The sequence below is a fragment of the Triturus cristatus genome, chromosome 8 (assembly GCF_964204655.1).
Source record: "Triturus cristatus chromosome 8, aTriCri1.1, whole genome shotgun sequence".
In the NCBI taxonomy this organism is placed as follows: domain Eukaryota; kingdom Metazoa; phylum Chordata; class Amphibia; order Caudata; family Salamandridae; genus Triturus; species Triturus cristatus.
This window is the reverse complement of record NC_140591.1, coordinates 836,344,082-836,632,439: the sequence shown is the minus strand read 5'-3', so window position 1 is coordinate 836,632,439 and position 288,358 is coordinate 836,344,082. Positions and strand designations below refer to the sequence as shown.

Genomic DNA, 288,358 nt, shown 5'->3' with positions numbered 1-288,358 from the left:
CTCCTTCCTGCCAGGCACCGCACCCCCTGACCCTGTCTCCACTGCTGCCGCCAATGCTGAGTCTGTGGACATCCAGCGGCAGTTGCAGGTTGGTCAGGCTGCGATCCTTAATGTCCTTCATGGCCACAGCCAAGTGCTGCACAACATGGAGGCATACTTGGAGGGCATTTTTTCATCACAGGCTGACCAACGGCAGTTGCTGAGGTCCATAGACTACACACTGACTGCAGCAGTGGGTCTCCTGCAGCGCTACGTCCCACCCCCTACCCCTGCCCCATCCACACTTCCCACTCCTATGCCTGTCCCACGTACACCCAGACGTCAGCATGCACCCACCACAACAGACACAGGCACCACACCACCAGGGAAGGTCATATGCACACCTCCTGGCACGCACACACAGGGTGAAGTAGGCACACCCACTGGGTCGGGGGGCAAACGCAAGTCACGCAGGCAGAGTGGGAGTCCGCATTCCACCCAATCCACTCCCTCCAAATCCCCTCCCCTCAGTTCCCCTGGCCACATATCCAGCAAGGACTCCTTCATGGCCGCTCTGTCCCTGAGCCCCACTGTGACACCACCCTGCAAGCGGTCTAGGGAGTCCCCGGTCAGGGTGGTTGAGTCCCCCCCTGTCCACACCCTCCCCCAGTGGCGCTGCGACCCATCCCTCCGCCCCCCCCCCCTCCTTGGGGCCTGTGGTTCCTTCGGGTGCAGGGGAGACGCTGGAGGACCTTGCTAAGGTGTGCAGCGAGATCCTGGCCTCTGCCTTTGGCCCTGCCCCACCCCCTGTGGTGGAGTCCTCCATCCCTGCACCCACGACGCCTACCCTTCGCCCTCATGTCCCTGCGGTGCCTGGTCCTTCCCCCCCACATGATGCCCTCCCCACTGTGGAAGACGAAGGAGTCTGAGTGTGCAGGCAAGCTAGGGGACACGCGTCCCACTGTGTCCCCCATCCAGCTGTGACTCATGGACTGCCCTATGGGCTTTGTAAATATTGAACTTTATCCACACAAACATTTTTTGGTAATGCTGAATAAAGCCAATTTTTTTTCCCTTAGATCACTACTGCTTTTCTGGTATTGCTGTTGGTGGGGCTGCTACATGATTTTGGGTGGTGAACATGTGTTGGGTGTGTGGGAAATGTAGTAGTGTGCTGGTCATAGGGGGTCCCTGGTATCTGTGTGCCATCACAAGGTGTTAGCTAAGTGTCTTTGTTCATGTAAGCAGTTACTGCATGGTGAAATTGTCCCAAGGTGTGTTCCTTCCTCTGTGTACCCTGACATCTTCCCTGCAGGGTGTTTCCACTATGTGGTGCTGAGCTGTGTCTACATCAGCTGGGGGTGTGACGGACTCCTTCAACTTTGCACATGCATGCGGAGCGATGTCTCCACCTGCATCATTCGTGGCATCCTTGGTGGTCACTGTACTTGTGTATGTAGACTGTTGCCATGACTTCATGTGTACATGTTTTCTTTTTGGCGCTATGCATGTGTATACTCCCAGCCTCGCACACATGTGGTACATGTACTGCAGGATCTTTGTGCACCTGACTGACATTTGTGGGCATTGGATCTGTGGGTACTCCACCCTTTTCTTTGCAGGGGCACTGCTGTGAGTGTTAGGCACACAACCCTCCTGTCTCAGGGCACTGCTGTGAGTGTTAGGCACCCACCCCTCCTGTGTCTGGGCACTGCTGGCAGGACTCTGCACACACCCCTCCTATGACTGGGCACTGCTGGAAGGACTCTGCACACACCCCTCCTGTCTCTGGGCACTGCTGGGAGGACTCTGCACCCACCCCTCCTGCATCTGGGCACTGCTGGGAGGACTCTGCACCCACCCCTCCTGTGTCTGGGCACTGCTGGGAGGACTCTGCACCCACCCCTCCTGTCTCTGGGCACTGCTGGGAGGACTCTGCACCCACCCCTCCTGTGTCTGGGCACTGCTGGGAGGACTCTGCACACACCCCTCCTATTTCACGATTTGTACGCTTAGGACATACACGGGTGTGGGTTAGCTGCATGCATACGAGGGGGGGTACGCGTCGTACATACACGGTTGGGGTGGGGGTACGCTCCATGCATAGCGGGTGAGGGTACGGGTCGTACTTACACTGTTGGGGTTGGGGGTACGCTCCATACGTACACGTGTGAGGGTACGGGTCGTACTTACACTGTTGGGGTGGGGGGTACGCTCCATACGTACGCGTGTGAGGGAATGGGTCGTACATACACGGTTGGGGTGAGGGTACGGGTCATACATACACTGTTGGGGTGGGGGGTACGCTCCATACGTACGCGTGTGAGGGTACGGGTCGTACTTACACTGTTGGGGTGGGGGGTACGCTCCATACGTACGTGTGTGAGGGTACGGGTCGTTCTTACACTGTTTGGGTGGGGGGTACGCTCCATACGTATGCGTGTGAGGGTACGGGTCGTACTTACACTGTTGGGGTGGGGGTACGCTCCATGCATAGCGGGTGAGGGTACGGGTCGTACTTACACTGTTGGGGTGGGGGGTACGCTCCATACGTATGCATGTGAGGGTACGGGTCGTACTTACACTGTTGGGGTGGGGGTACGCTCCATGCATAGCGGGTGAGGGTACGGGTCGTACTTACACTGTTGGGGTGGGGGGTACGCTCCATACGTATGCGTGTGAGGGTACAGGTCGTACTTACACTGTTGGGGTTGGGGGTACGCTCCATACGTACGCGTGTGAGGGTACGGGTCGTACTTACACTGTTGGGGTGGGGGGTACGCTCCATATGTACGCGTGTGAGGGTACGGGTCGTACTTACACTGTTGGGGTGGGGGGTATGCTCCATACGTACGCGGGTGGGGGTACGGTCCGTACATATGCGTCCCCACGCTATGTGGTGCTTGTGCGGGCCGTACCCAGGCCTTTGCCACGTGGGTACAGACGTCCCGCCATTGTTGGGATGACATAGGTGTGGGCGTGGTAAATGTAAATGTAAATGTAGTTGAGCTTATATAGCGCACAGCTACCCGCAGTGGGTTTCCCGGCGCTTGCTTAGGGAACCCGTCCTGGTATTCCCCTGTGAGATAGCAAGGTATCCACAAGGTGAAAGTCAGGCATCCCGCCGCGAGGGGCCGTTGTGGAGATTAAGCAAGCTATTGCCCAGAGTCACAGAGTGTGAACCCGTGAGTCGAGGAGGCACCGGGGCGAGAATTATCGAGTCCGTGGAATTTTTAGCCCAAGACCCGCCGAGGCGGGGAATTGAACCCTGGTCCAGGACCGATCTCAGCTTCCGGGTCTGCCGCCTCTAACCCCTGAGCCACACTTCTCCACACGTGGTACGACTCGTACCCACGCTCTTAAGGCGTGGGTACGGGACGTACCTGTATTGTTGTGTTGCCGGTTCGCCTCGTCAGGCACTTCCTTTGTGGCGGACGCTGGCTTTGCTGGACACGCCCCCACCCCCTCGTGGTGACCAGGGCCTGGGGGTCAGGTATGTCCAGGGCATGTGTGCTGTGTGACTTTGGTGGGGGTTTTGTGGCCTGCCCCTGGTCCTGCCCCCCCCCTTTCCCCCCTCCCTTTGTTGTTCTGACCTTCTGCGGCATCTGCGTCCGAACCTGTAGAGGAGGTCGACTGCTATGAGGGCCGGAATGACACGTAGGTTTGGGTCCATGTCTGTCCGTCGCGTACAGGTACTCCTTGTTCGCGTCGTCTTGATTTCCCGGCAGTTTTTGGCAGCCGGAAAATATTCACCGTGCGGGATGACGTCGGTGCGAATCGTAATTCCTGGTTCGTGAATGGCAGGCTGCGTGCGTCCCGACGTCACGTCGGCGCTTTCCCGGATCACATTTGTATGTTTATTTTCATCGGTCGGGGTTTTGTACGATTCGTACGGAAATGGTTTTTCCGTGCGAATCGTAATTCCATGTTTGTATATTTTGACGACCGGGTACGCGTCAGACGGAGAATATGCTCCGTCCGACGGTTCATACCCGGTTTTTGCAGGATCGTAATCGGCACTAAGTGTTGTCTCTGTGCTACCTTTTGTAAAATCACAGCCATTGTATGTAACAGCAGTTCTGGATAAGGAACTCACCAGGAAGTGCTCCGGAATACTTTACGCTACATCCCCTTTAATATTAATGTTGTTCTCTGTTTGCTTTGCACACCCTGAGTTTTAGTTATTCTGAATGTCAATTTGCCTCTTGAGTGCCTGTTTTTTAGGCTTTGACTTTCTTTGTTACCTTGTTCAGAGATTTTGCATAGGATCCAATATTGTCTTCTGACTCCCTGAGTGTACTGAGACAGCTTGTTACCAATATTCTCTTCCTTTTGACTACCTTACCTCCAGATCTTGCAAACCCTTGACACTATAATTGTCATTGGTAAGGCCCATGATCTTTAAGTAACACTGGGTTCCGAAGCATATTCTCGACAGATGTAGTCACCATCTGTTCAGTGACTCTTATTAAGATGTTTCTTTCATGGTCTAATACTAACTGCCAGGTTGTACCCTTGCTGGAGCGTATTAAGAATAATGAATGTATACTGTGGTAATGGTGCGCCCACAACAAACAGCCGGCGTGGTAGACGGGTGAAGTATTGTCCAGGGTTGGGCGTAGCCAGTGTGATACCGGTAGCCAAGTGATGGTCCTGTTGGAATTCGAGTCGGAATCAGGATAGCGGTGTGCCCGATAAATTCATGGCGAGGTTTTGCCCAAGGATTGAGCCGCTGTGTGTTGTGCTCGACGGATAGTGGCCACCATGCTGGCTGTTTGTTGTGGGCGCACCATCGCCACAGTATACATTCATTATTCTCGCTCCAGCCAGGGTACACCCCCACTTATCAGCCCCCTATATCCCTCATCATTGTTACTCCGTGTTGGCCTACGTTAGTACGTTCTATCAGACCTAATCGTCTGATCACCACAGGGCTACTTCCCAGGCATTTGCTCTATTGCTCAGTCCTGATGAGGATCCCATAACCTTGTTGGGGGTCGAAACGTCGTCGACACTTACATCTTAACTCTAAACTGTAATTCATTATATATTTGGAGTACAAGATGTATTTCTGATTGTGACTTCTGTTTATTTACATTTTTCTACCTAAAAGTCACTTTTAAGTCACTTGCCTGCGGTAAGGAAATTGGCTGATTTCCCATTACCCTGTCATGTCCAGCTCACTCACCTTTCATGTATTGCTTTGTTTCCATTATTTGTGAATACATTTCTCGATACTGTCAATTAAGACACAAACAGAGCCAATCTTGATTGTGATAATTTGGCTACATTAGATTGATTTTCCTTTTAAAGGGACCGTTGTCTCTTAAAATATCCAAGAGAAATTAGGCCATTAGGTGCTGATATATGAGCTTTAGCGTGCCGCATATCTTACCCACGAATAAGGCTTTTCCAAATGGGAACAGAGGACCTGTTCACCAAGCAACCATCTTTAAAGTAAAGAACTTCAAAGCCAGCCCCAGTTCCACCTCTGCACCCAATGCCTGCGGCCCACGTCCAATGGGCCCACCAGTCCCAATAACATTTCACAGTGCTCCAGAGCCAGAGTCCACCATGAACTTACTTCTCCTGGACTCCTCGACATCACCTGTAGCCTCCGCACGGGAACATGCCTAACCGTGACCTGCTCCGGCAAGCCGTTTCCAATGCTTAAAGACACCCCTGCAGCTGTCCGGCCTGGGCCGTAGTGAAGAAGACCAAGGGTGTCTCTACATCCCCAAGTATCGCAATCTACCTCTGCAGCTGTTGGTTCCCTTCGACTTGCCTGCGGCCTGTTTCTGATTTTGGCTTTCTCCATTGCTTTCCATTGGGCCCCCAACGCTGTGTTGGTGCATTGCACCCGACCGCCCTTGTGCTGCTGATGGTGCACTGTTGGTTCTGAACTGAAACTTGCCCAATACTTACCTTAATATCAGAAGACCGCTCTTGTAAGTCGATATTATCCCTATGTATCCTGAATGTTTTCTTCCTCCCATAGGTTAACATTGCAAAGTCTGAAAATTGCACTCTGTCCATCTTTTAAACTGAAAAGTATTTCTTTTGAAAAACTTATGATGAAGTTCTGTGGTTCTGCAAACTAAATATAACCAAATAATATTTGTATAAATTGGTTCCAGATTTATTAATTGATTGTGTGTCTCATTTATTGGCACTGTGTTTACAACAAATACTTAACACTGCCCTCTGTTATGGCTAACTACTCGGCCACACTAGACACAAAAGAGAGCATAGGTATTATCTACTTTAGCCTCTGCAAAACCGCTGGTGAGCCACTGAACACTGTACCTCACTTTGGTATAGTTTTAGAGAGCCAGTTTCCTACAGATTGCCATAGAATAAGAGGGGGGGCATTGGTCAAAGATAAGCATTAAGGCTTCTTACAAGACTTTAAGGCCTATATGCAATGCCCCCCCCCAGTTATGTTTCTCTCTGCACAGCAAAGGAATGTTTGTGAGAGCACTTTGAGAAGAGGCGCAATAGTACTGTTCTGTTACTGGATTTAACCCGGTATTTGCCCCCATTTAAGTGTGGCCTCCAAAACAACGTCCCGCCATATATGTCTTCTGAAAGGGTTTCTGATCTTGCTCCACTGATCTAACAAACTCACCCTCAAAGTCTTCCGCTTAGATTTTTGCAGGAGCATATACACAGAGCATATACACAGGTCTCCCAAACAAATCTGTCAAAACTCCAGATAATTCCAAACTATGGAGCTCGCCTGCTGTTTGATTTCAAAAACAAAATACTTCACCAGTCCTGAAATCCCTACCCTGGCTCCCAGTAAAAGAAATGGCAACGTTGAAAGCATATTGGGCCACATGTATGGATTTTGCAATTACCAAATAGTGATATTTACCGAATGGCTATTTGGTAATCGCAAAATGCAATGTATCAAGGATTCGCTAACATTTTTGCAATTCCTCAATATTACCTAAAAGTGATTCGCTAAATATCGAATCGCTATTAGGTAACATGACTCCACTCATTCCTATGGGCCGAAAGGCCCCTAGGTGCGAATGGTATTGCATTCGCTAATTTGCGATAACCTAATTGGTAATCGCAAATTAGAAAATGCAAAGCCAAGGGTGCCCGGGGCCTTAAGGCTCCCCTGAAGCACCCCCCAAAATTAAACAGTGCACATGTAAAGTGCACACATGCCCTATGGGCATTTGTGCACAACATGGCCCTTTAAAAAATTCATTTTTGGGAATTTTTCCAAATTCGTATATGGTTACCATCACCTTGATGTTGATGATAATCAGCGTTTCCTAAACGCACAGTTTGCATTTAGGAAAGGCTTCTTACATGTGCATTAGGGATTCGCAAATTGTGATTCCCTATTTGCATTTGCAATTTTGGTCATCGTAAAAAATTGTGATGACCCAAATTGCGAATATATAGCCTTTCATACATGACGAAAGACCTTTTTCAATTCGCAAACAGGCCGATTCTGTGAATGACCCCGTTTGCAATCTCAAAAAGGCTTGATACATGTGGCCTATACCTCTTATACAAGGTCCTCTATGGATGTTCATTGAACTACATTGAAAAACTGTTTGTTCCTTCAATACAGACCAAAAGCCTCAGGTGTGTCAAAAGGTATCGTTTGTCGAGCTGACCAATTAGATACAAGAGGTTTGTGCAATGTATCTTTTCATGATCCATTATACTGGAAAATACTACCTCACACTCACATGATCCATAAAGACCTATGCATTCTCCCTTGCATTTGCCTAATTCAGTCTTCCTCAAGACATTTCCCCTCAGATGGATTTTTATAACCATTTCATTTTTAATTTTCACAAGTTACAATAACAATACTTGTAAAACCATGTAACTCACTTATTGCATTAAGCCTCTTTATGGTTTGTGCCATACATAGTGATAGAGCACATCAAACGATTTTAAAAACAAAAGAAATGATTATGAAGACTTTTATGCAAACCATGACAAACGTGTGCTAAGTTTCACATTATGAAAAATTATACAAATATATAATTTAGATACTGCATCATAAAAGCATGCGAGAGAAAAGATATATTTGAGACATATTGGTTATTGAAAACTGATATAGATGAGATCTATTAATAAAGAAATGCTAAAGTGCTTACTTAAATGTGTTAGAAAGCAATTATAAATGAGAAAACATCTTATTTCTATGCTATTCATATATAAGTGTGAAATTAATAAGACTAGAAGGAAATAAATGTGAAGTAAAATAATTGTCATGTGAAAATTTGTAAAATCTTATCTCTTGTTATAACTTGTGCACAGAAAATGACAAAAGAAAAGTAGGTGTTACACGAATATGCTTTTACGAAAATGCCTTTAACATGTGTTAACACTTACAAAAATGTTACGAGTACCCTATACTTACTTGTATTACTTATAATCCGATTGATGTGTCTATTAATGTATTTCGAAGTCATAAGCTACTTTCCATATGCGATTTACAATTTAACATGATCTTGTCGTATATTAGCTTAAATTCATGCAGGCCTCATTTTTTCCCTTTTCCGTGAAGTCATGGACTAAATATTTCTAAAGTGTATGAGAATATCTTGTGATATTGCAAGTTGTATTAAAAATAATAACAGTTTCTTTGACATCTCCATACTATATTGTACACTTACAACAAATAATGATACACTCTGGAATAGCTGCATGGGAAAGGAATCTTTTCAACCCTAATGCCATCTTCTTCAATGTCTTATTGTTCAATGTGTCTTTAACTTACATGACATGAGGAACTGCGTAATTGAGCCACCTATTTCTCCAGATATGTATTTTCTTTCCTGCCACATCACACTAATCCTATTTTGGACTGACCAATGGAACTGAGTGGTCTGACAATATGGTGATGCCGGAGGGTGTCACCCCGGAAACTGATCGAGTATAATTGCTAATTAAGAGAACTGTGTGCTGATGCCTTTCATGTCTTGGGCTTCCGATCCTGATTCAGATTCCAATTCTGTTGTTGGGACTTGGACTCGTTACCACTGGCCGGTGTCCTGATGCAGATTGAACCTTTTTGGATGAAGGGTTCTTGTCACGTTGCTGTGACTCTTGCTGTTACAGCAGCTAACTGAGTCAGATTACTGTCTTGACAAACTGGACTGGCTACTTGGAACCTTGCTGAACTTTCCTGAGAGTGTGTGCCGAAGACTCGCCTGGCTACCTATCCCTATCGCTACATACGCTGTATTTGAATTTGCCTCGGCTGAGGGAGATGGCCCCATTTACTCATCATACTCTCCTTGAATCTCAGTGGCTTGGTTTATTTCATTAAATCCTTTGCTAATTTATTTCTATAGATGTATGTTTTTTTATAGATATCTTTATTTGCATGATTAATTAAATCCTTTGCACTTTCATTTACAATGTAGATAAAATTTGAATTGAAAGGATGATATAAGATAAAGAATACTAAAATATTATTTACATTTTTCAAATGTGCGAATGTTAAAGTGACGACGTTCATGCAATAAAATCAGTAGTCTAAGTCATCAGTCTTTAACTACGATGCTGAAGGGCATTTTCCGTTCACCGTTTGGACCAGTGTTAAGCAGAAGATGTCTTCTTGGCAGTAGCTGTTGATTAATATACAGCAGACAAAGAATGGCTGTAGTGCAGATGGTCAGTGGCGCTTTTCCAGTTTGATGGTCAGCATCCTCTTACGCCGGTTGTTGTTTGCTCTCGGTGCCTTTGTTGTGTGGCAATATTTGAGACAGTCTCCTTTCTATTGTATTAAAAAACTTTGTAAGGCAGCAGTTTAGTTGGATGACAGATGGATTGTAGCATAGCTTCACTGCCTGCCTACAGGTCCTGATGACATTTTGTTCGAAAGAGGGGCAGAGCAAAGTGCGTTAAATGTCCAGTAGGCTTGGGCAAATGCAGATAGCGTGCACAAGATCCTCACTTCCATTTCAACAGAGGCAGCAATTTTGCTTGCCTGGTTTCCTTTTCCAGGCAGGTAGCTGCGGGAGTATCGGTAGGATGCCCGGCGATGTTTTAATAATTTTTCTTTCGTCGTCGTTGTCATTTTGTATCCTACACTTAAGTACGATTGTGGTTTGAGGACTTTGTAATCATTGAGCACAGACCATCCTTGTGCCCTTTTTGCCAAAGTTTCTTTGTCTTCAATTATGGATAAGGATTTTGTTGCTTTTGTTTCTGCCGTCTGCTTTTGTTTCTACCTTCTTAAAGCTCTGGTGGGTTGCAGAGGTGGCCCACAGGTCCGTTAGACCTAGGTGCCGCTTACGATCCGGTAAAAATTTTCCCCGTACGACTCGTATCCGGTCTTTTTACCGTAAGAATCGTACAAGTGCCGTACAAACTGCCAATTACGATTCGCATGGGAAAAAGACCATACAAATCGCATTGGGAATTATTCCCCACACGTCCTCGGGTCGGAAAATGTGTCCGACACGTCCTCGGACGAATCACCGTACAAATGTGAAAAGTGAAGTCCGACCGCGGAATCACGATCCATCCCGTGCGTCCGATGTTACAACCGTATGGAAAAAACACCGTCCGCACCGAACTCCCATAGCAACCATGGAGACATGTGCCCGCATACGCGCCCAACACTCCCCCCAGCCCCCGTACGTTCGAGTCGTACCCCCCGTGTATGTACACCCCCACCCGTGTATGTACACCCGTGTACGTGTCGTACCCCCGTGTACGTTCGTGTCGTACCCCCCCGTATTTATACCCGTGTACGTTCGTGTCGTACCCCCGGGTATGTACAGCCGTGTACGTGTCGTACCCCCGTGCATGTACACCCGTGTACGTTAGAGTAGTACCCCCCCGGGTATGTACACCCGTGTACATTAGAGTCGTACCCCCGTGTATGTACACCCCACCCGTGTATGTACACCCGTGTACGTGTCGTACCCCCGTGTACGTTTGTGTCGTACCCCCCTGTATGTACACCCGTGTATGTGTCGTACCCCCTGTGTATGTACACCCGTGTACGTGTCGTACCCCCCTGTATGTACACCCATGTACGTGTCGTACCCCCCGTGTATGTTCGTGTCGTACCCCCCTGTATGTACACCCGTGTACGTGTCATACCCCCCCTGTATGTACACCCGTGTACGTGTCGTACCCCATGTGTATGTACACCCGTGTACGTGTCGTACCCCCCTGTATGTACACCCGTGTACGTGTCGTACCCCCCGTGTACGTTTGTGTCATACCCCCCTGTATGTACACCCATGTACGTGTCGTACCCCCCTGTATGTACACCCGTGTACGTGTCGTACCCCTGTGTACATTTGTGTCGTACCCCCATGTATGTACACCCGTGTACGTGTCGTACCCCCCCCTGTATGTACACCCGTGTACGTTAGAGTCGTACGCCCGTGTATGTACAACCCCGCCCGCGTATGTACACCCGTGTACGTGTCGCATCCCCGTGTACGTTCGTGTCGTACCCCCCTGTATGTACACCCGTGTACTTGTCGTACCCCCGTGTATGTACACCCGTGTACGTGTCGTACCCCCCCTGTATGTACACCCGTGTACGTGTCGTACCCCCCGTGTACGTTCGTTTCGCACCCCCCTGTATGTACACCCGTGTACGTGTCGTACCCCCCGTATGTACACCTGTGTACGTTAGAGTCGTACCCCCGTGTATGTACAACCCCACCCGTGTATGTACACCCGTGTACGTGTCGCACCCCCCGTGTACGTTCGTGTCGTACCCCCCTGTATGTACACCTGTGTACTTGTCGTACCCCCCGTGTATGTACACCCATGTACGTGTCGTACCCCCCTGTATGTACACCCGTGTACGTGTCGTACCCCCCTGTGTACGTTCGTTTCGTACCCCCCTGTATGTACACCCATGTACGTGTCGTACCCCCCCTGTATGTACACCCGTGTACGTGTCGTACCCCCCGTGTACGTTCGTGTCGTACCCCCCCGTATTTACACACGTGTACGTTCGTGTCGTACCCCCGGGTATGTACAGCCGTGTACGTGTCGTACTCCCCGTGCATGTACACCCGTGTACGTTAGAGTAGTACCCCCCCGGGTGTGTACACCCGTGTACGTTAGAGTCGTACCCCCCGTGTATGTACATCCCCACCCGTGTATGTACACCCGTGTACGTGTCGCACCCCCCGTGTACGTTCGTGTCGTACCCCCCTGTATGTACACCCGTGTACTTGTCGTACCCCCCGTGTATGTACACCCGTGTACGTGTCGTACCCCCCCTGTATGCACACCCGTGTACGTGTCGTACCCCCCGTGTACGTTCGTTTCGTACCCCCCTGTATGTACACCCGTGTCGTACCCCCCCTGTATGTACACCCGTGTACGTGTCGTACCCCCCGTGTACGTTCGTGTCGTACCCCCCCGTATTTACACCCGTGTACGTTCGTGTCGTACCCCCGGGTATGTACAGCCGTGTACGTGTCGTACCCCCCGTGTATGTACACCCGTGTACATTAGAGTAGTACCCCCCCGGGTGTGTATACCCGTGTACGTTAGAGTCATACCCCCCGTATATGTACACCCCTACCCGTGTATGTACACCCGTGTACGTGTTGTACCCCCCCTGTATGTACACCCTTGTACGTGTCGTACCCCCCCTGTATGTACACCCGTGTACGTGTCGTACCCCCCCTGTATGTACACCTGTGTACGTGTCGTACCCCCGTGTATGTACACCCCCACCCGTGTATGTACACCCGTGTACGTGTCGTACCCCCGTGTACGTTCGTGTCGTACCCCCCGTATTTACACCCGTGTACGTTTGTGTCGTACCCCCGGGTATGTACAGCCGTGTACGTGTCATACCCCCGTGCATGTACACCCGTGTATGTTAGAGTAGGACCCCCCCGGGTATGTACACCCGTGTACGTGTCGTACCCCCGTGTATGTACACCCGTGTACGTGTCGTACCCCCCCTGTACGTTCGTGTCGTACCCCCGTGTATGTACACCTGTGTACGTTAGAGTCGTACCCCCACCCGCGTATGCATGGAGCGTACCCCCACCCCAACATTCTAAGTACGGAGCGCACCCCAGGCCCCAACATCACCACCTTCACACAACATCACGCATGTACGAGTCGTACCAAGCCACACACAAGGACAGCACTGTACAACAAAATGGCCCATGTACACACCGTACACATGCAAAAAACGCACATACACAACCAGGACAAACCAAAACAACACAAGAATACACCATTCGAATGGCACAAAGCCACAAAACATGTCCAACAACCACTAAAACAACACATTCACTGACCTGCAACTGCCAAAAACAAACAGAGGCCCAAAACACAACCACTCCTTATAACACACCCACCCAAAGTTCAAACACAGCCACACCCACCAATGGACCAATAAAAAGGACCCACACACACAAACCATGAGCCTTTGCAACAGACTCACTGCTGCCAGACCCCGCAGACAACCTACAGCACCATACTAGAAGCTTTACCACACCTTACACTTGCACACCTTCACACACACACCTTCACAAACACCCCCTCATCACATTCACACACACACCTGCACAACCACACCCACACACCCACAACCATCCACACCCCCCCCAACCATCCACACCCACACCCCTCACCATGCCCACTAACAAGAATCCAAAGTTCACTAGCCGAGAGTTGGAGGTCCTTGTCGATGAAATCCTCAGAGTCGAGCCACACCTCTTTGGAACATTGGTCAGACAGACCAGCACTTCAGCAAAAACAGCCATGTGGCAGACCATCGTCGATGCTGTGAATGCTGTTGCGGACACCAGAAGGAACAAGCAGGAATGCCAAGCCAGGTGGTACGATCTGCGGAGGAGGGTCCGAGCCAAGATGACCGATGAACACAACCAGGCCAACGTCACTGGAGGAGGGCCGGCCCGCAGACCCGTACACTACAATCCCTGGGAGGAGAGGGTGATGGCCATACTGCCGGTGGTGGCAGTGGACGGAGTAGATGGACTCCGAGAGCCGGGTGAGTACACAAACAACTCACCTCACATGGGGGGAACGTCATCCACAACCAAACTCACAAACAGGCACGCAACCACCCCAAGCTATCGCATGACTCAACCACACTCCATGAACACGCACATGCCACTGGCGCCACCATGCCCCATGCACCCAGCTGGACAATGTCAAGTCACAGGCCACAGAAAACACCAACACATGACACGGTAAGCCGGATGGCGGGAGGGTGGGCCCAAAAAATCACATAGTGCAACTCAGAAGCAGACAACAATGCCCCCTGCCCATATGGCCTAGGTCACAGCCAGACAAACAGTGTGTCCCAACACAGGAATGACTTGCCAGCAAATGGCGGACGCCTTGCATCAACACATGGGGGTGACGGCACGTTCTTGCACATGACAGCAGCCAATGAACAGCCAACACTGTGGAAGAGTGGCAGCACACACCACCACAGCAGCAGTGCAGACACACACACTACACCCAATGGGTGCCTGGAGATCAGAAACAAACTCACATCAACAATCCAAGGGCCATTCAAAGATCTGCTAACAGTGTGTGCACAGTAAGCTGGGCTGAGGTGACAGAGGGTGACACACAGAGGGAGGGAGAGGGGGACAGAGAGGGAGGGAGACACAGGGAGACGGACAGAGGGAGGAGGCTGACACACAGAGGGAGGGAGAGGGGGACAGAGAGGGAGGGAGACATAGGGAGAGCAAATCAGCCTTGTGGTGTGTGGTAATGTCTGCTCGTCAGCAGGTGGACTGCGTGCATGTAGACAAGGGTGGCCAGTGCCAGCATCCCCCCTCTCCTCCATGGCAAAACACAGGGCCATGTCTCAACCTCTGCACGAGCACAACGCCAGCTACCTGCATTATCTAAGTGTGTGGAACCACTCCATGTGCCCACGTACAGTGCAACACGGAAGGCGCCAATGCATGGCTCGCCACACCTGCTCACTCCACTGCTGACTGCAGTCACAATTGACGCAGCAAGTAAGACTGTGCAACACATAGGTAAAGTCTCAAAAGCTGTGGCCAAGGGACATACCCATGCACAAGTGCACTGTGAGTGGAATGCAAGACATAACCAAATTCCCAGAGGAAATGTTCCAACTTTGAAACGAATGAAACATGGATGTTGCATGGAACAAAATTAACATTATCTCTCTCACACACAGGTCAACGTCGTGGATCACCCCCCAACACTGGGGGGGAAGACTCACAGGACCCAGCTCGGCGGGATGAAGGAGCCACCGGCAGCGACGACTCTCACCACTCTGTGGACGAACCCGACCAACCTGGCCCCTCTGGTGTCCAACGACCTGCAGCACCTGCGTCAGGTACAACCGGGCCAACCACCACCCCCACTCCTGCCACATCCCAGGAGACACCCAGGATCCCTGCCCCACCAACACAAAGCAGCCAGGCTGGCCAGGAGGGACACGGTGTCCCGGGCACCCAGGAGGAGGCAGGCGACAACGCCAATGCCACCCATCAGGGGTCCCGGAGACCCGATGTGCCCACAAGGGCATGCCAGGTGCAAGTGGGCAGGGGTGGTGGGAGTGGAGGACGGCGGAGGCGCCAGCCTGACCAGTTGGCTGGGGAACCGGTATATTCCCATGTCCGAAACATCCTGGACACAGACCGGCAGGACACCACGGGCATGGCCCAGGTTGTGTCCATCCTCGAGGAGATCAAGACCCAGCAGGCCCAGCAACATGCGGAGCAACATGCCTGTCTACAGCAACACCAACGGCGGATGGAGGACAGACAGGCTGAGCTCGTGACGGTGTTCACGGGAATTCACAGTACACTCCGTCGGATGGCCCACAACTTGGGCAACCCTCCCTGTGCCAGCAGGCGTAGAACATCACCACCCACAGGGAGGGATCAGGAGGAGGAGGAGGAAACATCCGATGGAGCATCCCAAACATCGTCACGGCCTGCTTCTGAGGGTCCCCGCAGGAGGGCGGGTCGTCCACGTAAAAGACCGTGAGGGTCGGCGCTACAGCACCATCTCCCAGGACACCTGGCCTGGCACCTTGCCCACTGGAGCAACAGCAGCACAGCATCAAAAGACATTCTCTGCCACATGGCCTTGCTGGTCACTGTCTGACCAATGTTGACAAAGACTGTGGCATGGACTCTGAGGATTTCAAATGGCAAGGACACCAACTCCCCTAGTGAACTTTGGATTCCACACACCCGGAAAGCCCCTCATGTCAAACCCCCCCCCCCTAAAATAAAAAGTCACACCATGAAGAGAAGATGCCTGCTGGTTGCATTATTACCTTACATGTGTCTTGTAAAGTCTAACCATGCCTGAGTTCCCATTTGACTTCAACCATCCACACCCTGGGGCCTGAGTCTGGCACAGGACACACGGGTCACAGTGTATTAGGCAAGACAGACATGGAGCACCATACACACCCGTGATGGGCCCAACAAGCTGAGGGGGTGGCCGCACAACTGTGCCGACAGACATATTGAGTACAGCGACAGCCATGCGCAGAGGTCAGGGATCATGTGGAGTGTCCTGGGGGGCACCCAGGTATGTGTGGACAGGTGGCAGAACCATGTCCTGCAAGCTTGAGTCAGGTGGATGCAGAGAATGGTGGCCTGGCCAACGTTGGATTTATGGGGATGGCACATGTCACAATACCCACACAGTCATGGACATCATGCACAATACACAGTCTAATCACACACAAACAGCTTGCATCTTGCTACTCTACACATAGACACATAGCCACTATCACGGTAAACCATGCCAGACATGCCGTATGCCCCATGGCAACACACCAGCATTGACTGAGAAGAGGCACCTTGGAGGCATAGGGACACCTTTATTAGTCATGTATTCGGGATTGCAGAGGCAACTCAGAGTACACATGAACAGGTCATGTGGAGTAACATGTGGGTCCAACACTGGCACCCCCCTTCTGCAGCACAAATGTGTGATATCCATGGAACTGGCACACAAGTGTCGGCTAACAGCTAAACACCCCCTGCTGCTCACGGAGAGCCTGCCATACACCATAGAACCACTGATGTGGAAGTCCCACACCATGTCAAGCCAATGCAAACCGTATGTGTCCGAGGGCAGTGTAACACACATTGATGCCATCATCACATTCCACAATCCCATCACTGATGACTGTCAACAAGTCTGACCATATATTCAGGTGTACCCAGCTGCATGTCATGTGTACCATGGTGATGCGACATGTCTGCAGAGGAACCAAACATCGACAAGGGCAGTGTGCATACATCGTGAACAACTGCCACACCCAATACACCCCTGATGCATCCCTTACCCTAAGGAGACTTCCAAACTTGTCCGTGCGTGTAACGCTGAGTCAGCACACGATGACGTGTCCATGAGGAATAGCAGTGCCACAACAATGCAAGCAGCAGACGGCATGCGCAAGTACCTGGGGAAGAGAGACAACAAGAAGTCAGCCACAAAAAGCACAGCCACTTGCATGTGCATGTACTCGACACATGTATGGATGACAACATGCTAGGTCACAATTATGACTGGGGAAATACACTCGTCACTGGCACCATCACTCCAGTGACACATCCACACACACCTCTGACTCACGTGGCATACATGCAGATGGACACACACATCGCAACACATGCCACACGGGGACCAATGCGTGCACACTCAGACACTGGTACTCACCACCAAGCAAAGAAGTCACGTATGAGCCGATTCCGGATGTCCTCTTGCGGCTCCACATCCTCCACATCACTAGCCCCATTGCCAAGCCCTTCGTCCTCCACGGGTGGATGGTCCTGATCATCTTGATCCAGGATGAGTGGCACAGCTTTCTCAACTGCCATGTTGTGCAGCATGCAGCAGACCATGAAGATTTTGCAGACCTTCGCCGGGGCATATGGGAGGGCGCCGCCGGTCTTGTGGAGGCATCGGAATCGGCTCTTCAGGAGGCCAAATGTCCTCTCTATCACTCGCCTTGTCCGGCCATGGGCGGTGTTGTAGCGGAGCTGGGCTGGCGTGATGGGGTTGCGGAGAGGTGTGATCAGCCATGGCATGTTTGGATAGCCAGCGTCCCCTACATGGAAAGCACATGGACATAAGTAGGACAGGAGAAGCGGTTGTGCTGGAAGTCTACGCAAAATACAGGACATACAGAGTGTACCCACCAACAACACATGCTCGTTCGTTGCGCAGCTGCGTCATCATTTCAGGCACCCTGCTACGCCTCATGATGTAGGCATCGTGTGCTGATCCTGGAAAACGAGCACAGACAGGTGAAATCACCATGTTGGATAGACACACCACAAGGGCATTGATGTAGTGGTAATGCTTGCGATTCCTGTACGCTACCTCCTGTGCCTGTGGTGGTACCAAAGCCACATGTGTCCCATCTATGGACCCAATGACATGGGGCATCCCTCCCAGGGCATAGAATCCACGCTTGACCCCAGTCAACATTTCAGGGGTTGGGAAATGGATGAAGTCATCCAGGTGAAGCAACATGGCCTCTAAGAAATCATGCAGCACACGGCAGAACATGCTCTGGGACATGCCACCAACATGAGCTATGGTATTTTGAAAGGTACCCGTGGCAAGAAAATGTAGGGCTGCCATTACCTTCAGCTTGGGTGTCAGTGCCGTAGGATACCTGTGCAGCGGTTGCAGGTGTGGTGCCAGTCTCGCCATCAACTCCAGAATCAACCGTTGGGGGAAGCGGTAGCACCGGATACAGTCATTCTCCCGCATGGCAGCCTAGTCCGGAATGGTTCGGGGAAGAGGCGGCGCTCTGCAGTAATTTGGAAGTGACAAGGAAGAGTGAGTGCACCACAACAACAATTTATTTGTACTGAGCACATGTTAATCTGTCAATACACATATGCTACATACGGAGTCAGGTATGTGCCACATGAACAGCCAGACGCAAGACAGGAGTGACATACATCCACACATCAGCAGAAGTAGGATATCGATTGCAGAGACTGGTAGTGGAACACTAGAGCCACAGGTCACATGACATTACACTAGGACAGCCCACACACCTTGCCATGAAGGTGTACATGTGATGACTCACCACACATTCATAGAGAGGATGCAGACATGTCCTTGTTACGCTACTCCGTGTCCCATGCATACATACGCACCTCACATCCGATACCACATGTGGCATGGTGTGCGGAACAGTGTGCCATGTCAATCTACACACAGACACATGTTGGTTGCTGCAACAGCTGCAGCTTTTGAGGGAGCTCCAACATCAAGCTAATGGAAATCCCCCACACATACATGACATAGTCACATCGTGCACCGTGGGTTGTGACATGTCAGGTGTGGTAACCCATGTACCGGGCCTCAGGGGACACTTCCGTGTGTTGTTGTCCGTGCCATGCCAGTGACGCTCATCCCAAGTGTGCAGTAGGACAAGCACACATGTCAAAGGAGTCAAGGGCATGCCTGGCACACATTGCACCGTCACACATTACATGTGTACACATCTCATCATACATCTGGTGCCTTCTCGACTCAGGAGTAATGTGCCACATCACAGCCTTTCACACCTGTGCCCCACACATGTAGTACTGCCCAGACAATGCCTTGATGTCCATCCATGGACAAGTATGTCAGCCCTATTCCTTCCTGTGTGCTGCCTGTCACCACTGTGATGTGTGAAAACCACCGTACTTTCGCAAAGAGGGCCTGTGTACGTTCCCGTATCACTATGGGAGTGCTGCCGTATGTGTACCCATAGTGATGGTGAGCGTACAGGCTTGTGTACGGGCCGTACCACTATGGTTGTTCTCGCGTATGCGTACTCGTAGTGGTACGGCCCGTACACACGGCTGTACGCTCACTATCACTATGGGTGTTCTCGCGTATGCGTACTCATAGTGATAGTGAGCGTACAGGTGTGTGTACGGGCTGTACCACTATGAGTACGCATACGCGAGAACACCCATAGTGATAGTGAGCGTACAGGCGTGTGTACGGGCCGTACCACTATGAGTACGCATACGCGAGAACAACCATAGTGGTATGGCCCGTACACACGCCTGTACGCTCACTATCACTATGAGTATGCATACGCGAGAACACCCATAGTGATAGTGAGCGTACAGGCGTGTGTACGGGCCGTACCACTACGAGTACGCATACGCGAGAACAACCATAGTGGTACGGCCCGTACACACGCCTGTACGCTCACTATCACTATGAGTACGCATACGCGAGAACACCCATAGTGATAGTGAGCGTACAGGCGTGTGTACGGGCCGTACCACTACGAGTACGCATACGCGAGAACAACCATAGTGGTACGGCCCGTACACACGCCTGTACGCTCACTATCACTATGAGTATGCATACGCGAGAACACCCATAGTGATAGTGAGCGTACAGGCGTGTGTACGGGCCGTACCACTACGAGTACGCATACGCGAGAACAACCATAGTGGTACGGCCCGTACACACGCCTGTACGCTCACTATCACTATGAGTACGCATACGCGAGAACACCCATAGTGATAGTGAGTGTACAGGCGTGTGTACGGTCCGTACCACTACGAGTACGCATACGCGAGAACAACCATAGTGGTACGGCCCGTACACACGCCTGTACGCTCACTATCACTATGAGTACGCATACGCGAGAACACCCATAGTGATAGTGAGCGTACAGGCGTGTGTACGGGCCGTACCACTATGAGTACGCATACGCGAGGACACCCATAGTGATACGGAACGTACACACGCCTGTACGGGCCGTTGCTATGCATTTGGGGTGCCCTAGGGCCCCGGAACGCACCATACCTGTGTGTGAAGCTCAAAATTACATAGGGGACACATGAGGGACAAGTATAAAGGCCTACATGCATGCTGGTTGTCATGGAGACCAAGTTTAAAGTTAGAATTTGTTCTGGAAGGTGCACAGCAGAAGTCAGTTGGAATGAATCTACTTTGTTGCAATGTGTTTGTGGGGTTGACATCATGCTGAAAAAAAACCACAATAAGAACCCACTGACTGTGCTAGGTTTGAAGGGATTGGAGGAAACATAGGATGTAATTGTGAGTGACCAATCACTCTGTACTCCTGTACATGAAACAGGCCAGCAAGGCAGATATAAGGCAGCCAGGTCCCATGAGGGAGCACTTGCCTGCACATCTTTGTATTCCACGACCCAGCTGCTGCTACTGATTCCCTGGAACCATGTCAAGGTCTGTGGAGAGGTCACAGCCCTTCACCCTGGAGGAGAACCTGGCTTTGCTGGATGTGATCCTCCCACAGTACCCCATGCTGTATGGGCGATCAGGGTATCAGGTGAGTGCAGAGTCCACTAGCACAGACTGTGTCCCTTTTTTGTGACTGTGACTTCTGCCATTGTGTCCAGGTGTCTCACACATGCTATGTACTGTAGGGGGGGTCCCAGGGGGGGGAATGCCTGATGTCTCCCAGCCAGAGCATGCTGTGGTGCATGTCTGCCGTCCTCACTTGCATTGTGTTTACTGTGACAATCACTGCATGGTGCATGCCACATTCTGCCTGTCTTGTCCTCCTGGGAATGTAGCCTCTACAGTCCTCATGTGATTCTGTGCTCACACCAGTGTGACAGGTGACTGTACCCACAGATGTGTGTTAGTTCTGTGTACCTGTGCTGAGAGTGTCCACATGATGTGTTCGTACCCTGGACATCGGTGTGTGTGTAAGTCCTCTGTCATGTGGGTGCATATATGGAGTGTAGCACCCCAGCTGCATGAGGGATGGATATACCCTGGCCATGTGATGTGAGCAGGGAGCAGTGCTGTGTGTCTGACGTGCAGAGCCAGCCCCACACCTGTGAGCCCCCCCCCAGTCTAGTGGCACATGTGCAGAGTGAGGTATGTCACTGCATTTGGCAATGGCAGGTGAATGTCCTGTGCCTGTGTGTGTCTGTGTACTCTGCTGCGGTAGCGTCAGTGGCCTGTGGCATGTGACTGCTTAGAGGTGCTGCACATTATCCTGGTGTAGCTTGTGATGCACAGTGTGAGCCTGGATCATTGATTGTGTAGTTGCCCTCATTCCACCTGTGTCCTTTCAATGGCACGTACTGCTTTTGCCCTTCCCCAGAGGATCATGTCCCTATGACAAAGGTGCAATGCGTTGGATGCATACTATGCCTTGTTGTAAACAGCAAATGTGTTCTAATATGTGTCCCTGTGACATGTGCCAGGTGTATTGATGTAGTGTCACTTGTTCATCCTCACAGGTAGGCGCCTCTGCCAAGGAGCAGATATGGCTGACCGCCGTCAGCGCCGTGAGGAGTGCGGATGGTCGGAAGCGGCGCCTGTCCCAGGTGAGGAAAACGCTGGCAGGATATCCGGTGCTGGACGCGGAGGATCGCACGGGTCCTGCTGGGGGACTCACCTGAGAGCCATAAGAACCGCGGGTGCCGCCGACTGACCCACATCCACAAGCGTGTGCTGCCGGTGGTATTTCCAGACTTGGAGAGGCGCTTACAGGAGAAGCAGCAGCAGGAAGGGGGTAGGTACATGTGTGCTTGTTGTGTTTCACCAGCATTTGTAAGTGCACAGTTGCATGGATACACTGCCAGGGTTTAAAGGTGCTGTGCAGATCCAGTTACCCACAGTATAGCTGTGCTCTCCTGCCTCCCTTCCCCTCCTTGCAATGTGTTCCCTGGTCTGTGTGTAGTCACTCCTTCCCAAGGTAATGTAGGCTGGCGCTTTCTCCACGTGAACTATGCCTGTAGCATCATGTGTGGGGGTGGTGTGTAACAGGTTTGGGGACCTTGCCTGTGCCCTGTCCAGTTCAGTACATGTGGGTTCCATGTTAGTTGGCACTGATGCAGAGTCCAGACATGGGAGTTAGTCTCACAAGTGTCATGCCTTACAGCGCGCATGTCCTATGTTGTGGCCTGTGACATGATGTGCATGAGTGTGCGATACGCATAGTGCAGGGATGGTGGCGTGTGTTGCAGTCATTCCCATTCAGGACCATGGAGTTGTGTGGCCACTACTGTCCCCTGGGGCATATTTTCATAGGTGTCATGTGTGTCATCACAAAATGTGGACACTCGCAGTGTCTACAGCATAGGTTGTGCTCTGTGCCATTGTCCCCTGGCACCATGTATATTGACGTGAAATGTAGTACAAGTGTCCACTGTACAGCCTGACCTGATTTTCCTTGTTCATAGTCACAGTGGCCAGTGCCTGTGTGTCTTGTTACAATCATCTGATGATGGCCATTTGTACATGATTATTTGGACAGGCGCACCTCGGGTATTTGGCGTCCAATCTTGCATTTATGCATCCCTTGTGTATTTCACCCAGACTAAGAGATGTAAGTGCCACCTGTGTCTCAACAAATTGTCTCATGTAGGGGGTGGTTGGTGCGGGGCAAGCCTACATGTCAAAACCAGAATTCTCCTTGCTAGGTCTGGCCAGTGTGTGATGTTTGTCTGGACATACACTCAAGGTGCAGTGAGCCAGTCATGTTGGGCATGTTTTCAGTATTACCTATGCAGCATGTGCCTCAAGCTCATGGATTTGGTCCCTCCTCATCCCTATTGTCGGCAACGCTGTGTGGTGCAGATGCAGTGCTGGATTGTCCCCAGGGCCTGGCTCCTATGTCAAACTCCATTTCATGTCATTTGCTATTGTGTCATGCTCTCCTTGGATTTTCTGTGGCATGGTGGGTCAATCAACTGTGTGTTGCATGCCCTACATCTGTACCTTGTTTTGTAGATGTTACTTAACTTTCTTTGCAGGCTATGCACTGTAACCTATGTAGATTGGACTCATGTGACATATGTATACAGGTGTGTGATTAATTGCTGTCTCTTCACCTTGTCCACAGCATCGTCGGGGGACACGGAGGGAGACATGAGCACAGACGGAGCGGAGGGACCGAGCACCAGTGCCAGCGTTGACATCGTGGCTGGCACATTGAGTGGTACAGAGGCGGAGGAGAGTGAGGCCGAGGACCTGTCCACTGGCACCACCGAATATGAAGCCGACGGGTCCGAGGATGATCTCTCCAAGTGGGCGGAGGCTGCACCAGCAGCTGAACAACATCGCACCCTGCCCCCTCCATTGCCATCAGCCGCCTCCCACTTGCTCGTGTCCCTTCCCAACGTTCACGTTCACCACATGTCTCCTTCCTGCCAGGCACCGCACCCCCTGCCCCTGTCTCCACTGCTGCCACCAATGCCGAGTCTGTGGACATCCAGCGGCAGTTGCAGGTTGGTCAGGCTGCGATCCCTAATGTCCTCCATGGCCACAGCCAAGTGCTGCACAACACGGAGGCATACTTGGAGGGCATTTTTTCGTCGCAGGCTGACCAACGCCAGTTGCTGAGGTCCATAGACTCGACACTGACTGCAGCAGTGGGTCTCCTGCAGCGCTACGTCCCACCCCCTACCCCTGCCCCATCCACACTTCCCACTCCCATGCCTGTCCCACGTACACCCAGACGTCAGCATGCACCCACCACAACAGACACAGGCACCACAACAGCAGGGAAGGTCATACGCACACCTCCTGGCACGCACACACAGGGTGAGGTAGGCACACCCACTGAGTCGGGGGGCAAACGTAAGACACGCAGCCAGAGTGGGAGTCCGCATTCCACCCAATCCACTCCCTCCAAATCCCCTCCCCTCAGCTCTCCTGGCCACATATCCGGCAAGGACTCCTTCATGGCCGCTCTGTCCCTGAGCCCCACTGTGACACCACCCCGCATGCGGTCAAGGGAGTCCCCGGTCAGGGTGGTTGAGTCCCCCCCTGTCCACACCCTCCCCCAGTGGCGCTGCGACCCATCCCTCCGCCCCCCCCCCTCCTTGGGGCCTGTGGTTCCTTCGGGTGCAGGGGAGACGCTGAAGGACCTTGCTAAGGTGTGCAGCGAGATCCTGGCCTCCGCCTTTGGCCCTGCCCCACCCCCTGTGGTGGAGTCCTCCATCCCTGCACCCACGACACCTACCCTTCGCCCTCCTGTCCCTGCGGTGCCTGGTCCTTCCCCCCAACATGATGCCCTCCCCGCTGTGGAAGACGAAGGAGTCTGACTGTGCAGGCAAGCTAGGGGACACGCGTCCCACTGTGTCCCCCGTCCAGCTGTGACTCATGGACTGCCCTATGGGCTTTGTAAATATTGAACTTTCTACACCAACAGCAACATCTTTCTGATGTTGCTGTTGGTGGGGCTGCTACATGATTTTGGGTGGTAATCATGTGTTGGGTGTGTGGGAAATGTAGTAGTGTGCTGGTCATAGGGGGGACCCTGGTATCTGTGTGCCATCACACGGTGTTAGCTAGGTTTCTCTGTTCATGTAAGCAGTTACTGCATGGTGAAATTGTCCCAAGGTGTATTCCTTCCTCGGTGTACCCTGACATCTTCCCTGCAGGGTGTTCCCAATATTTAGCGCTGAGCTGTGTGTACATTAGCTGGGTGTGTGACGGACTCCTTCAACTTTGCACATGCATGCTGAGCGATGTCTCCACCTGCATCATTCGTGGCATCCTTGGTAGTCATTGTACTTGTGTATGTGGACTATTGACATGACTTCATGTGGACATGTTTTCATTTCGGCGCTATGCATGCGTATACTCCCAGCCTCGCACACATGTGGTACATGTACTGCAGGGTCTTTGTGCACCTGACTGACATTTGTGGGCATGGTATCTGTGGCTGCTCCACCCTTTGCGTTCCATGGGCACTGCTGGGAGTGTTAGGCACCCACCCCTCCTGTGTCTGGGCACTGCTGGGAGGACTCTGCACCCACCCCTCCTGTGTCTGGGCACTGCTGGGAGGACTCTGCACCCACCCCTCCTGTGTCTGGGCACTGCTGGGAGGACTCTGCACCCACCCTCCTGTGTCTGGGCACTGCTGGGAGTGATAGGCACCCACCCCTCCTATGTCTGGGCACTGCTGGGAGGACTCTGCACCCACCCCTCCTGTGTCTGGGCACTGCTGGGAGTGATAGGCACCCACCCCTCCTATGTCTGGGCACTGCTGGGAGGACTCTGCACCCACCCCTCCTGTCTCTGGGCACTGCTGGGAGTGATAGGCACACACCCCTCCTGTCTCTGGACACTGCTTGGAGTGATAGGCACCCACCCCTCCTGTCTCTGGGCACTGCTGGGAGGACTCTGCACACACCCCTCCTATGTCTGGGCACTGCTGGGAGGACTCTGCACCCACCCCTCCTGTGTCTGGGCACTGCTGGAGGACTCTGCACACACCCCTCCTGTGTCTGGGCACTGCTGGGAGTACTCTGCACCCACCCCTCCTGTCTCTGGGCACTGCTGGGAGGACTCTGCACACACCCCTCCTATTTAACAATATGTACGCTTAGAACATACACGTGTGTGGGTTCGCTCCATGCATACGAGGTGGGGGTACGTGTCGTACATACACGGTTGGGGTGGGTGTACGCTCCATGCATACGCGGGTGGGGTTACGGGTCGTACTTACACTGTTGGGGTGGGGGGTACGCTCCATACGTCCGCGGGTGAGGGTACGGGTCGTACTTACACTGTTGGGGTGGGGGGTACGCTCCATACGTCCGCGGGTGAGGGTACGGGTCGTACTTACACTGTTGGGGTGGGGGGTACGCTCCATACGTCCGCGGGTGAGGGTACGGGTCATACTTACACTGTTGGGGTGGGGGTACGCTCCATGCATATGAGGTGGGGGTACGTGTCGTACATACACGGTTGGGGTGGGGGTACGCTCCATGCATAGGCGGGTGGGGTTATGGGTTGTACTTACACTGTTGGAATGGGGGGTACGCTCCATACGTACGCGGGTGGGGTACAGTTCGTACTTACACTGTTGGGGTGGGGGGTACGCACCATACGTCCGCGGGTGAGGGTACGGGTCGTACTTACACTGTTGGGGTGGGGGTACGCTCCATACGTACACGGGTGGGGTACGGGTCGTACTTACACTGTTGGGGTGGGGGGTACGCTCCATACGTACATGGGTGGGGTACGGTTCGTACTTACACTGTTGGGGTGGGGGGTACGCTCCATGCATACGCGGGTGGGATTATGGGTCGTACTTACACCGTTGGGGTGGGGGGTACGCTCCATACGTACGCGGGTGGGGTACGGTTCGTACTTACAATGTTGGGGTGGGGGGTACGCTCCATGCATACGGGGCGGGGGTACGGTCCGTACATACGTACACTATTGGCATGGGGGTACGCTCCATACGCACGCGGGTGAGGGTACGGGTCGTACTTACACTGTTGGGGTGGGGGGTACGCTCCATACGTCCGCGGGTGAGGGTACGGGTCGTACTTACACTGTTGGGGTGGGGGTACGCTCCATGCATACGAGGTGGGGGTACGGGTCGTACTTACACTGTTGGGGTGGGGGTACGCTCCATGCATACGGGGGTGGGGGTACGGGTCGTACATACACGGTTGGGGTGGGGCTACGGTACGTACATACACGGTTGGGGTGGGGGTACGCTCCATGCATACGCGGGTGAGGGTACGGGTTGTACTTACACTGTTGGGGTGGGGGTACGCTCCATACGTACGCGGGTGAGGGTACGGGTCGTACATACACGGTTGGGGTGGGGGGTACGCTCCATGCATACGCGGGTGGCGGTACGGTCCGTACATATCCGTACCCACGCTGTGGAATGCTTGTGCGGGCCGTACCCAGGCCTTTGCCACGTGGGTACAGCCGTCCCGCCATTGTTAGGGGGACGGAGGTGTGGGCGTGGTACGACTCGTACCCACGCTCTTAAGGCGTGGGTACGGGACGTACCTGTATTGTTGTGTTGCCGGTTCGCGTCGTCAAGCACTTCCGTTGTGGCGGACGCTGGCTTTGCTGGACACGCCCCCACCCCCTCGTAGTGACCAGGGCCTGGGGGTCAGGTATGTCCAGGGCATGTGTGCTGTGTGACTTTGGTGGGGGTTTTGTGGCCTGCCCCTGGTCCTGCCCCCCCCCCCCTTCCCCCCTCCCTTTGTTGTTCTGACCTTCTGCGGTGTCTGCATCCGAACCTGTAGAGGAGGTCGACTGCTATGAGGGCCGGGATGACACGTAGGTTCGGGTCCATGTCTGTCCGTCGCGTACAGGTACTCCTTGTTCGCGTCGTCCTGATTTCCCGGCAGTTTTTGGCAGCCGGAAAATATTCTCCGTGCGGGATGACGTCGGTGCGAATCGTAATTCCTGGTTCGTGAATGGCAGGCTGCGTGCGTCCCGACGTCACGTCGGCGCTTTCCCGGATCGCATTTGTATGTTTATTTTCGTCGGTCGGGGTTTTGTACGAATCGTACGGAAATGGAGTTTCCGTGCGATTCGTAATTCCATGTTTGTAAGTTTTGACGACCGGGTACGTGTCGGACGGAGAATATGCTCCGTCCGACGGTTCGTACCTGGTTTTTACAGGATCGTGATCGGCACCCTAGTTTTGTTAGGAAGTCTAAGAGGTACTCTCTTGCGGGTGATTTTCAATGGAATGTTAATTCATCCAGAGGTACGAGTTTAGTGAATCTTGCTCAGCTCCCCTGATCTTATGCCAGCTTTTTATGAATGCCCCCCCCAGCCACAATCTGCTTCTGTAGGCCGAATTCTAAGTGAATTTGTGCGGGAGATGCATAGATCGGGAAGTGGAAGATCGCTATATAGGCGCTGATGATGGTTTTGTCGAAAGCAATCGCATCCCTCACTCACATTGGTTTGCGTCCGTAAGTTAGCTCTGGATGTAGCTTGCTTGGATAATTTGTAGTAGTGGATCTAAGGTTAGGCCTGGTACACTTTCTTTAGAGGCTTCATTGCTAGTGTTGTTGTGGTGCCTTTCTGGTTCTGGGCCTCCATCTGGGGTTTGTACGGGCCTCTGCTGTCTATTAAGAGTCCAAGGTATTTGTATTCAGTTGCTGGTTCTAGACAGTGCCCGCCCAGATACCAATTCAGCTTTTTCTTTCTAAAGCCGTTTATTGCCATAGTTTTCGTTTTGCTTAAAGTGATGCGTAGTGTGTTTGCTTGTGAGAAGTTGTTGGTTGTATCCAGGAGGTGCTGCAGACCAATTGATGTTCCGCTAATTAAGACCAGGTTATCCGCGTATAGAAGGTTTGGAAAGTGACATTTCTCCTAATTTTGGGGCATGTAATATGCTTTCATCCAATTCCCCCGGGAGGTCTGCCATAAAGATTGAACAGTGAAGGTGCAAGGACACACCATTGTTTTAGACCTTTGGTGGTGTTGATTCACCTGGAAAGGTGTGTCCCAGCTCCCAGCTTAATTTTGACCAAGGTGTCCATGTGTAGTAAGATCAACTGGTTTAGTAGGGCTGATGGAATCCCCCCTTTTTTCCAGTTTCTGCCATAATCTTGCATGGTCTACATGATCAAATGCTGCGCTATAGTCTATGAAGCATAGAAATAGGGGTTGCTTTGCCTCTTTGACTGCGTCAATCAGCAGTGCAAGGGTCATGATGTTAGTGGTGGTGCCCATTTGCCTGCAGAAACCGGTCTGGTTTATGGGTATGATGGATTTTGACGAGGCCCAAGATGTTAATACTTCCAGGATCACTCCAGCTTAGTACTTAGCTTCATTGTCATTTAAGGTGACAAGACAATAGTTTGTTTGTGTTGGTCTTGTCTCCCTGCTTATGGATGAAAAAGATCGTGGATCCCTTCCAAGATTCCAGAATGGTTCCTGTATCGAGTTCTTCATTGAAAACTGGCGCCAGGGCTTTGCTCCAGTACTCTGGATCATGTTTGTACAGGATTGGTGGTATTCCATTGGGGCCTCGAGCACCTTCTAGCATTTCTTTGGCTATTTGCATCCACATTTATAGCACTGTTACTCTGTGTCGTTCGTCACCTTTATGAGGTACTTCTAAGCCTTCTGTTTTATCACCCACGGCGAGTGTGTGGCGGTTCAATGTAGTGCCAGGTGATGTGTTCACGTTCAATTTGGGACCGGTCTCTTTCCTAGGTATATCGCCTCTGGTGCCTTGTTTGGTACTAGATTATTCCCCAGTCTGGTTCTCCCATTGTTTCCTGTTATTAAAATGATGGTGTAGATATTCTGCCCAGACTTCCTCTGAGATGTAAGAATTTATTCCTTGATGACCTGGCCATTGGAGATGTTAATTGTCTTCCAGAACCAGGTACTATTCTTATTTTTTGAATCACGCAGATTGATTCATTTTCCTGCCTTCTTTTGTCCCATTTTGTGCTTTTCAGGGTTACCTTCAATTTCCTCAGGTCGCCTTGCAGGACTGGGTATTGAGGATTCCTGCGTAGCTACGTTAAGGTTTGGTTTATAGAATATTTGATTTTTTTTGTCTGGGAAGTGAATATGTTTGAAGATGGGGGATTGCTATTGCTCCCATTTTTGTCCCTACTTTGGTGGCAAATTTGTCCCTGAGGGCCTTTGTGAAGTTCTCCCATGTGTTTAGAGGGTTGTTCTTTATGTTAATTTCTTGTCGAAGGAGGGTCTTTGCAGATTCTGATAGTTTCTCAGCTGAAGCAGGGCTGCACTTTATCCTCTTATAATCTGTAGTGTATTCTGTGCAAATGCTTTTGCTCGTCTCGATTATGGATTTTGCTTTTGCCTTTAGTGTCACCCCTTGCAGTAAGTGATCACTTTGCTCATTGACTCCCATCTGATAAGACAGCATTTTATGGAACTGGTGGAGTGTGACGAAAGTATAATCAAGATGACAGGTAGTTGTTGTTTAGTGGAAGCTCGGGGTGGATTATCCTCAATGAAGCAACCATTTAGAGGCCTCAGGTTGGGATTTTCAAGCTCTCGTAGTAAGTAAATAGATGGTCCAGTTTACTTGTTAAGTTGGGATAGCCCTTGGCTCTGGATTTTCCACACTTCTGATAGTTCTGGAAGCAGCTTCTCTTCACTTGTGGTTCCCAGAAGATGGGCATTGAAGTCACCTGCTAGTATGATATTCTCTGTGTGACCCTCTTCTGAAATTCTTGTCAGTTCTCTAATTAATTCTTTGCCCTCTTTATGCCTGTGTCTAGGATGTAAGTATACGTTTATGATTGTGATTGGCCCTTCAACTTCGTTGAATATGATCGTTGAGGTTACAGCTTGAATGGCGCTTTGGGCCGCTACAGATGCCCTTATTGGTTTGATGGTTCCTGTTGTGGGTATTGAGGCGTAGATTGTCAGGCCACAACACAGATGTCCGTATTTGGACCTCTTTATTTCAGAAACTAATTGCGAAGTAAACCCTTGTAGTCCTATCGCTTGTTCCTCTAAGGTTTCTTGTAGGCGAATGAGGTCAAATCCCTTCAGATAATTTAATACCTCTGTTGTCTGCTGTCTCTGGCTTGAGTGCTTTGATTCGTGGCACTCCAATGAAATGTTATTTTTGTGGTTGAACACTGGGAAGCTTCTACGTGCTCCTTTTTGTATTGACATGGTAGTATGTGGGTCTTACAGGAGCATTTTAGCTGTATTTCCAATTAACAGGGGGATTGGCTAACCAGGCATTTTTTAACGTACAACCTTATCCCTCACCATAGAAATCCGTTTGCCTCTTCCATGACCGTGTTGGCTGCGAATCACTGACAAAATATCGAAGGTCGAAAAATCGACCTACAAAAATATCGGAGCAAAAATATCGATGACAAGAATATCGACATCCTATCTACAACATGGTAAGTAAAAAAATAAAATATAGAATGTCAAAAATATCGTTTTAAAAAATATAGAGTATTTTTTAGTTAAAAGAAAATATGTAAAATAAACCAAATAATTGTGGAAATATGGATTTTTATGATCAGTTATGTCCCCTATCTTGGACCCCAACGGTTTCATGTATAAATCACAAGTACATGTATGTTCCCTCCAGTTCCAGTTATGAAGACGCAAACACATGTGCGTCCACCGCCAACATGTCCTCTTTCAGATCCGCCATGAATGAGCCGGATATTCCATTTCTAAGTATGAAAGGCCACCGGCTTTATATGGTTCACTTATGCTATTTTACAGTCCAGGCAAGTAGGCCCTGATTCTGCCATCAAGCCTTTTCTTGCCTTCTGCCTCTGAAAGCTCCAGTCCGAGCTCGCATCTGTATCCATGAACTTTGTCCTCATTCTCTGCGCAGCTAACGGTGCCTGACATCAGCCTGTTGCCTGCCAAAAACTGTATTTCACCTTCGAAATTATCTGCTCCGCTCCCTATCCAATGCATTCCTGTCTAGTAATTTAAGTAAACATTCTTCCAGCTACCGAGCAAAAGGCCCGGCTTCTCTGTCTTTATGCAAGTAATTCATAGCCCTGTTACTATGGAAGATTTTCTGCCCCCGCATCTAGTATAGACACTTAGACGCTTGTACACGCACTCACAGTCAGTATAGTCAGTATAGAATAAGATTCTACTCTAAGAGACTTCTCTTTTGGATAACACAGTTCTTTAAACATAGGATGTTAGATATGATTTGGGATTAGGTTGACTTGACCCTCCAGACTTCTGTCGCCACATGTAGAGCTAAATGTCAAGTCCCCTTCACCCCCTAGTTGCACGTCAATCACACGTCATGCTGCTGCGCGCGCATTTCTGCCAAGTATTTCTGCTGACATTGCGAAATTCTTTCATGGAACCACCCTATTATGACATCATACCTGATGACGTTCCCTAGTTACACCCAGTTACACCCACTTTTGCTACGCATGTATGTTTTATCTCTACTATCAATTGTTACGCCTCCTCCATTTGTTTCACTGTAATGCCTATTGTATAAAAATGATTACCTGTCAATAAAGTAACGTCTTCACTTCCTGAACCTTCGTGGTGATGGAATATGGAGCGCATCAATTTAAATTGATTCTGGAATAAAGCCCGTTCCGAACCTCTAATACCACGGATTCTGCCTCTTATTTTACTGAGCTATTGTTATAGATTTTCCGCATCAAATTAAGTTCCGGTAATTAAATTATTTACCACATAAATGGCGCCCGAACAGGGACACTTTCTCATCTCACGCGCCGGCGGTGCGTTGCAGGCCCGGTCTCCTGTCACAGCTGGACGGACAACAACGCGTACCCACAGGATTTCCTGTATCTCCCTCCTGCCGAGCGGGGGTAACTGAGGCTGCGATCAACACCCAGACGAGGCGGTGAGAAGTGCGAAGTATCCTGACCAGAGCCTAGCTGAGAGAGCAAGATCCGAGGTATACAGAGGCCCACCAGTTTCCGAAGTTTCCGAAGTTCCGAGTCGAGTCCAGTCCGGTTCAAGTTCAGTTCAGTTCCGAGGCCTTCCGTTCCGAGCTACCCGGTGAGTACCATTATCGGGGAGGCGTTCTGACGTGCACATAGGTTGTGCCGGTCAAGACGGGTTTGGGTACACAAATCCGGTCTGCACTGTTTCAGCAGTGTATCTGTACTGTTTAGCAGTATATCAAGTATGTCTAGTATAAAATTCAGAATTACCTGGTTAGTATCGAGTATTATGCTTAGTGACTAGTTCCCTAAATGGCCATCATTGTCTGTTTCATTTAAATGTTAAATGTTAAAGTGTTTTAAATACGTTCTGTATATTGTGGTGTGAATGACTGTTCATTATTGTGTTTTATGGTATTAAACGTGTTCAAAATTAGGTATCAGATCAGTTCTCAATATGCCGCTCTTTTCGAAATTAAGACAGATCACAACTAGAAAAGGGGTACTCGAAGAAGCTGTTCCCATTCCTCCTAGGGACACTCCAGGGTACTTCATGTATCATAAACATGGCCTAGACGCCATATTATTTCTTGATCTATGGGTAGACTACACCAAGGAATTACCAGAAAGTCAGAGGTGGCCCGCAGCTGGGACCTGGGATGCAGATTGCATTATGAAAGTAGAAGAAGAATTGTGGAAAAAGAAAGCTAGACAGTCACAGAAAGATGCCATTGAATTATGGCGTAAAGAATCATATAGACGTACAGAAAAAGCGCTCAGACAGGAAGAGAAGAGTAAGGAGAATTCAAATAAAGTTCGAGAAAGTGTATTAATTGAAGAAGGTACTCGAGTAAAGTCAGAACAAACAGACAGACAAAGAAATGCCCTTGTGAATGGTATGTATCCTCTTCTGGCCGAAGGATTACCTAAGGCTACTCCGGAGATACCAAAAGACTTGCCACCCCCATTGTTTCCGATAAAAGTACATCCCAAAAGGCATCCCAGAACCGCAGAAGATGTTTTTCTTTCCTCTTATTTAGACGACGCAGCTCCCGAGTATGCTAATGCTGCGTCACATAGACCGCCTGCCGAGGGGGTTCAACGCCAAGACCCTCCTTCGTCTGTACCTCTGCAACAGCAAACCCCGACACAAGTTCCGGCAAGCACATCTGTTTCTACATCCGCATCCACACCAATGGTTGCTATATCCCGTTCAACGAATCCTTTCACATCCAGCACCCCAGGTGGTGCTACCGGAGGTGCATCAAGCATTTTTTCTACGCCACCCAGAACAAATAAACTTTCCTTTCAAGAATTAGCCCACCAACGTACACCCAAACTAGTAACTCCCAACACGCTCAAGGAACTTCTAATAGATTGTAGATATGACCCGGTGCCCGGAAAAGGGGACGAGATGATGCTGGCATCGTTACGTATCCGACGAGCTGCAATATACTTAGGGAAGCTACCAGGAATGACTGCACACTTAGAAAATATATATCATTTTGTTCAGTCAGGGCGAGACCCTGAGAGTATTAACAGAGCCATGGAGTACCAAAAAGTGGAAATCCAGGGGGAACTGTTACGTTTCCTCAAACTGTGTGATCAGAAATCAAGATCAACCAGGGGTAAGTCCGGCAGAAATGCAAATTCTTACCACTTGGGGTAAGAATATTTCAGAGGGGAGACACGATAAACGATCATGTATAGTAGCTATGAGCCGAAAGATCCGCAAAGAAATAGAACGAATACACGAGGAAAGATTAGCAGTAGACGAACCTGAACAAACCGAGGAAGAGGAAGAATTAGAACTGCCCACAGGACAGTTAGAAACCATGGCCTATGTAGGTAGAGGAAGATCTTGCAATAATACTAGATGCTTTACTGATCCGATATGTCCGACACGTCCAGATAATAACAGAAAATTCCAAACTCCTATAATAAATATAAGGTCACCCGAACATTCATTCCAAGCCGCTGACAAATTACTCCGAGAACGAAGGGGTTATCATATACTCGATTCTATGGACGAACAAGAATTAGCCAGGTCAGCCGTTCACTGGGTTGATAGTCCTGGAAAATATGGTGATGATACACTAGCGCATACGTTTTTGAACCTCGCCCCAGATGAACAGCGTTTAGCTGGTATCTATATGATTCAACAACTCCTTATATTATATAAAAGCCAACACTCCGATCCTGGCCCCTTAACTGATATATTGACTGAATTACTCACGAATAAATGGAGAGGTTCCGGTACTAAGTTAATTAGAGAAATACTAGAATCTAGAAGGCAGTACATTCTTTTTGTATGTCCTGAACATGTCTCACTGCCCATCAAGGAAAGAACGACGTATTACATGGATAGACAAAATCCCTTACGGGAAGTGCACCCGATAAAGGGTGATGACAATGAGTTTAAACGTGTGTTTGTATACATACCCATATCCAAAATAGAATTATTAGAAATGAAGAAAGTGGTACCCAGTCATGACAAAGACCCAGCGGGTTTCCACCGTGAAATTAAAGATATGTTACTCATGGGAGAATATACCTACCCCGACATTATGACAATATTGAAGGTATTAATGCCCGCGGGCATTTATGAAAAACTCAAGGAAAAGGATTGGGAGGTGGGAGATCAGAAGATAGATTGGACAGCATTAGAAAACGAAGAAAAAGCTCGAGGTCCAGGTTCAGGACTCGGGGACAAGACCAAAGCACTACCAGGTTTACTAGTACAGGTACTGCCACGATTATTAACTACGAAAAAGGAAGACTGGGGTGCAATCTCAGCCTGTAAACAAAAACCAGATGAAGACAATAGTGATTTCTATTCCCGATTTGAAAAATGTTTTGGTATAAATAGTGGAATAAAAGCAAGTAGCGAGTCGTATCCACATCTGTTTGTGACAAAATTAGTTGAAAATGCCTTGCCCCAAGTTAAGAATAGAATATTGAAGTTCGAGAGTACCTGGCAAGGTAACACTCCGTCACAAATGTTACAAATGCTACAGTACCATCACAATAGGATTAGAGAAGAACAAGAACATGAACATAGACGCATGAAAGACACGAAAATGAAAATGCTAGTTTCCCAGACAGTGCCAGCCGACGGTCATAAGAAGGGTATAACACAGTCCAGTGTTTCAGCAGGTCCTGTTAAAGGGACGTGCAACTATTGTAAACAGCCAGGTCATTATGTACACGATTGTCCCGTTTTAAAACATAATATTGCCATAGGTAACGCAAAAGAAAGACCAAGACCACTTAGACAGGATCAGAATCAACAAGGAACTCCGCAGCATGCACAGTCCATGCCAGCTCCGCAACAGTCTATGCCAGCTCCACCACCGCAGCCTATTGCTGCCACACAAACAACGACCCGACAGATGTATCAGACCGCACAGTATGACTATCCTGATTATCAACGATACTCATGAAACAGCCTAGAGAGGGAAGTTGGCTTACCCCTTATTGAGGTCCCTGTAGATCAAGAAGGACCTTATGTACACAGTGAACTGTTAGGTCAAGATAGAAAATTCTTACTTGATACAGGGGCAAGTCGAACAACAATAAAACGTAGTGAAGTTCCAGGGGCACCCCTCTCAGGCACACAGAATATTTCCCTTGGCTTTTCAGGAAAACCTATCATTAACGAAGTAACACAGCCTCTTCCACTTACGATTGGTCCCTTGACACGAACTACAGATTTATTACTTACTAAATCATGTCCAGAAAACTTGTTAGGCATAAAAACTTTGAAAGCTCTCGGAGCTATAATATGTTGTTCTCCAGAAGGAGTAAGATTGTTTTTACGTGATTTCAAAGGGCACTACGTGTCCCGAGACATGGATCACCGACTACAGACTTTACCGACACATTTATGGGCACAAGGCCCTACAGATGTTGGTTGCATGAACATTACACCATATCGAGTCACACTAAAGGCAGGAGTGGTACTTCCACGAATGCGACAATACAAGTTACCCCCAGATGCTGTAGTGGCTTTACTACAGATCATTGACGAGCTTATTACCCAAGGAGTGGTTGTGGAAACTGACTCCAATGTATGTAATTCACCGATAATTCCGATTCTTGAACGAACCGGTCCAACAGCCCCGCCAGTATATCGATTGGTTATTGATCTGCGCGAATTAAATAAATGCATAGTACCACAATACCCCGTAGTCCCAGACATTTCTTCATTACTGACAGCCATTGATTCCGAAGCAACATTCTTTACTGTAATTGATCTCAAGAATGCCTTTTTCAGCGTCCCAATAGATCCGGAAAGCCAATACTTGTTCGGATTTAGTTTAAATGGACGTAGCTTTAAATTCACACGCGCACCTCAAGGATTTACAGAAAGCCCCAGCATTTATAGCCAAGCACTGAAACGAGAACTCGACAGTATCCACATGCCAGTCAACACTGCCCTGCTTCAATACGTCGATGATCTGCTGATCACCGCTAGAAGCGAACCTGAATGTGAGAAAGCCTCACTGACGGTATTACAATTTTTGGCCGAAAAGGGGCACAAGGTGTCCCCTTCTAAGCTGCAATTCTGTGTCCAGCGAGTTGTTTACCTTGGTCACTCGCTGTCCAAGGAGGGAAGGCAGCTTACACCAGATCGCATCCAGCTAATTGCTAAAATGCCAGTACCCAAGACACAAAAGGAGGTGCGGGCTTTCATAGGCCTCACTTCATATTGTAGGCAGTGGATCCCTCAGTCTGCATTTCTAGCAAAACCACTCATTCAATTGACAACACAGGAGGCAGCCACATCGACTGTTCTCCCTTGGACTCAGGAACATACACAAGCTTTTGAAAACCTAAAGAAAGCCTTATGCCAAGCACCTCTTTTAGCAACACCATGTTACAATAAACAGTTTACACTCTTCGTTACAGAACGCGAAGGTACTGCCTTGTCAGTACTCACACAGGAACAAGCAGGATCACACAAACCATGTGCTTATTTTTCTAGTACATTAGATCCCGTAGCTCAGGCTTTGCCTGCGTGCCTGAAATCAGTGGCAGCAACAGCTTTAGCAATCAGACAAAGCGATGCCATAGTATTAGGACATCCATTGACAGTACAAGTACCACATGCAGTAGAGGTTCTCTTGAACCGCACACAAACACAACACTTGACTATAGCACGACTCACTGGTTACGAATTAACATTGTTTCAGCCACATATAGAAATCAGACGTTGTAGTACATTGAATCCTGCCACACTGTTACCTATAAATGGAACAGACCCACTTGCACATGATTGTATTGAAGTTATCACTATCACGACGAAACCCAGACAAGATTTAACAGATGTCCCATTGTCAGACCCAGACCTGACGTTGTATGTAGATGGTTCATGTATGAGAACAGGTACAGGAGAGCTAGTGGCCGCTTATGCAGTCACAACAGACACTGAAATCATTGAAACAAATTGTATAAATACCTTGTCCGCTCAAGCAGCAGAGCTCATCGCTCTGACACAAGCCTGTATTCAAGCCGCAAATAAAAAAGTCAACATATACACTGATTCACGTTATGCATTCGGAGTTGTACATGACTTCGGCGTGCTGTGGCGAGAGAGAGGTTATTTAACTTCTCACGGTGCCCACATTCAGCACGGACCCCTCATTCATGCCTTATTAGATGCAATACATCTACCCACTGCAATATCAATTATGAAATGTAAAGCTCATACGAAAGTTACTGATATCATTTCTCAAGGCAATGATCTAGCTGACAGAACAGCTAAACAGACTGCTCAAACTCGAACATCCGACATGACAAAGACAATAGTCCCGACACCAACATATTGCATGATGGTTAAGGACCCCGCTCTTGACGTAATAGACATACAGACACATGCTACACCAGACGAAATAAAGAAATGGACTGAATTAGGAGGGATCCAAACGGATCAAGGATGGATGACGAAGGAAAAATCTGTGTGGTTCCTTCCTGATTCAATGGTCCAAGTTATAATTAATACTGTACATAGTCCAGCACATCTAGGAGAAAAAGCTATGCTAGACAGCATCCAACACATTTGGTTCAACAAACATTTACGAGCAGCAGCTAAACAAAAAGTTCGTACCTGTATGATCTGTTGTCAGTTTAACCCAGGAAAAAGCATTCCCGTAGAACAGGGTGGATTTCAGCCTCCTGATCACCCTTTTGAAGTCCTCCAGATGGATTATATCCAGATGGAACGATGTCGAGGATTCAAATATGTTCTCGTAGTTGTCTGTGCTCTTTCCCGTTGGACAGAGGCATACCCGGTTTCAGATTACACTGCCCCGACTACGGCTAAACAGTTAGTTCGAGAATTCTTCCCACGGTATGGTTTACCACGTGCTGTCTACTCAGATAACGGCCAGCCGTTCTCATCCGAACGAATGAAACACGTTTCACTTTTGTTAGGCTATCAGTGGAAATTTCACTGTGTCCGACACCCCGAGGCAGCAGGTCTCGTGGAAAGACATAATCAGACCTTGAAAATTAGATTGTCCAAAATATGCAGAGAGAAAGGTGTCGACTGGGTAGTAGCCTTACCCGTTGCACTCTTTTACATGAGAATGGTAGCACACTCTCGAACAGGACTATCCCCTTATGAGGTGATCTTCGGTAGACCACCAAATATGTGGGGGACGCCTATACCACGCAAAATAACTGATATTGACTGTAATATGCTGACAGATTACTTGGCTTCCTTGATGTCTGCACTACAATCTTGTCGTTCACAGGTAGCTGCAGCCTTTCCTGACAACACCGAGGTGAAACCCCATGACGTAATTCCAGGAGATTTAGTTTTAGTAAGGAACTTTGACCGGAAGTCTCAGCTGGATCCTAGGTGGAAGTCGCCTCAACTCGTATTGTTAACGACGAGGACAGCCGTGAAGATCGAAGGTCGAAAAGGCTGGATACATTCAAGTCATATCAAGAAATTTCATGGACTACCGTCAGACGTAAACGACACACCTTGCGTGTCTTCACCGATTGACTCAAAACTTCCTTTGGTTGAACTGAATAGCCATGAACTATACAAACTAAAACTTAGGTCTAACAAGTCAGGCAATTTGATTGTTTAAGTCCTCTCCAAGGTGAATCGGTCGAATTTGTCTCTGACATGTACTCCTTAGACCTGTGTAGAGAAAGAAACAGAAGGATAAAGCTGAAACGACATGCGTACTGTAAATCACTGCGTAGTCATTGCACAGTGACGTTATTAATTTTGTTTTTCTTAAGTCTTTTAATAATTACTACAAGTATATTGTTGCACATATATTATCCTATTTCTAGACATGTTTATAATGTTACTGCTGAACATTCTTTTAGTGAATTACCTCCGCATGAGTTGTCCTATAGATTTGCGCTGCGCAATAACACGTTTATTAGTATGTTACATCATTCCCATCAGGTTAGCAATGCTACAAATTGTTGAATATGTGGCCGACTCCCTCCCTATCAGAATTATAAAGGAATTCTACCTCTCTTTCCATACCCGTTCACACATAATGGATCCTGTGGAGCATGGTTTAGTTTAATTAATTCCCTAGATTCGAATTCTGCAGTTTATCAAGACAACTGGGTATGGGGAAATCTGAACTTAGGTTTACTCAAAGTCTGCTACCCTAACAAGGAGGGACTTCCCAAAAGAACAGGAACTGATCTAGAAAATGAAGTATATGGATTAGGTAATTTTACGCTTAATCTCATGATCCTGAATGTCGAATCCGAAGCTACTCCAATTTTGCCCGCCATGTCAGTGTTTCCAGTTAAAGGTGAATTATGTGTAAGAAAGAATGGTTCCATACATATGGGCCATAGTAGATGCACCACTGTAATAGAATTTAGTGATCAAGGCAAGTCTACATTTAGAGCTTCCCGCCATTCCTACTTCATATGTGGTCAGACGGCATATATACGTTTGCCACTAGATTGGGGTGGTACCTGCTACATCGGATTCCTTTTGCCACCTGTTTTCCTAGCTCCTCCTGATTATCATAGAAATACTCATTTAGTACACAATAGAGAAAGGAGAGATCTCCCAATAGTCGATTACACTGAGACCGCATGGGAAAAATACACAGATTTCAATAAAGGTCTCTTTCCCTATATAGGTACAGTTACCAATAGTAAGCTGATACGTAGATTAACCAGAACCCTTGAAGCAGTAGTGAACGAAACTATTTCCGCCTTAGGCAATTTAACAGAAGAACAGTCTGCTATGCGGATTGTTGTGCTTCAAAATCGTCTTGTCCTTGACGTCATCCTGGCCGATAGGGGCGGAGCTTGTAGGGTCATCGGATCAAGTTGTTGCATTTTCATACCAGAAAATTCGCCATCTGTATATAAAGCCATAACTCGACTTCATAAGATTGTAAGCCAGATACACCAGAATCCAGGCACCTGGACTTGGTCCGGTTGGTTTTGGAGTGTATTATCTACCTTTGGATGGAAGGTCCTATCCTTCCTCGGTATTGGCTTTCTCATACTATTCAGTTGCTGTCTATGTCTACAATGTGGACCAGCGATCTGTGGTCTGTGTGCCACATCGTGTATTCCACCATCAAGATTTCGTTCATCCCAGAAGAAAAAAGAAGAACAAATGATGCTATATGAACAGATCGATGGATTGATGAAGATTGATATCTCTTGACGGGCAAGTAGGGGACAAGGAGGGAATGTGGAAATATGGATTTTTATGATCAGTTATGTCCCCTATCTTGGACCCCAACGGTTTCATGTATAAATCACAAGTACATGTATGTTCCCTCCAGTTCCAGTTATGAAGACGCAAACACATGTGCGTCCACCGCCAACATGTCCTCTTTCAGATCCGCCATGAATGAGCCGGATATTCCATTTCTAAGTATGAAAGGCCACCGGCTTTATATGGTTCACTTATGCTATTTTACAGTCCAGGCAAGTAGGCCCTGATTCTGCCATCAAGCCTTTTCTTGCCTTCTGCCTCTGAAAGCTCCAGTCCGAGCTCGCATCTGTATCCATGAACTTTGTCCTCATTCTCTGCGCAGCTAACGGTGCCTGACATCAGCCTGTTGCCTGCCAAAAACTGTATTTCACCTTCGAAATTATCTGCTCCGCTCCCTATCCAATGCATTCTTGTCTAGTAATTTAAGTAAACATTCTTCCAGCTACCGAGCAAAAGGCCCGGCTTCTCTGTCTTTATGCAAGTAATTCATAGCCCTGTTACTATGGAAGATTTTCTGCCCCCGCATCTAGTATAGACACTTAGACGCTTGTACACGCACTCACAGTCAGTATAGTCAGTATAGAATAAGATTCTACTCTAAGAGACTTCTCTTTTGGATAACACAGTTCTTTAAACATAGGATGTTAGATATGATTTGGGATTAGGTTGACTTGACCCTCCAGACTTCTGTCGCCACATGTAGAGCTAAATGTCAAGTTCCCTTCACCCCCTAGTTGCACGTCAATCACACGTCATGCTGCTGCGCGCGCATTTCTGCCAAGTATTTCTGCTGACATTGCGAAATTCTTTCATGGAACCACCCTATTATGACATCATACCTGATGACGTTCCCTAGTTACACCCAGTTACACCCACTTTTGCTACGCATGTATGTTTTATCTCTACTATCAATTGTTACGCCTCCTCCATTTGTTTCACTGTAATGCCTATTGTATAAAAATGATTACCTGTCAATAAAGTAACGTCTTCACTTCCGGAACCTTCGTGGTGATGGAATCTGGAGCTCATCAATTTAAATTGATTCTGGAATAAAGCCCGTTCCGAACCTCTAATACCACGGATTCTGCCTCTTATTTTACTGAGCTATTGTTATAGATTTTCCGCATCAAATTAAGTTCCGGTAATTAAATTATTTACCACATAATACTTATAAATAAAATAAACATAATTAAATATATTTTATAATGTTTAAAATTAATAATTAATATATATAATTTAATAAAACATTAATTAAACGTATATAATATATATACTTCCTTAATAATAAGTTCTAATAATTGTTTTAATAACTTATAACTTGTTAAAAATTATTATAAATTACAAATACATCATACACATAAAACAATAACATGAATAAAAATTAAATAATTATATATAACAGATTTAAAAAATTACATTTAATTTGAATATTGTTAACATTAATTATATATTACATTATCTAAAATATTCCAACAAAAAATATTAAATAGCTCCGACAATAAAACTACTACTCCAGCTCCAAAAAAACAACAGTAAGGAAAATGTTGGATAGGGTAAGCTAAAAATTACTATTTCCACTCCAGGGAGTGTAACAATAGGGAAAGTATTGGATAACGTACAGGTATAAATTACTATACCCACTCCAGGGAGTGCAACAGTAAGGAAAGTGTTGGATAGCGTAGGGGTAAAAATTACTATTCCCACTCCAGAGAGTGCAACAGTAGGGAAAGTGTTGGATAGCGTAGGGGTAAAAATTACTATTCCCACTCCAGAGAGTGCAACAGTAGGGAAAGTGTTGGATAGCGTAGGGGTAAAAATTACTTTTCATACTCCAGAGAGTGCAACAGTAGGGAAAGTGTTGGATAGTGTAGGGGTAAAAATTACTATTCTAACTCCAGAGAGTGCAACAGTAGGGAAAGTGTTGGATAGCGAAGGGGTAAAAATTACTATTCCCACTCCAGAGAGTGCAACAGTAGGGAAAGTGTTGGATAGCGTAGGGGTAAAAAATTACTATTCCAACTCCAGAGAGTGCAACAGTAGGGAAAGTGTTGGATAGCGTAAGGGTCAAAATTACTATTCCAACTCCAGAGAGTGCAACAGTAGGGAAAGTGTTGGATAGTGTAGGGGTAAAAATTACTATTCCCACTCTAGAGAGTGCAACAGTAGGGAAAGTGTTGGATAGTGTAGGGGTAAAAATTACTATTCCAACTCCAGAGAGTGCAACAGTAGGGAAAGTGTTGGATAGCGAAGGGGTAAAAATTACTATTCCAACTCCAGAGAGTGCAACAGAAGGGAAAGTGTTGGATAGCGTAGGGGTAAAAATTACTATTCCCACTCCAGAGAGTGCAACAGTAGGGAGATTGTTGGATAGCGTAGGGGTAAAAATCACTATTCCAACTCCAGAGAGTGCAACAGTACGGAAAGTGTTGGATAGCGTAGGGATAAAAATTACTATTCCAACTCCAGAGGGTGGAACAGTAGGGAAAGTGTTGGATAGCGTAGAAGTTAAAAATAACATACTTATAAATAAAATAATTATTTAAAATAATTAGTGATTTAATTATTAAATAACTCAAAATTATTTACAAATACCAATAAATAATTATTACAAACATAACTACCAAAGAATAATTAATTCACAATACATTAATAATAAATACCAATAAATAATAATTAATAAATATTAATTACCACATAATAAATATTAAACGATAAAATATTTTTCATAACCAAAAACATATGAATTATTAAAAAGTGAATACCAATTAAAATATATTTAACAATTTAAAAAAATATATACCGCAAAATAATAATTATGAAACATTAATTACCAATTAAAAAATATAGAACTATTAAATATATTTCATACGCCAAATTAATAAATATTAAACATTAATTACCAATTAATAATTACTTATTAATATATGAATTCGAAATATCAATGCATAATATTTAATTATATTTAATTCACAATTAATGATTAATCAACAATTAATTATTTTTCATAACCAAAATATTATAATTTACAATATTTACCAATTAATAATTATTGTCCAATTAAGTATCAATACCCAACAACAAATTTAATAATTACTTAATTAGATTTCAATTACTTCCAACACTATTCCCCTATAAACGCACGGCACACTCCACTAATAAAATAATACACTTAACATAATTATCAATTAATCAACTAATTAAAACTAATTGCCAATTAATAAAAATTAATTACCAATTAATACTTAATTAACAATAATATAATTATCAATACCAATAAATGAAAATAAATTATTAATTAATTACAATTAAATTACTTCCCACCCTATTCCCCTATAAACCCACAACCCGCTACAGAACTTAAACGCAAAAATTAATTAAAATTAATTTATAATTCCTAAAAATGTATAATTAATTCCATATAATTAAATTACTTCCCACCCTGTTCCCCTATAAACCCACAACCCGCTACAGAACTTAAACACAAAAATTAATTAAAAATTAATTTATAATTCCTAAAAATGTATAATTAATTCCATATAATTAAATTACTTCCCACCCTATTCCCCTATAAACCCACAACCCGCTACGGTACTAAAACACAAAATTGACTTAAAAAACCATTGTTAACATATAAAAATTGTATACATATATTTTAAAACCAGTAGAACACTTAACAAAAAACATATAACACATACATATTAAATACATAATAAAATACATAACAATAATATAAATATCGATATTAGTAACATCAATATTAGTAACATCGATATATTTGATGTCGATATTACTAACTTCGATATTACTAACATCGATATTAAAATACTTACCTTAGGGTCGATATTCTGTCCATAGATATTATTGACATCGATATTCTGTCCCTTCGATATTTAAAACTCAATATTAGTGTAGGTAGATATTTTCTTTTCGATATTTTGGCTGCTCACCGTTGGCTGCGTTGTTTGTTATCCAGATAGTTTTGGTTACTTTTGGACCATGCAGTTTATTGGCTTGTAAAAACTCAATTAGGAGAAGAACTTTTGAGCTTAGATTATTCAGGTTTTTGATTGTTCACATGAGTTGCAGTATGTTCCCCCTGTATAAAATGTCAACTCTTCCCCTTTATTTACATTCTGGCACAAATATGATATAGTCTGTTGCTCTTAGGTCTTTGGATGGATCTCCCTAAGGTTGTGTTAATTCAAATTATGGTGAACTTTGAGATGTGGGGTGGTAGTACTAGTTCCCTGGGGGTCAGTAGTTGTCTGACCATCAGTCTGATTGATTCTGGTTTCGGTGAACTCTGTTGGTTGCCTTAGGGCCGAGGTTCTTGTGCTGTTTGCTGACTCTCCATTTAATTGAGCTGTTGCTGGTTGTGAAGCCCTTTGTGGCGGAAGATTAACCGAGCGGGTTTCTTGTGGATTGATGGCTGACTGATGACTAGTCAGGTTATTTCCGGTTTGACTGGCCTCCTTTTGGCACCTTTGGGCCGTGGCTTTGGGTGTTTCTGGTGCAATGGTATCCAGGGCAGCTTCTGGCCTTGTTATTGTTGACAGGTGGTCTTTCCCTTCTTCCGAAGTCTTGATGTCCGTGCCTTGCTCTGTTCGAATCATGGTTGCTGATGCGAGGCTTTCAGCCGTCATGAGCGGAGTCCTACTGCATGGAGCTTAGCTGCCTTTCCAGGTGTGCTGTATAATTTCTCAACATCTAGAACCTCAGAGATGATACTGCCTGCCTTTGATGATGTGGAACGTAGCATGTGTGAGTTTGCTCCCGGTAGTGGCCTCTCTCCAGAGGTCATTGAGACTTCGGGATGTTGTAGTGGGACTGAGTGATGTGTGGTGTCCTTAGGGTCCTGGAGTCCACTCGAAGGGGAGCTCACCCTAAAGTATCCCATAATCTTGGACCTTTTGCTTGTTGTTTGCGGCAGGCTTGTTTGTGTTCTTAGGGTTTACATTACCGTCTCCTTCTTGAGGTGGAGTGCATGCTATTGGCACCTCTGTGGAATGGTTTAGGCTCAAGGGAAGATTCCTTTTGTTTTGGCTCCCGCCTATCCTTGTTTCCTGGCCTAGGGCACTTTCCTCTGGTGCTGAGGTAGCAGCAGCGGCTGTCTCTGTCGTGCAGGTTCGGAGCCTACTCGGAAGGGAGCAAGCCACACCAGCCTACTGCTGGCCGTCTCCACTCTTCCAGATTGCCAATGCGGCTCTGAGCCTTACCTGACGCACTGGGGTTGCTGTTCTTCTGGCTTTTCTCCTCCGGCCGCAGTGGAAATGGCAGCACAGCAGCACGGCTAGGTTGGGGGTGGACAAACGCCCGGTGAGGAGGTAGCAAGAGTGACACAGCTGGAGCGGTCGAGGAAAAGGACCTCTATCACGGGGTTTTGTCGACCCATCGCACTTCTGCACCGCTCTGCTCCACTTTGGCTCCTACTGCCTTGCTGCCTGGAGTGCTGAGTTTCCGCTTCTGAGTCACAGACCACCATAGATGTATGTGACCTTTTATTGAATGCAAATATTCTTTACCCTTTTAAACTGAACAACTAAAGCTTAAATTCTTAATCTGACTCTGCTGTTCTGACTCATCATTGCTTGTGAGTGAGCATTGGTTTTGGGTTACCTATGATATTACTCACCTTGGGAGGTTTACCTATTTTGTATCATATTTGAGTTGGAGATACAGTTATCCTATTCCTGGTCCTCTTTGGGTAACTGTCCATCTTCTGAATATCCAACCCCTTTCAGCACAGAGCAAGATCCATTGGAGGACCACCGGAGGTAGCGTGAGATTAAGAGCGGATTTTCATAAAGGGCCCAGTAAGCACTACAGCAATAGTACATAGAATTGGCTACCAAAGCTGGAGCGTAGTAATAGTATCAGGAGAGGTCATCTACTTCAGAGGCACTGCTTGAACGAGATTCTATGATGTGAAGTCCAGCCTTTCAGATAAGTTATGGGGCCTGGCCAGGGTTGGTTGCCACAAGTCAATTGCGCTTCATAAAAGTTCGAAAGGGAAGCCAAGTACTTCAAATGTATCCATCTTGTTGCACAGATGCGCAGTTAGCCTCTCTAGCACGTACATTGACCATACTTTTCCACTAGCAAACAGATATCAGAGGGGTGGTAGGTTATTTCTAGTATAGCGTGAGGGCTTTCTCCTGTGGAGTGGTCAATGGGTAAATGCTCATCTCCTCTGGGCCACTAAGCAGAAGCAATAAGGGATGCAATAGGAACGTTATGCCCAGTATAGCCCTGATATGGGAAATTATGGTTGACCAGTAATTTTGTGTGAGTGTGCAGGACCACCACATGTGGAAAACGGTGCCCCTCTCACTGCAGTTTTTACAGCAAGACTCATAGCTATTGAACATTGCTAGGGGCTATGCGGGGGAGATGTACCATCTGATGTGCAGCCCTGTGACAGATTGTGTTTCATGTTTCTTTTGAGCTAGATTCCCTTCTCAGCACTGGGTGTAGCTGTGCTTAGATTTGGAGCAAGTATCTGAAATTGCTAGCTGTAGCCCAGTGATTCCTTCCTGGAGTACTTTATTGATAAATATAGTCTTTAGTGGAGATTTCTCACTGAACACTTTGCTCCTAAGTGTTCCAGAGCCCACCCAGAGTGGTAGTTGGGTATTTCTAAAGTCACCACCCCTCCCGGACCTCCTGACAAGAAAGCAGCACCCATCTTGATTTGATAAAGCTCACCATTCCAGTCCTTAAAATGGTGATTGGTAACTCCTGGTGTGAAATCTGGGATGTACACAAAAGTTGTGAGTGGTGAAGGATACTTGGAGGAACTCTTCTTGCGTGTGATTAAATGTTATGGGAGAGGTGTGGTGCAGTGGCCAGAGCTGCTGACTCTGGAGCACGGGCTCACGGTTCGAACCCCAGCGGCATCTCAGCACAGCATCATGTGACTCTTGGCAATAGCTCACTTAATCTCCCCAATGGCCCCAAGAGCTTTGACACCCTTAGGGGTGAGAAGTTCACTTTTTAGAAATGTGGAATTATTATTTATTATAATGTAGTGCAAGTAATCTAATAAGATCTTTGTATTGGGGATTAGCTGTTGCCTCCCTGACAGAACTCTACGGGGGAACCAGAGGACGATGGTATCCTGGAGAAGTGCTATTCCAGCTGTACTCAGCCCTTACCACCAGAATTACAGTTCTAGTCAAGGGCAGGGTGGAGCTGGGCCACCTACACATAAGTCTATATGCCTGGAAAGGCCGACCCAGCCTCCACTGTCCGCTTATACAGAGTAACTCCAGCGACTCTTGGAGATTGAGTCATCCAAACAAATGAAAGTAGTTTATTTTGGATCTATTGAAGGATGGATTTGGGAAAGTACAATAGGGGGGGTCTGAGCTGCATGCAGAAGCTGAGGTAGGAAGTTAATTTTTTCAGATGTTAGCCTTCCCAGCCACGAGATTTCAAGTTTGCCCTAGTAAAAATGGTCTTTGTGTAAGATTCACAGAAAGGTCGGCATGTTGTCCGGAAAGAGATTGGCTGTATTTTATGGCAGGTTGATGCCGAAATACTTTATGGCTGCCTAAGTCCATGCAAAGCTGTATTGGGTTAGAAGTGTTTTAATGTTCTCGACATTGATCGCTATGCCCATGTCACAGGATTTTGTGTAATTTATAAAGAAACCAGAGCCTCCTAAAAGAGTGCTAATCCATCTTCCAATGCAGGAATAGAGGTCTTGGCTCTGTGAGAAACAGTAATGTATCATATGCATACACCGCTAATTTAAACCCTTGTGCCCCCACACAAATCCCTTTAATAGCTGGCTTGTTCTCTATATTTTGGATGAAAGACTCTGTTGCAAGTGCAAATATTTAGGGGGATAAGGAAAAGCCCTGCCTAGTGCCCCTTGTGGTGGGGACCTGGAGAGAGTAATTGCTGTTCACTTATATTCATGTGGTCAGTTTTTTAAAGGTGGCTAGTATAAATCATTACAAGCAGGGGCAAAAGGAGTCTTATTTAGGATCTTGGTTATATACTGCCAGTTATCCTTGTTGAAGGCCTTCTTTGCGTCAACTGAAACGAAGGCCAGCAAACTCCATTAAAGAGTCCACCAACCTGTATTATCCCTTGTGTGGTGATCCCATATGAAACTAGCTCGTTGTGGGGACATTGATCTGGCCCAAATCGTGTGCAGTCACAAAACTAACACGGAGGTAAAAATGTTCATGTCTGTTTTGAGCAAAGCAATTGGACGGTATGCGGAACATGGCATTGATCCTTTCCAACTTTTAGCAAAACTGTTCAGTAGAATTCCACCATTGTGTCTGTAACCACCCCTTGTGTTAGGATGTCATTAAAAACTGCTGTAAGTCATTGTCTTCGTTGCCTTTTGGGTTTTCCCTCTCCTGTTCCACATGTTATGTCATGAGGAGCTTGGCCTTCTGCATATTTAATATTTTATTAAACTAGCTCTATTATCACTCTGGCTTTCTGTATGGTCCAATCCACTAGCCATCTTTGATCTAACCATTACGGTGGACTGCCTAAGCTGTAAGGAGTGTCTTAAAATCCCTTGGCTGTCTTATGTTAAGGAAGCCCTTGAGATCTTGGGAAGATCTGATCTGTTGACAGATCGTAAATTGGATTGACATAATATTAAGATATTGTTCCTGAACAAAGCACTTATGGAAAGGGAAGATGAACTGCTTAAACCCTATGTTAGGTCTTATGTTAACATTCAGACATCCCCAGGAATTGAACACTATTTACTGATGTTGTCTGGGTATTGGGATAGGTCAGTCCTTATTTGTTTTCGGACTGGGATTATTCATACTCTAATTTGCTCTTCATTGGGTCAGTATGATAATTCTAAAATACACATTTGCCCTTGCTTGGGACTTTTGACCAGACTCTTCTGCACCATCTATCTTTCTGCACATTGTATTGTATACATTTAAAACACTTTTTAATTCCTTTGTTGAAAAGATATATCTTTGTTCAATGTAGGCCAGCTCTGTGATTTTTGCTGGCACTAAAGGGGAATGATGTTTGTTTTGCAGTGAGCTACATTTTAACATTTGTTATGAAATTTCACAATTTGTTGCCTTTTTAACTTTTTAATTTTATTACACACCTTATTGCACTATGGCGTTTTCAGCTTTTTTGTAAAATTATGTATGTGTCTGTATGCTTACTTTTATGATTATACTTTTTAATTGAATAAAGTAATAAAATATTGAATAACGTATTATTGACTGACTGACTGCTGCGAGTGGCTCTGTGAGGATGTGTATGAAAGCCTTGTACATAACGCATACTTGAGCTCCTGTTTTCTCTGTTTCTGTAATTGTAATTGTAATTCCATTTATATAGCGCTTACCACCCCTGACGAGGCGTGGAATCGCTTTTCAGCGAGTAGCGCGCTACTTCGGAACCCAGAGAGGATTAGTGATTAATTAGTATAGGCAGATATGAAATTAATTTGAGCGGTGGTCATGTGAGTTTGTTATTTTGATTAAAAAGGATAGTGGAGGGATTGAAGAGGAAAGGGTTTGCATTTATAAGCGCTTGCTACCCCTGATGAGGTGTCGAAGAACGTTTTGGTGGGTAGCATGCTACTCCGAATCCAAAAAGGATTAGTGAGGAATTAGTACAGGGAAATATGAAATTAATGTGAGCGGTGGACATGTGAAGCTGGATTGAAAAGGATAGTGGAGGGATAGAAGAGGGAAGGGTCTAGAAAGTGTTTTTTGGAGTTTATGGCAGTAGTAGAAGGATTGGGATGAGTAAAGGGGAAGTGGAGGGGGAAGACGGAGGATTATAGAAAGCTTTTTGGGGAGATCTAAATAGTAAAAGAGTCCTGAGATGATGCAAGGAGGGGTAGAGGAGGGGAGAGTCTAGAAAGGGTTATTTTGAGGATCATAGTAGTAGAATAAGGTTTGGGATGAGTAAGAGAGTGGAGGTAGATGAAATATTGAGGGCAGTATGGAGTGAAAAATGGAATGCATTGGAAAGCATAGTAGAATGAGGTTTGGGATGAGTCCAAGAGTGTAAGTAGAGGATATTTTGAGACAGGTATAGGGTTAGATATAGAGTAGTGCATTGGAGATGCTGAATTAGAAGTGAAGTAATAAATATAACGATACATAAGTACATGGAAGGTATATATGTATTAGGAAGGTAATATATATAGATGTAAGTTGTGTTTAATAAAATCAGACTTTCAAGTGATGCTTTGCTTTAAGCTAATTAATTTTTTTAAATAATTGTTTATACTTTTTTAAATAATTTTTTTGTAATTCAGTAGTGAAGCAAATGTAGATAAAGAGGTATGATAAAAATGTACTTATTTATGCAGTGTGTTATATACATAACTTAAACAGGTAATATAACCATAAGTAATATGTACATTTGTTAAGCAGAACTAACAAATATTTATATATTTATAAACATAATTATTATACACATTTATAGAAAGGAATACACATATGTAGGTACACATATATAGTACAAAGAAATGCTCACATACACAGGGATATGATGCATATGTATGTTTGAGTATGTTGGTGATGTGGGGAAGAGTCAACTCTTTTGACGATAAGGTAGTTATCCATGGATCTTATGTTTGGGGGTAAACATTAGTGTAACCAAACTTGAGGGGGACCCACTACAAACTACATGGAGGGGCCCTTCTCTGGACTCAGTAAGGAGCTGTGTGCCAGGGTACTGTGCTGAGGGGGGTCCCCAGGAGCTCAGGGCTCCCACACCACGGGGGCTGCAGGGGCCTTTGTTACTCCACTGGCAGTAAAGAGTGCCATAGTTTGGCTGCTTGAATAGGGAAAGATTTGCCACTTATTTTCTTTTCTTGTATGGTGGGATTTTAAGGTGAGGTGCCAATCTAGAGCGACGTTCCTTTGTTGACTGTATTTGGTGATTTTATTCCTGTTCCTTGTATCACTTTGTGGGTGACACAAAGCAGCTTGAATGTGGATCTTCTGGCAACTGGTAACCAATGTAGGGCCTTCAAGGCAGGTGAGACGTGAGCTTGTGACTTTATATGTAAGAGTAGTCTGGCATCAGAGTTCTGAATCCTTTGTGGCCTTTTCATAGTTGCTAAAGTTAATCCATGGTAGAGGCTATTGCCACAATTGAGTTTAGACAGAACGAGAGAGATAGTAGCCCGGACCTTGTGTGAGATCCCAGGTGGGGGCAGATGCATCGCTGAATTTTTATAGTAATGAAGCTTGATCTTGCTAGTATGTCCACTTGGGCATTTATTGATAGCTTGGAGTCCATGGTAATTCTGAGGTTATTTACTTCCTTAGATACTTTAGGTGATGTTCCCAGATGGCCAGGCGGTGAGTGGGTCATAATCTTTCCAATTGCCACATTTGAGTATTTCTGTTTTGGAAGCATTCAATTTGAAATGGCTCCATGTCATACACTGACAAATGGCTCTGGGGCAACTGAAAATTTGTGAGGTTCCAATGTATTTGGGGCTATCCAGTTAAAGGTGTGTCTGTGTGTCATCTGCATAGTTATAGCATGTGAGGTGAAATTGATTTCTGAGTGCCGGTAATGACTTCATGTAGGTGTTGAAAAGCATGGCTGAGATGATAGAGCCTTGACGGACCCTGCTTTTGAGAAGTACAGTTTGGACAAGAAAGGGGGGTATTGATGACATTTGTTCTGTTTTGAAGGTAGGATTTGATCCAGTTGAGAGCAGTCCCCTCTAGAGTTGTTGTATGAGAGTGTCATGGTCAAATATGTCAAAGGCAGCTGAGAGGCCCAAGAGAAGTAGTGTAGCAACCCCGTTCTGGTGAACTGTGTTCTTAAAGTTTTCTGGAGCCACTCAAGGGTTGTGGGGTGAGATATTAATTCTCCCATGATTAGAACCTTCCCAGTATCCCAGAGTACACTGCAACATACTTTGCCATTATCAATCTCCTGAAAATAGGTGGTTAGAGTATAATTTATGTGGTTTTCATTACTGGATATTTGAGAGCTATTTAGTACATTATCTCATTGTAACTGGGTCTGAGTGTAGGGGGTCACCGTATCCAGAAAGAGCCAGACTGACGCATGATTGGAAAGCAGTTTCAGGAGTATGTCTGTATCGACTATTTGTGGCCTTAACGCCCGAGAGGCACCAAAGTAATCTATGCAAGTGTATAATCTGTGGACACTGAAATAGAAAGTGTAGTCATTGTCTCTTTGATGGTATCCCCATCACAAGTCCCCTAGATTTAGATCCTCTATGCCATGGGAGAGGGAGGAGGACTATACAGATCAGAATTGAGGATGCATTTGAAGTCCCCTTCTATTACAATCTGGCCTTTAGCTTTGTGTGCAAATTTTGGTAAGAAACCTGCATAAAATTGGTCCTTCCCCTCATTTAGAGTATAGATGGAGTAGAGTGATAAAAGCAAGATCCCCATCCTGTCCTGTACTCCTACCTCCCTTGTCAAAATGCCAGATTCCAAATCAAAGGTCAGACCCCTTCGCACAAGTATAACTGTACTCTTTGTTTTTGTGGTACTGGTTAAATGGAATTGGGTTGGAAACCAATAGGGATACCGTCAAGGTACATTGCTGGAGACCAAGTTGGTTTCTTGGAGGATGGTGACATCTATCTCTTTTATTTTTAGCCAGTGTACAACGCCGTCCGCTTAACTGGAGAATCACGTCCCTGGATATTTAATGTGATTGTGACCATGGCAACCTGGGTGTTATCTCACGGAGAGAAGAACCTCAGGAGGGGGAAGAGGCATGCCATGGTTCTCCCTTCCACTGGATGCTGCTGAGCCCTGTGTGCTCCAGACTGGAATGGTGGCGGCCATGTCATATCAGTGTATGGCTGATGCAGAAATAATATACACAGTGAATGTCTATTAGAACAATGAAATCTAACTAAAACAAAAACTGACAGAAGAAAAGTAACACAGAATAACAAAATCATCATACATTCACCAATAGAAACCCTCATTGGGAGCTGGGTTCAAGAGGGTCAGATAGGGCAGGCTCCGAACAGTAAGCATTGTGCCCCGCCTTGCTTATGTGAGCCTTAGTTCGAATTTTTGTGATAATGGATGGAGTGTTGTGATCTTCAGAGGGGTGCATTCGAGAGTGAACTGAGCCATGCCCATAGGAATCCCAGGGCTCTGCCACCCACAGATCACCTTATCGCACCTCAGGAATGTCACACATGTTGTTGGATCTTTCTGGTGTGTGTGTGTCGGTCAGTCTTTGTGAGTTGCGGCTGCAGGTTCTTCCTTTTCTGATTGCTTCTGCTGCTATTTGCATTCTTTACATGTCATGTTTGAGTTGGATCGTTGCCAAGTTTCTCCTGGTCTCCCACGTTGGCCAGTTCCTCTACCAAGGGCCCTGTCTCATATGGCAGGCCCAAGATCTCCAATGCCTCAGCTACCTCCAGTACTCTATGTTAGGCGCCTTTGTAGGGAAAGAGCAGGCAAAAAGGGAACCTCCATCTGTATAGGATAGTTTCACAACTGAGGTATGTGGTAACCTGGGCAAACCCTCTGCCGCGTACCAAGATGAACGGTGACACAGCTTGGAAGATTATTAGGGTAGAACCTCCGAAAATGATCAGTTCTTGTTTGTGGGCTGAAGAAAGGATGGCCTCTTTGTCTTTAAAATAGTGAACACTGGTAAGCACGTCCGGGGTTAAGCTGTTCTGTTGCTGAAACAATGAGAGCACCCTGCATGCAGTCAAGTCCAATAGGATAGGGCTGAGGGGTAGGGAGGATGTGAAGAAAGAGTGTCAGTACATAATCTTCCAAGTTCACTGCAGCAGTGTCCTTCGAGACTCCTCAAACTCTGATATTGTTTCTCCTGGTAGGATTCTCTAAGTCCTCCACTTTGCCCGCCAAGTCTAGCAGGGAGAGTCTACAAGCTAAATCTTCCTGATTATGGGCGGTGGAAGCTATATCATTTTCTACTGAACCCATTTGGGTCTTGACTTTCTGAACAGAGTGGCCCAGGTCCACAATTGCCTGGCTTTCAGACCCCGGCAATACCTTTCATGATCATAGACACAGTTACATCACTGCCCTCCTATACACTAGAAGAGGACAGAAAGGAGCAGTTTTTAAAATATACTGTCACAGTTAGAAATAGGCAAAAATAGAAAAATAATGTAAGCAGGTTAAAAGAGGAGGCATTACAGCATTTAACACATATACACACCAGCCTACAGGTTGTCGCACAGAGTAGGTTTCACAATAATAATTTAAGTTCCAAACCTTAGCTTGCTCTCGTTCAGTTAAATGAACAAAGGCAAAGTTTGAATCATCGCAAGGTGTCTGCAGCATTCTGTGGACATGAAACTGATAAGTCATCTTCTTAGGAGATGTAATAATATGTCACTTCTGCCCCTTCTGGATATTTAAGCAGCTTGGAGACAAACATTCCTTATTTCCCAAACAACCACAATTTACTGAAGCCAGCTGCCATGTTCCTGATGATATCTTCAAGAAGGTGAAACCCTTTCATTTTGTTTCATTGTTTGTATTGATTGGAAAGAAGAATTTTGTTTCTAGAACTCTAGAGGAAGCCTAGAAAGGCTATAAGTAACTTTGTTTACACAAAACTAATTGGCATATTAGCAAGAACCTCATTAAAATTATCGCCGTTTTAGCGGCAGGAAACTGCCGCTAAAACGGCGATAATGGGCTTGCTAATATGCATTATAGAATTCCAATAGAAACCCAGGTTAGATGTGCAGGACATCTAACCTGGGCTTCTACTGGAATTCTATAACGCATATTAGCAAGCCCATTATCGCCGTTTTAGCGGCAGTTTTCTGCCGCTAAAACAGCGATAATGTTAATGAGGTTCTTGCTAATATGCCCCCTGATTAGCTCTGAGACAAGTTCTTTTCTTATTTGGATTCCTTATTTTTTCAAAGATTAACTCTTCGTTACCATTGAAGGTTTGGTTGTTTCTGCTGCCACTCCTGTGTGCTAGGTTTGTGTTTATTTTAGCATGCTATAAATTAATTTCTAAACTGAAAGTAATTTGCATATATATACAGACTTTACATTTGTTATTTATCTTTTAGGAGTATTATTTAAAAGACATCAGAAGTAAGAGAAACCCATTCTGAGCTAGATGAAATATCCTGGCAGGTACTCAAATAGGGCTCAATTATTATAAACTTTATTTGAATATTTAATCTCATTTTAATTAGAAAGTATATAATATATGTGTATATGTTATAGCTTCTACTGTGATTGTCTATGAGGTGTCCTGTAAGAGCCACATCAGAATCTGCTAAACTGCCAGCACTTGTTTCTCTTCTCATTTACCGCGTTCCCCCCTGGGGTTTCCTTTAGGTCGTTTGTGTACTGAAGTGAACTGCTGGAGACTCTGAGAGAGTGGGGGTGTTTACACTTTTTCCATGATAATACTATGAAGGTAAATCAGGTGGGAACTGTGGCAGTACCAATCCTTGAGAAGCCCCTAAAAGCTTGTGACCCTGTGTGGGAGGTGCACTCTATAGACCGAGTCAGCAGCAGGGGGGGTCAGTCCCCCAGCAGTTGTGCAGCAGACCCAATTGGGGGATGTGTTTGGCACCAGGTGTCCCAGTGCAACAACAGGTACGATAAAGATCTGAAGATGAGGCGCCAAGCCTAAATCCTCCAACATGCACAGGGGAGAAAGGCGCCACCCTTGTGGCGGCCGGTCAGACCCAAGATCAAGCCATAACTCTGGTGTTGAGCAGGGCTGCAACCCCATCTAATCTCTCTCGTTACTAGGTCCTTAGTGCCCGGCTGACACTGAAGAGGTCACTCGGAAAGGGCATGGGGCACCTTGCACCCCGCTTGGTGGGCAGAAGCAAGCAACTTGTTTGTGCCGCTTGCTGCTTGGAGATGGTAGATAAAGCTCCAGAGGTGCCAAAGCCATGCAGAAGGTCTAAAAAATGTGGCACAGCCCAATGGGGCTCAGCGCTGCCGATCCCTCACCGAGGCTGCCATTTTAAATGAGTGTTTAGGGCTGGGATGGTAGTGCTAATTCTTCCATGCAGTAGAATCCAGAATTAATGAGCTGCCTGCTGGACCCATGGCTGCTTTCAGTGCAGGCTCCATACCCTCGTGCATCACTCCTTCACTGAAAATTCAGATGCTAGAAGTCATAGTGGGAGCTCATTCACCCGAACTCAAGTGGGAAACATCTTCCTGGGTCCGCGTTCTGGCCACACCCCACCTCAGATGGATTCTTAAGTCCTGGGTGGTTAATTGGCTGCGACAGTTTTGCCTTATTCACCCTTAACTTTCCGGACTCTTTCTCTCCTAGGGACATATTCAACAGTGGATACCAAAGCACAATCTTACAACACACTGCTTAACTGCTCCAAAGTGCTCTGAGGCTACCAAAGAGTGGTTAGGTGTACTTTACAAAAACGTCAAATAAAATTTTAAATACATTTTTGCAGGTATTCTCAAATGTATGACCCATTATGGACCTCTGCAAGGGGATTTATTCTTGTTTAGATTTTCACCATTATGGTGGAATTTTACATCTACACACATCTATCTATAAGTGCAAATGTTTGTTTTCGTATAACAAACGTAAATCTGCACTCCTTCATGCTGCTATTTGTCCAGTTAAATATCACTGTTTGGTAAGTATGGTTGTTAGAGTCTTGGGGCCTAATTTACAAGGGCTTAATGCAGCGAGGTGCCACAATGTATTTGGATGTGCTGTGCTGCGTTAATTCTGAAGCAAAGGGATGCCCCACATCTACAACGATATGACAGATCCCTTTGCTCTCCCCTGCACTGGCATACAATTAGCTGCCATGCGCAAAAGCAGATGGTGCAAGGGTTCCTGCGTCACAAGGATGATTGTTTTTCTGCAGGAAGGAACACCTTCTTGCAGAAAAACAATCACAAGAGGTGACTTCCTTTTCCTATGTGTGCTGCAGAATGCAGCATGCGTAGAAAGATGAAAAAAACGAGGAGAAATTAAACATTTCTCCTCATTGTGCCGCACTACGCCTCCCCTGGGAAGGCGTAGCATTCAGACACATTCCCAGGTTTACGATTTCTCGTAAATCTGGAATGTGTCAGGTTCCATGGGTGTTGCGTGGGAACACCCACAGCAACAACCATTGAACGCCCCTTTCACGCAAAGTGCTGTGTGTAAAGGGGCCGCATTTGCAAGGACAGGAAAAGCCACGCAGGGTGGCTTTACGTGTCCTTGTAAATATGGGGCAGCAAAATGTGACGCCCTGGCATTCAAGTGGCTCGTAAATAAGTCCCTTGGTTTGTAGTTTAGTCTACGAGTAGTATGTTTGGTGTTGAGCATGATTTCGGAAGTGTGTTCCAATTGTGTTGCAGCAAACATGTGCCTGCACCTAAGAAAGGGTGAAGTAGAGTAATGTGAGAGAGATAGGGTCATGGTGCTTCTAATACCATTTCTGACTTAGGAGCCTAAATATCTATTTAAATCAAGCCACAAGCACGCCCATTCCTTTCTTGTATGCATTCCATTTAATGGAGTGCCAAACGCCAGAAGGGAAGGATGACAGCAAAGAAATATTTTTCCTCTGATTTTACATTGCAATTATTATTAGACCAGGAAAATAGTTTCATTTTGAACATGTCCATAATGAAAACTAATATTGTGTTGTACCAGCTTATTGTAACATCTTGAAGTAACATAATGGTTCAAATAAATAATTCAACTGAATGCAAAAAATTAATTTTTGTAGCATTGCTTTTTATTGGCATTATTAATCGATGTGATGTGTCCACAGAAACATGGAAGCATAACTTTGGGAAAGGAAGCATAATCTATAAATCAGTCAAAATATTGATCTACGTTCAACCCATGGGGGTTATTTCCATGAACAAATTATGTGAGGAACCCATTTTCTTTCACACATGTTTGCAACCGACATCTGCAGTGATGTGAAGGTCTCAGGTGTTTAGAATTGGAAGTATATGATGGTATATGATAAACAAGCTATTATTTGTGCATTAAAACCCACCCATCCCTCTACCTCCTCCACACGGCTGCTGTGCTGGACACCGGCTGCCTCTCTTGCTCTTCACTATGGGGCCGATTCTGATCTCGCTCGGAATAGCTCCGAAAGCGATCCGGCCTGGAAAAGTACGAGTCGGACACGTGTTTTCCGATCGACTCGTACAACTATACGAGCGAGCAAGTATGATGCGGGAAACCTGAAATCGCCGACCGAGACGTTTTCGGGTCTGGATCACTCTGGACGTGTCGGCCGTAAGCGAACCGTGCCGTGCAATAGATGTGATTTCCAACCGAGCTAGTACGAGGCACGATTCGGACAGCCGGATCGAGTCGGAGTTTCCGATTTCTAAAAGCTCTGGGAAGTGGACTTCGGGGGTCCGCGCTGGAACCCCCTTCACCCGTACCCTTACGAGTTGGTCAAAGGGGGGACCCAAGGGTCCCCCCAACACGTGCATGTATGGTGCATGTGGCACAGACACGTCCCCACTACAGAGGACGCCCTTTTGCGCAACACATCTTTTTTGACAATGGGAGCCTATGTACGCGTCGTACAACAGGCTCCAATTAACTTCAAAGGGGCTCCAAGCAACCCGTGTCCGTAAGCGCGTGCTCACATCGTACTCGGGCGTTCAGAGCCCCGGAGTGCGAGTCGGTCGGAAAGCACTCCAGATCCGACTCGGATGGAGGGCTTTCCCAACAAGATTGGAATCGACCCCTATGTATTGAAACTGTGCATATACCCAGTAATGCTTCTTGTTATCAGACAAGTATGTTCTATTACTTTCCACACATTGATAGAGGAATGCAGAAATACCTATGTATGTGCAATTTTACTGTTCTAATAATATTTTCTGTCATTTAAATGTAGTTCCTGCTGCTTCTTCTTCCCCAAACTCTCCCCCAGAAATATTTTGTTGATTTTAATTTTCTAATATCAGCTCAGCAGTAACTCCCTAGGGGATTTAACTGGCTAAAATTTCCAAGGGGCTGAGTAAAAACTGAGTGGTAACCTGAGAGCAATAAAGAAATCATGTTTTTTTCTGCATTGGAAAGGAGGAGAGGAAGTTGGACGACATAGCTAAAAAGTATTTTTCCTCACAGTAAAAGGTAGAGAACCACTTAAAATATAATGTTGTTTGCATGCCTCCCAAAGTTGCCTTTAATTCTCTTTTTGTCTTACAATGTCCTACATTTCCTGTTCCATTGTTGGATTGGGGCAGAGAAGGTGGGTAGGGAGGCAATTGTTTTTTGAGCAACAACCTTGCTGTCAATGACATTCAGTGGAACACATCAATAATTCTACACAATTTTTTGATATTATGAGACCTAGTGAAACCTCTATCGCCAACTTTGATTCAGACAGCTGTACACTACCAAATGTGCTGCATTCTGATTGTCTCCTAGGCGGTCAATATCTACATAGGAGATTCATGGCCAGGACCTGAGACAAGCCTCCTTACAGTATCAAACCACACGTCACTGTGCATTCTTACTTTCCATAACAGCTGCCTGGGTGGATCACAGAAAAACGTACCTCCAATGTTCTGGCTGATTTACAACGTAACTCACTTTCAAATCTGTTTCAATTAATCATCCATTTAGCTGTTTATGAAGTATACAGAGCAGTATTTTAAAGACAATGCATACATATTGTTTAAATTGTTTTTTAATATGTTGTATAATTTCCTTATATTTAACTTGTAATAAAAATAACTTTAGAGTGGAAACTCACGTAGGGAGATGGAACTATAGAAAAAGGAAATTGGAAAAAGTAAACAAATATTAAATGTCAAATCAGCACCTTATAGGAACTCAAATCTATTCATTTTAAATATAAAAATCAGTGTGCAAGCATCTTGCTGCACCTCTTAAAATCTACTACCATTACCAGCTACTATTTAAATGGAAGACTGGAAACCCTTTTAAAGCTACCCAAATGTTAGTATTTATAACATAACGTGTATATGTCAAGTGCATGTTCACCCAGAAGGGTATCTTGGCGCTGAATAACAAATGTTTATTGTTACCGTACTCATTTTATCAACCTCAGGAGGATGAAAGGCTGTGTACCCACCAGGATGTGAACCCATAACCATGAGGTCAAACACAGGCCCCTCCAGTGGATGCATTAGTCCACTAAGCCACGAGACCCAGCATTCAAATATTAGGCAAATATTGAGTGAGAGAGAAAGGATTATCTGAGCATAGAGAAGCGGAAAACAGTTGCTGGATGGAGGTTTACATCTCTCTCATTAACTATTTTTAACCCTTGAAAAGTATATTATGCCATAAATGGCTACAAATCTATACCTCCTCTCGCAGTTTTAACCTGAGAGTTTTCATATCTGCAATAACACCTCAATGCTCATTTACCGGAAGGTCCCTCCCCAGGAAAGGCTTTAAACCAAATTTCTCCTATTCAGCAATATGGTATTAATTTTGCCCTGAGTATAGAATGTTAGGATTGTAGTTGTTCATTAGAAATCTACCGTGAAGCTATAGTGGATCACTAGGGAATCAACTGACGGACTGCTGCTGTTGAAAATACGTTTAACTCAGTATTCCACGCATATTTCTGACATGGATTAATACATTATTTGAGAATTTATAGAAAATGTGCCATTATTTCATCATTTCAGAGTACTAACCATAATTTGAATGACAAAATGAAACCTGTCATTCCATTCATGTACTGCTGTCTCCTCTATAGGAATAGATTTCAATGCTACAGCTCCTATTTCAGCAACATGACTTTCAGGTGTGCCACACTTTTGTCAAGAACAAAGAATAACAGTGCTCTAGTTGTTCATTGTAAACCTGTGGTGAAGTAGAACACTTAGGAATCATCTGTCAGACTGCTGCAGGTTGGGAGTATGTTTTACTCAGTACATCAGACTTTTTCCTCCAGTGGCTGAGGAAGGTCTTTTTGAATTTAGAGCAAATATGTCTTCGCTGTAGCTTCTTTGCCACTTACCATAATTTCCATGAGAATATCATGTTAGAAACCCATTTTCTTTCAAGCATGGTTCAACAAATTCCAGCAGGAGCTCAGAATTTTTCAGATAGCGAAATCACCTGGACACTCACCACAATTCTGGAAATTAGTATGCCTCCACAAACAAATGATTTACATTATGACTTGGGGGCATATGTATCAAACGATTTTTTAATCGCAAACGCTGCGATTCGCAAAATAACAGCGTTTGCGATTAAAAAATCGGTAATCGGGATGTATGAGCCAAATCCCATCGCAAAATTAAGGAATTGCTAATTTAGCGATTTCTTAATTTTGCGTAAGCATTTAAGAAATCGCAAATTGCGATTTCTTAAATGATATGTAAAAAGCACCCAAGTTGTGCGAATTATCCTTAAGAAATCGCAAATTACCACCAACTTCCAGTTGGTGGTAATTTGCGATTTCCTTTCAAAATTCACTTTTTTGAATTTTACAAAGTGCCACGTGGCGCTCATACATGCCCTTAGGGCATGTATGTGCGCCATATGCACACACATGCTCATTTCAGGGGTGCATCAGGGTGTCATCATGACACCCTTGCACCTTTGAAATTATTCTCAAATTGCGATTAGCAAATTGCGAATCGCTATTTGAGAATTACTTCCCATTCATTCCTATGTTGTCTCCTGGCCCATAGAAATGAATGGGCAGGTATTCCTTAATTGCGATTTCGCAATTTGCTAATCGTAATTAAGGAATTTTAAGAAATCGCAAAAAGTTTGCAATTTTTTAAATACATCCCGTTTTGCGGGATGTATTTAAAAAATAGAGATTCTTTAAAAATCGCTATTTGAGAATCGCAAATGGTGATGTTGATACATATGCCCCTTAATCTGTTCTCACCTTTATTTATGCACCTTTGTCAAAGCCTTAAAACCAGGTTTTCACAACAATGCATTTCAAAATGGCAAAAACAGCAGAGCTCAACCCCCCCTGAAAAAAACACAACAGCTGAATTTCTTGTAACCTTCAATCTAAACGAAATATTCAATGAAAATACAACATCCAAAAAACAATTGTGTGAATTTCACCCCTAATGTAAAGGGTTTGAGTTACAATAGCAATATTATCCAAGAGGGAGGGCACTTCCAGGAAGGTCTTTGACAATCATGGAGTAGGGCCCCTCTTTTCTACCTCAGGGCCTTCTGACTCCACCCCAGGCAGTACATATATAGGAATGCCCCCCCCACAGCATATTAATGCTTAATTCAAGTAACACATATGAATTCATGTATGCCTTCTCAGGGTGCAGAGACAGAATATCGAGTAAAAAATATCGAGTTGCACAAATATTGAGTCACTAATATCATGGTTCAGAAATATCGACAGCAAGAATATTGTGGTAAGGAATATCGACCTAAGGTAAGTAATATCGATTTTAAAAATGTCGAAGTGTTTAATATCGTTTGCAAAAATATAGCTGTTAAAAATATCGTTTTTTATTCATGTTCTGTATTTGAGTATATATTTTATATGTATGTGATGTATGTTTTCTTGTATAAGAATGGTTTGTATTTTTAATATATGTGTTACATTTTTAGTAGTTATAATTTTTTTTTTAGAATTTTCAGGATTTAGTTCTGTAGCGTGCTATCCAACACTTTCCCTACTGTTGCACTGATTTTATTGTGAAATTTAGGTGTAAATATTTTTTAATGGTTTAATGTTTTAATTTACTATAGATTTGTTTTATATATTTTAAATCCAATCCAATCCAAAAATTCTTTATTTCGTCCGTATAGGCCATAAAAGATACAAAAATAAAACCGTTAACATTGCATACAAGAAAATATGTAATCACTCCTGAGAACCATTGGATTGCAAATTTAGAAATAAAAATAGTGTCCATATTTACAATTAGAAGAATGATGATCACAAAATTTTCCAAATTTGCATTAACTAAGCATTAATTTATGCCTTTTCGTCCACATGGCTGTCAAGAACTTGCTTACTGCAAACACAATAAAATTTGAGGTACTAGTCTTTAACCCCTTGAGTGCCCCGCCCTTTCCCCGCCCTGTGCCGGCCCTTTCATTAGCGGGCGGGGTTCATGACGAGCTGGACTCGTCATGGGCACAGCGCAACCGCGGCCCATGACGAGTCCAGCTCGTCATGGGCACAGAAGGGGTTAAAATTCTAAACGTTTGTAAACAGTTTTTAAAACCTAGATTTCTGCATAACGGAACCAGCCAGTGCTTCCCATGTTTACTATAGGCGGGACAGAAGAAGAGCACATGCATTTCATCTTCCGTACTACAACTGCATCCTGGGCAGGTCTTATCTGCTGAAACCGTCCATTTACTTGTAAACACTTTAAGAGGGAGAGAACCATATCTCAATTGAATAAAAAGCTTTCTTGCTAAAATTGGAAAAACAATATCCATAAAATCCTCAAATTTATAAGAACTTTTGGAAACCAAGAATGATTCAGTAAGGATGCCAATATTAGGGGCGCATAGTGCCGAATTCAAACTCTTCTCTTTGAAGAGCCCTGCCAAGGTCCTACGTGATAGCTCAAGGCATCCCCTCTCCGGGTCGCTCCACATGTCAAACAAGCCCAAGCGTTGGAATTCACGTTTGACAAAAGCCAACCAAGGTATTTTATCTGCGTTGCAGAGGCTCAATACCTGCTTCAGCTCCTGTCTATAGTGTGACAATTCCGCAGTGGTCCATAGCCTTTGCCAGAACCTAAGTGGTTTCAGTGCTAATTCATCTTCTATAGGTAAGAGTCCCAGATCTAATCTTAAAGGGAGGAGTGGGGTGCCTTGTGGAAGTGACAGCAGCCGTCTAACAAAATTAGATTCCAGTTTAGAGATTTCAAGACTAACAGAATGACCCCACAGCTCTCCGCCGTAAAGTGCTGCAGCCCTGGCTTGAGTTTTGTAAATCTCCAGAGCTGGGCTTACTGGCTTAAATGTAGATGAGTTTGAAACCTTCAAAATGCCACCCGCCAATTGAGACAGCTTTAAATGGGATTTTGCTTGTTGTGGTCCCCAAAAGAGGTTTTCATGCAATGTTACCCCGAGATACTGGAACGTAGTGACCCTTTCCAACCTGACAGACCCCAGGGTCGGGTTTAGACGTGTAGATGCCGAAGGATTGAATAACATGTACTTTGTTTTATCAGCATTTATCTCAAGGCCCCTGGATCTGCAAAAGTCCCCAAACCGTCCAGTATCCGTTGTATCCCCATAGGGGATTTGGAGAGCAGGAGGGCATCATCAGCAAACATGATTGCTGGTACTCTCCTGCCCGCCAACCTTGGTGCATCATTATTGGGGAGACTGTCAAGATGAGAAATTACACCGTTGACATAGAGGCAAAACAGGGTTGGTGCTAGGACACAACCCTGTCTCACCCCCCTGCCAACTGGGAACCTAGATGACAATGCCCCATTCCTTCCGCATCTGACCTGAGCAAAATTCCCATCGTGGAGCCTTATCAGTATATGCAGAATTTGTGGTGGAACACCCAAGTCCTGGAGAACCCCCCACAATTTCTTCCTTGGTACTAAATCAAACGCGGCCCTGAGGTCCACGAATACCATGGAGAGGCTGCCACCCTCGATCTTTGCCGTTTTCCATTAAAGGAGAATAAGGTGAAAGACCTGGTCCATGGTAGATGTGTTCCTCCTGAACCCTGCTTGGAGAGGACTTAGAACCTTATGTTCCTCCATCCACTCCAGAAGATGGTCCAATACAAGGCGTGCAAAAAGTTTTTGGGGGACATCGATCAGGCTTATTGGCCTGTAGTTGGCTGGGAGCAGAGGAGAACCCCTTTTGAAAATTGGGACTATCTCCGCTCCCAGCCAGGTACAGGGAACCTCCATACCCTTTACAATTGCATCAAAAAGGATAAGCAGGTAAGGAGCCCAAATCTCAGGTTTGTGCTTAAATAAGTCCCCAGGAAGTCTATCTAAACCTGGAGCCTTACCCATCGCAAGTCTCCCTATCGCCTTGTGCACTTCACCCAAAGTAAACTCTAAGGGGTCATGTTGTATATTTAGATCTATTGAACCAGTAGCAGTTTGTACCCAGGGTTCTTCACAGTAAAGAGCCTTAAAATGGGACTCCCAAATTAAGGCATCAATGTTTGATTCTACCGCAGCTTTGGGTTCTCCTGACCCTGTATTAATTAGAGACCAAAAGCTGCATGCGTCTCTTGAATCCAAAGCCTGTGTTAAGTTGTGCCACCTATCCCAGTCCCATTCTCTCTTTGCATATGCCATAACTTCTTTATGGCGTCGTCTAAGATAATGTATTTTATTTTTGTCAATGTCAGACTTAACTGCAAGGATCAACTCGGTCTTAGCTTTTCTACATGCAGAGTTATACCAAGCTGATACAGGAGACCTATTATTCCTTGTAGCTACCAAGGGATTGAAGACGTCTCCTAACCCGGTAACTAAGCTTGCATGAATAGAACCTAGTTTCTCATTAAATTCTGAGGGCTTGGGTTGGCTAATCAGGCTGTCTACCTCTGTAAATCGTGAGTGGACCAGATCATACATTTTAGCTATTTTCTCTGCTGAGTCTACTATTTTACCCCATTTTACCCTTCGTCTGTTATTAGATAATACTAACATTCCTTCCCCCAAATCATCTATTCCTAAAATAGGAATTGTATGGGGCCCGGGAACACCATATCCAGACAAAGAGCATTGTGGTCGCTATCGGCCCTTGGAATCACTCTAAAATCAAGAACCTTAGACCACATGCTCATCTCCACTAGTATGTAGTCTATACGCGATTCCTGCCCCTTCCTATTAAATGTACACACTGAAGGGCTATCGGACTGGGTACGCCCATTACAGGCCCTCAAAGAATTATTTAATATGAAGGACATAATCTGAACCGCCAGAGGAGACCACAATTTTGGGGATGGCGATTGACATGGTGGAATCCCCCAATAATCATCCTCACCCAAAAGGGCACCCTCTCTCATTCCTGAAAGCGGCTCAAACTGGCAATTGACGTCTCCCGCCACAAGAAGGCGACAGTTACCAGGCAATGAGCTGATGAAATTTGACAATTCATTTATAGTGGGCGATTCCATATTCAAACCAACTGGGCGAGAATACACATTCACAATGGCCAATTTATAAGCATTTGGCCATTTGAGGAGTATACACTGAAGGTCTGCAGAGTGCGTAAGCATAATCTATGCTGTACAGCCCAAGTGGGCGGCTACCCAGATTGCAAGGCCGCCTGACGGCCGTCCTTTTCCAGCCCACCTAGCAGGGACATAAAAAGTTGCGAAACCCTCTCTGGGATATTCCACCCTAGCCCACGTCTCCTGAAAGAGACAAATATCCTTGTGGTCCACTAAGAATCCCCACTCTATGCAATTTAACTTGTTTGATAAGCCCGCCACGTTCCAGGACAATATAGTCATCTTCTTTATCTTTGGAAGGGGCGGGCTTCCTAAGTTAACTCCCTCCACAGAATTCAGCTGGGGAGATAGCATTTCGTGGGGTAATACTAAACTGTCCGGATTCTCGATGCCTGTATATTTTAAATCATTAATATATATTATTTTTTATATTATTTTAAAATTTTAACATAAATTAAAAATAATCATTTATTGTTTTAAAGTAAAAATATATGTATAAATTATTATTTGTGTGTTTATTTTTTTATTAAGTTTATTAGTTATATTTTGTTAAAATGTATATTAAATGTATTTTATTTGGTTAAAATTATATTTAATATTTAATATATATTATTTTATTTTATATTTGTATAAAAGTCGATATTTTATACATCAATATTTTTTAGTCGATATTTTTGTGCTTACCTGTTTAAGTATAGGAGTTGATATTTTTGTTGTCTATATTTTTTACATCGATGTTGTGTCAGTGAACCCTTTCTCGGTTATGTTATAGCCTTTTGATTGATCAGAGAAAGGCGTGTGTCCTTTTAAAAACATACTCCGATAGTAAGAACATGTTTTCATTGCTATTTATTTCAGTTTATTTCATTAACATATAACACTGTCACAGTAGATAAAGGATCTATAAAATTAAAAAAAAATACAATATCAGAATACAGAAAGGCCAATCCGGTCAATAAAAAGTGCATTTTCTTGGTGTCTTATATTATGGCACTTTTTGAAGGTCTATTGCACTTGATTTATTTTGACTCATCATGAGGCATAGGCCAGTAGCATAGGTCCCATCTGTGTGTTATCATGCAGTGGTTATCAGACAGTATTATTTTACCTCTGTTAATTCTTGTTGTGCTACTTTTATGACTTAATCTTCATTGCAGCTCTTATCCATTTGTGAAACTTTGACACCTTGGTGTAAACGCCATACTTTCCTTTCTGTGCACAACCTTCTCCCCAGCTCACTATTCCGGTAATAAAAAAGGTGCCTCGGTACGGGGTAACATGAGGTCCACCACTGTCCCCCTGACATGCGTCCTTGACCTCTGTGTCATAGCCGGCACAGAACATGTTTTTTGTGATGGCGAAGGTGCTGGATTCAATACACTGCTGCCTGTCAATGTATGGAACCTGGAGAACTTGGAGTTTGAAGGCCTGCTGACCTCTCTGCTGGATGACCCCAAAACCACTTACTGTTGCATCCTCCTGAGCCATGAGTACATCATCGGCAAAGTCCACCTCTGGGATACACACTGGGATAACATACTGAGTGAAATTTATGGGCTCTTTCAATCTCAATAAAGCAATGTCATAGTCATAGGTTTGCAGGACAAATTTTTGATGTGTGATTATTCTCTCCACCTTATGGACTGATTCTGTGCCTTCTTTCTTCTTTGTGTCAACTTCCCCTAATTGGAGATATAATAATATAGTTAACATTTGTGAGTGACAATGGACTCACCTGAACATGTATTTCAAGATAAACATTGCACAAAGATTTTCATTTCTTTTTTGTTTTAATTGTGGAAAAATAACGTACAGAGATAAAACACCACAAATACCTTTGCAATTCATTAAAAATACCAAGTATAGTAATTCAATATTTTTGCACACCTCTAGAAACAAGATGCGTTACACCTCAAAAAAAATCCAAATCAATTAATTGAATTGGTTAATAAATCCCATAAATTCCTCACAAGTTCCCCAAGGTCTTTCCAGAGTTCTTGACCTCACCTACCTTCTTTTAGAGAACTTCTCTCTCTACAAGCTATATTGCATTTTGACTTTTCAGTTTTTCTACAATTTGTTAAAATCTCCACAGTTCTGCAATGATGGACCTATCAACCAGTGAACCCATGAAAATCAATTTATGTGAATTGTGTGGGGTGTGCCTATACTCCATAATCCTGAGTTAGGGACCACTTTATGTATGGTTTTGATGAACCTCCCAAACACCTATTGCCAGAATATCATTACCAGGGGACAATGCCAAATCCATGTTGCTGTTATTTATCAGGCAATGGTTCTATGCCCAAGTTATGTAATTCTTCACACACACGGAGAGTAAAACTGATATTGAAATATTGCATTCTTCTGAGATTAGGAGCAGTTGAAATCAGATGCAGCTCCAGTAGGGCTTCACATCATTCTATAGTACTTTTTATTCCGCTCTTTGCTACCCACTTTTCCAGTGGGTCTTCATCATTGACCAAAACAATCCCTACAATTTGATTCATCTTATGAGAAAAAGGAGCTTGATGTGTACAGAGTGAGCATGGAACAGAAATTAGTATGGTGGTCTGATGTCCATTTTGATCAGATGTATCCTGTTTATTAATTATATTGAAATAGTATGCTCAGTCTGCAGGTCCTTTTTCAAAAGGCTCTAATAATGTAATTTTTACAAAAATATTGAATCAATTGTTGACCGTAACCTAGAGTATCAAACAAAGTAGGAATTATTGCTCCCTTGAGGGACAGAAGAAATGCAGTCTCCAGTGAGTTCAAGAAGAACACTTTGATATTCAGCACATTTATGCTATAGCCAGAAATGGAGGAGAATTAATCTAGCATCCTAAATAGTCTAGCTAACTTTTCTTGATGAGAACGAGGAGCTGGAGAAAGGGTAGGTCACTGCAATATTTTCACAAGGACTATTATGCTGAAATATAGCATGCCTCTCTAGATGACCTCGAGGAGGCAGAAGATTAACCACAATTGGGTCCTCCTGATTAGGTCCAAAAAAGAAGGTCAGCCTAGTCAGGTTTTTATTCGGTCTAATTTGTAAACAAGTGGGATCACGTACTGCATATTAATGGTTCTAAGCATTGTGTAGATAGAATTCAATCCCCCCGGTCCTGATGAATTGCCCAGATCATTCATTGGTAATTGAGGCAAGAAAAATGTTGACCTCTTGATTTTTTTGACTCACTTAGATCATTACCTCTCATGGTAACACACATTGTTTTTAACCAGGAAAGTGCACTCACCAAATAAATTGTCTTTAGTCCTGAGATTCACCTGTTGCTTTTTAGCTACACACCACTCCTATACTCACTACTCACACATCTACACTTAGGTTCCTACACAGGTCCTTCACATACCGCTTCTTTTGGATAAAGATCTCCATCAAACAACACCCTCAAGGGTGCCCATCGAGCATTGCAGCGCCAGCTAGACAAGGAGAAAAAGCCCCATGATGAAGCATGACACTCGTTTGAGTGTGTGAGAGCTCCAATTCTAAAAAGGGAATTACCCCTTGGGTTCCACCCATACAGACCTATTAGAAACCCTAACACTCCCTTATAGGAACTGCATACCCCCCCCCCCACATTCCTGATGTAGAAAGATAGCCATGTCATCCAAATTGAGACTAATAAGGACTGTAAGATCATCCCTGATTTTTCTGGCTAGGTGCTCAATGCAATTAATAGAGGAGAAAGGGGACAGCTCAGTCAAGTAGCTTGCTCAGCCAAGAAACTACCATTAATACTTTCCTCAAAGATAGGGCTAGATTTGGAACCCTTAAACAAAGATCCAAGTAACCTGGTGAACTGGGAGGAGAGACGCATATGAATCTTGACATGTTTCAAGAAGTCCCAGTTCACCAGCGCAAAATCCTTGCCAGCATTAAACAAAGTGTCAAGGGTGTCTTATTGACCTCTGCATCATTTATCACTTAATCAGGAAACAGGTACTAGTGGCCAACAACTGACTAGGTATATACCTAGTTCCCATGGACAATGTTCAGGACAATTCTGGCCAACCTCAAATGTTCAGAACTATTTTAGCCAACCTCGAAACACCAGTGTTTCGGAAAATTACCAGCTCATAGATTTATGAAGTGTTAGCATTCTAAGAAGAAAAAGTTTCACATTGATGAAAATTTTTAATTTTCAAGGGATACTTTGAAAAATAATTTTTTCTCAAAGCATTATTTATTTAGGGCCATATTGATGACCCCAGTTGTGTTGCGCTTCCACCACACAATGTGGTACATACACGACGCAACTGAAAAATCTGATTTATCAAGCCAAGCAAGGCCACTTTGCTTGGCTCTGAATGGCTTCATAAATCTTAAGTAAAGCAACACAGCGTAAATAGCTGCATTGCCTTAATCTGTGCTAGGGGGGCATTCCATGGGCATTGCCTGGGTGTTCACATGCAACTGCCTTGGTTTTTGATGCATTGCCAGATATACCAGAACTGGTAAATCTGGGAATGCGCTAAAAAGATACACCTTTCCAGGAGAGGTGCAACAAGGAAAAATATCTGTATTTCTCCTCCTTACTTCCTCTTTCTATGTATTCTACAGCACATATAGATAAAGGAATTTATCTCTCAGGATTGTTTTGTGCAGGAGGATGCCCCTTCCTGCACAATCCTGCATGCAAAAAGGCAACCTTGCACCATGGTGCAAGGGTGTCTGAGTTGGTGCTAGGGAGCCAAAATGGAGCCAGTGTAGGGGAAAAGGCAGGAAACTGCTGTATTCCATTAATTACACATTCCATATCCATTGCCTGTCACGCAGCACAGCAAGGTGACTTGCTGTGCTCCACTGAGTGACAATGTCATAAATATGGCCCTTAATTCCTAAAAGATGATCCCCAAAAATATTATTAATATTCACAACAAATTGAGCAAATTCAGAGTATACATAATTTTTAATAAATCACATTTTACTGATCTTGTACAGAAAGAAAACAATAAGTCTTACAGCACACAAAGTCAAACACAGAAGTTGTGAAAGCCTCACATTAATTGTTAACAAAAAGGTCACCGTAATAGCCCTACCACATGCTCCAATTTTTTTTATGTTTGCGTGGGCAACCCAGAGCCACACTTGCTGGTTTCTCCATTTTTGCACATCAGTCCATTGCCGTGCACCAGGCTATCAATGAGGTCTGGTTGGCTGAGTTCCAAGCCCAAGCAACATCTCTTTTCAGCAATCAGTGCTCCCTTCAACTCCTTTCCAGATCTTGCAATACACCAAAAAGAGACACATGCAGTAATGGTTCAATGGTTGCTCCAGAACTTGTGGAAGTGAGTTGAAGATGGCAACCCAATAGAGTTCAATAACAGGGCAGGTCCAAACCGCATGATAGAAGACAGTGCCTTTCTTGTCACAACATGAGAAGGCAGGGGAGGAGCTCTGATGAACCCTCCTCAAGCTCATCAGGGTCAGGTAGGTGATATGCAGAGAATTCATTTGAATCGATCAGAACCTTCAGAAAACTGACAGCTTCCTCAGGGCCATATCGGCCTACTTCCATTCACTGTTTTCCAGGAGACCCAGCCATAATTCCAATTTGGACGTCATTGGGACAAGCACATCTGGTAAATTGATGATGACTTAGGATTTATAGATGCTGGAAATGCCTCCCTGACTCATGGGCCCCATCAATAGCTGGGTTTGCAGAGGGCTAAATGCAGGTGCCACCCCAATACAGTCCCCATAAAATATCATGGCATAAAGAAGCTGTAGGAATTTATAAAGTTGAGATTGGTGCAGATTAAGGTCTGCCTGACCCTCCTGGAAGGACTGTGTTCATAATCCAATTCATATATTCCCCCATCCTAGAGATGTTAAGGAGGCATGCAAACTGTCCCAGTCAACTGCTCTCCAGAGGTGGGCTGAGGAGTAATCTTCCTGTCCCACCCAATCCAGCTAAGCACCAACCTCCATACCAAGAATACCACCCTGGAAAGCTCCAGAAGGGAGCAAGCACAGGAACCCCGTATCATATCATCCTCATAATGTTGTCATGGGCCATGACTGTCACTTCAGTCCGAAAGGGTGGGTCTGCTCGCCCCCCATGGGGCCAATTATTCAAAACCATTAGTTACGAGGCTTATTAATATAGCTGTTCGTCTGAGGCTGCCATATCCCGATCAAAGGTGGATTGAGCAGATTTACCAAAAGCAATGCTTGGAACCTGGTTGCCCCAGAGATAGGACAATATCTTAGCTCGGATCACAGTAACCCGCTACTTGGGCATCACATAGGGAAACTGTTAGAAATGGATTTCTGGTTGGCTAAGGTTTGCGCCAAAGCCAGGCAGAAACTACCACTCTAGTCAGGGCAAGGGAGTTACACACTGATGATAACCCCTGCTCACCCCCTTGGTAGCTTGGCACGAGCACTCAGGCTTATCTCAGAGCCAATGTTCAGCATTTGCGCAACACACACACACAGCAGCAACACACTAGGCACACCACAAAAGAAACTCCACACAAGGTTATTTCAAAAATAGCCTTTTTATTATCATAAACACATCAGAATCAGAGTCACACATATACACTGTGCCAACTGGCACCAGGTAACAATTTACAGGGGATTATATACAGCACCAGGCCAATCGGGCCACAGTCAGAACCATCAGATCAGGTAAGTAAATATGAACCACAACCAGTAACTACTGGTACAATAATGACCTAAGCATTAGACACCCTCCTAAAACATCATAGCATGACATTAGGCATAACCACATTAGGCCCAAACCTCCAAGCCACCAAGAGGTTTGGGCCTAATGTGGTTATGCCTAATGTCATGCTATGATGTTTTAGGAGGGTGTCTAATGCTTATATGATAAGCATTAGCCCTCCCCGCCTCCGCGCGACATCACCAAGCTGAAGAAGCCCCAGTCCCAGGAAGAGGGACCGGGTGAAGAAAAGTAAAGGAAGAGAGTGAGGAGGTGGCTGCCGGCCCGAGCGGGACTCCCGTGTTGTTGAGGAGGAGCCCCACGGGCAGCCTCGCAGCCTCGCAGGCTCCTTGCTGGAGTACCGGGTGAAGAGCAGAGAGGTCCCGTGGAAGTCCAGAGGAGCAGAGCCACCAAGTCAAAGCCCCGGTGAGCGGGGGCTGAAGGCGGAGCCGTGTTAGCACTCCTCAGGCACGGTGAGTGCTGATAGTCAAGGAGGAGCCAGAGCCACCAAACTTGGTGGCTCTGCTCCTCTGGACTTCCACGGGACCTCTCTGCTCTTCACCCGGTCCCTCTCCTGGGACCGGGACTCCAGCAAGGAGCCTGCGAGGCTGCCCGTGGGGCTCCTCCTCAACAACACGGGAGTCCCGCTCGGGCCGGCAGCCACCTCCTCACTCTCTTCCTTTACTTTTCTTCACCCGGTCCCTCTTCCTGGGACTGGGGCTTCTTCAGCTTGGTGATGTCGCGCGGAGGCGGGGAGGGCTCACGTCCTCCTTTGCACTCGCAGGGGCACCCTGCCCACAAACAGGCAGCTGTGCCTGACTTATGGGTCGCCTGGCCGCGGCGACCCGTAAGTCAGGCACAGCTGTCTCTCGGCGGGCAACAGTGCAGGGTAGGCTCCCGCCGCAAGTTAACCACACTGCGGGGTAGGCTCCCGCGGAAAGCGGCAACATGTGGGGTGGTCTCCCGCCAATAAGATAAATTCAAATGCGGCATAAGATACGGGGTGGGCACCCGCTCATCAAATATGTATAAAACGTGGGGTGGGCACCCGCGAATTAAATATGCATAAAACACGGGGGGCACCTGCTCGGGATGCCAAGAATGCGGGGTAGGCACCCGCTCCACAGCATCAATGGAGGGGATCCCCATGCCGGGATTCCCTCCCAACAAGGGACCCCACGCTCCTCTCCTCTTCTTTTGGGAAATGACGGTAGAGCGCTCACGAGGCGCTAAAGGTCCCACACGTGAAGTGGAAAAGGCTGGGCAGGGACTCCAGCAGGCAGAAGACAGTGCTTGGGGCTGGGGAGCGCAGCCAGGCAGGTCAGCATGCTGGGACACCCAAAAAATTGCAGTTGGGTCCCACGGCGGTTCCTCTTGGTAGGGTGTCTCGACCCAGCCCAAGTAAGCACAGGAACAACCTTCTTCATGGGGTCACAGCCCCTATCTTTATGGTACATTTTCCCCTTTGTCTACAAAGCCCAGGGCTTGGGGAAACCAGTACCAACTGGTTCTGGAGCACTCTGTTTACCAGGCTCCTCTTCCCTATTGTTAGGTGGGGGCTCGTCATCAGAAACACCACAGGGGGGGAGCATTCACTAGGGCAGGCACCATCCTATTCAGGGACCAGGGACTTCTCCTCCCACCACTCCAAATGCAGATATCCCATTCAGCCTAGCGCTGACTCACCCTGCCCCTCCTGGAGCCACACACACAACCCAGCCCCTGTCACTCAAAAGCCAGACATGCAATTCACATCAGGCAGGGAGACAAATAGCACACAGAAATGCCAACTTCTAAAAGTGGTATTTCTAAAATAGTTATAATAAATCTGCGCACACCATTGCGTAGTATTTATTATCACTATTCCAAACATACCAAACTTGACCACGCTGCTCCTCCCATATCAGGAATTCCCACTGAAAGACTTATCAGGGAATCCCCAAAGCATTCCTAAGGAAGGGTGGCCCCACAGTAGTGAGAAACCAAAATGGCTGTTTGTCACTACCAGGTCATGTCACACACTTAAGGTACATGTCCTATCTTTTACCTACAATGCACCCTGCCCATAGGGCTAGCTAGGGCCTACCTTAGGGGTGACTGACATGTAGTAAACGGGGGGTCACAGACATGGCACACACTTTAGGTGCCACGTCACAGCGGCAGTAATACTGCACGCACAGGCCCTGCAATGGCAGAGGCCTGAGATAGGTTTGAAAGGCTACTTTGGTGGGTGGCACAATCAGCGCTGCAAGCCCACCAGTAGCATTGAATTTATCAGCCCTGGGTGTATGGGATACCACTTTACAAGGGACTGACAGGTAAATTAAATAGGCCAAACAGGTGTAGACCAATCTTACCATATTTAACACAGAGAGCACACGCACTTTACACTGGACAGCAGTGCTAAAGTACACAGAGTCCTAAAACCACCAACACCATGTCAGAAAAAAGGCTAGGAGAAAGGCAAAAAGTTTAGGAATGACCCTACAAAAAAGGGCCAAGTCCAACAGAAACTTTTGGAGAAAGCACAGACAGTGCTATAGCATCATTACCTTGAAAAGCACTACCATTCCTAGGATATGAAGTGGCCGCTGGGCCCATTTTGTGAGGTCTTTCTGCATTCTTGCAACCATGGAGAGTGAGATTAAGGGACCAGGCGAGGGCCGGAAGCAGGGAAATATGTAATCCCAGGTATGAGAATGTGGGCCGACTGACAATTATCTGGATCTTCCAGTTCGTCCCCTCTGCATCACCGGTCAACGAGACCAGGATGGATTTGGTCCAATTTACTTGCAGGCCAGAGGCCTGCCCATATCATTTCAACATCCAGAGTAGTCATTTTACTGTGTTCCCTGGGTGGGACATGAAAAGAAACACATCATCGGCTTAGAGGGCTATGCAGAGCTCCAGGCCTTACTCCCAATAAAACCCCCATACGTGAGTGTCTCATGTGACCCATGTCTTCAGAGGCTCCATTGACAAAGCAAATAAGAGGGGATAATGGTATTGGGCATTCCTGAATTGTACCTCGCTCTATAGGGAAGGCATGCAATAGGACCCCATTGGCGTGCACCAGCGCCTTGGAGTTAGTGCATAGTATCCTAATGCAAGACACAAAGAAGGTGCCAAAACCCAGGTGCTCGAGAATATTCAAGAGAAAATCCCAATTGAGGGAGTTAAAGGCCTTTTCAAAATCAATAAGATGGAGTGCACTTGGGCAGACAAGTCAATTTTGGTATGCTGTAGCTGCATGCACCTTATGAATACAATGCCTGGTTCTACAAGGTATAAAGCCACATTGGCTGGGGTGTACCAGTGGCTCTAGAATCTTGAGGAGTCTGTTCCCAAAATATTTGCGCATGATGTAAACTCACTGTTAATAAGGGAAATCAGATGGGATCTGGGGACCTGTGAGGTCACTAAGGGACAGCCACCATCCTGCCCATCCCGGCCACGCCCTCTCAGAGTAGAAGTAATTATTTGTTGTGAGAAATTGGGTTGTTGGTTTAGTGGGGTATTAATCCTGCACAAGAAACAGCCACGATCTCTATCAGGGTGAACTACAAAAGTCACTAACTTGACCTGTGCTCAACCCTCTGGTGGCTTGGCACAAAAGCAGTCAGGCTAAGTGGCAATGTGTAAAGTATTTATGGAGCACACAAACAGTAATAAAATAAAAACACAAAAGAAGGAAAATCCCACATCAATTCATATTTACATAGAGTACATTTTAACTAATTATTTTACACTAAAATGACAGAAATCTAATTAGTAGAACCAGAGTTATGAATTTTAAAAGTTTAAGGTAAAAACTAGTGCCTAAATGATCCAAGCGCCAACCGTGGACATCTAGTTGCGCAAGACCAGCTCAAAGCTGAAAAATATGTATGACGGCAATGGAGAACGAGTCGGATATAAGAAGTGGATTGGGCCTGATCGGTGCTTACCTTCGGACTTAGTAGACGTGTAAGCAAAAATGTTCTGAGAAGGTAGAAGTTCAGTGGGTCAAGGCTGGAGTCAATGTCTGAAGAGGAGGTGTCGCCGTTGGGGTGCTGCTGGATGAAGTTGCAGGGAAGATTTCTATGTTTAAACTTCGTCTCTTTTTTGGAAGTATAAAATCTCCAGCGGGACGAGGCTGGAGGCTGGAGGCTGTAGGCCGGAATACTCTTATGCAAAGGACCACTAAACAGGATTTGCTGCTGCAGTGAAGAATGTAGCGGGAGCTGCGGAGAAGTCAGCCCAAGCGGCAATGCACCTTGGGTGGATAGACGAGCAGGTTGATCCCAACTTCCTCTAGGTTCACAGAGCAGTTTTTAGCCAAAAATGTTCTAAGTCTCAAGTCTCAAGTGGAGCCACCGAGGATTTTGGCCTAGTGGGAGGCACCACTTAGAAGGTTGGGACTCACTTAGGCTGGATCCAGGTATGGGTTCTAGATGGTTGGAGCCTTTTCTGTACCTGAGGATCTGATGAGGAGGCCAGCCAAATAGCCCTTGGAGTCACTTGAGTAGTCCTGGGGTCAAGAGATGGAATAGTGTTCAAGCAGCAGGGCAGACCTCTATGGGTTCAAGCCAGACTTCAAGCAGCAAAGTGCTCCTTCCAGGTGCAGCAAAGTAGTCCTCAGAAGTACACAGTGGGCCACAGCAGTAGGTAGTCCTTTGAGAGTCATTCCGCAGGTCCAGAAAGTTAACTGAAGTGTGGGTCTGTGGCTCCTATTTTTATATCTAGTGCCTTCTTGAAGTAGGAGAAGTTGCTAGAGAATTGCATTTGAAGTTCTTGGAGTTTCCTGCCTTCCCTGCCCTGGCTGCAGTCAGGCTGCCCAAACAATGCAGTGGTGTGAAGTACTTTGTGTCAAGGCAGGGCACAGCCTATTGATTAGCAAGTAGGCATGGGCCTAAATCCCCCTCCCCCATCCTGCCATTGATGGCCCACCCAGGCACACCTAATCCCTCTATTGTGTGACTCTCTGGGAGGTACAAACAAAGTTCAAATGCCAACTACACCCAGTCATGTGACCCAGGAACATGCTGCAGGTGCAAAAAAGCTAGGGCAGAAAAATGGCACAATTCTAAAAGTGTAATTTTGAAAATGTTAACTGAAAATATGACTTTAACATAAGAGGGGATTTAAAATTACAATTTATTTTGACACCAAACTTGAAATCTCTAACTGTTACCAATCAAAGCTTAGCACTTATTAAATGTTATAAGGCACCCCAAAGTTACCCTATGGGAGAAGTAGGATTCTCAGTAGTGAAAAAACGAAGGTCGGAGTACATGCCCAACCTTTTAATTACAATGCACCCTGCCCATTGGGCTACCTAAGGCCTATCTAAGGGGTGACTAGTATGTAACAAAAGGGGCATTTGAGGCTTGGCAAGGGGGCTATTTTTTCAAGTTGAACTGGCAGTTTAAAACTGTATTCGGGCTGCAATAACATCTAACACTCGTTTTAAGGGGCTACTTAATTGGGTGGCACAATATGTGCTGCAGGCCCATTAGTAGCATTTAATCTACAGGCCCTGGGTATATGGTATACCCTTTTACTAGAGACATAAGTAAATTAAATATTCGAATCAGATGGAAGCCAATTTTACCATGTTTTAAGGGGTGAGCACAAGTACTTTAGGACTGGTTAGCAGAGCCACAGTGCACAGAGCCCTAAAGCAGCAATTATGATTTCAGAAAAATAGGAGGGTGAAGGCAAAACCTTTGGGAGACGGCCACCCCCCTGAGGCTGACATACTCAAATGTGATGAATTATTGAACACAGAAGCCCAGAGTACATTAGGAGAATGAAGGCAAATGTAGTACTTTTCAAATTGGACACAAACGTGTGGAAAGTTCTAAAAAACTCCACTTTGACAGATTACTACATTACCTTTTTAGTGGCTGTGGCTTGAATGAGTACTAATGATTCTAGAAGTATTTTAATGTCCGGACTTGCCAAGGAGAGGGAGAGGAAGAGCAAAAAGGCAAAGATGTATGCATCACATTACATGTGATTAGCATCAATAACGCTGGCACTCTCATTTGAATGATATCCTGCTAATAATACTAAAGTGTCTTGTGGTAATCTCCTAAATGAAATGTTTGAAACACACAAAGATAAGAACAGTGGATATACTGCCATGACCTACTCCACATAGTATTATCATTATTAGTCAAAAATATAGCTCTAAAAAATATTGTAGTGCATCCAAGCGCTCAAACATTTGATGAATCAGAGCAAATATATTTTGCTCATGGGCCTGAATGCAGAAGCTACTCATATGGACCCTGCAGGATTTGGTCCTGTTCATTCCATGGTTTTGATGAGTGAAGTATAAATGACTCACTTCTAATTGCTTTTTATTAATTCTAGTTACAAAGTAAATGTGATAATCCAGGGTGTGGAGTGTTACTCTATAGAGCAGACCTTACCACATCAGCGAGAACACCTGTGAGAAGCTAAGTAACACAATGTGATGCAAAGTGATGCAAATGCAGTGACAGTTTGCACTCACGATTTTATCCACTGAAATTTGACGGTAGTGCAATGAAAATCATGTGATTGTCCTATTGATAAAATGTGTGTTTTCAGTGAATTTGCATGCAGTATATGAGAAACACTTGGGCGATTGTCTACATGTAGAGATTTATGCAGGAGTGTGTACCTCCCCTCTGTACCTCAGCACACGTGAAAGCATGTCTAGTGCTGCACTACAATGGCATGTTATGGTCAACTGCAATGATGGCTTAGGTACACAATACACAGTAAATACAGTCCTGCACTATTTTTTACAATCATGCAATTTTTCTAATAGTTGTGCAGTGCTGAGTTGCACAAATGTTAGGAAAACGTGGCCTTGCTGAGTCAGGCCCTCATTACAAGTATCCCAGGCGAATACTACTGTTTCTAGTTTTGCATGGCTCAGTGTTCCTGCACCTGGGGTTACTGGTGCAGGAGTACCAAGTTTAGTTTTAATAGGTCCTGAAATATACTTGATAACATTTCCCCGGCTCTCTCACATAGGCTGAGGGCCCCAATGATCCCCACCTATAGCAACAGGGGACCAATCAAAACTCCCACAGCCAGCCCCCGAGCCTGACCCCTACACCCTATCGCCCCTTGGCTCCCACGCACCAATCCACCAGGCCTCCACTGCTCACATTTACCACCTGCCGAGAGCAGGTGATAAATGTGGGTGGAAAAGGCCCTGGAATTAGGAATCAGCAGTTTTTTATCCAGTAATTCTAGGTTAAACTGAATATTTGCAATTCTGGGGGCTAAAACTAAGAATGTCTTGAGATAGGGGTGGTGTTTCCACCTCTTACCTCAGGGCAGGTCACAATAAGGTCCTTTGTGTCAAATAATATATTTTATTCCTACTTTCACTGCAGGCTGTAACATGGATGCTTAATATCTATGAGGAGATCCATAACTACATCGGCTGCTCAATTTTGAAAAATCTGTACTTTATAGAACTGGATCTCTGGGGATCATATTCTCTAATATGTAGATTGCAGCTTTTGCTCTTCAGGGATCTTATTGATCAATCTATAGATTAATGTTCTGGATCTCTGGGTGTTCCCAATCTGTAGTTTGCATCTTTGGATTTTTGAAGTTCAGATTGACAGTGCAATAGGATCCCGGACTAGTGACGCAGCATTGTATGTAACTCAGAAAATTCTAACCCTGTAGCTGCCTTGATCGAAGGATTGGCACAATCTGCCAGTAGGTGTTGCACGGCTGTTGCCCCACAGAATGCTTTTATGGCAGGTTACGGACCCCAGAGTCCTTAAGAAAGATTAGGCCCAAACCAGACTTAAATGGAGTGTTAATACAATCGGTACTCTTTTCTTTCTGCTCAAATTCTACTCTTTTCGTTCTCTGAGGCCTTTAGTGCTCTTTTGATCCACCGGGACCTCTGTTTGCGGACAGGGTTTGTAACAGCTTCTTGGCCTCAAATTCTTCTCCCTTATTTCAGTCCCCTATGCAGTTTTATGTAACAAATGCAACACCGTTGCTTTTCTGCTCAGATGCCCACTCAGTCTCCTCCTGCCTGTTACTGATCCTTTCCCTTTCCTCAGGAAAGTTGTAATGCAATAGAGATTTGCAACAGCTGTGAAATAAAAAAAACATTGGAATGTTGCTCTACTGGCTTCTACCACCCAGTAGAAGCCAGGAGCATTCCATCGTCTTCAATGAAGGGCTCAGCATTCCAATGTTCTAAAATGATTTACATAATTATATTGATCATTCTGTGTCGAGATCTGTCAGAAAGGCTTCAAATAGCTCAATGGATTGCCATTGTTTCTGGCATTGACAAAAACAATAGCGACGTTATTTTTTATAGACCATATTTGCTGGTGGGAGCAGGATGCTGGTTTCCTCTTCTGAGGACCTGGGTTCTAGTTTGTGTTCTACAGTTACAGTGGTGTTTTCCTTGACATGTGCAGCAAAATAAATGAATATTTCTAGCATAATGCGCCAAGCTCCTTCTTTTAAATTTCAGTCTAAAGAAGGCATTATGACTGGATGTTTTTAAACTTCCCAAGATTCTGGGTTCATGCCTAGTAGCAGACCCTTTAGGCTTAGGTAGGACACAAGGCTATAATCAGATATCATACAGTTCTAATAGATGATCAGCTGATGTAGCGAGTGATGCCCAGGTATACACTCCTGACACTGATTCTGATATGGGTGATAATTCTATTCTAAATTGGTTTGGATCAAGCATAAAATGACCAAACAGACATTTATATTTGAAAATATAAATAAAAGAGCTGCAAACATCATAGAGATTTTAGATCTAATGGGTGGGTGTATATTTGACCCTTAATTAATGTTTAGCCCAATGACCTAGAATGGGCTTCTATTAATGATGTTGCTGAATATGTGAGACTGCATGTGTTAATCTTTGGATAAATCTGCCCTCAATAGATTTAATTTAGAGTGCTCTTTCGACAATAGAGTTACCAGACTTAGTGCTGGTAACTCAGTTGTTGGTCCCTAAATTTCCAAAAAGAGGCTGGAGAGAGTTTGGTTATCTTGCCAAAGCAAGTTGCTAGATGCCATGGATTCTGTAATACGAATTTTAATTTTAATTGGCTGATCACTCAAAAGAAACAAATTTGCCCACTGATCATACATAATTATCAAATTGGATACAAACAGTTTTAATATTTTTGGCCAATGCTACTGTTGTAGTTTCACAGTTAGGCTCAACACTATATTGGCTGTCTTCATCTGAAGCAGACCTTGAGGTTTCCTTTTTGGAGAAAGCTTTATCTGGAACCTAGCCAAGTATGTGATGATGTTTACTTCTATAGATAAAACCTAGCTTTCTTTGAAGGAAGTGTTAGGTTATTGGGTATATACCCATACGGCTAGACCCAAGCGCCACTCAACCGGACAATTTGTACTCAACAACAGGTCTTAATTCATCTATACTAACAATAACAACTTCAGAGGTTACTGCAACCATCATTATACAAAACTAACTTTCTTACCCCAATGGCACAGAAGTTATAGACATCATTACAGCAGGGTCCAATCAAGAGCCACCTCAAATACAGGTTAGTGTTCAACCAGGTACTCCCATCCATGGAGGTAAAAAAGCTTTGCTTTTAAAAATTGACCAGAAATTACAAAATATGATTGGATTTTACAGACCATATAACATTTTCATTGTGAACTCTACTCAAAACTAATTAAAAGTTTATTTTCTGAACTTGTTTGATCTTTCAAATCAGAATGCTCTCCCTGTGGATTTAGAAGTTCAATAATAATTTTACAAAGGGGCTAATAAACTCACAGATTTGCATCCCCCGGGCTTCTAAGCTAACAATTTTCTTGTAAAAACTAAAAAATATGTCCAATTATGGATCTTCACTGATTCAGTTCCTTTGTGGTTTATCGTCATTTCAAAATATAGACCATTCCATTTTTCAGAGACTGTCTTCAACCACACTATTGGCTGGCCATTTAGATTTGGAAAGACGCATATTTTACTGTTCTACGTTGCCAACCTCATACAAAAATGCTTTCAGTTTCTCTGTTAAGATCACTTTGATCAGTTGCCCATACTTTCTCTTAGTATTTCTCCAGGGTCTTGGAATTTCACAAAGCTTCTCAAACCTGTTTTCCCTCACTCTGAGTGTATGAGATTGTTTGTTTACCTGAACAACTTTCTTTTGATAGCTCAGAAGTACTTCCTCTGTAATGTAGTCCTTTGCGAATAATCACGCATGTGGCTCAATTCTTCTCAGAACGGACATCCTCTTTGCAGTGAGGTACATGCCTCGCCTAGGCAGGTTAAAATCATTTACTTACTTAATCTGTGTAAAGGGGTTATTGCATGGGTGGTAATGGGGGTTCCCATGTATCCACCCATGGTTTTTGATGCAAAACTCTATTTTCTAAATATAGTCGACAGGATTTTGCACCAAAATAAATAACGACACTTGAAAGCAGGCATAAATGCTTGTATTTCTCCTAATTTTTCCCACTTTGTATGATTGCTGCTCTGTATAGTATACATTCAAAGTAAGACAAGTTTTACAGTTATTCAAAGCAGTCTTTTGTAATGGGTGCTGCTCTGAGTTGTGAGAAAGTTCTGATAATCTCTCTTATGTAGGGTATTGACTGTATTACCAGATGCAGCAGTACCCACCCATTTTGACGTGCCTGGATTGGAATGAGGCTTAGTATGTGTTATTTGAGTTTACACCCAATTACCACATTTTGCCTTTTTTCGGGCAAATTTTGTTGGCGAAAAAGAGGATGTGTGGTAGCTATCACAAAATTCAGAGTCCCGATTCAAGTATAGACTTCTGTTTGCACCTTGATCAGATTTGCCTGGCACTCGGAACAAGGATTTATGATGGGAATCCATGTATATTAAACTTGATATTGAACAGAAAAAGAAATCAGTCAAGCATCTGGACATAATAGCAAATGTATGGCTCCTTGTTACATACATGTTTTTACTTACCGACAACAACTTCAAAATATTTGGACTGGTTCATGCAGTGAGCTGCAGTAAGTATAAAGTATTCATTCAGAATCGTCCCACCGCAGAATCCTTCCTGATTTTCATTCACCAAGAGAGCCTGAAAGAATCAAACATGCTTGCCTTTAATATTACAAATATGTCAGGCAAGTAGGGAAAACAACTGAAGCGCCATGCTAAGATTCACATAGAAACTGGAACATAAGTCACATAAGGGCATTGGTTAAAGGTTGAGACCGTTGATCGGAATGGTTTCTGTCTAGCTAATGCATGAAAATGGCAACTTCCTTTTGACAGCCTTCCACCAGTGTGTAATTTGAGTTGATGGTTGTGGTGGAAGGCACCACAACTCAGTGGTGTAGTTAGACCAGTTGCTGTCCGTAGCGATCCCTGCAGCCGTATGTAAGAGCGGGAGGTGTGCTGGAAATACCCGAGGTGGCTAACCTTGTGGCGTGTGTAAGTGCGGGAGGGTTCTTGCTCTGCCGCAGGAAAGAGCAGAGGGAAGGCTGCCACCCCCAAAACTCATGTGCCCCCTCCCCCCTTGCAACGCCAGTGCCACCACTCAAATATCAGAGCATATTTTTCATCATTATATTTTGACCAAGATGAGACAGAGAAAGGCAGAAAAGGAAGAAAGAAGTAAGAAGAGAAAGATAGGCAAACAGAGACAAGGTCAAAACCATGGATGAAAAGCAACCTGAAAGAGTGAAATAAAGAGACTGGAAGTGCAGGGTGATGGAAGAAAAAGGCATGAGGTGAAATAAAGACTATGTAAGCTTGACAGTGAGCAACTCCAGCATTTGGCAGTACCAGCGGTGAAATAAAAAGAAACCTCGGGTCCCAGAACCTTTTTTTAAAGCAAAATTTATACAAATTCAACACTGCCTTACACTTAGCTGTGGAGAGCCTGAAAAAGCCAATGCTAGCAGGCATTATCATCCCACATTTTTTGAAAGTCAGGAGTAGTTTTGCTTAAGTACTGCAAGCTCAAGTACTGCCACGCTGCTCAGTTTCAAGGGTGGATGAGTTGTGATGTTTTTTGTCATGGATGTTCTCAAAGGAGGCACCTAACCATACCTAAAAAGAGTCAGCCACAAAAAACACAATAAGCACAGAATTTATTAAATTATTTTTGTAAGAAAACTATTAGTGGTTTTAAGAAATGTGGTGGGGCGGGTGAAAGAGGTGTGGGGGAGCGTGTGGGGGAGTGCGCGGAGAAGCACAGGGGGAAGCGGAGCGTGGGGGAGTGGAATAATAAAATATTTAAAAATGTACCTGATGCTGCTTTTGCCACCTTATGCCTGCTTCCTGGCCCCAGCAGACCTTGGGGCAGAATCAAAGACTCCCTGTGCAATACCTGCGCTGCTCTCATACTATGAGAGTAGCATGGGGATTGGCTTGAGCAGGCTGGTTTGATACTCCGCTCAGGCACAGGTCTGTGCTGTTTCTCCAACCTGGCTGTCCTGTACAGCTGGGTTGGAGAAACATTACTGCGCATGTCAACTTGGCCAGCCAAAGAAGGCTAGCCAAACAGTTAGCAGTGCATTCCACTCCTCCCTTCCGTGGCCCACCCCCACCCCTCACTGCACATGCTGGCTCACCCAGCAGGTGAACAATAAAACGATAATGAAATATCATTTTATTTTTCAGCTGCTGGCTTTCAAGCAGTGGGGCAATGCTCCTCTGCCACTCTGGAGGAGCCGCCACCTCGTAGCAGACTAGAATGTTGCTAACATGATATGTACTCTATTTATTTGCATCTGGTCTGTCTGGGATTATCCAGTCAGCAACTTTGGCTTTTGTTCGGTTCCTAAGTGGCTAGATTACTTTTTGCCAAACAATGAAGACCCCTATTATTAGCATTAGGATATGGGGTAACATATAGGGTAACACGATATTTACTATAACTATGTGATGTTTACAGGAAGCTCCTATTGAAACAAGGTATAGTGATACATTGGCTGTGATTGTAGAAACCTTTATCACAGTTTTTGGCTATGACTCTTTCTGTTACATATTCACCTGGTGGTGGACATTTAAAATGTGGCATTTTTATATTGCACAGATGGCTAATTTTCAATACCTTTCATGTATAGAACTAGAACATGTTCAATAAATTAGGATTAATATTGTGATTTTTTGTTAAAATGCAGGGTCCATTTGAGTCAGAAAGGGAACAAACAACAGTACTATTTGACAACTAAGGGCCTTATTATGAGTTTGGTTGTCGCAACTCCACCGTTGCGTCCGGTCCGCCCATTGTATTCCAAGGTTGTCAGATTGCTGTTCAAAAGACCCACTGAGCACTGCCGAGACTTGCAGCCATTTGCCGACTACCTCAACGTCAGTTGGGGGAAAGCAGCTGTCATAGGGCGGTACAGAGAAGTCTCACCACTATCCGAATTACAAGTTGTATTTTCGACGAGCTGACCGTGGCAGTGGGACCTCCTCCTCTGAGTTGGAAGAATCGAAGAAATTGGGGTGCATACTCACCCATTTCCATTTCTTCCCTGCAGTCACTGATGTGGATCCCTTTCTCCAAGTCCCCCCTTCACTGCAGCATCTTGACCCCAAGGAAAACAACCCTGTTGTACCATTTTTGTACCATTACCCATAAACTGGACTGGGCACATATGGTCCAGACTCCAGCAATGGGTAGTACAGATTTGTTCATGTGTCATGCATGTGTGTACTTTCAACACTTGTGCAGTCAAAATATTCACACTAGCATCGACATATCTGAAATAATATTCACTGCTTTCAGAAATACCACCGCGGGGCCAGCGGTCACATCATAATATGGCAGGTGGGAGACCGCTGCCACTGCGGTCTTCTAGGGACAGCCACCACAGAGGTATAGCAGTAAGACCGCCGGACTCATAATCAGGCCCTATATTATTTATAACTAATGAGGAATAGTAAAACTACTGAAGATGACATCAACACATACCTGCCAGGGACATTCACCAGGAGAGCAGGCCCTCCCTCCAACTATCCTAGTGTCAACGTCAGTAGAGTCTGTATCATCATCAGCATCTGGAGAATATGAGGCAAAGTTATTATCAACTGTCTCTTTAGTAACATTTTCATTGTGGTTGGTATCATTAACTGTCTCTGTAGTAACAATGTCATTGTTGTTGGTTTTATTACTAGCTGTAAAATTCTGCTGCTCAACTTGAACTTTAGAATCATTGTTTGAGTCAATCAGACTGGGCTCATCAGGTGAGACTGCTCTCTTCCGTCTGATCGTATGCCGTTTTCCACATGGAAATGCCCCTAGAAAAAATTAAATACAAGTAGGTAACTATGTGGTAAGATGATCATTAAATGCATTTATTTTTTACTTGACATCTAGTGCTACAATAAAACTTCAAATCAAGACATCAAATCATTTTTAAATATACACAAAAGCAATTGGTCAGAGAAGACACTTAAAAATTAAATTCAAATGTTTATGTGGCAGCACAAACTACAGAGAAAGACTGTATTAATTCCAGACGTAACACTGTGTGGCGTCAGTGGCACATAAAATGGCTTGGATAGAATACAGTATCTTAAACATTCTGAAACCTCAATTTCAGAACATTTTACTATTCATTATAAGATAAGGTTTTTTGTCAGACATTGTATATTGTCTCTGCCTTTGACAGTTAGGGTTTAGCAGTTTAAGTAGTATCTTCAGACATCGGTTCACATGCATAGACTTCACAAATTGTTAATTCAATGCATATCCTGGTTCAAAATGCACTTCTTGCTTGCGAGAAGATGAAATGTAAATAAATAAATAGGATATCCTTACACTCCTTACAACCGTTACAGTGGATATATATATCCTTCCCAGGGCACATACGTTGTTTAAAAAAAAAGATGGAACATTGCAGTTTAAAATGGCTGTCACCCACCAATCCATAGCAAACCTGCTCTGCTTTAAGCAAGCAAGAGTATGTCAAGTGAGCAGGGAATCAGACATTGCTTTGAGATCCAGGGAGCTGCATGTTAGCAGCTCCCTGGCTCTCAAAGCAATGCCAGTCCCTGTACTAGCCGGGATCTGGCAGGGACTGCAGGTGCCTTCAGGACTCCCAGAGATCACATTCGTTAGTGGGTGCCCTGGAGGCTCCCAATTTAAATAGACAGGCCCCGGGGATGGGGTCCCCGGTGCCCAATTTGGCCCAGGGAGGGGGGAAGCATGGCCCCCCTCCCTCTTTTAAAACATTTAAAAAAAAGAAAGGCTGGGCCCCGGGGGATGGGGCCCCTTGGGCCCAATTTGGCCCAGGGAGGGGGCATGATGGCCCCCTCCCTCTTTTAAAAAAAATAAATTAAAAAATGGCTGGCCCGGGGATGGGGTCTCTGGGACTGAAATGGCCTCCCTCCTTTAAAATAAAAAAAGATTATAAAAATGAAAAGGCTGGGCTCCAGGGGATGGGGACGTCCGTTGGGGTCAAATACCCCTCCTGTGACCTCCAGTACGTCCCATACAGCGGGATACTAAGAGGTCTTCGGAGGTCACGCCCCCTTTCTCCACCACTCTGCCAACGCACCTTGTGGTGTTCTACTGGTTGGGAGATGAAGTCCGATTTACTCCTGAGGGACCTTGGGGGCCAAGAAGCCCTCCTGGTACCTCCTGTAAGTCTTACACAATGGGATTACTGAGAGATTTTCAGAGACCCAATACCCATTCTCTACCACTCTGCAACTGTGACTATTACTTAAAAAACATAAAAATTCACTGAAAAAACCAAAGGTTACAGGGACATTATGGTTAGGAATGAGCATTTGAAAAACCTTAGAAATTCACAGAAAAAACAAAGGTTACAGGGATGTTATAGTTAGGCTCAGGTGTCACTCATACCAAGCCAAAGACATTCAACCATTATAGTTAGTGAGCTAACTATAACTCGTGCCCCCGCAATGCACTGATTTCTACCTCACATGACATGGTCAGTGACATCACTGAAAACATCACTGATGAAATCTCAAATAACATTACTGATGACATCATCCACAGAATCTTTGACACACCCACTCACCTTTCATACACCCACTACAACTTTCACACTACCATTCTCAGACCATTCACACACCCTTACCAGTACTTACACAGCCACACACTGATTCATAGATCAGTGCACACATTCACTTACCCATACAGCCACTCATACATCGACTCACGAATACACCCACTGACATATCCACTCATACACCCACTCGCACAATGAGTCAGTCACCCATACAGCTACTCACACACCTACTCACTCACCCATACAGTCAATTACACAGCCACTTACTCACCAATACAGTTACACACACACACTCACTAACTCACGTATTCAAACATATACTAACATGTACTCACTCACCTATACAGTCACTGACACAAGCACAGACTCACTCATATCACCACTCTCACATTCACTCATTCACCCATACAGTCACTCACAAAATCCATCATTCACCTATACTGCCTTTCACATACCCAATTACTCCCACGTATACCACTGACACATGCATTTACTCATGGACACAGCCTTAAACACACTCACTCACACACACACACCCATACAGCCCCTCACACACACACTCACTCACCTATACAGCCCCTCACACACACATTCGCTAACCCATACAGCCACTGACTCAACCAGTCACTCATCCATACAGGCAGTCATACACCCCTCACCCACCCACACATACACTCAGAAACCTTTTGAGGTACTCAGACAACCAAACACTCACCCATACAGAAACTGACATACCGACTCCCACACCCATACAGCCACTTAGACACCAACTGACAGACAGATACAGACATTCACACAACCAGTTACTCACCCATACATTCACTGAGACACAGTCTCACTCACTTATACAGTTAGTCACATACACACTGAATCATCCAATCAGGCACTGATACACCCACCAATTCACCAGTACACCTAGGTATATATATTTGACACATAAACCTTTAAAAACACTCAAAGTCACTGGAAGATGTCATCAGTGATGTCATTTGAGATCTCATCAGTGATGTCACTGACCATGTCATGAGTGATGTAATATGTGAGGTCATAAGCAGTGGTTTGCAGTAGTGTACGTTAGAGTTAGCTCCTTAACTGTAGCGGCAGAATTTCTCTGGTTTTGTATGAGGGAAAAGCCAGCCTAGCAAGTTTGCTGCGCTACATTGTGTGAAAGGCAAAGAGCAGAACTGTGGAATATTTTCAACGTTATGGCACAGTTTTGCTGTCTACTAGCGTTGGCATATTTGGCCATGCCATAAGGGTGCCTCTGTTGTGGTCAAGTTAGATGAAGTGCAGGGAGGGATACCTTCCTACACAAAAACTATCTTTTGAGGTCATCTCCTTTTTGTATGTGTTCTGCATTCTACAAAGAGAAAATAACTATGAGAAATAAAGATATTTCTCCTTGTTATGTCAGCCTCAGCTAGGCAGACCATTTTGGCACAAACCCATGTTTACAAGTAGTTCTAAATCGGTGTTTGAGTGACGAAAACGCCCAAGCACCACCCATGTAACGCCTATATGACACAAGGTAGCGAAAGGGAGAGCTATGCACAATGTTGCATCACTTTTGTTTTTTTAAAGAAGCCACATAAATCAGGATTTGTGTGGCTTAGTAAATCCCAAAACAAATTTTTCGTTGGGGCTACGCTAAAAAAAGTGACGTCACGCCTTCACAAAATCTTAGTGAAACTGGGACCAAGTCTTTAACCTTCCGTCTCATATATTCTCAAACCTGCCCACGTTCAATGTAGCCCGTTCCTTAATGTTGATTGTGGTTGCATCCAAGATAACAATCTGGTCAATCTGGCTTTTTCTCGATTTTTATTGTAAGACCACCATTCATTCTAACCCAATTTATATCAATAATTCAAATTGTTAGGTTTATAAAATGTCAAATCACTGTATATAGAGGTCTCCTCTTTCAAGTAATCACATGGTTCTTTTGAAATAGTTTTTCATCTGATTATTAAATTATGAGCTTTGAATTTGAAATTGTCTTATACTGTGACTCATCTTTTTAAATGATCACATTACTGCTGATTTTAAATGGTGCTGTTTAATATTGTACTTATATCTGTTAAATTATTTTGTTATTTTTTTCAGCCTTTTGTATATAGACTTTCTCACAGGTAGCATAATTATTTTGTTTTATTTTTTTCAAGTGCATGGATATATAGCTATTTTCCCTCTAATCATAGAATTACAATCTTCAGAATTGAGACGTGGTTTGTTCTTTTCTTTCCAGTTAAAGTGTTTTCGCACTTCTTCTTGGTTTTCAATAATATATATTTGAAATTATGACTCCATCATTGTGCAAATAATGTTTGTCCTTATGTATTCGGCTGACTAGTGAGTCCATCTCAGTTTATATTTTGGAGAAATACCCTTTTGATCCAATTGGCTTGCCTCGAGAATTCTATAACCATTACTCAGCGACTCCTGTTTTTTTCCTGTTTCTCCTTTAAAGGTTCAGCCAATTTCAAACCGTCTACTGTTTTTGCTCCATTTCCAGTCTTATTGGTTCACAGGGTCGGTCCACAAATTTCTTGTAGGTCTTTTCTTTTCACAATTAATAGCCCTCGCCCTTGCACTCTGAAGCTACTGTCTTTATTGTCTTTATTCTAATTAATTGTAAAATGACATATGGTTACTTAACAGTCGGTTGTGAAAACTTTGAAAATGCAATACATTTTATATATTAGTTTTGTTTTAATATGTTCAAGCTACAGGTAGCTTTAAATTTGAACCCTGCATGTTTTCGGTTGAACTCTGTAATATGTAATAGTAGATTATTTTCTTCTTAACAAATAACATCAACAAACTGAAAGTTTCAAAATAAATCTGTAGCCATTCGCTGATTATTGTGCATGAATTAATTTTCGAAGTTAGACATTAACTATTCTGCGTACACTTTAGCGACATAAGAATATATCAATGCACCTGTGTCTGCATAAGAATTATTATTCATTGTTCAAACAACTTATTAACAAGTATGAAATGTAAAAGGTCAAAAACAAATGGAAGTTGTTTCTCATTCTATTCCATTACATGGGCGATTTTACTCCCTCTTAAGGTGTAATTCGGTTTTAAAACGGATTAAATTCCAAGTACACATTATGGTGCTTATTTACAAAGATTTAATGTAAAGTGGAGCAGCAAGTGAAGTTGCTGCACTGCGTTGTGTGTAAGAGATAGAGCAGTGATATTCGCAAATAAATGCTGTAGTCAAGCTCTCTCCCTGTGCTGGAGCAGAAAGGGGTACCTTCCTGCACAAAAACTATCCTTGCAGGGTATTTCCTTTTTATATGTGTACTGCATAATGTAGTACACATGCAAAGAGGAAATAATGAGGAGAAATCAATATATTTCTATTAATGCCAGCTTCTGAGAGGCGCACCAAACTCATGTCTCCATATCTTTGTAAATATGGTTTGGACCAACATCCCTGGGTGAATGAATGGAAACATCCATGCCTACCCCTGGAATGCCTCGTTGATGCAAGAAATTCAAGGCAGCTTTTTCACAAAGCCACAGAAATTGTAACTTGTGTTGGTTTTTAAATCCAAAAACGGAATTTCGTTCGGGCTGCATCAAAAAAATGCAGTAACCCGAAGCAAAATCTATGTAAATCTGGGCCTCTGTTTTTTCTAAATGGGTACATTTTGAGGTCAATTAAGACATCAAATGAAAAATCAGTAGTATCCTGTATGAATCATGAAGTTAGACTGTCAGGACGACAGAAGATTATGTCAGCAGCACAGAGTTAGCAGTCTCCATTGCTGACATTCTTAAAATCTGCCCGTCAGTAAATCAGACGGGTGGACATTCAGTTGTTAAGGAGTACCCTCTCCTCCAAACGTGAAATACGCCCCAAGTCTTTATAGAGGACATCTGTTTTATTGTTATTATTATTAGTAGCAGTAATAATTGTATTTTTATTATTTTTATTATTGTTGTTATTATTAATATTGTTATTGTTATTATTATTATATCTGCACTGACGCCAAAAATTGCTTCTTAGTGCTAAATCTGATAAAGACATAATGGGAGCTGGGAAAGAATAAGGGTGTTAGGAGAATAAGAAAGTTTCCAGTCAATGTCTGAACTTCACTGTTGACTCAACATAGTTATCTTCCAAGGGATATTGTTCCAGAGTTTCAGTGCAATGTGTTGAAAGGAGCAACCACCAATGTGGGCCCTCTTCACTTGGCTAATACATACCAGTAACCAATTCTAAGATCTGAAAGACTGGACTGGCATGCATGGATAGATGTAGGTTTTGGGCCTGATTTAGTCGTTGGTAGACCGGTTACTCCATCACAAACCTGATGGGTCCTTCAGTGGTGAAGGCGTGTTACCTTGTTTTTTCTTTTGCACTCTTCTTTGCATCAGTCCTGTGGTGTCCTGGTGGGGGATGGGGAGGGTGCTGTGCCACAAGCCACTGAAAACGGTGGGGCTGACACCCAGTTAGGCTAGGATGCTGGACTTGATGGCATTGTAAATGATGCATCTGAGTTTGAAAATGAAGGCCCAGATAGAAAGAAGACAATCATAACAACTGAATGATTGTCGGTGGGACAAAATGGAAGAATCTTTCCCCAGTTTTAGAAGACAAAGAGGAAGGATGAAACCACTGGATTCATTTGTGATTTTAGGAAAGGTTTCTGGTCAATTAACATACCTAGATCTTTGCTTTTGGGGAAGCAGCTTCAGGGAGTTCCAATTTCAAGTGCCACAGCTAACCAACCTAGCGAGTGTGATTGTGGCCAAGTAGGAAAATATCTTTATTTTTTCATCTTTGAGACTTAACAAATTGTGACTACTCCTGAACTGCTGCCAGAGAGTCTCTCAAACTAAGTTTAGACTTGGTTGTTGAACCTTCAAAGGTTCTGGGAAGCTCTGACAAGGGGTGCTCATAGATGTTAAAAATGATTAGTGGTAAAGATGACCTCCAGGAATCCACACACACCTGCAGACGTCTCGAGAAGAATTGGACGAACAGCAAAACTTCTGAAGACCGCTCCACATACAAGAACGCCATGACAGAATACCACCAACTCATCGGATCCACCAAGAGGACTTTCATCCGAAACAAAATCCACGCCAACGCCAGCAACTTCAAGGAACTCTTCAACATCATGCAGGAATTCACCAAGCCCCCCAGTGAAGCCACGGATGTCACACCCTCCCAGGACCTCTGCAACAAACTTGGCTCCTACTTCCACCTGAAAATAAGATCCTTCTACGACAACTTCAACAAACAGACCCCGGACACCGAACCCACTCCGCCCCCCCAGCAACGACAGTCAGCCTACCATCTCCTCCTAGACCCCAGTCACTACTGAAGACACTGAATCGACCATGAAAGGCATTCACTCAGGAGCCGCCACGAACCCCTGCCCTCCACACATCTTCCACAGAGCTGCCGTGGCCATTGCACTGGAGTTACGACGCACCATCAGCACCTCATTCGAAGTCGGCACATTACCCGACCACTGGAAATGTGCAGAAGTCAAGCCCCTCCTGAAGAAGCCCTCAGCAGATCCGACAGACCTCAAGAACTACGACCCATCTCTCTCCTCCTTTTCGTGGGCAAGGTCACCAAAAAGATCGTCCACGTCTAACTAATGAAATTCATCGAAGAGAACTCCATCCTCGACCCCTCCCAATCTGGATTCTGCAGCAACAACAGCACTGAGACCTCCCAACTCGGCGCTACTGACGACATCCGCACTCTCCTCTACCAAGGACACACCGCGGCCCTGATCCTGCTCGACCGCTCTGCAGCCTTTGGCACCGTCTACCATTGCACTCTCACTGCCAGACTCCACAACGCCGGCATACAGAGAACCGCCATCGACTGGCTCCACTCCTTCGTCACCGGCAGAAACCAAAGAATCAGACTTCCACCCTTTCTCTCCGAACCCTCAGAGGTCAGCTGCAGAGAACCCCAAGAATCGTCGCTCAGCCCCACACTCTTCAACATCTACAGGGCCCCCCTCACCGCCATTGTCAGACAGCATGGACTCAGCATAGTATCCTACAACAGCGACACCCAGCTCATCCTCTCCCTCACTAAGGCCTCCTCACCACCAGGCTCAGCTTCCAGGAAGGAATGAAGGACGTGGCATCCTAAATGAGCAGCAGCTGCCTGAAGCTCAACTCAGAGACAACTGAAGTCCCTATCCTCGGACCCTCCCGCTCTGCATGGGACAACACCTGGTGACCCACTGCCCTCAGCATCCCCGCCACCCACACGGACCACGCCCAGAACCTTGGCATCATTCTCAACTCCTCCCTCTCCTTGAGCCGAAAGATGAACACCATCGCCTCCACCTGCTTCAACACCCTCCGCAGCCTTCGCAAGACCTTCAAATGGATCCCCTGAATCAAGAAAAAACATCACCCACACACTCATAACCAGCAGATTGGACTACGGAAACGCACTCTGTGCCGGGATCAACAAATCTCTGCTCCGCAAGCTCCAGACCATACAGAACACCGCAGCCAGACTTGACCTCGGCATTCCTCGACACAAACACATCACCCAACACCTGCAAGGCCTCCACTGGCTCCCCGTCAAGAAGAGAGTACCTTTCAAGATACTCACCCACGCATACCAATGCCTCCACAACACTGGACCCCAATATCTCAACAAGAGAATCGCATTTCACATACCCAAGAGAAACCACCAATCCGCCGACCTCGCGCTTGCCAAAACCATGCGCATCCGCAGAGCCAGAATGGGTGAAAGAGCCTTCTCCTACATTGTGGGAAACACCTGGAACGAGCTCCCAATCAACATCAGATGCGACCCCACTCTGCACACCTTCAGGAAGACACTCAAGACCTGGCCTTTCGACTGACCGGAGCTGCTCCCCCCCAGCGCCTTCAGAACCTTACGGGTGAGTAGCGCGCTTCACAATTCCCTGATTGATTGATTGATTGATTGAGAGGTGCAGTCCAGTGAATCAAATTTTGTCATATCTAAAGATGGGGGGGAAGGGCAACAGAAGCGGGCCGCGGTCATACAGTAATGACCTGAACCAGGATAAAATAAGAGCACTAGAATCTTTGAGAAGTCTAGACAGCTTCTTAGCTACACATCTCCTGCACCTTGCCCAGTGTTAACTACTCTGTAATTGGGTGATGATATGATGTGTCACTAGGATCAAGATTGTCCTTTCTTAAAAGTGGTGTAACTACTTCTACTTCACAATTGCTAGGCATTATTCCACAGGAGAGGTTGATATTGTTGAACTTGGTGGCGGGACTATCAGGCAATGGGCCATGAGGAAATCTGTAATTGGCTCTACCTAGAAGCACTACCTTTTCTCCAGTTGGATGGGCAGAATTGCTCCACAAGTGGACCAGCCCACAGGTAATCGGAGTGAAAATCTACATATTTAGCCACAGTTTGGGGGTATTTAAAACTGTCATAAATAATTTGAACTTTTGTGTTGAATTGACACGTTATGGTAATACAAAATTCTTGGGATTTGGTTCTGGCACTAGAGAGGCAGTTAACTCCTCAAGCATAAGATTTGGGTTGATGTGGCCATTCAGTGCCTTATGCAGTAAGATCTATCTATAAAAGGCATCCTCTTTATTTCGTGAGCATCACTGATTAATAATAGGATGAAATGTGGGAATACTCCATGCATTCGCAAGCCTATTAGATTGAAGACTTATTTTAGCAAATTGGAGCTCATGATAGAGGAATTCAGCTCTTTGTCTTCTGAAGACCACAGCCAGTCACTATACATGGTCAATCTCCCTTGAGACATCCCGGACCACTCTCAGAATCACCAAGCAGACTTTCAGTGTGCCACTAAGACACTTCTATTTTGTCATTTAAGCATTATCAGATATGACGTACCTCACCTTCAGACGCCACCAAATGGTATTTAAACAATCCTGTTCTGCCCTCAGAGACTCTTGGTGTGCCCTCAGATTCACCCAGCATACTCTTAAAAATCCATTAGTGGGCTCTCAAAGACACCTACACTCATCTGATTCATGCTCCCAATTGGCCATCAAAAACCATTCCCTTGGCTAGTCCTAGCATGTCCCTAAACATCCTGAGCCTGTCTTCATTCATTCCAGCTACTCCGGGCCTTTGGAGACCCTGATACTTTCCTCAGGCACCCCCAGCAGGCCCTCAATTACCTTTTTCATACTTTGAGATACCCTCAGCTGGATTAATTTGTGATTTTAGGAAAGGTTTCTGGTCAATTAACATACCTAGATCTTTGCTTTTGGGGAAGCAGCTTCAGGGAGTTCCAATTTCAAGTGCCACAGCTAACCAACCTAGCGAGTGTGATTGTGGCCAAGTAGGAAAATATCTTTATTTTTTCATCTTTGAGACTTAACAAATTGTGACTACTCCTGAACTGCTGCCAGAGAGTCTCTCAAACTAAGTTTAGACTTGGTTGTTGGTTGTTGAACCTTCAAAGGTTCTGGGAAGCTCTGACAAGGGGTGCTCATAGATGTTAAAAATGATTAGTGGTAAAGATGACCTCCAGGAATCCACACACACCTGCAGACGTCTCGAGAAGAATTGGAGGAACAGCAAAACTTCTGAAGACCGCTCCACATACAAGAACGCCATGACAGAATACCACCAACTCATCGGATCCACCAAGAGGACTTTCATCCGAAACAAAATCCACGCCAACGCCAGCAACTTCAAGGAACTCTTCAACATCATGCAGGAATTCACCAAGCCCCCCAGTGAAGCCACGGATGTCACACCCTCCCAGGACCTCTGCAACAAACTTGGCTCCTGCTTCCACCTGAAAATAAGATCCTTCTACGACAACTTCAACAAACAGACCCCGGACACCGAACCCACTCCGCCCCCCCAGCAACGACAGTCAGCCTACCATCTCCTCCTAGACCCCAGTCACTACTGAAGACACTGAATCGACCATGAAAGGCATTCACTCAGGAGCCCCCACGAACCCCTGCCCTCCACACATCTTCCACAGAGCTGCCGTGGCCATTGCACTGGAGTTACGATGCACCATCAGCACCTCATTCGAAGTCGGCACATTACCCGACCACTGGAAATGTGCAGAAGTCAAGCCCCTCCTGAAGAAGCCCTCAGCAGATCCGACAGACCTCAAGAACTACGACCCATCTCTCTCCTCCTTTTCGTGGGCAAGGTCACCAAAAAGATCGTCAACGTCTAACTAATGAAATTCATCGAAGAGAACTCCATCCTCGACCCCTCCCAATCTGGATTCTGCAGCAACAACAGCACTGAGACCTCCCAACTCGGCGCTACTGACGACATCCGCACTCTCCTCTACTAAGGACACACCGCGGCCCTGATCCTGCTCGACCGCTCTGCAGCCTTTGGCACCGTCTACCATTGCACTCTCACTGCCAGACTCCACAACGCCGGCATACAGAGAACCGCCATCGACTGGCTCCACTCCTTCGTCAACGTCAGAAACCAAAGAATCAGACTTCCACCCTTTCTCTCCGAACCCTCAGAGGTCAGCTGCAGAGAACCCCAAGGATCGTCGCTCAGCCCCACACTCTTCAACATCTACATGGCCCCCCTCACCGCCATTGTCAGACAGCATGGACTCATCATAGTATCCTACAACAGCGACACCCAGCTCATCCTCTCCCTCACTAAGGCCTCCTCACCACCAGGCTCAGCTTCCAGGAAGGAATGAAGGACGTGGCATCCTAAATGAGCAGCAGCTGCCTGAAGCTCAACTCAGAGACAACTGAAGTCCCTATCCTCGGACCCTCCCGCTCTGCATGGGACAACACCTGGTGACCCACCGCCCTCAGCATCCCCGCCACCCACACGGACCACGCCCAGAACCTTGGCATCATTCTCAACTCCTCCCTCTCCTTGAGCCGAAAGATGAACACCATCGCCTCCACCTGCTTCAACACCCTCCGCAGCCTTCGCAAGACCTTCAAATGGATCCCCTGAATCAAGAAAAAACATCACCCACACACTCATAACCAGCAGATTGGACTACGGAAACGCACTCTGTGCCGGGATCAACAAATCTCTGCTCCGCAAGCTCCAGACCATACAGAACACCGCAGCCAGACTTGACCTCGGCATTCCTCGACACGAACACATCACCCAACACCTGCAAGGCCTCCACTGGCTCCCCGTCAAGAAGAGAGTACCTTTCAAGATACTCACCCACGCATACCAATGCCTCCACAACACTGGACCCCAATATCTCAACAAGAGAATCGCATTTCACGTACCCAAGAGAAACCACCAATCCGCCGACCTCGCGCTTGCCAAAACCATGCGCATCCGCAGAGCCAGAATGGGTGAAAGAGCCTTCTCCTACATTGTGGGAAAGACCTGGAACGAGCTCCCAATCAACATCAGATGCGACCCCACTCTGCACACCTTCAGGAAGACACTCAAGACCTGGCTTTTCGACTGACCGGAGCTGCTCCCCCCAGCGCCTTCAGAACCTTACGGGTGAGTAGCGCGCTTCACAATTCCCTGATTGATTGATTGATTGATTGAGAGGTGCAGTCCAGTGAATCAAATTTTGTCATATCTAAAGATGGGGGGAAGGGCAACAGAAGCGGGCCGCGGTCATACAGTAATGACCTGAACCAGGATAAAATAAGAGCACTAGAATCTTTGAGAAGTCTAGACAGCTTCTTAGCTACACATCTCCTGCACCTTGCCCAGTGTTAACTACTCTGTAATTGGGTGATGATATGATGTGTCACTAGGATCAAGATTGTCCTTTCCTAAAAGTGGTGTAACTACTTCTACTTCACAATTGCTAGGCATTATTCCACAGGAGAGGTTGATATTGTTGAACTTGGTGGCGGGACTATCAGGCAATGGGCCATGAGGAAATCTGTAATTGGCTCTACCTAGAAGCACTACCTTTTCTCCAGTTGGATGGGCAGAATTGCTCCCCAAGTGGACCAGCCCACAGGTAATCTGAGTGAAAATCTACATATTTAGCCACAGTTTGGGGGTATTTAAAACTGTCATAAATAATTTGAACTTTTGTGTTGAATTGACACATTATGGTAATACAAAATTCTTGGGATTTGGTTCTGGCACTAGAGAGGCAGTTAACTCCTCAAGCATAAGATTTGGGTTGATGTGGCCATTCAGTGCCTTATGCAGTAAGATCTATCTATAAAAGGCATCCTCTTTATTTCGTGAGCATCACTGATTAATAATAGGATGAAATGTGGGAATAATCCATGCATTCGCAAGCCTATTAGATTGAAGACTTATTTTAGCAAATTGGAGCTCATGATAGAGGAATTCAGCTCTTTGTCTTCTGAAGACCACAGCCAGTCACTATACATGGTCAATCTCCCTTGAGACATCCCGGACCACTCTCAGAATCACCAAGCAGACTTTCAGCGTGCCACTAAGACACTTCTATTTTGTCATTTAAGCATTATCAGATATGACGTACCTCACCTTCAGACGCCACCAAATGGTATTTAAACAATCCTGTTCTGCCCTCAGAGACTCTTGGTGTGCCCTCAGATTCACCCAGCATACTCTTAAAAATCCATTAGTGGGCTCTCAAAGACACCTACACTCATCTGATTCATGCTCCCAATTGGCCATCAAAAACCATTCCCTTAGCTAGTCCTAGCATGTCCCTAAACATCCTGAGCCTGTCTTCATTCATTCCAGCTACTCCCGGCCTTTGGAGACCCTGATACTTTCCTCAGGCACCCCCAGCAGGCCCTCAATTACCTTTTTCATACTTTGAGATACCCTCAGCTGGCTTACACTGCTGTCATCCAGACACAACCGACTGGCAGTCAGGGAGAGAGCTTCAGCCATCCTTCGGGTACACACATTTGGTCCTTAGGCACCAGTTTAGCTGGCTTTAATACACTGTAGGAGATACAGCCAATAATGACCTGGTCATAAATGACTGGTTGGGGCAGGTTGTCCTCAATTTCCCTCTGCCTACTCCTGTACTCCCTGTGTCTAGCAAGCCACTATCCCTGTGATGGCCACAAATTGGAGTTAGTCACAATTTTCAGCCTCCCTTCTTACTATTCAAGAGATAGGTTGGATTATGACACACTCTGAATCAGAATTTTACAAACTCACCTGTTAGTACATAGGTTGGTTTGTAATATTCTTTACTGGTTGCAAAAATACTAGTTTTTTCTACCAGTAAATTGTGCATGTCAACCTCTGTTTTTTGTTGAGTGTACTTTTAAGGAGGAGTTCATCCAGTTTGTTAATAACGCACAAAGGCTCTCTACAACCAAGGACCCACCTACATTAACCACTGCCTGAACTTCCACTAACCATCAAGAAGACTATGCTCCACCACTTCTTCACTTGCCCACACTCCCCGCATCTACTGAATCAGAAGTGGAGGACTCTCCTTCTCCCATATCGCAGCTAAGACCTGGAACAGCAGCCCCCCGCACCTTCAAACCATAACCTCATTACCGGACTTCCGAATGGTCCTCAAGACCTAGTTGTTTGAATAAGCCTCCAGGGCCTGCAAGCGCCTGATGCTCTATCATGTGATTAGCCACGCTTTATAAATCCTGATTGATTGATTGTTCAGGAAATGTTTCATGGTTGCTAAATGTGTTCCTCTACAGAAAAGCCATATGGATTTAAAAAGGAATAGTGGCAACAATAATAATCAACTCCATTTTGAATACCTGTATACTCATGTGTGTTTATGTGTCTGTGCAAATGTTGATGTGAAAATAAAGTGTTATGCTGAATTGTGTATGTCTATTTTCATTAGAGGATTATACAACAATACAAATAGCAATAACAGCAGCACAAACAATAATCATAACAATAACATTAATAATATAACTCTTATTTTTAAATGAGAATATATATTCGTCGTTATAAACTTAACAGCAGAACCATTACAGTGTTGAATACTTTCATTTTATTTGTTGACCGAGGCATTCATTTTTGACTGCTAATATTGCTTGTAATACATACAAAACTTTCCAGTTTTAATAATAATTTTCATTCCCTCATCTTAGAAAAGGCAACTTTAATGCACAAGTATAAGAAAAGGGTTTGGATGAGCTTTTGTTTATATTTTTAAGCCTCACGAAATGTATACCGAAAATCTCCACACAGCAAATAAGGTTTTTCCTTTCAGCTGTATATATTCTTTGTTTTTTGTGTGCCGAGTGCACCTCATCATTCTATCCACTTTTAATTAATAGATTTTTAATTCTAAAAAATGTGTTCCTTTTGCACAAACAGTTTAATTGTTACAAAAACAACATGTTTTTGCCATGTAATCAGTTTATTTTTGTGTGCATATGAATTTGTTTTTGTGGTGAATTTGTTCAAATTTACATTTTCCCCAACGCAAGGGATATATGCTGAAACAGAGAGTGATTGGAATTTCAGGTCCAATAAAATTACTTTAAAATTGTTATGTGACACATGAAACTGAATCTAAAAAACAGGTTTCAAAATCAGTTCATGATGTGTCAGTGAATCATTGACTCTGTGAATTAGTGAACTAGTTAATCAGTCAGTCAACTACTCTATGCCAGTGGTTCTTAACCTGTGGTCCAGGGATCACTGGAGTTCCGGGAGGGCTACTCAGGAGGTCTGCAACTCTTTTCCAAAATGAAATCATATTAAAATTAATAAATTTAAACTAATAAAGAATGAAGCAAAATTGAACACCTGAAAGCTTTTTCGATAGTGGATTGTGAATTAAACAAAATATTTCAATATTTCAGCATTTTTTTGGTGTACATTCATTTTTGTCTTTTTGAGTGCTATTTTGAAATGAAATCATAGAAATTACTTAGGTTAGGGGTCGCCGGCTTCCAATAATGACTCAGTGGGAGACCCCGGATTCCAGTTATGATTGAATGGGGGGGTCCTCAGCAGTCAAAAGGTTAAGAACTGCTGCTCTAGGCCAGTTACCGTAGGACAATGAAATGTAAGGTTTTCATTGGTATCAAAGCCTGAATTTGAGATGTGACTGAATTCACTTGTCCAAATAACCTGGATTCTATTATGTAAACAAATTAATTTTGTTCCCAGGTTGCTAGCTCAAACAGCAAGGCTTTCCTCAGAGAAATGCGCACAGGACAAATGTGCCAAATGACCAAAACAACAGCTAAGAAAATAAGGAAATGAACAGGTACAAAACAGGTTATGGCTGCCTATTCTCAAGAAAAGTGTAGGAGCGGGCATCCAGCAAATACTTCTAATACGACAACTGAAAGCAATCAAGAAGATCAGGTGGCGGGGATGACTAATGGAGAGCAAAATGCTACAACAAACTTAGGAAGTCAAGAGGGATCTCCAAAAGATACAAATTATGGAAGTGCTAGGCCAAATCTGTTAAAAACAGTGCAACTCCTGGTAGAGGCTCTCCAATACCAATCTGATAAGATGGACAATCAACTAACTCTACTAGACATTCTGGCTGTCTTTGTGGTTGCTATCGACGGAAAGTTGGGCACATTAAACACGTTTTTACAAAACACGTATGACCAAGCGTAAGGTTGCAATTTAAATTGCGGATGTGGCCCAATTATTGACCAATTAGCCTCCCTCCCAGTAATGTTGAGTGATCTGTGTACACAACTCAAAAGGGCTCCGCAGTGCCCAAATAACCAACCTTTTGAGGGTCACCCGGAAAAATAAATTCATGAACCGACAGAAACACACTCAATCAAAATCTACAATAAAGGGAATGCCACGACAAAGAAAAACCCAGTACAATCAGTTATAGGAACAGAGGGTAGCAAAACCAAAACACTAGTATGTAAATGTCTGATGCCCTATCGGGAGATAATTTAGACAAAAAAATTAACGCAAGGCAAAGGCGAGCAAAAAGACGGAAAGGCCGAAATCAAAAAACAAATTCAAATCAGGATGGATTCATGCGCCTTTTTGGGTCATCATTAGCACAAAGCAAACTTATACCCGAAAATGACATCAATTTAGGAGGGGCCCCCAAACAGAATACAGAAGCTGCAAAAGGAACAAATCAGACTGTTAATAGAGCGATGCAAGTAACTGAGAAAATGCAAGAACAAGGGAACGCTATGAATGAAGAACTAGAAGCACCCCACCAAAAAAGGGCTAGCATGATCCCTCAAATGATCAAAGAGGAAAACGGATATCTTGTACCTGATCAGAAGTTACCACAAAAGAGCAATACAACAACTCATTTCATCATCAATTGAACAACAAATGGTGATAACACTTCGGTAATAAACCTAAAGAATTACAACGAACAATGCTCACAGGTTAGGAAGCTAGGTGAAACAAAAAGGAGCGTTTATAATGAGACAAATGACAATCAACTGGCCTCCACGAATCAATTAACACCAACTATACATACAGGGGCCCAATGGAGACCAGGAACCCAGGCACCTGCAGAACAATCGGGAACCACGCTAGATCTCCCCTGGCAGGGAGTTGGAGGCCAACTGTCTAAACCAAGACAACAAATAATACCTCAAAGTGAGGGAGAGAAAGTAGAATCTTCCAACCGTCAGGCATTATCAGAAACACGAGGACACGAGCCTTCACCACTATGCCGAGATAACAAAGGGACCATCAGCTCAGAGGAATCAAGGAAGGAAACAAGTGCTATATGGTTCAGGCCTGACTATATCTCTAAAGGTAGGCATGACATCCTGAACAGAGGTAATATTCTACGGCTGTTATCTCATATTCCCTCTCTGAAAGAAGTGACAACTTTGGATTTGGTTTCAATTGAATTCATCATAGACAAGGATGAAACGGACGGTGAAAAAACAAAAACAACGTGGACAACGTCATGAATTGTCCAAAAAATACTATTAGAGGCTCATACATTTAAAAACTGGGGGATAACAATTACTCCTTACATAAAGCCAGGATATCCTGACTTGCTAATTCCGGGTACAATGGTAGGAGGCTTCTGTAAATAGACCTGGAATATCGGTACTGATAGAAGTGGTGGGGAATTGCAGAGGGAGTCATGAGCCATCTCCTACTAACATCAGCAGCGACCAAGGCGTCACGATGTCATCAAGTTGGTTAACAGATCTAAGATGGATCGCTAGAACAATAAATAACCAAACAAAATGACAAAACACCAGTTCACAACTAAGATCAAGTAAGCATGATCATTTACAAATATGTTCATGGAGTGTAAACAGTCTAGCAAATAAAATGACTGACTTAGATTTTGTTAACTACATAAGATATTTCGACATTGTGGCTTTACAAGAAATGTGGCAAATAGACCCTCCGCACCTTCAGGGATGTTTGCGCTTCTTTACTTGTGCATTTAGGAGGGCAAAATAAGGTCACCTCCAGGGCGGACTATTAACCTACGTTTCAGTCACAAGTGTACATATAGCTAAGGAAGTTGGACCAACATCTTCGGCGACGATGGCCGTAAACCTTCTCACCTCGCAACTAACACCGGGTAAAAGGGGAATCGATATTACTTTGATCAATGCTTACGTCCATCCAAAAAGGAAAACAAAGGCAGCAAAGGAACTATGCAATTTTCTGGAGGTGTGCATAGGGGAAAAATCAACAACAGATATTATGCTTACTGGGTACTCCAACCTTAACCTAATGGGAACTTCATTAGATGAAGAAATTCAACTGCAAAATTCAACTTGGGATATCCCATTACAAGGGAAACCGCAAAAATTCACACAAACTAAAATAGGGAAACCGATACTAGAGGATTTCAAACATTTTAATATCAGAGCAATAAATGGAAGATTTGCCGGAGATAACCCCCAGCTACAACACATTATTCTACAAAAATTAATACAATACTAGATTATACTTTCATCTCACTGCCTCTATTTCAACACATGATTTCATTTCAGATGGGTGATAAAGCTGACAGTGATCACCGTCCCCAAGAAATTGTGCTTAAAGCAAGCAAACCAAAATTTGAGCGATCTTTGGCTCCTCAGGAATCACTTTATGTCATCAATTTTAAAAGGATTAAGTTCGCAGCAGCAACCGACGTTACTATGCTGGAAAATGCAAAACAGCACTTTAGTGCAAGTACCAGATCAAGTGAAGTCGAGAAATGGGAGCAATGTACAACATCCATGGCAGCTTATGCTACAAGAACTAATCCACGGGTCCAACCGGTTCATAGTAGCACGAAGGATGTTTCACGAGAATATAAAGGGAAGATCAGGCGCACAAAAAAATCAATTTACTCAACGATGGGACAACTTCGGCTTAATCAAACAGATACAGTGAAATTCGATCTATTACGGAAGCAAAAGGCAATGCTGAAAAAACAAAAATGGGAAGCCAACAGATCTGCGGAGGACAATCTTTGGGCAAAACTACACGCTGATACCAAACAGAGCAATAGTGCAAGATTTTGGAAAACCATAAACCAATTTATAAGATCTTTGCATGCCAGAGTTTCCTCTAATATTACAGAGGAAGTATGGGCAGCTACCTTAGGAGCCACTTCAATCAAGATACGGATTCTATTAATTTGGAGACAAAAACTGATAATGCAACAAAAAGCATTATTACAAATAAAGCACAGATATTCCATACGATCATTGGCACACCTGAGGCTCATACATTATCAACAGGTGAAAGTCTGATGAGCACAAGAAACACCATTAAGCACCAAATTAGAAAAGGAAGAAGAGAGGGGGCTCCAGGCCCGAACGGAATTCTGCCCATCCTTTAATAACAAGACGCAAATGAATGGGCAATAGCACTTAAACCACTGTTTTTGGAAAAAAGATATTTTAACAGATTACCTGGCTCCTGGAAGGGATCAATTATTTCTCCAATCTTCAAGCCAGGGGACAAGTCACTCCCACAGAACTATCGATTAGTGGCCCTTATGGAGAACGAGGCAAAGTACTTTGCAGGTACACTCTTGGAGGAGCTGCAAGCCTGTGCCAAAGAAATTTTTTTAATCCCAGCTAATCAGACTGGTTTCGCTAAATCAATTGGAACAACCACAAATATCTTAACCATGGGAATGCTAATAGACAAGGCAGAATCAACTAAAATGCCCATTAATTTCTGTTTTATAGATTGCAAGGCTGCCTTTGACCATATAAATCAGAACATCTTATGGTCTAAATTGAGCAGCTGGGGGATACCAAGGCCTCTGTTAGACTTGCTGATCAGCCCTCACATGGACACATGGGTCCAGATAAAGCTGGGTGATGGGTCACTACTGTCAAGACGCATACTAACCAACAAAGGTCTCAAACAGGGTTGTGTTTTAGCCCCTACATTATTCAACTTGTTCTTAGCGGACCTCGTCCCAATACTAAATAGCCGTAACTCTCACGCTCCAAGGTTAGGAGGACTATCACTACAGTGTCTCCTCTAGGCGGACGATATAGTCCTAATTAGCCATACACAAGTAGGTCTGCAACATCTTGTGAACACCACACAGGGCTATTCTGAAGCAAATGATCTGACCATAAATCTTGAGAAAACGCTGAAAATTACGATCAGAGAAAACAGGAAACAATCGGCTACCTGGTTTTGGGACAGTACTAGTATTGAGGTTACACCAGTATATAAATATCTAGGAGTAAAAATCAATAAAGGCGGCCACTTCACTGTACAGAAAAACAGCATTAGAGGCAAAGGCCTCGCCTTAGCAATCTCTTTAAAAACACTAAACAGTAAACTAACTGGCCCGTCGCTTCTGCCTCTGGCTGAAGTGATACAAGCCAAACTCCTGCCAACAATTGCTTACGGTAGTGAAGTACAGAGAGGCAGAGATGCAAAAACTCTTGATAATACAGTCATAGCTGCATACAGGATTATCCTTGGTTTGCCCAAACAAACTTCACCATCTCAAATCAGGCTGGGCCAAAGTACGGAAATCCAATCAAGGAACTCTAAACGAATATCTATGGAAGGAGTTAGAAGACCATTCAGCGTCACCAGATGCCAAGTTCCTCAAAAGCAGCCTGGCGAATACCGGCTTAAACCAACTCTGGGATACTCCTACAAACCACTTAACGTTTAAAAAACTGATCAGGAAGACAATTAAACATCTCTCGTGGGTCGAGGACAAGGCATCCCTCTCAAAAAGGTCACATGGCTGGATGACCCTGAACTCGTATCCCATACCAGCACCACAAAACTATCTTGATTTGGGCTATGCTAAAACTACTAAAATGAAGTTTTTGAAGTACAGACTGGGCTTGTTACCCTGTATTCAGCATTTTCCGCATTGGCTAAAGGATAAGGCGGGCTCCTCCTGCTGTCTATGCGCTTAGCGCCAGAGAATCTGCTGCATTTGTTATGCGCCTGTAATGAACTTCTGGAAGACCGAAAGTGTCTGTTAAAATGCCACTTCAACCAGCGTGGGATATGCTCATGAAGACAAGCAGTTCTTGCCTGCTTTGCACCTAATGACCCACAGCTGAACTGTAGTCTAGTGAAGTTCATGAGGGTGGTGGAAAAGAAAATGCCAAAACCAGATTTATAATTTATTATAAGATAGTATCGCAACAAAAACAGCACTTCTATTTATGGACGTCTAAAATTATAAATTTTAGAAATGATTTTAAAAAGAGAAAAGATGAAAAAAAATGTAATGTATGTAGAATTGCTTTTAAATTTTAATGTTTTGTATTGAAATGGTTTTTATTAACTATGCAAATAAAATTACTTACGTTACGTACGTTCAAGTGTGGTCTACCACACATATTTTTTTTGTAATGCCCCCCGGGTGGGCTAGGCCTTGGGGGGCTATGTCTAATATAATTGAGAGGAGGGGGTGCGAGTAGCCCCAGTTGTTTTTCAGCCTGGGGACCCCATCCCCGGAGCCCCAACTTATAGATAAGTGGGAGGGGGCATGTTTCCCCCTTCCCAGGCCGATTACAGCCCAAGGGACCCAATCCCCCAGGGCCCAGCCTTAAAAATTGACTGGGAGCCTGCGCGCTGCCCCTCTCCCAGACTGATATCAGCCCCAGGAACCCAATCCCCTGGGGCCCAGCCAATATTTAGAAGGGGAGGGGCGTGTGTGTCTGCCCTCTCCAGGTGTTTTTCAGCCCGTGGACCCCATTCCCCCAGGGCCCAGCCTTGAAAATTAACTGGGGAGTGAGCACACAGCCCCCCTCCCAGGCCAATTTTGGGACTGGGGAACCCATACCCAGGGACCTGGCAAATATTTAGAAGGGGAGAGGGGCACGAGTGGCCCCCCCTCCCAGGCCGATTTTGGCCCCAGGGGCCTGGCCAAAGTTAAAGAGGGTGAGGAGGCATGCTGTCCTCCACCCGGGCCTATTTCGGCCCCAGGCATCCCAATCTCCCAAGACCCAGCCTTGTAGATAAGTGGGAGGGGTAGGCAGCGCCCCTCCAGTGCCAATTTCAATCCCAGGGACCCTATCCTCTGGGGCTTGGTCTAAGTTAAAGAGGGAGAAGGGGGCACACAGCATGCCCTCAGACTCCATCCCCCCAACCCAGGTGCAATTTGAAAAGGGAGTGGGATGCGCAGCCCACCTCCTGGAGATATTAATGGCCCTGGGGACCCCATCCTCCAGGGCTGGCTCCTGCTATGTCCTGGGGGGTCCAACATAGCAGTTTTCCGGCCCGCACTGGCGCAGGCCAGGGAGGGGTTCATGCACCCTTATCCCCTACAAAAGGTGCCGGGCCCAGGGGAGGGAATCACTGGAGCCGAAATTGGTGGGTTGGCTGACATTGGGGGTTGGCCAAAGACCAGGCCTGGTGCCCAACCCCAGGCACTATGGCTAACCCCCACGTGCATGGCTAATTAAATATTACTTTACAATAAAAATCCCTAAAAATTCATTGAAAAAGCCAAAGTTCACAGGGACGTTATAGTTAGGAGATAGAATTAGAAAACTTTCGAATTTCACTGAAAGACGAAAGTTAACAGGGACTTTATAGTTAGGTTCAGATTTTACACACACAAAACCATAGAAATGTAGCAGTTTTTGTTGGAGTTATCTCAATTAACTATCACTCATGCCCTAAGGCAACTATAACTTGTGGCCTCACCATGCACTGCTAATTACTGCACATATTACATCACTCATGACATATTCTATGACATCATTGATAATATCACTGCAACATTTCCTGTAAAATTGTTGATGCGAAAGCTGTGCATGAGTTATAGTTACCTTAGGGCATGAGTTATACTTACTTGAGATAACCCTATTACTGCTGAATTTCTATGGTTTTGTGTGCGTGTAAACTCTGAACCTAACTATAATGTTCCTGTAACCTCGGACGTTGAAGTAAATTTGCAAGTTAAAAAAAAATTCTATTTCCTAACTATAATGCCCCTGAAAATATATATGTATATATATAGGTAGTAGGTATTTAGGTAAGTAGTTATAGTTGGGACCCATTTTCCATAGGAAAAGCATTTTTTGAGTTGCCTAGAACTTGGTGTCCTTTGACCAATTTTCATGAAATTTCTCCAAAATAGTTTCAAGGTAGGTTCTGGTTGTCATGGAAAGATTCGGGTGATCGGTGTAGTAGGGACCATATAATTTGGGGCGCAAAATTATGGTGCATTTGTAATGTTAATTCCCATAGAAACATTTAGCCACAGCAACAGCCCAAACCGCTGAAAGAACTTACACCAAATTTGGCAGGAAGGTAGATGTTTGTTCAAGGAAGCGCTTTTTGCTTATTTGGTGTAATCCATTCAGTAGTTGTTGCAAAATGTAAGTTTAAATTTATAGTGATATCTCTGGCTGCAGCTATTTTGTGGTGGTTAATCGCGAATGCACGCGCCAATGGGAATGTTCTGATTGGCTGGATGGAACATGAACAGAAAGCTGTGGCCGCCATTTTATTGCTTGGGAACGGTTCCTGGGGCTGAACTTTTCTGAAAAAGCTAACATAAGGGGTCAGAGTAGAGGTACTCTGACCTCATGTTTGAGGAATGTGGGTGTTAGTGACACACGTTATGAGTCAAAAATGCATTTTTTTAATCATGCATGAGATTCGTGTGGGGACGACGCGACTACCGACATTGACGCAAATATTGGTGGAAATATAAAAAAATATATCAGTGAATCATTAACACACATTGTTATAGAGATATTGATATTTTCATAAATCTTTTTATAGAGTTATTTATATAGTGAGTTATCTACTGTGATGATTAGAAAAAATGATATAGTTCTAATGTTTTAATGTGGTGGTGACTATCGAATACCTGCTTTTGCTTTCCTCTTTCACAACGTAACTGCAGGGATCGTGATTACCGACGTCATCACGATCTCCGTCCTCACCGCAAAAATAGAAAATAGGTTTTAGAGATGGTTGTTCTAGAAAAACATGTGTTTGAAGTGTACAGTAATAAACCCCTAGTGTGTAAAATACTGTAATATGTGTGCATATATGTGTTTTCACTTTATAGAAAAGGCGCTATCGTCGCAGTTAATGATGTCATCACGACATTCCAAATAACCGGGAAAAATGAAAATTAGGTCTGAAAGATGTTTTTTAAAGAAACTTAGTACAAAAGTATGAGTTTAAACATATGGTCAGAATGGATTTTTTTTACATATTACTTGGTGGTCATTGAATATCTGCTTTTGTTTTCTGCTTTCATGACTTCATCGCGGCCTCTGGAGTCGACGCGAAAAAATGAAATAGGTTTTAGAGATGTTTTTATAGACTCTCCCCAGAAAAACAACACTTTAGAGAATACTGTCAGAAATATGTGTGGATGTATGTGTTTTAGACTTTGTGGAAAAGGCGCGACCATCGCGAATATATAAAACATCACACTTAAGAAGTTTTGTTCACAAAACCATCACACAAACTCAAATATAAAGTCTACATTAATAAACATCTAGTGTCTGCTATTAGGTAAAGTCTGTCTAAATATATGTTTAAGACTTCCTCAAAAACATGAGACTTTTGCTACGTCACCGCAGGTATTGTGACATCGTCTCGAATATTAAAAAATGTAAAGAAAAAAAACAATGCTTGTTACTCTACTGAAGAAAATACAAGCTTATAAAAATACCTCTTGTAGAGCCCTTTTAGATAGAAAATACAATTTAAAAACCTTAAAACTTCAATAAAAAATCATAGGTTACAGGGACAGTATTGTTAGGAAATAGAATTTAAAGAACCTTAGAAATTCAGTGAAAAAAACAAAGATTACAGCAATGTTATAGTTAGGCTGACATTTCACTCGTATTATTTCAGTAGTTATAGTTAGCTGAGCTAACTATAACTCTCCCCCCACAATTCACTGCTTATGACCTCACATATTACATCACTCATGACATAGTAAGTGACATCAACGATGATATCACTGATGACATTTCAAATAATATCACTGATGACAATCCTCAGAACCTGTCACACACCCACTCATACCCCAATATAACCTTTCATACACCCACTCCAACTTCTTCACTAGCATTCTCAAAACCATTGACACACCCATACCAGTACTTACACACCCACTCACTGATTCATAGGTCTACACATACATCTACTCAGTTACCCATGCAGCCACTCATACACCAACTCACTCACTAATACAGCCACTGTTATATCCACTCATACTCTGACCCACTCAGTCATCCACTCACAGACCCACTTCATCATTCACAGACCCACTTAAACAGGCACGCACCTTCTCACTCTCCCACTCATAGACTCATACATCCACTCACAGACCTTCAAAGACACTCATGCACCCCCTCACAGACTCAGTCAGAGACTCACACACCAAATCACAGACCCACTCAGACACTCAAGCACCCACTCACAGACTCACTCATACACTCATGCATCCAGTCACAGACCCACTCAGAAACTCACAAACCCACTCACAGATCCACACAGCCACTCCTACACCCATTTACACAGGCATGTGAGTCACTCACACTCTCACAAACAGACCCATACCGCCTCCCACACACCCAGAAACTGACTCACACACCCACTCAAAGACCCATACGGCCAGTCACACACTCACTCACCTATCTATACAGCTACTCACACACCCAATCTGAAAGGTTACATGCTACAGTTAGGAAATAAAAATTTAAAAAACATTGAAATACACTGGAAAAAAAACAAAGGTTACAGGGACATTATAGTTAGGCTCAGATTTCACTCATATAAAACCATTGAAATTCTCCAGTTATAGTTACCTGAGCTAACTATGACTTACGCCCTCGCATCACACTGCATATGACCTCACATATTACATCAATCATGACATGGTCAGCGACATCACTGATGGTATCATTGATGACATCTCAAATGACATCACTCATGACATCATCCACAGAACCACTCACACACCCATACAACCTCTCACATACCCACTCTCACACACACAGAACCTCTCACATACCCATTCATAGACCCATACAACTACTGACACACACACTCACTCACTCATACAGCCATTCACCCAACGACTCACTCACCCATAAAGTCACTCACACAGCAACTCACAGATGCATACAGCTACTCACACACCCACAAAATCCCTCACATCCATTCACTCATCCACAAAACTACTAACATACCCATTCACACATCAATACAATCACTAACACACCCACTCACTCATCTATACAGTCACTTACACAAATACTTATAATGCAACATAGCCAATTACACAGCCACTCACTTACCCGTGCACCCAGTCAAACAGCCACTCACTTACCCATACATCCACTTACACACCATCACTCATCCAAAGATCCAGAGACACAGCCACTCAGTCAATCATACAGCCACTCACACACACCTATCTACCCATAGAGTCACTCACACAGCCACCACATTCATCAATATACCCACTCACACACACACTCACCCACCCATACAACCACTCACACATTCACTCACTCATCCATACAGCCACTCTCACACCCTCTCACACACTCATATAGCCACTAAGACACGCACTCCCACACTGATGCAGGCAATCAGTGATGTCATTTGAGATGTCATCAGTGATGTCATGAGTGATGTCACTGACCATGTCATGAGTGATGTAATATGTGACGTCATCAGTAGTGCATTGCGGGCGCGCGAGTTATAGTTAGCTGAACTAACTATAACGGGGGAATTTCATTGGTTTTTTACGAGTGAAATGTCCAGCTAACTATAACATGTGTGAAACCTTTGGTTTTTTCATTGAATTTCTAAGGTTTTTTAAATGCTAATTCCTAACTATAACGTGTGTGAAACCCATGGTTTTTTCAGTGAATTTGCAAGGTTTTTTAAATGCTAATTCCTAACTATAAGGTGTGTGAAACCCATGTTTTTTTCAGTGAATTTGCAAGGTTTTTTAAATGCTAATTTTTTTTTTCTTCTATTTTTTTTTACATATTTTTATTTTAATTTTCTATCCTTTTTTAAAGACTATGGTTAAATTTTTAAAATTCTATAATATGTTTTTTTTAATATATTTTATAAAATAAACATGTAAAATTTATTAGCAATACATTTTTTCCTTTTTTTTAATTTTTTTTTTAGTACGCGTACCGTAAGCTTACGGTAAGCGTACGGTTTACGCAACGTCCGTAATTTATCTACGCTGTTTGCGTATAGTTACGCAATTTGCGTAGCCGCGCGTACTCCGCGTGGGACGCGTACGCGTGTACGCTACACGCGCACGTTACGCGGAAGTGTCGGGGAGTGACTGTTAAGCGCATGCGCGCAAGCGTGTGTTTTTTTTACGCGCATGCGTACTTTTGCCGTAAGCGTACCGTAAGCGTACGGTAGGTCATGTGATCATGAAACACAACTTTTGATTGGTTGAAACTACTTTCAGTTCTAGAACTCTCCTACACCACACCCATTCCCCTCATTTCTGCTTGTGATCCCTTAGGAGAAGGAGCTGGGTTGTCTTTGTGATACGATGGCAGAACAGCAGAGCTCTTCTGAGAGTGAGGCTAGCAGCACTACCTTGAGGCAGAGAGCGAGGAAACAAAAGACCTCTTACGTATGGGATTATTTTACTTTTCCAGAAGGCCAGCAAAAGGTAAATGCACCCTTAGTGACTTGCAAGCTGTGTAAGCGTGTACTTTCAAGAGGTAATCCTGACAGGAAGTATTCCTTTGGGAATCACACCATGATGAGACACCTTAAGGATGTACACAGAAGGACACATGCTCGACTTACTGAAGGTAACCCTTCAGTAAATCAACCAAGCACATCCACAGCAGCTCAGCCTGGACCATCATCTGCAGAGCCGAGTCCTTCTTCTGCAGGTCAGGTGAGCCCTTCATCTGTGGGGGGAGCATCTCCTTTTTATGGTCCTCTGGAAATTAACCCTCGGTTTGCGAGGGTTGAAGTACGGTGCGCCCATTGTCACGATCTAATTACTTATAGGGAGACCAGTGTTTCCCTAGTGAACAGTAAAATAGATCAGCACACTTGTCGTACCGTCTAATATTCCCAATCTTTCTTTCCTCTGTCCCTGCATGAACACAACGGCTCTTTTAAGAGCCAACCTTACCTTTCATCTATTTTTTATATATGTTTTTAAAAACTTTTTTTTTTTTTTTTTTAAAAACACTAAAAATCAATTATCACATTACAAGGTCCTTGAGAGACTACAATTAAAAACTGCAAATGTGATTGTAGAGAAGTGGAAAAAAGGGACCATGACATTATTGACTTACCATACCCACTCAAAAAAAGATTTATTCATTTAATTTATTTTTAATTGCTTTTAAAATGGTTATAGTTTTCGAAAATTTTCTATCTCAATCTGAAAAAAAAGAAAAAAGTATTAATATTTAATAAAACATTTAATAATACAGTACACATATTTACATATTTTTCAAAAAATATTTTTGCCTTTTTTTTGCTGTTTTCAGAAAATATTGCATTTCACTATAAATTGTGAAAGCAATTGCATTCATCATTTAACAGCAGGCAAAAAAAAATTAACAATCTCAAAGATTGTTTTTAAAAAAGCCCAGAATCTCTTTTTTCATAAACATAACTTTAAAGAAATGCATAATATTCTAAAAAAATATCATCTAATATCTATACTTATTTCTTTAAAATACCGTCTGATATTTTTGTTTCAGAAGTATAATCACAATAATATATGTCAAATAACTCCACAATACATCTGGTTCCATTTCCTTTAGGCCAAATAGTAATTTTAAAATTCTTTTTTTGTTTAATTTCCAATGGTAATCCAATAAAAAACAAAAGTTTAAATTGTACAGATGTCACCGTTTCTCTGTAACATTTTGGTTTCCGAAAGATTAATTAATAATTAAATAAGTCCACAATAGAATTGTTTACTTTTCCGCATGGCCAAATAGTAATTTTAAAAATCTTTTTTGAAAAAATTTCCAATGGCAATCCAATAACATTCCAAAATTTAAATTGTGCAGATGTTACCGATTTTTTCTAAATTTTTGGTTTTCCAAAGTTTCCTTAAAAAATGGAAAAATTCCACATTACAATGGTTACCTTTCCATTAGGCCAAATGATAATTTGTTAAATCTTTTTATTTGTAAATTCCAAATGGTAATCCAATAAAATGGTAAAATTGTTTTCTCCAGATGTTGTCAAATCTCTCTAAAATTTAGGTTTCAGGAAGATTAGATAGGAATTTGCTAAATCAAAAGGCAAACGTTGCTTAAAAATCAATTGGGAATCATTACACAGTGTCCAGCCTTTTTCACATTTAAGATAAACTGTGTAATGACCAGAAGTTACAGTAGGTCCATCATGGAAAATTATTGCAACTGTTACAAAAGTTTTTCCTGAAATTGATAATTGCTGTCCTGTAAACTTCTTTATTAAAGTATCCAATTTTGAACCATCAGCTCTACATCGTTGCATCATTAAAATTACATACTGTCTGTATTCCTTTAAAATTAATGTTGAAAACATGTCAGATTTAAACTCACTGCATTGCATGCTATGATTAGCATCTTTAACTAATTTAGCAAAAGTGACTGTTTTACTCTCTGGCAATGTTAAATAAATAAACCTTTCAGAATCAACATTAGAGCCACATATATTATAACAGTTCTCACAACTATGTTCCCATTTATAAGAGAGACCAAACATATTTTGTATTTGTACCCCTTCCTCTTCCAGTACCTGAAGAAAATACATCAAGAATTCCTGTGCATCTTATTGTACATTTTGAGAAAACTGTGTTCGTCCTGAACATACATCTAAAACTTTTCTAATTTCAGTAGCACTTTCTATTTGAGTTTTATCATTACTCAGCTTTTCAAAAAGGAGACTCAGCACAGTACAGAATCTTTTTCCCTGATTTACTATTATCTGCTCTTGCAAACTTTCCAGATAAAATGCAACATTCAGCACTACATTAGCGTAGCAGTTGACACCAGAGCTATTTTCAAAATAACATCCTACAACCTGTTCTTCATTTTCCTTATTCTGTTTGCTTGCAATTACATCACTCCTCTTTTTTTTCCTCCTCTCTACATCTTCATTACAGATATTCTCATTTCTCCTTTTACGAGAAACTACACGTTTCTCCAACACAGGATACTGACCTAAATGAGGAGCATAGCTTCTTCTTAATCTATTATACTCCTTTACACAGTTTGTATCAGCACTAACTTTTGAATCATCAAAGTCTATCATGAATAAACCTGATAATGTTTTCACTCGTGACAAAGCAACATATGCCATACCTTCTTTGAACACAGTTGAACCAATGTTCACAAATGCACAATCTACAGTCAATCCTTGAGACTTGTGAATAGTTACAGCATATGCTAGAGAAAACGGAAACTGCTTCCTACGTACATATAAGTCTTTCACAAGCATGAAACGAACTGTACAACGACAAATATCTTTAACTTCTTCTATCTAAACATTCAATTCCATCTTTTTTCTGATAATTAATAAAACCCACAACTCTTCCCATAGCTCCATTAACTAAACCTTTTTCAACATCCAAATTTCTCCTTAAAAATACTCTACAGTTCATGCAAACATATAGATTTTTTTCTAATCCAGCTGTTTTGGAAATCTTCTTCTCTAGTGAATCCAATTTATTTTTCAGTGTGCCTGTTAATGTGACAGTAATTCTTCCATCCTCAATTTTGTCCACTGCTTCCAATTTCCTGATATCTTCCTTTTCCAATTTCAAAAGCTCCTCATTGAATATTGAGCATTCACGTAGAGTTGGCATTAAGCAGATGACACTTTTGTTTTCTGCAATGTTCTTGTATATCTTCTCTGCAACTATTTCTTCCTTTGGAAATAAATTATGTAGCAGCCGAGTCTGTAATGCTTTTTTGCCAGCTTCTGTGAGTAGTCCAATCCTGATATCTTTCAGAATACTTCCATATTCTTCATCGTTTGATTGCCTCATATTAGTTGTAAGTTCCTTGTACTCAAAGAAGGACCAAATATTTGCATTACCGATGCTTCCCAATGACTTCTTCGTGTCTTCATGTGTCACAGTATTAAACACTGGTTGTCCTTTAACTGGAGTAAGTTGCAAAAGATCTCCAAAAACTATGACGTGTTTTCCTCCAAATAACACGTCATAGTCTGACTTCAGAATTTGCTGCATTCTTAAATGCACAAAGGCAAGCATTAAGTTCGATACCATGCTCACCTCATCAATTATGAGAACTTGCATCTTCTTCAATACTCTTGAAACTTCCAAGCATGCTTCTCCAGTTAGCTTGTTGTATTGTATTTTGTTCTCATGCTCCACTGGTAACATTAGCAAACGATGTAAAGTGATTCCTTTTATGTTATATGCTGCTAACCCAGTTGGAGCAGTAACCACACAAGACAAAGTAGAATCCGTTTTTTGCTGTAGGTAGCTTCTGATGACTTTTATAAGGAAACTTTTTCCAGTTCCAGCTTGTCCGCTTACATACATCCTGATTGGATGAAATGATGTGCATGAGCACTCTTTTTTTTCATGTAGAAATCCGTGATCAATTTTGTTTTTGATCTCTTCATAAATTTGTTGCTGCTCTTGATTCAGTTGTCTTTCCAAATTTTGTAAGTCTATAAATTCTTCTTGAGCTTGATTCATAGCTGTTTCCACTTCATTCATGGCTATTGATGCTTCATTTTCAACAATTGGTTGTCCTAGGGGATCTTGACTGAGTGTTCCTGAACTTTGGCTGTCCTGAGAACTGTCTCTAGCTATTTCTGCTGCAATTGTAGTTTCCTGTTCAATTTCTTCATTTAACATTTGTAGATAAGTTGTGAATGTTCTGCATTGTATGCTGTCTTTGCAAGCATTAAATGAATCTTCATAGCTTTGAAATTCTCCCAGTAGTTCATCCTCTGTACGCCATGGTTTAAACAGCTGTAAAAGAGCCAAGTAGTAAAATTCCTTTTTGTCAGTAGTGTCGCAACTCAGCTTCCGGTGATTTATCAAACTTCCTTTTGTTTGCTTCACCAAACATCCTTCCTCACCAATAACTTTATATTTTCCATTGTTGATGTCTTCTGCGGCTTTCCGTGAATAAATGTAGTTCTGCAGCACTTCATAGAGACACATGTTCTCCAGATGATGACTTCTCTTTGGGTAATATGTATCCAACATGTTTGATTTCAAAATATCTGTACTTTCTGGGTCATTCTTGGCCAAATATTCAATTTCTCCAACAGATTTCAGTACCCGATTTCTCATTGCTGCAAGGCCTAAACTTGCCCAAATTATTCTTCTTGATTTCGAGTAGAGACTTGCAGAAGATAACCTATCTGAACATTCGTAGTATCCAATTTCTCGATGCGATAACATCTTCAAACTGAAACTGTACAGCTTCTTACTGACAGTTTTCTCGTGAGAAATCTCTTCCCACATTTCCTTCAATTCTGTTTTTTCTGATTTCGTAATGTAAGACGTTACATATCGAGCAACAGCAATGGAATTGTCAGCTACATACTGTATATCCATGTTAGCGTTCCACATGGATAAAATCACTGGGTTGTAGTCATTTATATTTTTTGATTCTTCTTTTCTTTTAAGGTTGTAGGTATTCTTAGGTGATTTTCTTGTGATAGTATGTCTCACAGCTGACATAAAACTGTTAACTCTTCCATTTGAAAGAACAGGTCTAGGAAATCCAAATCGACATTTAGTGTAGTATTTATCTTTGCTCTTGTATTTCCGTCGACAGTATTTTCCACACCGATGACTTTGGAAACGTAAAACTTGCTCCTTTAACTTTTTCTCTTCTGTGCTTTTTGGTATAACACATGTTGCATATTCTTCAATGTAAGATAACACTGCTTCATCAGTATCTGTTCCAAACTTTGGGGCATCCTTGATCCACAACAGCATATGAATATGAGGAGCACCTCTTGCCTGGTACTCTTTTCTCCAAAAGAAATCCACTACTTCTCCTAGAGGTGGATTTTTTTTATTGCAGATGAAGGACATCATAGCCTCAAATCTATGATTGAAATATCTGCAAACATTAACCGGATCCAATGAGCACAGTTCTCCTGCTGTTTTGTATTCGATGTTTTTAATGTTTGAATTTGCCTCTCGTAGAAAATCCAGTAAATCATCCCAAGCGTACTCAGCACAGCTTAGGGTAAGGAACCATGTTGGTGTTCCTAAATTCCATAACATGCATTTTAATTCGCCATGGCGTCGGTACCAATATTCATTTGTCCCACGCTGACAAGCCATCAGATTGATCAGTTGTGTTTCCAAATGATCATCTCGGTGCTGCACTTTCTCCATAAAATCCTTAGCAGACACATTTTGTAAATGTACTCCACTTTTTAAAATGTGATTTACTGCATAAGACAGTGCAGACAAGTCGCTTTCAAATAAAAGATGGAACAAATAAGGAATACTTTGTCGAAATCTGGGATCTTCAGCATATAGTCTTGTAGTCCGATACTCAGAAGCTGGAATCTGTTCCGGACGTTCATCGTATCGTCCTCCTTTTCCTTTAGGAAACAGCTGGGGAAAACATCGAGCTTCCAAGCTCTCCTCCCATACACTCACGGGAGTTCCTTTTGCTTTCTTCATCTGAAATAAATCAATATTGTCTCCCATAACTTCTTTTGAATGAAGAGGATGTATGCTAAAATGTTCATAAATTTCTTCTTCCTTTGACTTGTCCACTTTTTCAATTTGTCCAGTTGGTGTTTCTGTGTCTTCTTGTAAATCTTCTTCTTCTTCTTCTTCTATATAAATTGATTCATACCATTTGTTATTCCTTTTCAAATACAAATTTGCTCTTTGTACTTTCCGTACATCTACCAGCTCCTGCCAAATCTTCTTATTCTTTGTAGGTACACCATTAACCAGAATAATTAATGCTTCAGTTTCCAAAGTATCCGCATCAATAGTTTCCATATTTTTTTTCAAATCCAAGGGCAAATACACCACTCTACCTTTTAAACCTCTCAGTAAATCTGAAGGAGGTAATTTACCAGTTTTGGGCTCCATACGTACTATGGTCTGGAACGGATGAACACATTGAATGAGTATAGACTCATATGTATTTAATTCAGAAAGTTCAGCAGGAATAGCATCCAATTCTAAATTATTATGTACAGCTCTGGTCGGCATTCTATTTTCCTCTAACTTGTTGTAACAGTATTTACAAATACGCTGAACTTCACCCAATTCAAAACAATTTTCAAGAAATATATAGGTGGCAAAATCCTTCCACTTATAATTATCTTCATTTTCACTCTTTCTGTAGAGATCAACATACCTGGTTTGTTTTCTATAATGAGTTCTGCGGCAACAAATACAAGTTATATTTGGTCTTTCATTAGAGATTATTGCAAATTTTATGTGATCATTAAATGTCTTACTTACAGAGGGTTCTACATTTTCTTCCACTTCTTCTTCATTTACTGTGTCCTTCTCTGCACTGTTTTGTTCAGGACCAAAGTAACAAAACTGAATTTCATCAACAACCTTCTCTACATCTGATACCGTTCCACGGAACAGAGCCCTATTCAATTCATCTAACTTTATTGCTGGACTTTTAGCAAAATACAACCGTCTCACAAACTTTCTCATTTCAGTATGATGAACAGCCAGCATCCTAAAATGATGGAAAACACTATTACACACTTTTCTAGATAGACAAGCCAGAGAATGACCCTGCAAACCAGTATTCTCTCTCACTCTGCATGGATCTAGACTTTGAAGCACCTTAATCTTCTGTTTCACACTTTTTTTGCTATATTCTCTTAGAAACTCACGAAATTTATCAATAGATTCCTGACGCACAGTGCAAATACTACTACAATTCCAAGTGTACACTGGGGCTTTAGGACGTCTCCCCATAGCCTCATCCGCCATCACTTGTACCTCATCTCTTGGAACCATTATCTCCTTCTCCATTATGCAACCATTTTTCTCTTCATAAGCACGACCTCTGGTGTCAACTGCATGCAGCAAACTATTACTTTGAAAATAGCTCCCTTCATTAAAAAAAGGTTCACTACTTGAACTATGCATCCATTTTCCTAAAAACACTTTACAAAAGTTTGTTCTGTTCACTACTCTTTTCCTTTTGCTATGTGATTTCAGTACATTAACCATTTTGTCTAATGTACGCATCCTATTCAAAATTAAAATGAATAGTTTCCTTTTTAATGCTAATGCCTTTGCTGCAATGGCTTCAATTTCTTTTTTTCTCTTATAAAACTTTGCCTTTTGCTTATATTTCTTCACATCCTTTATCAAATTGGACATAACTCTCCTCTGAAACATTTTTCTACGTATCTCTTTAAACGCTGTTTTTCTGTTTAAGTTTATCTTTTGAGTTGCAGAAGGTATATTTGCATTAACTAAATTCTCAATTTTTTCCTGTCCTTTTCGATTCAAATCATTCTTTCCAGTACAGACATTTTGTGCATTTTTCCTTTTTTTGAATATGTTCCTAAGAAAATCTTTTTTTTGCTTACCAGAAGATGTTTTCTTCTTCCCAACATGAGCATCTTCAACTAACTTAGGTCCTCCAGTTGTCTTCAAATATAGGTTTTTTTTCTGCTCTTTTTTTACTCTGGATTTTGTAGGCATCTTAAATTTTGTTCACTGCTCTTCAGCAATACCTGAAAAAAACTAAAAAAAAATTCCTTTATTTTATTTAAATATATTACTACATTTGTTTTCACATTAGTCACAAAACGAAATTTCTTTGCCAATTTGAAAGCACACTTACTGCTCTTTTTTTTGGCAAGTAATAAACACTTTTACAGACTGACACATTATGAATCCACTTTTCAGATGTTTTACAAAGCACATGTCCAAACTGCTTTTTCAGACCAGCATCATTTGTAACCTGGGTGTCTGCCTACACTCCAGCAAGGGCAACCAGCCTTAGTGATGCTGAATGTATTTGCATTACTGACTGAAACCTCAAACCCCACTCGCTTGTGAATACTGTGCATGATTCCACATGGTAAGCAGCTACCTGTGTGCTAAGAGTCAGCTTCTGCACCAAAAAAAGGCTTCCCCTTTCCTTCTAATGCAACTGTGAAATCACCAGAGCAATACGCAATAAATCTCTGCCTGTAATTCCTATTTGCACACAGAGTCATGTTTTCACATTAGTCACAAAACGAAATTTCTTTGCCAATTTGAAAGCACACTTACTGCTCTTTTTTTTGGCAAGTAATAAACACTTTTACAGACTGACACATTATGAATCCACTTTCAGATTTTTTACAAAGCACATGTCCAAACTGCTTTTTCAGACCAGCATCATTTGTAACCTGGGTGTCTGCCTACACTCCAGCAAGGGCAACCAGCCTTAGTGATGCTGAATGTATTTGCATTACTGACTGAAACCTCAAACCCCACTCGCTTGTGAATACTGTGCATGATTCCACATAGTAAGCAGCTACCTGTGTGCTAAGAGTCTGCTTCTGCACCAAAAAATGTCTCCCCCTTTCCATCTAATGCAACTGTGAAATCACCAGAGCAATATGCAATAAATCTCTGCCTCTAATTCCTATTTGCACACAGAGTCATGTTTTCACATTAGTCACAAAACGAAATTTCTTTGCCAATTTGAAAGCACACTTACTGCTCTTTTTTTTGGCAAGTGATAAACACTTTTACAGACTGACACATTATGAATCCACTTTTCAGATTTTTTACAAAGCACATGTCCAAACTGCTTTTTCAGACCAGCATCATTTGTAACCTGGGTGTCTGCCTACACTCCAGCAAGGGCAACCAGCCTTAGTGATGCTGAATGTATTTGCATTACTGACTGAAACCTCAAACCCCACTCGCTTGTGAATACTGTGCATGATTCCACATGGTAAGCAGCTACCTGTGTGCTAAGAGTCTGCTTCTGCACCAAAAAATGTCTCCCCCTTTCCATCTAATGCAACTGTGAAATCACCAGAGCAATACGCAATAAATCTCTGCCTGTAATTCCTATTTGCACACAGAGTCATGTTTTCACATTAGTCACAAAACGAAATTTCTTTGCCAATTTGAAAGCACACTTACTGCTCTTTTTTTTGGCAAGTGATAAACACTTTTACAGACTGACACATTATGAATCCACTTTTCAGATGTTTTACAAAGCACATGTCCAAACTGCTTTTTCAGACCAGCATCATTTGTAACCTGGGTGTCTGCCTACACTCCAGCAAGGGCAACCAGCCTTAGTGATGCTGAATGTATTTGCATTACTGACTGAAACCTCAAACCCCACTCGCTTGTGAATACTGTGCATGATTCCACATGGTAAGCAGCTACCTGTGTGCTAAGAGTCAGCTTCTGCACCAAAAAAAGGCTCCCCCTTTCCTTCTAATGCAACTGTATTTGTATTTGTATTTGTAGGGGTATTTGTAAAGCGCGGCGTTCGCTCCGGAAGGAGCATCTTGGCGCTGAGAATCCTTGATGACCGGTCTGGGGACAGAGAGGGATTAGATGGCTGCTTTAGTGAGATCATCGGGGAGGCTGAAGATCCAAGTCTTCAGAGCCTTTCTGAATGGTTTTTCTTGCGTTAGTTGCCTGAGGTGTTTGGGCAGATTGTTCCATGCTTTGGTGGCCAGGTAGCTTAAGGTTTTACCTCCCTTCGTCTTCAGATTATACTTTGCAGGCAGGATGAGGTTGTCCTGGGACGAACGGAGAGATCGCCTGGGGGTGTAGTGGGGAAAACGTCTGTGGAGGTATTTTGGACCGGATTTATTGAAAGCTCTGAAGGCGACGATTAGAATCTTGAATAAAATTCTCTTGTGGAGAGGTAGCCAGTGTAAGGATCGAAGGGCTGCGGAGATGGAAGCTCTACGGGGCAGTTTGAGTACAAGTCGAGCAGCTGTATTGAGCACGCTCTGGAGTTTCGCGAGAGTGCTCTTTTTTGCCCCTGCCAGTAAGCCGTTGCAGTAGTCTAGTCGTGAAATTATAAGGGCTACTGTTACACTCTTTCTGGCGTCGAGAGGGAGGAAGTTGAAGAACTTTCTTAAGGATCTTATTGACCCGAAGCATTTGCCGGTTAAAGTCTTAGCATGTTGATCAAAGGAGAGATCTGAGTCGAAAATGACGCCTAAATTCCTGGCCGTAGTTACAGTTTGGGGGGGGCGATTGAGTCGTCTGGCCACCAGAGGGCTGGGCGGAAGGAGGAGTTCTTTCCAATTGGGAGAATCTCCGTTTTATTTGAATTACACTTCAAATGATTTGCGTTCATCCAATGGAAGACCTCCGTTAGGCAGTTCTTGAGGTTGAGTTCGGCGCTGGTGGAGTTACCATCCAAGGGCACGATGAGCTGGGTGTCATCGGCGTAGGAGGTTACAGGTATTCCAAAGGATTCAATCAAGGACAGGAGAGGAATGAGATAGATGTTGAAAAGGAGGGGACTTAGGATAGAACCCTGCGGGACGCCTGAGGAAATCGTTTTCTCTTTTGAATGGAAAGGGCCCAGAGCGACAGTCTGTGATCGGTCAGCAAGGAATGATTTTAACCAGGATAGAGCGTAGTCTGAAATACCTATGTTCATCAGTCTACTGATGAGGATGGAATGGGAAATGGTGTCAAACGCCGCGGTCAGGTCAAGAAGAATAAGGATTGAATTTTTTCGCTGATCTTGTAGCAGTTTGATCGTGTCTGATAATTCTATCAGCGCTGTTTCCGTCGAATGTTTGGGACGGAAACCAGACTGCTGCGGATGGAGTATGTTATTTGCTTCCAGGTATTGTCTAAGTTCTCTATAGACCAGTTGTTCGGTTATTTTTCCTAAGGCTGGGAGTAGAGAGATCGGGCGAAGATTGGTCAAGTCAGACGGTGGTTTATTGGCCTTTTTCATAAGAGGCTTGACAATTCCTTTCTTCCACCGGGGGGGGACAATTCCTGTGCTAAGCGACGAGTTGACTATGTCGTTAATTGCTGGGTTGATCACGTCGATGATTTGGTGAAGAATTTTGGGGGGACAGGGGTCGGAAGGGGAGCCTGATTTGCAGGCCAGGATGACTTCTCTAGTTTGCGCCAGAGTTACAGGGGAGAAACTGCTCAAATTTCCGGGAAAGGAGTCAGAGGGAGGGGGGAATGAGGAGGTACAGAAAGGAGGGAAATTGCTTTGAATGGAAACAATTTTCTCTTCAAAATAGTCGGAGATTTTGTCGCATAAGTCTTGTGATGGAGGTATTTCAGGTTGCAGTGCTTTGGGCTGGGTGAATGACTTTACTATAGAAAACAGGGTCTTTTGTTTTTGATGGGATTCTTTGATGGCGTTCACATAGTAGGACTTCTTGGCTGTTTTGATACTCGCAAGATAGGCTTTTCTTGTTTGAGTATATAAGAGACGATCGTCAATGTCATAGGACTTACGCCATTTTCGCTCTGCTTTCCTACAAAGTAGGTGGGAGGTGGCAAGTTCGGGGGTAAACCAGGGGGCATTGATTTTGGATTTTTTATGAGAGATGCCTTGACGTTTGGGGGGGTTTCTGGTTTTCATTTCCTGTGTGAGCCAATTGTAAAAGAGGTCGTCGTCGACTTCTACATTTCCGGACAGAGTAGGGGTATGGGATTGATCCATAGGTTTAAGAGTCAAGCTTTCTTGGACTTTTTTCCAATTGATAGGGTTGGAGGGGCGTGAGTTAGTGTTATTGCGAGAGGGGGAACGTACGCTATGGATGTGGAACAAGATCAAGCTGTGGTCAGTCCAGATTTGAGGGAGCGGGGGTAGGGTGATGAGGGAAGAGAGATTGGTACATACAGCATCAAGGGTGTGACCAAGCAGGTGGGTAGGCTGGGAGACTAGTTGTTGGAGATTAAACATTTCTAGTGTTTGGAGGAAATTGATGGCTTGGGTATCAGATTTGGAGTCGAGATGTAGGTTGAAATCCCCGAGTAAGGTGAAGTGGGGGTATCGGAGAAGAAAGTGGCCCAGGGAGTCACACAAAGAATCAAGAAATTCAGTGGCATTACCGGGCGGGCGGTAAATGAGGCCACCAGAGAAGGAGGTTTGCTCGTTCAATTTGATTGAGAAACCTAGACCTTCCGTGTTTTTTAGGGGCTCTAGGTTGAAGGAGTGGCATGGGAAGGTGTGAAATCACCAGAGCAATACGCAATAAATCTCTGCCTGTAATTCCTATTTGCACACAGAGTCATGTTTTCACATTAGTCACAAAACGAAATTTCTTTGCCAATTTGAAAGCACACTTACTGCTCTTTTTTTTGGCAAGTGATAAACACTTTTACAGACTGACACATTATGAATCCACTTTTCAGATTTTTTACAAAGCACATGTCCAAACTGCTTTTTCAGACCAGCATCATTTGTAACCTGTTGTGTCTGCCTACACTCCAGCAAGGGCAACCAGCCTTAGTGATGCTGAATGTATTTGCATTACTGACTGAAACCTCAAACCCCACTCGCTTGTGAATACTGTGCATGATTCCACATGGTAAGCAGCTACCTGTGTGCTAAGAGTCTGCTTCTGCACCAAAAAAAGGCTCCCCCTTTCCTTCTAATGCAACTGTGAAATCACCAGAGCAATACGCAATAAATCTCTGCCTGTAATTCCTATTTGCACACAGAGTCATGTTTTCACATTAGTCACAAAACGAAATTTCTTTGCCAATTTGAAAGCACACTTACTGCTCTTTTTTTTGGCAAGTGATAAACACTTTTACAGACTGACACATTATGAATCCACTTTTCAGATTTTTTACAAAGCACATGTCCAAACTGCTTTTTCAGACCAGCATCATTTGTAACCTGGGTGTCTGCCTACACTCCAGCAAGGGCAACCAGCCTTAGTGATGCTGAATGTATTTGCATTACTGAGTCCAACCTCAAACCCTTAAACTATTCTTTTATTATACCAGTACACCTTAATTTATTGTGAAAACATAGTCCATATTATTTTACATGTTCCTCACATTTAAATTTCTCCCAAAACAGAAAATAATAAACACAACTTCAACAAAAAGAATTGCATTTCTATTATTCATTTCTTAATTTACCATATACATCCCCTCTCAGACTCTAAACTCACCTTTAAAATTAGTTAGTTGTGAAAGAAATGTGGCACTCAAACAGCAGATTATCAGAGCCAGGATCTCTGTTCTCTACACCTCTCTCCTCTCAGCAGAACCAGATAATGGCAAACTTTCCCTCTCTTTTTCCACACATATACATGTTAGTTTCAAATCTCAGTGCTTGCCCCTTTTTTTCAAATGTAATCACACATTTCTATTGGTTGAAAACCAACCCTTTTCCAAAAGTACCCTTCCCCAACTTGACTTCTGCCTAGTACCCTTCCCCCAACTTGACTTCTGCCTGCTACCATAGCAACAGCTCATGGAACACTGCTGTGTGGAGTCAGGTCAGAAGTTCGCCAAACAATGTTTCAATTCCAAAGAGCAAGAGTGCTTGACTTTTCAAACCTAACAGCAAATCCATAGCACTGTTCTTTGGTAACACATTTTTCTGTACCAATACAAAACATGCTTCTATTAACTTACACATACAGCCTAGTTTTTATTCTAGAATGGTATGAAACAGCCAATCAGTTCTTTTTAAAAAAAAAAAAATATGTATGCCTCCATTTCCAAACTGTCTTTCTTTTCATATTGCCATTCTACTGAAAGACACCTCCTGAGTGCATCCAGTTCTCCTTTGAAGATGTTCACAGTGTGGATTGTAGGGCACAGCTATGTCTTCTGGAGTGAAAAGTATGCAGAGAAAACAGATATGGTGAGAGACCTTGCTTTGCCAAATGTAGACATTAAATGGATTGGTCAGAGAGGGTTAAAGTGGCACCAATTGATGCCATTGGTGAAATCCTTCATGCACATCCAACACCCTGACCTCATAATAGTGCACTGTGGTGGCAATGACCTAGGCACTTTGACTGGGGTAGGTCTGGAAATGCTTATGAAGGAGACCTTTGCACAACTGTTTTCACTTTTCCCTAAAACTGCCTTTGTGTTTTCTAACATATGCCAAAGGCAAAAATGGAACTGGTCCAATCATTTCTGTCCGCAGATTGACAAAGCAAGAAAGCACGTCAACAAATCTGTTTCTGCTTTCCTCCGTGACTATGGTATGGGTTCCATTTACCACAACAACTTGCATTATGACATGCAAGACATTTATAGAGGAGATGGTGTACACTTCAATGATGAAGGGAACAGAGTCTTCCTCTTGAACCTTAGACTCTGCATCGGTACTTACTTGTAGGTACCACTAAAAAATCACTTAATAAACACAACGGCTCTTTTTAGAGCCCCCTAATATCTAAACACTTAAATCTGATTTTCATTTCTTTTTTTATTTATTTTTTCTACCGTACGCTTACCGTACGCGTACCCCGTGATTTTTTTTAAAATCAATAAATGTTTTCTTTGTACTTTTCTGTCCTTCTTTGACCCCCTTACAAATGTTAGGGGGTCTGTAACTCTCCTCCTTGCCCCCTTTTCTTGTTATCACTCTTTTTTTTCTGAGTGAAACACACGAAATGGCGGCCGCCGCTTCCTGGTTTCGACCGATTCGAATGTTTACTAAGATCTAAGAGCCAATCAGAATCGCGCTCGCGCACGCCATCGTGCGCGTACGGTAAGCGTACCGTAAGCGCACCGTAAGCTGGCTCAGATATATATATATTGATTTAAAGGCTATTTTCTCAGAATCTACTGAACAGATTTACACCAAACCTACAAAAGGCACTTCCTTGACCTGAGGACTACCTCTCTGCCAAATTTCTAGTAATTCTGTTCAGCCGTTCGGGCTGTAGCTGTGTCTAAAGGTCCTATGGAAAAATGCATGGGAAAAACGCGTTTTGGGACCCCCCTTTTATCTCAGCCCCCGCTTGACGAATCCCCCCGAGACTTTCAGGGAAGGAGCGGAGCGTAGCGCCCCACCTATTTTGAAAAATTCGCGAGGATTCGTCGACCGGCGCCAAAGTTATTCAAAATAGAATGTTGCGGATTTCCTATGGAAACGTGGTCCTAACTATAACTACCTACTGGCGACCGCCAGTAGGTAATATATATATATATATATATATATATATATATATATATATATATATATAAACATATATATATACAAACACATAATATATACACACACACATATATATATACATCCGCTCCTATCCTGAAAGTTTCATGGTGATTTATTAAGCGGGCCGAGAAAAAAGGGGGGTCCCAAAACACGTTTTCCCCATGCATTTTCACATAGGACCTGTTGACGCAGCTACAGCCCGAACTGCTGAACGGCATTACACCAAATTTGGCAAAGAGGTAGTCCTCAGTTCAGACTCGTGCCTTTTGCTTAAATGGTGTAAATCCGTTCAGTAGTTCCTGAGAAAAGTATAGTTAAAAAGATAGATATGTCTGGGCGGAGCCTAACCACACATCTCATCGTGAGATCTGATTGGCTGTCAGTACTTCATCCAAAAAGTGTTGGCAGCCATCTTGGGACTAATATACATGATAGCACCTCCTTAAAAAGCATTGCAGTTAATAGAAGGTTTTAAGAATTTAGTTACATTATAAATCATTTGTTGATGGTACCATACTCATTTTAGGAATTGTGGTGTGTTCTAAGGTGATTTGACCATGTGAAAAAGCCTTCTGCTGTGATATCATGAATCATGTTTGAGAGAAAACTATTTTCTCATGCTTTTCCCACAGAGGTTTGGAAGGTGATCTATAAGCTAAACTGAGAGCATATTTTCTGTAAATTCACATTATCTTTCTCAGTCATGTGACAATGAAGTCTGACATTCTCAGTAACACATGTACATCCAACAAGGGCAGAGACTGTCAGTTGATTCCTTTGTGTTCTACTGCAGCTTCCCAGAGTGTTCTAAAGAACAACTAGAGCGCTAACAGTCCTACTTATGACAAACGTATTGCACACCTAAAGCCATCTTGATTAGAATAAAGTGGTAACTCTTAAAACATTTAATTTAAAAAGGAACAAAATGAGGGGGTTTATTTTGCCATAGAAAGTATGATTAGTGCTGCAGAAAGAAACATTAGGGCACATTTTGAGTGACTTCTCAAATCCTCTTCTATTTCATTAAACAATTCTGACATGCAGACTGAAACATGCACTTTGAATACCAGCAGCAGACTTCCCTGGTGAGCAGTAGCTTTACTACAGTGATCTAATGAGCAACTAGAGTGCTAACATTCAGAATTGATGGCAAATGTGTGACACAGCTGAATGCCTTCTTGATGGAATCAAAGTAAAAAACTGAAAGCATTTCCTACTGAGGAGACTGGGGTAAATGAGGAAATTAGGAAACTTCATAACAAATAAATCTCCCAAGATGGCCACCAGAGACAAAAGAGCCGAAATGCAGCACAAATAGCACCCAGATGTAGCCCACATGTAGCCCAATGACAGAAGTGTGCAAAACACTTATTTTTTGTGTATTTGCAGTTTTATATAGTGCAGACTTGTCAGGTATTGGAGTTCTTTACATGAGCATTGGTTACATCACACAAGATCAAATTCATTTTGGTTGTAGACATGGGGAGATTAAGTGATTTGACCAGAATCACAGAATGTTGAGCTGAAGCAGAAACTCCAACCTGCTTCCCCAGTTGCAAAGTCTGCAGCTCTGGAAGTAACACCACATCCTCTCCCCTAAGTGCAACAGTTAATCAAGTGATCAACTGGATAAAAAAACATAAAGATTACAAATAATTTAAAAGTTCTTTGTCGCTATTTGAAAACTCAGAAAATATGTCCTCATTTTAGTTTTTTAGAGCACTAACCATAATTTTGATGCAAATAAGACCCTCTCCTATATGTAATTTCTAAAGGAAATGCTCTAGGTATTACAGTTTTGATTACATCAAGAGGACGTCAGGCGTTCCACACTTTTGTAATAAATATAGAATGTTAGCAATCTAGTTGTTCATTGGGATACTGATGAGAGGCAGAGGCCAGGGGCACGGACTCTGACAATTGAAGGCAGGTAGGAGAGTGCAGAGGCAACAATTTGACCACACTGGGCAGGTAGGAAGGGCAGTGGCAGCCCAACAGACTATGGAGGGCAGTGGAAAGGGGGGCAGGGGCAACAAACCAACAATACAGGACTGGCAAGAGAGGCTGTGGCAATATAATAGACCATTGTGGGCAGAAGGAAGAGGGAGTGGTAGTACAACCATACATGCCAACAGACCCATTTCCGCCAGGAAACGTCCAATGTTTTTAAGCTCAAATGGGCTTTATTTGATCTGTCTCCTGTCCACAATCTCCTCTTATTCAATGTAACTCAAAGGGTAAAATCAATGCCCCAGTTTTTTTTCAAAATCTCCCTCTTACCAAGTTCAAAATGTTCGCAAGTATGGTACATTGGATCATGGTAGGCAGGAGGAGTTGGGGTAGGGACATGGACTCGGATAACAGAGGACAGGAGGGACATGGAGAGGTGCACCAAACTGACCCTACAGGGCAGGCATCAGGGTTTGCAGCAGCACAATACACCATACAGGGCATGTGGGATGGGAGTGCAGCACAACAATCCAAAGAAAGCAATAGAGAGGGGACAGGACTGTGCACATGGACAACAGAGAACAGAGGGGAACGAGGCAATGGTAGCTAGCTAACCATAATGGACAGACAGGAGAGAAAGCTGCAGCATAACAGACCATAAAGGGCTGGAGGGACGGATCAGGGGCATTACAATGGAACAGACAAGCCAGGAGGGAGGGAATAGGGGTCTGCACATGGAAAGAGAGGGCTGGGGGCAAGGGGGCAGGGCAGGAGCAGCAAGATGACCATGGAGGTCAGGCAGGATGGGCACTAGAAACAAGACACACCATGGAGAGCAACAGTGAGACTATGATGGCATACACACAGACCATGGAGGGAAGGTGGGAGGGGGTCAGGGGCAGCTAGCTGACCACACAGGGAAGGTGGGAGGGGCCATGGCAGCACAGAAGACCATGCATGGCAAGCGGGAGGGTTAGTGGCAGCACAATGGCTATGATGGGCAAGAAGGAGGGTGCAGGGGCATGCACAAAGGACCATGGAGGATAGAAGGGAGGGTCAGGACCTGGGCACAGACAAGAGAGTTCAGGGGAAGGGGCCTCACAACAGACCGCGTGGGGCATGCAGGAGGAGCAGTTGCAGCACAACAGACCAGGGAGGGCAGAAGGGTATGGCAGTAAAATGAACCATGGAGGACAGGAGGAAGGGGATAGGGGCATGGCATGTGGACAGGCAGGGTGGAGGTGGCAGAGACAGGTTACAGTCATCTGACAATGCTAGGCAGGTGGGAGGGGAGTGGCAGCTCAACAGAACACTCAGAGTAGATAGGAGTGGCAGGTCCATGGAACATGGTGGGCAAAAAGGATGGAGCAGGGGCATGAACAAAGACATCGGAGGGCAGGTGGAAGGAGAATAGGGGCAGCAAGCTAAGCACAGAGGCTAAGCAGGAGGTCAATGATGGGCCATTGAATTGGGCAATGGAGGGCAGGAGGAGTGGACTGGTGCATCATGCTAAATGGAGGGCAGTGGCAGCACATCAGACCATGCATGGCAGGAGGGAGGAAGCTAGTCCATGGATTCAGACAACAGAGGATAGGGAGGAGGTGGATGGGGCAGCAAGCTAACTGTTCAGAGAAGGTGTGTATTAGGAACTTTGTTGTTTTTAAAATGTGTGTCTGTGTGAACTACTTAAAATATGAACAAGTACGCAGCATAATCTCACTTTTATTAAGGAAGAAGAGGACGTTTGTGACTGTGACTCCGGGCTCACTTGGCAGAAACACCCCCTGACCCTCCACCCCCATCGCAAAATGTAATGCCCGTGAAAAGTGTAGGTGGACGCAGTGTTATATAGAACATAGTCCTGAGAGCATGATTGAAAATGAAAACTAGATATAGTATATGGTATAAACTATGCACCAAAAAGTGTGATATAAGATGAACCGGGGCGTGAAATATAATATGCAATACATTGTGCACAATGACAGATTCATTGGAGAGCGCGAGATAGCACAGGCACTAGTGCGTGCTATGCGATATGCGCCTTGGAGTGTAATATGCACAGGGCAGTGTTGTGTAACCTAACTAGTCTCTAAAGTTGTAATATAAAATATGTGCTGGGGAGTGCAACGTTGCATATGCACTGTGACAAAGATAAGGATCCCAGATTGTAATATGTATGGCATAGCGCTGTGCGTTATAACATAGGCATCGAGGAAGGCACGTTAGAGGGGGCAATATAACCCGTGCGAAGGCAAGTGTGGCATGACATATTCACGGGGTGGTGTTACAGTGCACCTGGGCTAGAGAGTGTCATAGCATACGCACTAGCTGGTGGAATACAACACAGAGGTGTGTGGCACTCGGCAGGCACTGGTAGGTGTAACACAGCATTGGGCTCAGCCAGGCGCACGCTGTGACTCTCAAGTGAGGTTTGTCTCCTTTCCAGAGAGTAAAATAAAAAGTATTACACATCCGGCGGTGGATGTGTGTTTTATTAACCGAGAGGGGGTTTTCTTGCATAGTTTGGTCGAATTTTTGTCGAATCCCCTTTGAATGGCTTGGTGTGCGTGTGTATTAAATGTGCCCATCAATAGCTACCCATGTTTGTATAAATAAACGACAAGGGTGTCTACTTGGAGAGTACTCACCGGCGGGGGCGCCGGGATTAGGCACGGTAGGGCGTCAGACACATCAGAGCTTCACTAGCGGTGTAAATACATTCCACGTGGATTCATTGTATGCATAGTCGCCTTTTAATGAATATCACGCAAATCGTCATGGTGATAGGTACATACGGTTTGTCCAGCATGTCCTAGGTGTTTCTATAAATATATATTTTTTTAAAATAATAAAAAACAAAGGCCGGCCCCAGGGGATGGGGTCCCCGGGGCCATAAGTGGCCTGAGGAGGGAGGCAACGCAGCCCCCCTCCTAAAGAATAAAAAAAAAAAAGGCCATGACCCGGGGGTTGGGGTCCCCATGGCCGATTAAGGCCTTGGGATGGGGGGGCCACGCGGCCCCCTTCCAAATTTTTTTTTTCAACAAAAAAAATGAGGGTGCAGTTCCTGGGGGATGGGGTCCCCAGGGCCAATAAATTTGAAAAAGAAGGGGGGCAACACAGCCCTCCTTCTTAAAAAATAAAAAATAAATAAAAGACCAGCATCGCGCCGGAGGCCATGGCCCCTCCTTGCAGCACTCTGCAAATGCGCCCCCTGGCCAGTTGTAAGTTGGGGAATTAATTCCCCTTCAATACTGAGGGTCCCTGAGGGCCAACTAGCCCAACAGGTATCTCCAGTATGCGCCAGGGAGCTGCGTTGCAGACAGGTGTTCTGAGGCCACGCCCCTTTTTACACCTCTATGCAACGCAGCTCTGTGGAGCTTACTGGAGGTACCTAGTGGGCTAGTTTGACCCTAGGGACCCTTAGGATTCAAGGAGACTTAATCTCTCAACTGAGAACGGCCACAGGGCGCGTTTACAAAGTGGTGAAGGGAGGGGACGGGGCCTGAGGTGACGTGTGCAAACACGCCCTGTGGCGCATTTTAAGTTGGGGAAATAATTCCCTTTCAATCCTGAGGGACCCTGGGGGCCAACTAGCCCACCAGGTGCTTCCAGTAAGCGCCACTGCTCTGCGTTGCAGAGAGGTGGTGCAGGCTGTGCCCCTTTTTATACCTCTCTGCAATGGCGCTTACTGGACGTACCTAGTGGGCTATTTTGCCCCTAGGGACCCTCAGGATTCAAGGGGACTTAATCTCCCAACTTAAAACGGCCACAGGGCGTGTTTGCACAGTGGGGAAGGGAGGGGACGGGGCCTGAGGTGACGTGTGCAAACACGCACTATGGCACGTTTTAAGTTGGGGAAATAATTCCCCTTCAATCCTGATGGCCCTGGGGGCTAACTAGCCCACCAGGAGCTTCCAGTGAGCGCCACTGAGCTGCGTTGCAGAGAGGTGGTCCAGGCCGTGCCACTTTTTACACCTCTCTGCAACACAGCTCTGTGGCGCTTACTGGAGGTACCTAGTGGTCTAGTTGGACCGTAGGGACCCTCAGGATTCAAGGCGACTTAATCTCCCAACTTAAAAGGCCACAGGGCGTGTTTACACAGTGGGGAAGGGACGGGGCCTGAGGTGACGTGTGCAAACACGCCCTGTGGCGCGTTTTAAGAGGTAGTTTTAATCCCCTGCCCTATTATATACTAGGGGCTTACAGAGGAGGTCATGCTAATCACAGGGGGACCCCAACACATAGTGTTCCCTAGTGTATGTAGGTGTTTTCACTGTATTCTGAGTGTGTTTTAACATAGCACTGGCTCTAAGACTGGTTAGTCAGACTCAGTTACCACCAGTATCCGTCTGAAAAAGTTGAGGGTACGGGATGGTTTTGCAACAAGGCTTCTTTCTGCTCTTCTGTTTGTTCTTTCTGCACGTTATCCTTCTTCCTGCACTTTTCTTCGTCTTTGAGGACTTCTGTTGCTTCTTTCTGCATTTCTTTTTTTTCTTTCTGTGTGTTTTTTCTTCTTTCTTTGCATGTCCTATCTCTGTAGGCAAAGTTAGAAATTAGCATTTAAGAACCCTTTGAAATTCACTGAAAAAACCATAGGTTTCAGGCACGTTATAGTTAGGAATTAGCATTTAAAAAAACCTTAGAAATTCAATGAAAAAACCATAGGTTTCAGGGGCGTTATAGTTAGCTGGACTTTTCACTCGTACAAAACCATTGAAATTCCCCTGTTATAGTTAGTTCAGCTAACTATAACTTGCGTGCGCGCAATGCACTGCTGATGACGTCACATATTACATCACTCATGACATGGTCAGTGACATCACTCATGACATCACTGATGACATCTCAAATGACATCACTGATGACATCATCCTTGTGATAGAGGGGCAGACCTCCTCTCCCCCTAATATAACCTTTGATACACACATTCAAAAATAGAAACTAAAATTTTCAAAACAATGGACATACCAATACCAGTTACAACAACCTATTCAGTAATTCTAAGATCCACATACACATCCACTCATTCACCAACAGTCCTATACAGTCACTCATACATGTACTCACTCATCATATGTACTCATACTCCTATACATCCTGTTACACAACGCCACTCATCCATAGAGTTACTCACACACATAGTCACTCATGCTAATAAAGAATCAAACATCCATTTACTTGCATATACAGTTATACACATACCACCACACTTACTTCTACAGAAACTTACACATACTTAGTCTTTTAAACAATCACTTATAGAAACACATACTTATTCATACAGGAACTCTTCCAATCTCTCACTCTCACATATCCTCACTTATATACACCAATAGTCACATATACTAGTTTGAAACATATGTAGTTACTCATAAAGACACTATTGAGACAGTCATTCACTCACTAACACACCCATGCACACACTCATCCACCCATACAGTCCTGCACACATGCTGTCTTCAACACATACAAACAGTGAGTCACTCATTCATGCACCTATGCACTACATGATACCCGCCACGAACCATACAGACACTCAGACACTCACACTGATACTCAAAAAACCAACTAATAACCTATAAAGACACTCATGTAGCTACTCACCAACCCATGCAGTCACTTATACACAAAGTGAGAGACTGATACAGATATTTACATATTTAAACATTACTCACTAAGCCCTGTATTCACTAAGATTCACTTAATCAGTCAGTTATACAATCAATTTTTTAAAGACAAATCATCCATTTAGACACTTATATACCCATTTATTCTTCCATCGACCTTGAGATATACATATATAAAACATATGTAATTTTCAGAAAAACACACATTCACTGGATGATGTCATCTGTGAGATCATCAGTGATGTAATTTGAGATGTCATGAGTGATGTCATGAGTGATGTCACTGACCATGTCATGAGTGATGTAACATGTGACGTCATAAGCAGTGCATTGCGGGCGCGCGAATTATAGTTAGCTGAACTAACTATAACGGGGGAATTTCAATGGTTTTCTACGAGTGAAAAGTCCAGCTAACTATAACGCCCCTGAAACCTATGGTTTTTTCAGTGAATATATATATATATATATATGTGTTTCCAAAAGTTCGTTGTGAATTCACCGCTCTCCTCCCTCGCGACGCCGGTGCCAGCAACGGTCACAACTCCGCCTCAAATGTTTTACACAGGATAGAATCCGAGTATTTCTCCGAAATAAATCCAGCGGCACACCAAGGACAACACAATACACCTTTATTGTGTCACAAAAACAGAACTACGCGTTTCGGTGAAGCCTTTGTCAAGTTGCTGACCTGTGCCCAAATTCCCCTAGAAATACAGGTCAAGGTTCATCGACATAGAAGAAAAACTTTACGGGCGCTCTGTTCGAGACAAGAAATAATTACCAAATACATTCTTCAATGATAATGTTTCATCAATATACAATTGGAATTCCCAACTATATAATAATATGCAATTTCTTAACAGTTTAACATAATAAACACAAATTGTAATTGTTTAAAAGGCAAGTGCCTATACCATCCATTATTGCACATTTTTGAAAAAACAGAACCGTTTCATATAATTGATTATAAAGAATAATTCGAGATGAACCTTGAAATGTGGCACCCTAGAATTCATTTGAAGTACGGAAATAAATTGTATAATTATTTTTAAATCGGTAATGGTAGTGTATCCACAATATTTACTTTTGTTAGACAATTGCCTATGTTAAATAACAGCCCATACTAAACATATTGCAACAAAACTACAGAAATACAGAAATACTGAGGGTAATGTACCCTAGAATTAATTTAAGGTACGGAAATACTGCCGAGTGGTAAAATTATTTTTATATCGGTAATGGTAGTGTACCCACAATATTAACTTTCGATAGACAATTGCCTATGTTAAAAATTAAATAACCGCCCATACTGTACATGTTGCGTCAGAAATACTGTGGGTAATGTACCCAATCAATTTGCAGGCAATCAAAGGCAATCATTATGCGTCGGGCAATTAAAAAAAAAAAGTTTCGGATATTGTGCTAAACTCCAAATTAATTAGACATAGGACACGTACATATGATTTTGGTGCCAATCAAGCTCATATAACCTTCCATGTCATACGGGGGGAATATACAAGTGGGCATATCGGTCAGATGCTGTTAGTAATCTGTTCACTCTATAATAACATAGGCAATTGTCTATCGAAAGTTAATATTGTGGGTACACTACCATTACCGATATAAAAATAATTTTACCACTCGGCATATATATATATATATATATATATATATATATATATTCACTGAAAAAACCATGGGTTTCACACACGTTATAGTTAGGAATTAGCATTTAAAAAACCTTAGAAATTCACTGAAAAAACCATAGGTTTCACACACGTTATAGTTAGGAATTAGCATTTAAAAAACCTTAGAAATTCAGTGAAAAAACCATAGGTTTCACACATGTTATAGTTAGCTGGACATTTTACTCGTAAAAAACCAATGAAATTGCCCCGTTATAGTTAGTTCAGCTAACTATAACTCGCGTGCCCGCAATGCACTGCTGATGACGTCACATATTACATCACTCATGACATGGTCAGTGACATCACTCATGACATCACTGATGACATCTCAAATGACATCACTGATGACATCACTGATGACATCATCCAGTGAATGTGTGTTTTTCTGAAAATTAAATATGTTTTATATATGTATATCTCAAGGTCGATGGAAGAATAAATGGGTATATAAGTGTCTAAATGGATGATTTGTTTTTGAAAAATTGATTGTGTAACTGACTGATTAAGTGTATCTCTCACTTTGTGTATAAGTGGCTGCATGGGTTGGTGAGTAGCTACATGGGTGTCTATATAGGTTATTAGTTGTTTTTTTGAGTATCAGTCTGAGTGTTTGTATGGTTTGGTGGGGGGTATTACGTAGTGCATAGGTGCATGAATGAGTGACTCACTGTTTGTATGTGTTGAAGACAGCATGTGTGCAGGACTGTATGGGTGGATGAGTGTGTGTATGGGTGTGTTAGTGAGTGAAAGACTGTCTCAATAGTGTCTTCAGGAGTAACTACATATGTTTTAAACTAGTATATGTGACTATTGGTGTATATATGTGAGTATATGTGAGAGGGAGAGATTGAAAGAGTTCCTGTATGAATAAGTATGTGTTTCTATAAGTGATTGTTTAAAAGACTAAGTATGTGTAAGTTTCCGTAGAAGTAAGTGTGGTGGTGTGTGTATAACTGTATATGCAGGTGAATGTATGTTTGATTCTTTATTAGCATGAGTGACTATGTGTGTGAGTAACTCTATGGATGAGTGGCATTATGTAACAGGATGTATAGGTGTATGAGTACATATGATGAGTGAGTACATGTATGAGTGACTGTATAGGACTGTTGGTGAATGAGTGGATGTGTATATGGATCTTAGAATTACTGAAGAGGTTGTTGTAACTGGTATTGGTATGTCCATTGTTTTGAAATTTTTAGTCTCTATTTTTGAATGTGTGTATCAAAGCTTATATTAAGGTGAGAGGAGGTCTGCCACTCTATCACAAGGATGATGTCATCAGTGATGTCATCAGTGATGTCATTTGAGATGTCATCAGTGATGTCATGAGTGATGTCACTGACCATGTCATGAGTGATGTAATATGTGACGTCATCAGCAGTGCATTGCGGGCGCGCGAGTTATAGTTAGCTGAACTAACTATAACGGGGCAATTTCATTGGTTTTTTACGAGTAAAATGTCCAGCTAACTATAACATGTGTGAAACCTATGGTTTTTTCACAGAATTTCTAAGGTTTTTTAAATGCTAATTCCTAACTATAACGTGTGTGAAACCTATGGTTTTTTCAGTGAATTTCTAAGGTTTTTTAAATGCTAATTCCTAACTATAACGTGTGTGAAACCCATGGTTTTTTCAGTGAATTTGCAAGGTTTTTTAAATGCTAATTCCTAACTATAACGTGTGTGAAACCCATGGTTTTTTCAGTGAATTTGCAAGGTTTTTTAAATGCTATTTTTTTTTTTTATTCTTCATTTTTTTCAAACATATTTTTAATTTAATTTTCTTACCTTTTATAAAGACTATGCTTAAATTTTTAAAATCCTTAAATATTTTTTTTATATATATTTTTTAAAATAAACATGTAAAATTTATTTCCAGATTTTTTTTTTTTTTTTTTTTTTTTATAGTACGCGTACCGTAAGCTCACGGTAAGCGTACGGTTTACGCAACGTCCGTAATCTATCTACGCTGCTTGCGTATAGTTACGTACTTTGCGTAGCCGCGCGTACTGCGCGTGGGACGCGTGCGCGCTTACGCCACACGCGCACGTTACGCGGAAGTGCCGGGGAGTGACTGTTATGCGCATGCGCGGAAGCGCGTGTCTTTTTTACGCGCACGCGTACTTTTTGCCGTAAGCGTACCGTAAGCGTACCGTAAGCGTACGGTAGGTCATGTGATCTTGAAACACAACTTTTGATTGGTTGAAACTACTTTCAGTTCTAGAACTCTCCTACACCACACCCATTCCCCTCATTTCTGCTTGTGATCCCTTGGGAGAAGGAGCTGGTTTGTCTTTGGGATACGATGGCAGAACAGCAGAGCTCTTCTGAGAGTGAGGCTAGCACCAGCAGCACTGTCTTGAGGCAGAGATCGAGGAAACAAAAGCCTTCTTATGTTTGGGATTATTTTACTTTTCCAGAAGGCCAGCAAAAGGTGAATGCACCCTTAGTTACTTGCAAGCTGTGTAAGCGTGTACTTTCTAGAGGTAATCCTAACAGGAAGTATTCCTTTGGGAATCACACCATGAAGAGACACCTCCAGGATGTACACAGAAGGACACATGGTCATCTTTTTGGAGGTAACTCTTCAGAAAGACGAGCCAGTACATCCACAGCAGCTCAGCCTGGACCATCACCTGCAGGGCTGACTCCTTCTTCTGCAGGTCAGGTGAGCCCTTCATCTGTGGGGGGAGAATCTCCTTTTGCTGGCCCTCTGGAAATGAACCTTCGATTTCGGAAGGTTGATATTCATTGCACATTTTGTAAAGGTCTAATTTGTCATAGGGAGACCAGTGTTTCCCTAGTGAACAACAAAATAGATCAGCACATTTGTAGCTATGAATGATTTTCCCATGCTTCCTTTCCTCTGTCCCTGCATGAACACAACGGTTCTTTTAAGAGCCAACCTTATCTTTCATCTTTTTTTTACATGTTTTTAAAAACTTTTTTTTTTTTTTTTTTTACCGTACGCGTACGGTAAGCGTACCTTTTTTTTTATTTTTTAAAAAAAACACTAAAAATCATTTATCACATTACAAGGTCCTTGAGAGACTACAATTATTATTATTGACTTACCATACTCACTCAAAAAAATATTTATTCATTTGTTTTTTTAAAAAATAGTTTTTAAAATGGTTGTAGTTTCCGAAAATTTTCTATATCGATCTGAAAATAAAGAAAAAAGTATTAATATTTTTAAACCATTTTATAATACAGTACACATATTTACATTTTTTACCAAAAAATATTTTTGCCTTATTTTTGCTGTTTTCAGAATATATTGCATTTCACTATAAATTGTGAAAGCAATTGCATTCATCATTTTACAGCTGGCAAAAAAAATTAACAATCTCAAAGATTGTATTAAAAAAGCCCAGAATCTCTTCTCACTTAAACTTATCATTACAGAAATGCATATTATTCTAAAAAAATATCATCTAAAAACAATACTTTTTTCTTTAAAATACCGTCTGATATGTTTGTTTGAGAAGTATAATCACAATATTATATCTCAAATAACTCCAAAATACATCTGATTTTATTTCCTTTAGGCCAAATAGTATTTTTTTTTTTTTCCTGGAATAAATTTCCAAGGGAAATCCATTAAAATTCTAAAGTTTAATCTGTCCAGATCTCACCGATTCTCTGTAACATTTTGGTTCACGAAAATTTTTTGAATAATTTATTTAGTCCACAATAGAATTGCTTACTTTTCCACATGGCCAAATAGTAATTTTTTAAATCATTTTTGAAAAAATTTCCAATGGCAGTTCAATAGCATTCCAAAATTTAAAATGTGCAGAAGTTACCGATTATCTCTAAATTATTGGTTTTTCAAAATTGCATTAAAAATTAAAAAAGTCCACATTACAATTGGTTATCTTTCCTTTAGGCCAAATGATAATTTTAAAAATATTTTTTCTACAAAATTGCAATGGTAATCCAGTAAAATGGTAAAATTATTTTGTCCAGATCTTGCCAAGTCTCTCTAAAATTTAGGTTTCAGGAAGATTAGATAGGAATTTGCTAAATCAAAAGGCAAACGTTGTTTGAAAATCAATTGGGAATCATTACACAGTGTCCAGCCTTTTTCACATTTTAGATAAACTGTGTAATGTCCAGAAGTAACAGTAGGTCCATCATGGAAAATTATTGCAACAGTTACAAAAGTTTTTCCTGAAATTGATAATTGCTGTCCTGTAAACTTCTTTATTAAAGTATCCAATTTTGATCCATCAGCTCTACATCGTTGCATCATTAAAATTACATACTGTCCGTATTCCCTTAAAATTAATGTTGATAACATGTCAGAATTACACTCACCACATTTCATGCTATGATTAGCATCTTTAACTAATTTTGCAAAAGTGACTGTTTTACTCTCTGGCAATGTCAAATAAATAAACCTTTCATTATCAACAATAGAGCCACATATATTATAACAATTATCACAACTATGTTCCCATTTATAAGAGAGACCAAAAAAAATGTCAATGGGAACTCCTTCTTCTTCCACTACCTGAAGAAAATACATCAAAAATTCGTGTGCATCTTGCTGTTCATTTTGAGAAAACTGTGTTCGTCCTGAACATACATCTAAAAGTTTTCTAATGTCAGTAGCACTTTCTATTTGAGTTTTATCTTTACTCAGCTTTTGAAAAAGGAGACTCAGCTCTGAACAGAATCTTTTTCCCTGATTTACTATTATCTGCTCTTGCAAACTTTCCAGATAAAATGCAACATTCAGCACTACATTTGCGTAGCAGTTGACACCAGAGCTATTTTCAAAATGACATCCTACAACCTGTTCTTCATTTTCCTTTTTCTTTTTGCTTGCAATTACATCACTCCTCTTTTTTTTCCTCCTCTCTACATCTTCATTACAGATATTCTCATTTCTCCTTTTACGAGAAACTACACGTTTCTCCAACACAGGATACTGACCTAAATGAGGAGCATAGCTTCTTCTTAATCTATTATACTCCTTTACAAAGTTTGTATCAGCACTAACTTTTGAGTCATCAAAGTCTATCATGAATAAACCAGATAATGTTTTCACTCGTGACAAAGCTACATATGCCATACCTTCTTTGAACACAGTTGAACCAATGTTCACAAAAGCACAATCTACAGTCAATCCTTGAGACTTGTGAATAGTTACAGCATATGCTAGAGAAAACGGAAACTGCTTCCTACGTACATACAAGTCTTTCACAAGCATGAAACGAACTGAACAACGACAAATATCTTTAACTTCTTCTATCTGATCAAATTTTATTTTTAAACATTCAACTCCTTCTTTTTTCTGATAATTAATAAAACCCACAACTCTTCCCATCGCTCCATTAACTAAACCTTTTTCAACATCCAAATTTCTTCTTAAAAATACTCTACAGTTCATGCAAACATATAGATTTTTTTCTAATCCAGCTGTTTTGGAGATGTTCTTCTCTAGTGAGTCCAATTTATTTTTCATTTTGCCTGTTACTGTGACAGTAATTCTTCCATCCTCAATTTTGTCCACTGCTTCCAATTTCCTGATCTCTTCCTTTTCCAATTTCAAAAGCTCCTCATTGAATATTGAGCATTCACGTAGAGTTGGCATTAAGCAGATGACACTTTTTTTTTCTGCAATATTCTTGTATATTTTCTCTGCAACTATTTCTTCCTTTGGAAATAAATTATGTAGCAGCCGACTCTGTAATGCTTTTTTCCCAACTTCTGTGAGTATTCCAATCCTGATATCTTTCAGAATACTTCCATATTCTTCATCGTTTGCTTGCCTCATATTAGTTGTAAGTTCCTTGTACTCAAAGAAGGACCAAATATTTGTATTTCCAATGCTTCCCAATGACTTCTTCGTGTCTTCATGTGTCACAGTATTAAACACTGGTTGTCCTTTAACTGGAGTAAGTTGCAAAAGATCCCCAAAAACTATGACGTGTTTTCCACCAAATAACACGTCATAGTCTGTCTTCAAAATTTGCTGCATTCTTAAATGCACAAAGGCAAGCATTAAGTTTGATACCATGCTCACCTCATCAATAATGAGAACTTGCATCTTCTTCAATACTCTTGAAACTTCCAAGGATGCTTCTCCAGTTAGCTTGTTGAATTGTATTTTGTTCTCATGCTCCACTGGTAACATTAGCAAACGATGTAAGGTGATTCCTTTTATGTTATATGCTGCTAACCCAGTTGGAGCAGTAACCACACAAGACAAAGTAGAATCCGTTTTTTGCTTTAGGTAGCTTCTGATGACTTTAATTAGGAAACTTTTTCCAGTGCCAGCTTGTCCGCTTACATACATCCTGATTGGATGAAATGATGTGCATGAGCACTCTTTTTTGATATGTAGAAATCCGTGATCAATTTTGTTTTTGATCTCTTCATAAATTTGTTGCTGCTCTTGATTCAGTTGTCTTTCCAAATTTTCTAAGTCTATAAATTCTTCTTGACCTTGATTCATAGCCGTTTCCACTTCATTCATGGCTATTGATGCTTCATTTTCAACGATTGGTTGTCCTAGGGGATCTTGACTGTATGTTCCTGAACTTTGGCTGTCCTGAGAACTGTCTCTAGCTATTTCTGCTGCAATTGTAGTTTCCTGTTCAATTTCTTCATTTAACATTTGCAGATAAGTTGAGAATGTACTGCATTGTATGCTGTCTTTGCAAGCATTAAAAGAATCTTCATAGCTCTGGAATTCTCCCAGTAGTTCATCCTCTGTACGCCATGGTTTAAACAACTGTAAAAGAGCCAAGTAGTAAAATTCTTTCTTGTCGGTAGTGTCGCAACTCAGCTTCCGGTGATTTATCAAACTTCCTTTGGTTTGCTTCACCAAACATCCTTCTTCACCAACAACTTTATATTTTCCACTGTTGATGTCTTCTGCAGCTTTCCGTGAATAAATGTAGTTCTGTAACACTTCATAGAGACACATGTTCTCCAGATGATGACTTCTCTTGGGATAATATGTGTCCAACATGTTTGTTTTCAATATATCTGTACTTTCTGGGTCATTCTCAGCCAAATATTCAATTTCTCCAACAGATTTCAGTACCCGATTTCTCATTGCTGCAAGGCCTAAACTTGCCCAAATTATTCTTCTTGACTTCGAGTAGAGACTTGCAGAAGATAACCTATCTGAACATTCGTAGGATCCAATTTCTCGATGCGATAACATCTTCAAACTGAAACTGTACAGCTTCTTACTGACAGTCTTCTCGTGAGAAATCTCTTCCCACATTTCCTTCAATTCTGTTTTTTCTGATTTCGTAATGTAAGACGTTACATATCGAGCAACAGCAATGGAATTGTCAGCAACATACTGTATATCCATGTTAGCGTTCCACATGGATAAAATGACTGGGTTGTAGTCATTTATATTTTTAGATTCTTCTTTTCTTTTAAGGTTGTAGGTATTCTTAGGTGATTTTCTTGTGATAGTATGTCTCACAGCTGACATAAAACTGTTGACTCTTCCATTTGAAAGAACAGGTCTAGGAAATCCAAATCGACATTTAGTGTAGTATTTTTCTTTGCTCTTGTATTTCCGTCGACAGTATTTTCCACACCGATGACTTTGGAAACGTAGAACTTGCTCCTTTAACTTGTTCTCTTCTGTGCTTTTTGGTATAGCACATGTTGCATATTCTTCAATGTAAGATAACACTGCTTCATCAGTATCTGTTCCAAACTTTGGGGCATCCTTGATCCACAGCAGCATATGAATATGAGGAGCACCTCTTGCCTGGTACTCTTTTCTCCAAAAGAAATCCACTACTTCTCCAAGGGGTGGATTTTTTTTATTGCAGATGAAGGACATCATAGCCTCAAATCTATGATTGAAATATCTGCAAACATTAACCGGATCCAATGAGCACAGTTCTCCTGCTGTCTTGTATTCGATGTTTTTAATGTTTGAATTGGCCTCTCGTAGAAAATCCAGTAAATCATCCCAAGCGTACTCGGCACAGCTTAGGGTAAGGAACCATGTTGGTGTTCCTAAATTGCGTAACATGCATTTTAGTTCACCATGGCGTCGGTACCAATATTCATTTGTCCCACGCTGACAAGCCATCAGATTGATCAGTTGTGTTTCCAAATGATCATCTCGGTGCTGCACTTTCTCCATAAAATCCTTAGCAGACACATTTTGTAAATGTACTCCACTTTTTAAAATGTGATTTACTGCATAAGACAGTGCAGACAAGTCGCTTTCAAATAAAAGATGGAACAAATAAGGAATACTTTGTCGAAATCTGGGATCTTCAGCATATAGTCTTGTAGTTCGATACTCTGAAGCTGGAATCTGTTCTGGACGTTCATCGTATCGTCCTCCTTTTCCTTTAGGAAACAGCTGGGGAAAACATCGAGCTTCCAAGCTCTCCTCCCATACACTCACGGGATTTCCTTTTGCTTTCTTCATCTGAAAGAGATCAATATTGTCTCCCATAACTTCTTTCGAATGGAGAGGATGTATGCTAAAATGTTCATAAATTTCTTCTTCCTTTGACTTGTCCACTTTTTCAATTTGTCCAGTTGGTGTTTCTGTGTCTCCTTGTAAATCTTCTTCTTCTTCTTCTTCTTCTATATAAATTGATTCATACCATTTGTTATTTTTTTTCAAATACAAATTTGCTCTTTGTACTTTCCGCACATCTACCAGCTCCTGCCAAATCTTCTTATTCTTTGTAGGTACACCATTAACCAGAATAATTAATGGTTCAGTTTCCAAAGTATCCGCATCAATAGTTTCCATATTTTTTTTCAAATCCAAGGGCAAATACACCACTCTACCTTTTAAACCTCTCAGTAAATCTGAAGGAGGTAATTTACCAGTTTTGGGCTCCATACGTACTATGGTCTGGAACGGATGAACACATTGAATGAGTATAGACTCATATGTATTTAATTCAGAAAGTTCAGCAGGAATAGCATCCAATTCTAAATTATTATGTACAGCTCTGGTCGGCATTCTATTTTCCTCTAACTTGTTATAACAGTATTTACAAATACGCTGATCTTCACCCAATTCAAAACAATTTTCTAGAAATATATATGTGGCAAATTCCTTCCACTTATAATTATCTTCATTTTCACTCTTTCTGTAGAGATCAACATTCCTAGTTTGTTTTCTATAATGAGTTCTGCGGCAACAAATACAAGTAAAATTTGGTCTTTCATTAGAGACTATTGCAAATTTTGTTATATGATCATTAAATGTGTTACTTACAGAGGGTTCTACATTGTCTTCCACTTCTGCCTCATTTACTGTGTCCTTCTCTGCACTGTTTTGTTCAGGACCAAAGTAACAAAACTGAATTTCATCAACAACCTTCTCTACATCTGATACCGTTCCTCGGAACAGAGCCCTATTCAATTCATTTAACTTTATTGCTGGACTTTTGGCAAAATACAACCGTCTCACAAACTTTCTCATTTCAGTATGATGAACAGCCAGCATCCTAAAATGATGGAAAACACTATTGCACACTTTTCTAGATAGACAAGCAAGAGAATGACCCTGCAAACCAGTATTCTCTCTCACTCTGCATGGATCCAGACTTTGAAGCACCTTAATCTTTTGTTTTACACTTTTTTTACTATATTCTCTTAGAAACTCTCGAAATCTGTCAATAGATTCCTGACGCACAGTGCAAATACTACTACAATTCCAAGTGTACACTGGGGCTTTAGGACGTCTCCCCATTGCCTCATCTGCCATCACTTGTACCTCATCTCTTGGAACCATTATCTCCTTCTCCATTATGCAACCATTTTTTACTTCGTATGAACGACCTCTGGTGTCAACTGCATGCAGCAAACTATTACTTTGAAAATAGCTCTCTTCATTAAAAAAAGGTTCACTACTTGAACTATGCATCCACTTTCCTAAAAACACTTTACAAAAGTTTGTTCTGTTCACTACTCTTTTGCTTTTGCTTTGTGATTTCAGTACATTAACCATTTTATCTAATGTACGCATCCTATTCAAAATTAATATGAATAGTTTCCTTTTTAATTCTAATGCTTTTGCTGCAATGGCTTCAATTTCTTTTTTTCTCTTGTAATATTTAGCCTTTTGCTTATATTTCTTTATATCCTTTATCAAATTGGACATAACTCTTCTCTGAAACATTTTTCTACGTATCTCTTTAAATGCTGTTTTTCTGTTTATGTTAAACTTTTCAATTGCAGAAGGTATATTTGCATTAACTAAATTCTCAATTTTTTGCTGTTCTCTATGTTTTGTTACATTTTTCCGAGAACAGACATTTTGTACATTTTTCTTTGTTTTGAATATTTTGTTTAGAAATTGTTTTTTTTGCTTACCAGAAGATTTTTTCTTTTTCCCAACATCAGCATCTTCTACTAACTTTGGTCCTCCAGTTGTCTTCAAATATAGTTTTTTTTTTAGCGTTTTTTGAACTCGAGATTTTGTAGGCATCTTAAATTTTGTTCACTGTTCTTCAGCAATACCTGAAAAAAACTAAAAAAAAAATCTGTTATTGTATTTAAATATATTACTACATTTCTTTTCACAATAGTCACAAAACGAAATTTCTTTGCCAATTTGAATGCACACAAACTGCTCTTTTTTTTGGGCAAGTGAAAATCTCTTTTACAAACTGTCACATTATGAAACCACTTTTCAGATTTTTTAAAAAGCCCATGTCCACAGTGCTACACTCCACCAAGGGCAACCAGCCTTAGTGATGCTGAATGTATTTGCATTACAGACTTAAACCTGAAAACCCCACTGGCTTGTAAATACTGTGCATGACTATACACGGCAAGGACATGGGTGTGTGCTAAGCCTCTGCTTCTTCCGCCAATAATTCGCTCCCCCTTTCCATCTAATGCAACTGTGAAATCACCAGAGCAAGACGCAATAAATCTCTGCCTATAATTCTTCTATGCACACAGAGTCATGTTTTCACATTAGTCCCAAAACGAAATTTCTTTGCCAATTTGAAAGCACACTTACTGCTCTTTTTTTTTTCGGGCCAAGTGAAAATCTCTTTTTACAATTTGAAATCACTTTTACAGACTGACACATTATGAAACCACTATTTTTGATTTATTTAATTGCACGTGTCCAAGCTGGTTTTTTTTCAGACCACCACCATGTGCATTCTCTGTGACTGCCTACACTCCACCAAGGGCAACCAGCCTTAGTGATGCTGAATGTATTTGCATTACAGACTTAAACCTGAAAACCCCACTGGCTTGTAAATACTGTGCATGACTATACACGGCAAGGACATGGGTGTGTGCTAAGCCTCTGCTTCTTCCCCCAATAATTCGCTCCCCCTTTCCATCTAATGCAACTGTGAAATCACCAGAGCAAGACGCAATAAATCTCTGCCTATAATTCTTCTATGCACACAGAGTCATGTTTTCACATTAGTCCCAAAATGAAATTTCTTTGCCAATTTCAAAGCACACTTACTGCTCTTTTTTTTTCGGGCCAAGTGAAAATCTCTTTTTACAATTTGAAATCACTTTTACAGACTGACACATTATGAAACCACTATTTTTGATTTATTTAATTGCACGTGTCCAAGCTGTTTTTTTTTCAGACCACCACCATGTGCATTCTCTGTGACTGCCTACACTCCACCAAGGGCAACCAGCCTTAGTGATGCTGAATGTATTTGCATTACAGACTTAAACCTGAAAACCCCACTGGCTTGTAAATACTGTGCATGACTATACACGGCAAGGACATGGGTGTGTGCTAAGCCTCTGCTTCTTCCCCCAATAATTCGCTCCCCCTTTCCATCTAATGCAACTGTGAAATCACCAGAGCAAGACGCAATAAATCTCTGCCTATAATTCTTCTATGCACACAGAGTCATGTTTTCACATTAGTCCCAAAACGAAATTTCTTTGCCAATTTGAAAGCACACTTACTGCTCTTTTTTTTTTCGGGCCAAGTGAAAATCTCTTTTTACAATTTGAAATCACTTTTACAGACTGACACATTATGAAACCACTATTTTTGATTTATTTAATTGCACGTGTCCAAGCTGTTTTTTTTTCAGACCACCACCATGTGCATTCTCTGTGACTGCCTACACTCCACCAAGGGCAACCAGCCTTAGTGATGCTGAATGTATTTGCATTACAGACTTAAACCTGAAAACCCCACTGGCTTGTAAATACTGTGCATGACTATACACGGCAAGGACATGGGTGTGTGCTAAGCCTCTGCTTCTTCCCCCAATAATTCGCTCCCCCTTTCCATCTAATGCAACTGTGAAATCACCAGAGCAAGACGCAATAAATCTCTGCCTATAATTCTTCTATGCACACAGAGTCATGTTTTCACATTAGTGCCAAAACGAAATTTCTTTGCCAATTTCAAAGCACACTTACTGCTCTTTTTTTTTCGGGCCAAGTGAAAATCTCTTTTTACAATTTGAAATCACTTTTACAGACTGACACATTATGAAACCACTATTTTTGATTTATTTAATTGCGTGTGTTCAAGCTGTTTTTTTTTCAGACCACCACCATGTGCATTCTCTGTGACTGCCTACACTCCACCAAGGGCAACCAACCTTAGTGATGCTGAATGTATTTGCATTACAGACTTAAACCTGAAAACCCCACTGGCTTGTAAATACTGTGCATGACTATACACGGCAAGGACATGGGTGTGTGCTAAGCCTCTGCTTCTTCCCCCAATAATTCGCTCCCCCTTTCCATCTAATGCAACTGTGAAATCACCAGAGCAAGACGCAATAAATCTCTGCCTATAATTCTTCTATGCACACAGAGTCATGTTTTCACATTAGTGCCAAAACGAAATTTCTTTGCCAATTTGAAAGCACACTTACTGCTCTTTTTTTTTTGGGCCAAGTGAAAATCTCTTTTTACAATTTGAAATCACTTTTACAGACTGACACATTATGAAACCACTATTTTTGATTTATTTAATTGCACGTGTCCAAGCTGTTTTTTTTTCAGACCACCACCATGTGCATTCTCTGTGACTGCCTACACTCCACCAAGGGCAACCAGCCTTAGTGATGCTGAATGTATTTGCATTACAGACTTAAACCTGAAAACCCCACTGGCTTGTAAATACTGTGCATGACTATACACGGCAAGGACATGGGTGTGTGCTAAGCCTCTGCTTCTTCCCCCAATAATTCGCTCCCCCTTTCCATCTAATGCAACTGTGAAATCACCAGAGCAAGACGCAATAAATCTCTGCCTATAATTCTTCTATGCACACAGAGTCATGTTTTCACATTAGTGCCAAAACGAAATTTCTTTGCCAATTTCAAAGCACACTTACTGCTCTTTTTTTTTCGGGCCAAGTGAAAATCTCTTTTTACAATTTGAAATCACTTTTACAGACTGACACATTATGAAACCACTATTTTTGATTTATTTAATTGCACGTGTCCAAGCTGTTTTTTTTTCAGACCACCACCATGTGCATTCTCTGTGACTGCCTACACTCCACCAAGGGCAACCAGCCTTAGTGATGCTGAATGTATTTGCATTACAGACTTAAACCTGAAAACCCCACTGGCTTGTAAATACTGTGCATGACTATACACGGCAAGGACATGGGTGTGTGCTAAGCCTCTGCTTCTTCCCCCAATAATTCGCTCCCCCTTTCCATCTAATGCAACTGTGAAATCACCAGAGCAAGACGCAATAAATCTCTGCCTATAATTCTTCTATGCACACAGAGTCATGTTTTCACATTAGTCCCAAAACGAAATTTCTTTGCCAATTTGAAAGCACACTTACTGCTCTTTTTTTTTCGGGCCAAGTGAAAATCTCTTTTTACAATTTGAAATCACTTTTACAGACTGACACATTATGAAACCACTATTTTTGATTTATTTAATTGCACGTGTCCAAGCTGTTTTTTTTTCAGACCACCACCATGTGCATTCTCTGTGACTGCCTACACTCCACCAAGGGCAACCAGCCTTAGTGATGCTGAATGTATTTGCATTACAGACTTAAACCTGAAAACCCCACTGGCTTGTAAATACTGTGCATGACTATACACGGCAAGGACATGGGTGTGTGCTAAGCCTCTGCTTCTTCCCCCAATAATTCGCTCCCCCTTTCCATCTAATGCAACTGTGAAATCACCAGAGCAAGACGCAATAAATCTCTGCCTATAATTCTTCTATGCACACAGAGTCATGTTTTCACATTAGTGCCAAAACGAAATTTCTTTGCCAATTTCAAAGCACACTTACTGCTCTTTTTTTTTCGGGCCAAGTGAAAATCTCTTTTTACAATTTGAAATCACTTTTACAGACTGACACATTATGAAACCACTATTTTTGATTTATTTAATTGCACGTGTCCAAGCTGTTTTTTTTTCAGACCACCACCATGTGCATTCTCTGTGACTGCCTACACTCCAGCAAGGGCAACCAGCCTTAGTGATGCTGAATGTATTTGCATTACAGACTTAAACCTGAAAACCCCACTGGCTTGTAAATACTGTGCATGACTATACACGGCAAGGACATGGGTGTGTGCTAAGCCTCTGCTTCTTCCCCCAATAATTCGCTCCCCCTTTCCATCTAATGCTACTGTGAAATCACCAGAGCAAGACGCAATAAATCTCTGCCTATAATTCTTCTATGCACACAGAGTCATGTTTTCACATTAGTCCCAAAACGAAATTTCTTTGCCAATTTGAAAGCACACTTACTGCTCTTTTTTTTTTTCGGGGCAAGTGTAAATCACTTTTACACACTGACACATTATGAAACCACCATGTGTAACTACAACAAAAACAATTCCCATTTCTATTATTCATTTCTTAAGTTACCACATACATCCCCTCTCAAACTGTAAACTCACCTTTAAAATTAGTTAGTTGTGAAAGAAATGTGACACTCAAACAGCAGATTATCAGAGCCAGGATCTCTGTTGTGTTCACCTCTCTCCTCTCAGCAGAACCAGATAATGGCAAACTTTCCCTCTATTTTTCCACACATATACATGTAAGTTTCAAATCTCAGTGCTTCCCCCTTTTTTTCACATGTATTCACACATTTCTATTGGTTGAAAACGAACCCTTTTCCAAAAGTACCCTTCCCCCAACTTGACTTCTGCCTAGTACCCTTCCCCCAACTTGACTTCTGCCTGCTACCATAGCAACAGCTCATAGAACACTGCTGTGTGCAGTTAGGTCAGAAGTTCGACACACAATGTTTCAATTCCACAGAGCAAGAGTGCTTGACTTTTCAAACCTAACAGCAAATCCATAGTACTGTTCTTTGGTTACACATTTTTTTGTACCAATACAAAACATGCTTCTATTAATTTTCACATACAGCCTAGTTTTTATTCTGGAATGGTATGAAACAGCCAATCAGTTCTTTTTGTTTTAAAAAAATATGTATGCCTCCATTTCCAAACTGTCTTTCTTTTCATATTGCCATTCTACTGAAAGACACCTCCTGAGTGCATCCAGTTCTCCTTTGAAGATGTTCACAGTGTGGATTGTAGGGCACAGCTATGTCTTCTGGAGTGAAAAGTTTGCAGAGAAAACAGATATGGTGAGAGACCTTGCTTTGCCAAATGTAGACATTAAATGGATTGGTCAGAGAGGGTTAAAGTGGCACCAATTGATGCCATTGGTAAAATCCTTCATTCAAATCCAACACCCTGACCTCATAATAGTGCACTGTGGTGGCAATGACCTAGGCACTTTGACTGGGGTAGGTCTGGAAATGCTTATGAAGGACACCTTTGCACAACTGTTTACACTTTTCCCTAAAACTGCCTTTGTGTTTTCCAACATATGCCAAAGGCAAAAATGGAACTGGTCCAATCATTTCTGTCCGCAGATTGACAAAGCAAGAAAGCACGTCAACAAATCTGTTTCTGCTTTCCTCCGTGACTATGGTATGGGTGCCATTTACCACAACAACTTGCGTTATGACATGCAAGACATTTATAGAGGAGATGGTGTGCACTTCAATGATGAAGGGAACAGAGTCTTCCTCTTGAACCTTAGACTCTGCATCGGTACTTACTTGTAGGTACCACTAAAAAAATGACTTCATAAACACAACAGCTCTTTTTAGAGCTCCCTAATTTCTAAACTCTTAAATCTGCTTTTCATTTATTTTTTTTTATTTTTTTTACCGTACGCTTACCGTAAGCTTACCGTACGCGTACCCCGTGATTTTTTTTAAAATCAATAAATGTTTTTTTTGTACTTTTCTGTCCTTCTTTGACCCCCTTACAATTGTTAGGGGGTCTGTAACTCTCCTCATTGCCCCCTTTCCTTGTTTTCACTCTTTTTTTTCAGAGTGAAATACACAAAATGGCGGCCGCCGCTTCCTGGTTTCGGCCGATTCGAATGTTTACTAAGATCTAAGAGCCAATCAGAATCGCGCTCGCGCACGCCACCGTACGCTTACCGTAAGCGTACGGTAAGCGTACCGTAAGCGGGCTCAGATATATATATTGATTTAAAGGCTATTTTCTCAGAATCTACTGAACAGATTTACACCAAACCTACAAAAGGCACTTCCTTGACCTAGGGACTACCTCTCTGCCAAATTTTGAGTAATTCTGTTCAGCCGTTCGGGCTGTAGCTCGTTCTAAAGGTCCTATGGAAAAATGCATGGGAAAAACGCGTTTTGGGACCCCCCTTTTATCTCAGCCCCCGCTTGACGGATCCCCCCGAGACTTTCAGGGTAGGAGCGGAGCGTAGCGCCCCACCTATTTTGAGAAATATGCGAGGATTCGTCGACCGGCGCCAAAGTTATTCAAAATAGAATGTTGAGGTTTTCCTATGGAAACGTGGTCCTAACTATAACTACCTACTGGCGACCGCCAGTAGGTAATATATATATATATATATATCCCAGACACTTCACCAGCTACTGGCACTTCCGAATTTCCCGAAAAATGGAGCACCGACCACAGGTAAGTGTTCAGATGATGTTTATTGTCCACAGATTGCATTGAAGCCATGACGTGTTTCAGCCCCGGAGTGCCTTGATCACATGACGTGCTCTTAGTATAACACGTGATTTTTATATCGTTTTTTCACCAAGATTTTTAAAGTGATCAGTGCCTAAAAGTGCAAGAACCAAAATGCAAACATGGACTGCTTTGTTCACTTATGAACATGGTGGAACTGTTACATGCTGGTGCACATATCCACTAATATCATAAATGCATGATGGCTTGTTTTTGTATATTCACCTTGTGCAAATTAGCATACTCATAATTAATATCAATCATGGTATAAATACCCATTGAAACAAGATTTTAAATAATCATCATAAAATCCGTCGGAGTAAAATGCTAAAGCAATAGAGAGATAAAACGTGAATTCCTTTAAAAGGTATCTTATGTGCAAAAAACAGTTCATGACATTACAAAATTCTCTGTAGTTCCTAAGAGTGGGCCCACTCTCAACTAATACAGTACAGTAGTCAGCAGTGGTTTCTACCAGAGCTGCTATGTAAACTTTGGTTAATAAAGTGCAATCAGTGAAGTTTCTTAAAGTGCAAGTGCTAAAAGAACCTACATAGTGTAAAACATTTATCGAAAAGGTAAAAAACGATCATTGTGAATATCAACATTAATTGTTTTCACTGTTGTGACCGTCAGGTTTAGCTGCTAATCCACCACTAAGTGTTTTTTTTTTAAGGTTTACAGTTGTGGTGTGAATACCTGGACTGTAATATGTTGTTAAATAATGCTGTCCTTCACATTGCTTATAAATATGTATTAAGGTCCTCAGTCATATTTAGGCCCCCAGGGTGCTTCGAGTCTAGCTCTAAGATATATTTGGTTTCCAGCCTACGTAAAGCTTTTTCCCTGTTCACGCCCCTTTTAGTAATGCGTACGGCATCAATCAGATAGTATTTTAGTTTATTTGGATCTGGCTGATGTTTCTCTCTGAAGTGTCGAGCCACTGGGTACATTTGATCTAAATTCTTTATGGCTCGTATGTGCTGCAGTATTCTCTTGTGTCCCTGTAGCTTGACACTTCCCACGTATCTCAAGCCACAGGGGCACTCGAGAACATACACCACATGGTCGGTCTTACAGGTTAAAGCTTTGTCAATAGTTTTTTCTTGTGTGCTAAACGGAGTTACATATGATGTTTTTGTGATACCATGTTGACATGCCTTGCATGTCTTGCATTTCAGAAACCCTTTTCTATGTGCCAACCAGTTCCCCGGTGCTTTGTCTGTTGGATTGTTTTGTACTAACTCATTTTCATAGATGGGGCTCCGCTGTAGGTTATTGTTGGTTTTCTGGGTAACAGAGGGCCTATTATGGGGTCATTTAATAAAATAGGCAAATTTCTCCTAATAACATGGTATATCTCCTTTTCTTGTATACTGTACCCCATGATTAACCTGAAGGTCTCCCCTGAGTTGCACGGTTTGTTGTTACTGCTGGCTGGTGTTGAAGTGGGTATTTGGGGCTGCTTGGGTGTAAGTAGCTCTGCCCTAGATGACTTCATTCTTTTCAAGGTTGCGGCATCTATACTTTTTCTTGAATAACCCCTCTCTAAAAACCTGGCTTAACTGGCTTGCTGGACTTTGGTCAGGTCTTGTGGATTACTAGATATTCGGTTTAATCTGATCATTTCCCCTTAGGGGATACTCTGAATTAGGTGTTGCGGGTGGGCACTGGAGGCGTGGAACACTGAGTTACCAGCTGTAAGTTTTCTATGTGCCCTGGTCTCTATTTTTCCTTCTCTGATATACACCTCAACATCTAAAAATGTTACAATTTCTGAACTAATGTGCGCTGTAAATTCCAAATTAAGATCATTGATGTTTAGACTATTAACAACATTTTCTGCATCTTGCATGGTCCCATGCCAGATTAAAAACAAGTCGTCAATGTATCTTAACCATAATTTTACATTATTTTGTAATATAATCCCATGAGTTTTTTGTAGGACCAGCTCCTCCCATCAGTCCATGTGGAGGCAGGCTTCGCTGGGGGAGAAGCTGCCCCCCCTTGCTACCCCACGCAGTTGTTGGTATAAGGCACTTTGAAATATAAAAATGTTAATGTTTAGGCAGAAATCAATCATATTGATCAACATTTTGCTGTGTTGTTCTTGGACTGCAGATCTTCTTCTGAGAAAATGTTGCACAGCCCTGATCCTGTCTTTATGATTGATGCTGGTAAACAGTGCCATAATGTCTATTGTGCCATAATGTCCATTGTCATTAGAAGAAAATCCTCTTGCCAGTTAAAATCATTGATTTTGAGTATGAAATCGACGGTATCTTTTAGATATGAGGGAAGATTTGGATGTGCTCCTGCAGAAAATGGTCAATGTATTGCGACGTGTTTTCAGTCAGGCTTTTGCGTGCAGATATTATTAGTCTTACGGGTGGCCTGAGGGGGTTCATGTGTAGCTTGGGGATGAAATAAATTACAGGAGTTGTCATTGTGTCATTTTTAAGAAATGTATATTCATCCGTTGTTAGTAAGCCTACACTCTTCCATGCCAAGAGTTTGTTATGGTATGTGTTGTATGTTGCTTTCAAGGACAGAGTATCGCTTTTACAATAACAATTGCGGTCGGATAGTTGCCTTGTTGCTTCTTCGACATATTCTGCCTTCCCCCAGATTACTAGATTGCCACCTTTATCGGCATTTCTTATGATTAGTTGTGGATTTTTCTTAAATTTTTCCATGAGTTGGTGGTATTGATTTTCCTGTCTATTGTATTTGTTTCTAGCTCTATTTCTCACTTTATGGTTAAGTTGTTTTATACCAGCGGTGACCTGCTCGTGAAATATGTCAATTGAGTCTCTTATCAATATTGGGGTGAAAGTTGATTTTGGTTTAAATTGTGTTGTCTCTTTAAGTTGTTGTTTGTGTTGGTATCAGCTTATTTAGTTATGTTTGCAGTAGCAGAGTCTGTTTCTCCTTGTAGCTTTTCTTGGACTAATTCTTCAAGGTCTCTTAATATCAGAATGTCTGTAGAGGTAAGGTTAAACGGGGTGATGTTTGTTGGATGACAGTTATATCGTCCTCCCATGATGCCAGTTCTGATCTCTTCTTCAATAAATGATATTTTTTCAGTTTAAGTTTGCGTATTCCCTTGAAGATGTCACTTCTCGTCGATGCATAGTTGAATGTTTTTTTCGGACAATATGATAAGCCAAGAGTGAGTATTTTTTTCTCTGCCTCATTCAAATTGACATTTGATAGATTGACGACTGTGTTGTTGGAGACTACTAAGTTTGTTGTTTGCGTTTCCATTTGCGTGCATTTGGTCTCCTTTGTTCGCCACGAGTAAGCATGTCTCCTCTCCCTTCTTCTGGTTGAGCTGTTTTTCCTTGTTTTCGTTGTTGTTGCGGTCTTGGACGCAGTATTTGTCTGTGTTCTTCGCATAAAAAACCCACTTCTTGTTCAAATTGACAACTTTGCTGGGACCTACAAGCCTCGAAAAGTTCTGGTTTCAAGCTCTGTCTCGCTCTCCATCGCAGAGCTTAGATCAGAAGCAGATGAATCTGCTTGCACTCCCCTGTTTGTGCTGGCATTGGCTTTGGTTTTAGCTGCATACATTCTAGTGTCTTTGGAAACTTTCAGGGAGTCGTATTTATATATGTATTCACTGAAAAAACCATAGGTTTCACACATGTTATAGTTAGCTGGAAATTTTACTGATAAAAAACCAATGAAATTCCCCCGTTATAGTTACTGTAGGCAACTATAACTCACGCGACCGCAATCCTCTGCTGATGCTAATACTGTATTTAGACACTTATTTGCCCATGTCTTCTTCCATTAAATTTTAGCTATACATATATTACAAATATTTTTTTTTCATAAAGACACATATGTCATCAGCAGAGGATTACGGTCGCGTGAGTTATAGTTGCCTACAGTAACTATAACGGGGGAATTTCATTGGTTTTTTATCAGTAAAATTTCCAGCTAACTATAACATGTGTGAAACCTATGGTTTTTTCAGTGAATTTGCAAGGTTTTTTAAATGCTAATTCCTAACTATAACGTGTGTGAAACCCATGGTTTTTTCAGTGAATTTGTACGGTTTTTTAAATGCAAATTTTTTTTTGACATTTTTTTGTAAACCTATGTATAAAATAATGCATTATGGAAAGGTTTTTTTTTTTTTATGCTTTTTTTTCCGTGCGTGTACGGTAAGCTGACGGTACGCGCTCCGTACGTCATAAGTACGGTGCGCGTACGTAATATGATACGCGTACCGTAAGCTGACGCTACGTGCTCAGCACGTCATAAGTACACCGCGCCTACGTGATACGTGCGTGACGTACGCGTACACGCGGAAGCAACGTCGCGGTTACGCAGGGGCGTGTAATGCGCATGCGCGAGTGCATCTTACGTACGCGCTCCGTAAGCGCTCCGTAAGCGTCACGTTTGCGAATGCGTACTTTTTTACGAGCGCGTACCGTGAGCTTACGGAGCGCGCACGGTAGGTCATGTGATCCACAAAGAACACTTTTCATTGGTTGAAATTACTTTCAGTTCCAGAAACTTCCCACACCACACCCATTCCCCTCATTACTGCTTGAAAGAACACTTTTCATTGGTTGAAAGTACTTTCAGTTCCAGAAACTTCCCACACCACACCCATTCCCCTCATTACTGCTTGTGATTCTCTAGGAGCAGGAGCTGAATTGTCTTTGGGATACAATGGCAGAACAGCAGACCTCTTCTGAGAGTGAGGCTAGCAGCACCACCATCATCCAGAGAAGGAGGAAACAGAAGACTTCTTTTGTATGGGAGTATTTTACTATTCCAGAGGGGGACAAAAAGGTCAATGCTCCACTGGTCACTTGCACACTTTGTGACCGTGTTTTATCAAGAGGAAATCCTAGGAAAAAGTATTCCTTTGGAAATCACTCTATGATGAGACACCTTAGGGATAGACATCCCAGGACCTTTGCTCGACATACTGGAGAAAACTCTTCAGTAAGTCACCAGAGCCCAGCCTCAAAAGCTCAGCCGAATACATCATCGGCAGCTCAGCTGAGCCCTTCCTCTGAGGTGGGAGCATCACCTTCTTCTGCTCCTCTGGATCTTAACCCTCGATTTGGGAGGGTTGTAATGAGGTGTATAACATGTTCTGGTCTTATTGTTTTTGGGGAGACCAGTGTTCCCCTTATTAACAATAAGATAGACCAGCACGTTTGTAGACGCTCATAATATTCCCATTCTTTCTTTCCTCCATCCCTCTATGAACCCAACGGCTCTTTTAAGAGCCAACCTTACCTCACAATTTTTTTATTTTTTTTTAAGCTTTCCTTTTTGGAAATTTTTTTTAACCGTGCGCGCACGGTACGCGTAATTCCGCGAATTTCGCGAAATTTCTCCGTTTACGCTGTGCGCGTACGCTGCGCGCATTCGGTGATTTTTTGAAAAAAAATTTAAATTAATTTTTTGCCCTTGGGGGTCCTTCTGAGACCCCCTGACAAAGGCTAGGGGGTCAGGAACTGTCCAGCCTGCTCCCTTTTCACGTTATCCACCTTTGTTTTACACCCCCTCAGACTGCGAGAGAGAAAATGGCGGCCGCCGCTTCCTGGTTTCGACCGATTCGAATGTTTACTAAGATCTAACAGCCAATCAGAATCGCGCTTACGGTGCGCGTACGGTAAGCGCACCGTAAGCGCACCGTAAGCTGCCACAGATATATATATTGATTTAAAGGCTATTTTCTCAGGAACTACTGAACAGATTTACACCAGACCTACAAAAGGCACTTCCTTGACCTGGAGACTACCTCTCTGCCAAATTTCAAGGAACTCTGTTCAGCCGTTCGGGCTGTAGCTGTGACTAAAGGTCCTATGGAAAAATGCATGGGAAAAACGCGTTTTGGGACCCCCCTTTTATCTCAGCCCCCGCTTGACGAATCCCCCCGAGACTTTCAGGGTAGGAGCGGAGCGTAGCGCCCCACCTATTTTGAAAATTTTGCGATGATTCGTCGACCGGCGCCAAAGTTATTCAAAATAGAATGTTGCGGTTTTCCTATGGAAACAGGGTCCTAACTATAACTACCTACTGGCGACCGCCAGTAGGTAATATATGTATAAAGGGGGTTTCACTTAAATGATAAATACCTGCTAATTAGTTTAAAAGGCATGCATGGTAAAGGGATTGCGTGGTAAAGAATGTATGGTAAAGGCATGCATAGTAGAGGCATTTCCTGCAATGTCATACATGTGACCCAATACAATGACTAATTAATATATGTTTGTTTTTTAATATTTCTTATGAAAAGATAATGAAAACCATCCACAGATCATAACAATTAAGTAGATGCCGTAATCTACCATTTCATGCATATTGAAAAAATGCAAAAACAGGTAACTGTGCAGACACATTTTGTAACAAAGTACAAGCATTAAAGGATGCCATCCAGGTATTTGGCGACAGCTTGAGAATCAGGTAAAAGTGTCTTCAATCAGGAGGAGGCAGGTTGCAAGATGTTGCTAGACATTTGAATTTCCTTTTGTTTTGAATCACTGTCATTTCTAATGCTCAAATGTATATAAATTAAGATCACCACTTTTTCACTAATGGTGGTTCAGTAAAGCAGTAATTACTACAAAATGCACAATCCCCCTAATGTGTGGTGTATCCTAAAGAAAATAAAGAATGATGAGTTTAAGACAGGGTCAAAGAGCCATGCCTAGAAAACTACTTGTTCTGGATCTTGGGACAGTTGGTAAATGCATGACCATATCATCTTCCACATAGGAAAATACATAACCATATCATCCTACATATCGGGACACTGAAAGCACTGTGGATTTGGCCAACAACCTTAACTGAACAATTTACATAGTGTTCAACAGAGATCCTGAATAATTTAGATTGATGTTTTTGAAGCCAAGGTATACTCAGGATCCGACGACTTAGATTAGCACTCATAATAATCTTTAATTTTGTTATTGTGTAACTTAGCTTAACAAACACAAGGAGATGATGGACGGAGCACTGAAACTTTTCAGACACTCACCCCAATTCACAGATCTGGGTTGAATCCATCAGCATTCTTTAGCTCACTTCGCCACCCCAGTTCAGACCCAGCCATACGCAAATCAGTCTTGACCCTGTTCCTCAAGGGAAGAGTCCAGCCCGAACTGCCAAGCCAGGTCTTCCCTGGACTGGAAACAAGCATCCTGGGACAGGTTTCGCAGTAAAACCCTTCATCAGTCAGGCTAGCTTGAATCCAGTGGCAAAGTGAGCAAGGGACCCAACTCTGTGCATACCCTGCCAACTTAGGGTGAACAAAGCAAACACAAGGAGATGATGGACGGAGCACTGAAACTTTTAAGACACTCACCCCAGTCAGAGATTTGGGTAGAATCTATTATCGTTCTTTAGCTCACTTCGCCACCCCAGTTCAGACCCATCCATATTCAAATCAGTCTTAACCCTGTTCCGCATGGGAACAGTCCAGCCGGAACTGCCAAGCCAGGTCTTCCCTGGACCGGACACAAGCATCCTGGGACCGGTTTCGGATAACACCCCTCATCAGCCAGGCTAGCTTGAATCCAGTGGCAAAGTGAGCAAGGGACCCATGTCTGGGGATACCCTGCCAACTTAGGGCAAACAAAGCAAACACAAGGAGATAATGGACGGAGTGCTGAAACTTTTCAGACACTCACTCCCATCTTCATTCTTTAGGTCACTTTGCCACCCCAGTTAACAGTCCATCAGGAAGCAAAGTGGCCCAAGTTATCAGGTACCATCCAATAAAGAAGCGATAGGTATGACCAATGGGCATATTTGCATTGGAATGCTTCAAGATCAACGATTGGAAAGGACTTTATATTGTTACTAATTGGGGTTTTAAAAAATATTTCCTCATTTGGAAGTACATAAAAATCCTGTTGAAGGAATTGAATAAGCGAGTGCTATATTTCCAAGAGTGCAATTGCATATCTACAGTTAATCAGCCTACAAATTTGCAACAAAGTTCTCACCCATGACTGGGCAAATGCATTGTGCACAGAATTAGGAAGACAAGGGTTTAACCATATGAAAGTATACCTTGTTGAGAAGAGTGATCATTAATCTACAAGTCAATTCCTGCCAAATATGGGCATCAACCGCTAGAGTTTTAAATCTGGTGCGTATGAAGTAACAGGTAGAAAAAAGAGAACAAGGGCATGGTTAACAAACAAGATCTTGTAAGCGCCATTCTTCTTGTCTGGGCCCCAACACTTGCAATAGCCTTGTAGAGAAAACAACCAAATTATAAAACTTGATACATTGTAGGGTACAACCACCTATCGTTAGTGGCACTGAAGTAGCTTAATAGTGTGTGTTTTTGTACTGCCTGATAGATTTATTTCATGAGGATTCTACTTTGTGAACAAAATTAAAAGGTATTAATATTGGCAGGACTCGAAATAGATAAAAAGCTGAACTATTATTACCATTATTATAACATTACAGAAACCCATAAGACATAGCAGAAGACAGTCTGACTTTGTAATTGGGCAATAAAAGAAGAAAAAGGAATTGTAATAAAGCTTGAACATTGCTTCAACTTGGGTAGATATTTTACCTGCTAAATATACAGCCGAAGGAAGATACTGACTGTCTGAGCCATCATATGTTGACTAAAAAATATGTGCACCTTTCCTTATTTTAAAAAATATTCTAAGACTGTTCCAAATTATTGAGCTTCTTCTTCGGTACATTTTACAGACAAATGTGGATTAGAAGTGGCAATTGCAATATCGTCAACATAAGCAGCAATCCTGCAGTCAGCTGCATTGAAAGCCAAAAGGGTAATATTACCCATAAACTATAGATATAGTGAAAATGGTTTTATGTGCAAAGATAACTTTAAGGCTGAAACTGGACAGCCCTGCTTAGATCCCCTGGTAACGGTGTATTTGGATGTAACTGGCCCAGTGAAGACAATCTGAGCCAATAAACCAGATTGGAGTTCCTGAATGCTATATAAAATGTAGGTTCAATGCTAAACTTTTTAGGGTAACCCAAAGAAGTGGCCTTGAGACCCTGTCAAATGCATTCTCAGCATCCAAAATGCTCAAAAATACAGGTGTGCTAGATTTTTCAGGGATATCAAAGGATACGGTTTCTAAATTAATATGATCAGTAATGTCCCTGGAAGGGATAGAGCCATGTTGCATCAGATCAACCATTCCATTATCAGTGTTGTGAGTCAAATGACAAGTTTGAGCGTTCTTTAGAGTTGCAATTGAACAGGGAAATTGGTTGATATGAGCACCACAGTGTAGGATCCTTGTCTTTCTTCAAGAACATTGAAATATCAGTTTCCCTCTAGGAAAGTGGCAATGTAAAGCCATAGTCAAATTAGTTTATATATAGAAAACAAGCATAAGTACACGGGGGAAAGAGTTGTAAAATTCCGGTGAGATTAAATCTCAAACAGCTCCTTTTCCCTGTGGGAGTTTTAAAATTACCTAATCTAATTCTTGTACGTTAAAAGGAGATTCTATGATTTGGATTTGCAGTTAACAACTGGTTTGAGGTAAACAGGTATCTGTTCTTCCGTGGATATGCAGTTCCGTGGATATGCAGTTGTCTGTGTATAATTTTACGCAGAGGACGTAAAAGGCCTGACCAATAGAGTTCGTGTTTTTAAGTTGAAGGCCTTCAGCTTTAAAAATAGAGTAAATAAAGTTGAGGCCACAGCATTTCTTTAACCTGTAAAGCCAAAATTAATCCAAATTTGTCAATATATTCAAAACACTTAAGCCATAAAGTATAGGCAGCTCTGGCTTCGTTTTCCCAGATTCTTTTTGTGAGATTTATTTTGATGGTGCAAATGTTTTTTTATAGATTGTTTCTTCTTGGGAAGGAGTCACTTTACCCTGATTTAGTTGCCCAGGTTCTATTTCTAAGCTTAAAAGAGTTTCTCCAAGTCACCCTACTTCTATTTTTATTCTGATTTGTTTACTAATAATGTAGCTACGGGTATTCACAACTATCTAACTTGAAGAAAATCTAATAAAAACACCTGTTGAGCCTATTTCTGGTAATAACGTTGGATTGATGCCGTCAGATAATGTGATAGGGCCTTCCTGTAACGACGCTAACTCCAAAAGTAAACTCTGGAATAATGCTGGCTCATCTGTGTAAATGCTAAAAAATAGTGTAGTGAATCCTGTTTTACCAATCCTGGCAACTAGCCAAAGACCCTTGTTTGTGCTTTTAGAGTTTAAGCACTGCCATGCATTGTGCTTGACCAGCAGTACAATTCCTTTAATTTGGGGCTTCCTGTGTAATCACCCCTAAAATCCTCTATCTTAACCAACACTATTCATCTCTATCATGTTTAGTAAGGTGTGTTCCTTGAATACAGATAATATCTGCAGGAATATAAAAATAATTCTCAGTCACCTTATGAATTTGAGATTGTGATCTGAGCCTATTGATATTTCACTTCTAAACTGGAACACCCTTCTTCCTAAATTTATTAGGTTTCATTTATTGGAAAAATTGTTGTCACAGTGGTTACAGATTTGCTGCAATGAATATGTATCTTTTCTTTTTTCCAATATTTTAAATACTGCAATCCCCTAACTCTCCCTAGTGCTCCCCCACTAACCCTCACTAACTCCTTTCCACCCAAGAGTTTCCTGGCCCTCGTTCAAGCTAAGTTATCCCTCTTTCTACTTATGAAAAGTAATTATTGCAAAGATTAAGAATGACTGCAGATCTCAAAAGAGGCCTACATTTGACATTGTTTCCAGTGTTGATCTGTCATATTGAAAGTAAAGTCTGAACTAACAAAAAGGTAAATTCTTCATCTTTGATTAAATTGGAAGGAAATGCGGCTTGAAAAATTAGCTGATGATGTAGGAAGTTACCCACATAAATAAGAACTGTTCGGGATAGGATGGATTTGTACCTGGCTTTGGATTTTGAAATCGAAAACTGTGGACCCACTGAAATTAACTGTCCAGATCTCCATCCTGTAACCTTAGGAAAGCTTTCTGGAAGAGATATACCACGAAACCTCTGGGTTTGTACCCTACTGCTCCATCCATGATGCTTTAAATATGCAAATTGTTTCTAAGCATTCTGATTTTCATATTTTCTAGTTTTAATGTGACACCTTTGCCTTTTTGCTCCTGTTCTTGAATTTGATGCTGCACACTGGCTGTTGTCTCTTCCAGGCCATGTGTCTGTTCCTGAACTTCAGGAACTTGTATGCTCATAAAGACCACTTCCTCATCGTCAATGTCTCTCATAATATTATTTCTGCTATCTCCTGTGTCCATGATACCCCATCCGTGATAGGTCACCTTGTATTTCTTCTAGAGATCAATGAGTGAGTCCTACTAAATCCAAATCCGAGTCACCCTCTGAGCATGGTTCAGGTATGTCAGGTAATGAAAAGAAAGCTTCTTGTGACTATCATCCTGCAGAATGTCCTTAACCAGCAGTTGCTCCAGAGCAGGTAAGGATGTCTGTGCTGCCATCTAAATATACAAAAATGTCTAATTGTTTCATCCAGGGCATAGGGCATGCCTGAAATTGTGCCTGCTTTACTTTTCTCATTTTACAATGAGACAAATCTCCACTCATCCCCTGGATCACCTTGTATTTCATTCTGTTTACCTAATACAGAAATGTCCTGGGCGATTCTTGGGGCAGTGTCCAAAAAGTGATTCAACAGGGCAGTAACATTATGTAAGGCCAGTGATGGTAAGGACTTCCTTTTACATGTAAGATTTTACATTGGAGTTTGGACCACTACTTGTTTAGCTAATTGATACTATACTGGAGGGTGTACAGATGTTTCCTGGTCTTCAGGCTTCATAGTATTTTATACCTCTGGGGGCAGGCACTTTCACAGGTGTAAGAATCCCAGGCTCCAGGCTGGGAGAGGTTCTTTCTTACTGCTTCAGGATCTCTGTGCTAATTTCGGGCCCACAGGGGAGCCTGGAGGATCTTGTGAGGCCACAGAGCCAGGCAGGTCGGGCTAACCTGAGGTTCCAGGAAGGAAAGAAGTTATCACCCATCACTGTGCTGCTGCTGTCTTCTTCTACTTCCTGCAGTGGCCAGAGGACTGGTTCAAGGCACACCCTTATGTGGGTGTGAAGCTGAATTGGTGACATACATCCTACAATCAACCTAGGTGATTCTACATCACAGTGCTGCTACACTACTAAATGACTGGGTAAAGTGCACCAAATCTGAGACCAGAACTCTGCCCAGTTAGCAGGCCACAAATGAAACAACCAAGTTATTGTGAGAAGTAATGCTATAAAACAACCAAGAAAGTAAAATTACTGGAAGGCAAGTACTCAATGACTTACACATCCAAAAACACCCAATAAAGGATTGTATTTGATAATTAGCAAATTATGCTGGAAACATGGGGACCTTTTCTTTACTGCAACAAACACCATCTTTATTGCAACCCGGGGCAAAGAACAGCCAAGTGAATTCATGATTGAGATACAAAATCTTGTCCTGGTGTTAACAACATTGAATCTGAAGGCACTCCAATTTACAGTCAATAAAAACAGTCACCACAAGCCTTGGACACCGCAAAATACACACTCTGAAACCTCAGTATTAAAATATCACAAACCACAGCAGTTACAGTATAAACACTTTGGCTTTGATTATGATTCAAGCATAGTCGTAGGTACTGCATGACCCACTATTATAGTACAAGAATTTACTAGCCTGTCTGTTCACAAGTTAAAAAATGCATGCAATATTCACTGCATTGCTAAATATCACAAATGTGTTTCTCTTGTGTGTTATTATTGCATCACCTATGTATACCATGCCATATTAGCTGCAAATGAAAAATAACACATGCTGTAAATAAAACCCATCTACAAGTATAAGAGGTCATTGGAAATTAGTGGAAAATGCCACCTAGAAATACTCCCACTCAAATGCAGGTGCTAAAGGTTCGTTAAGTGTGGGGAATTAAGAAAAAGCTGGAAATCAACACCAAAATGCTAAGAGCAATATTGCAACTTGCAAAAACACAATACTGTACTGTTTGAGCACAAAAATCCCCCTAGTGTTTGACCTGCATAAACAGACATTCATAGCTGAAATACTCAGAGGTTAGTTGTAGCGGCTCAAATGTCCACTCCGCAGTACATCATCGTGGATGCAGACCTACTAGGCCATTACATCATTCTAACCTATATTCATGTTCTATTATAACCAGCCATGCCGCAAGAGGATAAAAGGCCAACCAGCTATGACCTCAAAGGGTAGAGCAACTGTAGATGAGAGCTAGTAGTGACGGATTAAGGCTAAACCCCTAAATATGTGTCAGCCTGAGATCCTGAGTGTAAGGAAATGCCTCTTTTTGCATGACCACCCCCAATTTTTGGATTGGTGCTGCTGGGTTTTCGACTCTGAGAGCGCACTGAGGTCTGCTAGCCAGACCTGTGTTCTATCCCTTACAAAATTTATGTTGAATTGACTACCCCAATTGGCAGAATCTTGCTTACTTATGAGTCCCTAGTATATGATACCACGGATACCCAGAGCATGTAAGAAGACAGAGTGTCCCCCCAGGGTTGTAGCACTAGTTGAGCCACCCTGTGTGGGACAAAGTACAAAATGGCCCCCAGGTTGCCCCAGCAGCCTGGAAGATCAGTTTTAAGCTGCTAGTTTGACTTGGCCATATAAACCAATGGTAAAACCCCCAATTCCTTTAACAATATAAGTAAGTATCCACTAAGAAAGGCCTATTGAGCACTGAGACAGGAAGTTCTATATTATTACAAGAACATATACTTTCAATATGCCCCCACAGCAAAACGTCCAAATTGTAATTTTTGCTGTGGAAAAGTTAGTAGCCAATTTGGCTAACACAGATTTTACCAGTTGATCACTCAGCCTGGCTAACTTCTGAATGGGACTACTAAAATGGATACTTTGTTGTATCAAATTAATTCTCGCATTGATGCCCAAGTCCAATTTAATGTCATTTTTAAAGAAAGTCAACTTTTAGAAAGTTGCCACTCTGTTGACCAGTTTGTCGAGTGGCCTCACACAGTTGCTGGCCACCAGACAGCCTTCTGCCCTAGTGGGGAAGAGTCTGAATGATCCCCATGCACTGGAAAAATAGAAGCTGCTACGAGGATAGGTATTACCTACCCCTTGCAGGGAGCAATTCAGGGAGTTGGCCCAAAAGGCGAGCTTCCAAGGAGAAGCTGCCTTTGATAGGCAAATGAAAATCACACTCCTGAAGGGTTGCCCCTTTGTTCAGATTGAGAGACTAGCAGTGGGAACAGAGAAGGGAGACTAGTGCCCAAACCATTTTTTTCATAGTCGTGTAGCCCCCAGGTAGCTACACCTCTATGGTGGACTACCAAGCTCTTAACATCTAAGGAAGGGTTCAGACATCTTAGAAGTGGGCAGATTATTGCACCCTGGGATTGCTAGATGCGACATATAGCAGGAAGTTGTAACAGGGCAGGAGCTTTCCTGGTAGCTCCTTGACTAGTAACTGCATCATGGCCTCAGGGCCGTTTCTGGGTATCCGTATGGCATCCATAACACCCTGAACCTCAGATTAATCTGGAGAAAGCACTGAGGAAGGGCTGCCCTGCTGACCCCTGGACCTGGCAAGAGAGGCTGCACTGTCTGCTGGACTAAACCTGCTGCACCTTGGGCTAGTCGAGAAAGGGTTGTGGCTCCTGGCTCATGAAAAAGTCACTCACAAGCCTCTGACCAAAGAAGTGACTCCAAGGGTCAGACGACTCGAACCAGCATCAGGGTCATCAAAGTTGAAGAATCCCATTCTGGCAAGTCAGTAGCCACTTTCTGCAAATCACTGCTGACCGCCACCGGGAGCCCTTAGAGACTGATCATCAACTGCCAGAAGTTGCACAAAGGTCTGCTCAACCTGGGAGTGCCATCTCAGTCCAGATTGGTCACCTAAGAGGACACCAGCCTTCACCAAAATATACCGCTGGACTCGCTGTATATGGAGACCGGTAGTCCAGCAGCACTTGGCCTTCTACTGGCTCAAAGAGGACTTCAAGGGGCACAGACCCCTGTGGCCAAAGTTGCCCCACTTAACCCATGGTCTGAGGAATAACCACAAGGACACCCCTTTGACTGCACAGTACCCAGAGCATCTTTCTGCATCCACAGCCTCCTGCATTCTCAGCATCAGGAAGTTGAGTATATGGCTGTCTTGATGTGAAGTGTATGGCTGTCTTGATGTGAAGTATGGAATTAGAATTGAGACTGCTTTGGTGACCAGGTAACTGTCCAAATACGTCTTAGTGCCCCCCTGGGCCTTCTCCCTCTCAGATTTGGTCACCCCACTCTTGATGGAGTCAAACACAACTCTTTCAAATATTTAAAAATGTTTTTAAACTTTTCAGGTACCAGTGCTCGTTTGTGCTTTGGACTAAAAAGTCAAGATTTAAGTTTTAATCAAAATGTTATCTCCAGAACCCTCTAGTGGCTTCTGCTCTTCTTAATGTCTAAATGTTCATAAAAATATAATCTATTTTTATAAATTGGTGTTCTTTTGTGTTGTGTGACATCCTTATTTTGTTGTTTGGTGCCTCTAAATGCTTTATACTTTTTTCAAGCCTTCCTGCTTAAAGCCACAGCTACCCAAGGTTGAGCTAAAGGTTTTACAAATAAGACTGACTGGACCCAAGACAGTTTTGCAAGTGTACTACACGGTACGTTCACCCAACCATACCATATAATACACCACAAACCTCACACTTAGGACGTAAAAGCTTGTTATAAGCACTGCATAAAACATACTTGCATGGTTAGGAAATAAACCTGAAGCACAAGATAAAGGTCTACATGGCCATTCCCCCTCCTGAAAATGCTCTAGGATTATTTGCAATAAACACCAAACAATGGACAATAGGTTTAGCCAAGGAACCTCTTTTTGACATCTTCAACATCATGTGAATATGGCGTTTATTTTGTCAGTTAACCCCTTCCACTGTCATGTTCTGTTTTTGGTAGGGTCCTCAGCATGAGATGGCCTTCATATGGCCCTGGTGTCATACTACTTCCTCAGCCAGGAATTCCAGCTCAAAATCCACGAACACTGCTGGAGTCCATGATGGAAGATTTTGCCAGGTTCCTGCTTGTGATGACTGATTGATGTTAGGGGTTGACCATGGATTCTGTTGGTCTAATTTAAGGTACTTTGACCCTACAAGGTTTGTGTCTGAAGAGTCCCACCCAGGAAGGAAGTGTTGGTGTGCTGAGATGCTTCTGTGTTCTGCTCTGGCGATACCTGCTCTCTTTTCTCATGGATTACAATGACTGAAAATGAGTCTAACTTGACACCTCAGCTCTAGGCAAGATTGAGTGTGAAAAGTGACAATGATGTTTGAACCAGGTTAATGAAAGGCAGGGGAATATGCATAGTCATTTGCTAAACACTGTGGCTAAGGATTAGGCCGCCAATAGTCAAAACTTTAAAATAAGGACAAATAATGCAGGTATTTGATCTCTACTGTTACTATTGATTTTGTAATATATTGGGAAGTTTGGAAAAAAATTCTAAGAGAAATAAAGAAATCTGTTTTTTTTTAAATTCAAATCACACTTTGGAAGGCAGACTTTTTCAGGATAGCACCTAGGCCTTTGAGTTTGTTACCTTTTATCGAGGTTACTTTTCGGGATGCCAGTGTAAAAATCACTCCTTTAGGTTTGCATCCTTTAGTTAAAAGTTGGGCAACTGATCAATATATTTGCACAAAAAAGACGGTTAAAGTGTCAGTTGTGGCAACTTTTTCGCAAAAAGATATTTCCTTTTTCAAGGTAGAGCACCTATAGTTTGAGTCTGCTAAGAAGGCCCCAGCGCATCTAGAAACCAATCGGAGAGCTCCAGAGCATAAAAATAGAGGTATGAGGGGTAGCAAAAAGAAATATTGCCAGGGCATGGGACAAGCCAGAACCTCCATCATTAAAGGAATGGTTGTCACTCATGGATTGGTGCCAAAACACAGAACAAGTGGTATACAAGGGGCGAGGGTGTCCAAGAAAGTGGGAAAACGTAAGGGGACCATGGTAGGATTTTAGAGATAGGTATGGTGATAATCAGTGTCGGAAGGCATCCAAATTGACCAGGGTGGTAAATAGTTTGACTTAAGGGCCTGACTCTGGGTAATGCTGACTACAACATGTTAGATATTATGGTCACTGATCTGATGCCTATTGAATAGTGTTTTTCTGTATACGTAACCTAAAGACAAATTTATGATCCATGTTAAATGTATGATGCAAAATCAATATAAAGATGTTGAAAAAATAGAGGTGTGGGTATCCTCACGGTGAAGAATAACTACTTCAAGGTGCCCAAACTGAGTACAATGGGGATGAATTGCAAGGGACTCTAATAAGGTTCATGGTATATGTATTGGTAGATTCGAAATGCACTTTTGAAACTAATATGTGTTGTATTCATGCTGTGGTGGGGACTGAACTTTAGGAAGGGAGGAGTTAGTGGGGGCAAGGGAATTAGTAATAGTTATTATAATGTTGTGCGTATTTTAATATAAATGTCATTAAAATTACGTTTACAAAAAAAAACGGGGATGGATTGGAAAGCAATACATAGTTGTTAACATTCAACATCTTATGAAGATGGCAGAAACACAAGAAATAGGGCTCAACATAAACATTCAATTGAAGTGCATTTCACAAGGATAGCAGTGCTCTGTACATGCGGATGGAAACATACATTCTTGTAAGATAAATTTTGAGTTCTCACGTAGTATACATAACAATCTATCAATTTAGTTTCAAATCATTTGGATTTTTCCTGCATTTCAAAGATGGTGTTCTCTTAACAGTAGGCATCATGGAGGTGGTCATAAAGGTGTAACTTCCTATGCTGGCACAATTTTTCATGGTTCTCCCCTGAATTATTCTCTGATGTTCACAGTTGTGAAGCAACTAATGTCCTCTTCAGACCAGGAGCAGCTTCTCCATTAGAGCAGAGGAGCATTGCTCCACTAACAAAATTGCCCCCCTAGAAAAGCCCCAGAGATGAAAATTAAAATGGTAATAAACTTTGTCTGTTGCCATTTTATTTTTCATCATCTCGTCCATCCGAGTGTCAGAATGGGGAGGGGTCATTGCTGCAACAGGGAGAAGTGGTGGGCTGGCTGTGCACATAGGTTTCAAGTGTGCATGTCTCTTTCACCAGATGTCTTGCGACAGCCAGCCAGACAAGCGCATTTTAAATCTCACTAACCCAGCTGTCTACTGAGTTAGAGAAAGCATAGGTCTCCTGTGCTCTTGAGAGCGCTGAGAGAGGCAGCTCCCTCCAATCCTGTTGCTTCTCTCATTCGGGGTACCAGTATAAGCGCAGCACCAGGATTGGTTAGGGGAATGGGCTGGGGCCCTCACAGGAGACAGAAGCAGCAGACAGACTAGAGCAAGGAGTACGGCGGACATTGTGCAGTAATCAAGATAAGTGGCTGTTTCTTTTTATTTATAGTCACCACTCGCCTTGCATGCATACACCCACCCACGATCCATTTGCCACCCCAACCCCACTTTTCCAAGTTGCTAGAAGCCACTGCTTCAGGCATCGGTTTAATTATTAAATGTACTGTGTATTATGGGGTGGGCTACTCTACAGATGGTAACTTGATAAGGTCAGTGAATGGGGATCGCAGGCACCATTCTTAATTGGACAGTGAACAAGTAGAAAGGTTATGTTACTCCTGATTGTGTATCCATTTCAGTAATTAGTTTGAGCCAGTGGTTGCAGGTGGGTTCCACCAACACTCATTTATGGGAACCGGCACTTACTTTTCTTTTTTTGTGGCAAAGGGGAGAGCAGGGATGAAAAAGAACCTGAGTGACTGAGATGAAGAGGGGAAGGAGTGAGGGATTGTCCGGTGGTGGACTAGAGTCATTAGGTGGAATCAAAACTAAGCAGCCTTGGTATTCGACACTCCGAACTCCTCTAGTGCGGCCTCCTAAGAAAAACGTTGGCACCTGTCACAAACTATATTCAGCAATAATAAATGTATCCAGAGTTTTCGGATTTTAAGGGTTCGGGCAGGTACAGATGAAATATGAGCCACGCTATTATTGAGTGGCAGATCTCAATACAACCACCTAATACCAAATATATCTTCTAATATGGCTCAGAGACAAGGCTGGTATAACTATTTTTGTCACCCCATGCACAGTGACATTTGCTGCCCCTTTTTCTAACAAAATTGTAATTGTATTTATATAGAGTTTGATACCTCTGACGAGGCACTGAAGCGCTTCACTTAGAGTAGCGCTCTACTTCAGAACCCAAGGTTAGTGGTTAATCCAGTGGTTTTTGTTGGTTATTATGATTAGTTATGTGTTCACCCAGAGGCGGCTCCTTCGCTAAGGCAGAGGAGCGCCGCCACACTGCATTTTTTGCTGCAGAAAAAGGAAAACTAAAATGATAATAACACTGCGTTATTACCATTTTATTTTTCCTTTCTCATGCATCTTTGCGGAGTGGGGCGGGTGGGGCTTGGCTGTCATCATAGCCAGCAAGGAGAGAAATGGTGAACACTTAAGTGAGCATGGCGGTTCGGCCGGCCCTTTTTGGCCAGCCAAACAGTCCTGTGCACTTTGCATTTTCCCCACCAGGCTGAGGACCATGCACAGGCTCCCTGTCCCCGTCTGAGTGCCGATCCACAATACTCAGACCGATCACAACGCTGCATTGCAGCACTGTGATTGTCCCAGGAGAGCCTGTGTGCCCGGGTGCTTCCTACTTCAGAGGACGTCGCGAGGCAAGGCGACAGTCCGGCAGCAAGGCAAATCACAATTAAATGTTTTTTTCAGTCCCCCCCCTGCCCCACCCGTGCTACTCATTGGCAGCCACCACTGCGTTCACCAGAAAACAATGCATGCATTCATCCCACTTAAATTGTGAGAGACTATATAATACCATGCAGGTTTAATACGTGCAGTAGTAATCTACTGCCCCCTTCAGTTGGATCTTTGGTGCCAGCCTGCAGTTGTCTTGTAGTAAAACTCACCCTCTGCATGATGATAAGACTTAATACAGCCCTGAACTAGTGTACTTTAAAAAAAAAATAATGAAGGTGCCTGTTTTGACTTACCAGTTGGCACGCATGACTTCTTGTCTTCACCTAGGACGTATCCTGTGGCACATGAACATTTAACAGTCCTTTCAACGGGTTTGCAGAACTGTTCACACCCTCCATTGTCCAAGCTGCAGAGCTGCGGGGTAACTGCAGAAAGCAAAACTCCCATTGAATTCAAATATCACAGCAACGATCAACTCATAAAAGGGAAACAGTAACAAGCCGTCTGGCACTAGGAGAATCACTGGCTGTTTTGCCAATTCCAACCTTGAAATTTCAATTGTTCAGATTTATTCTTAACTGAGTGAAATTAATCACTTATCAGGAAGAAGCATAATTTAAACACAGATTTATGAATAGCACAGATCAATAATAATTCGCAAGTAACATTATCTTATTTTGCGTAGCTTAAATTACAATCACGCGTTTTTAAATGCAAGTAATGGAACATACATCGATCTAGTCGCGTTAAATCTATTAAGTGAATCATCAAGAATATTCCATCTAATTATTTTTCTCTGTGTTCACCTGCTGAATGTTTGTGAGTTCTTTTTCTCAGTTGTGTGAGGAATAAAGTTTATAACTTGGAGTGTATGTTTTGGGGGCCAAGGTCTTCAGTAATTACCGCATACTGAAAGAGGGCGGTGAGTGAGTTTCCCATTGGGAATATGGTAGAAAATAGCACAAGTTGGTAACATTTTAAAGGGGACCTTTTTTGCTGTCACTTTTCATTATCAGCATCACTCTACTTCAAAGGCTATTTGGTAAACTTGGTGATACAGGGTGGATTTCAAGACTAGTGAGAAGCTATTTCGGTTAAAACTAAACAAATTGAAAGGGGCCTTGTTGTTCTTAAAATTTCTAGAAAATCTTTGAAGATGCATAGGATGTGGAACCTACTGGAATTGTAACATTTTGGCAAACATAATGAGATTACGTGGACTGAATTTGAAGAGCCTTGTGCATTGACAGAACAGGGAAATGATGGGCAGATTTTGCAACTATTCAGATCAGTAATAGAGGTGGAACATAATCGGCACTGAAAACTGAGCTATAGTGGGGCTTCTACTTTGTCTCCCGCCGGAAAAAAATGATACAAATTATACATTTAGCTTAACAGTGCATTTAATTCAACTCCGGGAATTTTGTGGAAAATGCATGGCAAATTATAGATATTGAACTACATTTAACCAGCATAATTGAAAATGGAATTTGATTTTAAAGTCACCTCTAAAGACGTAGACACAGACATGCGCACACAACAACATAACTACCTCACACAACAGTCATTGCAATAACAGCTAAATGGAATTTTGATTCAGACAGTCAGTCAGAGTAGGTGAAGGTGGGACTGTGAACGGTGCCCAGGTGCTGACCATGGTCAGACTGGGAGTTGCAGTTCCACCTCTATTCGGAGGAACTAACATCTGTTAGTCAGATCCCTGATCTGAAGTGAGCTTTGATGCTGCAGGTCGGTTCAAGACTCCCTCTTCGTACTTGTCTCTCTCCTTCTATCTAAGCATGCATACGAGTAGCAAGCAAAATAGGTCACATCCCATGGGAAGTAGAACTCCATCTCTTATCCATATGTAGCAGGCCAAAAACATGCTGCCCCTACCTCCATGGTGGTTCATTCTCCCCAACTCCTTCCTCTCCCTCTCTAACAGTCTTCAAACACTTCCTCCTTCAGCTCTCTCTCTCTCTCTCTCCCTCTCATTGCAGCCTGCCTTTACTGCACTGTGATTAAAACAAGCACAAAAACCTACTCGCAGCACTGGAAATGCAAAATATGTACCCAAAGATTTTACCATAGCATAGAGCAGAAGAAAGAGAGAGAAGAGAGAATACTGTGATATGGAGAAGGGAGGCTTCATTATGTAATGCAGTTGCAGATAAACAAACTGTATGAACCTATTATGTTGCAACTACATTGGAACCTGCAATTCTGAAGAGGCCTTGCATCGTTATCAAAGACCACGACCATGACTCCTCAGAGGGGTGCTTTAAAAGAAATGTTTTGATGGGATAGTCCCACCATTTTTTAATTGGGGCATATTTAGAAGGTTCTCTTATTTAGAAATTTCCAAACAAAATAATCAGTGACAGGAAAATAGGTTAAAACCTGACAGAAGCCCATAGTGTTAATTTGGAAATTTCTCTCAAGTAAATGTTTTAAAATGAATGCAAATTGTTCATTCGAAAGAGCAACTCTCAAAATTGTATATGCTTTAACTATCACTCAAATACATGTCTTACTACTAGCTCTTCCTTTTCTCTCACATTGTCCCTCTACCCTACCTTATTATTCCTTTCTTATCTTATACCCTTAGGCTCTCGCTTGATTTACATTTCCCCATCATCCTCCTTTTATCCATATCATGTTCCTTCCTTCCTTTGAACATCTCCTTTATCATCATCAGATTTTCTCAGTATAAAATGTGTACATGAAGTTTACTTGAGCCTTCTTCACCATTCACTTTTTAAAATAGTGATCTAGGCACCTCTGCAAAAGAGAAGGTTCCTATTGTAAATACCCAAACTCTATATTATGAAATGTTCAACAAATTTAAATGCTTTTTCATCTCAATTACAAAAAAACTGATTTCTTGATAAGTAGCAAATGTCCTATGCAGCCATGAAAACTCACAGGTAAAGTCAGAAAAGAATATATAACTGGTTTTACCAGTGAAGCTCTTGAAAATAGCCAGGCTGACCTTGATTGGCAGATATACTTTCACTATTTCTTTTAAGGAAGTGCAAATAAAGGGGAAGCTCCAGATGGGAAAGGGTCTACAGGATTGCACAGTTAGATGACAGGATAGTTTAGAGCAAAGCAAGTGTGAGTTGTGTGGCATAAAAGGGGTGGATTGTGGGGTTGTGCTCGCTAGAGGGAGTATGGCTCATCCTATACCAGAAGTTAGATGAATTGAGTTTACCAGTTTGAAATGGATTCTACTCAATTCAACAGGTGTCTCCAACATGGACAATTCGGTTAACCTGTCCTGTCAACAGTTTATCTTACCTCATTCCCCTCGCATGTTCTGCATTTGCAGACAAACCAACAACACTGATCCAAGCCCCTGTCGAGAGGTCTCTGATTACATGTTCCAAGTTTGGCCAACTTCCCTGTACTATGCAGTAACCTTTTTCACTGGCACATTCATTTTACTGGGGTATCATTTTCTCAAACAACATAACCAATTTAATGTAGATTTCCAGCTCATTTGTTTCAAAGATGATTTTTCCTGATCTTCAGGATTTCCTTGATAAAAATGGCATCAAGCACAACAGTGAGCAAATTATTTTAAATATACAGAAGGCCATGGCTAGACTCCTTGTTGCAGATTGCCTAATTTTTGTGAGGAATCTATTTTGTCCCACATTTTATGCCAGTAGCAACAAGCATGCTAAAGAGATTTCATCTAATTAATTCCACAAAGGCTTTTACACTGAGCATGCAACTCCCAATAATATTTAAGTATGACAACAGGATTGTTCAGTTAACTGAGAATTTGCTGAATATGCACTTATCTGCAGGTGGGGAGTTCAATCATGACAAGGCTAGACCATCCTTCTAAGATACAAAACTGAGTACTGTTTAATTTACAGCACTAAGAAATGGCAGAAATAAGGTAAAACTATATGAAAACCAAGACAGTATTTGTGCAAATAAAATAAAGAGTGTGTCCTCAAATACAAAGAGACAGTAGATGTTGGCATTTGGCACATTCCTGCCTATTATATTTTGCTCACTGTGCCAATTCAGACAGGCTTCAATCTGATGCAAAACATACTTGGTCCTGCTCCAAGAGCAGCAATCTAGTTCGAGATGTCAAGCAGTGTCACCTCAGAATGTGACCTAAAGCAATCTTTTTTTTAAGTTTGAATTCATTAAAGAAAACAAGAAAAAGAGCAGCATTGTAATAAGTACAACAAATCCTATTTAACATAAAAGTTGTATGGAAGACGAGATATAACTGAAATATGACTATCAAGCTGTGTACAAAAAGGAATATGTACATTATAAACCAAGTAAAAAGGGGGCAGGGTGAGGGGAAAGAACAATATATAATTAATTTATAGTATAAGAATAAAAGGCAAGAATAATAAATTATTTAACCCTGTAATCATAACAATAAGTGAAACTAAAATAGCATCTTCAAAAATATAAGAGAACAAGCATTTTCTAATCGTTTACGAAAAGAGAGGCAAAGAGTGAAATTAAGGTGGTTTCCGACATCATCTGATACAGTAATAACTTTAACAATAGAAGAGGCAGATAAGGATAAATATGTGGTTAATGGAAGCTATAAGAGATCATTTTTAATTGCTAGAGAAATAGGGGAGACATAATTAGTGTCTAGTCTATGATGGAAACACACAGGATCTAAAAGTAACTTTATCTGCTTGTTTCCAATTTGAGGTTATTAAGTGAAAAGTAACAGCTAACAGTAGGTCTAACAATTTAAAACTCAATGTTGACTGAGGCCAATGGGGCGACAGAGTGTCTAGGAATATGTTTATTAGACAAAAAGGGGTCTTAACTTTGAAAATGTTAGCAGTAGGACAGGAACAGAACCAACAAGTGGAGGACATGTCCGGTGTGAAAGATGCTAGGGTCACTGGAGAAAATAGCACCCGATAAACAAAATAAAGGGTTTGTGTGGTATTAGCAGCTTGTGAGGTTTTGTGAAGCCTAAACCACAATTTATCCCAAGTACTGGTAGGCCAACATTGTAGTAAGTGTTTTTCCCAAGCCAATTTAACGTTTGAATTGAGTCTATCCAGGGGTAATTGTAGGGATTTGTATATAGTGGAAGCGGAGGGAGAAGTATCTTATATTGGAAAAAAGTTGAAGCAGTTTGCAGGGAGTGCTTGGGAAAGTAAGAAGGTAGTGGTTAAAGGCGGGGCATAGAAGATCATATTGCGGTTTAAAGGTTGTTGTTTAGAGAAAACATTGTTTGGAGATAAACGAGAGGGGTTTATTGTCAAATAGAAGTTTGGAGATCCAACGCAAGCCCTTGGAACGCCAATTTTTCCAGTATATAGAACAGTTTTTAATTTGTAATGATTTATTATGCCAAATAGATTGATGTTGATATGAGTTAGTTGAAGGATACGAAGTCGGTAAGAGAGGAATTAAGAGTTTGCAGGAATGAGATATGACAGCGGAATGTAAAGAAGAAATATTGAAAGTAAAAGTGAGGATTTCTTGAAAATCGAAAGGGGTAATAAGAAATTTCTCAATTTTTATCCACAATGGAGGGAATACGGGGGGCTCCGAAGAGAGCCAACGGGCAGCTTGTTTTTTTGGAAAAAGCAAAATGCTAAGTTTTGAAATCAGGAAACCCAAGACCTCCACTGGATTTGTCTTTTTATGAAGAGGAAAAATCTATACGAGGGGGTTTGCCTTTCCAATGAAATTTTGTTAAGACAGAATCTATTTTCTTAAAATAATACCCAGGAATGTGAACCGGAATCATGGAAATAATATATAAAATCTGGGGAGTGAACATCCTTTTAATCGAGTCCATTCGGCCCCACCAAGACAGAAAAAGAGGATGCCAACGGGGGATGGTATCATTTAATGTTTTAGTAGTGTGGTCGAAATTTAGTTTTAATAGTTTATAAATTGTCGGAGCAAGCCACAAGCCCAGATAATTTATTTTAGAAGATTACCAAGAAAAACCAGCATGGGCAAAAAAGTGTTTTTGACATAAAACATTTAAAGGCAAAACTTCACATTTATCAATATTAAGTTGATATCCTGAAAGCTGAGAAAATCTGGTTACTTGTTGAAAAAAAGGGGAGAGAGGTTGCAGGATTAGAACAATATAAAAGAATGTCATCAAGGACCGTGTGTCCCTCTATGCTGACGATATCCTTCTGTATCTCGCCTCCCCGCGTAAATCACTGATCGTCCTGGTTGATGTTTTGCGCTCATTCGGTCGCAACTCAGGCCTGGTCATCAACTGGGCGAAATCCTGTGTCTATGTGCTTTCCGGGGAGGCTCCGGCCCTACCACGGGACTGTCCGATCCAGATTGCCTCCCAAGGTTTTCGGTACCTGGGTATCTATATCACACTTGACCCGGAGGCCCGCTATGAGCGGAATTTGCTACCCCCCCTCCAGCGCTTGAAGGAGGACGTGGTGCGCTGGCGGCGTCTGCCGCTCTCGCCGCTCGGCCGAGCGGCCTTGTTTAAAATGATGTCTCTGCCGCGCTTCCTCTACGCCCTCCAGAATACTATGGACTTGGTCCCGGCACGCTATTTCCGTGAGGTGGAGGGCCTCCAGCGGCGCTTGTTCTGGGACGGGAGGCCGCGCATTGCTCTGGCTAAATTGACGCTCCCGTGGTACGATGGGGGGGTCGCCCTCCCGGACATTAAACGGTATTACTGGGCCTCCCAACTAGCTGCAATTAATCATGGCCTTTATGGGCCCGCCTTGAACCCGGCATTTGAGATGGATAAGATGCTCCTACCCGGTGGCGATTACAATCGCGCGCTCTATTCTGGCGCGCCCGACTCCCGTTTGACGGGACCGACGCGTGTCATGGTGCGTGTCTGGCACGCGGCTAATGCAGCTATGGGGTGGAAGGACCGTTTGACCCGGGCGTCACCGCTGTATGCGTCTGAGAGGTTGGGCTCCCTGTGGACGTCGAAGGGCTTCGAGAAGTGGGACACGATCGGAATCAGCACGGTGGGAGATCTCTGGACGAGGGGGGGATTCAAGACTTTTGAGATGCTGCAGGCGGAGTTTCAGCTGCAGGGCAGTGAGTACTTTCGGTACCTACAAGTCCGCCATGCGCTGGGCTCCGTCTTCCCGGACGTCGCATCCATTCCGGAGTCTTCCCCCCTGGAGGACAGAGTGCTGGATGGCCATGTACCGGACAGCACGATCTCCCTCATATACAAAAAACTGATCAACGATAGATCGTGCCTGCTGACTAGTCTCCGCGAGGCCTGGGTTGCCGACGGGCTGGAGCTGGACGACGAGGATTGGATTTCCGCGGTGGCCTCTCCGAAAGAGGTGGCCATCCCGGCTCGCCTTCGTTTCGTCCAGCTCAAGATCCTTCACCGGGTTTACGTGACGGGGCCACGGCTTCTGCGTATGGGTTTTGCTGGTGACGGAATGTGTAAGCGTGGCTGTGGTGCGTTGGCGACTTTCATGCATATACTGTGGGAGTGCCCGAAGGTGGAGCGATTCTGGCGTGGTGTGCATGAGGTCCTGCGTGTGGTTACGCGTGTCGCGCTGCTGCCTGAAGCGAGGAGATGCTTGCTGAATGTATGGGAACCGAATGACTATTCGGTCCCGCAGACGCGGTGGGTGACTCTGGGATACATGATAGCTAAGCGGGACATTGCTCAATTGTGGGGATCCCAGAGGCCCCCTGCGGTGTCGGCCTGGAAAGAGCATATGGATTGGTGTATGTTTCGTGAAAAGGTGGTGTATGTGGCGAGGGGTAAGCCTGGGGCGTGGGTGAAACTCTGGGGCCCCTGGAACGCCTACCGCGGGGGTATTTGTGAGCCACCATTGCTACCGGCTGCCTCGCCTGCTCCGTCTCCCTAGACGGCCCCCCTCCCTCGGCCGCGGGCGCGCGGTCCCCCAGTCCCTGATCTACTCCCATTCCCCTCCTCAGAGTTCTGCTGCTGGTTCGGATCCCCCACTTCTGGAGCACGTGCTGTCACTTTGGATCGCGGGTTGCCTTGCGGGTGTGGTTTTTTGGTGTTGTTTTGTTTCAAGAAAAGGGAACCGTACTGTGGGCTTGGAGCTGTGTGGCCTGCACCATTGATTACTCCTGTTTCACTGCTCTGCACTGCCGAGAGACTTTTACTGTATGTATGCAATATGCTTTTGTCATTCTAGCGGCCGGCCGGGTGGTTGTAGGCCCATACCTGTAACTTTTACAAACTGCAATAAACGGTTTTAAAAAAAAAAAAAAAAGAATGTCATCAGCGTAGACTGAACTTTTAACCTGTTGAGGGCCATATTGGAAACCTGTATTAAGAGTATCTTGCCTAATTTTGGTTAAAAAGGGTTCCAGCGCTATGACAAATAATAAAGGTGATAAGAGGCACCCTTGTCGTACCCTTCTAAATAGTGGAAAATAATCTGAGGTTTTACTATTAACAAAGATTGAGGCTTTGGGACTTGAATATAATAAAGAAATTAAAGAGATCAACTTAGATGGAAATCCAGCGCATTTTAATGCATGAAACAAAGTCCCAACCAATCCTATCAAAGGCTTTTTCTGCATTCAAAGCAATGGCAGCAATATGGAGAATTAAAGATGAGGCCTTGATGAGAATGTTAAGAAAGACTCGAGAGTTGTCAGAGGCTAATCTTCCAACAAAAGCAATCTTAAACATGGTTTGGTCTTGTTCAATCTAATCATTATAATACAATACATTTTCCTAAAATCTGAGAACTGTCCTTTATTCAGCCTAAATCAGCTGTTATTCAGAGCCCAATAGGATTTTGAAATATCTGTTCAGCTCTATATAGAACTGATGCATCGTCAATTCACCAATATCAGCACCATGTATTCCTGCTGCAATCACCTTTCCTTCTCATAAGCTTATAGGGATGCTTTCACTGCTAAATAGGTTTTTTGCCTGTTGACTGACAAAAGGCTTCCACTTTGCTGATCAGCACTCTTTTGGCTTCCTGAATGTTTTCCTTCCAAACTCCATTATCAGCTTTTCTTATCCACAGCTATATACAATAGTCATTTACTCATTTCCTTTAAATGAGAACTTACCAATTTCACAGTTTTTACCCTCGTATCCTTCCAAGCATAGACATGTGTATTCGCCAATTCCATCAACACATGAGCCCCCATAGTTGCAATGGACTGACTCACACTGGTCTCCATCTGCAAAGACATACAATTATGAATGACAGAAAGAAAATTGTCAATTAGGCTAAATATTTACTGAACAATATCTTGAGATTTGCAGGATCAGCTTATTATTCTATTCCCCTGCAATCATATTTTGAGTGGCCCGTTAAAACCGATTTGGCCAATAACAACAGTTACAGGTCCATTGGGATAACAAGTCACATAGCTTATGAATGTTTCATCCAGACACTTCGCCAACTGCAAATTGAGAAAGACTTGTGAGGAACGGAGCAAGAAAACTGATTACTGTCTCTTATTCTCCAAAACCTCATAAACAAAGGTAGTCCTTCTCACCTCCTCCCTCCCTACCCCCCAGGTACCAACCCTAGCTGTAGGAGGTACACTGGGATAATAACTGGGCAATGTAATCATTTATTAATGCATTTAGTTTTTCCTTAGAATGAAAACAAAAATAGAACATTTGGTTCTCCAAATTCTCAGTGTGGACCATTGACTGCAAAGACAGAATCACTTTGGGGCCTATTAGGATGGCGGGCAGACTTGCGTCTGCCCGCCACCCTTGCGTCCGCCCGCCACCCTTGCGGTGCTGGGACCGGCCACCAGTGGTGCGGTGGTCCCGCACCGGCAATTAGGGTGCCACCACCACAGTGGTGGTGGCATACCCCATCCACATCATTGTGGCGGGCGGAGCACAAAGCACCGCCCGCCACAATGCTGTGGCTGCACACTGTGCATGTGCATGCACAACATGGCAGGCACCGTGCGGTGCCTGCCACTTTGTGCATGCAAATGCAGGGGGGTACCTATGATCCCCCCTCACCCCCCCTACATCCTGGGGGCCTGCAACGGGCCCCCAACTGTGAAATCCATATGCCTTTCCGTGGCAGCAACGCCGCTATGGAAAGGCTGATCCCCACATGCATAGTAATATGGATGGCAGTGTCTAACAGACACCCCCACCATATTCAAACCTTTACCGCCCGGTCGACACATCGACCGGGTGGAAAAGTGGCAGATGGTCTTTCCGTCCGCCGTGGTACCCCCCGCCACCATAATCAGGTGGGGGTAAATTGCATTCAGGCGGTGGATAATGGCGGGCAGATCGCCACCGCCATACGGGCGGTGGCGATCCACCAGCCATTATAATAGACCCCTTAATGTTTACCAAAGAGAAATATCTTTAAAGGTGCTCTTCAAATCTCATGTGGATCTCCCCCTTTGAAGCTTATTGCTGTGATGCAGCTAATATGTTTTGTGAGTTAATTGCAGTTTGACTCAAGTGAAACAATTAATAAATATAAATGAAGAGGGGCATAAGTTAACTCCAAATTTATAGGATGTCAGGTGTTTGTGAATAAAATATACTTTGTCGAGCAACGGTGTGCACTAATGTGATAAAGATGGTGTTAAAATACTGTACAATAAATATTTTTGTAACAGTTGGGCAAAGTCTAATAATAGAGTTGTAACGTTAATAAATGCTGCATGGGGAGGATATTTAAAACTGATAAGAAAATGTATGTTTAATAAAATGTAAATTAAAAAAGGCTAATAACAGGACCTTGAAAATACTCAAATAGAATATGTTGGTTTGCACAATTTAAGAAGCTTTCACTTAAATCAGAGGTACAATTGACACAGATTTCGAATCTGATGTAAAGTTGGTACATATTTTGTGCAAAACAACTGTACCAAGGAGACAATATACAAAAAGTAAAACATGTTGGTGCATCAAGGTAATTCACAATTGTTTAGCACAGCAGAGGGGAATGTGTGCAGAACTGGGAATGGTGATGGAAAGGTGAAAGTCATGTTAGGCGACAAAACTAGGATTTGGAAGCAGTTAGTCACATAGGCATGTGATGCCTGAATGTTAAGGTCTATGTAACTTTTGGCTGTGGTAGAAGAGGTTTGCTTTGAGAAAGTGGCTCATTAGTTCTTTTGTGAATTGAACAACATATGGGGTGAATCTGATTTGGAAGGCAAAATAGTTTCACTTTTTAGGGGCATCAACTGAGAAAGCTTAGTAGTAAGTCATCTTTTCATTCCATTTTTCTAGTTCCTGCTTTGAAATGGTTTGGCTCCTTGGTCTTTGCACTGGTATTCTGGATTCTACCAAGAAGGCCAGTGATGACAACTTTGTATGTGATCCAACTTGATTTTAAAGAACAGTGGGCTTCCAGGGAGAGCAAATGGAATTTGATCAGGGTGATGCACTCAAACTTATATTGTCTTTTGATGAGTTGTGCTGCTACGAGTAGGATAGCTTTAGTCCAGTGGGTGAGAAAAGTACAAGTTTAGGAATAAATGCATAATGGTTGGATGGCAGCGCAGAAGTTGGTTTAAGAAGATAAAGTTTTACCTTACCTGTGTTTTCTTTGTGATGTGTGCCTTGTATTACAAGTGATTCTCAGTGAAGAATCAATGTGATCTAGCCCAAGTGATCACTTGTTGAATGAAATCCTTATGGTCAAGAACTGTGCATATTGAGGGTTTTTTAGTGAGAAGGAGAGCTTTGTTATCATGGGTCATGGGAAATCCAGGGTAAGTTGGGAGCGAGAGAAGCAACACCTGGATAGGTAGATGTATTTTACTGTACAGGTAGGTAGATTTGGGTATCACTGGGGTTTAATTGGATCTGAAGTTGTTCATCATTGCGATGCAGGACTCTCAATGTTTCAATGTTATTTAAAACTTGATTGGATAGAGAGAGGATGAAGAAAATCTTCAAATTTTTATTGGAATGATGTTTTGGTGGTCGTATTCAGCATTATTATTATCGCTCTCCACCCCCAATAAATATCCTAAGGTCCTTGTGATCTTGTACTTCCTTGTCCTTCACACCCAATCCTATATTGCTCAATATGCTAAATCATGTATTATTGTATCAATTCAATTCAATAACAGCTTTATTCGGTGATAATAAAAACAAACACCATAAAAGCATACTAATACCTTTACATCTAAAAAAATACATTCTTACAATTTATCATAGGCAACAATTAATGCTAAAAATAGTATTTACAAATTTGGGTTTCATAGGGAGGATATCATAGTAAAGTGATAAGTGCATTATTATCGAGGTATATAAAATACAAGCTACCACAGTTCGTGCAATAAGGTGCGAGCGCAGGAAGTGCAAGAAAATAACATTTAAATGAATAATGTTAGGCGTATTTTTTTTCATACAGCAAAGCGTCCAAAAGGTCATAGTCTTTTCTTTTTCTAATCGATTGTTGTATGGAACGATTGACTGAACCGATAATTTTCATAGTGTCCAGACTACATATAAAATTAAACGCATCCTTGTAATTAAAAAGCATGTTTTTTAGAAAGAGTGGTTTTAAAATGGTTTTCCGGATACCCATATAAAAAGGACAAAAAAGGATAAAATGCAAGGTGTACTGTAAGGTTTTACCATCACATGGGCAGGGTGGCAATATATGATGCCATTTCTCTGTACTTGGGAATGCAACTAGATAATGTAAAGTGCCCATCCTTAACCTAGTCAGGTAAAATCTATGCTGACTATTCTGATCCAAAATTAGGGATAACTGGGTACCCCTCATGTATGGACGTTCACAATAAGCAGCCATGCTCTGTTTTTTAATAGCCACCCTACCCCTTTCATATTCCATGGCGGTTATATATCTTAATTTGAGGTCGCTTTTACTATATTCCTGTAGATATGGGGGTCATCAGTGTTTACTTTACATTTCATCAAAAGGTTAAAAATGAACCCCAGCCATGGTATTTTCGAACTATGATCTAGGGCTAGGCAGTCTGCTATTAAATCCTTCGAAAATTGTGTTTCTTTCTTAGTCTATAAGCCATGCAAAGGGTATGACCAGCCATGTTTATGGTATCGCTTATATATGGAACAGACAGTTCTTTATGAACAATGATGTTTGCAGTTGCACTAGGGACTGCCAATAATCTTTTTAAAAACCTATTTTCATTAGTTTGTCGGAATGTCGTATTTGCTCTCCCCCATATTGCGGCTCCATAACTAGCTGCTGAGACACACCTGCTCCTATACAGGGTTACAATTTCTCGTATTGGTTTATTCCCTAATTTTGCCGCAAGACTAAAAATTCCCTCAGTTGTTTTAAAAAATATCATTTTACATAATTCAATATGTGATTTCAATGTGCCGTTATTACAAAATAGCATCCCCAAGTATGAAATCGTTGGAAGTCTATTTGTAAAAAAACCCTCCCACATGATGCTGTCTACACTTTAGTCTCTTGCCCCCGCATGACATTATTGTATCATCTGCTTCAACTTTGGAATCTTTTTAGTTAACCATTTCCCTAAATCACGTATCCACAGGGTCACGTATTGTGTGAGCCAGATGTTGCACTCCATGAACAAGGATAACTCTCTTAGCAAGAGAAAGGCACAATCCAACGCATGTAAAATGTCTGAAATTTCATATAAATAAATATACCATGAAGAAAAAGTAAACTAGCTGGTTGCAAAAGTTACAAACATATGTGAAACCTTTTTACATAATAAAAGTGCCATCTGCAGCTACATTATAAAAAGAATGCTAGCAGCCATTTTTTATGAAAGCCTACATGAAGCATAGAAAAAAGGATAGCTGAACTCTGGTCTCATCCTCAACTCTGCAAACATTCTAAATACCTCCAGGGGAATAAACAGACCTACCTTCCCGCCCTCTTACATTTTCTGTAAAAATTTCTCTCATTTTAGGAAAAGGCGATTTGGGAACCCTATGCTTATTTCCCTACCCAGTATTCCGCTGCTAATGATGTATTGAGCTATGAATTTGCCCCTTGACCAAAACGATAATCCACTTTAAAGCATGGAATTATTATGTATCATAAAAGGGTTCAACCACAGCTCCTTGTAGCCAATGACTGCCAAAACCATAAAGATAGGTGAACCCTAAGTGAATATCTCGAGAATCGACTACATCATAGTCAGTGAATCCATTGCAGCCAGACTGAAAGATTTCAAAGTTGAGGACAGGGCTGAAAGGGACAACAGGCCACTGAGAGCTGTGATCCAGCTTGAAGTACCAACATCCACCATCTTTCTATCAATAGGAGAGTCGAGAGGGGAAGAAACACATAAAGTCCTCCAGAGGATAAAATGGTCTGAAAATATAGGAGAGAAGATGCAAGCTTGGCTGTATCTGAAGCACGAAGGCACTCCACCAATACATCTATCACCTATAAAGGTTTGGAAGAATATCGTAGAGGACCTCCAATTGAAGCTGGCAAATCATCAGCTTCAACGTCCGTGCATCAAAGCGCCATCAATTGTAGGAAGCAAACGCCACCCAAAAGACATACTTGAAGGCAAACAGGCCCTCCGTAAGGCCTTAGAAGCAAGGAAAAGAGGGGGCATACCAACTGAGGGACCGTTGGTTACAGCTCTAAGGTCGGCTTTATGAAAAAAGCTGTGGAAACACCAAAAGGAACATACAGAAAGGGAATGGCTTAAAGTTTTCTCTCTGTTGAAGAAAAAGAACCCTCCTGGGCTGTGGAGGCACATCAAACAGTTGAGCAATCGAGAGCCACCAAGAGAAAATAGGGTGGCAAAGCATGATTGGTTAAACCACATAACACAACTATATTTGTACGCTCCCTCAAATAAAGGTAGCTCTGACGCGATGAGCTGGAGAGAGGGGCAGAGCTGGCTAAATAATATAAACTTCCAAGATTCAAATGTCCCCTTTGACAACGGCCCTACAGATCAGAGCACCTGGGAAGAGGAGCATTGAAGGTCACCAGGTTTGATAAATTCCGAAATGGTTATCATGACCTTCAAGAAAATGAGGAAAGATGGAGCTCCTGGGCCAAACGGGTTACCTGCACCTGTATTTAAAATAGCACCAGACTTCTGGGCAGCAATCCAAACCCTGCTCTTTAACCTCATCCTTTCTACAGCTTGGACAACAGATTCTTGGAGGGGCTCCATACTTGTCCCCGTCTTTAAAAAAGGCGACCGTTTAAAGCCATCAACTCACAGGCTTATCGCCCTTCTCGATCTTGAAGCTGAGGCTTACACTTGTCTCTTCTTGAAGGATCTGGAGTCTTGGGCACAAGAAAAAGGCATTTTCCCCTTCTATCAGTTAGGTTTCAGGTCACAGTCATCGACTTTGGATAACATCCTTGTGTTAGCTCATTTATCAACATAGGCAGTGAAGAAGAAAAGTCCTCTATTGTTTTGCAGTTTCATCGATTACAGCGCAGCTTTTGACAAAGTGGATCGCAGAAGGTTATGGTGGAAATTAGACAACTGGGGAATTCCATCTAAACTCCTGAACACAAATAAGATCCCTATGTGAGGATACCTGGGTGCGGGTCAAAACAAGTTCCTATACAGTGACCCCCAAAATTGCACAAACATCGGGCTTAAACAGGGCTGTGTGTTGGCGCCCATCCTCTTCAATCTATACACCGCAGACCTGGGAGCTGCTCTGCAAGGCACCAATTTAGTAGCGCCTAGGCTGGGAAGCCTGAGGCTGCCGGTACTACAATGTGCTGATGACACAGCAATAATGGACCACACCAAAGTGGGCCTTCAAAGAGCCCTACATGCTGTGGATTGCTTTACCAAGAATAACTCCCTGACAGTCAACCAGGGGAAGACTAAGGTAGTCATCTTCTGGAGATACCACCTCAAAAAGCAAGCACAATGGCTCCTGGGTGATCTGCAAATCGGCATAGTGACTTCCTATAACCATCTTGGGGTCTGGCTCTCAGAACAGGCCATGGCGAGCATACATTTGAAACATCTGACCTCCAAGGCCAACAATGTCACACATCTGCTAAAACAACTCAGCCAACATCTGCCAAGTCCTTCGGCTGGACCAATACTGACTGTTCTAAAAGCAAAACTGCTTCTAGATATCAGTGACGGACACTTGGCCTTCCCTGGGTCATTGGATGCCTTTTTACATTTAGCTTAAGCCAAAGCATACAAATCAGTGTTTCATATCCTGAGGACTGCCAGGAAATACAGGCTGCGATTGGAGCTTGACCTCAGGAGGCCCGATCTGAAGTGCCAGGGGGACTTTATAAAGCTAAACCTAAGGATCTTGAGGGCTCCAGCAGACTCCTTAAGATATCAATTGAGATCCACCTTCGAAGAGGTGGTATCAGTCTGGCATGCCAGCCTTGGCCGTGCTTTTAATACACTGAAGATAGAGGCAGCAAGCCTACGTCTTATGGAAATTCCACTCAATGCCTGGAAACAAGCAGTAACCAAACAAATCAAGACATTAAGGCCCTTCTCTCAAGTTCTAACCTAAAACCACTGAAAAAATCATACATACAGGGAAAAGCCCAACCCTACCTAAGTAAGGCCCTGACTCCGCAAGCCCGAAGTAAAATACTTTTTATGAGACTTACAATGTTATGCATCGCTGATTTTAATCCAGCATGGGCATGTAAGGGGAACAAACAGAATGTAGGCTGTGCTCTTTCCCGAAGGAATCCTGGCTGCACCTCTTGTGCTGCTGCCCCAAACTGAATAATGAAAGTCAGCACCTCCTTTGTCTGATCTGTACTGTCAATGGAGCAAAGACCTGCATAGAAGTTTTAGCCTTATGCTTTTCCAAATCAAAGACAGAGGGCCCGATTCACATAAGTCATCTGAGACAAAATCCTAACTTTATGACTTTCGGTATTCACAAAATGCATTTAGGAGTACTAAAGTTAGGATTCCGGCTTTAGTACTCCTAAATGCCCTTTGCGAATACTAAAAGTCATAAAGTTAGGATTTTGTCTCAGTTAAACTTACGTTTTGGTCTTCTTAAGACCAAAACTTAAGTTTAACTGAGACAAAAACAAAAATGTTTGGTTCAGTACTTAACTGTTCAGAAAGAGAACACAAATGTTAATTCAATCAGTGAAAAATATGATGGACTTTCAAAGGCTGTGCCTAGAGATATTGTTGCTTTATTCCTAAACTGTTATTCTAAGTTGTACTCTATAGAATCTTTTTCTTCTCTAGATGAAATTAATATTTATGTATTTCAAATTCAAATGAATTAATATTTACCACTAGATCCTGTCTCTTTTGAAGATCATTTATACCTAGAAAAAGTTGTCTATTTAATTACCTTTGCAAAAGGGAAGTCCCTTGGTCCATATGGTTTTTCCTTAGGTACATACTTACACTTTTCTGATTTATTAGCTCCTAAAGTATTACAATTACATGACCATTTTTACATTACTAATAATCCTCAGAGTCGTTCTTTGTACAGGGTATGATTATGCCTTATTCCTAAACCTGGGAGTGATGTGTCCTTTTACAATAATTATCAGCCAATATCATTAATTAATATTGATTACGTAATACTTACAAAAAGTGTAGCTCTCAGTTTAGAAAAACGCATCCCCAAATTAATTAAAATGGAACAAGTATGCCTTGTAAAAGGTAGAATAGTATCCAGTAATTCTAGTGGGTCATTTAGAGTTTAGAGTTTGGTGGACAGGTACCCAGTCACAAACGTGATGGATACCCTGTTCACCTTATTATCAACGTCATATGATATACTAGTAAAAATATGAACGGGAGATCTGCCAAGTTTGTGACAGTATAACCTGCCTCCAAACTCTAAATTAGGCTCAGAATGTTTTTTAAATATAATTAGTAAAGCGGCTTTGGCGAAATCACCTTATCCATAAGATGCTGAAAAAGACTTTAAATAGCTAATTTCGGACTTTAGGACATTTTGTTATTTGCTTTAAGATGTCATCATATAGGCCCCAAGTATTCAAATATTGTTTGAAAATGGTTTCTTTTTTTAACAAATTTCCATCAATTTTTGTTAACAATATTACTTCTTTACTTTTCACCGTTTGAAGAAACAGTAAAGTATGTCCCATTTTCTTTTCCTTTGTATCTTAACCTTCAAACCTTTCTAGCTAAAATTGAAAATAACTCTGCTATTGAAGAATTTTTGAGCTGAATGAAGCAGTAAAATGTTCTGCCTATACTGACAATCTTGTGCTATATGTTAATACTGACAGTTCAATACTAGCTTTCTTTTGTAAAGTATATGCTTCTGGCTATAAACCTAATTTAAAAAAATAATCTGGTGCAAAAAAAATTGGAATACATAGATCTTTTGGTTTCTAGGTCAGTAAAGGATACATTGAAACTTAACTTTCATTCACTTCTAGGAAAAAACAAATCATTAGTTAAAAAATGGTATTCACTTTATTTATTTTGGTGGGGTAGATTCTATTCTCTTAAACTCACGATCTCTTCAAAAAATGTATATATTTTTAATTGATGTTCTTATTAATATAGCAAAATTCCTCTACAGGATGTTGGATACTTTATAAAATTTCTTGTAACATAATAAAAATTAATTTGGGAGTAGATAAATGCTATTTTCCAGATAATGTTCTACTTTCATTGCAAAATGTTATACTTGGTAGTTTAGTGGGTGAGTTTAAATACTTTCCCTTAAAGGTAACCAAATCGCCATTATTTTGCAATCGCTTTACAAAAAATCGTGGCAAATTGAAACAATAGTTATACATTATCTTACAACACTTGTTGGAATGGTGTATGGTTTGTTCATAAAATTAACAGTATTAATTTATTTATTGATTGCTCTTTATTCCATATGTCCATTGATATCAATAGATTCTGGCTCACTTCGACATATTATTTTATAAACATTGCTATATAATTGTGGAAATAGGAATGATGAAATTACTAAACTTCCTTTATATTAATATGTGCTTCATAGATTTTATTCCTGAGTTAAAAGTTCTTAGCAGTTTCACTGCAATGCTCTTAGTGTCACTTACTGGATTGATTAACTACTTTTAATGTATTATATATAAGTGATTTATTGGAACCTTTAACCCTTTTCCCTTTCCCCTCCCTTTTCTTTCTGAATATTTTTAATTAGTGGTTATCCTGATATGCTAACCCTATATATATGATTCTTATTTTAATATGTAATGGGATTTTATTGTTGTTTTTGACGGCAAATCTTGTTATGTTTTATTGTTATGTTCTTATACAAAATACAATTCTTAAACATAAAAGTAAAATACTGAAGGGATAAGCAATATTCCCCAATTAAGAAAAAAGCACTTTACATCTTCTATTCTATGAGACAGTGCTAGAGCACTTTTGTTATATTGCTTTGGCATTTCATATCTTCCTTGAGTTGAACTCGTGTTTCTGCATTGCTAATACTGATCCCCCTTTCAGAATAGCACATTGAAATCTTTCCAGCAATTTTCTGGACCCAGTTGGCGTCTTTGAAAATACCACTGGGAAAAGTAAAGTCTTCAGAGGAACACCAGCAAGGGTAAAGACTATTTCAGTGAAAGGAGTCATCCTTAAACCAGTACAAAGAGATCTAGCCTGGATAAACATGTATGAATGAATGCAATGCTTAGCCATGGTATCATGAAAATGTTACATTCAACTTGATGGAAAAAGGCATGTGAGTATTTGATGGTATGGGGTTTCTTACAGTGGTCTCTTGTGTAATGAATTTGTATTAACCCATCTATCTACAACATTGCTTACCACTTTATAACGCTCTTTATCCTAGCTAGTTTGATTGTGTTTACTCTTGCTATCATTTGAATAAGTCTCTAATTTCTGGACCTCAATAGATCAGTAAAACTGTAAAAAAACATTTTAATGACAATGCTAATCAATATAACTTGCTTCATTTTACATCACTTAGCTACATTGCTAATCACTCAATTAATGACAGCACTTTAGGTGAACGGTAAATGCAGTCACGTGTTTAAGAACTGGTGGCTTAATTTCCCCCTTTCAACTGTTCAAGTACATGCCATGTGGCCTTGTATACATTCTCAAATATAAATTGACAGACTTTTAAAACTTCATCACAATGCCACCGCTGCACTTGTCATTGCTTGTATACTTTGCTTATATAGAGAGTTGTAATTTCAGGCTTATCGCTTTGTTCCTTGGTCAGCCTTTACCAATTTTATATTTTTGGTAAGCAAATATGTTGGATTTAGTGACTTTTGATTTCAACTGTAGAAGACCTCTTTCCTTGGTATTACTGTACTGTGGTTGTCTCCGTCATTGTTAATGAAAAAACGACTTTCTGGTAGTTTGTCAAATATTATCAGTTACTAGAGGCTTACGTTTATTTGGTCAGCCTGAGGTTAGAGTGCTTGATTGAGATGAACTAAATTGACTAGTCTGATAATATTTTTACAGATAAAACCTTTCCATAGTAGAAACTCTAGAATAACAATAATCAAGAAACATATGGCATTTAAATATGTTTTTCACTATTAAAGGTGAACCAATGAACATGGCCAAAGACCATGAGGATCTCCTGGTCCATTTTCAAATATGGATTAATTGACAATCGTGGCTGTGTGTAATTAAATGGTGAATTAGTAGTATTCAAAGTGCAGTGTGAAGGTCTAAAGTCGGAGATTGAAAGTTGTAAGAGGAATGTGGTGCCAACAGGCATATACACTGCACAAATCTGTTGCTTGATAACATGCACTCTTGAAATAAACCCTCTGAAGAGTAATTTAATGTGAGCAGGGATACAACTAAGAAAGTGTCACCCAACACCCCTGCTCATACATCCACACAGGGCTAGAAAGGTATTCACCTATTATGACGGAGGAGAAATTTGAGATTGGGAACCATCAAGAGTGCTCCATTAATATTATAGCAATGTACACTGTGTTTGCAGTGCCCTAAGAATGAGGGATGGCAATAAGCAGTATCATAATCTGTTGCTGCAGCTAGAAGACTCCACCACCCCCATTTGGAAAAATTAAACCAGTGCTTTCTTCATCCAAATCACTTGTCAACATTCTCACTCATCTCAGCCCTGAGAAGGTAAAAGTAAAGACCTTAAAATTGTGGAAGTTATGAAAAACCTTTCAAGGGAAAGAACACCTTCCATCAGATATGAAAGTATCAAAACTTTTTTCGGGTCTTAGATAATAAGGGCATTTCATTATTTTGAAGATTTGTGAAAGGAGGGACTTGCAGCCTAATTCGAACTTAGTTATATTCAATTACACTTATTCTGAAACAGAGCATATAATGATTGGGCTGTAGAAATAGGCACCTTCACTAAGAGCTCTTTCTGACTGCTTTGGTATTCTTGCATCTAGAATTACTGATACCATGAGCAACAGTAATTTAAGGAAGCCAGAATATCCCAGTTTTGCAACTTGCACTATAAGTGTGCATTTGGAGATGAAGGAATTGGAGGTACCATATCTAAATCCTGCAATAACTTCCCATGTTAAGGCAGTTTAATACTCAGTCCCTCCACCAGCTTTCGGCTGCTGAAATATCCCAGGGCAACTATTGGGAATGCAGGATTGCCACTGGAGGTGTAATTTCCAATTCAGCATGTAACTCTGGGCCAGATGTACAAATATCTGGTTGAAAAATAATGTCTGCTAAATTGCAAACTGTACTTTTGCAAACAGTAATGATTTTTAAGAACGTACCTATGTAGAAATAGGTTGGTTCATTAAAAAATGAATCATAGTTGGTCGCAATCAACCTCATGAATATTATAGAGGTAGGTCACAAATTGCGACTCACTATGATTAGAGGCCATTGCAGGAGTGGTGGCCTACTGGGGACAACAGACCACCATGAATGTGATTGCCTTTCAATAAAGTAAACATCTTTTTAAATGCAGCTGGTTTTTCTTGGAGGTAAAGGGACTGCGTTCGAAAAGAAAAGTTTACTGTTTAACACAAAAATGGCTTTTTTTAATTGTTATGTGCATTTTCATAAATGTATTTTAAGACTTGATAGAAGAATTATTCAATTGAAATCAATGGGGTGCTTGAGTGTTTCAGAAGCACACTTTTAAAGATAGTTAATACATATAATATAATTATATATATATTAATTCAACATTCCTGCTTCAAATAATAAACAGGGCCGACACAGCACGGAATCTCTTTACACAATTTATTCAGACACGGTTGTCCATCCTGAACGCGTTTTGGCCGTGGTTCCGGCCTTTTTCAACATATATATATATATACTTCGAAGTACGAGGTCATCGTGCAAGCGGGAGGTACATGCCTGAATGGGGTTCGTGGTACAAGCAGCGTTTTAACAAGGCTGTGGTTTCATCCACTTGGATTTTACTTTTCAAAATTTGGCGAACTCTGGGTGAAACTCACAGGAGTAATACTTTGTGCTACTACATGGACCAGCATGCCGCAGTTACGGCGACGCCCACTGGGGGAGGTCCATAGATTATTAATTAGCAGCATGTTGCCTGGAAATTTCGCTGCAACCTTGCCACTGATGAAAGGGAAACCTGAAACGCGTCTGGCAGAGGCTGCCTTGGACTTTTAAACACGCTTTGTTTTTGCTCTGCTGAAGCCCATTAAAGAAAAGTGCATCCATTACCTACTTGGTGGCTCCTTCCTCAGGGGTAACCTTTTGTTGTTGGATATATATATATATATATATATATATATATATATATATATATATATATATATATATATATGCAGAACTATTCATAGGCAAAGTAACATGCGTAGGCAACTTGCTTTTTCTTACTCGACACTTTTAATGTGTGATGTCCAACTCATAAGTGGGATTTGTTTACACTTCCTTACTTCCTTCAAGAGGTTGCATCCCTGGTTCTCAAAAGCAGGCCAACACCCATATACTACAATGTCACTTTTCGGTCCAAATGTCGCACACACCAGAACGTTTGTTTTAAACAAACAAATTTAAGTAGTAGCATATTTCTCTTACCTTGGTATTTATTCCAGAATTTTCTCTGTTGGAAGAAAAAGTGTTAGAATTAGGTTAGTATGTGGCATCTAGAAAAGATAAAAACTCTTAAAAGTAACTGACAATTATCTCTTCGACCAATTTATGCATGAAGGAAATAGACTCAGGGCCTGAAATCCTAACTTTCTGGTTGAAATACACATTCACAATTTTTTACTAAATACTTATATTTTTTTAAATGCTCACAATTTGGGACTAGAAACCTTTTTACAAACCTACCTTTGTACTAATGAATTGGTTTACAAAACATGGAATCAGATTGAGTAGTAATCCAACCTACTCAATTAATATTCATTAGTTAAGTCTCACATTGTAACTCAAACCCATTGGCCACAATCACAGAGATGGTGGCTTGAATGGGTCTGCATACTCCTATGTCTGTGATTGAGTTAAACTGAAGGATTTTTTTTTTTTTTCAAGCAGCCTGTTTTCTTTAAAGGAAAGAGGACTGCTTTTTAGTTTTTAAAAAAAACTTTTTTTGTTTTGTTTGAATTCCTAGAGTTGTAGAGTTGGCTGTGATCCTCTGGGCCACTGCCTTCTCTCCCAGAAACGTTTCCTAAAATTCATAAAGGAGATGAGGTCCAAAGGGTATTCTTTCCCTTTTCCAAATGAGCTACCACCCTTGGATGCTGGAGGTTGTAACTTTTCAGTGGTTTGCTATAAGTAAATTCTGGTCTCAAACTATAAATACATCTAATAACGATTTAGTATTTGGAAGGGATGCCCAAAACACGCTGCTTTCAAATACCAAACCAATATTAATTCAATAACGCATTTTAGGAATGGGTAACATTTTACTGAGTCCTAAAATGGGTTTTGCTCATGGTCAAAAAAGTTTTTGTGGTTGCAAACTTCAAATCAGAGTGTTTCTGCAAACACACGAACATATAGCACATCTCTGCCCTCAGTAAGATATAGATGAGGCATTTGGAAATTATTGAAAGCTAAGCATGGGAAGGCCTCATTTTGAATCATTCTTCACACTTGCGATCTCTACCACATGAAATTTATTACGTTTGTCTCTGTCTTGCTGATTTTTATCTTACCTATGCATGTTCTTAGACCTTTTCCAACTTCAGACACATTTGCTCACAATCAACATTGAAAATGGGCTCTCAGCAACCACCCTGGATTCAGGTTAAATATAAGTTCTCCACTCCTTATAAAAAACTGCACAAAATTAATTTCCTGGGACATTCTATGCTGCCACATCAGATCCTGAACAGAGTCCTTAAAACAAACTCATGCCCTCTCCCCAGGATCAATTAGATGCCCTATTTTAACAGTCTGGTAGTGCACTATACCAAACCATTAAACCTCTGGTTCTAAAGTGATGTGTGTCAATATTGTTTACCATGTTTAAATAGTTCGGTATCTCCCATGAGGTAAATTGGACCATCAAATTTGTTATTAGAAGCTCTGGATATCCTTATCTTTCTTTACTTCATTTTTGAGGAATGTCTTCACTGTGATTGTGATTGCATGCACAAGCAAACACATCTTCAGACCAATTAGAATGATAACCAACAAAATAAGGGGGATATCTCTTTTTTTCACAATTTATTTACTGGACACATTGGGCCTATTATGATGTTGGGTGGACTTACATCCGCCCGACACCGTCTCGGAACCTGGACCGACTGACCTCTGGTCGGCGGTCCCAAACGCCTCATTATGATGCGACCAAACACTGTTAGGTTGCATAATCCCATTCTTCTATGGGAGCTCGTAAACCGGTCATAACATCCCATAGATGAATGGGAGTCTGTGTTCATCCCTGCACCGTGTGGCAGGCACCATGCAAGACAGTGGAGATTAGCCTTACATCCATGGCTCTGCATGACGTAGGTCAGCCAGATTTATTGCAAGAGCAACTGATTATATCATTGGCAAATGTCCTGCTCTTCCTAAACCTGGCTCTGCTATATTGTCTGCCGTTTGAGCAAATAGAGCTGCATATTTTCAAGCAGCACTTCCTTGCATGAAGGACAGTAAATCTGGGCTCTAGAGTCCCTAATAGACCAGCATTACTATTAATTTCCTAAACTTCTTAGAACCCATTGGACCGCCATAGTCGTGGTGGTGGTCCACCTTCCATATTCTGACTATGGCAGTTGGGCTGCCACGAACCGTGATCCCTGGCGGTCTTGCAGCAGTGTGAGGCTGGTAACATGCTTGCGGTATCACAGCGGCACCACCAAGCATATTACTAGTTTTCTCGCCACCACAGTGTGGCGGTGAGGAAATTAAAGGTGCCCTACAGGGCCCCCTGTTGTCTCTGCGCAAGGGGATGCATGCAGGGGACACATGGGGTTCCCCCCGTATGCATGCACTGCCAGTTCCTGCAGGGCATGGACTGAACAGTCCATGCCCTGCAGGAACGTGCAGACTCAAATATGGTTACACAATAATGGGGTTGACTCAGACACGTCACTAGGACCTAGGTGAAACTCAGTACAAAAAAGGGGGGTGGTCCCAGTGTAAATACAATATTACATAGACATCAACATCACCTGATCAATCATTTACAAATAATATTTTTACATATTGATAATATTTAATCAAAAACAAATATTTCATCATGTTCAAAACACAGCACATTTATCAAAAAAGTTAGTTCTATGTTTTTTATATAGAATGTGGACAACAATGATAGATTCACAGTGTCCTTTCTGACATTCTATTTCTGTAAATAATGTAGCCTTGGTTAAGGCTGGATAGGCCTTTTATGTTATTGGATGTACACACTGTTCACTGCCTTCCCTCCATCACTCACCCTCACTTCTGCACATTGATGCACCAATTCCTCCCTTCTTCCCTTCTGGGGCACCTATGCACTAACTTTTTTGATAAATGTGCTGTGTTTTGAACATTATGAAATATATGTTCAACTTGATTAAATATTTACAATATGTATACATTTTGTTTGTAATTAACTGATCAGGTGATGTTGATGTCTATGTAATATTGTATTTCCACTGGGACCACCCCCCTTTTTGTACCAAGGCTCAAATATGAGCCTTATCACCAAACCGGCTTGGGCGAGCTGCCGCAGGACTGCCCGACCTGGATTCCAGTCGGAATCCGGCAGGCGGTCTCATTATGGGTTTTGCTGTCTTGGAGTGGGCCATTGACGTGGAAGCCCGCTCCAAGACCGCCAAACTCATAATAGGAATGCTTCTCAGGTCTCCATTTCCTAGGATTGAGCTTCTCTTCATCCTCTTCTCCAGGTGAATGTTTTTTGTAGCTAGGCAATCAGCTGTAACATGTTTCTTTCCTGGCATAGCTCTTTCCTTATGTTTATTCTATTGTAATTACACAACCACCTCAATACGTGTGGCATGGCCTTACAGATCTGTCCTTTAATGGAGATCAGGTATATCTAAGTCTTAGATCCAGTTTAAAAGACATTCTCGAAACATACATCTTGTAATACATGCAAACCAACAGAAAATCTGGGCCTCCTCGGTTATAGTATAGTACAAGCCTGCCTTTTTTTTAATGAATGACAAGAAAAAACAGTTGTTTGTTTTTGTCTTCCCTCTCTGTGACTAAGGTTGTCTCCACTCTGTACCCACTGGGATCAGTGGTCAGAATTGCTCTGTATGTCAAATGTGAATAATATAAGTAGTGAACAATTTAAGTAGTAGTATTTAATTCCATATACACTAATCACTCAATTCATACCTCACATTTTAATAATTCCTCTAAATGGCAGCTTTTTTGGCAAAATGTAACACAAATTTGACTTGTGTAATCTTAAAAAGGGGCAGTATAACTGTTTCAACCATCCCTTTATTAGGGGTATCCCATTATTGTGAGGATTTGTGCACAAAATGTGCACAAAATAAACACAAAATAAGCAGTGACTATAAATTTGTATTTCTTCTGCCTCATTCTAAAATCTTTCTCCCGGAGGATTTTTAGAACTTGCTCAATTTGTGGTCCAGCTTTATTTTGCCTTTCCAAAAAATCAAATCTCATTCCATTAAAGAAATTATTCAATATGTTTTAAAACCTATCAAAGTAATGGCCGGACTAAATATCATATTTTTAAAATGGTGTGTATACTCAGGACTGCTGGATGTGACTCCTCAAACAACACTACTTGGATGAATGCAGATGAAAGGGCTATTGTAGAAGACATTTGAACCTTGTACAAAGTAGTTATCACTTCATTTATTGAGGAAGCAGATAATGATCTATAACTGTCTATTGAGGTATTTCAAGTTGATGCATATTCTCAATTTACTATAAGCTTTTTGGGGATCGCAAAGGACAAAAGCCAATCTGAGATGTCTGTATGGTCCAAACATATACTTTACATGGATTCCCTAAATTCTCTTTTAGCTGATATTTCATCATTAGTGATATGTTTTTGATCATGTAAGTTCTGAGTCCTCTTCCTGTTTTAAACAAATTTGGGCTTTACAACCTCCAAATTGCCATGTTTTTATGTGACAATCTTATAGAACTTCTCAGCTACTGAGTCACCTTCCTTAAATATATCAGTTGCTGTGCCTCCAAAACTTACAGCAGGCTATGGGGAATTTCGATAAACAATTATGCTAGGCTCATTTTGAAAATTCCATTCCTTAAAGGGTATTGCTTTCTCTTCACCACACAGCTTACTTGTGTTGCTTTTTACACTAATATTAGGGGTTTCTCTAGAATATGTACTAGTATAGTACCATAAAGGGTCTTGTAAGTCTCTAAGGTCCTTCATTAGTAACCTTTCTTGGAATACTGAAGGCACTATTTACCTTATGATGTTGTAGCAAATTGTGATGTTAGAGGTTGAGACTACACTTGAGCTTCTGCTTAGCTCACCTCCATTCTAGAGCAGCGTCCCTACTCAGCTGACTTGTTTTCTATATAAGTTGGAACCATTCCCAACTTTTAGGTATGGTGCCAACAGATGAGGAAACACAAAATAGACACCCTGTCTGGATGTGTGTGTAGTAGCTCAATTTCTGAAGTGCTGGATGCTTGTTTCCAGCTGGTGATTGCTGTCAGACCTGGCATCCTTGGAGAGGTTCCCTAGCTCTTTACCTTCAGGCCTCTTGTTTTTTGCTGACTTTGCTTTTGCTGGCCATATGATTCTGCACACTTTACCACTGCAAAGTGCTTGTGCTCTTTCCCTAAAATGCAGTAACATTGGCTCATCTATAATCGTCAGATTTAATTTACTTATAAGTCCCTAGTAATGTGTATTACCTTTGCCCAGGGCTTGTAAATTAAATATTACTAGGGGGTGTGCGTATTCATAAAGGAACAAAGTCCCTTACACACAGCATAAAGACATTTAGAAGATTGTAGAGAAACATTTATACCTATGTTTGATATCCAAATGGAGTATTTATACATATTAATTTAGCACAGTAACAAAACAATGAAGTGGGAAAAGCAAGCAAAGGAGAAAGTCTCATGAGACATAACATAATAACTCAGGCATATGAGTGTGACAAATGTAACACAATGGTTATAGTCACCATCTGTGAGTACCAACACTCAAGTGTACACTAATAAACAATTTAACAATTGAGTCTAGGTACTACAGTCAACTACATTTTGATCGCTACATAATTATAGGATGATCAACAGGACATTCAGTTTCATGCATGAGATGTGATACACAATGGTTACAAAAGATCAACTAGGTACGGGGGCCAGGAGTGCATCCACATGACAACCAGACTAAGACAATGGTTACCCAGGTGCAGAAAGTGATCCTGAATCTCGCAGCACAAGGCTTAAAATTGGTTTCACAGTAGTTGATGAATGCGTGATGAGATCAATGAGGGCAATGCAGGATCAACCCAAGGAAGTATGCTCAGGGCGCAAGGCTTGAGATCAATAATCATGGACCACTGCACATTGGTGTCTTGTCTCAACAATGACTTCTCAGGTGCCTCAGAGAGCAGGAAGTGATAATGCACTTCCATGCTCTGGCCAGCATGTCTGCTGGCCCACTGGAGAATGCCTCCTATACGCATAAGCCCCCACTGTCTTAGGCCGCCAGCAGCCCGACCGCATTTGTGTTACGACCCTCGACTGGGAGCCTTGAATTGCAGCACTTTTCCTTAAATTGTCCTGTTGACACAAGACATCAATTCACAGTGGTCTATAACTGGATGCAGTTGGCAATTGGGCATTGTGCACGCCACCTAGTCAGCCACACACAATGGGGGCTTAGGTGTGACTGAGTGGGCTATACTGACAGAAGGGAATGGAGGAGCTGGACGCAGCTTCATTTACTTCTAAATAGGCTAAGTCCTGTCCTTACACAAAGGGCTGCCTAACCCCTGTAGTTAGTCTGGAGCCAGGGTTGGCAGGGCAGGGCATCTGTGCACTTCAAAGGCTTGTCTTTGAATTCTCCCTCACTTCAAAGGCACTACTGAGTATAAGTACTAAACCGCAGATGGCACCACGTCAGTACACTTCTGGACCTGTGGATACTGTATCAGGCAGAAGGACTGCTCTGCTGTAGAAAGGACTGCCACTCTGCTGGACTGATACTTTGCTGGACTGCTACTTGGCTGTACTGATCTACTGCTTGATGGCCTTATGCTTGGCATGGTAAGGACTGGACCTGCATCATTTAACCCAGAATCCAGAGTGACTCCAAGGACTAGTTGGCTTGCCTCCTAATCTGAAACCTTAGGAACATAACAGGCTTCCACCAATTTGCACCTGCACCTGGCCTCTGCCATTTGTGAGTCTGCCCTGCCATGTGGTGCAACCCCAGGCTTGGACCCTTGGAAGTGGGCCTAAGGTGCTTACCAGTGGACCCAACACACCTTCTCTGTTGAGCAGTGCATCCTCAAGCTAAATGGATGCATCTTTTCGGCTGAGCAGTGCATCAAGGAAGTGTTGAGCAGTTGAGGCAGTGCCTCAGTTCAGAAGAGCTGTGATGCGAGAGCCTGTGTCATTATTGTGGTTCTCGCCGATGAGAGATTTATGTGCGAGGTCTGGAGTCAGTGAAGCTCCGCACAGCAGCGGTTCCAGTGCAGCTGCGAGGATGATGTGGAGTCCTTGTGCTGGGAGAAGTCTTTCAGCAGAGGTGATGCATCAGTTCTACTTAGGATTGCACCTCACAGCAGGGGAGATGTGTTGGTTCTGCTGGATCCAGAGATAGGCTGGCAGAGCACCTTCAGGCCCACTTGCAAGGGTCCTAGACGGGGGTGGCACCACTTGGAAGGGTAGGACTCACAGATGGCAGAGTCCTGGTGCTGGGTTCAATGCTGTTGGAGCTTTCTGTCCCAGGGGCTCTATATGTGTGCAGATTGAAAATTAATATACATTTTTGGTTCCGATTTTTCACTTGGGACATGATGCACTTCTTCTATGAAATCATTGTGAATTTCATTTTTGCAATTATATGATTGAGACTATATATATTATAAAAACAATACATGTGACTTTGGGTGATGGCTATTATCCTTTTATTATTTGTCGTAGTTTGATTAGTTATGAGAACACAGACATTTTTTACAGCCATTGTAGCTTTCCAAATTATGTATTTTGATCAATTATTATACCAATGAGAACCACTGTTGCTTAAAGGTATTGTATGCCCTGTTTCCCATGGATAAGGGTCATCCTTGTTTATTCAAGAGAAAAGTGGCATTTTCAAAATTGTAATTAAAATCCGACTTTACCATGAGAGAGGATTTATCAAATTCAAATTCAAATCACTTTATTCGATCAATAAAAATATCAATCATAAAAGTACAAAGTACAAAAATGCATCACAAGTTGATAACCAGAGAGACCAGGGAAATTCATAACAGCGAATGGTCAGTTTTCTAATTCTCTAGATGGATATAAAAAGTAAACAGGGCTAAAAACAAGGCTAAAAATAGATCAGGCCATAGGTAATATATACATTAAAAAACCACATAACAGTATAAAAAAAAAAAAAAAAAAAACCCCATCCAGAAGAAAAGGGCTCGGTGGACAAAGCTCACAACATTTCATTTAGCTAATTTTCCCTTGACGAGCCTTTGCCTAATCCTCCAAGCGTGTCCCAAAAACTTTGCTGTACCACAGATAATACTTGGGATTAACGTCTCATAAGTTAAAATGCGTAAGGCCACCCGATGGGAAGAACAGCCCAAATTGGAACAAACCGGTTTTAGCCACCTGGACCTCACTTGGCTGTATGCCCTACAAGCAAAGAAAAAATGTGCTATAGATTCCGTAGGGCAAGCACAGTCCGGACAGCCCTCAATATTTCCCGAGTGGCCGCTCCAACCATACTGAAAATCACGGAGAGGGAGTGTGCCATACCTGAATTTCAGGTAGAGCACTCTGTCCCCCGGGGACTCGATGAGGTCAAGGAAGGGTTCCAATTTTAGGGCGGGCTTAACATCCAAAAATCTCTCCGACAAAATGCCATTTTGATTTTTGTTGGACATGGCGGAGATCCAGTCCCAGTAAAGCTTTTTCACAAGAGGTTTGGGCGGGGGCATCTGGCTCTCCCAAGCCTGGTCCAGACCAATTTCGACCACTAATTTCATCAAGTTAGAGACCCAACCAACCTTGTGACCTGCGCCCAAACTTATCAGTTCTTTTAGTCCGGATGCATAATGGCATAGGTCAGAAGACCTCATAAGCCGGGTCCAGTATAACAGGGGGCGCAGCCTCGCCACTTCGTTTATTGGGTGCCTCCCAAGGTCGTAACGGAGAGGTAATAGAGGGGTGGAAGGGGGGAGCAAAACTAGGTCACGAAAAAATTTGTTTTCTGATTTTACTAATTCAGAAAGATTATCGAACCCCCAAAGTTCCGCCCCGTATAAGCACCCAGGCAAGGCCTTACCCTCGTATACTTTGATGGCTGGGGCTACAGGGCGACTACAGGAGAGTCTCTGGTGCCTCGCTATGGCCCCGGAAATCCGTTTATGGTTTAGGACCATTTTAGTCAGATGAGGTGCCCATTTTAGTTTGTTGTTCATCCTTACCCCAAGATAATCAAAGGCCTCTACCAGCTCCAGCGGGCTGTCATTCAAGTTAAATTTGTTCCTGAAGTTTTTAGATGGTGCCAAAGCCATTAGCTTGGTTTTAGCTATGTTGATTACCAAGCCTCTGTCAACACAGAATGAGGTGAAGCGATCAAGAAGTTTTTGCAGGCCCATAGGGCTCTTGGAGACCAGGAGGGTGTCATCCGCAAATAATAGGGTTGGTATTTTTTCCCCGCACAGGGTTGGGGCATCGGCCGCGTCCTCTCTCAAATGGTCTGTCACCCCATTTATATAGAGAGAGAACAAGGTCGGCGCCAAAACACAACCCTGGCGTACTCCTCTCTGGACAACTATTTTCTCTGTGAGCTGGCCCTGCCCCCCCCCACCTTACTCTGGCAAAATTGTCTTCATGCAGGCGTTTAACAAGAGACAGGATCAGGGGAGGAATTCCTAGATCAAACAAGACTTGCCAAAGCTTGGAGCGGGGGACCAGATCGAAGGCTGTCTTTAAGTCTATAAAGGCCAAATACAGGCTACCCTTCTTGATGGTTACAGTTTTCCAGTGGATCAGGCAGAGTCTAAATACCTGATCCATTGTGCCAACACCACATCTAAATCCAGCCTGAAAGTGGGACAAAACACCCTCCTCATCAATCCATCCCTTCATCCGTGTTAAGAGGACCCTGCCAACTATTTTTTGAATGACATCGATCAAACTAATCGGTCTATAATTTGCAGGATCCTCTCTATCCCCCTTCTTGTAGATGGTCACCACCTCAGCCCCTTTCCAAGATTCAGGTACAGGGTGACCAATTGCTATGAGGTTTAGGGATCTACAAATAAATTGTGCCCAAAGGTTTCTCTCGTGGATCATAAGATCGCCCGGAAGGCCGTCGGGACCGGCTGCTTTACCGGGCGCAATTGAAGCAATAGCTCTAAGAACCTCATTAAGGCCAAAAAGCTCGTTCACAGAAGGTACCACTGGGGGCTCTAATTCATACCCTTGCTCATGCGGTGTGCACCCTTCATCACCCATGTATAATTTCTGAAAGTGCTCGAACCAGTCTCGCCCCGAGATGTGGTTCGGTAATGGATCAGCCCCCCTCCTTGTGCCAACATTAATAAGATCCCAAAATAATGTTGCATCCTTCAGCTGGGCAGCAGATTTCAGATCTTGCCAGTGGGCTTCTTCCCAAGCTCGTTTGGCTAGAACAATGGACCTGTAATATAATTTCCTTGCAGACAAGATGTTACTCTGGACCTTGGTTTTTAGAGCTTTCGAAAGGTCCTGCCTCCGTGTTCTGCACTCGTTAGAGTACCACGGATTTTCGCCTTTAGGAAGTGGGCGCTTACAGCCCCGAGATATTTTGGCCTGGAAGAACTCACTTACATTGTCCACAGTTGAGAGGTATATTTCCTTAAGCTCTGAGCAGTGCGTAGGAGAGGGGGGAGTGTCGGAAACGTCGTTAAGTAATGAAATGTTATCATTAATGATCTCCCTAATGCCCTCCAGTGATAATTCGCTTTCGGCAACCTTATGCCATTTAAGGCGCCGATTGCAGTTGGAGGGGACAATTTCCCTCATCCGAGTAGTCTTGGTACTAACAAGCTCGGTGGGAATAAGAGCAAGATCACATTGAAAGTGCATGGACAGGGGATTGTGGTCACTTTCGCATCTTTGGACCACTTCCATATCTATAAGGTCACCCCAGGAACCAACGTCCAACAATATATAGTCAATGCGTGAGGGCACCTTGGTTCTAGTAAATGTGGGGGCTCCCATTAAATCGGATTTAGATCTACCATTGGTCGCCCTCAAATTATGCTCAAGAGTCAGAGCATTGATTTGTATGACTCTAGGGGACCATTTCTTTATTATAGGGAGGTCTAGACAGGGAATTTCCCACTTGGCATCCAGATCCCTTGTGCCCTGGATATCCTCATTGCAGAGTGGCTCAAAGGTACAATTTAGGTCTCCTGCGACGATTGTGCCTACTGCAGAGGTGATGGCCGTGAGCTCAGTATCCAGGGTTGATATGATGGGGCTTGCTTGTCCACCAGGGGTTCCTCTGGCATATACATTAAAGATCTCCAGGCCAGCTTTGGAGTCTGGCCCAGTAATGGAAATATGAAGAATGTCCCGGGAGGGAATTTCCCGGATTCTAACAGACCAATTCAAGTGAATGTTGACCCAAGCAAGTAGTCCCCCCGAGGGCCTGCCTCTGGGTGAGCTGATGGCCGGGACATGAAAGGTGGTATAGCCTGACCTATAAAGGGGGACTAGGCTCCATGTCTCCTGGAATAAAAGTATATCGAATTTGTTGATAAAATCGTTCCAGAGGGGGTCGGCAAGATTTTTATCCAGACCCGCAATGTTCCAGGATAAAATATGGAGTGATCTTGCGCAATTAAGGGGAATGTCTTTATTTACATCCACCACCTCACTTAAGACGTTTGCTTCACTTGGTAGTTGGGGGGGAGCCAAAGTAACACTACTAACCCCACCCGGGACCATGGGCAGAGAGTGTACTAAAACAGTATTAACCACTTGGGAGAGGCATTCCGAGACAGGAAGAAGGTTATCTTGTTGGTTGTGAATCAGTCAATCAACCTGTCTGAGACCTGAATCTCCGGACTCATGCAGGAATGACCAAGAAGGGGAGGGACGGATCTGGATCGAGGAAAACTCCGGCGGAGATGTCCTGAGTTCCAGTAATAGGAGGTTTTCTGCTAGGGAGGGGTCACTAAGTTCAATCTCAATGCAATCTGCCTGAGCATCTGCCCTAGAAATCCTATTTGCTCCAACCAGATCGTCTCGAATAATGGATCTACACCCCCTTACGTAACGCAACCAATGGATAGCTTTATTGAGTAGTGAGTCCCTACCTTCATAGCCCCCTTTGCTGGCAATTTTCGGAACGTTGGTCATATACACCTTGGTCCTAATAGGTCGATGGGGCGGACGCTGGCCATAGGTGGTTCTGTAGGGGGGTGATACAATGGGTACTCGTGGCAGCGAGGATATAGTGTGGATATGGTGATCCATTGGCATAGGTCTAGTTTCGGGTACCACAGTATGGGGCTCACCTCTCATGATGTCTGCATAAGAAGAACCAGCCTTGTCATTTGTGGCCTTCTTCTTAGCAAGCCCCCTCGTTCTTTGGTCTTGGGATGAGGGTGAACAAGTATTTGGAGTGTAGATTGTGGGCCCCTGTGTGACCCTCCCAGTGGGTGCAGAAACCTCCCTTGATGGAAGTGCTAGGGAGGTAGTAGTTAGAGGAGCTTGACCCTGGGCTAGACTATCCAGTCTTGCAGTCAATAATGCAACCATATCCTCCAACTTCTTAATCCTAACCAACAAAGCCGACTCAGAATGCCCAGCCTGTATGCCGACGGCTAGCCTTTCACTTGGAAATAGTACCATAGATTCCTCTGGGGCCGATATAGTGGTAGTGCTAGTGCGTGGAGCAAGTAGGGAAAATCTGTTTGAGCATAGAATGGGGGTAAAAGTAGGAGATACCTGGGCTTGTTGCTGCACCAACCCTAGTTCTATAGGAGGGGGTAAAGGACTGGGAAAAACAGCGTCCACGAGTGGGTTGTGTGTAACCGGTAAGGGAGCTAGCATGGGCTTGTTGCAACTAGACTGATTAATAAACATTGTGGGGATGGTTTTCCTGCGTGATTTATTACAAGTTTTGCCATCCATCTGTTCCACGTTTCCTATATCTTTTTCAGTGGCGTCACCAAGAACCTCCTCACAGTCGTTAACAATTCCCTCAATTCTTTCCAGGACACAATTAAGACCAGCATGAGGGATCTTTTTAGCTTTTTTCCCTTTTTTTGTGCCAGCAACTGCGCCTCCCTCCATAACTTTCCTCTTCCCCATATTCAACCCGCACAAAAGTTTTACAAGCTAATGTGATGCACAAGAAATATAAAAATGTCTAACAAAACGAAAATTGCTAAAATGTTTAAAAACATAAAACCAAATCGTCGCGGGGTGTAAAGTAATTAACGCTCAGGACGATATGCACATGTAGCAACACGAAAGATCTAGGACCTACTACAGACCCAATGTGATGGTACAAGCAGCATAACATCCACCCCGTAGGGACCACCAGGATACAGAGTCAAGGGACAGCAGTGAAAGCAGTTCCCACCGGCCAAAGTACCTGTATCTGGGCTCGTACAGGACGGAGAGTGTAAGGGAGGGGGCCCAGCCCAGCCTCTGCCGGCCTTGGACGGCCGTAGACGGCCCGCCCTTTGCCCGGGCTTAGCCCGGCGCGTCCCGCGCGCGTCCCGCGCTGCGGGATGTATGACTGGGTTAAGAGCCAACGTTGACCAATAGGCGTGGGGCAGCAGCGACACACCTGGAGGGCCTCCCGCACTCCTGGGGGATGTAGTCCAGTGCCTCTCCTTCTCCTCGATGTGTTTAAGGGCAGTCCGGCGTTCCGTGGTCAAAGGCAGCCCCTGCACGAACAGCAGCAACAGGGCAGAGGAAAATAGCCCAGATGGCGAAGCGGGATTTATCAATTCCAAAGACCCTAACCATGAACTAGTCACCTGCTCCCATTTCGAAATTTTCACTTATTAAATGTAACAAGGTAACTACCATTGTATCCTATAGGAGAGATAGGCCTTGCAGTAGTGAGAAACAAATGAAGGGTTTTTCATTACCAGGACATGTAAAACTAAAGAGTACATGTCCAACTTTTTTAATACACTGCACCCTGCCTTCTGGACTGTCCAGGGTCTAACCTAGGGGTGACATATGTATAAACAAGCATTTGCAATGCAATCGGTCTCGCCTTTGGGACCTTATAAGTGTTTAGCCAGAGGTATTGGCTCTGCTAATGCACAAGTGTGGTCACAGAAAGGTTATGTTCCAACAACAAAAAGGCATGTACTAGGAGACTGGCACTACATTCCATTTTTGTTAGATTCAGTTAATCTAACTCATTAGTGAATGCAGCATTTTCCCACCAACCCCTGTTCCCGTAAAGGCTTTTAGGGCTCTTTCTAATTTTCACTACCAATTACCCTTGGTTTCAGTCATTTTCTCAAGAAATCATCTAGGTGCTCCTAACACACATCAGAAATCTTGAGAACATTTAGGAAAAGCACTGCAAGCCTCATGCTCCCATAGAATTTTGAAATTATGAAAATGTCTCATGTAAACAATCTGAAACCTTAGCAACTGACGTTCAGGTGTACGCCCTGCACCTGTTAATAAGCATAGTAGGCATTGGGTATAGAGCACTGTGCAGCATAAAACACACTGCAGTGAGAGTATAAGTCACACAAAGCAAGCATACTGCAGACGCAAAGCTTGCTCCAGTGAGTGCACAGAGCACCGCAGCGAAAAGTATCGGGACTGAATAAACTGCAGTCAAGTACACCAGACACAATGAACACTGCAGTCAAGTAGCTTAGACACCGCGCACACTGCTGCAAAGTACAGATGTCCCACTACAGTTGAGGAAATCGGTAACCAGGCACAGTGCAGTGAATTAAATCAGACAATTCACTGCGAACAGATCAGAGGGACAGAAACATTGCAGATGAACACCAATCAGGGCACCAACAGAAGTCACGTTTTCCTCAATCTTCTACAAGTAAATCAAATGAATAGAATCTCCTATATTTCAATGCTTAAGACAAACAACTGCGAAACAGAAGTTAGCAGAGTGGCACATGAAAGAGAATAAAGTGCCGTACCTCTATTTTGATTTCCAGAAATGGCGTCCATCCATTTTCCAAAGCTTGAAGGCACACTGCAGACAGCTAGGAAACCTGCATCTCACTCCCACTGTGCACTCCAGCCTTCCTGTAGAGGGCCCCGGAGGTCTCTACGTCATTGCTACAGGCCCTCCTGAGCTACAATTTGATTTCCTGGAAAATTTCAGGCCCTTTGTGCCAAGTTGTGGCTATGGCATGTGCTGACTCAGGCTCGACCTAATAACTTATGGGTTTACAAGCAGGTGAACTTCCTTATGCATCCAGGAGTTTCAGGCAACAATAAAAAGGTCAAGATAACTATGGTGATTGATGGTCCTACTGATAAGAGATCGGTATTTCGTCTAGTGGTAGTTTTGACTCATCATAAATTTAGGGCAGAGGGTTAATGTGCCTGCTGCAAAGAACACATACCATGCAGATCACAGAACTGCGTGTGAGTGAACTATGAGAAGTGCTATAAGCATTTACCTTACAGCACTTTGTTTGTAGCTAAAGGCCAGCAGCGATAGCACCGGGCTGGCGGGGTCCAATACTCTAAAAGAGGCAGGAGAACGTGAGGAGATGGAAACCAATCTGTGAGGGGGGCATAGGAGGGGCCCAATTGTGAATAAGAGGGCACAACCTTGGTAGGAGTGCAGACGCAAATGCTAAGACGGAGCTACACGTCATGAAATGAAGCCGCCATGATGCAAGTGGATAAGGTAGCTCAGTGTGTTAAACACTTGCTGTCAGGAGCTGTGTGTGCATCCTGCACATTACAGGTTCGGATCCAGACCAGGAGTGCCAGGCGCAGGTGCTCTTTACCACATTACAAAACGGCACCACTGTGGTAGGCGGTACTGCTCACAAATCTCACTATCTCAGGCAGCAGAGATGGGTAGATTTTACGGGCTCACAAAGCAGTGCTATTGTTTGCCGGCTTTAACTGAGCATGTGCTACATCCTAATTTCTGTTCCCATCGGTACTTGCCTGCGTTTGCTGGGGTACACGCTAACATCACAGACACCACAGGCTCCTAGCTGCAACCCCAGTGGAAGAGCAGACGTAGGATTAAGCAGAAGGCGCATGGAAGTGCACAGTAACCTACTCGTGATGGCCACAGCATGTCTGGTCGGAGGCGGGCGCAAATGTGTTGGGGATATATCTGAAAATTCAAGCGCACAGGGCAGGCTTTCAGTTTTTACATAGTAAAATGTGTTTTATCGGGGAGTTTGTCCCCTGTTCATGGCTCTGCTTCTGAAAACGGAGCAGAGCAACAGATAAATGGTTCGATGCAGCGAGCGGTGGAAGTGCATTAAAAACAAGATTAAGACACTAGAGGGAGAATTGTTGTTTATGGGTGGTGCGCATGCGTTAAATTTCACGGCAGGATTAGTTATACAGTGCGGGGGTTGTACATGCGCCGATCTGTCTCAGGAAGTTCTGCGCGGATGCGCATTCGTGCCGGCTGCCTATTCTTCTGTTATGTTACTGTTGTTATGTTCTTTGCTGTCAACAAAGACTGGCTACACTGGCTATCAGGCCCAAAGAGTGGTGCGAAGGCTCTGTAGCGCCCCCATCGCCCCCCTTGTGGTCCCGCAAGATAAAGGTGCTGGAATTTGATTGCAGTGTTTGCAGAACAGAGGAGTGGCTCCCACCAAAAGCACTGTCACAAAGGCTGACTCGCGCTAATTACATCCTATCGACGGCGGGCGGGAGCTTTGTTTTTCCTTGTTGACCTGCTCAGTGTCCCAAGCAGTGCATCAAGGAAAAACAAAAATCCCGCCCGCCGTCTCTGTTACTCCGATAAGATGTATTTTTTAATGTCACTCTCTGGCGACCTCACTTCCTGCAGTCCAGGACCACGTGAGGTCACATCCGGATTTAATGGGCACCTCCTATGTTTTATCGGCAGAGTGTGGGCTGTGTCAGTCAGACAGCCTGGCGCACGGCGCCACGGGCGGCCCGGTAAATAATTAATTAATGCTGGCAGGCGGCTGAGTAAGGCCGCAATTGTAACAATGTAGCGCTGCAGCACTCAGTGACGCAGCCAGAGCTGAGGTCGCGAAATTCGCCATCCCTCCACTCCTACAGCCTCGCGTACGCACGCACGCATCCACTCCTCACATACTTGCTTAGGCATGCTGAAGTGGATGCCTGCTTGTGCCCCGGGGGGACCAAATAGTGCATTCTGATGGAGAAGCACTCTATTAGGTCCCTGCTTGTGCCCCCGGGGCACTGTGAAATGCCCGCAATGGAAACAAAGATAAACCCCTTTAAGGGCTTGTCTTGAAGCAAGGAGCGGTGGCGTAACATATAAAGCTGCCAACGTTGAAGCTGGAGATCAGAGTTCGATCCTGGCTTGGGGTGTATTAATTATAAGTAATTAAAAGAAGGTCTGTATTAATCATGAATTAAAAGAAAGGCTGTATTAATCATAAATAATTAAAGCAAGACTTGGGCTGTGTTAATCCTAAATAATTAAACAGAGATCTCAGAGTGTGGAGAGACAAATAAAACAAGCATTGTAGGGGGAGACAAATTAAACAAGCATTGGCAATGGGGTTGTGAGAAGGCATCGGAAGAAAGTAGTCTGTGCAGTAAAGGGGCCAATAGCCGTGGAAGGACACAAATGAAGACATGTCCATCATAAGGAGGGACTAACAAACATACAACCAATCAGAAGCCACTATTTAAGACACCAGCCAATGACAATGATGGGTGGAGAGTGGGCGGAGCCTATATACACTATAGTGTATACTGCATGTCTCAACGAGACAGCGGAAGCGCTGCCTAGGCGAGACCTAAAAAGGAAGGTCTGGGTCTGGAAAATGGTTTATTTTGCCAGGGCGAAATGGCAGTTTAAAACTGCGCACACAGGCTGCAATGGCAGACCTGAGACATGTTTAAAGTGCTACTTAATTGGGTGCCACAATCAGTGCTGCAGGCCCACTAGTAGCATTTGATTTACAGGTCTTATGCACTGGTAGTGCCAATTTTCTAGGGCCTTACAAGTAAATTGAATATGCCAATTGGATGTGAGCTAATTCTACCATGTTTTAAGGAGAGAACGAAAGCACATTACCTCTGGTTAACAGTGGTAAAGTGTGCAGAGCCCTAAAGCAAGCAAAAACATAGTAAGCAAATCAGGAGGTATGAAAGCAAAACGTTAAGGGAAAAATCACGATAAGGATGCCAGTTCTAACACGCACATTGAACACCTTTTTGCATATAAGAGAACAATAGTATTACACATTAAGAACGTCAGTAATAATATGTTTTGTAATAGGAAATCAGTGTTTTTAAATCCAGCTAAAAGTTGGTGCTAAATCCAAAATGTTTATTGCAAAAATTACAGTCCCTCCACCTTATTTACAATTTAAATCTAAATTTGCAGTCATATCACAATTAACTGTAGTATTTTCCAGAATCATGGTAGGACCACAAATGGCCAGACGTTCTCTAGATTACAGCCTAAAGCTATTACTTGAAATGGCAGCTTACACTTGATAGCCATGTCTTTACTAGAGAGAGACAAATGAGAACAATCATTGGCATAGCCAATAGGTCTTGCCTTTGTGACCTTCTAAGTGTTTAGCCAGAGCTATTGGTTTTGCTAATGTCTTTAAGCTATGTTGTAGAGCAGTGTGTCTGCTGTGTAGTATGTTGAAAAGTTACAATAAAATAGTTTTCTAAGCGGTTTTGTTACCTTAGATATATATAACCAAGAAGACATTATGTACAACTGAATGACATTAAAAAATGAATTAACATAAAAATGTCTTCTAGTTTTTTTGTCTTTAAAATGCTGGCAACTTCTTCCTGCTTGTTCTAATGCTTGTTTGTTATAATATTTTTCTTGTTATTGGGGTCATAAACAATCTGAGGGTGGAAGTTGGGGAATTTTACCTGAATTACAACATAAGCAGTGGGCGAATATTAGGGGAGAATCAACAGATGCCAGATTCAGAGGGCATATTGAGTTGAAGCTGGGTGATGCTGAGATGGTGGTGTACTGGTGCGGAGGTGATGCTGAATGATAGTTATGTGATGCTGAGTGTGGCTGAGGTGGTGCTGAGTGATGTTTAGTTGTTGGTGCTGCACTGATGCTCAGGTGGTGCTGAGGATGCTAAGGTGGTGCTGCACTGATGTTGAAGTGGTGCTGTTGTGTGGCTGAGTTGCTGCAGAGGTTGGGCTGCGTTGGTGCTGAGGTGGGGCTGAGCAGGTGCAGAGGTGGGGCTCCGCTGGTGCTGAGGTGGTGCTGCACTAATGGTTAGGTGGTGGTGCTGTGCTGGTGCTGCGCTGGTGTTGAGGTTGTGCTGCACTGGTGCTGCATTGGTGGTGGTGCACTGATGAGGAAGTTGTGCTGAGGTGGGGCTGCTCTAGTGCTGAGGTCTGGGATGTGCTGGTGATGAGGTAGGGATGTGCTGGTGCTGAGGTGCGGCTGCACTGGTGCTGAGGTGGTGCTACACATTGCTGAGGTGGTGCTGTGCTAATACTGAGATGGTGGTGCACTGGTGGAGCTGTGCTGATGAAGATGTAGTGTTGTGCTGATGCTGAGATGGTGCTGTGTTGATGCTGAGATGGTGCTGTGGTGGTGCTCAGGTGATGCTGTGCTAATGCTGAGGTGGTGTTGTGCTAATGCTGAGGTGGTGTTGTGCTGATGCTGAGGGGGTGCGGCGCTGGTGCTGACTTGGTACTGCACTGGTGCTGAGATGGTGCTTAGTGATACTGAGGTTGTGCTGAGGTGGTGGTGTGCTTGTGCAGAGGTGTTGCCAAGGTGGTGCTGAGTAATACTATAACAACACTTATTGTGTATGCCTCTAACTAGCGGAGGGAGAGGGCCAGGGGTGGAAGCTTGAACTCCTTTGCAGATTGCTGCATATTAAGACTTTGGATATGTTAGATGGGCTGGGGAGAGGTCACCTTGCCTTAGACCTGTGAATTACTAAGCACACTTATGGTGGTCACCTTTAACGATCTGTAGGCAAAGGTGAGGGAAGGAAGCTTGCAGTACAATAGGATTTTTGGCAATCCAGGCATTAAACATGTTAGCTGAGTTGTGGGAAGGTCACCCAGAAGTAGTATTTCAGGCAATAATAAAAATGTAAAGGTAACTTTGGTGATTCATGTTCCTGCTGGAGAGATATCGGAGTTTTATCTAGTGCCCATTTCTGCTCATTCTAAAATAGTGCAGAGGGTTAAGATGCCTGCTGCAAAGAACATGTCCTTGTGTGTTCAGAAGTTTTCAGGCAACAATAAAAATGTAAGGTAAGGTAACTTTGACGATTAATGTTCTTGCTGGGGAGAGATCAGAGTTTTATCCAGTCCCTGTTTCCACTCCCGCTAAAGTAGGGCAGAGGATTAAGATGCTTGCTGCAAAGAACATGTCCTCGTGTGCCCAGAAGTATTCAGGCAACAATAAAAATGTAAAGGTAACTTTGGCAAATAAAGTTCCTGTTGGAGAGAGATCAGAGTAGCTGTTTCCACTCATGCTAAAGTAGTGCAGCAGAGAATTAACATGCCTGCTGCAAATAAATGTCCTTGTCTGTCCAAGTAACTTGTAGCAAGTATTTTAAACCAAACAAAACAATTACATTCGGAAATCAGAAAAGCTCTGTGAGAAACCCGTCAGTTTTTGAACTGCATCCTTACAACAAAAAAAGTCACCAAATGTAATTAGATTAATAATGTTTGTCAAATCAAATTTCTTTATTCGGTTTCATGTTACATAAAACCATAAAAGCACAATGTAAAAACCGGGATAAAAATGGTATAATACAATATGTACAATCACAAGAGCAAGCCTTTGCAAGTTCATAATTCATCTTATATGTACAAATTGCATCTAAAATCCCAGACACCAATTATATTAGAATAAAACTACTAAAAACAGTACATAAAAGTCGATAGCTAGATCCGCGACCTGTTGGCTATACAAGTACATGAAAACAAAAAAGGTGATAAGGGACAAGCCAGCTAATCACAACTCACCCTAAGCTTAATAGTAGATTTTAAAAAACTTAAAACAAGAAATATAGTATTGCCCGTCAGCATCTGGAGAAATATAAATGCGGGCCGAACTTGTTTAAAGTGGGCCTGTTTCAGGATGGGAATTAAATATGATTTTCCGTGGGGTGTCATAAAATGGACAAAGCATAGTAAAATGTAACATTTCCTGCAGAGATGTTCCACCGCAACCACAGGGCGAAAAAGATTGCCCTCTGTTTGAGCCCCTTGGGTAAGTAAGAAGTAAATAAAACAGATCAAACCGAAACCTGGTCAGAAGGAATCTATCATAAGAGTTCACTAAACCAAGTATATACGGCTCAGCCTTCTCTGTGGACCTTAATATAACAAAGTGGCAAACACTTGGCTTCATGAGCTCCCTCTCCTCCCTTAATATGGTCTGACGCGTGCTAAACGCCATCTTAAGAAGGGGTACATCTACCTTTCGGGTTCCCTCAGAGTTAGAAAAGAGGTCTCCTCTTCCCAGGTTCGTTCTTCTTTTAATATATTTCAGCCATGGTATCCTTAATACTTGTTTCAGGGCCAGGCAGTCTTTAAGGATTGCCTTATTTAGCGAGTCCCCCGCCTTAATCCATATTTTTAACCAAATTAACAGCAGGCGAAAGGCTATGTGATCTGTAATATAGGGCATTCCTAGCTCTTCATGGGCAATAAAAGAGGGGATACCCTGGGGAACTGACAGCAACCGTCTCATGAATTTGTTTTCCGATATTTGGACATCCTTTACTTCAGCATATCCCCAGACTTCGCTGCCGTAAAGTACTTTTGACAGACACTTTGCCCTGTAGAGCTCTAAAAGTGCCCCCACAGGTCTATTACCCAGTCCAACTGCAAAATTTAAAATTGCGGCAGTTTCCCTATTAAGATTGTTTCTCTTACGCGTAAAATGTGGGCCCCAGTTCAGTTTATCATCCAGGAGTACCCCCAAGTAGGAGAAAGCAGATGTTTTAGGGACCGGGGTAAGCCCTACCTTAAAGGCGTATGATCTACTAGGCCGCATCCCCAGTTGCATGATATATGATTTGAAGTTGTTAACTTTTAAGTCCCAATCTCCCATAAACTGGGCGAACATGGATAAGATGGTTTGTAAACCCCGCTTTGTCCTAGCCATCAGGACGGGGTCGTCTGTATACAGCAGAACCAGAAGACCTCGCCGTCCGATCCTGGGATAATTGGCCTTAGTCTCCAGGGGGATTTCCTCAAAATTGTTAATGTAGAGATTAAAAAGAAACAGGGCCAATATACAGCCTTGACGGACACCGCCCCTAACAGGGAATGAATGAGATACGTTCATGCTCGACGAATATCGCACTACTGCCTTGGTGTCCCGTTGGAGGTCATAGAGGAGGGTGACCATCTACCTGTCTACCCCTAAGGCTAAAAGGATCTGCCCCCATCTGTGTCATCTCCCTCCATCTGTTGCCCGTAGAACCCCTCTTCCTGTGATCTGTCTTTTTACAACAAAAGTGGGCCATATACCTTTAATACACAGGGGATTATGATCGCTGTAGCTACTGGCTGTTACTGAAAACTCTGGGATCAGATAATAAAGGGGGGTAAAGAGTAAAATAAAATAATAAATCGAGGGTTCCCGGCCCAGCCCCTTAAGAGTTGGGATGAGATAGCGCCTAGAGGGGGTTAATTTCTCTATGGTTAGTTGCAAATCCAAATCACAAACCAATGCATTTAATTTCTCCCCCTACCTACAATGACCAAAATGCACACCATCTACAGGAGGACAAGAGGACTCCTCACTAACGCCTGAGCCCTCCTGCCTTAAGGCCCCACATATATGCATGTTAAAGTCCCCTACCAGGACTATGTTACCAGGCTTGCGTGGCGGAACCATACCATTTGTTACAAATGAACATAAGCGGAGTGACGTTACACACCTCAGAGAGAAAAGAAGTGGCATTATAAAAGTTCAAAAGCATTAGGCTGTGGGTCCCTGAAGAGAAGGTTAATGCCTGGGGACCTGGATTATCTGTGTTCAATACCACAATATCACCTCACAGATTAAGAGACACATAAACTGCAAGACCTCCTTTTGAAAGCCCTGCCCTTGAAGGAATTGCAGGGATATTAAAAAGCTTGAAGCCCTCCAAAAAGTAAGTATTATCAATGGTCCATGTCTCTTGGCGTCAGATAATATCATATTTTTTTATGAAAGCCAACCACCCCGGATCCGAGAACTTTCATGCCAAACTGGCTATGTTCCAAGAGATGATGTTAAAAACGTTATTACCCAATGATTCGCCTGAGCCGGCTGATCCTTTAGGTCCATTTGAAAAAGCACGGTGGATTTCCTTGGACCCTGTCCACCCAGTCAATCCCAGTGGTCAAGATGTCCCAGGGTCTCAAATGAATTGAATAGAGGGACCGGGGGCAGTTGTTGAGGCCATCCCGATGGGGTCGGGTCGTTAATTTCCTCGGATGCAATACCATGGGTGTGGGTGGGTAGGAGTAACCATGGGGCAGTGCTCTTATAGAGCAAAAAGGGCCTGTTCTATTACAGTGGTTGGCGGAATGGAGAATCCTTTCTGCCAGATGTGGTCTGTTGAAATTAATGATTATACAATCACCATCATTACTCTTTTTCGAGCATCCTATCCAGGCCACTCTCCGGAGCATGAGGTTGTCCCTTTCCACTCTGAAGCCCAAGGGTGTGTTGATGTTAAGCCAGTAAAGGACCTTGTGCTTTAATTTGTAGAAAACCTCGGTGGTGTCCGGCTTTAAGACTGGCACGTTTCCTAAGACCACTGTATACGGTGTTGCTTCCGGTGGTCGGTGGATGTAGTTTGGACCCTGGGGCACTTTGACCTGGTTAACAGCGGCAAAGATTGGGGTGTCCCCTTCTCCCCCCTCACATGAGGAGCTGACTCCCTACGATGATTGGCCTCTGATCTAGACGACAACTAATGGCGTGGCCTCGCCTGCAAACCACATGTGGAAGGTGGAGGTTTTCCGATGCTTGTAGATGGGCCAGGTAGGGAGATGGTGCTCACTGGGTGGGAGGTTTGGGCAATAAGAATTTCACTTGAGGCAGAAGCAACTAGAGCCAAGACGGCAGATGCAACAGCTGCGTCACCGGAGCGGGGGGTAGGATTCGATGTTATAAGAAATTGAGACAGGTTTAAAAGGTCTCTCTCTATAGAAGACAGCCTTTGCTTAATTGGTTCCAACCTAAGGTTCAGGCGATCAAGAAGGGAACATGAGCCTGCCTCTAACTTAACCGCCAGGTCGTCTTTCGACACGGGCACTGCACTCTGGATGTTTGGCAATGGCATGTCCACTTTAGATAATTTCGCCTTAGCCCCAGTGGTGGTGCATTTGCGCTTGGCCCCAGATCCAACCCCGCAACACAAGCCGGCCCCTCCTGGACAACTACACGGGGGGCTTTGGTTTGAACTAGTAACCTACTCCCTAATGTAGGCCCCGCAGTTTGCTCATCACAATCAAGCTGCTTATTGATGGTGGTAAGATGTGGAGAGGTGGCTATCAACTCGATTCCTTGCTAAAGAGCCCGAAAGCCCACTGTTCGAGGCACATGATGGGATATGATTCGCTGGGGACCGGGAAAGTCGGCGGGACACAAGTTCGATTTCTTTTTCAAGAACCCCCACTGCTCTTTTTAAAAACAGTCCATTGTGCTAATGGTTGTAGTGGTTGTCGCAGAGTGCACCACTGCCGTTTTGCGCTTTCCCATTTTACCCACCCTGGGCCGTATGAGGATGTAAGTGCAAGATTTGCCAAAGTGTTATGCCTCCGTCTTTAATTAGCCTTTAATTATTCCCTTCTTCCTCAAGGCCCACTTAAATGTTGGCAAAGAACAATAATAGCAAATGCTTGCAGGGAAAAGGCTTACAAAACGGTGTCCCAAAACGGTGTAATGTGATGCAAAGGGGATTACCTTGCACCACTGGAGGCTTGAGAGTCTGGTGCTGGGCAAGGATGATAGATGCAGTGGCAGCAATGTCAGTTGTAGTCCTGGATGGTCTGGCCCCCCAGATAACACCACCAAGAGGGGTGGGCCCGGCCCGACCTCCTACGGGCGCAGACGGGCCCGCCCTTAGCACGGGCGCGTCCATGCACGTCACGTGCTGTGGGAGCCCTCAGCTGGATTTGAGGCGCCTCCAGGCGCAAAATGCCGATGGTTGTGGCAGCGAGCCACTAGGGATGCTGGGATTCGTGGTCCCGGTCCGTGGCTGCAACAGTGGCACCAGAAACAACAACAGGTAAAATGTTTGTCTGCAAACAATTAAAAAGGCAAGATGGGCAAATGTAATATACATCTCCCCATGGACCAATCTAACTTGTTTATAATCCTAAACGTTTAATTGAAAACAACGAAACTACCGGCCAATTGGTAACTCTTATGTTTATATACTTTTAATGGCAGTTACTGGTAATGTCAGCAAAGGGTTTCCTAATTCTAATTATAATGCTAATATATTCGTCTATAGTGAGCTGTACATTACAGTTGGCCGCATTGCCCTTTTAGCAAACTGCTGGCAAACCATAATAAAATAACTATAACTATAAATGTAAAATTTGGAGAATGCAAGTCGCACAGGTAATTCTGCTTTGTATGCAGATTATTTGGCAGTGGGCCTGTAGATTTTTGTAAATGATTGACTCCCTGGAACAGGATCCTGTAAGCTAAGCACGGTCGCAAATACATATTTTACATAAAGTAAATGCCTCCGGTGTGCACGTTTAGTTTGGAAAGCCATTTGTTATCCAAATATTGTATTCGTTGAGTGCCAAACATAATATAAATATGAACAAAAACTAAATGGATCATATTTTAAATAGAAAAAGCTAGTACGGTTGGGACAAATTCAATTAGTTAGGAAATAAGGGCCATATGTAGGTAGCTAAATACCAGTCGGTAACGGACGAAAATCGGTACATTTCCCGTTACCGACCGGTATTTAGGCAATTGAGATGTAGGAGGCTGGATCTAAGGATTCGGTAATTTACCGAATCGTTATTTTAAGGAATCGGTAAAATACCGAATCGGTAAATTACCGAATCCTTAAATCCTATGTAGGGAGCACTCAAGTGAGTGCATTTTTGTTTTAAGGATTCGTTATTTACCACCAACTACAGGTTGGTGGAAAATACCGAATACCTTTTAAAAAGCAATTTTGGCTTTTCTAGAAATGCCATGTGGCAGACATACATGCCCTTAGGGCATGTATGTGCGCCACATGTGCACACATGTACGATATTCAGGGGTGCAACAGGGTGTCAATGCGACACCCTGCCACCCTTGAATATGCTCCCCCTATTTCCGAATCGGTATTTACCGAATCTGTAATAGTGAATGGCTTCCCATTCATTCCTATGGGCCTCCAGGCCCATAGGAATGAATAGAAAGGTATTCCTTATTACCGATTCGGTAAATACCGAATCGGTAATAACGAATATTACCGAATCTGTAAAATTTACCGATTTTTTACCTACATTCTATTTACCGATTCTTAAATACCGAATCGGTAAAATTCGGTATTTAGGAATCGGTAAATAGAAATTACCTACATATGGCCCTTGGTCCGCACTTTTAAATGAGAAAGCAAATAAATAGTAACTGTTAATAGCACCTGGATTGCAATTATATGAACACAGAACACACAGTGGTAGTGTAATAAATAATCTTCAGAAATAAAAACATTCCATAAATGCCCCACTGTTGGTTTTTCTCGTGCCTACCATGTAAAATGTGATGCCAGATTGGGGTGGGGAGGGGGGCTCCTGCTGAGGGTAGAGAAACAAACCATTTCATAAATCACCCACTGTCGCTTTTCCCCATGCCTACCATGTAAAATATGATGCCGTGAGGGGCTCCTGCAAGGAGTAGAGAAACAAACACATCCACCGTCAGAAACTGAAAAAGTGCAAAAACGGACCAAAATAGCAGAGGGGGTATAATACTTGTAACAGGGCCAGTCGCCAGAGATAGAAACCAGCTACCAAAAGGAGGTACAAATACAACAATTAAACCACTAAAAGGAATGGAATTTAGACAGGCACACAAAGGAGCTAATGGTGAGTGATGGGTGTAATTAATGTCCCTAGAGGAGATACAGCAGGCGTCGCAGAGCAGCGCATGCTCTGCTAGCCTCGACCTAAATATAATAGAAAAAAGGTGACATAGTGTAGATGGTTAATCATTGGCGAATTCACCAACATCTAATAAAAGATCTAAAGTGGACCGTAATATCAAAAGTTGAACAAGATCCAAGAGGAGGAGATCTTGAGACCAAGCTATCAAGAAGAGAGGCTATGTTAATAGTCAAATTTAATACAGCTACCAATGGATTGAACGAGCTCTCAGAACTGTACAATCTGAGATGATTTCTACATCCTATGAGAATAGAACCTATGTTTGCAAGAAACGGTACATGTGGCGAATTCAAACTCAACCGTCCATGAGTAGACCCTCAATAAGAACGAGAGAATTCAGTTTTGATACGATACATGCAAATCCAATATAGTTATCAATAGACTGAACGAGCACTCAGAACTGTACAATCTGAGAAGATTTCTACATCCTATGAGAATAGAACCTGTACTCGCCTTCTCGCTATTAGATTGCCACCTTTTTATATGGATATCGATATTGTTCACAATTTAAATGGAACAATAAAGTTTTTTCGGATATTTTCTAGAAACGGTACATGTGGCGAATTCAAACTCAACCATCCACAAGTAGACCCTCAATAAGAACGAGAGAATTCAGTTTTGAGACGAATCTGAAAACTCTAAATTTTGCGATGTGTGTCACACTCGTCGTTACGGGACATAATGAACTACAATTCCCATGAGGCCAAAGTTGAGGCAATCACGCACCGTTTAAAAACGCACGTACTGAGACGTGCTCACCGCAATGTTTTGATACTTCCGGAAAGAACAGGAATAGTCGAGAGAATTAAGGTACGTTAAAAGCCTGCAGTTTAATATTTACTAAGGCTCACCTTTGACTGGAGAGTAATTTTACTAAAACGAGACCCGTATCTACTTCTTTTCTCAGTTGGCAACGATGTGTTGAAATACGAGCACGATTACAGCTCAAAGTAAGAGGAGCAAAATCAACAACATTAAGGTATTTTCCCTTTCAGTCGGCCCACGTCATACCGTTTAACTCAATACAATATTGAATTGAGGTCAAACTTTCTTTTTGAATTTTCTTTCATACTTGTGGCAACAGTTGGAAGCAAGACTGCATTTTCCATCTCTGAAACGGAATCTTTCTCAGAAGAGCGACTGAAATAAAAAAGATACGTTCTACCCCTCAGAAGACATCGATAAAGTAAGCGATGAAAGGTTTTTGTGCGAATGAGAGCTAGCAGTAGGATTTAGCATTTGACGACGCTGATTTCCCTCTCGGCTTTTTGTTTGTGTCTTCTCAGACTTAGAGAACCACTGGGTTTTTAGATCGGCTGATCTACCCCTCATGTGATAGAGGTAAATAAATACAGACTACTGACGGCTTGTGGTAAGGAGAGAGTTGTGGCATCTAGTTATACTGAAATAAGTTTTTTGTTTGTTTTTCAGTCTACAGGTCCTGATGAGAGCCCCGGTACTGGAAAGGGTTCGAAACGCGTAGACCTTGTCTCTAGACCATAAGAATTAGAAATTGTTTTGAGAATATTATACACAGTGACGACTTTGTGCAATATATATTCTATGGTCTCTATTGAAAAAGAAGTTTTTTAGAATGGTTCAAACGCAATTTTTGATTGATGAGAGTATGTTTGTCTGAAGACTGTACAGTTTGGTGTGATTTGTTTACGAGTGCAGGTATGAAAGGAATGACAAGAATGATTGTATTATGGGACGAATGAGAATGTAATTTTTACATGCAGTCATACATGTTTGTACATATGTTTGGAATTTTGAAAAAAACAAAAAACAAAAATTTATGGTGTATATAAAAAAAGAATCAAAAATTGATTGATTAAATTGACGGAAAAAGTGGTCAATAGGTTCATGTTGTTTTCATTCAATATGCTACCTCGCAATTAGTGGCGCATATAAAGATAAATATCAGTATTGGCATTTCTGTTGTTTCTTATCTGATTGGTGGCTTGTCCTTACTGATCTAAGCCCAAACCCAGTTTTGGTGTACCTAGAGGAGATACAGCAGACGTCGCAGAGCAGCGCATGCTCTGCTAGCCTCGACCTAAATATAATAGAAAAAAGGTGACTTAGTGTAGATGTGCATAAAGGTTCAGTGTCATGCTCTATGCATGAACCAGGTTTGCTTCATAAGAAATAAAAGTAATCAAATTATCTAAGTGAAAAATGAATCAAGAGCTGTCATAGCCTAGGGAGTGAAAGGGAATGGGCAAACAACGTCTGTGTTCCCAGCTCCCTGCTGATTGGTGGATGGATCCTTTGCAACACACACATTGATGTATGAGATGGTCAATCAATCATGCAATAAAAGCAATATATGCTGAGTGATAACCCTGCAGCCCAAGGCCTCAAACTGCCCCATCTCTGTGACCTGAGCGATACATCTTCTGTTTGGGCCAGAGCCTATAATTTCTGTTACACTTGTGATAAGTGATAGCATGTGAGTTTCAGTAAACTGTGCTTCCCTTTTAAGGTGGAAGACAGGCCATAGGGATAACATGGAGGTGTGTTTGAGCCACCCTTACTCTACCTTGCAGAGGACCCACCCTACGGGTGTGTTACACCCCTGGGTGGCAGGATGAAGAGGTGGACAGCACAGCGAGCAGTAGAGATTTAGGCATCTAAAAGAGTGCTAATCCATACACTTGGTGAAAAAGGTGGGCTTTTAAGTCTTTTCAGTGCTTTTAAAAGTTTTCCTCAAAGCCTCAGGTATATAACTGAGTGCCACTGAACACTGTCCTCTAGGATTGTCACTTGCCCGATAGGGCCACCAGACGCCATACAGAGACTGAAAGGTCCCTACAGAAACAACAGGTATAGAGTATCCTGTGTATGTATTTTACAATAGTGTGCATTTAGTATGCTCTAGAATAATAAGCAAGTATGTATTGCTGGGATACTCAGCATTCTAGCTGCATTTGGATCTAGGAATCTCAGGTGAAATATACTTGGTCATAACTTAATCTTGGTACAGAATGAAACAATATATTTCAATATACTGCTCATTTGAACAAGGATACATTTGTTCGGTCTTTCACAAAAGGTTTTTTAAATTGTATGAGGTATCTCAAGCAGAATGGGCTTAGCTGCAAGAAAAACTGTAATCTCTTCCTACCTTGAACTGAAACCTCTAATGAAGTAGAATCCTGATGCTAAAACACAACTATCTTCTGGACTATGTAGTCAAATAAATAAAAATAAATAAACTGGGTAACACCCTTCACTGGGGTGGCGAAGTGAGCTAAAGAACGATGGTGGATTCAACGCAGATCTGTGACTGGGGGGTGAGCGCCTGAAAAGCTTCAGCGCTCCGTCCATCATCTCCTTGTGTTTGCTTTGTTCGCCCTGCATTGGCAGGATATGCCCAGACGTGGGTCCCTCGCTCACTGTGCCACTGGATTCAAGCTAGCCTGGCTGATGAGGGGTGTTACCCCAAAACCGGTCCCAGGATGCTTGCTTCCGCTCCAGGGAATACCTGGCTTGGCAGTTCAGGCTGGATTGTTCCCATGAGGCACAGGGTCAAGACTGATTTTCATATAGCTGGGTCTGAACTCGGGTCGCAAAGTGAGCTAAAGAATAATGATGGATTCAACCCAGATCTGTGACTGGGGATGAGTGTCTGAAACGTTTCAGTGCTCCGTCCATCATCTCTTTGTGTTTGCTTAACACCCTTCACTGCCAGACATCTCTGACAAGTCAATGAAAGTGAAGTAGGTTTTTAGTATTGGATAATTCCTTTGCTGCATGATGATTGGTCATATTGCACACCCTGCACTGTCTATCATGCTCTTAGTGTGCGCACAGATCCAGTCACGCTGTAGACAGCAAGAAAACTGGTATAAGCATGAACTGATTTAAGTGTGGAGGGCAGCATCACAACAATTGCAGCAAAATAAAACAAACTGTCAGTTGCTGCATGGGCTAGGATGCACTTGCATGTGAGTATCCTGTCTGGTCTGTCTGTTCGCGAGTGCATGTGTGTATGTCAGTGTCTGAATCAGTGTGTTTGTGAGTGTTTGATTGTGGAAGAAAGAGTATATGTCTCACATCTGTGGTGTAAAATGAGTCCCTCCTGGTGCAGACCTGGCTCCAAACAATCACCCATCGCATACTGTACTCTCCATAGGTAGAGGACAGTATTGACTTTTTTAAGCCCATCCCTGGATTAATGTGGATAATGTGTGCCATATTCAAGACATTTCTGTGCTGATGGTACCCACATCTGACATAATTGTGCTATTTTTGGCATACCTAAGTGATGCTGGCATAAAGACCGTGATTCTTGACATGTGGGTACCCTCATCATGACCATTCTGACATGCTGACATTCGCATAACAGTGATATTTATTTACATGCTGTAGGCATTCATGCCATGAAGGTGTTTATATATGGCACCTTGACAGGTTTTATGGAGTATGAGAGGCATTCCTTACATATGATGGTGAACCATGGATATGCAGCGCACTATCTTGCCATGTGTTGCAGTATTACATGTGAGCAGCTGATGAAAATGTCAAATTTTTGTCAAGAGCTTTAAGACCCAGAATAGTGTTTTTCATCAAACATACAAACTTTATATTTCAGAAATGTACTTTATGTTTTAATTGGAAAGTTATTTGACAGCAAAATGGTTTTGTTTTCTTCAATTGACTAGATGATATATGTGGTCAAAAGTATTGCATTTTAAATATATATATATTCAATCATTCATTGAGTTTCATAAGCTTATTGGTGATGTTGTTCAGTTAGTGCCAGTGGCTATTTGGTGTAGTAATTTAGGGCCTTGCCCAGATCACGGACAAACAGTATGTACAATTGGCCATGAGCTGGGCAAAATTTGCCACCCAAAATAAATAACCAGTAATTTTAGCTACTTTTTAGGTCTCGGCTGCGAAAGGCTGCGCTTGCGCAGTCTCGCTCCGAGATTTAATGAGTTGGAGTGACTTTGAGAAGAGGGGCTTGCACCCGCCCCTCTTCTCTCCTGTTCTCCATTGGCTGGCCTCTTAAATGCCGGCCAGCCACTGGAGAAGAGGTCCAGTCACTCCGTTGAAGCCCCGTCCTTTTCGGATCGGGGGGCGTGTTTTTTGCGAGAAGTCTCAGGGAGGAGACAACAGCAAAACACGCCCCCAAATCCGAAAAGGACGTGGCGTTTCTCCGAGGCATTTTCTGCTGTGCCTCGGAGAAAGGCGGTGGTGTCCCGGCGTTGCTCCCTCACCTGATCTCCTGGGCAAGGATTTTATAGTGCGGCCTTTGTAACGGGGAGGTAAACTACATGAGCTTAGAGGACCAAAGTTGAAACCTCGGCAGCTATCTTTACATGGTACGTGGACACAGAGAGAATGATATATCTCCAAACACTAGACCACACAAGGTAGAATTGTGGCGACGTCACAAAAGCGTCCATGTTAGAGTCAGGCTTTTGTTGATTCAAGAAGTTGCACAAGGGCCTGAACTGTGTAAACTGCCAATATAAAACAGTAAAGAAAAAATGCCGGGCTACGATAGAGTTTCCAGAAGAAAAGAAAAAGCGTTAGCCATTTTGTAATGGAATATTTTAGCTGCAGGTCCATGACATGTAATTCCGGAAGCTACTAAGGAAGTGATTCTGCAACAAATAGGGTCGTATAGGCTACCGCGTTGACTTTTTTGAATCGACGTTTCGTCCATCACATTTAGTCCTTATAATGGGTATACAATGCAATCTTATTTAATACAAAACCGATCTGTCCCAAATAAATATGGCTGCGGTGAGACACGTCCTCTTACTGTACAAGCCTAATATATGAGGTGGGTAGGCGCGAGGGTTGCTGGGAAGTCCGTTGAGACGCGCGTGTACGACGGCGGGAGGGAGTGCGCAGGATCGAGCTGCACGGAGACCGACGGCAACCATGGAGAGAAAAGGTGAGAGAAGTGGGAAACAGCGGGCAAGGTTACATGTGGGATGAGGAGAAGCGAGGCAGGGGTTACTGGATGTGGGATACAACTTATTATGTTTATGCAAGGAGCTGGCAGTACAAGTGAATGAAAAGCGTTAGCCATTTTGTAATGGAATATTTTAGCTGCAGGTCCATGACATGTAATTCCGGACGCTACTAAGGAAGTGATTCTGCAACAAATAGGGTCGTATAGGCTACCGCGTTGACTTTTTTGAATCGACGTTTCGTCCATCACATTTAGTCCTTATAATGGGTATACAATGCAATCTTATTTAATACAAAACCGATCTGTCCCAAATAAATATGGCTGCGGTGAGACACGTCCTCTTACTGTACAAGCCTAATATATGAGGTGGGTAGGCGCGAGGGTTGCTGGGAAGTCCGTTGAGACGCGCGTGTACGACGGCGGGAGGGAGTGCGCAGGATCGAGCTGCACGGAGACCGACGGCAACCATGGAGAGAAAAGGTGAGAGAAGTGGGAAACAGCGGGCAAGGTTACATGTGGGATGAGGAGAAGCGAGGCAGGGGTTACTGGATGTGGGATACAACTTATTATGTTTATGCAAGGAGCTGGCAGTACAAGTGAATGAAAAGCGTTAGCCATTTTGTAATGGAATATTTTAGCTGCAGGTCCATGACATGTAATTCCGGACGCTACTAAGGAAGTGATTCTGCAACAAATAGGGTCGTATAGGCTACCGCGTTGACTTTTTTGAATCGACGTTTCGTCCATCACATTTAGTCCTTATAATGGGTATACAATGCAATCTTATTTAATACAAAACCGATCTGTCCCAAATAAATATGGCTGCGGTGAGACACGTCCTCTTACTGTACAAGCCTAATATATAAGGTGGGTAGGCGCGAGGGTTGCTGGGAAGTCCGTTGAGACGCGCGTGTACGACGGCGGGAGGGAGTGCGCAGGATCGAGCTGCACGGAGACCGACGGCAACCATGGAGAGAAAAGGTGAGAGAAGTGGGAAACAGCGGGCAAGGTTACATGTGGGATGAGGAGAAGCGAGGCAGGGGTTACTGGATGTGGGATACAACTTATTATGTTTATGCAAGGAGCTGGCAGTACAAGTGAATGCATTATGCTAGCCTCTGGTCTTGTCATGAAATTATGTTGGGTAGAGGTAAGTTATTGGCAGTGCTTTAAATGGAAAAAAATAAGTGCAGGTGCTCAGCAAATTGAGTTAGAGGTGTGGCTAGTGGGCGGGGCTAGAGGTTGGACATGATACAATTACACTACTTCCATCTGCTGTGTTATTGCTATGTTTGGGTGTTAAACTGAAATGCAACCTATGCCCTCACAGTATTTACAAGTATAAAAATAACAAAATAATTAATACAATCAGCAAATGTTCTGCATTACACCGCATACTTTGCTTTTTGTTGCTGCATAATTTTTTCAAACCTGCGGCATAATTACAGTGGCCCTGATTATTATCATTGATTTGCATTGGGCTCAAGTCATTACTCATATTCTCGTGTGCGAACACACTCACACAGGCCGGAGCACACATGCACATTCAAAGCAGTCCGCACACTTTCTTTAAAACACCTTTGTAGAGTTCCACATTCTCTCTCTCCCTCTTTCCTTTACACGTAAACGCGCACGCTAGTCGTTAAACACTCCTACAAAAAGCTCAGGCAGGCAAAGGACACTTTCAGCTCCTTCCCTCCCGTGGCTTCCGTCATTGTTGCTCTCAGTGGGTCGCCTGGATTCCAGGGTGTGCACAAACGCACGCCATTGTGTAAATGTGATTGACAGGGCAGTGTCTGAATGGTATGGACACTGCTCTTGTCAAGCACAGCGTGAAGGTGACATTTTCAACACCCACGCGTCCAAAAAGACCTAATGCAACTGAGCTGCTGTTGAACGGTTCAGCAGCGGCTCAGCACAGGGCTCCAGGGGGACTTTACCTGTCAGAGTATCTGGGAGGCAGGCTCCACCCTTCCTCCGCAGAATTAGCAATAAACAGTATGTCAGACATGAGTACCGGTACTCACCTTGGCAGGGGAAGAAGCGCCGGTACTTGAAGGGATAAAAGTAAGAAGTGCCGGTACTCCGTACCGGTGATTACCGGCTCATTTAACGCACTGGTTATTGGAGAGGAGGGGCAAGACCGACCTCTCTAGTGACTGACAGTAGATATCTCTGTACAGAATTGGGGAGCTTTGTGGCGTGTGAGATAAATGCAGTATTCCTGAATAGAGGAAGCCAATTTGCAGATGTGGGGGTCTTTAACAGCAGAGTACTATAGCAGTTCTTTGTCAAATGCCATGTGATAGAAAGTGACAGGCCTGCCGAATGGAATGGAAGAGACCTCTCATCGGTGGACGGGAAAATACGTTCCTGGAAGGGGACGGAAATAACTAGTCTTAAGGGGGGAACAGGGAGAGTAAGTCTTGAGGGAAACGATGGAGAGACAATCCTCGTGGTGGACAGAAAGAACAAGCATTTACAATGCAACGGTCTCGGCATTGTTAAAGTTAGAGCTATTGGCATTGCTCATGACAGTGCCGTTTCCTTAAATGTTTTAAAAACAAAAACATAAACAAAAATAATGTCATGAGCAATGCCAATAGCTCTAACTTTACCAATGCCGAGACCATTGCATTGTAAATGCTTGTTATTACCTGTTGCAGAAGACAATTTTAAAAAAAAGTTGTGCATGTGTTTTTTATAGTAATGGGCCAGACTTTTCTTTCTTCAGGACACAACATTAATCAATTAATTTTAATAAATCACATTCTACAATGCACAATAATGTGCATCGTTTTTAATACATTTTCATTGTTTGCTACAAAGTTAGATTAAACCTTTAAAGGTTAGAACCTTTGAAATAGTTCTGACGTCTACATCTGCCCAAAAAAGGGCATTCTCTCTAATGACCTCATTTTCTACACCAGAAAACAAGCATTTTGGCGGAAGGTTATCTTCTCCATGCTTCGAATAAAGGGTTCTAGGAAAACCCCTCATGGTCTCAAATTAATAATCTCACCATCACCTTTTCTCAAAGCAAATGCCACTATCGCTCTCTACAATAATGGTACCATTCTCATACAAGCCTCTAAGACCAATCTAGCCAAGATGGATCATATCTTCCCTATTCACAAGAAAGCCGCGACTGCTACCTCCTCTGATTTCCATACATACCACTCTACCTCACTGGAGCTATCTGGCTCTTCTCCCTTCGTTCCTTGGAATACGTCTAGACTGGTTAATTCCCCCACCCCATAGATGTCTTCAGAGAGACTCAATCAGATGGCTGTGGAGAACCACACCTCCGTGTAGCCACAGGTGATGCTGCCCAGCCCCCGGTAATGAAGTTTCGGCGTACCAGAGCGGTCGAGCTGTGGAAAATGGAGGTCTTGCTGGTGGTCTTTCTCTTTCCGTCACGGCCTGCGTTTTGCATCTGGCGTTTGTGGCGGCCTCTTCTTTCTTCTTGGCCGGCATGAAGCGATGTTTGGGGACCCGAGGTGACCCCTGCTGAAGATGCCGGGAAAACAACAGAGGCTGCTTGGCAAAGGGGTTGAGAGTCCCGAGCCGGAGGTAGGAGGATTTTCTCCACGGCTTCCAAATGTAAACGGCCCCCTCTTTGACCTCTTTGATCTTGGGACACTTGAAGCAGCCTGTGATTAGTATGTGAGACGCTGAGATACTGAGACTGTAATTTTTCAATTGATAATATATTGCTGTAAAACCAATTGGAGTGGTGAGCGAGTGCTCAAGCACAGGCTTTAAACGCGCAGCTCTAGTGCCTTTTTGGTGCTTTAAGTAACACCCTGCAAAATCTGCCCTAGCTTGGGGAAAAGGAGAAAGGAAAAAAAGGGGAAAAAAAATGGGAAAGCATTTGAAACAGACTATTGCTGTTGCCAAGGTTGACTCAGCGGCCGGGCTAAAAGCTAAAACCCACTTAGCCCAGGCAAAGGCAATTTCTTCTGCGGCCAGAGCTGAACTCACATCAAATCGGCCTGGCCTCAACTCTAGCTTTGAGAGTTCAGAAGAAGAGCAACCCGAGTCGCTGGTACAGCTAGAAGGGGGGATGCCCGCCACACAAAAACTAACGGAAGGGTCGCTGAGCATAGCTAAGGGACAAGAAGACAAACCTACGACTGGGGGTAACAAGGATGAGATGAAAAGCTCCAAGGACTTTCCTCTATTTTTCAAAAAAGCATCTCTGTCGGCCCCCCCAAGCCCAATAGCAAAATCACAGCTATTAATGGAGGCAGTGCCGGTAGAAGCGTTAATTGTTTCTTTACAGGTGTTGTCTTCATCACCTCGAGCCAGGACACAGGGGCAGGCTCCATCTCCTCCTTCTATGGCTGCTCTGGCAGCACAAGAACCCGGCAAATCCATGGATTGTCAGGCTACATCCACAATGCTAATATCATCAATGGCACAGAATCAGACTCAACCAGCGTTGTCATTTCCCGAAGATACCATAATGCCACTACCAGAAGCTCAAAGGCAGTCTCAGTCCTAGTCTCAGTCGCAGATGTCTGGTAGAATTGGCTTGGAATCTGAGGGACAGTCTGCTGGCAACCAAACGCCAGACGGGAAGACATCACAGGACTACCCAGACTCCTTGATACAAGTATCTACCACGCAAAAGATCGATATAAAGGACATGTTGAACCTTATCTTGGAGGAGATAAGGGAGATGAATAAATCGCAAGAGTATGAGATCGCCTCCCTCCATCTGCATCAAGGGAAAATTGAAGAGGCAGTTGCCTGTTTTCCAGCAAAATTGCAGGAAGCTGAATCAAGGATTGCTCTGTCAGAAGATCAGATGAGTGATATGCTTCTGAAGGTGAACAAAGCGGTGAAAAATAAATCTTCCTGGAGAACAAACTTGAGGAACTTGAGAATCATTCAAGACGGTCCAATCTACGAATAGTGGGGGTTCCTGAAGGGAGTGAGGGATCCCAAACTCTTCAATGGGCCGACGCGTTTATCAGGCAAAAGGTTCTGCCTGAATTTGCTGGAGATCTAAATTTTACAAGGGCACATCGAGTTCCCTCACACCCATTTCCCAATTCAAAGATACTACATACCACCCTGATTAACTTTGCTGATTTCCATATTAAGGAGAGAATCTTGGCTAAGGCGATACAGCAAAGACAATTTTCTATCAATGAAGTTACCAAATGTCGCATATTTTCTGACATTTCAGCTGTGGCCGTACACAGGCGTAAGGAATTTGTTAAGCTCAGAGGGCACCGGCCTCAATAGCGCAGCAATCTAAGCCTATGTGTCCTAGTGAGGGGGAAATGTCATATGTTTTCAAATTTAGAAGATGCCTAGGGGCTATTGAAAGAGATCTCTTCTAAAATTTGAAACCATACATGTACATAGCATGATGTTAAAGTTTTCCATTGCCAGGGGGAGGGGGGTCACCCAGGGTGTAGTTCCATAACACCCATTAGGAAAGTAGGGGGGCTGAGATGTGGCTAGCGTGGCTTCCACATTTCATGGGGGGGTCCACATTCCCGGAGGGGAGGCAGCGGGCGTGATGGGGGGGTTACATAGCAGTAAAAAGGGCAGTGGCAAAGGGAACAAAGAGAGGAGAAAACAGGATTTTGCATCTGATAAAATATCATGGCTATTTAAGCAATAGACATGGCTAGTTAATGTAGTATTTTGTCAGTAAGCGTGAATGGTATGCTTAACACATATGATGGGCTTATAAGAAAGCTGGCCTCCTTTACTCCCCAAGTTCTTTTTCTCCAAGAAACACACCTTAAGTCAAACTCACCTAAGCTCTTTCTGCCGAGAACATTTTCTGATGCCTTTTTTGCATTAGCTGGGCTAGCAATGAGAGGTGTAGCCATTTACTTTTCTAGAAACTTATCATGGGAATTTGTGTAAGTTCGGAGAGATCCCCAGGGAAGATGGTTATGGGTAGCGGTGAAATTAAATGGGAGTATTTTGAACTTTGTTAACTATTATGGTCCGATTATGGATGATGCTTCTGTGTTGGCAAAGATCAACGAGCTGCTAAGGGGTGCCCCTGGTCAGATCATTATTGGGGGGATTTTAATTATATCCAGGATCTAAAAAAAGACACCTCTAATAAAACACAAAAAGAGTTTTTGAGGTTATAATGCATGACTATCAGCTGATGGATCCATGGCGCAATGCCAACCCGGTTACAAGCAGTTATACATGCCATTCTCGCCAATACCAGACGGCATCCCGTATTGATTTTTTTTTAACATCCAGGTCACTAAACATCTTAAAGGCAGATCTCGGGGCTGATCCCTTCTCTGACCACTCATATATTAAGCCTGACCTAGAAATTGATGAGGAGAGGAGGGAGAGATTCAAGTGGCAGATGGATCGTCTACATCATCAAGATCAACAATGGGTCGAAGGTTTAAGAGTATGGATTCTTGAATATTTTAGGCTTAACAAGGGTACTGCAGAACCCTTCTCAGTATGGGGGGGTCCAAGGCTGCTGTACGTGGACAAATTATCCCCTACTCGGCCGCTCAGTCGAAAACAAGACGCGCTAAAATAGCTGAACCCCAGCAGGCCGTGGAAAGTGCACAAGACCTGAGAAATGCGTCTCAACTGCATCAGTTTGAAAATGCCAAAAAGGCTCTGAGGGTATATGAAGAAAGCCAAATAGTGGGCAACTTGTTATCTGGCTCCACTAAAACTAGACAGGAAGCGGCCTTAATCTCAGTAGTGGTTGATGCTAAGACCGGATCTGTAGTGTCAAATAGCGATGAGATTGCTCTGGCTTTCACAGAGCACTACCAACAGCTCTATACAATGGAATATCCAGTTGGGCAAGATGCCATACAGAATTATTTTGATGGTGTAAATCACAAGAAACGGTCTAATTTCCTTGTGGAACAGTTAAAACTAGAAATATCATGTGCAGAAATTATGGCAGCCCTGAAATCAACTGCTGGAGCTAAAGCCTGTGGAGATGATGGGTTGCCCATAGACTTTTATAAGGTATTTGCAAAGCAGTTGACCCCGCCTTTGACTAAGCTATTCAATCATATCAAAAATGGTGGTGCGGTGCCGTCGCCTTTTAAAAAGGCGATCGTTGTCAGCTTCGTGAAAAAGGGCAAGAATCCAAAGGACGTTATATTCCTATGAATCCATTAGCCTCCTCAACGCTGATTATAAGATCTTAATGAAGACTTGGGCGCAGCGTTTTACACCAGTTGCACAGGAAATAATCCATAAGGATCAGTCTGGGTTTATAGCAGGGAGATCTCTGTCATCAAATACTGAATTTTGAATACAAGCTCTTGATTATTGTAATACTAACTGAACCCCGGCTTGTATTATGAGGGTCGACGCCGAAAAGGCGTTCGACCTGGTAAATTGGAATACCCGTTTTTCTGGTCTTGGCAGGTATGGAATTCCTCCACAGGTTGTTAAAATGCTTCAGAACATTTATCAGGGGGCTCAGGCTCAGATGGTAATTAATGCAAATCATCTGGGCACAGTAAAAATAAATCGGGGGACAAGACAAGGGTGTCCGCTTTCCCCTTTACTATTCACGTTTTTTATTGAACCATTAGCCATCCAAATTCGAGAAAATGCTGCAATTAATGCTCCAATTCTGGGTATGTCCAAACTAAAGTTATTTGCGGACGATATTATCTTATATCTCAGTCCCGATCGCCAGAATTTGGAATTGGCCATAATGGAATTCAGCAAATTTGAATTAATTGGGGGCTATAAAATAAACCAAAACAAAACAGAAATCCTTGTTTTGAATTCTGATATGAATTTTCTTCCAGTCAATCTACACCAAGCCGCTAAGCCCAACCCAATACGCTATTTGGGGATATACGTTTCTGATCAACAGCTCTACAAGCTGAATTATGTATCTTTGCAGGGTAAAATTAAGAAACTGCTGGATCATTGGCTGCTACTACCTTTAACTTTGATAGGCCGAGTATCCCTTATCAAAATGTCCATACTTCCTTTACTTGTTTTTCTTTTTATAAATATACCTATTAAAATCAACATTAATTATTTTAAGGCGCTGGAAACAATGTTTACACAGTTTGTCTGGGGGAAGAGGACACCAAGGGTTAAGCTCTCTTCGCTACAACTAGCCATCGACCAGGGTGGATTGGCCTTACCTCATGTTCGCTCATACTATGAAGCAGCCTTTCTAGATTTAACAGCTTGTTTATTGGTTTCAAATGGTTTAAAAGTCAATTTTTTGGGGGGATAAAATGGTGCAGGAAGTCAGCTTTCAGATCTCAATATTTTTAAAAACCCCTAAACTTTGATGAGAAATAAGACTTTGAAGGATTACTCTATTAGACTTCAATTATTTTTTAAACATGCTGGTTCTTCTGGGTTTCATTATCTAGAACTAGGAGAATGCAAATACGTTGCCCGCCAAATTCAATCTAGCCACCTTAGAAACTGGAAGTATTGTGGGTTAGAAGAGATAGGTAATCACCTGGCAAGAGGTGCAGATGAGGAGTAGGGACTGGAGGAGGCTATTTTTTTTCAAATATTTACAGATCTTATATTTTCTAAATAGACAAAATCTCTCTTTTAGCACGCCGACTAAGTTGGTGACTGCCCTTTTTTGTTGCTGAGTAAAGAGAGGTGGGGAACTGGTATAGTCTACTGTGCAATCATGGTCAACCCTTATTGGTTGAGAAACATCTAGAAAGGGTAGCCTGGGAAATTCAATGTACCCTCTCTAGTCAAGAATGGCAAGTGATATGCCAGTTAGGGAGCAAGGCCTTGAGAGCAGCTAATTTTAAAAGAATGGCCTTTTTATCCCGGTGGCTGGCATACTTAAGACCCAAAGCACTCAATAAAAAATACCTAGAAGTTGAAAACAGATGCTTCCGCTGCCAGGCAGAAGGTGAAGGGGCCTGGCTACATATCTTTTTTAACGTATCCTAGACGAGGGCCTTTCTGGTGTGATATTTTCGTGGCTTTAAATCGGGCAATTAAGAAGAGGGTACAGATAGAGGCCGAGGTTGCCCTTTTCGGAATCAGTAAATATAGGGCATATTTGAAAAAAGCAGAGGAGACTTTTCTTTACATCTCCTCCCTGGTTGCCCACTCTTTAATCCTCCAGAATTGGAGGTCGGCGGAAGCACCCACTTACGAGAAGTGGTTAAACAAAATGAAACGGACCAGGGCTTTTGAGGAAGCCTATGCGAGGCTGGTGGGTGCTTCCAAAAAGTTTAATGAAACCTGGAAGTATTTAAGGAGTCTGGAAAATCAGAAAGATTAGTAGTCTTATCCGGATAAGGAATTTAGGACCTTTTGAATTTTAAGATTGGCAGAATAGGGGGTGTTAGTTCTGGGGTCTGGAGATTTACTCCATGGTAGTTTCAGCACTTTAGCATCCTGGCACTTTAGCAATCTAGTACTTTAATACTCTAGCACTCTAGCACTTTTAAAAGAACGAATAGCATATATTTCTAAAGTTGCTTTACTATTGTTATTATTGTGAAAATGGGTATGTTCTCGAACCTCTGATGAAATATGCTTCCTGCACATACTTTATGCTTATAACGTTTTGATTTTATCCACATTTGTTATACACTGATCTAATGATGTTTCCCGGTTATGCATTTCCTTTGTGATTGCTATGTTCTCAATGCTCTGCTCACCAATCGACCCTTGCCAGAAGCACAGCGTTTTCCTTATTGGGATGCCCTCCCAAGACATACTTCCTCCCTTCTCTGCCGTTGCTCATGCATCCCGGGCCTCACTTTCTAACCCTTCCTCACTGATGGAGCACACAAGACCGCCATCAACTTTACATCCTTATCCTAACACACCTTATCACCCTATGAGCACCCCCATTACACCTCACTATTTGTCTCCTACCAACTTTCCATCTCCTTCCACTCATACCAATCGATCAGGGCTCCCGCAAGTTCTTAAGGATGCATCTTACCTCATACAGCTATCACTCGAGGTCCCCCCACTCCACAGGACCTCTACCCTCAGTTCCTCTTCTTAAACCAACATTCAGACCTTGTGGAAGTCTGGACTAGTTATCTCTCCAAATAAACCTTCTCACTCACGAACTCTATGAACTGTTAGCTCTCTCATTTAACCATCTGCCCATGCTCAATTCTCTTAGCTCCTTAGGAAAGGTACCCACATCCCCCACCAGTGCATCCTCTGGCTTTGACCAGCACTCCTCGCACCTTATCTCTAAAACCTTACACCTCCCTAATGCCCCCTCCCGCCCTAGAAGAATGATGGTCGAACTTGCGTCTAGAAAACAACAAGGCCCAAATTCAAACCATTCTCGCCAACCCACACAGGGGACCCTCTAACAACCATAGAGTCTTAAATAGCGACAAGCTCAAGCAAGTGAACATCTCTCAGACTCCTACATCACACACGCCTATTCGATTGAAATGCGCATTACTCAATTGTAGATCAGCTAACAAGCATGCCTCATATATCTTTGACCTCATCCAAAATAATGAGCTAGATATTATCATCCTCACGGAAACATGGCTAAATCTTTCCTCTACCCCATCTAAGATCTCCTAGTGTCCCCTAGTCACGACATAATCCGTCTAGACCGAACAATGAAACAGGGTGGTGGACTAGCTTGCATACACCGGAACACACTATCTGTCTCCCACATGGAGACCCCCACCTCACCTATAGTTGAATACCTTTGCCTCAACATCTCCAGTAACCACACCCCTGTATGCAAACTTCATACTTTCTACAACCCTCCAGGTGATAACTTCCTCTTCATTGAACAACTAATGGAAATTATATCTTCCAAATGATGACCCCTCAGTATGCCAAATCAACCTTGGTGATTTCAACCTTCATTGGTCTAAACCTAATTACCAAGCGGTGATCTGCCTTAACACATTCCTATCTGATCTGGACCATATCAAATTCTGTGACTGGCCAACTCACAACAAAGGATAAATTCTGGACCTCATTATTTCAAAAGTTAATACCATCACATTGGAGGACATTACCCCGTGTGATTGGTCCGACCATTACGCCATCTCCTTCTTTATCAACAGGAAGGTGATACGGAAAAGGGTCCAACCAAAGAAAATTAAATTAAACAGTGGAAAAGAGACCTCAGGAATATTAACACAGACTGTCTAGCTATCGAATGCAAAAATGCCTTTTGTTCCCAAACTGACATATCTGATGTAGATGATCTTACTGACTTTTATAACTCCACTATCTCTGGTATCATGGATACAATAGCTCCTCTACAGCAAAACAATGCCTCCTCCAAATTCTCCAAACCCTGGTTCAATGACAACCTAAACTCTGAAAGCCACAACCTAAGGGCTGCTGAAGGTCTATGGAGATACAAATCCTTCCGTTTATCATCTAAAATTCCAGAGAACGGTTAGGAGTTCTTACAATAAAAAAATCAAGATGACTAAGGCCGATTACTTCAGAGCCCAACTTACTCAAGCCTCAAATCGCCCCAGAAAACTTTTTGAAATTATCAAACAGCAATCAGAAAGCGCACCCAATCACTTCGATTCAACAGACAAGTCACCCTCATGCAATGATCTGGCTATCTTCCTTATGGAAAAAACTAAACTCATCAAACTTGATCTTGAATCTAAGAGGGCCCTACTTACTTCACCTGAAGGTGCGGCTGATCCTGCCCTCTCTGAGAGCCTAAAGCCACCTAGTATTAGCACCAAGAACATGGCCACCTCTAGCTCCTATTCTCCTCTCTGTGAAAACGACATCTACAAAACTCTTCTGAACATTAACCCCTCTAATCACTTCAGCGACCCATTGCCTTCATCTATCTTCAAAGAAATCAAGGTGGTCCTTATCCCCATCTGAACAAAGATTGACAACGCCTCCTTATCTCAAGGCAAGATCCCAGAATGTCTAAAAGAGGCTTAGGTTTCACCCATTCTCAAAAAACCTGATGTGGACAGATCTGACCTCCACAACTTTCGTCCCATCTCCAACATCCCTACTCTGGCTAAACTCCTTGAAACATGCATCCAATCGCAACTCTGCTCGCACATTGAGACTTTCAATCTCTTGGATCAACATCAATCTGGGTTTACGAGCGGTCATAGTACAGAATCCATGCTCCTTCACATCATGGATGACATCCTAAAAATGTTAGACCATAACGAATCCTGCTTGATCTTTCCTCTGCATTCGACATGGTTAATCACGATATCCTCTTAGCCATTTTGGAACACAGGATGGGCCTCTTCGGTCGGGTACTGCAATGGTTTGCGTCTTTCCTTCACAATAGATCCCAAAGAGTTAAGGTGAACCATACACTGTCTCAACCATCTACAGTTTCCATGGGAGCCCCGCAAGGGTCTGCACTCTCTCCCATATTCTTAAATATTTTCCTGGAACCGCTAGCGAACGGTCCAAAATCCATGAACATTGTTTTTCATATGTATGCGGACGATACACAACTTTACCTGAAAATCAATTCTCCGGAAGACTTCGTCTCACTCAATTCTTCCTTGATGATTACCCAAAACTGGCTTACTGAGAACCATCCCCTGCGAAAACACCGCCAAAACAGAATTCCTTCTCATATTCCCTCCTAAGCACACCCCCAAGATTGACCTCTGGATGAAGCACCTCACTACCTTCAACTGCTCCCCTCTTATCATCGACTCAGACAAATCTCTTTGAATCACCCTAGACTCACACTTGAACATGAAGAAAAACATCAGTATGATGTGTAAGGGCCCAAACTACCAAATGAGGCTTCTTAAAAACCTAAAACCATTCCTCCCCCAAGAGGACTTCAAACAGGTGGTTCAAGCACTTGTCCTGCCGAGACTAGACTATGGTAGCGCGACGCTGTGTGACCTCCCCAAACATACCTTGGCCCCGCTCAGGGCTTCGTTGAATGCAGCTGCCAGACTGATCACTGATACAAAAAGAACTGATCACATCTCCCCAGCCCTAAGATCTCTAAAGTGGTTACCCTACAAAGCAAGAATACAACTAAAGATTACATGTCTGACGCACAAATCCCTCCACATAAAAACCCCTGGTTACTAGAACTATCAGGTGGGGGCAGAACATCAAGAAGTGCGAATTCTCTACTACTAAAACCCCGGACTTTTTGCAAAAAGAGAACAAGGCTCAGAGCCTTCTCTGTTTCGGCACCGAAGATCTGGAATTCGCTCTGTTCGGAAATCCGCAGAATTCCCTACACGGCTGCTTTCAAACATGAAGTAAAAACAATCCAAATGAACAGTTTCCTGCCTTAAATAACCATTGGTCATCTGCTTTCTACTTTTTTTTTACTGGCCTAACAACTGTAACACCCAGTTTTGTCTACCTTAACATACCAAGCAATGTTTGTGCGTATCCTTGTACATTTTTATTAGCTCATTATGTTATCCTCTCTTACTTCTTCGACAATATTCCCCTTTTATCTTGTTCGCCCCTTCCATTATTGTGAAGCGCTCTGATACCCCTTGGGGTCTTGTTCGCGCTATACAAAACTGTAAATAAATAAATAAATACACCTGTTTCAATAAACACATTTAAAACATGTAGAATCGTTTATCAGTTTTAATAAAGGCCGTGTTTGTTTGAAATCTTTAAAAGTTATCAAGTTTATAATCGGGATACCAACGTTTATAAAGCATACTCTGGTTATTCATAAGCTTCCCATGGAAGAGAATTTATGGAAGGCTGTTAAGGTGTTCAGCACCAGTAAGAATCCTAGGGGAGACAGCCTGTCATTAGGATTTTTGACATATCCAGGAAGGTTCTTAGTGTCACTGCAGTAGGTGATGGAAGGGCATTCTCCTGGAAAACATAGGTGAAGAGGGAATAGTTATGGTGCCCCAAACTCAACAAGGAGAACCCTAGGTCCTTATTACAAGTATGGCGGACTACAGACTGCCAGACTCACGGGTGTGTGGCAGTGGCAGTCTTAAGGCCACCCTATCACGACCAGGGCGGTTGGGCTGCCCGGGGGCCACCGCTGCTACTTGGGATCAGGGATTCCTGACAGTGTTCCAGTGGTCTTGAGGCCGCAATATGCTTGGCAGAGTCACCGCGGGCTCTCCAAATATATTATGAGTTTCCTCACTGCCACACTTTTCATGGCGGTGTGACCACCATGAAAAGTGTTGTAGTGAGAAAACAAAGGGGGGTAGGCCCCCCTTGTGCCCCTGCACCATGGGGTGCATGCAGGGGTGCACATGTTGTGCACCCAGGGAGCATGCACCCCATTGCCTGCAGGGCATGGACTGCAGCAGTCCATGCCATGCAGGTCCTGATTTTGACATTCCCAATGCGGTGCCTATTTTATAGGCAATGCAGTGGGAACACCAAAGAACTGCCCGCCATACAGAAGATAACTCCTAATCTGGCGGGTGATTCAACCACAGATTTGGCGGCCGGGCGGTCCCGCGCCCACACCACCAAACTTGTAATAAGGCACTTAGATTTTTTAGTTTGTGAACCACTTTCCATGATGAACGTCGGCACTAAAATATTTTGGAAACTACTGCCTAGTAGCCCATAACATATGATTTTAGATTTGACCAAGAGGATCACTATAATGGAAAACTGAAAAGTATTAAATTAAATGTTTCTGTACAAGTGAATCGAATCATGTTATTTTTACGACCCGTTGCCCCTGCGGGTGCTATTGTTTAGGGCAAACAACAACAAAAAATGGGAATTAATGTTAGTGAACACAGATCTAATGTCTGAAATAATTCATTTAATCTTCCTGCAGCAAGGCATGTTTCACAGGAACATCATTCACCTCTTCCCTAAGACAATTATAGATAATGCCCCTTCCCTAAGGAGGGTCGGCAAAAGAAAAAAGACTTATCAAAACTAGAATACACCCGGTGGAACAAGGATTTATGAAGCTTGCACCTAAATGGGATGAATAAAACATCGAAATTCCTGTTGGTAGAATTTTGAGCCACACCATAGGGATGCAAAGATAATGTCTGGCATCTCACAGAAACACTTTTTTGCAGTATACTGCTAAAAGTAATTATGCACAAATTGACATTTTAACCTGATTGTCAAATTATTTCCAACACCCATGCACTATACTTTATATGCCACTATTGGGGTGGGGGGGATTTCCCACCAATATTTGGTGCAAAATATTGCTAAGACACCTTAGACTGTTAGGGTAAATGGAGAATGGACTGTGCATTGAAGCTGTCAGAGAGTGGTCTATGGCTGTGAGCACATAGCTATTTTACATAATGTAACTTTTTTGCACCATGTCTATATTCTGCACAAGATGATCCAAATAAAGATAGTATTTGGCCTAAGTGCAAGCCATGCAGACTACATCCGCAGCAGGCTCCTGTCTAGACCCATGCCATACTGGTGCAGACTCCATAAACGCGGAGACCACTAGCTGGGCAGGGTCTTGGAGGTTAACACTCACGCTACAGTGGCGCAGTAGAAGTAGTAACTGTAAGTACTTCACCCAGCCAGTTCGGAAGTACACTTTACAGCTGCCATCGCTTACCCATTCCCCATGTTGCGTTTGCTAATATGTTTATCACATACATTCTCTTTTTTAACCCGTAGCAGGTGCCGCCCCAGCCAATCATCACTCGTGTACTCCAGCCAGAGTTTTGCCACTTGCCTGGAGTTACCACCTGTTGTTCCTTAATCCTGCAGCGGTAAATTCCATTCCTCCACTGCTCATTCAGTATTGGTTTACTTTATATATAGATAAATAAAATTCCTTTCTTTTGCTTACAGTTGTGGACTATCTAGCGATCACCAAACAACCGGTAACAGATAAAACTTTGGTCCTGTTAAATTCTTGGTATCTTTATTTCCACTGTGACTTCTGCATTATAGCCTATTATATATGGTGCATAGGAAGGATTTGAGTTTGGTAATTTCTCAATAGGGGTCTAAACCACCCTATCAAGTTTATAGTCACATCATACAACTATTCAGATGGCTTTTTGTTACTGTTTTTTTACAACGTGTCATTCATTAATTTGACTGGTGACATTCTGAATGATATATTTGCTCATTCCTTTCATACTAAGTCAGACTTAAGTGCCATGGCTTTCTTTCAAACTGTCGTCAGTATTCTGTCCTCTTGCTTTACATAATAGAGATTGATCTCAGCATTCCTTGTTGCATACTACAGATTGTTAACAACATCTACATGTTTTTGTCCACCTACAGATATTTATGTGCCACTTATTTAGGTTCAAGCTCAGAAATACAACATTTGTGGAGGTTATTGTATCATTCTCACCATATACAGAGTAAGAGCATTAATCCATTTTAGAGGTGAAGGATCTTGTCTATTGAATCCTATCTTTGTATTCAGAACACTAGTGCTTAATTTAGTTCTTCAACCTTATTATTTTTCTCTCCTTTTCTATACATATTTTTTTATTTTAACAAATTATGCTTTACAGCTTCTGGGCACATATCGGTGCTTCTTCAATGTGGTATCCAGATTGGCGGTGACAAATCTTGTATATAAACCTAGGGGGTAGCTGTTCCTCAGAATGAGTAGAAGGGAAAACAGGTTGGTAGTTAAAGCTCACATGCAGAACAAGTCAATGTGAGTAGTACGGGGATTTCTCCTCTAGTTTGTAGTGCCCTCACGCACCCTAGCGAATTTCATGCTTTATCATAGGGCGATGCTCCTCGTGGGGGTGGCGCTGCAGTCCCTCACGGGCCCCGCAAGAGGGTTGTGCACAACTGCGGCGACTCTTCAAAAGATCTCCATTAAAGAGCCCTCTTGCGGGGCCCATGAGGGACTGCAGCACCACCCCCACGAGGAGCATCACCCTATGATGAAGCATGACATCCACTAGGGTGTGTGAGGACACTAAAAACTAGAGGAGAAATCCCCCTACTACTCACATTGACTTGTTCTGCGTGTGAGCTTTAACTACCAACCTGTTTCCCTTCTATTCATTCTGAGGAACAGCTACCCCCTAGGTTTATATACTTAACTTTGTGGGAGCATGGGTACTGGACCTCCTACTTCCTAACGCTGCTCCCGGTCCACAATTCTTTTTGTGTTGATATAGGTGACAAATCATGAACTATTCTAGTTTTCATCTTCAAGTTATTGTTTGATGTAATCTAACTAGGCACCTGTGATTGCAAATGTTCATACAGTGGTAAGTAGTGGCTTTTCTGAAGAAGGCGCTTTTGTGCCAAAGCGCGCGTAGATAAATTTGGAAGACGCCTGTCAACTAGCCACAAAATAATTTACTGTTGCCAATAAGATTGTACCAATATTGACTAATGTACACTTTAGACATTATTTGTGTTGTACAAATTGTTTTCAACACATTTGATTTAGTTAGTTCTTAGTGTGTATACGTTGGTTTGATTGTTGATGCGAATGGAGAATGAATGAAAGGTCATTGATGACATTCCTTATGATATCATGTTTATAGTATGCAATTGCTTTTTACGCTTAATAAATAATGATTAATTAAAATAAAAACAAATAAAAAGAACATCATTGATTAATATATTTACTTTATTTTCTTTCACATACACTTTGTGCGTTGTTTATCTGTTGTTATTATATATATATGTTTCTTTTTCATTCTTAGATTGTGCACACTGTTAGAAAAAATGTAAGAGTAGCTATAGGTCTCTCTATATTGCATCACCCACAAAACCACCATTTTATCCAGATAGACCTGCAAAGCTATCCTCAGAAGAGAAAGATACACTGTGCAGTAAGCTGACCATTCTTCCATACAAGAAAAAAATACTCCTAAACAATAAATGTAAACAAAATTTAAAAGATAAAAAACAAATACTGGAATGTTATTTTAAAAAAAAATTGACATTAAAAATCTGAACGATTGGAACAGATACATCTAAGACAGAAATTGTGGAAATTTTAAATAAATAATTTCAAAGTATGGAAAATTGTGGTAGGAGAAACAGTGCCATACGGCCCCTATCTCCTACTCATTTTGGTTCACTGTCCTTCAAGGTGCAGTGACAAAAACACAATAGGAGTATACTCTGGTTGTTAAGGACAACACTGAAACACTACCGACATAGGCCACATCAGAGACACAAATTTCTGTCCGACCACCCCTAAACAGTAGCATGCTACCATTCCCCAAGTAAAGATGGCGCATTATCGGTGCTATTAAGCACTCTATTAATGGAATTACGTTACAATACATTAAATACAATACAATGCACCAGGAAACCTACAGGTAACAGTAGCACTTAACAAATGTTATAATAATAATAATAATGTCACTATGCCCTTCATGAAGAAGGCCCACAGTGAGCATTTGTCTTACTTGCAAACCATGCCGTTCAGCAATGTCTGTAGCTTAAAGGCGATCTTTACAAGATAGCTAAACTATCGGAAACTTGAAATAACTGCTCAAGCCTGTTATGCACACATGTCTCCAACTAACAAAATATTATCTCTGTGCAGAGAATTCATGAATCACACTTAGTTCCATTTCTTTCTGGGGAGTTGGAGACCCAAGCCTTCACGGACACTTTGAGGCAGCTCACACAGTCGATGCTCCTACCATGTATAAGGCACTATCCTACACATTAAGGGCCCGATTCTGATGTCGTTCAGAAGGCCTCCCAATCGGATTTTGCTTTCCCAGATCCGACTCGTAGCCCTTGTTTACAACCGAATCGTACACAGGTCCGGACGACCAAGCACGATGCGAAGATCGCGTACGCACTGACTGAATCGTTTCCAGGACCCAAACCTGTCTGTACGACTCGTTGGTAGCAGAATCGTGCCGCGCTATGGAACCAAATTCTGACTGAGCGAGTATAATGCACGATTCGGACAGCCGCTTCACCTCGGTCTCAGCGAGATGAAATGGCTGTCGGAAGCGTACTTTGGGGGGTCGTGGCAGGCCCCCCTTCACCAGGCCCTCTGAATCTGTCACGGCGGCGTTCCCATGGGTCCCTCCTGATCGAGGCATGCAGTGTGGTGGGCACCATGGGTTGCCCGCCACAGGGTGTATGCTTTTCCCCATCCACCCCTTTTCTGCTATGGGAGCCAGTGTACGCGTCTGTACACGGACTCCCATAGAATTTAATGGGAGTCCGAGCGAACGGAGTCCATAAGCATACCGCAGAATTGTACTTGCTCGTACTGACTCCCGAAGCACGTCTCGCTCAGAAAGCCCTCCGGATCCGAGTCGTACGGATGGCTTTCCTAGCAAGATCGGAATCGGGCCCTAACATATTAGCATGTTGCCCATTACAGTCAAAGGTGCATCTGTGGGGTATGACTGTCTGTATTAACTGGGAGAATGCATGCTCTTGTGTCTCCTAAGATCCACCTTCACCTCAGTGAAATACACACCTAAACTCTATTTGACTCCATCATAGTCAACCAGTGACCACCACGGTTCAATAACTAAAATGGTATTTAGAGTGACTTTGGGTCACACTGCCATAATGTAACACTCACAGTAAATGGCATTTTTGGTTACTGGGACAACTGGTAGATGGTGGACGTGGACAGTCATATTTGGCATGTGAAATCCACGACAGCAGTTTACAGAGAAATGGTGCCCTCCTATGTCATGACATGGATTACCTCCATCGCCTAACAAGGACATGAACAATTTATCAAAATACTTTAATGTCCTTGGAATAGAGACATTTAGACAAGTCAATTGTTAACTGGACTCAGTGTGCTATTTACTTGACCTTACAGTGGCATCGTCATTCTCAAAGACTTCTCTGGCTTCTTCATATGAGCATCGCTCTTCCATGCATTCTCGCTCAAGGTTCCCTTTCTTGAACTCCTCCAGCCCCGAATTTGCACGTTTCCTCCTCAGTAGAATCTCGGTGGCATGTTGTTTCTTCATGAACACTGGAAGAAAGGCATACCTTTAAGTCAGTCAATTTGTCCAGGTTGAAGTCGTTTCAAACCCCTTTAGTGATTCAGTTATTAAAAGGATGCACACCAAAGCAATCAAGTAATAGTGACTGGCTCCAATGAGTGTTTATTACACTCCTTTGAGCCCTTTGTGAGGAAGGAAGTGTTTGCCAGAACAAATATTGTTTACTGAGATGCGATTTAGTCAACCATCTTTCCACCCCCTCTTTGCACCTTTGCTATCGGCACACAGATTTTTAGTTTTTCGATTCATCTGAAAGTTGTGTTGCCACAATTAGACTTTTTAATATTGACCGCCGCGACCATCAATGTGCACAATGTTTTCTAGGTAAAATGATATGTAGTTAGAATAGTAAATCTAAGTTCCTCTTTGTATGCTTACCATCATGTTATTGCACAATTCAATATCTATTACTCTAGACTGTTAAAGGTTCCTTTTTTTGTATTCAATATTTTAACAAACATCCTCTCTCAAACCCCTACCACGAAAGGGCTACACATGAAAATATACAGCCACACTAAGTCATTTGTCATGCAATACGGCGTAGTAACCAAAGTTTTAGTGCTGCAGTGTATGAAAGGTAGAGAGCAGAATAGCACCATATTTACTAAGATATGTTACAGTGCCTCTCTTCCTGCACCGGTGCTTTTTAGGCTGTCTTGGGCAACACATACACCCTTAGACCAGTATTTGACATTTTGTTTAAAAGATGACTTTGCTGAGGTGAAGGCACTGTTGCCAGATGGCCCATTATTTCAGCTTTTTTCCTTTTTGTTAAATACATGTCAAACTCTGGGGGCGATTCACTTAGACCTGATCTTTATTTATTCAAATCATTACATGGCCATGAAGATTATACTGAACATGGTTCTTTAGTTTTATTTACTCACATGACCATTCACCTTGTTTGACCATATTTACACTGAAGTGGGGAATGTTTTAAGGACAAGGTCAATTTAATATAAAATGATATGTACATTTGTTCATATTATGTAGGGGGATTCAAGTTCTTTCTCTACAACCCTCTAGTTCATATTTGCTGACATAACAGAACAGTTCTTTATACTATATTATGTAGTCTGTCTACTATATTCAAAGAATTGACATATATTGACCAAAATTTAGAAGTCAATGAAATCATGGTGTTTTCTCAATACATGCATTAATAATGCCATCATGCAATAGTCTGTCTACTATATCAATGGATGTAAACTATATGTATCTTGCGGTGACAAGCACAATTGTAAGCTGACAATGACTTACTTATGTGAAGCCAAATCAGATTGCCCTATCTGACTGCAAAATAAATAAAAAGGTATTGCTGAGCTTGGAGTGCCGGTTTTCCTTAGGGAGAAATCATATGAATATATATTAGAATATATTCACTGGAAAAAGAAAGGTTAAAGTGATGTTATAGTTAGGTCAAAACTTCAGTGCAGTGACAACGTAATGTTTTAAACTAAAACAAAACTGAAAATTATCAGTTATAGTTATCTCTTTTTAGTGTGAACAATACAAATTTTAATATCTATAAATAAAAATATGTATTGTTCACACAAAAACACTATCATTGAAATGGAGAAGGGAAGTCACTAATATGTTAATAGCGGCCTTGCCATAAAAACAAAAAAATCATGAATTTCACTAGTTAAAGTGCTGCCTTCAACGTGTTTCCCAGTATCACTGTGCTAAGTGAATCTACCTCCCAGCCCTCTGATCAAAAGTAAACAAGAAATGAGATGTACCACAGAGGCTGATTCATTAAGTTTAAAAGTGTGAAAATACCTTTATGATGGTGTTTTTTGAGTGCCACTATGCAGCATTTGATAAGTGGTAGCTTCAGGGGAGGACGACTGTCAGTACGTTGGGATAAACTGGTGGGTGTATTTTTTTTATTTTTTTTTTAGAGTTTAATGTAGCGCGAACTCGACCCGAAGATATCAATATCAGATATTTTTTCAGGTGTGGGGAGATTAAGTGATTTGCCCAGAATCACCAGATGTTGAGCATCCCTGCCAAGACCCGAACCCGGTTTCCCAGCTTCGAGGTTGACAGCTCTAGCCATAAGGCTACATCCTCTATGTATGAAAGTATATATGTGCATGTACGATGGGGTACTTAGATGAAAGAGGGTAGATGCTTGTGTGTGTATGGTTGTGACTGTATGGGTATATGATGGGTGTGTAGGCATTTTATAGTGTTATGCTATGTTATTTTAATTTATAATGGATAATTTAAAGTGGATGTATAAAACCATGTTACCCCCCCCCCCCCCCCCAATGTCCAACACTTTCCCTACTGTTACTTAGGTTGGAGTGGGAATGATAAATATAACCTACTTTTGCTTAGATTGGCATGGGAATAGTAAATCTAGCCCCTCAAAACTCCAACAACTTCTCTGCTTTAGCTTACGTTGGAGTAGGAATTGTAGATATCACCCCTCCAATGTCCAACAATTTTCCTATTTTTGCTTACGTTGAAGAGGGAATTGTAAATCTAGTCCCTCCAAAGTCCCACACTTTTGTTAGTGCTATTTATTTCTGAATGTTATGTTTATAATATTGTACGTTTGTTATTTAATGTTTATATTTTTAAAATATCTTTTTATTGCATTTTAACCTATTAATTAAATTTGTAATTGTTATATATAGCGTTGTTAATATTTGTGTTAATTTTAATTGTAAATTATTGCTAATATTGTTATTAATGTATTGCATTTTAATATTTAATTCAAGTTATCATTATTTTGATTTTGTACATTTGGTAATTATTCCTCACATTTATTGGTAATATTTAATGCAAAAATGCTTAATTATTGTTTTTATATTTTTAAAGACTAGCTTTATTTATTTTATTTACTTTACTTATTAAAACCATTTATTTTTAATCATATATTTATTTTGTAGTTTAATGTTTTGAATACATTATTTATAATGGCATTGTAGAAAATGACCATCTTTTGCAGATTATTCAAGATTTTTGGCCTATCTGTTTTTTTGCGCTATAGAACCATGTGCACATTACCCGAGCTTACTAGTAAAGTACCTGCACTCTCCCTATTAACATGGTTGTACTGTCTTACTCATAAGTTTCATATTTAACTTACTTATAAGACCCAAGCCGTAGAATATGATACAAAGTATACCCAGGGCCTGAAAGTTAAATGCCACAAGTGCACTGCAGCACCGTTTGTGCCATCCATTACAGAGGCAGTGCAAACATGTCTTCAGGCCTAGCATTGAAGGCTGACTGTGGCACTGTAAAAACTACAATCTGACCTGTCAAAATAAACTCTTTTGACAGGCCAAAACCTTTCTTTTAAATATGAATAAGCCACCCAATGTATGTATTGAAGCCCCCAAGTCAGAGTTTATGGTACTTAAAAGTAAGACATGTAGAAATGTAATGTTAACATGTCCTTACAGTGACTAGCACCTAAAAGCTATATTGACTAGAGGAAGGCTGGCTGGCCCATAGAGAAAACCAAATTGCAGTTTGAAATACTCATACTGCTAGTTCAGGAAAGGAGCCAGCTAGAAAATAATTAAACAACTAGTTTTAATTGTGATTAAAATAGCATTCAATGGTGAAGTCAGAAGTTTAATAAATATTAACTAAAATAACTTTTAGAAAGTTAAGCTTTACCTGCCTGTAATCTCAGAAGCCTAGTTACCATAAGCTTTTGCCATCTTCTAGTCAGTGATTTGCCCTGAGTAGGTGTTAAAGGGATGTGAAATGCCTCCCAGAAGCAAACAATCGACTGTTCTGAATGGGAAGAGTTGACTCCTCTGAACTCTACAGAATATGTAGTGCGTAGACTATGGACCTCTTTTTGAGAACATAGGGGCTGATTACAATGGCAGTGCGGGTGGCGGTTTCAGCACCATAAAGCACTTCTACTCCCGCCAAATTACAATGGCGGGCGGTGTGCTGGCGGATGCACAGTCCGTCCACCACAGGTCTGCCACAGGCAATAGATATGATTGCTGGCGGACCCACCCTGCATCAACAATATGGTGGCGGTGCCTAGCAGGCACTGTCCGCCATATTACGATGCTGCCTCCCCACCAGCCGGTGTATGGCAGTGAGATCCTCCATTCACAGGCTGGCGGGGATTGCATTTGGGGGCCCGTAGCGGGCCCCCCTTGTGTTGGGGGAGGTGGGTATGCACTGGAGGGGGGTACATTTCCCTGCACAAGGTGGCAGGCACCGCGTGGTGCCTGCCACGTAGAGCAGGGAAATGCAAACACAGTATTTTTGACATTGCGGCGGGTGCTGCAGCCAGCAGCACCCGCCGCAATGTCAGAGATACACGATGCGACCGCCACCGTGGCGGTCGCATCGTAATCTTTTGAATGATGCGGCACGATCTGTCCGCATCGTAATGACCCCATAGCCCCATAGTGCCCAATCCTGCTTGAAAATGTCTTCTAGGTTAACATATAACACTTGAGAGCACTAGCAAGAGAGAGAAATGGATGCAAAGACAATTCATGTGTATCCACTGCCTGGTTGTAGACGATCCTGCTTTTCTCCTAACAATCGTCTGTCTGTGGGTTTGTTGTGATTACAGTACCTGCTCCAATCTGGATTTTAGTGTTAGACATGGAAGGACACTAGGGTTACCATACTACATTCCTCACACATTCCTGTCCTTCAGCGTCCAAGTTTAGTGAGGTTGAAGTATTTTGCCTTCTTGAAAGTGCCCTGAAAGAGGTATTGCCCCCATACCAGCCAGACAACAGGGCTGGTGAAGATTGTGTATAAACCCATGGTCGTAACTGGAATGTCAACAGCTAAAAGCATGACTCTCTTACCAATATCTGGCCTTTCGAGTTGGGGATCATATATTAGCAGGCTTACTCACCCACCAATTAATAGTGAGGTATCAGTTCACCCACAATGCGGCTTTCTAATTTTCCGTATCTCCTTTTTTGCCTCCAACTTTTCCAAATACTGGGACGAAAACCCTATGTGAGTGTCCAGTGCACAAGTACAGGGTGTTGTGCATGTGCACTGTGCTCCTCTTGCCCATGGTCTGAGATCGCAAACAAAACAAAAATATACACACACAGTTTGACATGATAAAATGGAAACTCCTAATATCTCTAAAACGGCTGAAAGGATATTCACCAAACCAAGAAAAGGTACCAAATGATGGAAAGGCAGCCGCGCATTAAATTTAGTAACTGTTCATTAGCTATGGGAAAAGGTCCTGTTGGAATACCTGTTTTATTGGTGAATGAAAAATTTGTCTTATGATTACTTTACTTTTTGACCAAACTTCAACATATGTGTTTCTCTCTTAGATGTCCTCTCAAAATGTATATACCCGAATGTGTGATACAGATTTCTGATGGGATGAAGTGTTAACAATGTATTTTAATTTCAATAAAAGCACAATATATGTATACCAGCTTGAAAGAAAAAGTAAAAATCCTGGAAAAAAAGATGAAATCAGAACAAAGCAAATGGTGGGAGGCAAAGTCATTGCAACGATATTTGGATGTTGGGAGAATACCAAGAGGCCTACGGATTTTAACAGCTCCCAGTTATGAGAACCCCGACCCTGAAATGATGAGGGAGTGGGCTGAGACTAACTTAGACTCTTCCAGAAAACTAGTCATGATTTTGGTGAAATATGCGGAAAAGGACCGCATAAAACTACAAGAAGAAATTGTTTTACTGAATGGAGAACTTAATACAATGGGACAAAATGAAGAATTAAATAAATTAAAAGAGGATATGACAAAAAGACTGAAAAAAGAAGAGGAAATGATCCGCGAAAGAAAGGCATTCAAGTTCCATAGAGACCGCATGGATTACGAATGTGGTCGCATCTTCACATTTGCAAAAAAATTCGACTCTATCAAGGCATCTAAATATGGCACAACACAAGCAAATGTAGGAATCAGTGCGAACAGAACGGCAACTTTCTCCAATTCTGATCTCAGCTCTGCCATAGAAAGTGAATCGGAACCTGAAGTCGGTGGACGCACTACGAGACAAACACACACACAAATTTCTCTGGTTGAAGAAGTGGCTTTTTTATGCAGAGAACGCAGAGAAACATTGCGCCCCAGAAATAAAGTGAATGCGTACGGAAAACACCAACCATCAAACGCAGAGAGAGGCGAGCAGCAAAACACAAACGCTCCCAAAAAAAGAGGGATGACTCGCAGAAATTGGAAACGACAAAACCGGCAATAAGTCCAACAATAATAAATTTGGCCAACATTGACTTGACCAAAGCTGAAGAACAATTATTGTCGCTAGGACTGTCTTATTGCCCGGAGAGCACTTTTGACTATGCTTCAACACGCATGGATATCTATCGCAGTATACGAACACTGAAATTGAAAAAACACTTCATGTCACAGAAAACATCAGGGACAGAAGACAATTTACAACAGGTACTTGGGCCATCAAAATCACCACCCATTGATGTAACCAATGCTGATTTATCCATGCTTAATACAATGCAAGCTTTGTTAGATGAAAATATGACATCAACACAATATGAGATAGTACGTCAAGTGCCAACTACCAAGTACATACAAATTATCAAAACAGGATTTAAACCTACTTCAACTTTTAATCCTATTATGCCTCGTGATGGAATCGAAATCTTTCATGAACATGTGGTTGGTCAAATAAAAAAACTCAATCATAGGACACAAAGAATTGCCAGAACTAAGAAAAACAAGACAGAGATTCAATATCATGCACTGATGAAAAAATTAAAAAACAATTCTGATGTTGTCATTCGCAATTCAGATAAAGGTGGCAATCTAGTCCCATGGAACAAATCTGATTACAATGAGGAAGCTATGAAACAACTACAAGACAAGATATGCTATCGCAAAAGTGATCATTTAACCCTGAGAAACACCTACAACACTTACAGGATGAAACTGATTACCTGGAAAAATGCGGGACTTCTTACACAAGATGAATACCTCTATCTCCGCAATGATCATCCAACAACACCAATTATATACTTCATCCCCAAAATACATAAATATCCCACAAATCCACCGGGAAGACCCATTATCTCGGCGAGGAACAGCCTGTTAGAACGAACATCTAAATATGTAGACTTTTTTCTCCAAAACTTTGTAAACAGTTACCATCATACATTCGTGATACGGGTGATTTTCTATCCAAAATCAAAGATTTTAGTTGGAACTCTGATTATCTATTAATCACTTTAGATGTCTCCTCACTCTACACGTCTATCAATCATCAAGATGGCATTAAGGCATTACTACATTACCTCAACCAAAGACCCTCACAATGTTCAAATCATAACAAAATGCTCAAAGACATGACTGAGTTCTGTCTCAATAACAATATTTTCATGTATTGAAACACACTATACCAACAACTACGGGGCGTTGCGATGGGGGCCAGCTTCTCCCCCAGCTATGCATGTCTACACATGGGCTGGTGGGAGGAGCTGGTCCTCCTCAAAGAATATGAACACACAATGAACACTCATGTAAAACTTTGGCTTAGATATATTGACGACCTCTTTATCGTCTGGCAGGGGACCCAGTCAGAGGCAGAGGGGTTCGTCAATAAACTCAATTCCAACAATCTAAATCTGGAATTCACAGCCAACATCAGTGATCATAGGGCGGAATTTCTTGATGTTGAGGTATACATAAAAGATGGGGCAATTGCCACCAAACTTTACCGCAAAAAAACGGCGGGAAATGCCATACTACATGCCACCAGCTCTCACCCTCGACATCTTATACAAAGTATACCATATGGGGAGATGCTTCGATTGAAACGTATAAATGGCAATGAAAATGATTTATACAGTGCCCAGGTGGCAAGCACTAAACGATTCCTCGAGAGGGGCTATTCGAAAAAAACAATAGACATGGCCATAGAAAGATGCAGTAAAATTAGTAGGGACAGTCTTTTGACAACACAGACTGACATTAACACCATCAATGTTAGTCCCACTAAAGAAACTGCTGTCAATATGGAAACATTCCGATTTATAATGGAATACAGCAAACAATCGAGGGCCATCAGCAAAATTATTAAAGACAACTGGCCACTCATATTAGGTGATCCCATTATTGGCCATGTCATATCAAATAAACCAACAATCACATACAGCAAAGGACCCTTGATGAGAGATGAGTTAGTCCACAATGACCCTTTTGAAAGTAAAAAAACTACCTGGTTAGAGCAACGCACTGGTTTTTTTAAATGCATGGTATGTAAAGCATGGCAATATGGAGAAAATAAACGGTCCTACAAAACACCCTGTAGTGACAAAGAATTCCCCATACACAGATTTTTGACATGCAAAACAGAATATGTGATCTATGTGCTGGAGTGTCCTTGTGGCCTTCAATATGTTGGTAGTACAGTTCTCCAAGGCCACAAACGAATACTTCAGCACATGAGAGCCATCAAAAACAAAGATCACACATACCCTGTGGCACGTCACTTTGAAGAATCTCACAATGGAAATCCCAAAGGTTTAAAATATTTTCTGATTGACAATGTGCCACACAACAAAAGAGGAGGAAATAGGGTAAAAGCCCTAAGACTACTAGAAACCAGATACATCCTACAACTGGACAGCAAACAACCTGTAGGCCTCAATGGTACGGAGGATCTATATACTTGTTTATAGACCCAACAGTCCCCCTTTTTATGAGTGTACTAAATCCGTTTTATCCTCAATTTGCAAATGATTAAATATTTATGTATTACTCCCCATACAAGCTATCTGCAAACTGCCTCTCTGAACTTTATCACTGTCACACGTTTTGGGTAGGGACAAGGTGAGATCAATAAACACAATAAACACTAGACACTTTATACACGTTAAACATTACTGATTTTATTTCCATGCAATGTTGGTTTTAGTAAATAATTCATTAATTTGAGAAATATAATTAGGCTCTCTGAAAATATTAATTTTACAAGCCGATTCGACAACACCAATTAAAACTAAGACACTATGTCACAACAACAAAAATTACCACCAGACACAGCAACATGCTTCATGCAAATTTTCGCATCAATTAAGTATTTGCTGGTTTTTAGATGTCATTCTATTAAAAGCTTTTCCGTTTTATATATTTTTATATATATTTAACTATATTTATATATATTTATATATTTATATATTTATAGCAAATAGCGAACTTGATTTTAAATATTATCACTGTGATATTTATTTATTGATGTTGAAAACAGGAGATGCAAATGTGTCTTTCATGTCTATTACCATTACATTGCATAATACCATTGGTAATCCTACAAAGCACCTTGTCACTTTAAAAATGAAAAAAATGCAGCTTTGAAAACAAAATTTTAAATGCCCAGGTGTGATTGCTGCTAGCGTCATGTGATCAAGGGCCCATGGGCTCGAAACGCGTAATGGCTGTGTAAATACTTGTGAGCGGACGAATAAAGATCCTTTTGAAGCACCTAATCGTGGTCTGGGCTCCTACCTGCAGCGGGAACGAGTGCAAGCAAAGGGAGTTGAAGTAATATATATACATATATATATATATGTATATATTTATATATATATTCACTGAAAAAACCATAGGTTTCAGGGGCGTTATAGTTCGCTGGACATTTCACTCGTACAAAACCATTGAAATTAACCCCGTTATAGTTAGTTCAGCTAACTATAACTCGCGCACCCGCAATGCACTGCTGATGACGTCACATATTACATCACTTATGACATGGTCAGTGACAACACTCATGACATCACTGATGACATCTCAAATGACATCACTGATGACATCACTGATGACATCATCCAGTGAATGTGTGTTGTATATCTCAAGGTCGATGGAAGAATAAATGGGTATATAAGTGTCTAAATGGATGATTTGTTTTTGAAAAATTGATTGTATAACTGACTGATTAAGTGTATCTTAGTGAATATATGGCTTAGTGAGTAATGTTTAAATATGTAAATATCTGTATCAGTCTCTCACTTTGTGTATAAGTGGCTGCATGGGTTGGTGAGTAGCTACATGTGTGTCTATATAGGTTATTAGTTGGTTTCTTGAGTATCAGTATGAGTGTCTGAGTGTCTGTATGGTTCGGTGGGGGGTATTACGTAGTGCATAGGTGCATGAATGAGTGACTCACTGTTTGTATGTGTTGAAGACAGCATGTGTGCAGGACTGTATGGGTGGATGAGTGTGTGCATGGGTGTGTTAGTGAGTGAATGAATGTCTCAATAGTGTCTTTATGAGTAACTGTGACTAGTGGTGTATATAAGTGAGTATATGTGAGAGTTAGAGATTGAAAGAGTTCCTGTATGAATAAGTATTTGTTTCTATAAGTGATTGTTTAAAAGACTAAGTATGTGTAAGTTTCTGTAGAAGTAAGTGTGGTGGTGTGTGTATAACTGTATATGCAAGTAAATGGATGTTTGATTCTTTATTAGCATGAGTAACTCTATGGATGAGTGGCGTTGTGTAACAGGATGTATAGGTGTATGAGTACATATGATGAGTGAGTACATGTATGAGTGACTGTATAGGACTGTTGGTGAATGAGTGGATGTGTATGTGGATCTTAGAATTACTGAATAGGTTGTTGTAACTGGTATTGGTATGTCCATTGTTTTGAAAATTTTAGTTTCTATTTTTGAATGTGTGTATCAAAGGTTATATTAGGGGGAGAGGAGGTCTGCCACTCTATCACAAGGATGATGTCATCAGTGATGTCGTTTGAGATGTCATCAATGATGTCATGAGTGATGTCACTGACCATGTCATGAGTGATGTAATATGTGAGGTCATCAGCAGTGCATTGCGGGCGCGCGAGTTATAGTTAGCTGAACTAACTATAACAGGGGAATTTCAATGGTTTCATACGAGTGAAAAGTCCGGCTAACTATAACGCCCCTGAAACCTATGGTTTTTACAGTGAATTTCTTAGGTTTTTTAAATGCTAATTCCTAACTATAACGTGCCTGAAACCTATGGTTTTTTCAGTGAATTTCAAAGGTTTTTTAAATGCTAATTTCTAACTATGCCTACAGAGATAGGACATGTGAAGAAAGAAGAAAAAACGCACAGAAAGAAAAAAAAGAAATGCAGAAAGAAGCAACAGAAGTCCTCAAAGACGAAGAAAAGTGCAGGAAGAAGGATAATGTGCAGAAAGAACAAACAGAAGAGCAGAAAGAAGCCTTGTTGCAAAATCATCCTGTACCCTCAACTTTTTCAGATGGATACTGGTGGTAACTGAGTCTGACTAACCAGTCCTAGAGCCAGTGTTATGTTAAAAGACACTCAGAATACAGTGAAAACACCTACATACACTAGGGAACACTATGCATTGGGGTCCCCCTGTGATTAGCATGACCTCCTCTGTAAGCCCCTAGTATATAATAGGGCAGGGGATTAAAACTACCTCTTAAAAACGAGCCACAGGGCGTGTTTGCACACGTCACCTCAGGCCCCGTCGCCTCCCTTCCCCACTGTGTAAACACGCCCTGTGGCCGTTTTAAGTTGGGAGATTAAGTCCCCTTGATTCCTAGGGTTCCTAGGGTCCAACTAGACCACTAGGTACCTCCAGTAAGCGCCATAGAGCTGTGTTGCAGAGAGATGTAAAAAGGGGCACGGCCTAGACTACATATCTGCAATGCAGCGCTGTGGCGCTTACTGGAAGCACCTGGTGGGCTAGTTGGCCCCCAGGGTCCCTCAGGATTGAAGGGGAATTATTTCCCCAACTTAAAACGCGCCACAGGGCCTGTTTGCATACGTTAATTCAGGACCCGTCCCCACCCTTCACCACTGTGTAAACACGCCCTGTGGCCGTTTTTAGTTGGAAGATTAAGTTCATTTGAATCCTGAGGGTCCCTATGGTCCAACTAGCCCACTAGGTACCTCCAGTAAGCGCCACAGAGCTGCGTTGCAGAGAGATGTAAAAAGGGGCTCGGCCTAGACCACCTCTCTGCAATGCAGCGCTGTGGCGCTTACTGGAAGCACCTGGTGGGCTAGTTGGCCCCCAGGGTCCCTCAGGATTGAAGGGGAATTATTTCCCCAACTTAAAACGCGCCACAAGGCGTTTTTGCATACGTTAATTCAAGCCCCGTCCCCTCCCTTCACCACTGTGTGAACACGCCCTGTGGCAGTTTTTAGTTGGGAGATTAAGTTCATTTGAATCCTGAGGGTCCCTATGGTCCAACTAGCCCACTAGGTACCTCCAGTAAGCGCCACAGAGCTGCGTTGCAGAGAGGTGTAAAAAGCGGCATGGCCTGGACCACCTCTCTGCAACGCAGCTCAGTGGCGCTTACTGGAAGCACCTGGTGGGCTAGTTAGCCCCCAGGGGCCCTCAGGATTGAAGGGGAATTATTTCCCCAACTTAAAACGCGCCATTGGGCGTGTTTGCACACGTCACCTCAGGCCCCGTCCCCTCCCTTCCCCACTGTGTAAACACGCCCTGTGGTCGTTTTTTAAGTTGGGAGATTAAGTCCCCTTGAATCCTGAGGGTCCCTAGGGGCAAAATAGCCCACTAGGTACATCCAGTAAGCGCCATTGCAGAGAGGTGTAAAAAGGGGCACGGCCTGCACCACCTCTCTGCAACGCAGAACAGTGGCGCTTACTGGAAGCACCTGGTGGGCTAGTTGGCCCCCAGGGTCCCTCAGGATTGAAAGGGAATTATTTCCCCAACTTAAAACGCGCCACAGGGCGTGTTTGCACATGTCACCTCAGGCCCCGTCCCCTCCCTTCACCACTGTGTAAACACGCCCTGTGGCCGTTCTAAGTTGAGAGATTAAGTCCCCTTGAATCCTAAGGGTCCCTAGGGTCAAACTAGCCCACTCGGTACCTCCAGTAAGCGCCACAGAGCTGCGTTGCATAGAGGTGTAAAAAGGGGCGTGGCCTCAGAACACCTGTCTGCAACGCAGCTCCCTGGCGCATACTGGAGATACCTGTTGGGCTAGTTGGCCCTCAGGGACCCTCAGTATTGAAGGGGAATTAATTCCCAACTTACAACTGGCCAGGGGGTGCGTTTGCAGAGTGCTGCAAGGAGGGGGAGTGGCCTCCAGCGCGATGCCGGTCTTTTATTTTTTTTTATTTTTAAGAAGTCCCCTTGAATCCTAAGGGTCCCTAGGGTCAAACTAGCCCACTCGGTACCTCCAGTAAGCGCCACAGAGCTGCGTTGCATAGAGGTGTAAAAAGGGGCGTGGCCTCAGAACACCTGTCTGCAACGCAGCTCCCTGGCGCATACTGGAGATACCTGTTGGGCTAGTTGGCCCTCAGGGACCCTCAGTATTGAAGGGGAATTAATTCCCCAACTTACAACTGGCCAGGGGGTGCGTTTGCAGAGTGCTGCAAGGAGGGGGAGTGGCCTCCAGCGCGATGCCGGTCTTTTATTTTTTTTATTTTAAGAAGGTGGGCAGTGTGGCCCCCCTTCTTTTTCTAATTTATTGGCCCTGGGGACCCCATCCCCCAGGGCATGCACGCTAATTTATTTTGTTGAAAAAAATAAATTTGGCCCTCCCAAGGCCTTAATCGGCCCTGGGGACCCCAACCCCCGGGTCATGGTTTTTCTAATTTTTTTTTATTCTTTAGGAGGGGGGCTGCGTTACCCCCCTCCTCAGGCCACTTATGGCCCCGGGGACCCCATCCCCCGGGGCCGGCCTTTGTTTTTTATTATTTTAAAAATATATATATTTATAGAAACACCTAGACAAATCGTATGTACCTATCACCATGACGATTTGCGTGATATTCATGAAAAGGTGACAATGCATACAATGAATCCACGTGGAATGTATTTACACCGCTAGTGAAGCTCTGACGTATCTGACGCCCTCCCGTGCCTAATCCCGGCACCCCCGTCGGTGGGTACTCTCCAAGTAGACACCCTTGTTGTTTATTTATACAAACATGGGTAGCTATTGATTGGCACATTTAATACACACGCACACCAAGCCATTCAAAGGGGATTCGACAAAAATTCGACCAAACTATGCAAGAAACTCCCTTCACGGTTAATAAAACACACATCCACCGCCGGATGTGTAATACTTTTTATTTTACTCTCTGGAAAGGAGACAAAAATAACTTGAGAGTCACAGCGTGCTCCTGGCTGAGCCCAAATGCTGTGTTACACCCACAAGTGCCCGCCGAGTGCCACACACCTCTGTGTTGTATTCCACCAGCTAGTGCGTATGCTATGACACTCTCTAGCCCATGTGCACTGTAACACCACCCCGTGAATGTCATGCCACACTTGCCTTTGCACAGGGTATATTGCCCAATCTAACGTGCCTTCATCGATGCCTATGTTATAACGCACAGCGCTATGCCATGCATATTACAATCTGGGATCCATATCTTTGTCACAGTGCATATGCAACGTTACACTCCCCAGCACATATTTTATATTACAACTTTAGAGACTAGTTAGGTTACACAACACTGCCCTGTGCATATTACACTCCAAGGCGCATATCGCATAGCACGCGCTACTGCCTGTGCTATTTTGCGCTCTCCAATGAATCTGTCATTGCGCACAATGTATTGCATATTATATTTCATGCCCCGGTTCATCTTATATCACACTTTTTGGTGCATAGTTTATACCATATACTATATCTAGTTTTCATTTTCAATCATGCTCTCAGGACTATGTTCTATATAACACTGCGTCCACCTACCCTTTTCACGGGCATTACATTTTGCGATGGGGGGTGGAGGGTCAGGGGGTGTTTCTGCCAAGGGAGCCCGGAGTCACAGTCACAAACATCCTCTTCTTCCTGAATAAAAGTGAGATCATGCTGCATACTTGTTCATATTTTAAGTAGTTCGCACAGACACACATTTTAAAACAATAAAGTTCCTAATACTCACCTTCTCTGAACAGTTAGCTTGCTGCCCCATCCACCTCCTCCCTATCCTCTGTTGTCTGAATCCATGGACTAGCCTCATCCCTCCTGCCATGCATGGTCTGATGTGCTGCCACTGCCCTCCATTTAGCATGATGTACCAGTCCACTCCTCCTGCCCTCCATTGCCCAATTCTATGGCCCATCATTGACCTACTGCTTAGCCTCTCTGCTTAGCTTGCTGCCCCTATTCTCCTTCCCCCTGCCCTCTGGTGTCTTTGTGCATGCCCCTGTTCCATCCTTTTTGCCCACCATGTTCCATGGACCTGCCACTCCTATCTACTCTGAGTGTTCTGTTGAGCCGCCACTCCCCTCCCACCTGCCTAGCATTGTCAGATGACTGTAACCTGTCACTGCCACCTCCACCCTGCCTGTCCACATGCCATGCCCCTATCCCCTTCCTCCTGTCCTCCATGGTCCATTTTACTGCCACACCCTTCTGCCCTCCCTGGTCTGTTGTGCTGCAACTGCTCCTCCTGCCTGCCCCGCGCGGTCTGTTGTGAGGCCCCTTCCCCTGAACTCTCCTGTCTGTGCCCAGGTCCTGACCCTCCCTTCTATCCTCCATGGTCCTTTGTGCATGCCCCTGCACCCTCCCTCTTGCCCATCATAGCCATTGTGCTGCCACTAACCCTCCCGCTTGCCATGCATGGTCTTTTGTGCTGCCATGGCCCCTCCCACCTTCCCTGTGTGGTCAGCTAGCTGCCCCTGACCCCTCCCACCTTCCCTCCATGGTCTGTGTGTATGCCATCATAATCTCACTGTTGCTCTCCATGGTGTGTCTTGTTTCTAGTGCCCATCCTGCCTGACGTCCATGGTCATCTTGCTGCTCCTGCCCTGCCCCCTTGCCCCTAGCCCTCTGTTTCCATGTGCAGACCCCTATTCCCTCCCTCCTGGCTTGTCTGTTCCATTGTAATGCCCCTGATCCGTCCCTCCTGCCCTTTATGGTCTGTTATGCTGCAGCTTTCTCTCCTGTCTGTCCATTATGGTCAGCTAGCTACCATTGCCTCTTTCCCCTCTGTTCTCTGTTGTCCATGTGCATGGTCCTGTCCCCTCCCTATTGCTTTCTATGGATTGTTGTTCTGCACTCCCATCCCGCATGCCCTGTGTGGTGTATTGTGCTGCTGCAAACCCTGACGCCTGCCCTGTAGGGTCAGTTTGGTGCACCTCTCCATGTCCCTCCTGTCCTCTGTTATCCGAGTCCATGTCCCTACCCCAATTCCTCCTGCCTACCATGATCCAATGTACCATACTTGCGAACATTTTGAACTTGGTAAGAGGGAGATTTTGAAAGAAAACTGGGGTATTGATTTTCCCCTTTGAGTTACATTGAAAAAGAGGAGATTGTAGACAGGAGACAGATCAAATAAAGCCCATTTGAGCTTAAAAACATTGGACGTTTCCTGGCTGAAACGGGTCTGTTGGCATTTATGGTTGTACTACCACTGCCTCTTCCTTCTGCCCACAATGGTCTATTATATTGCCACTGCCTCTCTTGTCAGTCCTGTATTGTTGGTTTGTTGCCCCTGCCCCCCTTTCCACTGCCCTCCATAGTCTGTTGTGCTGCCACTGCCCTTCCTGCCAGCCCAGTGTGGTCAAATTGTTGCCTCTGCACTCTCCTACCTGCCTTCAATTTTCAGAGTCCGTGCCCCTGGCCTCTGCCTCTCAACAGTATCCCAATGAACATCTAGATTGCTATCATTCTATATTTATTACAAAAGTGTGGAACGCCTGACGTCATCTTGATGTAATCAAAACTGAAATACCTAGAGCATTTCCTTTAGAAATTACATATATGAGAGGGTCTTATTTGCATCAAAATTATGGTTAGTGCTCTAAAAAACTTAAATGAGGACATATTTTCTGAGTTTTCAAATAGTGACAAAGAACTTTTAAATTATTTGTAATCTTTATGTTTTTTTATCCAGTTGACCACTTGATTAAATGTTGCACCTAGGGGAGAGGATGGGGTGTTACTTCCAGAGCTGCAGACTTTGCGACTGGGGAACCAGGTTGGAGTTTCTGTTTCAGCTCAACATTCTGTGATTCTGGTCAAATCACTTAATCTCCCCATGTCTACAACGAAAATTAATTTGATCTTGTGTGATGTAACCAATGCTCATGTAAAGCACTCCAATACCTGACAAGTCTGCACTATATAAAAGTGCAAATACACAAAAAATAAGTGTTTTGCACACTTCTGTCATTGGGCTACATGTGGGCTACATCTGGGTGATATTTGTGCTGCATTTGGGCTCTTTTGTCTCTGGTGGCCATCTTGGGAGATTTATTTGTTAGGAAGTTTCCTAATTTCCTCATTAACTGCAGTCTCCTCAGTAGGAAATGCTTTCAGTTTTTTACTTTGATTCCATCAAGAAGGTATTCAGATATGTCACACATTTGCCATAAATTCTGAATGTTAGCACTCTAGTTGCTCATTAGATCACTGTAGTAAAGCTACTGCTCACCACGGAAGTCTGCTGCTGGTATTAAAAGTGCATGTTTCAGTCTGCATATCAGAATTTTTTAATGAAATAGAAGAGGATTTGAGAAGTCACTCAAAATGTGCCCTAATTTTTCTTTCTTCAGCACTAATCATAATTTCTATGGCAAAATGAACCCCCTCATTGTGTTCCTTTTTAAATTAAATGTTTTAAGTGTTACCATTTTATTCCAATCAAGATGGCTTCAGGTGTGCCATACTTTTGTCATAAGTAAGACTGTTAGCGCTCTAGTTGTTCGTTAGAACACTCTGGGACATTCTGTCATTGGGCTATACTTGGGCTACATCTGGGTGATATTTGTGATACAATTGGGCTCTTTTGTCTCTGGTGGCCATTTTGGGAGACTTATTTGTTATGAAGTTTCCTAATTTACTCATTTACTACAGTCTCCTCAGTAGGAAATACTTAGTTTTTTACTTTGATTCCATCAAGAAGGCATTCAGATGTGTCACACATTTGCCATAAATTCAGAATGATAGCACTCTAGTTGCGTATTAGATCATTGTAGTAAAGCTACTGCTCACCAGGGAAGTCTGCTGCTGGTATTGAAAGTGCATGTTTCAGTCTGCATGTCAGAATTTCTTAATGAAATAGAAGAGGATTTGAGAAGTCACTCAAAATGTGCCCTAATTTTTCTTTTTGCAGCACTAATCATACTTTCTATGGCAAAATGAACCCCCTCATTTTGTTCCTTTTTAAATTAAATGTTTTAAGAGTTACCACTTTATTCCAATCAAGATGGCTTCAGGTGTGCAATACGTTTGTCATAAGTAGGACTGTTAGCGCTCTAGTTGTTCTTTAGAACACTCTGGGAAGCTGCAGTAGAACACAAAGGAATCAACTGACAGTCTCTGCCCTTGTTGGATGTACATGTTTTACTGAGAATGTCAGACTTCATTCTCACATGACTGAGAAAGATAATGTGAATTTACAGAAAATATGCTCTCAGTTTAGCTTATAGATCACCTTTGCAAACCTCTGTGGGAAAAGCATAAGAAAATAGTTTTCTCTCAAACATGATTCATGATATCACAGTAGAAGGCTTTTTCACATGGTAAAATCACCTTAGAACACACCACAATTCATAAAATGAGTATGGTACCATCAACAAATGATTTATAATGTAACTAAAGTCTTAAAACCTTCTATTAACTGCAATGCTTTTTAATGAGGTGCTATCATGTATATTGGTCCCAAGATGGCTGCCAACACTTCTTGGATGAAGTACTGACAGCCAATCAGATCTCACGATGAGATGTGTGGTTAGGCTCCGCCCAGATATATCTATCTTTTTAACTCTAATTTTCTCAGGAACTGCTGAACGGATTTACACCATTTAATCAAAAGACACAAGTCTGAACTGAGGACTACCTCTTTGCCAAATTTGGTGTAATTCCGTTCAGCAGTTCGGGCTGTAGCTGCGTCAACAGGTCCTATGGTAAAATGCATGGGGAAAACGCGTTTTGGGACCCCCCTTTTTTCTCGGCCCCTGCTTGAGGAATCACCGTGAAATTTTCAGGATAGGAGCGGACCGGAGCTGGCCAAAAGTTTGTTAAATTTCCCGAAGATTCATCAATCGGCGCCAACGTTATTCCAAATAGAATGTTGCGGATTTCCTATGGAAAAGAGGTCCTAACTATAACTACCTACTGGCGACTGCCAGTAGGTAATATATATATATATATATATACACATATACATATATATATATTTATGGGTTAAGATGCCCTCTTTTCTAAATTATAGGAATATTACAAGTAACCGAGGAGCTCTATTACCATATTTATACTTAAGGCCGTTATTGCTCATGTAACTCTAGGATGACTTACAATATTCTTCACAATGCAAAGTAAGGCGGTATTATATCCCATACAATATTTGGCTTTTGGCCCTCGTTTTTGACGTATTGAACATAGCTGGCAAATGGTTTCATGCTATCTGTTACACCTTTGACTAGTCCTGGCCTTTTAGCCCACACTTCTTCACATTAGGGGCTTTCATCGGCGTTTGTTTGCTCCTCTACTATATACCGGTGACAGAAATAATGTCTGTTTCTTAGACGGACCATCCGTGCTTATTCTTGCCGGCTGCCTAAAACAAACAGCACTCCTTCACGAAGATAAGGACAGAAGTTAGAATGCGGTCTCAAGTACGGTGTCTGTGAGGTGACAGTTTAGTTCACGAACTGCTCCTAAACGCAAACAGTGACTGGGATCCCACACACACCACCTTCCTTCATGCTGAATGAAGGTAGGTGTGCCCTATGAGCACTGTGACATAACAAATCACCCATAATCATTTATTACAAGCGGCTGGGCGCTTTTTCTCTTATTACAATGAGCGGTCTGACATCCAATCGTAGCTGTAATAAAAGAGTAAAATACTGCAATGAATAGGAAGAATACAGGATCCCAGAAATTCTCTTTCAAAAATGAAACTTCATCCGACTTGGGTTCCACATGGCAAGTTTTATTCAGGTCCAATGGCAGAAACTCAGAGTGTAATATACTATTTAGTACCAATGCAGAGTTTGGGGAGGGGCAATTACTTGAGAGAGTCACATGCTTTAGTAAATCATGTTACCCCATCGCTGCATCAATAATGATAATAAATAGCATATTATAATCTGCACATCTACTTATAGGACTTATGCCATGGCAAAGTTTCTTGTGTATTTATTTCAACAAATGGCATATAATCAAAACCAGAATTCAAGGAGTTGTGCAGCAAGGTAAACTCTTAATTCACATTAAGAATCCTCATGACTCTTAGGAGAGTTGTAATCATTACATTCAATCTGTGAGGCAACAAAAAGTGATTTTCTCATTGCAATTTTCCTGTACTGTTGTAATAAATTTGCACTCTAGTAATGATAAGAGTTAATTTGTATAGTTGTACTAAGTAACAACTCTAAAATTCACAAGTTATAGTTTTCTGAGCTAACTATATAAGCTGTCCGACAGCTGGGGTGAGACCTGGAGTGAAACTCTGCCCAGTATTGGGTGGAGGTAGCTCCGGAGCAACTGTCTCCTGCGCATTAGGGAGGAGTAGTATAGTTGGCTGTGTGAAGGTTGGACTCTAGTTTCTCAGGAAGTGTCAGCCAGTTAGATGACAGTGGGGTTGGAATAGGGTATATGTGCTTACCTTAGCACAGAATGGTGGGCGATCGCTAGTTGTTGGTTTATTGTTGTTTAGTGTTTGCCTGGGGAAGGATGAGGGGACGGGGTGTTTAACTTTTGGGGAGTTTGGGGATTTGCTATGGTACATGCTATTGGTTGGCAAACTCAGATGTTGCGTGCAATGCTAAACTACAGAGACAGAAAGGGCCCCATGGGTTGTAGTGGGGTCAGACTCGGGGAGACAGGGACTGACAGGTGCTGTTGGATTGTACGATGTGAAATTACAAAATAGTCACATGGATCGTTAGGGGCCTAAGAAGGTACAGGAAGAGGTACAGGCCACTCTCATACATGCTGCAAACTGGAGTAAGCAAAGCCTGTCAAAAGGGTCTCCTCATGGAGGATACGTTAAGCAAAAAATAAAGGGGTCAAATTATATCCTCCACTTACTCCTCATTCACTCGGGGGTGCCCCTCTAGGTGGCACCTGGAGTGCCCTTTCGGTTGATTCACTCGAAGGCGGATCAGAATGGGCGGTATGTCCTGGTGCAGGGGGCACTAGATGGAGTGGACCTGACTATATTGAATGTGTATGTCCCTAACATAGATGAGGGGGAGTTTTTTTCTCCGTCTGAAAACACCAGTGACGGACAACATAGCAGATCGCCTATTGTGGGTTGGAGACTTCAATTGTGTCCTTGACGCAGACATTGGTAGGTATCCCCCTGTGCCCTTACCAAGACCGATATGACGGAGACACTAACTACAGTCATGTACAACCTAGGATGTAGGGATACATGGAGAGACCTCCTTCCAATCAAGAAAGAGCATTTGTGCTACTCGGCCATTTATGGCACCTATAGCAGATTGGACCGTGCCCTAGGCAAGTGGTCATATAAGTGGAAATGCAGTCGGACACTTACTAGGGCAGGTACCTGTCAGATCACTCCTCCCCTATTCTTGGAGTGGGGGGGCGCGGTTTCTGGGGGGGCAGTCATGTTTGTGCTTGCAGGCGGATGCCCTACTAGATGCTCCATTTAGACAGGTGATCATGGAGGTGATTGCAGAGTACCTGGCGGGTAATTGGAGCACCACGGAAGGAAGAAGTACTTAATGAAAGGCACTTATTTGGGGGGAATGTCTCAGTAAGGAGAGTGGTATATGAAAACAACTGCAGGGAGAGCTCACAGACATGGAGGGTAAACTCATTGAGACTCAGTGAGGGGAAACAACATCCTGGGCCAGTGAGGATTTGCTGCATAGAAGCTTGGGTGAGACATGGAATAGGCTTGGTAGGCTTACGAGATGAGAAAACAGACAGTGACCACATCAGGAGGGGACAAGCCTGGGAAGCTGCTAGCCTGGCTGCTCAAACGTAAGGTGAACAGGCTGCCTATTGTGGCTCTATGAAGGTGGGATGGATTGCTGGCCACATCCCAATGAGTTATCAATGACACACTTGGGAACCACTTGCGCAGGCTGTATAGGGGAGGTGTTGCGGCAGTCCCAGATGCAGTTAATAGATACTTAGGTAATGCTTATCTTCCAGAGCTGCCTCCTTTACTGAGTGAGGAGTTCGAAGTGAACATCACTCTGGAGGAACTGTAGGAGGCACTGAGTAAGATGAATAGGGGTAAGGCACCGGGTGGCGAAGGCTACACAGTGGAGTTCTACCAGGCATATGTGGCACAGTGGGCGGAACCACTGCTTAAAGTCTTTCGAGAGGTGAGGAATAGGGGATTCTTCCCCACACCCTCAGGGAGGGTGTAATGTGTAAAGCTTCCAAAGCCAGAGGGAGATGAGATGTGTCTGTTAGCCTATTGACCCCTTAACATACTTAATGTGAACACCAAGGTGTTCTGTAAGGTGGTGGTGGAGCGGTTGCAAGGTGTGGTGGTTTCCTTGGTTTATGACGAGCAAAGACCTTCATGCCAGGATGTAGTACAGCCCTCAATTTGAAGAGACTTGCAAATGTGATGTACTCTTTACACCATAGTGGGGAAGACCTAGTCCTGGTGTAGCTGGACATCACTAACGCATTTGAAACCTCTGAGTGGACATATCTGCTGCAAGTGCTTCGGAAGATGAGTTTTGGGCCCAACTTCGGCTAGTGAGTGAGGCTCCCTATACAGCTGACAGGGTGCAGATCGGTGGCATGGTGTCCAATGAGTGGAATGTTATTGAGAGTCACACAGCAGGGCTGCCCCCTCACCTCTCTCCTTTTCAGATTGGCACTGGAGCCCTGGCAGCGCGGCTTCACTGAAATATGGAGGAGTTTTGTTTAAGGGTGGGGACATGATGCATCTCCTTTCTCTGTATGCCGATGATGTTCTGTTCTATTTAAGAACATCCATGGAGGCAGTGCCGCTGCTGCTGGCCCAACTGGAGGATTTTGGAGTAGTGGCAGGACTGCGCATAAATAGAAATAGGTCCCTGCTTTTCCCACTGGGGGACACTTAGAGGGGCCCCAGAAGGGGCTCTAGCACCATTGGAGCTGAGGTGGAGACCAAGGTGTTCTAGTACCTTCGCCTCATGGTCGGACACTCTTTGGACAGTCAAAGTAAATACGGTATTGACCCGCTGGTGAGTGGCCTTACAAAATCGGTACAGTTCTGAAACACATTACTTCTCTAAATGGCAGGGAGAATTGCGGTAGCAAAAATAGTGCCCCCCCAGTGTTTTAATAGCATCCAGAAAGCGCTCTATACCATGTCTCCTTATTAAAACCCTTGATCAGCTTATGGTCTTCCTCATCTGGGTGGGGAAGAAGAGCCGTGTGGCACTGTCTCTGCTCAAGCGGGATCTCCTGCAAGGAGGCATGGGCCTCCCAGGCCTGGAATCCCTACTACTATGCCCCTAAACTGTAGCATGCATCACATTGGGTGGCAGAGGACAAACATTTGGAGTAGCAAGTCCTGCGTGGTACATACTGCACGCACTCGCTATTGGCTCTACTCGTGAGAGGCTGTGGACATCAATAGGATGTGCTCTACCTAGTGCAGCAAGTGGCGGAGGTATGGGAGTGTACAATCACCAGGGTCTTCAAGAGTTCTCCCTTTCGACAGGGAGCTCAATCTCTGGGCACTCTTGGGGCAATTCTTACAGTACACTGATAGCGAGCAGGGTGAAGGATATGGGAACACACTTACCCACCACTCCCCAACAAACAGAAATGCTTCAATTATTGCTGTCGGCTGAGCCAGAGAGCCACTTGCTGACACTCATGTACACAGTACTCAAGGTGGACAGTCAGTACTGAGCCATCAGCATGCAGGGCATGGGGGCAGGACATGGCATCCCCGCTAACAGACAGGGAGTGTAATAAAACATGCAAGCTGGATAAGTGGGTCTACTGCAATGCCAGTTTCAAGCTGGCGCACTTTAACTATGTTAATCGTACATACCTAACTCCAGTCTAACTTAATTAGAGGTACAGAGACAGGGGCACAGACTGTCCTAGGAGTGGAGGAGAGGCCGCATCCTTTTTGCATGTGGCATGGGATTAACTCATACTGGGCGACTGTGGTCCTGCGACTACACATGGTTACCTCACTGATGGTTGAGATGTCACCCTGGGTTTGTCTGCTCTGGCTTGTGAAACAACCCAAAGGGGGTAAGATGCAATGGAGGTTCCAGAAGTTGGACCTTGTGTTAGCCAAAAGATGAGTGTCTATAGGTGGGTGAGCACCCCCTCACTTACGCTATGGGCGAAAGTCATTACTGGGCATTAGCAGAGGAGACATACCTGATGCTCAATTGCTGGGATGAAAAACTGCAGGACGATCCGGAAGCCTGGGCCATGCTGGTGGAGGTTATGCAGACAGGTATGGACGGGTGTGGCGAACAGAGGTCATAGTCACAGGGCTCTGCACACACTGTCTCACAGGGGCAACAGTCAGAAGGGGATGGGAGGAACGTGGATCCACTTTAAAGGCCTAGAGGACCACAGCAAGGGAGTAGACAACCAAGAAGTGGGATCCTTCTTCTTTACAGTAGAGGGCCTGAGTAGAGGGCCTGAATGATTCCACGGTTAATGACTAACAGTATATTTTTTCCTTTTTCTTATGGGACACTTGCCTAGAGGATTGGTGGGGTCGAGTCTGGAGGGATGGGCCAGAGGGCTGGATCCTTTTGACAACTATGAGTGGGATTGTCATGGAACCTGAGCACATGTACCGTTTGTTGCTTGCGTATATTTCCTTTTGTTGGTTAAAATGCAAATGTGTAATGCACTGATATCACTATGTATACCCACAAAAGTGGGTTGCCTTAAATAAATGGCCAAAAAGACAATAACTTGTGCCCCGCCATGCATTCTTTATGACTGCAAATAGTACTTTACACAGGACATATTAAATGGCATCATTGATGACATTTCTGAATACACCTCAATTGACATAATTAATTATATCACTGATGACATCATCATATAGTCACCATGGCACCATACTATAGGGTTTCTGGTCCTGAAGTATTTCAACTTATGGACAATTTTCTACTCACCTTATTGGGATCGTTAAGACTTCACATGATTAGCAATTTTAAGTTTAAAGGTTAAACGAGAACTGGTGAATTTCATGGATTTTTTACTTTTTAAATGTTAGTTTGTACCATAATTTACCACCTATGATATCACTTTAAACTTTGATTTTTCTGTGAATTTACACACACAAACACAGACGCACATATGTGTGTGTGTGTGTATGTGTAGTAGTATTGTTTGGAGATTGTTTCCATTGAAAAATGCAATTTTTGCTCATACCTTTTGACCCAGTTAACTGATTTTAATGAAAGGTCAATGATGTAAAAACCTATACATCACAGGTAACCAGGAAAATATTTCATGGTTGTCTGTAAAATATGGATTTCCTCATCATAACGGCAGTCCCCAACCATTCAGGGGGGCTTTAATATTTGTCAGGTGTTATAAAGTGCTCTTTTGGATTTTTCCCAGTCCTCACACTTTTCTATTGTTAGATGCTGTGGTAATTGATCTAAAAGTGTGCTGGGTTCTGCCAACCAGGCACAGCACCAGTGCTCTTTCCCTTAAAAGATAAATGTGAATTGGTACACCCAATTGGCAAGTACTTTTACACTCCTATAAGGCCCTAGTACATGGTACCAGTGGCATCCAGGGCAGGGATGTAAAAGGGGCACCAGGGCTGCAGCACAGATTGTGACACCCTGAGTCATCCGAGTAAAACCAAAATCTGTGTGTCTGCCATGTGAGCCCTGCATGAGCAGCCTGCCTGCTCGAGTTTAACCCTGCACATACCAATTGTAAAAAGGTCCCCTCACTGCACTTACTATATGTCAGACAATCCTAAGGTGAGCCTCCTATAGCCCAGGAGGCAGGGTGCATTATACTAAATGTGTGGGCATATAGGTGCAAGCATATATGGCCCTATGGAAGCATTCTGAATGTGAGTCGACAGTAAGTGACCATCAGTCCATAAGATACCATGGGCTTGCATTAGGACATTACCTATATGTCCAGCTCCAGGGCTTTCAGTGGGATGGAAAAACTGGGGAAGTCTCTTAAAAGGGTATGGCTGACATAATTAAGGGTGTGGCTTAAAAACACATAAGCTAAAATTCTGTGCTTAGCATAGCGTGCCACCGACTGGTATTTTGCTGTTTCTGTCATCGCATCCAGATATATGATACAACTAGTAACATTGTAAATGCAACAAGCCAGGACTATTGGCAATGTCATTCAATTCAATTCAAAATAACTTTATTCGGCACAAGACCACAAAAGTTTGACAAACAGACAACACATTATTTAAAAAGTTTAAAAAATCCCTTTTAAGATAAAATCACAATTGAAACGTTGTGCCTCATCGGCCGTAAAATTTCCAAATTTATTAAAATGAAACTATTCTAAACATTTCTTCTCCCCAACCAGTTACTGTAATTCATAACGTTTCCTAATACCCAATTCAGTTTTGATAAAATTTGACACCGCACTGCAAATAACAGAACAAGTCAGCGATTGCAGATATCTCAACCCCTCAAAATATGTACATGGACGAAAATTCATTAGTTGAGGTGCCAAAAATCTTCTCTGTTCCTTGTAAAGTGCACAAAAAAGAATAAAATTCAAGGTGCTCTGGGTTGCCATATAATCACAAGGGCAGGGGGTGAGGTTATCCATCCACCCAGATTGTCTAGGAAATGCCACTAGAAAGTGTAAAGTGCTGAGGCGGAAAAACAAATTGGCCATGTCTATGTTTGTTGGTTACATAAAATAAAAAGCAACAACTTTGGCTTTGTTGTATATAATAGTAAAAATCCTTTAGTTCTGAAATTATGAGACTGTGAAAAGAACTAAAACGAGTCTCGTCAAAGTTACATCAAAGGCTTTTTTGCAGTGTTACTGCTACAGAGTGAAGATTTTTTTATCACCATGAAGGCGAGGGCAAAAATGTAGAGCCCGACAGAGACCCATCCCAGCACCTGCTTTTAAGAACTGCTGGTGCTGAGGACGATCAGGACCCGGCTCACTTAAGGCCCTGCCCAGCTCCATGATGGCCTTTTGCTTTTGAACCCCCAACACACTGGTGATGTCGAGGTTTAACCAGCATGTACCCAAGTGCCACCTTAGACAGTGCCCACTTAGTTTAACCAATGTTCTTATGACTTGGTGTGCTTTTTAGAGTGTTTTCCCCCAAGACAGAAGTCTGATCTCATGCTGGGGAGTGTGTGCCACTCCCAGAGGCCAGAGACAAAGACCTGTGTGAGCAGGAGGTGACACCGCTGCCCACCCAGGGTGGGCTAGTGGTTTAAACCTATAAAGCGGTGAGCCTCATAGGCTTCACTGGTGCCACTGGACAAACGCATTTGTCCCCCACTTGAGGACAAAGCCTCCACCTGCCCCAAGCACTGTTTTTTGCGGGCAGACTGGAAATTAGCTATGCAGGAAGGCATGCACCCCCACAAGGCTAAACACATTTCTAGGGTGTTGCAACTGAGGTGTACAGTCAAGGATGGCACTGGCAATCTTGAATTTAGCCTTAAATCAGGTTCTGACTAGTTTTAGTTGCGTAGACCCACAGGATGTTGTTACTACTGGGGCGGAATAGACACAGGACTAGATGCCCATTGGCCACAAGTCCTCACACCCACTAACACCCCCTAACTCCAGGATTTAAGGGGCACCCCAGGCACCAGATGTTCAGATTCAACGTGATATGAAGAAGAGACCCCTTTCCAAAGCAAGGCTGGACTACATGAAGATAGGCAGCCACCCTGCACCTGCTGGATTGCAACTTGACCAAGGCAAGAGACCAGTTCCAAAAGGAATGCGAACCCCTCTGCAAACTCCATACTTCACTAGAACTCCCTTGGACTAGAGGAACTAGTCCCCTGCAGTCGGCAGGCACAAACCGCAAAGTTCACAACCTTCAAGTCTTGCACCCTGAGACACCTGGTGTGGCTGCTCCAAGTCCTTTTACAGGTGGCTTCTGGGAACTGTAGTCCCGACCCTCAGTGAGGCTCAGTGTTCTACAACGTTCCCCTGGTCCTCTGGTTAAGGATTTTCTCAACTCGGGTGCTTGCAGGTACCAAGGCTTATTAGTGGTCAGTCCAACTGCAACCTGCTTTACTCAACGCTTCTAAAGAGATTCATCTGCTCATTCGACCAAACACTTCTCTGGTTCCATCGTAATGATCTTGCATTTGCATTCACCCTCGTTGGGCATACATGCCAGCTCCTCTGCCCGTGGATCCGGTTCAGCACCACAGATAGCCAAGAGCACCAATGCACCCAAGTCCCCTGAGCCAGATAGATTGGTTCTGCCTGAAGGCTCCTGCTCCAGGGCCAGCTCCCTGCTTTTTTCCAAAGGGTTTTTCATAACTCTGCCTGCAAGTACTTTTTTGTTAAGGTAGCCATCTAAAGACCGCAAGCCTGATTGACAGCTCCGTTTGACAACTAAAGTGCACGCCTGCACCCTTAGGCCAGGTAATATTGTGCTAGCTGTTGTGAACTGGTCTAAGGACTCCCAAGACCTGAACTCTGAGCGGGTTCAGTAAAACTCGCCCTCTTAGTCACCGATTACATATATGTGTTTTTCCGATTGACCACAACGCTAATTTCTTCACATTGCAAAGTATTAATTCATTTATTACTTTAAAATTGATAACTCCGGTTATACTGAATGTATTGATTTTGCTTTTGTGTCTAAAAATATTTTAAAATCTGAGCTATTTTTATTAATTGGTTTCGAATTTCTGTCAAGTCGTGTCAATTATTTATCGTCAATATGGATGATGTGAAATGCTTATTAACACATATTCCTCTTAGTAGCCTGTCTGCTAGTTTCCATTCGAGCAGGATCGAGAGACGTGTACTAGAGAGTACCCAGGGTCCATCTTTGTGTATTGTGCTAGTATTACATGGTAAGGCGCCCCTGCCAAACCACATAATACTTTCACCTTGCAGCATTAGGGTTCTTCGGTTTATGCCTCATGGAGGACCAAATTATGCAGCAAGATTATCTAAATTATGTAGCAACCGATGCAAATTACGCAGCACACTAGCTGACAGTATATTCATTGATTTGAGCTAGAAAATACATTTTGGTGTACTACAAGTTTTGTAAATTAGGTGCGAAATCAAATGGGAAATGTGTTAAATCCAAAATTGTATAGTATACAATGGTCCAGTGTTGTCATACCAGAGTTCTGGTGACATTTACAAATCACTCAGCCTTCAGCTTCGTGGCCAGTTACCCTTTATGTGTTCCAGATACATCGCCAGACAGATTGATAGGTACATAGATAGAGAAACAGATTTGTACTGTGCCATAAAGACCTATATCTCTTAGGCAGCGAAACTCAGCCACAGATTTTTGTGAAATGAGGATTCCATCCAATGCGAGGCGTAGGTAAAGCCTGATTTTCTTCCGACCATGTTATTGGTCTCTAAGCGCAGCAGGGCATTTACATAACAAACTCAAACCACTCTACAAGTTCGAAAGAATAGCGCTTTTCAAAACAAATACATAGGTAACTTCCATGCAATAATCTGAAAAACATTTCCATTTCTGTTCTCTTTTATTTTTTCATATTGATCTTGCACTGGTCTGTCTCCAATCTTAAAGTACATAACTAAATTACCATTTGTCAAATTGTATGTATCTTAACTTGTGCACTTGGTGATTTGGACTGTGTTAAACTGAGGTGGCCCGACTGTTGTGCAAGCATGCATGCAAAACACGAGTGCTTATTCCAGTTTTGACATATCCGCCCTGTTTTCGAAGCAGAATGCTTTATTCGCAGAAAGCTTTATTTACATGGGTTTTGTAAAGCAGTAGTGGTCCACATCTGAGAATTTTAGCGAGCTGAGGGTCTTAGTTTGGAAAGTCAGTATCAGCAAACTGTCTGGGGCAGCAGCGTTGGCTCTTTGAGGTGGGACCTTCCTTGTCCAACACTCTTCACAAATCACACCTTTTTAGGCGGAGGTGAGCTCTAAGCATGTTTAAGGCTGTTTTCTGGCACACGTCTGAACGGTACTTACAGGCACATGCATCAACCTAAAAACCGGTCGCAAACGGGCAGATTCTCAGAATCTGCCCCTTTGCGACCGGTATTTTTGCATTTGGGATGCATCATCCCAAATGCAAAAATCGCTATTTAAGGAATCTCAAAATAGCGATTCCTTAAATAGCGATTGCATTTAAGGAATCCCAAATTGAGATTCCTTAAATGTAATGCATTAAAGTTTAAAAAATAGCGATTTCGCTATTAGCGGGAGCAAATTACCATGAAGCTGGACTCCATGGTAATTTGCTAAAACTTAGAAAAATGCACTTGTTTGCATTTTTCTAAGTTTAATGTTGCGCACACACATGCCCTTAGAGCATGTGTGTATGCAACATTTGTGCAGAGTTCAAATACATGGGTGCAATAGGGTGTCATTTTGACACCCTTGCACCCTAGGTATTGCGGGAGCAATTTGCGAGTACCTACTGGTACTCGCAAATTGCTCCCGCAATCTTCAATTCATTCCTATGGGCCTGGAGGCCCATAGGAATGAATGGGAAGCCATTCATTAATTGCGACTCGCAATTTGCGGGTCGCAATTAAGGAATTTGTGGGAATCGCTATTTCTTTAGCGATTCCTACATGCATAGGGTTTTTCAATTCCTTAATTGCGATTCCTTAATAATCGCTATTAAGGAATCGCAAAACCCTATGTTGATGCATGTGCCAGTTAGATCACAGAATCAACATGTTGGGCCAGCCTGTAGGGGAAAGTGGTGGTAACATTGACCATTGTAGCACTGATTGTGCACTTGCACAATGAGCCCTCAGCCACGGTCTTTAACTTTATTGAAAACTGTCAGATGGCGGCAACTGCAGCGCGAACAGAATCTGAGAAACTCAGGGGGGAAGGGGGTCACAAAGTCACGCATCTCGCTGCTGGCTGACTCAGCTGTTTTTCCTTCTGAGACCCGTGAATATTTAACCTACTGCCCAGTCATTTATAGAACATGTTGCGTAAGTTTTAGAATATTATTTTGGGGGCGCACAACTTTATTTTACATCTCTGTTTAGCAGGAAGCCTAAATTATCCTACCTGGTCTCGATGAAGAGACAGATTAATTTAGGTGGGTATATAAAATATTTTTGTGCAGGCAGGCTCCTCCCAGAATTTTTACACGGGAAACATGATGAACAGGAAAATTAATAATGGATATTACCATAATTGTTTAGATTCCAGATGTAGGTAAAAAAAAACCTTTTATTTTAGCTTTCTTCCACATAGAAAATCCTTCCCTTCAATGTAAGTCAATGGGGACATTATTTTCCCAATTTTTCTTCTAGATTTTCCCTCTTATCTGTTCCCAAATGTTGCCATAGATGCCGAACTACTCATTCAGATGTCTAAATTAAAGGAATAAAGTTGAATTTGAAAGAGTCATCCATCAAGAAACTCCGGTCAAATATAGAGGCAGATTCACGAACCTTTTCCAGCAGGGTCATTTACACCTGTAAAAGGTCACAAACTCACAAAGACAAGATTGTCTAAATTTACCATGCCAAGATGACACCTTCAAGCGCAAAGGTTCGGCAAAGTGTGCAGATGTGTTTGCACAACTAACTGACCGAAGGGTTTGAGACTCCACAGGGGTTGTGTCAAGAGAGTGTGAGGAAATAGAGTCCAAATGAGGTGATCGCCCACACAGGTCATAGGTTTGTGAGTTTTCACAAACAACTACTGGTTACAACAAGTCCTAAGTGCAATAACAGCTGAAAGTGACAGAATGTGCAGACACCTATCCTATAAATCTCCAGGGTGGCTTCACAAAGGAAAACGTGTTCAAGCAAAAAAAGCATACAAAGTATACTTTTTTTTTTTAACAATTTTCCTAACCTTATTCCTGTTAATGCCTTGCACTGTGGAGACTATGTACAAAAGATTATGAAAAACAATTAAATATCTGGGCACTGCCAAGGACATGACACCAGTCACCTAAGAGCTTTGTAATCAGGTGAGCAATAATGTAATGTGATTCACTATTCCTGTAATAAAAGATTCGAAAGAAAACGGAGTGAAGCCCCAACCGAGGCACCACCAGGCGCGCAACACCCATTGGACTCGCAGGGCTTCAGCCCCCCCCCCCCCCCCTCGTATGTGGCAGCCCGGGATGAGACAGCTTCCCGGGCAAAAAAGCAGCCGCACCCGAGCACTTCACAGGTCTTTAAAAGACCATTTGCATGTTAATGAGGCCTCGCTGTTGTTTCACCCCTTCTAAGCGCCCCTGCAGCTCCACTCTGCCTATTGCTCACCCCTTCTAAGTGCCCCTGCAGCTCCACTCTGCCTATTGCTTAAAGTTCAGCCCCCCCCGAAATTTTTGCTCAGCCCCCCCCCCCCCCGAAATTTTTGCTCAGCCCCCCCCCCGAAATTTGGCTCTAGTTGCGCCTCTGGGCACCACATAAGGACAAGCTGCAACTGTGTCCCTGGCACTGACGTTGCCACCTCTGAGGCCAGGGGTCGAACAGACAATGCCAGGGGTCGCAAGAGGTAAACCAGGGGCGCCCCTGTGACCCCTAAATGACTCCCAAGCAGAGCACGCCTGAAAATTGGGGATTGGCAGACCGAGACAACAACGACTATTGAGTCTAATGCAATGTACAAGCGCATATCTTCAGACCGTATTGTTTCCCTGTATGTGGGATAGTTAGACTGCAATAATTCGCGAAAGCAAACCTGCAACTTGCCCTTGAAATGAGTTGAAATAAGCTCTTATTACAGGATAAATTATAAAAAAAAAAGAAGCAGATAACTCCTACCGTTTTCTTCGGCTTGCAGGAGGACAGCCGAGAAGGTCAGAAGCGCTAAAAAGCAAACGCGGCTCGCCATCGCGTGCTGTGTCTGTGCGACCCCTTGGACTGCCGGAGAAGGACGAACAAGCTGGCTGCCAGAATAGCTGAGAAAACACAGATTTCCTGTCGTGTTCCCCAGGCCCAGCTGTTTGCCAAGAAAACAACGCCGGTGTTTAACACAGTAATCCCACCCAGAATCCAGGCTGCTCGGTAAAAGAGAGCCTAGAATACTGTAAAAAACTTATCACCGAGTAGAAAAAAAAAAAAGAAATTCATCGAACGCTAAATATGTACCTCAGTCCGTTTTCCTGACAGGAAAGAAGGCGCAGGAAGTTATTGTGAGTAGAAGAATGAAGGGCCCAACAACTACTACAGGTGGGGTGGCCGTAATCCAGATACAAAGCACCAATTTGAAGCTGTTAAAAAACGACCCTAACAAACCCTGAACGTGGGAAAGATACATTGTGAGTCCTCAATATTTCTAGCTAAACACTGGCGTTTCTGGAGGGGTACGACATGGTGGCAATGCCTCAGCACCATTTGTCCTGCCCCCCCCCCTCCCCCCCCTTAGTCCACAGACCTCAGCAGCTGAATGTAGGAGGAGGGACACAGAAAAACAAAGAAGACACTGCACCTTTCCACAGAAATGCATTTTTTCCAGCTGCCTTTCATTGCAGTGCAGGGTTCTCGGGCTAAAATGTTTAAATCCGACTTTGAATGCACTGTGTATAAATCTATAACTAAATATACATATTGCACAGTGGCGGTCGCCCGACCACCACTGTGCAGTGATATGTGAGTCAGTTTCCCAAGGTCGAGTGTTGTCAGGTCTGGCGTAGCCAGAATCTTTTGATTTTCAAAAAAATAAAAATACAACATACTTATTTCGGCAGCTTTCATCATCCATTGGTCTGTTGGTCTGTCGGTCTGTCATTCGCATTCTGCTTCCGCCCACTACAGCATACAGCAAGGGGGTCAACCCACTTTAGCCACTTGATAACTTCACTTTGTGTGAGTGCATTTTGCACTTTCACAAGGAGAACATCCAATCACACGCTAGTTCCCTTCTGGGCCAGTATTTTGGTTTTTAATTTATTACTTCGATGTTGCCTTCGTGTTTAGAGTGGGATGTGTCAGCAGGATACTTTGTAGCAGATGTGAGCACAGGCCAATTCCAAGATTTACCAGCTCCTGTCTCCTGCCAATGCTGTTGTAAATTTCTTTTGGGAAAGTCCTTCATTTATCTGACTTTCTCAGTTAAACAAAGGACACTCCAAAAGAAATTCACAGCAGAACAGATTGCACCATTTTAAACTGTTCTTCATGAAGTTATCAAAGGCTTCAATATTGTACATTTGAATTCATAAACGGACAATTCTTCGGAACTCATTTATTCTGGACTCCATTTCACCAATGGTTCTTTAATAAACTTTGCCCAGGAAGAAAGCTTTTATTATATTTAGTTTGTAGCACTTTTTTCTTTCATTCTTTTATTCATTCTTTCTCTCATTTGTTCTTTCCTTCTTTCATTCTTTCCCTTTTTCTTTCAATCCTTCTTTCTTTTTTCCCTTTTCTTTTATATCTCATTTCTTCTTTACTGCTTTCCTTTTTTCTATCACTGCTTCTTTCCTTTATTTCTTAATTTTTTTTCATTAATTCCTTCTTTCTTACTTTCCTTTTTCTTTCATTCTGTCATTACTTTTCTTTTTTCCATCTTTCATTCCTTCTTTCTCGGGTTT

At 42.9% G+C, this 288,358-nt stretch overlaps 1 protein-coding gene across 2 annotated transcripts; it reads right to left on the bottom strand.

Moving 5' to 3' along the window:
• Positions 1-68,779: 68,779 nt before the first annotated feature.
• Positions 68,780-286,868, bottom strand: LOC146805144 (coagulation factor X-like). 2 transcript variants are annotated; one of them, XM_085622317.1, is made up of 9 exons: positions 286,587-286,742; positions 253,578-253,738; positions 201,069-201,093; positions 187,206-187,319; positions 178,460-178,591; positions 88,784-88,909; positions 88,584-88,669; positions 85,616-85,733; positions 68,780-69,627 (listed from the first exon to the last, which is right to left on the bottom strand). In XM_085622317.1, exons 1-9 carry the CDS (start codon positions 286,654-286,656, stop codon positions 69,080-69,082), a joined length of 1,380 nt encoding a protein of 459 aa, XP_085478443.1. In that variant the 5' UTR covers positions 286,657-286,742; the 3' UTR covers positions 68,780-69,079. The 2 variants fall into 2 exon arrangements, with proteins under 2 accessions (XP_085478443.1, XP_085478442.1); XM_085622316.1 differs by having other exon boundaries at positions 88,584-88,909; positions 286,587-286,868.
• Positions 286,869-288,358: the final 1,490 nt, after the last annotated feature.

Excerpts from the sequence above, each read along its gene's own strand:
- LOC146805144 (XM_085622316.1), bottom strand. The coding sequence starts at position 286,656 with ATGGCGAGCCGCGTTTGCTTTTTAGCGCTTCTGACCTTCTCGGCTGTC. Across the intron at positions 201,094-253,577 it reads TTGAGAATGACGATGCCACT|AGAAAATTCTGGAATAAATA; the intron begins GTAAGGTCAAGT and ends TTCTTCCAACAG. Across the intron at positions 85,734-88,583 it reads CTGGTGAATGTCCCTGGCAG|GCTCTCTTGGTGAATGAAAA; the intron begins GTATGTGTTGAT and ends TGATTCTTTCAG.